This window comes from Peromyscus leucopus, chromosome 10 (genome assembly GCF_004664715.2).
Source record: "Peromyscus leucopus breed LL Stock chromosome 10, UCI_PerLeu_2.1, whole genome shotgun sequence".
Lineage (NCBI taxonomy): Eukaryota > Metazoa > Chordata > Mammalia > Rodentia > Cricetidae > Peromyscus > Peromyscus leucopus.
This window is the reverse complement of record NC_051071.1, coordinates 16,003,212-16,291,569: the sequence shown is the minus strand read 5'-3', so window position 1 is coordinate 16,291,569 and position 288,358 is coordinate 16,003,212. Positions and strand designations below refer to the sequence as shown.

The following is a 288,358-nucleotide window of genomic DNA, read 5'->3' as shown; positions in this document are numbered from 1 at the left end:
AAACCATGAACACCACATCTGCTGCTCAGACCAAGGGCTTCAACTTCCCCCCCAACTTCCCCAACAGCGTTGAGCAAAGCTGAAGAGAAACAGTAAGGACAGAAATGAGACTTTCATCCCTCAACAGAGTTGTACTAGAAATTCACTTCCAAAGGGAACTGGTCCAAACTCCACTGGGCGTGCCCAAATGTAGTCCTATAGGTTTGAAAGAGAGCTGAAAATTGAAGCTTTCTAATCAGTGTAGTCGACTCCATGAAACATCATAAAGACAGAAAGAATTCAAACCATCTCCCAACTAGGAAGAAATACCACCTGTTATATTTTTATTCTAATGCATTTTATTATGTTTGTCTACATTAATTTAGTATTTTTATTTTTTATTTTTGTTTTGTTTGTTTTATTTTTTGAGATTGGATTTCTCTGTGTAACAGCCCTGGCTGTCCTGGAACTCTATAGAACAGGCTGGCCTCGAACTCAGAGAGATCTGCATCCCTCTGCCCAGCAGTATTTTTATTTTATAACCTCTGCTCTAGCCTATATGCCACTTAAAAGTCTTGCTTTCATTTGCATGCTGCTCATTCAGGTTTTAGGATTGTCCTGTGTTGTTTTTTTTTTTTACCCAGTTTACTGGTTGGTAGTCTCCGCTGTTCTTCTGATCCACAACATACACATTTACTCATTCATTCTTACCTCTTCACTCTTCCTTATCCTCTCCTCTTCATACTCATTGCGTATGGCTTTCCACAGCTTTAACAATCACTAAAATCCATGGACCCTAACAGTTTCCCAACTTTCACCTCCCAGCTACCTTTCTCATCTGAGTATTTCAGGAGATCTAATACTACTATATATCTACAGGGAAATATTCTCACCCTACTACTTTCTTCTCACTCCCCATCTTATCAACTAAAATCTTAGTATAACTAACAGTACCTTTGTTCATCTGTCCTCTGGCAGTTTTTGAAGTTAAAAGAATAACTGCTATTAATTGGATGACATAATATTTACATAGTGGGTATAGAGTAGCTATGTCTGCTCCCACAGTTAATGTTTTGCTTTGGTAGTAATATGCAAAGTTGGATAAAGCAACCTGAGCTACTGGACTAAAGATCTAACTTCCTAAATATGTACCTGAACTCTATCATCCCTAGCCCAAAATGAACATTGCACATATTTTAATTGAAAGAACATAGCTGATGAAAAAATATTCAAGCAATGAAATAATCAAGATGCATGAATCCCAATGCAGTAATATAAGAACCTTGCAAATCAATGCAGTGCAATGCCTCCAGAAGTACTAATCCCACAGTAATGGCCTCCAGTGGGATTGTACTGAATGAAATTGAAATCCCAAACAACTCAAAATAATGACAATAAGTATGTGTGAAGAAATAAGAGGAGAAAATTGATTTATTAATGAATCTCAAAAGAACACATATAAACAGCTGGATGAGATCCAGAATTTGAGACAAGATATGAAAGAAAATTTCAATAAAGAGAAATACTGATGAAAATTGCTGACATGCTGGAAATGAACAACATGATAAGTCAAGGAAAGAACTCCATGAAAATCCTCATCAGCAGAGCAGAGCAAAGAGGGGGCAGAACTTCTGAGCTTGAAGACAAGGTGGCAGGATGGGGACATTCCAGCAAGAGCCATGACAAACTGATAAGAACTTTGGAGCAGTACTTTCAAAACACTCAGGACACTATGGGAAGACAAACCCTAAGTCTCATGGATAAAGGAGGAAAAGAAGAAGAATATCATTCCAAAGACAAAGAAAACAAGAAAATTACCAAAATCTAGAAGGAGAGATACCCATTCAGATATAAGAGGCATTTAGGACATGAAACAGGCAAGACCAGGCTAAAACCTCCCCCTCATCATACTATAAACCAGAATGAAGAAAATATATAGAAAGCAGTATGAGAAACACCAAGTAACATAAAGGTAGGTCCTACAGAATAACAGAAAATTTCTCAAATAGAAACTTTGAAAGTCAAGAGAAATTGGAATGCTGTATTTCAAGCTCTGAAAGACAACTTCCATCCCAAACAAATATATCCAGCCAAAGCAAATTGAAGAGAAAAAAGAAAACTTTCAATGATAAAAACAAGCTAGAAGTATCCATGACCACTAAGCAAGCTCTGTAGAAATTACTTAATGGAATCAATGCATCCATAACACTGCAGTAAAGATAAGCCATGCTTGAAGCCAGAGAGGACTAAGGAGAAAACTCAGATGATAAAGTGCTTGCCCTGCAAGAGTGAAGATCTGAGTTTGATCCCAGAACCAACACTTCAAAGTCTTGGCATGAACTTCCCACCCTGAGCTCCACACTAGGACCCACAGCCCTGGCAGCTGTACTGGAGGCCAGAGTAGTCCTAGGAACCAAAGAGAAGATGCCTCCCACTACCTACTAAACCCCTTTAAACATATCCAACAACCCAGACTGTACCGCTCCCCTGGGCTCCATACCTAGGACCACAGTCCTCACAGCCTGATAGGAGCTGATCCTAGGAATCCCAAGTAAGACACTGCCTATTGCCCACAAAATCCTTTAAAGTCTGCCTAACAACCCCAGACTGCACACTCCCACCTGCCACTGCCGCCATCGCTGCCACCGCCACCACCACCACCACTACCACTACCACCTTGGAGCTCCATGTCCTAGTCTACAACTTCTGAAGAAGACTTCTGCTTTATCAAAGGCCAGGTGGTATCTAAGAACCCCAGGGAACACACCCACCATACACTGCCCGCTAAACCCCTTTCAGCCTGTCTGACAACTCCAGACTGCACCCTCTCCCCTGGGCTCCATATCCTGGTCTATAACTTAAGCTTTACCAGAGGCCAGGCCAGATCTAGGGAACTCTAGCCCCCAAAACTCTAGAAATGATAACCTACTGGACCTGAAGACGTGCTAGTCACAAGAACCCTTGACCATTTAGGACAGAAGACAGAAAGGAAAGAGAAGCCAAGGAACGAAACACACATCTAACAAAGACAAATGCAGGAATCAACATCTAGACCTATAATCATCCCAAAACCAGATACCTAAATGCCAGTGTAAGAAACAGTCAATAACAGGAAGTACAATATGGCATCACCAAAGCTCAGCTATCCTATAACAGCAAGACCTGAACAATTCAACACAGCTGAAGCTCAAGAAAATGACCTTAAAAATGACTTTATCAAGATAATAGGAGTCCTTAAAGAAGATATGCACAACTCCATTAAAGAAACTGAGGAAAAGACAAACAAAAAAATTGAAAGAAATGAATAAATTCAAAAAATAAAGCCAAGAAAAACAAACAAATAGATAAAGGAAATTGTCCAAGACTTGAAAATGGAAATAGAAGCAATAATGTAAACACAAACAGAGGGAATCCTGGAAATAGAAAATCTGGGTAAGTGAACAGAAACTGCAGATGCAAGCATCACCAACAGAATGCAAGAGATGGAAGAAAGAGTCTCAGGCATTGAAGAAACAATAGAAGAAATAGATTCATCCATCAAAGAAAATGTTAAATCTAAAAAAATTCCACACACAAAACATCCAGGAAATCTGTGACACTATGAAAAGACCAAATGTTAGAATAATAGGAATAGAAAAAGGAGAAGAAACCCAGCTCAAATACCTGGAGAATATATTTAACAAAATTATAGAAGAAAATTTTCCCAACCTAAATAAGGACATGCCTATAAAGGTACAAGAACCTTCTAGAACACCAAATATATTGCATCAGAAAAGAAAAATCTCCTTGCTACATAATGATCAAAACACTGAACATACAGAACAAAGAAAGAATATTAAAAATGGCAAGGGAAAAAGGCCAAGTAACATATAAAAGCAGACCTATTAGAACCACACTGACTTCCCAATGGAGACCCTAAATTCCAGAAGGGCCTAGAATGTTATCTTGCAGACTCTAAGAGACCACAGACGCCAGCCTAGACTACTATACCCAGCAAAACTGTCAATCAACATAGATGAAGAAAACAAGATATTTCATAACAAAGTCAAATTTAAACAATATCTATTCACAAACCCAGCCCTACAGAAGGTACTAGAGGAAAGCTCCAACCCCAGGAAGTTAACTACACCCACAAATCACAGGCAATAGATAATCTTACACCAGCAAAACCCAAAGAAGGGAAACACATACACACACACACACACACACACACACACACACACACACACTTCACCATCACCATCACCACCATCAACAAAATTATAAGGATTAACAACCATTGGTCATTAATAATCCTCAATATCAATGGACTCAATTTGCCAACAAAAACAATTAACAACAACAAAAAACATAGGCTAGCAGAGTGGATAGGAAAAGAGGATACATCATTCTGCTACATACAAGAAACACACCTCCACATCAAAGATAGACATTACCTCAGGGTAAAGGGCTGGAAAAAAGATTTTCTAATGAACTGGACTTAAGAAGCAAGCTGGTGTAGCTATCCTAATATCTAACAAAATAGACTTCCAAACCCAAATTAATCAAAAGAGGTGGAGAAAGACATTTCATATTCATCACAGGAAAAATCCACCAAGATGATGTCTCAATTCTGAACATCTGTGCCCCAAATATAAGGGTACACACTTGTAAAAGAAGCATTACTAAAGCCTAAATCACACATAGAACCCCACACACTAATAGTGGGAGACTTCAGCACCCCACTCTCACCAATGGACAGGTCTGCCAGACAGAAACTTAACAGAGAAATAATAGAACTAACAGATGTTATGACTCAAATGGACATAACAGACATCTACAAAACATTTCATCCAAACACAAAAGAATACACTTTCTCCCCCCCCTTTAATTTATTTTACAATACTATTCAGTTCTACATATCAGCCATGGATTCCCTTGTTCTCCCCACTCCTGCCCCCTCCCTTTCCCCCCAGCTCATCCCCTCGTTCCCACCTCCTCCAGGGCAAAGTCTCCCCTGAGGACTGAGATTGACTTGGTAGACTCAGTCTAGGCTGGTCCAGTCTCCTCCTTCCAGATTGAGCCAAGCATCCCTGCATAAGCCCCAGGTTTCAAACAGCCAACACATGCACTGAGCACAGGACCCAGTACCACTACCTGGATGCCTCCCAAAGAGATCAAGCCAATCAACTGTCTCACCTATTCAGAGGGCCTGATCCAGCTGGGGGCCCCTCAGCCTTTGGTTCATAGCTCATGTGTTTCCATTCATTTGGCTATTTGTCCCTGTGCTTTATCCAACCGTTGTCTCAACAATTTACGCTCAAATAAACCCTCCTCTTTCTCACTAATTAGACTCCTGGAGCTCCACCTGGGGCCTAGCTGTGTATCTCTGCATCCAGATCCCTCAGTCATTGGATGGGGTTTCTGGCACGACTATTAGGGTGATTGGCTATCCCATCACCAGAGTTGGTCAGTTCCAGCTGCCTCTCGACCATTGCCAGCAGTCTATTGTGGGGGTATCTTTGTGGATTTCTGTGGGCCTCTCTAGCACTTTGTTTCTTCCTTTTCTTATGTGGTCTTCATTTACCATGGTCTCCTATTCCTTGTTCTCCCTCTCTGTTCTTGATCCAGCTGGGATCTCCCACTCCCACAGGCTCTCTTTCCCTCGACCCTCGCCCTTCATTACTCCCACTCATGTCCAAGTTGTTCATGTAGATCTCAGCCATTTCTCCGTCATTGGGTGATCCTCGTGTCTTTCTTGGGGTCCTGTTTTCCAGGTAGCCTCCCTGGTGATGTGAGTAGCAGACCAGTCATCCTTGTTCCACCTCTAGTATCCTCCTATGAGTGAGTACATACCATATGGTCAACAAGGCAAAGCGACAGCCTACAGAATGGGAAAAGGTCTTCACCAACCCCACATCTGACAGAGGACTGATATCCAGAATATATAAAGAACTCAAGAAATTAGACATCAAAACGACCAACAGTCCAATTAAGAAATGGGCTATAGAACTAAACAGAGAATTCTCAACAGAGGAAACTCAAATGGCTGAAAGACATTTAAGGAATTGCTCAACATCCCTAATTATCAGGGAAATGCAAATCAAAACAACTCTGAGATACCACCTTATGCCTGTCAGAATGGCTAAGATCAAAAACACTGAAGACACCTTATGCTGGAGAGGATGTGGAACTAGAGGAACTCTCCTCCACTGCTGGTGGGAATGCAAGCTTGTACAACCACTTTGGAAATCAATATGGCACATTCTTAGAAAATTGGGAATCAGTCACCCAAAAGATCCAGCTATACCACTCTTGGGCATATACCCAAGGAATATTCAATCATACCACAAGGGTACTTGCTCAGCTATGTTCATATCAGCATTGTTTGTAATAGCCAAAACTTGGAAACAACCTAGATGCCCTTCAACTGAAGAATAGATAAATAAATTGTGGCACATATACACAATGGAATACTACTCAGCAGAGAAAAACAATGACATCATGAGGTTTGCAGGCAAATGGATGGATCTAGAAAAAAATCATCCCAAGTGAGGTAACCCAGACTCAGAAAGAATACACTTTCTTTGCAGCACCACATAGAACCTTCTCCAAAACTGACCACATACTCAATCATAAAGCAAATCTCAAGAGATACAAAAAAATTTAATAACCCCCTTTATCTTATCAGATCACCATGGAGTAAAACTGGATTTCAACAGACACACACACACACACACACACACACACACACACACACACAAAAAAAAAAAAAAAAAAAAAAAAAAAAAAACAGAAACTACAGAAAGCCTACAAACTCATGGAAACTGAACAACTCTCAAATGAGTTACCACTGGGTCAAGGGAGAAATAAGAAATTAAAGACATCCTAGAATTCTGTGAAAATGAATGCACAACATACCCAAACTTATGGGTTAAAATGAAAGCAGTGCTGAGAGGAAGCTTCACAGCACGAAGTGCCTGCATAGCGCTATGAATTTGGAGAACTCTGGTATTAGAGACTTAACAGTACACCTGAAAGCTCTAGAAGAAGACATACCAAAGAGGAGTAGATGGCAGGAAATAATCCAAATGAGTGTTGAAATCAATAAAATAGAAACAAAGAGAACAATACAAAGAATTAATGAAACAAAGAGTTAGTTCTTTGAGAAAATCAACAAAACAGATAAACCCTTATCCAAACTAAAAGGCAGAGAGAGCATATTCAAATCAACAAAATCAGAAACAAAATGGGGGACATAGCAACAGACTCCAAGGAAATCATTAGATCATACTTCAATAATCTGTACTACACAAAATTGGAAAATCTAAAAGAAATGGACAAATTTTTTTATAGATACCACTTACTTAAGTTAAATCAAGATCAGATAAACAATTTAAATAGACCTATAACCCCTAAGAAAACAGAAGCAGTCATTAAAATTCTCCCAACCCAAAACAAAAAAACAAGCAAAAAAAACAGGGCCAGACAGTTTTAATGCAGAATTCTACCAGACTTTCAAAGAAGAGCTAATACCAACACTCTTCAAATTGTTCCACAAAATAGAGAAGAAGAAATATTTTCGAATCCTTTCTGTGAGGCCACAGTCACCCTGATACTCAAAACACACAAAATCTCAACAAAGATAATTACAGACCAACATCACTATGAACACTGATGCAAAAATACTTAATAAAATACTCATAAATTGAATCCAAGAACACAGCAAAAAGATCATCCACCATGACCAATTAGGCTTTATCCCAGAGATGCAGGGATGGTTCAACATACAAAAATTTGTCAACATACTCTACCATATAAACAAACTGAAAGAAAAAAGGTGCATGATCATCTCTTTAGATGCTGAACAAGTCTTTGACAAAATCCAACACCCCTTCATGATAAAAGTCTTGGAGAAATCAGGGATATAAGGGACACACCTAAACAAAATAAAAGCAATATACAACAAGCTGATTGTCAACATCAAATTAAATGGAGAGAAACTCAAAGCAATTCCACTAAAATCAGGATTAAGACTAGGTTGAGCCGGGCGGTGGTGGTGCACGCCTTTAATCCCAGCACTCGGAAGGCAGAGGCAGGCGGATCTCTGTGAGTTCGAGGCCAGCCTGGACTACCAAGTGAGTTCAAGGAAAGGCGCAAAGCTACACAAGAGAAACCCTGTCTCGAAAAACCAAAAAAAAAAAAAAAGACTAGGTTGTCCACACTCTCTATACCTATTCAATATAGTATTTGAAGTTCTAGCTAGAGCAATAAGACAACCAAAGGAGATCAAGGGGATACAAATTAGAAAAGAAGTCAGTATAATTATTCACAGATGATATGATAGTATACATAAGCAACCCAAAAAACTCTACCAGGAAAGTTCTACAGCTGATAAACACCTTTAGTCAAATGGTTGGATACAAGATTAACTGAAAAAAATGGTAGCCCTCCTATATAAAAATGATAAATGGGCTGAGAAAGAAATCAATACCTTTACAATAGCCTCAAACAATATAAAATATCTTGATATAATTCTAACCAAGCAAGTGAAAGATCTGTATGACAAGAACTTCAAGTCTTTGATGAGAGAAATTGAAGAAGATATCAGAAGATGGAAAGATCTCCCATGCTCATGGATCAGTAGGATTAACATAGTAAAAATAATAATCATCTTACCAAAAGCAATCTACAGATTCAATTCAATTCCAATTAAAATACGAACACAACTCTTCACAGACCTTAAAAGAATAATACTCAACTTCATATGGAAGAACAAAAAATCCAGGATAGCTAAAACAGTTTTGTACAATAAAGGAACTTCCAGAGTTCACCATCCCTGGCTTCAAGCTCTACTACAGAGCTATAGTAATAAAAACTGCATGGTACTGGCATAAAAACAAACAGGTAGATCAATGGAATAGAATCCAAGACCCAGATGTAAATCCACACACTATGGACACCTGATTTTTCACAAAGAAACCAAAATTATAAAGTGGAAAAAAAGAAAGCATTTTCAACAAATGGTGCTGGTCTAACTGGATTGAGCATGTAGAAGAATGAAAATCACTTCATACTTAGGACTCTGCACAAAACTCAAGTCCAAGTGGATCAAAGACCTCAATATAAATCTATATACACTGAACCTGATAAAAAGAGAAAGTGGGAAATAATCTAGAATGCATTGATGCAGGACACAGCTTCCTGAACAGAACACCAATAGCACAGACACTAAGACTGACAATCAATAAATGGGACCTTATGAAATCAAAAAGTTTCTATAATGCAAAGGACAGTGTCAATAGGACAAAATGGCAGCCTACAGAATGGGGAAAGTTCTTCACCCACCCCACACCTTACAGAGGGCTGATTTCCAAAATATATAAAGAACTCAAGAAACTAGATATCAACGAACAAATAATCAAATTTAAAAAAAAAAAGAGGTACAAATCTAAACATCATTCTCAACAGAAGAATCTCAAATGGCCAACAAACACTGAAGGAGGCGTTCAACATCCTTAGCCATCAGGGAAATGTAAATCAAAATGACTCTGAGGTTTTATCTTACACTATGGAATAGTTCTCTTTTACACTATAAAGATTTGTCACTTGAGCCGGACGGTGGTGGTGCACGCCTTTAATCCCAGCACTTGGGAGGCAGAGTCAGGCAGATCTCCATGAGTTCGAGGCCAGCCTGGTCTCCAAAGCGAGTTCCAGGAGAGGCGCAAAGCTACACAGAAAAACCCTGTCTCAAAAAAGCAAAAAAAAAAAAAAAAGATTTGCCACTTGAATTAGTTTAATAAAACACTGATTGGTCATTAGCCAGCAGAAAGTATAGGTGGGGTGGCCAAACTAAGGATGATGAGAAAGAGAAAGGCAGAGTCAGAAGAGATGTTAGCCAGCCAGCCACCAAGCAAGTAGGACATGTAAAAATGAGGTAACAAGCCATGAGCCACATGGCAAAGCATAGATAGAAATATGGATTAATTTAAGTGTAAGAGTTAGTAAGTAACAAGCCTGAGCTATCAGCTGAGCATTCATAATTCATATTCAGCCTCTGAGTTGGTTATTTGGGACCAGATGGTCAGGACAGGAAACATCTGTTTAATAATCTTATACTTGTCAGAATGGCTAAAGTAAAAAGACACAGGCATCAGCTCACACTGGAGAAGATGTGAAGCAAGGGGAACACTCCTCCATTGCTCGTGGAAGTGCAAACTTGTACAACCACTTTGGAAGTCAGTGTAGTGGTTTCTCAGAAAACTGGGAATCAACCTACCACAAGACCCAGCTATACCACTCTTGGGCATATACCTAAAGGATACTTAATCATACTACAAGGACACTTGCTCAGCTATGTTCATAGCAGCTTTATTTATAATAGCCAGAAACTGGAAACAACCTAGATGTCCCTCAACTGAGGAATGGATAAAGAAAACATGGTACATTTGCACAGCAGAGTATTACTTGGCAGTTAATAACAAGGACACCAGGAAATTTCAAGGCAAATGGATAGAACTAGAAAAATAACATCTTGAGTGAGATAACCCAGGCTGAGAAAGACAAACATGGTATGTACTCACTCATAAGTGTGTATTAACTGTAAAATAAAGGATAACTATGCTACAATTCACAGCCCCAAAGAGGCTTGGTAACAAGAAGGGTTCATGGGGAGGAGGAGTGGCTTAGAGAGTCAGAACAGAGAGGGGATGGGGGAAAGACTGGAAGGAGTGGAGGGAGGTAAAACTGTGGCCAGGATGTAAAATTAATCAATTAATTAATTTAAAAAAATAGTCTTGGCATGGCAGCACATGCTTGCAGTCCCAGAACTGTAGAGTTGAAAACAGTCAGATCCTTGGGGTTCACTGATCAGCCAGTCTAGCCTACATAAAAAGCTCCACAACAGTAAGAGACCTTGCTACCTACCACAAAAAAAAAGATTGAGAGTTACAGAGAAATAATACCCAAGGTTGTCTTCTGGCTTCCAAATGCACACATTTACACATGCATGAACATACATATCTTAGAGTTTCTATTGCTGTGAAGGTATACCACGGCAACTGTTATAAGGAGAATATTTCATTGGGGTGGCTTGCTTACAGTTTCAGAGGTTCAGTCCATTATCATCGTGGTGGGGAGCAGGGAATGAGGGAATGATAGATACAGGGATAGGAAAGGCTGGGACTGGGTGAGCTGGGTTCTTTGAGGGAGAAGGTGGGGCTAATGCACACAGCTGAAGAAAGGCATTGAGATAACCAAGGGAGCGAGGTTACTTCAGACAGTGAACAACGAGGCAATACCTAATCTCCACAGGACATCTGTCTCTGTAGGGGAGCAGGCTGCTATTATCCTAGATGAGCTGTGAGTGACAGTTTCTACATACACTCTTAACGTTTGTGCTTGGACCCAGGGAAGGTTGTACCACCCCATCTAAGTCCTCACCAGGTGAAGGCTTTTCCACTCCTGTGGGTCTGAGTCATTGGGATCCTTAACCTGGCCGTGCCCATGCTCAATACACATTTGCTCAGGACTTCACTCACTCCCTGCACATTCCCTTATCGAACACATCCACATCCACATCCACATCCACTCAGAGCTTCATTTACTCCTTACATGTTCAGTCGGGGCTTCCTCCACCCCTCGCAGTCAACAAATGTTTTTTTATTAAAGCATTCAGCATACTTAGCCATTGGGAAAATGCAAGTTGTAGCTTCTTTGAGAGTCTACCTTACCCAATCAGAATGACTAATAACCAGGGGGAAAAAAGTGACTGGCAAGGGTGTGAGGAAAGAGGAAGTCCATTCGATATTAGTGGGAGTGTAAACCGGTACAGCCACTATGAGAACCAATGCTGAGGTTTCTCCAGAAACGGAAGCTACCACAAAGCTCCAGCTCTGCAGCTCTTCAGCATACACCCGAAAGACTCCCTGTCCTGTCCCAGAGATCCACACGTCCTCTTCTTTATTGTCCACCCAGTCGCAAAAACAAGAAAATGGAACGAGTCTAGATGCCTACTAATCGATGAGAGGATTATGAAAATGTTGCACATATGCACAAAGGAACTTTATTTAACCATAAGGAAAACATAAAATCATGATGCTTGCAGAAAAATAGACAGGACTGGAAAATATATTAAGTAAGGTGACCCAGACTCAAAAACAAACACTGCAGGTTGTCTTTCATAACTTGTCTTCCAATTTTGGTTTTATATATATGTATAGAAATACACATTTGTGTGGGTATAGGTCATGAAACTAGAAAGGGACCTATGAGAGACGAAAGAGATCTTAAGAGAAGGTTGGAGAGGAGGAGAAAGGAGAGTGATAAAATGTATCTAGAGAGGGGATGGGAGAAGGAGACCACTGGGAAGAGGGATGTGAGTGGGAGAAGAAACTCAAAAAAAAAAAAAAAAAAAAAAGCCTGTGTGGAAATGCCAAAACAAAACAACAAAACCTGTTCCTTTGTATGCTGATTTTTTAAGCTTAATATTTAAACTCATTAAGACCTCTCGGCTATCTTGAGACCTGTGTACAGCCAAAGAAGTGCTCAGAATGCAAGGCAGAAACAGAACTGCAGGGCCCAAGTGAACGGCTAACTTGTGCAGTCCTGGAAGTCCAAGGAGCAGGAACAAGGCATGCAACCAACTCCTGAGAGGTAGCAGTCTGCTCATGTCTGTCGGCAGTGGACCTAGAACTTCCATTGGCAGCTGATCGCTAGGACCACCTGAGAGATGCACTTGGCTCTTAGTGACACGATCCCTAGAGACCTGTGCCCTGGACCTGTGACATTCTGGACAGTGGTAGCTGATATGTGGCTGGTATTTTTAACGTGTTCAGTAAACCACCTCTTCTGCTGTCTGAGATGAAGGACACTCAGGAAGTCAGCAAGTGTCAAGTAACCTCAGCTATCAAACAGAAAGAATAGTTCCCACAGCAAAATAGGGTCCTCCCCCCCTGCTCCTCCAACTCCTCCCCAGAATCCAGCTCAGTGTTTCTTTAAAGATTTAAACAGACTGCTTACATTTGCCAGCAGCTTATCATATGGCAGTTAGTATCCTGTGTGGAAGGCTTTAATCTCCTATACACAGATCCTATTACTACTCCCATTTTAATGATGAGAAAGTCAATGGAAATGTTCAATCACTTCCTCCTGAGGAACACAGTCCAACTAGAAATGTCTGGACTCAGTTCCAGGTGGTGTGACCACAGAGCAATGGATGTGACAGCTAGGTGACATCATCCACTGAATAACACCTTTACCAGGGAGGAGGGTCACTATCTCATCTTTTTTTCTCATAGGAAAGCTATTTACTTCAATGAACTCTTAATTTGCCTTGATTTAAGATCCATTATTATTTGTGTCTAATAACTCATCACTAACGTGGACTTTATTTGCATTCTGTATGTATGTGGTATGTATGCATGTGTGTGGGTACAAATGGTTGTGCATGTGTGTGGATCAGTCTCCGTTGTCATTTATTGAGGCAGGATCTCCCACTGAGGCCAGAGCTTACTGATCCCTCTTAGTTCAGATTGCCCCAGGAATCAATGTCCAACTCCCCAATGCTGAAATTACAGGTGGTCTTTATGCCTGCCTGGCCTTTACATAGGTACTGGGGATCCACATGTGAGCCTCCATTCTTACAAAGCATGCACTTTATCCTGTCCCAAATTATCTTTATTTTCCTTCAATTCATTGACTTCTTTTTCACATGGCATTTTCTGAGACTCATTCATCCTTACTCCCTTGTGCCCAAAATGTGGGTTACCCACCCCCCAAAGGCATTTCCATTTATTCTCCAACTGCCTAGTTGCATATGTAAGTTTGAGCTTCCAAGAACCCCTTGAGTCTGTGCCTTGGTGAATCCACCTAGCTCTTTCTTCCAATGTCTTACCTATTTAGTCTAATTCTGCTTTCCTTCCTGTCCCTGTACCTCTGCAACATTGATCCTAAAGGAAGAACTTAACCAGAAGCGAAGTGAAATGGGTGGGCGTCTGAGTACCTGAGTGTAAAAGTCAACTCCACAACCTTTCAAATAGGCAAAGAAAAACCCTTGTCCATTGCCATTCTGCTGACAGATTGCATGGAAGGCATCTGCCATGAGCAGAATTAGCACTGAAGCAATTTCCCCTTTCTTGATGTAAACAATTGCCTTTCAGGGCACAACAGCACTCAAGGTGTTTGAGCTACATGATTATTTTAAGATCTTTTGTTTACTTTCAGATCTTCATAGGTCATTGACATCCCATTTAGCCCTGGTGACCCTTGTGTATACAGTTTTGATCTATATTAAAAAGTATGCTTGGGGATAACATTAACATCGCCATCTCAGCCACACATCAGCAAACAAGCTTCTGCTTGATCCTATACTCAATCACTCAGAGGTTTCAATGCAAACAAATGTTCAGGGCAACCAGCCTGGCTAGCTTGATTTCTATGCAGATGAAGGTACCAGCCATGCAAACGCCAATGAAATAACTTAATGAAACAATGAATACAGTATCTCTGACTTCAATTAGAGAGAAACATAAATCACATCTAAGAACAGATGGGGTCTACTTCCACGATTTCACTTGAAGCTCAGAAGTTATTGCTCCTCTCTAGTGTTTTTATTCTCTGTAAGAGGAAGGGAAAGGATAATATTGTTGGATCTTTTTTTTTTTTAGCTTAATTTTTAGTGAAGGAATCTCCCTTAGACTTTCATCACTAACAAAACACTTGAGAGAAATGGCTTAAGGGAGTGGTGATTTATTTTGTTCATGGATTCAAAGGTTTCAGTTCACAGCTGTCTCAAGTGGTTGCTTCTAGGCTGCATGAGGCAGGACATCCTAGCCAGAGGGTGTGGTTGGCAGAGCTGTTCATTTCATGATGGTTAGGAAAGGAAGACACACAGAGTCGGGCCTGCGGCCAGATAGAGCACCCAAGAAACCCCCGTGGCCCACTTCCTGCCACTAGAAAAACCCTTGGAAAGCTTTTATCACACCTCAATAATGCCATCAAATTATTAATCCACCAGTGTGTCTCTCCACAAATAGGCCGGGGCCTCATGACTCAGAGAAGCCAATCACCTCTCCAGAGACAGGCCCAGCCCACAACAAGTGAGCTTCCATAAGGAAAGCCACCTTGGAAACCACTCCTTTAAGCACACATTGTCAATGTATGCATTGCCTTGGAAAACCACCTCTCTGGTCCTTTCCGTTCATCCCCAGGAACAGACTCAGGAACTAAACCCTCCTCCTGACTATATTTTTGGAAAAACTGTTGTAGCCCTTGGAAAAGAATCCTCTCCTGAATACTGAAACCAATAAAGGCTTCTCCTGTCACTTTAAAAAGACTTTATCCTAAGGGACTAATTAGAAGTTTACAAAAGTGTTGATCAGGCAGAATTTAAATGCACAAAACAAGAAGAAGCAAACGAGGGCTGGAGAGATGGCTCAGTGGTTAAGGTCACTTGCTATTCTTGCAGAGGATGTGAATTCAGTTCCTAGCACCCATGTTGGGCAGCTCACAACCACTCCAGCTCCAGGGTATCCACTGCTTCTTCTGGCCTCTGTGGACATTTGCACACATGTGCACATACCCACACACAGGCAAGCGTATACTTATTTACACAACTTAAATATAAAATAATGCAAATAACCTAAATGTCCACAGCTAAGGGTCTGGGGTTTTTTCCTTAAAAATAATGTCAATTAAATAATGTTACTGGGCTGATAAAATGCACCATGAGTCAAGGAGCCTGCAGCTAACTAGGCCTGATGATCTGATATGAAGAGCCAACTTCTGTGTGTCACCCTCTAACCTCCACACAGAAATACAGAGGGGGAGGCAGTACTAAGAGAATTAACCAACTGTATACATTTATGTGCTTCTGTGAACACTATAGGGCATGTCAGCGTATTTAAACCTCTGTGAGCCAGACGGATTAAAGAATCCCAGGACTTGGGAGGCAGAGGAAGGTGGATCTCTGTAAGCTTGAGGCCAGTCTGATCTACAGAGCCAGTTCCAGGCCAGCTAGAGTTGTTATACAGAGAAACCTTGTCTCAAAAAAATAAAAAATAAAAACACCAAAACAACATCTCTTCGAAAACATCAAATGCTTTTGAATGAACATTTCCCAATTTTGTCCTAGCACACTTTATTGCAAGTGCCTGGAGAAGACAGTTCAGGGACTTTTTAGAAAAGTGAGTGTGTGTGTGTGTGTGTGTGTGTGTGTGTGTGTGTGTGTGTGTGATGTTGTATTAGGGGATGTGTGGAGATCAGAGGACAGCTTTCTGGGCTCAGTTCTCTGTGTTCACCTGTGTATGGGAACTGGGGATCAACTCAGGTCCCCATCTTTGCATGCCCAGTACTTTACTGAGCTATTTCCCCGACTCTTGGGTTAGTTTTTTTTTTTTTATTCACACTGACAAAAAGATATATTCAGAAATAATTATGTCAATTTTTACATGAAATGGCAATCTACAAAATATCATGCTTGATATAAATTCTCTTTTTGGAAAAAAAAAAAAGGTAAATAAATTAAGGGGAAGAGGAGCAGCAAGAACAAGACCATGAAAGGGAGAACACACAGAAGATCATGATAGGGAGAACACACAGAAGACCATGAAAGGGAGAACACACAGAAGACCATGATAGGGAGAACACACAGAAGTCCATGAAAGGGAGAACACACAGAAGACCTTGATAGGGAGAACACACAGAAGACCATGATAGGGAGAACACACAGAAGACCATGACAGGGAGAACACACAGAAGACCATGAAAGGGAGAACACACAGATCTTTGCTGGGTACAAAGCAATCCTGCTTGTTTTACTCCTTTCTTTTTCACATATTTTCATGAAGTCCATATTTGTTTTGCAATCAGAAAATTAACAATATATTCGTATAAAAGGGGTACATGTATTTCTTATTTTTTTAAGAGAGAAGCATATTTTTTAAAAGGTATGTCCTGTAGTCTTCGAATGTATTTGTGTTTCCTCCTGTCCCTTCGGTAGTATAAGACGTTACCTCCCTCGACTCAAGCTTACCAGAAATGCAGCATCCCCCCCCTCATATGCTGTTACTCTGCACGATGCCTTTCTCCTCCCTCACAATGCAGCTGCATCTACTGGAGTGCCACTTGCCCATTCTGGCACTTGGCCCTTTGCAGAAAGGCATAGAGTGGCCAGAATAACACGACACAGCACCCCACAGCCCCACGGAAGTCACGGGCGCTCAGACGGGAGGAAGCTCACATTAGTGGGTCATACAGGCTGGCTCTGGGGAAGCCAGCAGCACCGACCCATCCACAGACTTCTTCCAAGAGGTTATTAAGTCCCGTTGAAAGCAGGACTGTTTATTCCATTCTGTTTTCTTTCCTTCTGCTCATTTTCAGCTTCATGGTCCAATCCATGAGTATGTCAGTAAGGAAATGTGATTAACTGAGAATGTTCTGATATTTGTCCACATTAACTCTTTTAAGATTTATTTTTATTTGTAATTGTGTGTGCCTCTGTGTGTATGTGTGTGTGTGTGTGTGTGTGTGTGTGTGTGTGTGTGTGTGTTCATGTGCTCGTGGAGGCCAGAAGAGCATGTAGGTCCCTGAATTGGAGGTATGGTGGTTGTATTGGGGTTTCTGCTGTCAGGCCCGGGTGCTTGAACCTGAACTCAGAGCCACTGAAAGAGCCGTTTAAGCTCCTAACTGCTGAGCCATTCTCTAGACCCACATTTCTTCTCACATAATATGAGGTATATTTTGACAGGGTGTAATTATATAATAATGTGTCTTTTAAAACAGATCTTACTTTGTGCCCAAATTGACCTTATGGGCAATGCACGTTTCAATGATCCCTTTGCTTAAAACACTGAAAATTCTTTGCAGTATCAGATAGAAAAAAAAGAAAAGAAAGGAAGAAAGAAAAGAAAAGAAAAGAAAGGAAAAGAAAAGTAGTCTGTTACTTCAACATTCTTCATCACTCCTGAATAAAGACAGCATCCTAATTCATTGTATATTATCAACAATTGCTTTGGACATGCTTCGAAAAGTAAGCCAATTGCCAAAGAATAACAAAACATGACTGTAAAAACTCCCACAAGCATAAAACCAAACAAAATATAAGATCAACAACAAAAGCCTATCTCAGACTCTGAAATATTTCAAAGTATGAAATCTAGCCTCCTCTCAGCACTGAGATTTTGCAGAAATAAATATGTGGGATATTTGGTTTCTGCAAGAGACTGATTTTAAAAGACAGCATTGCACACACAGGGATGTATATTATTTATCCATTCAAATGCAGATATTTTTAAATATATCTATATAAAATGTACATTTGCTAAGATTAAGTTGGGTTTTTTAATGCGATAGATGTCAGCTGATCGGAGATTGACACACAGATTGATCTGCATGATGAGAGAATCCACCCCCCGAAAGGGAGCCAACATTTCTGTCACACGTTCTGATTTAGTGCATTGTGAAGTAATACGATAGAAGACAAGCCTTGCATTTGCCCCCTTCCTGATGTAAACCTGCAATAAAGCAGACCATCCACATTTACAGTTTAGAGCTCTGAAAAATGTGTGGTGTCCATATGCTTCCCTGCCTGTGTGCCCAACACATGCGGGAACTCAGAACTCTATGCAGTTCTCAGACAGAAAATAGAAAGGCCTGTTGGGGAGGAAACGTCATTCCATAATGTAATAGAGCATTCAGAGACTAATTGGCACAAACTGTTTCTAACGATGCCCTTAAGATACTCAGGTCAAAATCTTTGTGGACCAAGAACAAGAGCATTTGTTTAATATTTCCCAGGATGTGACTGACTCCCTCCTTTCAGATAAATCATTGTGAAGGAACAAATGCTGTGAGACTATACCCTCACAAGTTTGGCAAACTACAATCCAAAATCTGAATCACAGAGATGACCTGAAGTTTGATTGGAACTCAGCCATGCACACTTGTTTATGTTTTGTATATTGCCACCACAAACACAGGGCTGAGTGGCTGCAGTAAAGATCTTAGAGGCGACAGACCCCCAAATATTTACCATCTAGTCATTAGTAAAAAGTTGGACGACACCTAGACCACAGTGTTTGCTTTATCGCCTAATGATCAATAACAAAGTCTACAGATATTTCCCATTCTATAGGTTAGAAAACTAAGGCAGACTCATGGGTGCAAGAAGAATGTTAATGATATCATGTTTCCCACCGTAAAGAAAGACATGTGCAACTGGTGACCTATCATCTCAGTTAGTATCGCACATCTGTATTAAGGACATGCTATGCAAATTTATATTTTCTGCCATTTTAGAAGAACAAAACTTTATCATAAAGACTTAGTCACATTTTGATATACTGTTCTAGCAAAATCATCAAATGAATTACAAATAAGACATGATGAACTGATATTTAGAATGGGAAGGACATTTCTCACCAGGTGCTAATAATTGGAAGGTAGGTTTGACTGCGGGCTTCCTTGCATTAATACAGCGCTCCCTTAATCAAAGGACAGCTTAAAAGAATATGAAATGAGCTGACACATTTTGACATGATTGCCGACTGCAGATCAGTTACATGTGCACTGCACATTGAGAATGCAGTGGAAAGTTTTAATTCCCCTAACTTATGGGTTTTAAATCAGTTCCTGAGATAAACATTTCAAACATAGAAGCATTCAGTTTTGAAACACTCTCCCAAACCTGGGAAATGGGACATGTGCACAAAAGCCTTGACCTTCCCTGCATTTCCCCACTTTACTTTGAATTACAAAGTAAACTATAAAAGCACCAGAAGAATATACATATAACTTTTGGTTGATAGTGTGGAGAACAATTTTTAAACATAAAAGCAAAGGAAGACGCCATAAAGGAAAACAGATAGATTTGATATAGAAAACTCTAAAATATCAGTATATCAAAAAGCCAAAAAAAAAAGGGGGGGGAGGCAAAAGGAAAAAATAAAGAAAAGCATGTACTATAATATAAAGAGCTGTGTTCTTAATGCTTCACAAGATTTTCACAGTTGCGAAAAATGAGAAATTGTGTTTATCGAACTAGGCACTGAGCGAGTTTTAATCAAGCTCCTGCCCTTATTCTGCTTGAGCTTGGGTGGTTGACCCCGGTGCCAGAGCTCACATGTGTCCTAAGATGTGAGACTTTCCTTAGGAGTCAGGCAGACCTGGATTCAAATTCTCACAGTGCCTGAGACCTTCAACGTACTACTCCATTAAGAGTCTCTCGATTGCTTCCGCGTCGTGACTTAGTTCTCAGTATGCAGTACAGATTAAACAACGAAAACACGCAGAGCCCACAGACCTGACCTCCTGCTCGTCACCTACCAACTGTGAAGGCCCACGCCTCTTGTTCCTCCTTAATATCGGTCCATTTATTTCTGTCTACAGAATCACAGTTGGGGAAACAAGTTTAAAAGAAAAATGCCGAATTCCTGAACAGTTTTTCATTGGTCACTGAGGGGAAAAAATGTGGGGGAGCAATTTTTTGTTTGGGACTTCCAAGCAGGCTCCTTAAAATGCGAGACTATCTGGGAAAGGAGAGAGGAGATAAGATCGGCAGATACTTGTCCTTGGACCTTCTACGCTTTTTTCCTACATGGAACGCAGACTTCTGGAAGCAAAGAGCCATCCCTTGACCTCATAGGCAGCAAGTCCCCACCAAAGGCCCCTGGATGGAAAAATCTGGACTGTTTTCTCGCTGGCATGGAGGAACACGAACCCGGTGGTAGACTTTTTACTCTGTAGGAGCATTCTCCCTTATTTAAGGCTGTTCCCGGGTGTTGACCACGGCTGAGCAGAACTCCCAACCAATGCGCTGACACATGCTGACAGACAGGAAGGTAAAGAAGGGTTCAGCAGGCAGCGTAACTGAGAAAAATGCATGTATTGGTAAGTCCAAGTTAGAAAGCATAAAAGACAGCGTGCTTATTTAACCGTAGAGAATGATAATCAAAATAGCTTACCTCACAGTTACCAAATGTAGCAATTAGTACACTATGCTGTAGTTTTCTTACTTTTAAAATGGTTAAATGCACCAATAAGTGAGGTTTCTGTCATCTTCCTTATTCATGTTCTGCCCCTCGCAGATTTTGCCAATATTCCAGAGACGATGTAAAGCACCCATCTAGACTTTCATACTTTTATTATATAAGTATGTGCACAAAACAGTATGCTGCAGGACAAGTTACATTTAGTGTATTTTAGCCTTCATGTGTATGAGCCATGTCCTTCTCTAAATTGCCATTTGACTCAATACTATAATTTTGATATTGATCCACATGTATACATAATTAATTGATGCATGATAATATCTCAACACTTTTCCATGAACAGACTGGCTTATCAATGTTCTTGTTGGATATATGTAATATATATATATGATACATATTATATATATATATACATTTTTTCCTATTTATATATCTTTAAATATTCTTGGCAACATCTTTTGTTGCTTTAACTTTTATATCATTGTCTTGTGTTTATCCCTTATCTGGGTCTGCTGTTGTTTACAATTTTCTGTTTCTGTCTGCTGCGTATTATTTGGTTGAATTGTTGTCTTTGTTTTCTTTGCAGTAGCAAACTCAAAGAAAAAGAATGCTTAGCTAATCACATACACATTTTTATGAAGTCGCTTTATATTTATTTATCAAATTATTCAAACTTTCCCTTCACTTAACTGAGATTTTAACTCACATAAAACCTGTCCTTTCAAGGGACATAACTGTTTTATTAACACATTCAGAGTTATGCAACCATCATCACTATTTAATTTCAGAATATTTGTACCATCTCCCCAAAGAAATCCCTTTCCCATTAAAAAACTACTTATTTTTTAGCCACCCCCCACAAAATGACAACCACTAATTTACTTCTGTATCTACAAATCTACCCCTTGAGGATGTCTTATGTAAGTACTTAACAATATGAACTCTTGGTCACTGAGCATAATAGTTCCAAAGATTCATCCATGTTGTGGCACAGGACAGAGCTGTGTTCCTTTTTATGATTACATAGTATTTCCTCATGTGGGTGTGCTATTTCTTGTTTATCTATTCATAGAAATTGTGGTCTCCTCCACATTTGGGCTACTCTGAGTAATGCTGCTCTAGGCATGCATATACTTGTTTGGGGATGAACATGTGTTTTCAATTCTCTTGGCTCTGTGCCTAAAAGTGGAATTGCTAGGTCATATGGAAACTCTATGTTTAATGTTTTGAGGGAGTGCCAGACTATTTCCAAACAGCTGTTGCATTAACTTTTCCTGGGAAGATGAGAGCACAGGCTTACTCACCCCGGATAGGACTCCAACAATAGAGCAAAGAAATGATTCCACCCAAGTCTTCTTGAATTAATGGGTTTAACTGGGATTACATCCATGAACATGGCTGAGGGGCCACCTACAGAAACGGAAAAGTCAAAAGCAGCTCTACAACCCAAGACAAGTCTCTGTCTCCCAGCCAGCCCCTGCCAATTACTTATGTATCATGGTGACGGGGTGGGGCTGTATATGGAGCCCCATCTTTTGAGCATCTCAATTAGGGACTCGCAGCTGCTGAGTTTTCAAGAAGGTGACAGTCGTGTCATCCTGAAGGACAGACACCAGAACAGCAGCTGAACCGTTTGGCATTCTCACCGGCCATGAATGAAGATTCTAATTTTGACCTGCAGTCTTCAGTGTCCCCACTGGCCCTCTTTGCTAATTGAAGCCACTCTGGTGGATGTGAAATAACATGGCATGTAAGGGTGGCTTTCATTTTCATTTCTCTAGCAATGCTGGATATCTTCTCTAGCCTAGTGGCTAGCTGTATCTCTTCTGAGGAAAAATATTTATTGTAATCCCTTGATTACTTTTAATTTAATCATCTTTGTTATTGTTTAAGTATTCATTATGGATACTAGTACATTATTAAATACGTTTCCAAGTTTTCTTTGTCTTTTTATGTTACCGTGCTTTGATGAACCAGTTTTCACTGAGTCTAGTTTATCTTTTTGTTTCTCCCTCATGCTTGTGCTTTTGTGTGGTTGGACTGTCTTGTCCTGCCAGCCCTGGAATAATGACATACAGACTTATTGTTAGTTATGAAAGCTTGGCCTTTAGCTTACGCTTGTTCCCAACTAGCTCTTGTAACTTAATTAACCTGTTTGCTATTCATCAAAATTTTGCCACATGGCTTTTTACCTCTCTTCCATCCTGTATGTCTGACTCCTTCCATGTCTCTCTGGCATCTCTCCTGCACACCTAAATTGATCCTGAGTTCCTCTCTCTCCCGGAAGTCCTACCTAGCTATTGGCTATTCAGCTGAGCTCTTTATTTAACCAGTCAGAAGGTGCCTTAGCAAAGATACATTTTTACAATGTACAAAAAGATTATCCCACAACACATTGTTTATATATCTGTATTTAAAGAACCATTGTTTACTTCAAGATGATAATACTTACCCTTTTTTCCTTATAGAACTTATATTGTGTGTGGTGGAGGTGGGATAAGAACAATGTGATGACTCATGTATGAAGACGTCATGATGAAGCCCATGGTTTTGTGTGCTAGCCTGAAACTTACCAAATAAATCAAAATACTTCCAGCTCACACAAGAGCCTTATTGTACTTCTAAGTTTTTACTTGCTGAAAGACACATGTCCAGCTCCATTATTCTGCGTGAGGTGACATAGCTGTCCTTTCCTTAGTAGTCTCTTGTGATTCTTTAAGGAGTCCCTCAGCATCTGGCATAACAATTTCCCACCATTCCTCCTCAAAGGTGGAAATTTTGTTTTTCACTTTTATGGTTTTGGTATGTCTCAGATTTTGTGTTGGTGTAAAGTGGGGGTCTTTTTTTTTCTTTCACCCATTTAACTAACATTTGGCACAGCAGTGTTTGCCAAACTTTCCCCCCATACTAAGCCACAATGTTCTCTCTTCAATAATAAATCTCCACACAGGCTTGCATATGCTTCTGGATTCTCTAGCCCATCATATTATTCTGTCTAACATTAAATTGCCATAGATGTATAAAAGTTTCTTTCTGTAGGAGCCTGGGAATAGGAGAATATCATTAACAACGAGTTTTTTCATTTGGTAACTTCTTTTAGGGTAGTCTGTTTATTTGAAGTTTCTGCACCATGGCAACAACTGCCCTTCAGAGCCCTTTCCTCGCCATGATGTTCGAGGTCTACTAGGCAGAGTTTTCCTACCTTCACATGTATCCCGAGCATATGCCAACTCCCGTCCCACTTCCCTGGACCTCTTCTAATCCCCCTGTGGTAGACAAAGCTTTTATGAAGGCTTCTGTTACTAGTTATTTTTAAGCATAAAATTAACATAGATTATAAAGTTAAATTTAAAACACAGTGGCACAATGAGTGTTTGCACACACTACGGGTGAAAGAACACTACATTGAGGTGTTATATTTCTTTATAATAAAGCCATAAGGTCATTGTACTTTCAAATTTGATGAGAAGGAACAGTGCCATATGGTAGATCTTCCTAAAATAATGGGATGCAGAATGATGTCAACTCCTTTGACTTAGAGAAAAGGTGCCTATCATTCTGTCTTCTGGTTGGGTGAGGATTTCACACTGCTGGCCAGGCACTGTTCTGACCGATCACTCTTGACAAGCAGATGCACTGTCACTCACATCAGGCTATTTGAAGCTAGACAACAGATCACGGAATTGGCAAGATACGTCTTCTCTTTTACTTTATATATAGTTTTGACATCTACTACGTCATCCAAGGACATTTCTGACCCATTCTTTTTGTTTAATTTTATGTATCTAAAAGAATTAAACTTATAGTTGGATTTTTAGAGGCAATTCTATTAGTCAATTTCCATCACTCACAGATTTTGTAATATCTCTAAATTTTTAGTTTATACCATTTCTAGTTCCTTTAAGGAGAATTTAGCCATCAAGAGTACTGAATCAAGAATACTTTTTTTTTTTTAATGACACAGATGATATAGCATATCCATGGCATTTTCAACAGAGTATTCCTGAAGTGGTATGCAACTCAGAGAACTGCCACTGCTAAAGTTACTCTTGTGAGTCCTCAAAGTAAACTGTAAGCCACCACTTCATGAGAAAAGTCTGCATCTTGCTTAGTATGTCCTTCAAGGCATGAGAACTTAACACGAGACTCTAGTGACAGACAACAGGTTGGCTTTTCCAATCAAGTCTAATTCCTCCTCAAAAAGCAATTCCAGTTGGAAGAACTGAAATCCAGACTACGCAAGGACTGCAAGATACATGAAGCCTTTCAGGGACTCTTAGCAAAACTGACTAAATAACACTGGTAAAGAGAAACTTTTTCCAATTTTACTGTTATGATTTCCATATAGCAATCATTATTAATTAATAGAAACTAATCATTTGCCTTTTTGTATTTAAAAAAAGTCTATTCAAATTTATGTTAAAATGTGCTTGATCAAACACAAATCTTTATCCCATTTTCATAGAAATACACAGATCAGTAGCAGTGTAATGGGCAATAAGTAACATTTACTCAAGCTATTAAATCCTCGTAATGTTCTTTAAGAGAGGGAAATATGGGTCTAATTTGAGATTATACTTTTAAGAATTCTTATCTGTATCTCTCCTGTGGGTTGTTATTTCCACACATCTGTGGCTATTATTAGAGAACCCTCTCATTTTATGTTCCTGCAAGTTAGGACCAAGAAATGTGTTTGGGGGTTCCTGACATTATCATTGCCCTAGCACAATCAAACTATTAGAAATTTGACAGCTGTTCATTCAATATAGGTCCTTTTGGTGTTTAATAGTCATGTGGCAGATAAAGCTAAGCCACCCTGTAAGTGAACCTTTGGGGGATAAAGGATGTAGGACCAGAGATTGTGTGGGTGTGAGCACCTGGCCCAGGTCCTATGTTGTGGTAGATGAAGAATGTCTGTAACTCCAAAAACTCAGGGAACATTCCAGAGTCCAAAACCAAACTGAGAACATAGGAGATCTGCAACAGGATGACTCTTACTAATTCAATCAATTAATAAATCTTTGTATAGAATCTACAGTGTATTTAGAGTATTTTAGGCTATAAAAGATCAGACACAGAGAGGAAGAGAGAAAATAAATGCTTAAAGAAACACAAAATTATATTTTAGATAATCAAAAGATAAAATGACTCTCAAAAGAAGGAACCAATGAGCAAAAATAATACAAGAATACACACACACACACATAATTTAAAGGAATATTAGATGTAAAGTTAAGTCAAATAGCAACAATGGTAATTTTTATAAAAGTTCACTGATGATAAGTCCTATAGGGAGGGAAAAAAACAAAGTAAGAAGACCAAATTTAAGACAATGAAAGTTTAGAACTAGAGGAGGTCTCAAGGGCCTGATCCCACATCCCCTCACTAGGAAGACAAGACCTAGAAGAAAGTACCCAGCCTTAAAATCACACAAAGATGGACCCTAGACTACACCCCAGAGGATGGAATTCCAAGTGGCCACTGACAGCACACTTTCAGCTCAGGGTCTCCCAGAAAATGTCAGAAAGGGAGCTGAATTCATACAGGAAGTTTAGCTTGGGAAGAGACAAGCGGCTGGAGGAAAGGGCATGGCTACAAATCATCACCACTGAGGTCTGCACTTCGGGAGCCCAGCCACACCTAAGAAACTGTCCCTGTGAATGATATGTAAAGAGTCGTTTACATAGGATGCTTACTTGACCACTCCTGTATACAGACCTTTTGATTTTTTTCAAAACACGTACATTTTTGTTCAAAACCACTCAACTACCATTTGAGACTGTCTATGGCATATCCAACCTTTCTTAGAATCTCCCAGACGAAACTCCAAACTCCTCAGCCTTCTCCATCTCGGGAGTGTGAAATCTTATTTTCCAGTTCTCTGCTCAGATTTAACAAGCTACCTCCTGTTTAACCTTTTCCTGTGAAAGCTGCGAACAGCAGGCTGTCGTCTGGTCACCCTAGCGCCTCTGACTTCTCCAGTCTTCCCATCAGGAACCCAGGGCAGAAAGATTTCACATCTCTGAGAACAGCAGTTTTCTGGCCTGTGTACTCCATAAAGCTTAACTTTACAACTTTGTACCTTCAATATGCTACAAAAAAGCCAACCTCCCACCAGCATAAAAAACCTTTCTATATCTCTGTAACTGTCCGCTCACCATCTGACTGGGAGAGAGGCATTTAGACAGCATTTAATTATCTCAGAACTATCAAAGACTGATTAAATGAATCTATGTTGACGCTGGGGTTTTGTTGATGGTGTTCTTTTACTGCTCTCTGTGAAGATGTGCTCAGTTAAAACACTATGGCTCTCAATTAGGCAGCTGGGTGACGTATAAATATATATTTATGTTTGATGCCTAAGTGGCCGTTGGCTTCCCTACTGTTTTACTTAGCTAACAAAACAACTCTATCAAAGTAAGTATTATTCCAAAACCCAACTTCCTGTGCAGAATGCTCCCACATGCCCCATCAGTCTGGCTCTCTGATGAACTACATCGTTTCTTATAAACTGTCCATGGCCCATAAATTTTCAAACATAAAGGCTATTACTGTGCTCTGCAAATCTGCTGAGATCCTGGGCCTTTCGACTCTGTCTTACCTGGCTGAAAACGAGACTGTGAAGAAGTGCCACCTGCAGACTCCCCCTCCATCCTCCCCTTCCCTTTCACTCAATGAGAATTATGGGACAGGCACAAGACTGGAACAGGAGTTTGCTCCAGCTGAGTCAAAGCAGCTTCAGCATCAAAGTAGCATTTTTTTTTCTTGCAAGTGCTACATTAGAGAAAGAAAAGGCTCAGGAAGTTTTATGATTAATCTAGGCAGTGTAGCTTAGAAAATCCAGAAGACAGGAAAGAAGGAGGGAAGGAAAAAGAAGGGAGGAAGGAAGGAAGGAAAAAGGGAGGGAGGGAGGGAGGGAGGAGGGAGGAGGGGAGGGAGGGAGGGAGGGAGGGGGAGGGAGGGAAGGAGGGAGGGAGGAAACCCTCCTTTCACTTTATTTTTATTTTACATGCATGATCATTTTGTCTGCATGTATGACTGTGTGCCTGGTGTCCATGACAGCCAGAAGGGTATCAGATAGCTAGGGACTGGGGTTACTGATGGTTGTGACCTGCCATGTAGGTGTTGGGAATGACAACTCTAGTCCTCCTGAAGAGTAACCAGTGCTCTTAACTGTTGAGACATCTCTCCAGCAAAAATGATTTGCAAAAGCTAAATCATTTGTGACAGTGGTGGAAGGAGACTCAAGGGAGCACATCTTAGCATCACCTATGTTACCAAGGACTGAGTAATCAGGAAGCAGAAGACATCATCACCTGCGCCAGCATGCGCCTTGTGGTCCATAATCATCTCCTAGACATAACTGATGTTTGAATGAGTAACGAAATTGGTGAGTGAGGAATGGGAACTGGCACACCTGTGTCTCTGAGATTTCTTTTTGGTTTATCACTAACTCCACTGATGTAATTTAATTGTTACAACAATAATGATGGTATTGGTAGTTGGTTAACTCTACAGGACAACAGTGGTATTAGTAGGCATTTTGCTTCAGAGAAAATCAAATATGAGTGAATATTTCCCAACATCAAACCAGCTAAACTTACCAACATTAGACATTATGGTCTCAAGAGAAAATTGCTGTATTTTAGGAATTTTCCTAAGCAAAAGATGGAAGAGGGCAAGAAGGCAAGAGAAAGCGTGGGGGAATTGATTCTATTTGTTTCAGACATCTTCAGGGTTTTTTTTTTCTTGTGCTGAAGGGAGTTCTCAGCTCACCAGCAGCTAACCTAGACTCTCTTTCCACCTTCACGCTTCCATTCACATCTCATTAAGTAAACAGTGAGATGGTCTTGCCATTCGTTAGCCTTGCTGACAGAGAAATACGGTGTTCTGTTAAAGAATTCTTCTGGCAACAGGAGAAAACTGTGGATGGTTTGTGTATATATTCGGCATCAAGTGGGCCACTATGTTGGAGGGGAAAAAGACATCCTTCGCTTAGTCACATTAAATCTGTTGAAACTTTCTCTCCAGGGCAGTTACAAACCAGATGTAGAAATATTCATCAAATAAACCAACCTTATCTAATCGAAAGGCCTTGGGTGGGAAGGGAACAAAGAAACGGAACCTCAGGAACTTGGTGTCTAAGACTAAGAGTGTCTCTTGCCAAGACCCCATTTCTAAATTGCTGTTGCATTTAGGACATGAAGGAAGTGTCATCTTTCACTTCTTGAAAAATATTATTTACTGTACTATGTGCATAGTCCACAACGGCAAGGGATCAGAGATGGCATGCTGTCATTTTCTCTGCTATTTATATAGACGACTTGCACCAAAAAAATCCTTTTCAGTGAAAACAATCAAAATTAAAATATGGTTCATTATCCATCACGTGTTGCTGAAGCCCTTGCTGGAACAATCCCAGGAGCTTGAGGAAGATATAAATATAGGAAGAAGGTGAATATAGGACGTTCACTGTTTGCTAGATATCTAATTGTTCACTCAAAGTGCTGTGTGTTGTGTAAGATGGGCAAGCTCTCATTTTAGACGACTCTAAAACCTCACTGGGAACATTTAACTGAGGAGTCATAGGTAGCCATGGGTCAGATACTTACACACAATGGTGTGATGCTCTACATCCTGATGTCTGTCCAGATGAATGTTTAAAACGTAAAAATATTTAAGAATACTTTCTAATTTTATAGAAAAAATCTAGGACTCATTTATTGTGTCAAAGCCACTTTCTTACAATTTTACTGTTGACAATCAATGCCACAGACAGAAGAGCCATTGACTTATGCAGGACCTTCTATGAAAATCTGCTCAAACTGAAGAAAAAAAGTAAATCCATAAGCAGCTCTTTTTCTTGTACACTCACAGTCATCACACAATTGCCATTTACAGGCCTTGTAGACAGTCAGAAAATATAATTTCCCACTTCCATTATACTCTTGGTTTGAGTTGGGACAGCAAGCAACTTGATCTTGAAAAAGAATCATTAACCTTCATAGCAACAATAGCTGTGTTATGTTAGGACACATCTAAAAAGTTGCCCTAACTTATCGTTTCATACACCATCACAACTACTCACTACAATGTGATGATTCTTCTTAATTAAAACTTTTAAGTGGGGTGTGAAGTGATTTTTAATAAATTCAGCAATTTGGGTTTCCTACATTTTAGACCCTGGTTGAAACTGATAAACCTCCCCATGCTCATTGTGGAACTACTTAGTGACCCTCATTCAGCAGAGTCAGCCTGAGGAGAACTGCTCGTTTATTACAAAGGGCTTTGGGGGGGGGCAGTTAAGTTCATCAGTAACTAAAAAAGAAAAATGTAAACCTAAGTTACCTAGTTTATTACTGAAGAAGGTGTGAGGCTTCTGAATAAATGCTCCTGGAAGCAAGCATTGACGTTGGAGCCTCGTTCCCACACGGCATGCAAATCTTACAGAGCTCTCCTGGTTCAGCTGAACACAGCCCACACTTCGCTAGACTTGTGTTACTTCTCTGTCCTTAGAAAATACTTAAGTTAGCCAGATGGTGGTGGCGCACACCTTTAATCCCAGCAATGCACACAGAGAAACCCTGTCTCGAAAAACCAAAAGAAAGAAAGAAAGAAAGAAAGAAAGAAAAAAAGAAAGAAAGAAAGAAAGAAAGAAAGAAAGAAGGAAGGAAGGAAGGAAGGAAGGAAGGAAGGAAGGAAGGAAGGAAGGAAGGAAAGAAAATACTTAAGTTAATTTGCCTTGATATCACTATGTAGTTTCTTATTTCCATTTTTCTACAAGGCTTACTGTGCTGTCACTCAAAATCACAGGAGCCTTCACATAGCCCCTGACTCTCATAGGCATGTAACATCAGTAATTTTCAACAAGCTCAGGAGGACTTGTTAGAAAGTGTTGATGTGGCAATGCTGTTTAAAAAAATTTACATTCATGTATTTGTGTGTGTGTGTGTGTGTGTGTGTGTGTGTGTGTGTGTGTGTGTGTGTGCATGCACATGTATTCTATGACATGAGCAGCACTCAGACTAGGCAGCAAGTGTCTTTGTCTACTGAGCCATCTTACCAGCCCCGACATTGCAGTCTTACTTAGTAAATCTTGACAGAAAAAAAAATCATGAAAGAAACATAATTAAAGCCCAGTTCAACATGATGGGCCACAGTTCCTCTTTCATCCATAAGAACATTTTAGTAAATTTAATGGAAAGTATAAAATGGTAGTCCTTTAAAGGTAGAGTGTGTGTACAAGGTGTGAGTGTTTTAGAAATCTCTGGGTCTCAGTTTCCTTCTTTAAAATGACACTTGGGGAAAAAGTAAAGGGTTGTATAGATTGTAACCAAATTCTCTGCAAATGCTTAAAATGTGTGATCCTCATAGTCCATTAACAGTCCTCAAGTAACTCACAGAGGAACATGTTTGTGACTTCAATGTTGATGCAATGCTTCACAAATGGTGTATTTGTTCAATATCAGTGTTGATTACTAGGTAGTTATGGACATCTTCCCACAACAGTAAGAGCATAAAACTTTGAAAAATTCAGGTCAGTCTGTGATGAGTATGGACAATCAAGTTTACAGAACTAGTAGATTTCCCAGGCTCATGCATGTGAGGAGCATCAACTAGACTTAGGTGGTTGATGTTGGATGGGACATAATGAAGGGATGGATACAGGAAGAGTTAGAGGAGAGAAATATGATGTAGAATATTCCTTTATACTGTGTGAAGATGTGTCACTGTGACTGGTTTAATAGAGCTGAATGACCAGTAGCTAGGCAGGAAAAGGTTAGGCAGGACTTCTGGGGACAGAGAGGTCTTAGAGAATAAGACAGGTGGCATCACCAGCTCAACACAGAGGAAGCAAGACATGCAGGAGAAGAGGTAAAAGCCATGAGCCATATGGCAGCACATAGATTAATAGAAATGGGTTAAAATTTAAACTATAAGAGTTAAAAACAAGACTAAGCTAAGGCTGAGCTTTCATAATTAATAATAAGTCTCTGTGTCATGATTTGGGGATGGCAATTAAAAAAGACTGCTATAGAAATAGGTGGTAGATATGATCATATTTGATTCTATACGATTGTCTTAGTTAGGGTTTCTATTGCTGTAAAGAGACATTGTGATCACAGCAACTCTTGTAAAGGAAAACATTTCATTGGAATGGCTCAGTTACAGTTTCAGAGGTTCAGTCCATTATCATTATGGTGGGACAGGGTAGTATGCAGGCAGACATGGTGCTGGAGAGGTAGCTGAGAGTTCTAAATCTTTCACAGGCAACAAGAAATGGTCTGAGAAACTGGGCATGACTTGGGCATATGAGACCTCAAAGCATGCCTCTACAGTGACACACTTCCTCCAACAAGACTACGCATACTCCAGCAAGGCCACACTTCCTAAAAGTGCCACTTCCTTTGGTAGCCATTTTCTTTCAAACCACCACAATGATGCTTAAAAGTTTCAAAAAATGAAGAAATGTTAAAATGAAAGAAAAAAGAAAAATAGGTACAGAATAAAGGCTAAGGATATACCTTAGGTATAGAGAACTCCTTAGCATGTATTAGACCCTGAGTTCAATCCCAAACACAACAGAAATAGATAAATAAAATAGAAAACAGAACAAATATTCTCAACCATTTGAGGGTTTATTCTGATAATTGGCAAGTTTCCTCTTTCTTTTGCTGTACCTCCAAATACACTCTGCATCATGATTTTTATAAAACTCCAGTGTGGAGTTTGGGGTTTCATCTTGAGGGTGGGCAGTAGTTAATTCTGATTATCAGCTTGGTTAGGTTGAGAAACACCTGTGAGGTTATGAGACACATTTCTGGCTGTGCTGGTGGAGTCCCTGAGGATCATTTAATACATTACTGGATATAAAAAAGAGCAGACTATTGGAGGTGGTAAAAGGTGGGGCCTGGATGAAGAAGTAGGTCCTAGAGGTGGGGGCTCTTTAAAGGGTAAGGCATGCACTTCCTTGGCTCCTTCCTTCTGCTCTCTCTGCTTCCTGGCAGGCATGAGTGAGCAATTTACTCCACTGCACACTCCCGCCTCTTCACAGTTTAGAAATAATGATGAACCCAGCTGGCCACAACTGGAGTCCCTCTGCCAAAGTAATCCTTTCCTCCTCTAAGTTTGCTGCCCAGGTTATAGTCACAGCCACATAAAATCAGAATAACACAAAGAGAATCTACTTACTTTTGAAATTACTTTTGAGGACTTTTTACCGAGTACTGTGTCCACACACTCCCACCTCTCTCCCCCATACGTACAGCTGACTGACCCCATTAGCATTGGTCGTGAGCACATGTGTCCAAGGCTGACCACTTAGCACTGGACATCCTGCGCAGGAGATGGTCCCTGAGTAAAGCTAATTCTTCCCTTCTCAGCAGTCACCTGTAATTCTCCATCTAGGAGTGGATTTGGGGGGTAGGAAGAAGGGAGGTGGGAGGAGGGAATGGGAGGAGAAGAGGGATGGGAAACTGTTGGCAGGATGAAATCAAATGAATGAATTAATGAATAGATAGATAGATAGATAGATAGATAGATAGATAGATAGATAGATAGCGGTCATCAAAGCCATCTACGGTTCTGGACCTTCTCTTCTGCCTTGGTGATCACATCCCAGGTGCTACCCTAACAAAGAAGTGACAGACCGATGGAAGAAGCGTTTCCATCTAGCTGTTCACTGTCTCCTGCTCAGTCTTCCCAGGACCACACAGAGCACTTCTGCTGCCGTCTCTTGGCGCAGAGCTCAGTCACATAATTCTACTTAGCTGCAAAGAAAGTAGGGAAGGTGGGAACGTTTTCTAATTCGGCATTGCAAGGGCTCCCTTCTTCAAGAGGAGGGGGAAATTAGCCATACCGTAAGCAGCTTTGTAAGTGGCGATGATTGCCACACTGTTAGAAGAAAAGGAGAGAGGAAAAGAAACTCGTGTGTGGAGTGCCTCCTCTACGATCTGCACCAGAGCTATAATTTATATAAGAGATTTATATAGCCTTTATTCCTTGCACTAATCCCACAAGCCTTCCTACAATTCAAGTTCAAACTTAAATCTTCATTGCAATTTACCATGAAGTGGGGACTTTAGAGGGGGATTAAGTTATGAGGAGAGGTCACTCATGAATGAAATTAGCTGCCTTATAAAAGGAACAGAGCAAATGGCTGGGTGTTGTCTGCCCATCCATTCTTCTGCCATATGACTACACAGAGATCCTCTTCTACTGACAACCAGGACCAGGCATTTGCCTGCTCTTGGATGTCTCAGCCTCCAGAATTGTAAGAAATAAAATTCTTTTCTCATTTATTGCATTAAAGCAACACTAAACATCTAAGCAATCTCTAGATAGACGAGAAAAAAAGATTTTCTGAGTGATAAAGGAAGTTGCCAAAGATGAAGAACTAATTCACCACAATGGCTTTATTTGGTACTAGACTGTAGACTGGTGTTTCTGAAGGTCACATACATCCCACTCAGTCCCCGACGAGAAGCTGGCATGCCAACCTCTCATTCGACCTTTTGATACACCAAAGAGGCCAAGTAAAGTCTAGGACATAGGTTACGATGATTTTCAGAACTGCATTGACCTCAAAAGAATGCTTTCTGCCTTTGAAGTGAATAGTAATTCTTCTTTTACTAATGCGTTTATAATTCAACATATTTTAATGTCAAAATGTCTCAGTTACAATGGAATTTGAGAAAACCTTCTGCCAGTGGAGTTTTATTAAATCGCAATGCTCTTTATATTGCGGGCCTCCAAATTAACGTTTCCCTTCCGCGACTGTCACTCTGATATTATACACAGTTCTGAAAGAGTTAAGTAAAGTGAGCATCATTTTTAATGATGGCTTTCATGTAAGAAACATGTGTATTTATGGATCTTCTGGTAATTCTCTGCATTAATTGCTTGACCTCAAAGTGACCGGCGAAGGTCAAAATTCCTGTAATGTCTCCAAGTGGCGCATTTTCATGTCTAACTTAGCTGAAAGTATATAAAAGCTAAGGCAGGCTGAAAGCGCCCAAATGGCTCTGCAGTTAAAGTGACCTCAAAATGCAAGTTAATCCCTCCAAGGTCAACTGTAATTTATGTTCAATTAACTGGCTCAAGAAACCTGTTTCAGACAGAAGCCAGAAATTAAGAAGGCCATTGCCTGACTCTTCGATGGGAAACTCTTTTTGTAATAGCCCCCATCAGGGGACCTGAGTGGAGGTTCCTGACGGCACTGTCCCTAACGGGGCAGCTAGTTCTCCTCATGCTGGCCAACTGACCACACTGTCTTGCTCTGGGAATGGTCTAAAAACTTGAAGGGGTTCAGATGGAAACCCCATTATTTCTGCGCTTACTTCACTGCACGTGAACAGATGAGCAAGCCTCGGTCTGTTTCAGCGTGGAATGTACAAAGTTAAGCCTCCTTCATAATACATCCAAAAGCACAGAAGACAGATTTGGAAGTGTTTCAACTAAGAAAATATAAGAAATTTGAACATCAAAGTGAATAATGATATAATAAATCATAACCCCAAGACAATGAATCTATTTGTCCATATTAATAGAAATAAGTAAAGAAATATGGTCAGGAAAAGGCAAAACACTTTCTTACTACAAAATATTAAGTTATAAATGATATTAGAATTACAAAGTATTAGCTATAAATACTATAGACTTTTAAGTTATAGAATATTAAGCATAAATGTTGATGGATGCTACAAGATCAACGTGGATATTAATACCAGAGAGTAAAAGTTTCATGAGAAACTGAATGTTTATAGAAATGCTCCCAAATGCATTTCATTCAGCCAACAACACTTTATTATCACAGTGATCTATCGGTGTTACCCATGTGAGGACACACGGACATGAAGTGTCACTGATGCACAGGCTAAGGCCACAGAACTTAGTCCACTACTTCTGTGCACTGCTGTCAACAATATCCATAAGCTGAGCCCAAGCAGAAGGCCGAAGAGACCACCTACAGAACACTCACAAAGTAACTGGAGCTCATGAAAAGGGATGAAGGATAAAACCTGCCTCAGAATTAAGGATCCTAGACAAGCAAGATGTAACACAGGACCTCAGATTAGAGTTCTAGATCAAGATGACAGAAAGGACATCATGGCAGCTGATGACATTTGAATATGGGCTGTGCATTAGGTGATCACATTGTATCCACGTTAAATTTCCTAAGTTGAATCATCACTCTGTAATTATGTTATAAAAATTTTTGTTCCTTTTTTGTAACATATATACTGAAGTATTTAGTGGGAAAGGAGTATAATGTCACCAACTTATTCTCAAATGATTCATTGAAAGACTATATGAATCATACAAAAAAGTTTTTTTAGAAGTTTAATTATATACAGTGAGCCATGAGATGGTGGTGCACACTTTTAACCCCAGCACTTGGAAGGCAGAGGCAGGTGGACATCTGTGAGTTCGAGGCCAAGCTGGTCTACAGAGTGAGTTTCAGGACAGCCAAGGCTACAAAGAGAAACCCTGTCTTGAAAAATCAAAAAAAAAAATTATATACAGTGAACAACGTCTAGATAAAGGATAAAAGGAATGTTTTCACTGTTGCTACTACTCCTTTATAATTCTAACCTTACATCACAAAGTTGTTTAAATTGCTGTTAAAATTATTAAAGATTATAACATTTAAACTACATCAGAACAAAGTTTATATTACTCCACATCTTGACACAAATAAGATTGTGTACAACCAGAATTTGTATCTGGTGTTTGATTTAAAATACCCAGGAAAGAGTGGACAGTGGAGAAAAAAAAAGAGAGAGAGGAGCAAGGGTAAAGAAGGCAGAGAGCATGGTCATGGTTCGAGCACACCTTTAATCCCAGAACTCTGGAGGCAGAGGCAGGCAGACCTCTGAGTTCAAGGCTATCTTGGTCTATAGAGTTCCAGAACAGCCAGGGTTGCACAGGGAAACCCTGTCTCAAAAACCAAAAAAAAGAAGAAGAAGAAGAAGAAGAAGAAGAAGAAGAAGAAGAAGAAGAAGAAAGAAGAAGAAGAAAGAAGAAGAAGAAGAGAAGAAGAAGAAGAAGGAAGGAAAGGAAGAAGAGGAAGGAAGGAAGGAAGGAAGGAAGGAAGGAAGGGGAAAGAGAGAGAGAGAGGGAGGGAGGGAGGGAGGGAGGAAGGAAGGGAGGGAAAGAAGAAGATGAAGGAGAAGAAGAAAGGAGAGAGGAGATGGGAGATGAAGAAAAGGGGTGTAAGGAGGCAAACTTTCTAGGGTGCTTCTCATTGTGGTTCTTAAACTCCGGTATTTTATTAGGCAGTCTCCCAGTGAAAACTTTCTGCAATGGAGAAGTTGTTTTGTTTTTTTCTTTTTACATGGTTACATGGAAACTTTAATGTCAAAATGACATCAGTATAGAGCTGATGTGAGAATGCAGACACGTTCCATTGTTGCTCAAATCTTAAATCAGTCTTTTTTTTCCTTTTATTTTATTTTACAATACCATTCAGTTCTACATATCAGCCATGGATTCCCTTGTTCTCCCCCCTTCTGCCCCCCTCCCCTTCCCACCAGCCCACCCCCCATTTCCACCTCCTCCAGGGCAAAGCCTACCCCGAGGACTGAGATAGACCTGGTAGACTCAGTCCAGGCAAGTCCAGTCCCCTCCTCCCAGACTGAGCCAAGCATCCCTGCATAAGTCCCAGGTTTCAAACAGCCAACTCATGCAATGAGCACAGGACTCGGTCCCACTGCCTAGATGCTTCCCAAACAGATCAAGCCAATCAACTGTCTCACCTATTCAGAGGGCCTGATCCACTTGGGGCCCCTCAGCCTTTGGTTCATAGTTCATGTGTTTCCATTCATTTGGCTATTTGTCCCTGTGCTTTATTCAACCTTGGTTTCAACAATTTTCGCTCATATAAACCCTCCTCTTTCTTGCTAATAGACTCCCAGAGCTCCACCCGGGGCCTAGCCGTGGATCTCTGCATCCAGATTCCTCAGTCCTTGGATGGGATTTCTGGCACAACTATTAGGGTGTTTGGCCATCCCATCACCAGAGTAGGTCAGTTCCGGCTGTCTCTCGACCATTGCCAGCAGTCCATTGTGGGGGTATCTCTCTGGATTTCTGTGGGCCTCTCTAGCACAAGTTTTTGAAAGTTGCATCTTTCCTAAATTGACGCCCATTCTCACATTCTCCTTCTGCCTCCCTCCCCACACTGCAGTTTTTCCCAAGGATAATAACCACAAGAATTCATGGGAGGCAAACACATTTAGTGGATATCCCTCTACTCCAAGTAGATTCCATGCTCCACCTACTACTGTTCCTAAAGCAGACTATGCAATAGACAGAGGTGATTATAAGCCAACAGCTACAGACGGGTTCTCAAACGTCAGACCCGGTTTTGGTCATCGGCACCGTCTTCAGCAGAATCTGCCCTCAAACACACTACTCACAGAAGGGCACAGTTGAGCATCGCTGGCGTTCTTCCATCAACACGATCCTGTACCTAGGAGTATTTTAAAATTACTTTTAATAAAAAGTGTCAAATGTTAGAATCGACCTGATATTCATAAAAATACTAAAGAGAATTAGCCGTGCAGGATGGCTGGACCAAATTTCACAAACCTAGAGGGGTAAAGCCATGACTGCAGTTATTCGTTGTTCAGTGTCTGACCCTCATTAGAAACAACAGGAACAGCGCCTCTAGACTGCATAGCCAAGCTTCAGACAAAACACGGCTTATCATTTGCAGTGTAATACACGAAATGGTCTAGCAGAGTTCTCGGAGAAAGCAGATGCATGATGGGGCTAAGCAGAGTCAGAAAAGCCTGGGGGAGGGGGGCAGAAAAGAGGGAGAAGGCCCTGTCAGTAGTGCAGAGGTTTTGATTAGTACAGAAAGACAAACAAAGGCAAGGTCTTCTCAGAATACTTCCCTGCACTGATCTTTCTAGGTTTTAGAAAATGGATGCCTTCACTATTTCTCAGCTTGACAAGGAATCCCAACTCTAAACCTCCCGGTGTTCAGTTACCAGGAGCACAGTCACTGGGTGGCTTAAGCAACAGAAATGTGTTCTCACAATTCTGGATGCTGTTCTCCTGAAATCAAAATATTTTCAGGGTGTTATTGTTGTTGTTGTTGTTGTTGTTTTTCTGGGACCCTCTCTTTGGCTTGGAGGTGTGTGACTTCTCAGTGTCCTCACCAAATGTTCCTCTTCTTATAAAGGTAAGACATTAGCACTGTCCAACCACACCATTTAACCCTAGCCACCTCTGTAAAGATAACACACAGCCACGTTCTGAGCTGTTGTAGGACTCTAACTCTGAGGGGACACAACTCAGTCCATAACACTCCCATTGTCTGAAGCCTTGGCCAAGGGGTAGCAAACTTTGAGCCAGGGTCATCAATTACATTTCATTGTCTTCCTCAAGCTAAGGCAAATACAAGAGTTTCAACAAAACCCTTGATTTGAGTTCCTCTTGTGCTGTTTTCTGTTCCGCGTTATGAACTTAGATGTGCTGCTTTGCTGCCCCGATTACAGAGAAAGAAATGAGAGAAGAGAACTTAACATACATGGAAGCTATTTGCATTTGTTGAGAAGGAAGGAAAGAAGGGAGGAAGGAAGAAAAGACAGAACTCCAGCACTTATTTAAATGCGCTTCTTAGAGCTCACTGCCCATTTGCCCTCTAATTAGCTAGAGAGCCACATATTTACTTTTTCATTTGTTTATACAACCAACAACAAGTGAAATTGCTACCAGGCAGAAGAGTGTGCCATTTAGTTAACGACATAAGCAAATCATTCCTATGGGGGTGAACCTGCGGGTCCAAAAGATGCTCCTGCATCATGTTTGAAGACACCTCTCTGCTCTCTTTGCTACTCCATCAGAAAGAAAAGGTAATGGACACCTCTGTTCTCTTTGCTACTCCATCAGAAAGGAAAGGTACTGGATACCTCTGTTCTCTTTGCTACTCCATCAGAAAGGAAAGGTACTATGGATTTGTTTGAGTTTCAAGGCGCCTTAAGATATGGTGCAGCATTGTGACTCTGCTATTTGTTAGCAGAGCTGTGCAAACACCAAGGAATAGTGTCGTTGTGCACCAGTGGATGAGAAGATCTTTGTCCTGCATCCTTGATGCTGAATTTTGCCTTCATTTTCTATCCCTATAACAGGAATTCTGAGACTACATTCTTGGAGCTGTGAAACATACTCCAGACATACATCTGTATGAGTCAACACACATTTTCCCAGGAGGAAAACCTCAAAATACTTAAGCACTGTTGACCAAAGTCATACAACATGCACAAAAAGCTGTGGGTAACCTACAGTTGCATCTGAGTCTCAATGTCAGATACGAGCTTTGCACTTTAGTCACTGCCCTCCCCTACATCCCATGGTGATGGTTAACATTTACCATTTACCGCAAGACCTTTTTCTACCTTTAGTGTGGACCAAATGATAAAATGTGCCCCCCTCTGCTCCCTCACCTGATCTTCACATGACATTTCCACTCTGTGTCTAAAAAGATGCCAATAGTGCCTAGGCTAGGGTTGGGACTTCATGCTTTGTCTCCTCCTTATGCTAGGATTTAATCTGACTTGAGCTTGTGTAGGACTTGGCATGTTTTCACAATTGTGAGCTCATATGTGTAACAGCCATGTTGTGTCAGTACAGTACTGTTTCCTTGTAGTCATTCAATAATTATTACAATCTTTCTTCCTACTCTCCCCTTCACAGACATCCTCCCCACCCCCAACCCCGCAATGACCCCTGAGATTTACGAGGAGGGGATGTGATAGTAATGTATGATTTAGGGATGAGCACTCCACAATTTCTCAGTCTCTGCACCTTGGCCAGTTGTGGGTCTTGGTGTTAATACCATTCATTGCAAAAAGAAGCCTTTCTGATGAGAGTCTAAAGATGTGCTTATCAATGGGTGTAAGGATAAATTATTAGGTTTATTAATATGGCCAATTAGTAGAATTACAAAGGTAGGTTTCCTATAGGGCCTGTGACTTGCCTTACCACAGGTTCTTGGCCCCAATAATAGTACCAGATGAGTTTCATCTCATGGAGAGGGCCTTAAATCCAGTCAAAAAGTAGTTGGTTGCTCCCATGACATTCACAACATTAATGGGGCATGTCTTCTTAGGCTGGTAGATACTGTAACCAGAAAGGTTCACAGCTGGGTACAATCCGTGATTAATCTTCTTGTCTGGTAGCATGTATAGCATCTTCTAGCACAGGGAAAGCTAGCTAGTAAAGGCAAAGCTTTCAGTTCAGTACCACCTTGATTTTTCAATGTCCTGTGACTCAAGCATGTGGTGTCTTTAGAAACAGGCTCTTACTATCAAGTTCTTGAAGGTAACAAAGCATTATAAATAACCTAAAATGTATGGGTAGGGATGTCTGGGACCTCCCCAACCAACAACTCCAAAAGAGGTAATTCATTCCTGACATTGGCATTTTTATTTATTAACCTGTAGTGTCTAGGACAGCTCTATGTAAATTATGTATGTATGTATATATTATCCCTCCCTGTATTCCTTCCTCTACCCTGCCCTTTTGTTCCCTACCCCATTTTATCCTTCCTGTTTTATTAATTTCCTTTACTGCCAGTTAATACTGCTGAGAGCAGGAATATCAGTCTTCTTTATGAATGTGATACTTGGTAGGTGACCATGCTCCATGGAAGGCAGCATAAGTTTGACTTTATGTGTTTAAAAAAAACAAACACAAACAGAGGATAAAGAGTTGAGTGAGTAAGGAAGAGGGGACTGGATCTGGGAGGAATTGGGAGAAGGGTGAATATGATCCTATATTCATTCTGTTACACAAACGCATTGTGTAAAATTCTCAACTAAAAAGAAATAAGATGACAACTTCATGATGAACCACCATCATAGTCCATCTCTACCACCCATCTGGACACCATTTTACCTTCATTTCTGGAGGCTAATTCTCTCACTGTTGACTTACAGATCTTTCACCCACCTTAATGGATCTTTCCATTGCTTGATCTGTCTTTCCTTAAATTTTAACATCTTTGTCTTTTTCTCAGGTGGCCAGGCTTGACAGAAAGCACCTTTAAGTAGTGAGCCATCTAGCCAGTCCATAGGTCATTGTCCATTCTGGATTGGGCTCTTTGATGGTACAGTTTTAATTCTGCCATATAATGCAAGTGACATCATGAAGCTAGTTTTAGAAAAAAAAATACTGTTTGGTCTGTTGTTGGTGTATTAACTGGGATGAGCAATCGTTTGTTCACAGTTCCTTGGAATAGTTATAACCACTACAGTTTGTGCCCACATAGAAACTTATTGAATCAGAGTTCAGAAGGAGCATTGCATGGCTCCTGAAATGGATATAAGACATGAAATTGAGCTTATATGTATGTCAGTGGAACATCTATGAGGCAGTCCATATATGGCTGCCTTTCTCCGTGTGGTGTGGGGTGATAGTGACCATTCCCTGTTTTCTGTGAAGGTGATAAGATATGCAGCCAAGGCCTATGAACATGGAGAATCCTTCATGGGGAATTCCTGGATGGCCATCTTCCTCTATATACTATACAATGGCATGTCACTGCGATGATTGTGATCTGTCACGTGAGCATAGAGCCATCCCCCAAATGGCTGATTTATATATTGCAATCTCTGAAAGGGGCACTTCTGGGATGGGCTCCTAAGCAGGCTGCATGGCCTTTGCTGTGGGTGATGAGATATAAACTCAGGCTCAGATGTCTGCTTTGAACAAACTTGCCTGAGTAATGGAGTAATCGCAGTGGGGAAAAGCAAGCAGAACATGTGGGTACTGTCCTGTGCATTTAGCAGAAATGGGAAAAGAGGGTGATGCGATGGAAATGCTATTTCTTACAGAGGGCAGGACATAAGGGGGAGAGAGTTCAGAAGAGACCCCTGACTGGAATCCCCAAGTGTGGAGCTATGGGAGGAACTAGACAGTGATGGGTAACAATATAGAGGTAACATGAGACACCCACAGATCTGAGCCATACAGAAGAAGTGGAAAGCTGTAAGGAAGGAAAAAATGTAGACCGGGGCCTTAACAGTAGCCCACTTTTTAAGTTATGATAATCAGGGAAAACTCAGCATCTGAACTGCTTGAATTAGAAAATACTTCTAAACTTTTCAACAGACAGTGGAAAGAGCCCTTCGCAGTCTAGCTGGTGAAGCTGTAGGGTGGTGCAGTAGATGGAATCAATCTGAGAGCTTTGGAAACAGAGAGCCTGAGTAATTTAACTGCTCATCCCTTCCCCCACACCGAAAGGCTGGATGATCTAAGAAAATATGGGGGACATCAGTATCTGATGGAGCTGTTAGGGACATTTGGTTATCACAAGCCAAGTCCCTATAAATATTAGGGACTGGAAGACAACAGAAAAATGTCAGGCATTACTGAGAGAATTGGGCACATGACAGATTGTGCTTGGTGCTCAGTTTACCAGGTAAGGTGGGACCGTGTTCCCAGAGGAGTTAAGAAATTAATATAGTGAGGACCTCAGGACCACTGGGACTTCGGTGGTCTTGTTGAACTTCATGGTACAATGTGGGGTTTATGCAGCAGAAAAGGCAGGTCTGAGTAACTTTGACATGTCAATCAAGCTTATTAAGTGCTGTTGGATTAATCAGAAGGGGAGAAGAGCAGGAGTCAAAGGCAAAGTCTAATATAGTAGGAAAACAGCTACAACAAAACAGCCATTAAAGAGTGTGCATAAAAATACCCTACATGAGTAATAAAATGTACCTCTGGGTTATTGTGTGAGATCCTAGAACAGAGATCTGATACCCAGTTGTTGGGCAGGCAGATCTCTGAGGTTCCTTCCATTCACAGTACAGGCTATTACCACTGCTATTGACTGCATATTAGAACTACTCGATTACTGATCATGTTGGCTGCAGAACATGAAGAAATCATGCCAGAAATAGGTTGCAAGTTACTTCTATGCTGCGGGCATTTGTGATACCAGAAGGTATTCTACAGGCTGCTGGGAGAGATGGTTGGGGGGCGTGGGGGGCCCGCGGGGGAGGGCGGGGGAGTCCTACATGGTACAATAACAGCATGTCAGGCAAGATTGCCCTGCTAGTGATATAGTACCACAAGTGATGTGGATGCAACCAACTTCTTTCTAATTGCATTTAAGACCTGCTTCACAGAAGAGAACTTACATTTGATACCAAAGTTAGGGCAAAAATCCACGGTTGGGAAGGTCACAGAAACCAGTGGGAAAGCAATTGCTATTTTTTTCTGTCAGACTTTCCTCTAAACATCTGTATTTGCACACATCGATTACTGCTATTATCATCAGTCATGAAGGGAAATTTTTTTCACAGTAGGTGGTGGCTAATGTGGAGACTCATAACTGGTCAATCTGCTTAGAATAAGTTATTGTTGCTGTGGTATAGTGTCCTAAAGTTCAGCCATAAATGGAATAAAATAATCAGATATCTATCATCATCATCCCCACCCCATCCAAGGTTTGGGAAATACCATATAAGTAGAAGAAAAAGGGGTGTACGAGCTGAAGGAAATTCTGGTATGTTATAAATCTATTTTCTCTGAATTGAAACATTCCCTCCTAATAGAAAAAAGAAAGCTTCATAACACTTAGGAAACTAAGAAAACTTACAAAGCTCAGGAAACTCGTAAGACACAGGAAACTCAGAAAGACACAAGATTCATAAGACTTGTGAGACCTGTCCCCAAATTCATATAAGCAGTGAACAACTTCTGGGTAGAGAGGCTTTCAGGAGAAGCTGCCAACAAGGATGGGTTGAGTTCCAGTGACTCATCTTCCTCAAAGCACTTGCTGGGATAGGATTTTTGATGATGAGCTGCCTTTGACTCACCCATGCTCTTGTGAGTAATCCCTTATCCACGTTCCTGTAAGTGACTCTGATAAACTCATTGGATCACCAAGTTAGACTTGGAGAGTTGCTTTGATTTGTCATCCATTCTCTAATCCTGGGTGAATATTCATCTGTTCACATTTCCTAGGAAATGTCACAGCATCATGATGTAACCATGTCCATAATAACCACATCCATATATTCTTGATGGCTTTTATTGGAAGCCTACTGTTTGCGTTTCCTTCCATCTTGAAAAGGATCACAAATGATCTTAGCTATTAACGTGATTACTTCTAAATTTTTATCCCTAGCCAAAACCTTTCCACTAAATACAGAGCCAGTTGTGGTCATCCTAATAACCATCTCTAATTTGATAATCCCAAGTTCAAATATTAACCCAAAACTAGTTTATCCTCTTTCTGTCCAACCTGTCCCTTCTTCTGAAAATAGGATCACAATTCCCTCCAATGTTCCAAGTAAGAAATGATATTATGACTCTAGCCTTTATGCTTCATGTCTATACTTTTCCCATCTTTGAAATAACTTCCAGTTCATCATTCCTACCAACCATCTCCACCATTATCACAGCAGCATTTATTTTTACTGTTCCCTGAACTCTCCACTTTTATTCCCACTTCCTTCAAGGTATCACTTACACACTTGAGGCCTCTGAGGTCATGGAAAAACCTATTCCTTTTAGTGCTGAGCAATCCCTATTGCCTAGAAATAAACACAAGAGTTGATCTAGGCTTCTGCACATCAAACTATCCACAAGTCTCCTTAGGGTTACTGAGCAATTCTAGTTTGTTCATGAAAATGACTAGATGGTTGTCCCAACTTTGTTGTGTGGCTGAATAAAATCCCAGTATAAATTAGCTGAAGGCATTTCAGTTTGTTGACATGCCATTTGTTTGTGGGCAGCAACATACATGCAATACCCCTAAAATCTGTGCTATGAGAGTTAATAGTGCTAACTGGTTGAGATTTTACAAAACCCACTAAGTTATGTTATTCCCTTAGCTCTAACAGTTTTCAGTTTATGTCCTACAATGTCCTATACCTGCCGCTTGATTTTGACTCCTTTGGAAACTTGTAATTGTAAGCTACTTTCTCTCTTAGTTCACTGCCACCTCCTTGACACACACACCTCCTTCAACGCACAAATAACTACATTCAGAAATAAACAGGGAAGCTTTGCAATTGGAAACTCAGGCTACAAAGGCTGCTGGTGGTGTCCACCAAGAAGCCATGCTGATTCTGGAACTATTTGCCTTCAACATTCTGCCTTGCTCTTCTGCCTTCCACTCTGGAATTGCAAATAATCCAGACTATGCCTCATTTCTCTTCTCCTCCCATCGCTCCGTTGAATCTACCTGCTGGAATCTGCTAATCCTGCATTTTCTGTCCAGGAGTGGCAATGGCCTCCTGCTATTGTTCACCTCTGAGCTGACATACTAACATCTGGTTGGCCTCTGTATATCCAATTCCATGCATTAAATTCCTGACTTTGAATAAATGCACAAGAGTTTCTGCTTAACAGTTGAATTCTAAAACTATCAGCTCAGCCCACCGCAAAGGCATTTGGTGGCTCCCTTCCTCCTGGTTGTTGAATGTGTGCCCATGGCATACACTGCTGCTACAGGCTGGTGTTATGGTTTCTTATCAGCTTTACCCCGTAAAGAGCTCTCAGAACGGGAACAATAGCCTGGTAATCAAAGCATCTCCGATGTCCTACCCATTGCTTAGTGTACACACTGGAATCTCATGGTTTTAAAACATAGACTTTTTCAGTCTTTAAAAAAAAAATCATGTGATATGCTAAGAATTTGTAAGGATTTAGAATAAGATCCCATATAGAATAACACAAAATTTAAAGGAAAGATAAGCATTAGCATTTCCTTTCAAGTTCCAGAGCGATAAGAGTTGGTAATAAGCTGGATGTTCTTTTCTCTTTTCGTATGGCATGTTGTTTCTTCAGTCTGTTGGATCACCACCCAGCCATTGGTAAAGTCGCCGCTGATTTCACTACAGCACAATAGGCAATACTTGTATTAAGTACTCTGAGCAAAGGCTTTGGAACATTAAGACATTGTCATTTGCCTCTGATAGCTAAACAGGTAAAATCAAAAGAAAGTATTCTCAAATTCTAAGAGGCCCTTAGAACTTGGCCAGCAATTTAACAGTCCCCTCTGAGTCCAGGTCCCTCTGGTAAAAGATCACCACTCTATGGACTGGAACATTATAACTTAGTATAATTTAAAGCGATTCATCATTTTCTTTGCAAAATATAAATAGATGAATACAATTTAAAGATTAGGAAACAGATCCACAGGAGGTAAGTTTCGCAGATTCTATTGAGTCAGAATTACTGGGCAGAGTGCCTGAAAATCTAGTCACTAAGCTAGCCGTCTGAAAGTGGTCCCTTTTAAACTAATCCACAGGTATGGCACAGCAAACACTTTCTAAGTGTACCGTGTTTGTGTGAACATTTTAAATTAACATATTATGAAACTCTTAACCATCAAATTACAACATCAAACAATCATTGCGCCCTTTAATACAGCAATATTTTGACCACAAGGAAATCAGAAAACCGAATATTAATTGTCCTCTGAAGATTATGGCAGGATGTGCAAGAATAATTCATTTCTTCTTAATATTAAAAGCATATTCTTATTACAGATTTGCCTGGAGTTGACTTCCTGGGCTGGTGTGACTCACTGTAGCTGCTGCCTTGGCAAGGTATGGCCCTTGTGTCCTGTGAAATACCGCAGGTGCCAATTGAAACAAAGTCACCATTGTCTTTCTTTAATGAAGCCAGTAGAAATAGCTAAGTGTCCATGAGTGAATCCCAGGGTGTCTGGTGTCGAGAAGGTCAATTACTGCAAGGTGGAAGACAATCGGATTGCGTTACCACTAACTGACACGCTTTTCCGTTTCTTTCCAACAATGCACTGTTGGTCTATTAGAATAAATGGAAATTATTACAGCAAGCATCGAAGCAGACGTCCTGACATATGAGAGATCTAAATTTTCGGGATTTATGTAAAGTCCACAAAGCAACAGAGGCTCTGGGTCATACAGAGCATTTGATATGTTTTCTCCATCAAATTCCAGACTGTAACTTAGCAGGTAATCCATCTGAAAAGCTACCTTTTGTTTACTTTGCTTTGCCTTGTTACTTGTTTTCTTCGTTTTTATGTGTTTGTTGCTGTGTTGAGAGGAGTGGAAATCCCTTGTTGGTTAGAGCCCACTCAAGGTTTTCATGGTCAGCAGTGTGAAGACTGAACCAACACACGTTTTCATTTTTTTAATTTTTTTTTTTTACTGCAAATAATGTCTTACAGGTACTTACTTAGATTTTCTGCATTTACAGCTTGCTGTTGTTCTTCAAAGTCACTTCCTACCAACATGAAAATTCTATTATTTTTGAAATTATTCATGTGAAAATGAATCAGTCTTTTTCTATGACAAACAGCAAAACTAGGACAACATTATGGAAAACGACATTAAAATAGTAAATAGTGCCAGGTGTGGGAATGTACACCTATAATCCCTGCATTCAGGAGGCAGAGGCAGGAGGATTACCACAAGTTCTAAGCCAGCCTTGTCTACATTGCAGGTTCCAGACCAATCAGGGCCATACAGCAAGACAAAAACACAAAACTAAAAGTAAAATAATAAATTATTACATGTATTACAAATGTCTGCTAAAGTGTCGTACATTTTGCTCAATTTTACAAATTAATTCATCACTTATTTTTAAAGTCCTAATTTTTAATTGAATATTGTTTTATTCCTAATTAAGGCAAATCTAATTATTTTTAAAATAACAAGTATGAGGTGAAATACACACACACATAGATATATATAACTATGACAACATGTTTCAAAAAGTTTTTAAACATTTTCTTTATCTCAACCTATAATCAAATAATTCATTTTACATTGCAAAACTCAAGCTCTTAACATTTTTTGGCATTCATTTTCTTGTTTCCCAGATGCCAAAAGTTGGCCTATAAAGTATAAAATTCTTTAGGGTTTTAATTTTCCTTTCTGCAACTATGTAAGTATAAATACATATTTTATGTCTCTGGCATTTAGACGAATTAAGCTGACTGATTCTTTAAAAGTCAGCTTTTAAAAAGGTTAGCTCCCTTTCTGGTGTTTTAGTCTCAGAAACCATGCATTGCCATTTCTGTATCATTTTCTCAATGACTTCCATGCACTGTGTAGAAAAACTGTATCAGCTTACTTTTTCCAGTGCCTTTAAAATGAAAATAATTTTCATTTTTTTTAATTATTAAAATCTGTGTCTCTGAAAGTTTTTCTCAGGCTAGTCTCAGTAGAGAGTTCTGTGACTAGAGCCGTTACATCAATTCCCTGAATAATAGCTTAATTACTTATAAACTCTGGAAACCATTAGTTTATCATCCTTTGAAGTGCACAGGCAACTAGCCAGGCGGAGAGCAAAACACTTGTTACTTTTTCATGTAATGAGCTTAATTTCTTTTTTGTTATTTTTCGGTATTTTGAGAAGGAAACTTGGTGGGATATACTTTAATGTTTGAAAGATTAAAAGATGTGTCATTTTACTTCATAAATGGCCCCTGCAATTCACTCATAAAGTACTCAGAGAAATATTGAAGGCTCTGAAGATAGTGATTTATGAGCTTTTGGAAATCATGGGAACTCCAAGATAAAGCTGTGTTTGAACGACAACAATACTGTAAACAATATTGTAAAAGAGGACGGTCCTAGCTTTCTGCCTCTCAATTCATCCTTCACACACCCTGCAAAGTTAGCAGAGCAGCCTGCCTCTCTCCGCAACTGGTCTCAACTTCCTCTCTCCCTCCCTCCTCCAGCTAAGGCTTGAGGTTGCCGGAGTGGAGCTTGAGGCAGGCTCACCTTCTTTGGGGCTTCTAGAGTCCTCTCCACCCATTTTCTCTGAGTCTTTTTCCCTACCAGTTCCTTGTCAGGTGTATTTTCCCCCCTCTGGCAGAACATAGATCAAAGACAGTTCTGAACATAAGTGCTTATTGTGAGGCTGACACACTATAGGTCTGACTATTATCCCCAAAAGGAAGAAGGGAAACAAAAAAAGAATATAAGCGGAGGATTCTAAATTCATCTAGGCAAGATGGTGATCCTCCTGATGCGTGGCAGGCCCAGGTGGGAGCAAAATCCATCTGGGAAGAGGCCTCTTTAAAGGACAGCAGCTAAGTCTTCCGAAAGCCTCTTCAGTTAGGGGGACCCTGTACCTGAGATCAATGGCTACCGTCTGACCCTGGTGGTCTTTGATTCCCTATCGTCACTGTAGGAGTGTTTGAACACCAGTTTCAGGCGAAAGAAACCAAAAAGGGCAGGGGAGTCCCAAGGAGTCGGGAGGCTCCCTCAGAGCTATCCAGCTGATGAGGGCCTACACCAGATTTGGGACTGCAAACTTCCAGACCATTTCAAATATTTCAAAATGATATCTGCATACTTCTGATATTGCCTCCCTCCGCTGTACATAGTAATTACTAGCCACCTTCCCTTTGTCAAACTCAATCCGTCTAAGCATCCTGCTTTGGGGACCCATTTTGCATTCTGCAATGCTCCTATTCCTCCCCAGACATATATGTCAAGGAATAAGGAGTTGAGACATGACATATTAATGTTTTTATCTGGGGACTTTCTGCTCCCACGAGAAGGGAGGGAACCCAAGAGCAGAGGGCGGCGGAAAGCAAGCGAGAAGGAATCACTCCGAAGCTCCTGCGGAAATTCATATTCTGTGTATGTTCCTCCTTCGTCTAGAATAAATCCTGCAGGCCTCCCCACGCAATGCCGGCGGCGTTTATTTATTTGCATGTCATGCTTATAATGCAGTAGAAAGCAAGACGGATCTTCCAGGAGGGGAGGCGACGACGCTCACCTTTCAGGCTCTCTATCCTAAATAAAAAAGAATTGACCGGCGGGGCGCCTAAGAATTTATCTTGAGTTTGCGGTCATTACCTCTATTATATGGCCCCAGCAATAAATAAGTCGGGTAGTTACTACCCAACAATAAAACTGTAGTGTGTGGGACACCTTACTATTACTTTCTTAATAATCTGCCTCTTCTTCCCCTTTAAATCTTCCAGTCTTGTCTTTTCACCCTTTTACAAGGATCTATCTTCACCCCTTGAGGTACAAGCTCTCTCCGATCATTTTTATATTTCGTGAGCACAATAATTTTTCCTGTCCAAGACTTACTATTTTTCCCATTCCTGGCTGCCTAATCTGCTTGAAGACAAAGGGTCGGCCGGCCCAGATCAAATGTCTTTTTCTTTCCCCTCTCCTATTTTAACTGCGTTGTGCGCCCCATTAATAAGGCGCCCCCAACCACCCGTGGGGGCTCTGGGAGGAAGGATGGCCCTCAAGTTTGGAGTGAGGTGACGGGTCCCAGCGGAAAGGTCTGAGCCCTACTCCCCCACATCCTCAGGCAGAAGGGGAGACTGCCCAGAGTAGTTCTCGCGTGTGGCTGTGTGACGGTTCTTGGGGATCCCATCATTCCCACTTTACGCGGCTGGCGCTCCACGCGGGCACAGTGCGCCACGCATGGACGCGAGCGCCCGCAGCCTGGACAGCCCTGGGAAGTCGGACCTCGCCTCACCGTGATTCCCTGGCACCCGTGGCACCCCAACCCCAGCACCCAGGCTTGGGCTGGGAGGAGGAGGAGGGGCGTTCACACCTGAGCTCCCCCGGCACCCCTGCGGGCTTCCCGGCTCCAGTCCCAGCCGCCACCAGCAGCCCGACTCGAGGCGCTGTCCAGTCCCCCGCCAGAACCCCGAAGAACCCCAGGGGCCCTCGGCCCCGCGGGGACCAGGAGCTCAGCCAACGACCCGCGGGCGCCTTCCCCAAGCACCGCCACACTGGTTCCCGCTGCAGCCCACAAAGTGACGCGCACCCCGCGGAGAAGACCGCGGGAGCCCCTCGGAGCTCGGGTGGCCAGTGGGGAGGGTGCGGGAGATTAGGGGCAACCCGGCAGTCACCGCCGGGCGAGGAGAGAAAGCCGACGGACCGGACCTGCGCGGCTTCCCCTTTTGTCTCTACAGCGCAGGTCCCCCGACAGCAGGTTCACACAGCCAGCCCCACACCAAGCAAGGTTTCTGTTTATGTGACTTAGATCACAAATAAACCAAACAAGAGAGAGACAGAGAGAGAGAGAGAGAGAGAGAGAGAGAGAGAGAGAGAGAGAGAGAGAGAGAGAGAGAGAGAGAGAGAGAGAGAGGATGGTGAACTTCTCACCTTTCTTTAATTCAGGTTCTATCCACCCCGCCGTGTGTGTGTGTGTGTGTGTGTGTGTGTGTGTGTGTGTGTGTGTGTGTGTGTGTGTGTGTGTGTGTGTGTTCTTGTTAATTGCGTTTTGCTGGGGTAATCTTTTAGGACTCAAAAATCGTCTGGGAAAATATTCACGTTTGGGATAGAAAATATTTTTTATTTATATCCTTGACATTTAAAAGAGCAGAATTAATTTGTTCTGTCTACGTTAGCATTGAGAGAAAGTTTCCGAAATCCACCCGGGGGAAGGGGGTGGGGAGCAAGGGGGAAAAGAAAGCGCAGAAAGGAAAAGAAAAGCTAGGCTTGTTTCTGTGTGTCTTCTCTCTTCTATCAGATCTGTAATCAATCACCGAAATAGGAAGCAGCAAAATTGTAAAGATTCGATAGATTAAAATGCAAATGGAAGGTAGAAAAAGAAACATTAACACGGCCACCAAAGATTTAATAACCGTAAATCAAGTTTTTTTTTTTTCTGTTGCAGCTGCAGTTTGTGTGTTTATGTTTTAATCATGTTCACTCCATAAATAAATAATTTCTGAAACGAGACTAATTTTTCATTATTTTAACCGTGGGCTATAACACTAAATATTAAAAATAGAAAATGTACATAATGCCACATCCCCAACCCAGCAAGCGAAAGAATTGGAACAATTGTTTTAAAACCAAGAGCTTTCACTTGTGTGTTTTGAAAATTCAAGTATTATGCTAAAAATCTCTCTCAACTGACAAAGCCCAAAGTTTATTTCCCCTTTAATAATTAAAGTTAACAATGCACAATTTATTCTAAAGATATGTGTGGCTCCATATCCATTTCAGCTTGAGCATTTTCAAGGGAGGAAAGTGCCAGAATATTTAAATAACACAAAACACCATTTCAGAGTGCTTTGATAATTTCTGAGTAATAGTACTTTATGAAAGATGCTGCCTTCTAAGTGAAGAAATAACTGATGGGAAGCACAGTTAAAACTTTTTTAGCTTTACCATTAACTTTATTTTTCCATGGGGGGATATCTTATCTCTTTGTTTTATGATCATTCAATTTAAGCTTGTATGCCAAGGTGTCAGATCATTCAAGCAAACTTTTATCTAAGTGTTCTCTTGTTAACTATGCTGAAAGTTTTCCATTTTGGTTTTTCATTTAGAACATTAACTTCTTAATCTAGATTTTTTTTTTTTTTTTTTAGCACTTAAAAAAAGAAAATACTGGGATTTATCCTTTCGGTCTGTTCTTTTCTCTCCCCTCCCTCCCTTTTTTTTTCTTTTTTTGATGTTCTTATTAACATAATAGAGGGCACTCCTTTTCAGCATAGAAACTTTTTCTTATGGTTATACAGCCCTGAAGCGCCTAAAATAAGCTTTTTGTTTAATTCTGTCCTTAAATGAGTTAGAGTTCCCTCAGTGCCTCCCCTTCCCACAAAGTACAAGGATAGCCAAATCCAGGACACACATTTCCTTCCTAAAACCTTTAAGTTAAATGTGAGCTAAGTCGGTGTCCACCCTCCCCACCCCAGCCAAACAACCATGTGTTCACTCTGACAGCCCAATAATGCATTTAGTTTGAAATTACACTTAGACCTTTTCTCCTTTGTATTTTTCATTTACTCCAGTGCAACGAGATGACTTGATTTTCATGGGATTACATGAACCCCATTCAGTATTTGTGGGGCATTTCTACTCTCCTAAATACAGGCTTAATGGACAACTGAACTTTTTATTTGTTAGAGTTTAGGTGGTTTTAGAAGTAGAGTATGCAAGCTGATTTGCTTCTTGTAGAGAATTGAACAGGCACACAAGTTGTTCATCTGAAGGGAAGAGATGTGTCTGTGTTAAAGGCAGGAGCAAGGTCAGAATTATGGGGAATTATTTCAGTTTATTGCTCTTATTAATTAAACCGGATGTGGTTTTATTCTGCACTTTTAATACCGACCTTGTTAGAAGCTCCCGGCTGCCTGGCTTCCCTTCACCCCCAATTCTTTTCAATCATTAGGTCCCTGTTGGATGGGGTTGCCTTTCCTACAGTACACTTCTTACTGGTTACAGTGGAAAATCTCACGTGTCTTCGGAAGATCGTGCTCCTCCCCACCCCCCACCCCCCGCCCCCGGGAAAAACAAAACAAAACACGGGGTAAGAAGAAAAGCCAGAGACACTTTTCGCCTCCTCTTCCACCATTTGTTTCGTTGAGATGCAAGGCAGGTACTTGATTTAGCATTTAAGCAAAAGGTTAGACAAACCGCGTTTTAGAAAGTGTTGGGGTGTCCGACAGGGTCAGCCCCAGATCAGATCATTTTTCGAATGCAGACGTAAAGATAATGAGTACTTGTTGTATTAAAGGGGACAAACCGTACTTCGGCTTCCTCTGACCCCAGAATGCACGGCTCGGTTTCATTGATCATCTTCCTTTATGAGATAATGCAATTACAAACATCAATAAGGGCTGCAAGGGGGATCATTATGCGGTGACAGTGATAAATGACGGTGCAGAAATAGCATGCTCCCCCCCCCCAACAATCCTGGAGCCCAGGGGCTCCGGGGGCTGAACACAGTCGCCAAGGAAACAGATGACATCCCGAATGGCACCAAAGGAAAAAATAAAATGAACAGTCTTTCTTTGCCTTTCACTCTTTTCCGTCTTCCGAAGAGTTAGTTTTGGCTCTGGCAGCAGCTGCCACACAGACATTTCGTTATTTCAGACATTAAAGACTGGAGCAAGCACTGGGAGACTCCTCCCTTCTACCACCCCCACCAGACACACAAGCCTCGCTGTTCACACTTTACAACACCTGAAAACGCATGTCTCAAAAATCGTATTTGGGTGGCCTGAGGGGCTGGGGGGGGCGGTCTGGGTTTGCACAGCCAGCACGTTGTTTACCACCCCCGCGGCTCCCCCCCACCCCCATTTTTTGTCCAAGGGAAACTAAGTCTCCAGGGCAAAGCGGCGCCTCGCAGGTCGGCCAGGAAAGGGACTGTGCTAGTGGCTGGCCTCCATCTCCTCGCGGTGCCAGACGCTGCTCTGTGCCAGGGGGCCGCGGCGGTGGGAGCAGGAGGCTGCTGGGGGTGTTTGTAGCCGCACTGGGTCTCTTAGAGATGAAGTTATCAGTGGGTGTCGATCTCCCTTAAATGGAGGGATCCGGCTCTTTGAAGGATATGCCCCGCGAATCTTCAAGGGGGAATCTCTCTGTGCAATCAACACCCACTCAAGCCAAGGCAAGTGGGTGAGGTCGGTAGGCGTGAACTGGAGCTGGTTGCAGCGATTGCGGTGTGCAAACACACACACACACACACACACACACACACACACACCAACACAAGCACACATATACACCCGGCTCGCACACCTGCGGGCACTGGGAGGGGCTAGAGACGGTCTACAGGTGAATTAGGGGAACCTGCCACTTTCAGGGTGGAGGAAGAGAAACACGCGGAGGTGTGAGGGAGGCCTATGTAGAAGGGCGAGAGACAGAGAGGGGAGGAGAGCCTTCGAGCCGGCCTTCCTATCCATCCGTCAGGTCTCCAACCCCGAGAAAGCAGTCACTGTGTTCCTGACCTCTTTCCGGTACACTCTACATGAAACTAGGTACACATGCAGAGTGCCAAGTCACAAAAAGACACCGGGGTGCGGGGGGGGGGGGGATCGGGACCCGTGGGTGTATGAAGCAGGTGACTTTATTCTCTGCTCTCCTCCTGGGCGAGGTCCTGACTAGTTTTCTGCCTGGAGATTAAAATCACTGGTCGTAATGAACACCATGCTTTAGGGTAGAGGTGAGTGTAATTGTAGGTGGTCAGGGGTGGAATTATAAATCCAATCGAAGGAAGACTAGCTTAAAACTAAGTCCAGGGCTTCACTGTCGGATTTCCTTGAGATGGACTGAACGCGCGTGGGCATCCCAGGAGGCACTGCAGGGCCCCCTAAAACCAAGGCCCTAAAAGTGCCATCCGTCTCCCTATGGAAACCCCTAGGGTACCATTTTTAGGGCAAAGACTCTTTACCACGTAAACCTCTAATGGATTGCCCAATATATTGTTTGTGTTTTCCTTTTAGCTCTGCCTTGGAAGAGAATGTTTCAAACGTTTTTTTGAAGGCTGGTTCGATGTGAAAGAGAGCTCTCCCCTTCCCGTTAGTTGGGGCTTGGGCCTAGCCCGACCCCCAACTCTCCCTCCCTGGCCCCCTCCCCCACCGGAGGACTCCTAGCCTCTGCGTCCAGTCCTTCCTCGGCTCTACTTGTCGCCAAAGGGCCAGTGGGTGCTGGGTAGCACAGAAAACATCAGGGAAGATGCCGAACCAGAATGGGCGCCCCGCACCCAAGCCCACGCCTCTCCACTCAGTGTCCAAACGCCCACTGGGAGCTTGCATCAGCAATTCCTGTTTTAACTGCCTTCCCCAGGGCCGAGGGCCTGCGGGATCCAAAAGGGGGGAAGTTTGCAGGGCGTTTAAAGTAATCCCAAGGAGCTCCTGCCTAACACCGCGCGGTGCTATGCTGCTCTGTGGAGAACTCCGCCGCCTGCCCAGCCTGACCCTCCCACGTATTCTCCTGTCCCCAGGCTCTCATCGTCGTGCTCCCGGTAGCACCGTGGGATTCGGAAGCCGGAGCTTCCTCTGGCAAAAGGAAAGCATTCAGGCAAACACAAACCACTCTGAGAGGTTCCAAAGGAGGGGACCCGGAGGGTCTCCGAAGGCATTCTCGACACCCGCTTTTGCGAAGACCCCTGGGCACCCCGTCTCCAGAGACAGTCAATCACTTCCTGACTTTTGACTTTGACGTGGGAGGTGGGAAAAGCGTAGGACTCCTCCGAAGATCCAGAGTAGTGTGAGGTGGCGACTGAGACCCACCTGCCCACATACCCGACCCAAGCGGGACGTCGCGCGTGGGGAAACTCAAGGGCGGCTGAGTCGCGGCTGGAGCTGGGTGAGCGGGGCCTGGCGGTTTCATCAGGGACTGGGAGCCTGGCCCTGCTGGAGCACTCGCAACTCCTCTCCGGTCCCCCGCCTGCAAAGGTGAGGCTGGGAGCATCACTGAAGACTCAGAATTCCAGCGTAAGGGAGCAGCTTCCCCCTTACCCAGCGCGTGGACTGTGTCCCGGGAGCTGCCCAGGACGCGCGCTTCGGCCCCGACTGAGATCCCGGCACCCAGCTCCTTCCTCTCCCAGCCCCGGGCAGGACCCCCGCACCCCGGCCGCCGCCCGAGTCTCGAGCCCGCCCCAGGGCTCCAACCGACGACACCTCTCCCCGTGGCAAAACTCGCAGGCCTGGCTCCCTGCTAGGAGACAGCCTCCCAAGGAACTCCTAATACCATCCATACAGCTTTAATGCGCTTATAATTCGATAAGTGATTTCAATTTGAAATTGTTAGTAACTAATTTTATGGGTAATTTTTCCACATCAAATATTTAAGCATCAGATTAAGGGCGCCAGTTCCGACGCAGGATCATAAGGGGGTTTCTCCCCACCCACCCCCACCCCACCCTCCATCCCCGCGCTCCGCCTCCCTCCGGTCTCCTACCGCGTCGTTTTTCCAAATCCCCAAAAGGTGGCAGTCGAAGCCGACTTTCCTCTTTTCCTGCGGCTCTAAAGAAAGGACCCGGGTGGGGGACTGCGGGGGAGGGGTGGGGCGAGAAGAGGGCCGGGAGGGACTGGACGGTGCCTGGACTTTGCAAGCTGAGCCTTTAACACGTTTCCACCACCGCACTAGTAAGGGCAGTGGCGAATTTCCTGGAAACGTCTCGGGCCAAAGCAGCGTGCCTGGCGGCCCCGGGGTGGGGGGTGCGAGCGGCTCAGCACATTCGCGCTCAACCCTCAGCCTTGTGTGCAAGAGGGAAAAGCCAAGAGGGACCCACCGTTTTGTCTTCCTTTTTCTTTTTCTCTTTTTTTTTCAGTTTAATATTGTCTATACTGTACAACCAAACTTGGTTCTTCGAGGCCCGGCTCTGCAGACTGCATAATGGGGGGAGGGTAGTGGGCAGACTGAGGAGGGCGGAGGGGAGACTGGGGGCGCAGTGGATGAATCGCAGAGCAGTTGCCAAACTTTTTTTCCCCCTGCTGCCGCTGCTGCGGCTGCCGCTCCTGCAGCCTTTGCTTTGAATGTGTGTAACTAGGAAACAGCAAGCCGTCTGAGAAGACGGAATTTCCAACGTGTAAAATGTTCTTAACGGAACCATTGAGCGAGTGCAATAAGGCGTGAGGGGGAACTAATCTTCCCATTTAAATGTTTGTGGCAATTTTATCTAAATGAATTTTAATGCTAAACGAGGGTAATTTCCCATTTGTAGCGCGTTTGCTTCTTTCCTGTGCTTCTAAAGCAGTCGAACATCGCGCAATGAACAGTAACAATAAAAATACTGCCAAGGCATATTATTCATTTTGAATGTGTTATAATTACATTTGATTAAATATGATCGGGTAACATATTTTTTTAAATTTTTTGGAAAAATATTTAAATCCTCTACAGTCTCATTCAGTCAGCGGACCTCCCCCCTCCATCACCCCCCCCCAAAAAAAAAGCCTGTACAATTGTGTGCCCTGTTTAGGGGAGGGCGTTTTGTTTTTGTCCTTTAAGAAACATCAAAAACACTCTTCCACACCTCTATTATTTCCCTCCTTCCGATAAGTGTCCTCAATAACCTCAAAGCTGGCTCTGAAATTTACAAGAGGAAAAGCTAAAACAGCATTAAGCGGGAGGGTGTCGGGGGCAGAAAGAGCGAGGCCTGAAGGGTGAGGCCCACACAATCCTCACTCCGAGGGGGGAACCCACGACACAAAAGCTTGTTTTATTTTTTTCTAATTCCTGGACATTAATGATCATGATTCTTTTTGATCTCTGGATCCCCCCCCCTCTTTGCTTGCACTCACTCTCCTCTCTCCTTAAAACCTCCCCCCTTTCCTCTCCTCTGCTCCCCCTCCATACCCCCCCCCTTAGGCAAGCGCCTCCAGAAGAATAAAGGCTGACTCACCGAGCATGTAACTGGGGAGGCAGGAATAAAAGGACGGTTAGTTTATAAAGTTTATTATTAATTTTAAAAGTAAATAAATGGTTGTTAACTGCTACTAGCCACCCATCACAGAAAATGATTTCACTAATATGGACTACTTAATGCAGTCGGAGAACTGTCTAGAGGCCAAAATAGGAAAGTTAAATGGTCCCATCATTGGGGTGGGGACGAGGTGGGTGGCAGCGCTGGGACCAGGCTGCATGCAGTAGGTTAGGCCTCTGTCTCCTGCACATCCACGTGTTCCGAAACCAGGCCCCATAAACAAAAGGTGAGCAAGCAGCCCTCTGCTCCAGCAGGTGAGGCACACTGACTCACAGCCCTAGTAAAGCCAGCCCACAGCTGGTTTCTCTTTCCAAATAGAAAACAGGATTGCTGTGGGCGGGTTTATAAGGTGACAAGGGCCTGAATGTCAGACTGGAGTTTAAGGCCTCTGACCCATCCTTTGTTCCCAGAGCAACCAAAAGGCTTATTTTTAAAAATGAATTGGCCTTAATTAAAATAGTTGTATATTCCCCTTAGCTTGGCAAAGCATTTTTTAGAGCAGCGATTTTATTTAAAGTGAAATTATAAGCTATTGCAGCTTAAACATGTTATTTTGAACCATTTAGCTGGCTGCCATGCAGAAATTCTGTACAGCTGTTCTGGAAAATTGGTTAATAACCAGTTTTATCCAATGAGAACATAGAGCATATTTATAAAAATTAGATTTTGAAGTCTGGTCTCTTCAATTTTATATAGTTAATTTCTTAATCAACATGTACTGCTTGTCCTCGATTATATCCTTGGTGAAAGGCTGACTGTGGCCTGTAGCTTTGCCACCATATGCAAGCATAATTTCACTGATAGTGTAGGTGAATAATACTGTCGACTGTAATCTGAGTCTCCAGCTAGTTTAGTGACTTTAACCCTTCATTTTGTTTATATTACCAGTTCATTAACTCATCTTAAACCAGTGGTTATTGTTAAATAATTTACTCAGTGGTTACAATTTTCAAATACATATGGCTCAGGGAGCTAATTGTCATATTTACTGCACTGATCATTAAAAATTGGGGGGAACACATCTTTTAAGCAGTGAAGTCAGAATGTCAAAAATAGTCTTGTTTTTATTCTGGATTCTGATTTCATTACTGCGCTCAATGACTACAGCTGAACTTGGGAGTTCTCATACAATCCAAATTCCATCAAAATGCTAAGACTCATTGTGTCATGGTTGTTATTAATAATTAGCGCCTCGTTTTCTTGATAGGAAAAGGCTATTGACAAGCATTTGTTTATCCACAACAAAAAGTATAATTAGCTTATCCCACTTAGTAAACCTTGTACGCATGCCAACTCATACCAAACTGCTACTTTTACAAAAAAAAAAAATTGCAATAATACAGTTCATTTTTCCAGTCCTTTTTGCACAAAATTTATTTACAATGTCTACATAAATGCTCCAAGGTGGGACTATGGAAAAATACACACATGACCAATGCTTTGCTGAGAAATAAAGTCAACATATTAAAAATAAATCTTCAGTCTATGTTTTTGAGCTGCACAAAACAGGAAGTGATGTATAAGGTGGTGGTGGTTGTCGCATGGGGACAATGATGCTTGATGTGACAATTAGGCTTCTAAACACACGGCCTCTGGGTTTCCATGCCTCCTCCTACCAGTCTCCTTAAGACACTGCCTGCAACAGCTGATTAATCATTGTTGATGACTGCAGTTTTTCCCATCCTTCCCGAGTTACATCTGTTCAGGCCAATTCAAATATGGTGAGTAAATGAATTAGACATGCAAATTCAAGCCCCAGGCTAGAGAGAGGGAGAGAGAGGAAAAGAGAGAGAAAGAGAGAGCGCACATGGCTGAAATCCTAGGCAAGAAGATTCTCCTGCCTAATAGTTATTTTAATGCTCTAAAAATCCTGCAAATCAGACCTTCCTGTCCCTTGCAGGATAACTGTAAGGCTTTTTAATGTAAGGAGGCTTCTGGAGGAAGTGAAGAGCTATGGAAACAACACACATAGTGTGGAAAAATTTCACATTTTTTTTAAAAAATCTATAAGAAACAACGTAATATGGATAACAGTATAATAGCATTTACAATATTTCACTCTTTGTTCTTTTAATGTCTTATATAGTTATTTTGCATGTCCCCCAAATTGACTTCAGTTGGTTTTCTGCATTTTAAGAGTCCCTGTGAAGAATTAGGGATGCTCCTTGGTCCAAAGTAGATGTCAAGAATGGAACTCCATAGTCATTGCAGAAAAAAACATGATTTGAAATCAGTCACCATTGCAGACAATGCATATTCCCTTAAGCTACTGAGCATGAATGTCCATGACTTGTCCACTCATTGTCGGGTCTCCTGGATTAAGAACCGAGGGGCTTGATGCTGACATTGGCATTCCAGGGTGGGGCGGTCCTCCATGCATCATCGCTGTTGGGTGGTGAGGGTGTCCAGGAATGTACGTATGCATGGGGGGCCCATGACGCAGCTGAGCAGGATGGGGGGGCATCTGGGGTTGGGTATAACTTGGCTGTCCCATACTCACACCCATTGGACCACCCCGGGCTACATACTCCCCTGGCATACTTTGCAGCCCTGTAGAAATTCAAAAGAAAGAAACAAAAAGAAAATATTACAGCAAAGCAACAGTGTGGGTCTGACTTTGGCAAGTCTATGAAAACCAGGGAACACTGTGATCAAGGGCCTTGGGACACATTCTTTTGATTCATACAGAAGAAAATAAGATGGGAGATGTCAAAGCTGGATATCTGAACTCGCCACTATGTCTCTGGTATTGCCATTATTCTCAGTCCTCCTACCAAGTCTAATTTAAAAACAAACACACACCTTACTGGGTTCTGCTCTAAAGCAGCATTTCTGTTCCCTGAAATAAGCTCTATCAAGAACGTACACACTGCTGTTGTGGTCGCTCAGTGTGTCACAGGAAGAAGAACTAGGCAAGCTCACTAATGGTGACCACTTAACAAAATCCTGTACCTTTGGGGAAAAAAAAAAATCAAAACAGTTATCAATAAATTCCTTCCACATGGCCTCTTAGAGCTGGAGGAAAAGAAAAGCTGAACAGAACCCTGTCTACCTTACAATGATTTTGAGAACAATAAGAAAAATTGGACCTAAAACAATACCCCTCTTGCTTTGCGGGGCCTCTTGTCTTCTGCATGGATTGCTCTAGTTGATGGAAACTGACGGGTGTATTGTTTCTCAGAGCCATAAGCTCCATCATCATCAAGGGTGAAAGGCATAACGCCATTGCTAAGTATGTTCAATTGGCTTTAGTTCTAAGTAATAGCGCACTGTGAATACGATGAACACCTTCGGATAAGGTCTCCAGGCTCTAGCAATGAATGGCTGCTTAATCTAGCCTAAAGGAACATTTTTGAACTAATGAAAATTGCTTATAAAATATACTGTACCCACAGCTCTTTAATCAAAAAAGATGATAATATTTTTTGTAATAACCTATTAATTTAATTGGTCACGAAGCATAAAATACATCATTTAAATTTAATTGACCCAGAAACTAAGAAACAATATTTAAATTAACTAAGCTGGAGAATTCCATGATGAGGTAATAAGACTGTTGATTTCCAAGCTCAATGGAATGCTTTCAGAGTGAATTGTTAAACTCATATTGGACTCCCACCCAGGGAAGAAGACCAGTATGCATTACCCTTGGCCTCAGCAAGAATTTTAAATAGTGTGTTAATATAATCAGGGGCACATCCAAGACTCTGAAATCGCAGTTTTTAATTTCAAAAAAGAAAGCTAGAGCAATGCTGTTAGTGGTGATTTAGGAAATGAACCGGGGCTTTGGAGTTCAAAACAGTCTTAGTTGTTTGAACTCGAATTTCTGGGCTGTCTTTTTAGGAGAGAAAATGTCCGAGTGAGAATCTGGGACAGTTTTCCTAGGCCCACTTCCCTGGGCCTGCCACTGAAGATTGCATTAATGATCTCTATTTTTGTATACTGAATAAGTCAAATCCATTTGTCACACCGCAAGTGATGGCATACTTAATTTGGATATAGTCAATTAGCCTGGGCTAAGCCCCGAAGCCTGCTGCGCACACCTCTATTTTGTATTCTCCCTTTTCCCATTGCCACACGTAATCCCATTATGATGGACAGACAAAGGAACAAACTAAGAAAAAAAATCAAAGTTTAGTTGACTAGAGCTCAAAATATGCCTTTACTTACCCTAAGTAAAGCTGTGTTTATTTTACGTAAAAGAAGTTCTCTGTTTGGCTTTTTGGTGTCTTGCAGGTTAGTGTAGAAATGTAACTCATGCATCAACTGCGGTTAGACAGATTTATGGCACTTTGGGGACATGCTCTTTCCTCTCCTTGCACTGCTGCAGACTGCTTACATTTTGCAAATCAGTCTGTTGCTATGACAACCCACTCCCCCACCTCCTGACTGTTTCTTGTTCTGTCATGTGGTCAGTACTGTACAATAGCAACACACAGGATAAATGTATATCATACACAGAATTTATAAGCTTAAAACCTTGATCAAAACCAACAAGAAAATGAAAGAAGCAAGAAATGAGAATTTAATGGAAATAATGAACAAGCATGAAGCTATGGGCAAGGAGAACATGAGGAAATGCAAGAGGGAAAAAAAATTCCTAGGACAAAGTGAAAACAAAGACCCCATTTGTACTTACTTCCCCCTTGCTTTCGATTGGTTAACTAGATGAAGGTTACATGTAGTGCCACTGCCCCTCCATGCCCATATTCATGCCCATTCCACTCATAGGTCCTAGAAGGGAGATAAAAATCCAAGAAGAGGCCAGAAAATGAGCAAAGTCCACAGATAGTGCCAAAAGACCCTTTAACAAAACAGGTTCTAGGTGGTTGAGAGGCGGTGAGATCTTGAGCACACAAAGGTCCTGGCTTCCCCTTTGCAGGATCTTAGACGCACAGATGGCAGAGCAAGGCGAGCCGGCAGGCAGCTTGAGAAAGCAGAGGGCAAGGGCGGGGTGGGTTTACCTGTACTGACTGGGACTGGGGGAGGGCGACACTTCTGGAGTTAGGCATGAAAAGCCACCACAAAAGGAAGTCTCACCTGGCGCTCTGATGCCCATGTGCTGCTGACCGTCCATGACAAAGCCTCCCATTGGCTGTCCGTCGGGGTTATACGGTGTTCCTTGGCTAACTACAAAAGTACACAGCATAGTTTCTTAATAACAGGAGGGGCAGGGGAAGGGGAGAAGAAAGGGGAGAGGAGGGGAGGGAGGGGAGGGAGGGGAGGGGAGGGGGAGGGGAGGGGAGACACAGAGACCATACTAAACAGATATCATTTTTAAACCAAAGTTAATTATTTTTCTCAGACCAGTTCTATGCACCTCAGGGACTTGAGCTTCAAGTGTTATGTTCAAGAAGCAGGGTAGACACAAAAAATTTATGCTCAGGATTTTGTCTAGTAGTTTCATAATGGGCATTGAAATAAAGAAAGAAAAAAAAAAAACAGCTTACTGGAATGTGACTAACTGGGAACTGACTCAGTATGATACTAGCAGAGCTTTCAATCGAGCCGAGAGATATTTCAGAGGGACGGTCCAAACTTGCTTCACCCCTAGGAAACTTGCTTGCTGCCTTTGCTACCATATTATAACACAAAACAAACCCTAGGGCTCATGACCAAAAAAGAGAAAAGCTGTTGTTTTTGAAAACTGTGAACACCAGAGGACAGACAGTAACGAGCGAAGTCATGAGAATTAAGAGCTGTGTATTTATGCCACTAACAGAATACCGTGTTTTAACTGTCCATGAAAAGCTGTTTCAGAAGTAAGCAGCCTTGGGTTATTAAAGCACACAAAAGCTCTACCTCACTGAATGTCTTTGAACTTTACTGAGTCCCACAAGTGATCCTGACCCCTTTGACCTTTTGACAGGTAATAAAGTTTACAGCAATTCCACACCAAGCCATGCACCAGGGAGTGGTCATAGTAGCAGAAAGCTGGGTAGGCAAACTCAGGGAAAAAATAACATTAATATATCGAATGTTTACAAAGAAGATTGTAACTGAGCACATGATTTAAGAGTTACTTTTCTCCATTGGCTTTTTATTTCCTACTTTCTTCAAAGTTTTATAACGATGTTAACTTGATTAGTGTTGTTACAAAACAAAACTGGTTTAATTTTCACTACCAGGCACTCCTAGTACTCACTCCCAGTTCATTTACCAGGTAGCAGCCCTCCTGGTGAATGGCTTGAGGATGGTTTTCGCTTGCCTGACTTGAATACAGTCACTAGAGGGGACTTGCCTGCTCGGTTGGACTGGTCTATCATGGGCTGCACTATTCTTCTCCGCGCATTAATAAACCTGTAACCAAGAAAGCAAAGCAGATCATTATTGCATAAACACATGAACAAAAGGTAGAGGAAGAGGAAGAGATGAGCCACAGTAGGAAGAGCTTTGGCAAGCTGAGCCTGCCTCCTTTCTCCCTCCTGGACAGCTTCGAATGCTGCAAAACCTGTAACCCCATGACCTCTGAATACAAGGCTTAGGTTTCTGAGTTGATTTATGTTTGCCTGTTTTACCACAGTTGGACACTTCCATTTCATCTTTTCATGGGGGAATTAGCAGAGTTTTCAGGAAACAATGCTAGCCACCACTCTTTTCAGTGGGCAGGGCGGGAGTTGGTGGAGACAGAGAGGCTATGGGGACATCTGCTACCTTCCAATCACTGACATTTCAATCTTACACTCTCTGACTTCTTTCTCACAGTTTGTTTGATCCAAACCTCCCCTACCTTTTGCAAACCTAGTTTCATCTTTATGTCTACTGCTAAGATAAGGGACTGGGTTGGCAGTGCACCATCAGTGGAAAGAATGTCTGGAGTTTATCACTATTAACTCTCGCTTCTGGGGACTTTGGAGAAAGGCATTCCTTGGAGAGATTTCTTGGCGTGACTTGTTTTTTTCTCTTTATGCAAAATCCAAAGTCAAGACAAGGTCACATCTACACAGCCACTGAATTTATAATTTCACTTTCTTCAGCTACTACTGAAAATTTATAAACACCTTATTAAGACATTGAAGTCACTCGAAGTTTATTTTAAGCATTGTTTGGTACAAGTCTTTTTTCTAGCTCCTCCAGATGTCAAATCACTGAAATATAAAACATGCAGCTACCTCCAAAGCCTTCTCCACAAGACTGTGACTCTAAAGATCTTTGTCCTGGGTTGTAAGAATTGTATACCAATCCAGAAAATAAAGAGTATGTATTAAGTTTTGAAACAGGAAGTAACCTTTAGTTCCCAACTCCACTCTGAGCAGGACATCAAAACTATGATAAAATGTTCAATAATGCCCTATTAGTAATTGAAAGGTCCACAGTCTCATATAAATTTTAGTTTGTACATCTCTCTATTTGAGCAAAGAAAGCAGTTCTGAAAATCCAAACCATTAAACAGCCAGGGACATGTCTTTAAAATAAAAATACATGCTTCATTGTGTTTAAGATTCTCAGTATTCTGGATCTGCTTGTGTTCTTCCTGAGAAGTAATTAAGGTAAAGGACGGAACTGTGGTCTGACTAAAAGGCACACTGTTGGAACTGGTTCTTAGAGGCCACGCATTGTATCGGCTTTTACATAGGAAGTCCCCGAACTGCTAATAAAAATATTTAAAACACAGGTCTACAACAAACTGTGTTGCCAGTCAGGTTATCATTATCTTATATAAGCCATGAAAATTGGAATCATGTGAGCAGAAGGTTAGATTAATTCTCCATTCTCATTATAAGCACAGGTGTAGCACAAACACCATGTGAAATAACCAATTAAAATGAAAAAAAAATCTGCCTTTTCATTAGCTGCCTGCACTGCATGACCAATTAGAAAATTATTTAATATTAATATTCTGCATATACCAAAAGTAATTTTCATAGTAACTAATATAGGTAAGAGAGCAAAGCATAGCTCTTTATGCTACTGTTTATTATCTCCACTGACAGAGAAGAAACTTAGTCTGTTAACTCTCTGTTTCAAATTTTTTTAATTCATTTTATGGGTAGGGAGGGCAAATTTTTGTTGTTTTGGGTTGAGTTGGTTTTGGTTTGTCTTGTTTTGTTTCTTTGAGACAGGGTCTCACTGGGTAACTCTGGCTGTCCTAGAACTCACTTTGTAGACCAGGCTGGCCTCGAACTCACAGAGATCCCCCTGCCTCTGCCTCCCAAGTGCTGCGATCAAAGGCATGCACCATCACGCGTGGCCAGGAAAGCAATTTTTAGCAGATAAGGACAATTTTAACAAGGTTCAGAGGAACTGAATGACTTATTTTAAGTCATGTGCTACCGGAGAGTTCGTTAATGACACAGTTTTGTGTCATCAACAAATCCTAATGCTACAAGTACAGCACAGCCATTGATGTGCCACAGGCTAGAATATTCCACACCAACCAAACATCTGAAAAGTAGCTGCTTCTGAGCCAGCAACACGTACTCTGAGCCGAGGCACAAGCATGACAATGAACGTCTCATAGTTGGAGAATCCCTATGGCTGCCCAGCTTGTGTATATAGATGAAGATGAGGCTGTTCAAAGGAGACCCGATGACTCGGGTTTCCGTATTCCACCCTTTGATTCCTCTCCACTCAAACATGCAGACTCCCCAAGACCAGTGCAGAGGAACCAGCTCAGGTGACCAACTCATGACCATTCATCCCACGGCACCAGAGAACAGCCGTGAGTCAAGTTTAGGAAGTGCTTTGTCACCTTGCTGGGCCATTGGCATGGATCTCCTCTGTGATATCCCACCAAATCAATGCCTAGCCTCTACTAGACTGAATCCAACACAGCACAAGCCATTTTTGCTGAGGGTCTTTGAACAAAATGAGCTGCTAGAAGGTCCTGTTCTCCATCTAAAACCCTTTCGAGGTACAGCTCTCTGGGACAACTTAAATAACTTCATCCAACACTTGAATGTAACCATCATGTCCTCTAGGCTTTCTCTTTTCCCTGGGTTAAACATTCATGGCTCTTAAAGGTCCCCCCCCCCACCAGAGGTAAAGTATTTTTTCAGATTTTGAGCCTACCATCATGCAGGCCCCTCTACTCAGTTTGCTGAAATTATTTGTATCTCTATGGAGGTCACATTTATTCAGGGCCTGTCCTGGTCCCCATATAAAGGACAAACTCATTACCACATTCTCCTAGCTCATCACCCACAGGTACTAAGTATTATTCACTTCTTTCTGTAGAGGTGATAACTGGATTTTTTATTGTTATTCAGGTTTAAGAGACTCATAGTCTATATAGACATTGGGAATCCTGTCATTAAAAACAATACAGATGGAAACACAGGAAATCAAAGAAAACTCAATCACGTTGAATCGTTCAGATAAATTACCAGGTCTACATAGAACTATCTTTCTTTCTTGTTTTGAGACAGGGTTGCATGTAGCTCATGCTGGCCTCAAACTTGCTATTTAGCTCAGGAAGATGACCCTGAATTTCTGAATGCTGAGATCACAGTCTTTCTTTAATACGCCTGGTTTATGAGACTGAACCCAGGGCCTGGTGTGTGCTGGGCACACACTCTACCAACTGACCTACACCTTCAGCTCAACTTCCTCTTTCTGAAACATTTTTTAAATGTTTCACTTTAAAAACATTTCAATATAATAAAACATTATCAATATATTTAGGACACAGTAAGTTCTTGGAACGTCACTAAATTGTAATCTCCATACTACTATAAACTACTTGTATCATGGTTTGAGGTCATGGTGAACATCTTTACCTGAGAGTAACGAGTTAAACAGCAAAGTATTTCATTTTCTAAAACAACATGTTATTTATATGTGGCATCATTTCACAACTTGATTCTCCTTGGTGTATTTTGTCACCACCACAGACTACCTCAGGTCTTTCTGCCCAAACCTCTCTCACTGGAATTAGCTGCATACAGCAGAGCATGTGTTTAGAAGGCTTAGGGGTGAATTCAGATACAAAACATTTTCCTTCTGGGCAAAGCAATAAAATGGCATTCTTGCTCCTCCCACTATAAGTCAAACTGAGGTCAGCTCCCTTGTCCCACTATCTGTTTAAATAAACTGGCCTGGCTGTTTGTTTCTCCAGTGCCCTTTGACCCGCGTCTCATCCTCCCTGCTTTGGTGACAGAAGGCTTTACTTTTCATTGTGAAAGAAGCAAAATCATCGAGAAATTTCTAAACCAGGAAACCAACAAAATGCCTTTAGATAGGATGTGAACATAAATGGACTTATTTTCCTTCTTAACACGGTCTTATTTTAGGAGAAATCAGTAAAAATCGTTAATACACACACACACACACACACACACACACACACACATATACTGAAATTACACCATGTAGTTAAAGAAAATTGTGTTTCTGAAGACAAGTAAGAAAGAGAAGGATAAAACACAAATTAGAATGTATATTATAAAGACATTTTCTAATTGCTACAGAACAGTCTTTTTTTTAACAACTGCTATTCAAATATAACTGGGACGTGGATGTCAGAAATGTGACTGTGTGAGCCATCAGTCACTGAGATGGGCAGTTGTATACCTTTTCTTAATAGAATATAAGAATATAATAGAATATGTACTACAATTTAGGCTTTTAAAGTAAACTGTCAAGTTAAATAAGCTTTAAAGGTTAGAAATGTTTTATCTGCCATTGTATATTACTGTACACACACACACACACATACACCTTAGTTACACACTGCTTTTAAGAACAAGACTCCCTTTCTGTAGGTGGTAAACAGCTGAATCAAGGAAAGAAACGTCTTCTTCTGTCTGCACCACATAGCAGAATTTCTGCTGGAGACCCAATTATCTTCTTTCTCAGGCTAAGTTTTACAAAGGAAAGCAAGATAGCAGGGTGACCTTCTAGCTTTCCTCCATGTCCAAATAAACAGATGTGTTTCTTTCTGACCTGGTTGTTTGTTTAGGACTCAGAGACCTTCTAAGGAACAGTGGGAGCCTACAGGAAAGAAAATCTCCCAGCATCCGAGACTTGAGAGCATCTATAAATTGAATTTTACTTTTTGCAGTTTAGATGGACCAGACAAGGAGATCGCAGGCTGCATCTGAATTTTGTTTTTAACAGGGAAGTTCTGGTTTTGTTTCTTCACCTCACTCTTCAGTTGTTGGATGTTGCATGTCATAATGTGTGTGTGTGTGTGTGTGTGTGTGTGTGTGTTATGTGTGTGTGTGTGTGTAAGTGTGGTGTGTATGTGTGGTATATGTGGTTTTTTTTTGTGTGTGTGTGGTTTGTGTTTATGAGTGTGGGGTGTGTTTATGTGTAAGTGTGGTGTGTATATTTGCATGGTATGTGTGTGTATGTGTAAGTGTGTGTGTGGTTTGTGTGTATGCACGTGTGTCTGTGTGGTTTGTGTGTATGAGTGTGGGGTATGTGTGTGTATGTATAAGTGTGGTGTACATATATGTGTGGTGTGTGTGTGTACGTGTGAGTGTGGTGTGTATGCATTTGTTTATGTGTGTCTATGTGGTTTGTGTGTATGAGTATGTGGGGGTGTGTCTGTGTGGTTTGTGTGTGTATGTGTGTGTTTATAAGTGTGATATATGTGTGTGTGTTTCTGTGTGATTTGTGTTTGAGTGTGGGGTATGTGTGTATGTGTAAGTGTGGTGTGTATGCATGTGTGTCTGTGTGGTTTGTGTGTATAAGTGTAGGAAGTATGTGTGTGTATGTGTAAGTGTGGTGTGTGTGTGTGTGTGTGTGTGTACGTATGAGTATGGCATGTATGTGTTTGTGTATGTGTGTCTGTGTGGTTTGTGTATATGAATGTGGTATATGTATGTGTATGTGTGTTTATGAGTGTGGTCTGTGTATGTGTGTGTTTATGTGTGTGTGTGTGTGTGTGTGTGTGTGTGTGTGTGTGTGTGTGTGTGTACGTATGAGTGTGGCATGTATGTGTTTGTGTATGTGTGTCTGTGTGGTTTGTGTATATGAATGTGGTATACTTGTGTGTATGTGTGTTTATGAGTGTGGTCTGTGTATGTGTGTGTGTGTGTGTGTGTGTGTGTGTGTGTGTGTGTGTGTTTTCCCACTCTGCCACCTTGCTAGTCTCCTTTCTCTCTTGGGTTTGGAATCCAGGATGGTTTTCTAGTCAGGAACCGGTGGAACTGCTTTCTGAAATGGCCCTTTAGTCTTTGTTTATCGTCTGCTTTTAGCCATGGTCCCAAACTTGGCTAATAAACTGAATCCTCAGAGACCAGGAGGATGAGGAGAGCTTAGTGGGCACCTGGCAGGAGCTGAACCCAAGGTAGATTGCCCAGTTCTGAAGCCAACACTGTCTACGGCTTGACTTTCCTTCTGTAGGTCACTGGAATAGTGATGACAACTAAGGGGAAACTCAGCCATTCACATGGCTGTCTTCCTCAGTGGTTAGTGTTCACTACAACTAACATAAGTAAAGAGAGGCCACGTCAGCTACGCTGGGCATCTTACAGGCAAGCTAGGAATCCATATAAAATCCAAGTGGCTTTGTTTCCAAACAATGGCCCACTTCTCTGTTGGTCCTACAGTCTTACTGACCAGCTAGGAATAAGTAAATAGAATGGGGTAGACCTGGGTTTATTGTAGCTTGCACCTTTCTAAATATAGAGAAATGTCATTTTCCAACACCCTCAAATGCCCAAGAAGATAAAAAAATCCATAACTAGGAAATTACTTCATGGGGGCAGATGGCTTGGCCAGTTAAGGGCTTAGGACAGCCAACAAGGCCTAATAGTGGATGACTTGAAGTTGATCTCTGACCTGTACACACTTTGGTACACACATGAATGTGAGCCTGCATACACATGTGCACATGCACATACACATACAAACACACACACACACACATACACACACACACCTAGAAATGATCACACTGACTATAAAGGTAAATTAGTAAAAATGCATTGATTAGTATTAGTTATATTTATAAATAGTTCCATATATATTTAAATAAAATAAATATCGTGTATTCCCAAATACAACTTAATTACTGATAATTTTTGTATATAGTATTCTTTATTCTATTAAAAACAACAATAAGTACATATAATATTTAATTGACATAGAATTTATTTGGAGAATTTTCTAAAGATTTTTTCTTTTAATTTTAAGAGATCTGATGAAAACTTTAAATAGAAAAAATCTGGCATTGGAAGATAATTGTATAATTCCAGAATTTTGTTATTTTTCTATAACATGAGCTTTCTTAACATAATATTCTTTCAACCCTATGAGAGTTAGTCAAAGAAAACCATATCTACTTTTAAAATCATCAGCATTCCCTTATAATTTTAAGACATGCTTTATAGACAAACACTACAGGAAAGAGTTGTAGCCATCTCCCAAGTAACTCTTTGTTCTTTCAAGCAAAAAAATTTAGCTGAAAGAAAATCTTCTACTGAAAATCATTATTGCAGATTTACATTTACTTATTGGACTTAATGATCCGATACTGATAGTCTTCAGGATTCAACCTTTCTACAAATCATTTCTTTGTGAAATAAAATTTTATAAAACATGTTAAGATGCTCAAGAAGGTTGACTCAATCTCAAGTCAAACCTTATGAAATCCTATTTTTGGCATCTTTTCTGGTTTCTTAACCTCCTCCAGGATCCGGCAGCTCCCAGGCTGCAGTCCATCACTCACGTCTGGGGGTGGGAGCGAGAATGGCTGAGGAGACAGGGAAAGGGGGAGGGAGCCCTCCTCCATACCCACTCGAGAATCATAATGTCAGATTGCTCAAATCGCAGGAATTCCACCAGAGGATGAGAAACCAGAGGCAGGGGATGTCGGAAGAACTGATGCTCTCTAGCTTGAGCAAAGAAGTTAATTACACGTAGGTTTTCTTCAAAGCACCCAGTGGAGGGGTCATCATTTAATTGACAATGACAGTACAGAGTCATAACAAAACCCATGTGCTGTTTTGGACTTACGACTGAAATAATTTTAAGATAACTCATCACTGCAAGGGTACACACCACAGGAAATCCTCCTCACAAACAAATGTCGTAACAACATTTGGGTTCTAAAAGCCATGGGCTTCCTGAATCCTTTCTTCTAGCTTGAACTCTTATCCTTTGCTTCCTACCCACTGCCTTCTAGAACACTAAATCCTGAGGGCTAAATTTGGTAGAATACATGGTGGGTGCATTTTGATAGGCTTAGTGAAGGAAGACCGAACGTTTGGGAATAACTTAAAGGAAGGGGTGGAGAGGGGGTTCAGTCAATACAATGCTTGCTACACAAGCATGAGCACCTGGATGTGATCCCCAAAATGCATGTTTGAAAAAAAGAAAGTTAGGTACAGTAGTTTGCATCTGTAATCCTATGGCTGGGAAGGAGGAGCTCACTGCCAATCAAAGGTGAATCAGACAGCTCCAGATTCAGTGAGAGACCGCGTTTCAAATATAGAGTGGAAAGCGATAGAGAAAGACACCTGTTCCCACACAAGCACGCACGCACACGCACACAAACGTACAATCACAAATATAAGTGTCCATTGATTTTGAATATAGGTAAAAAATTGACACATATGAAATACCTACCTAAATGTGAAGGTTTGAGTTTGTGTAACCATAAACATAAGGGGAAAAAGCAGTTTACTTAAGTCACATTCATTTAAAATGGTTATCTGCACAATGCATAAGCGATCGCTAAAAGTAGCTTAAACTCTCTCTGCTAAGGAAAAAGCTTTGGAAACTATAAAAATATTACCAAAAGGGATGTCATTTTTTATTTTGTAGCTGAGCCTTTTTTCCTCATTTAAATACTAATTTTCTCATTCACAAAAAAGATTGTATATAACTGAGCATCCCGAACACATAACTAACTAAATATATACATTTAAAGATAATTCTGTTGTTGTTGTTGTTTGCCAGTCTCCTTTATAAAGAGGAGCAGATAGTTTACCACATGAAGCAGGACACCTTTGAGAGTGAATAGACGGTGAGCAACAGACATGACCATGGAGCCACTCAGGCAACTGAGACAGAGAACCATTTTAATGATTAGACATGCAGTATTTTTCTAATGAACGCTGCCTTAAATGATCACACTGAAACCCCATTGCATTAGAAGCATAACTTCCTCATCCACACAGGACACACTAAATCTTAGTCTCCTCTTGGAGAGCCTCTGAATGCTTGCCTCTCTCCAGCACCCTCCCTTCGCTTGTCCCAGCTTCCCACACCTTCAGGGACTGTAACTTTCTGGCCTTGGAAGCTTCGCTCACACCAAGGGAAGGCTTCTTACAATGTACCTTGTCACGCAGTTTTGCCTGGTCACAGAATTTAGCTACAGAACAGCCTAGTCCCCATGACCTACAAATGGGGGTTTGTGTCCATTCTTTCGAATGGTTCCTGGGGCATTCTGTTACAATCAGTAAAACAAGATCTAAACTCAATGTCACGTCACAATATGTACTCTGTAAGCCCTAGAGCTGGACATGGAGCCATGAACACTGCAAGGCAAACCCTGCTCCCTGAGATAGATGAGGAAATGGAGGAGACAAAAGGCCCCCTCTTAGAAGCTGACAAATGAGGCCTGGGGGTGAAGCTTTGAAGGATGTGTGTTCACTGTTGGGTTGCTGGCTGCTGGTGTAACTTTCCTTTTCTTTTGTGTTTTGTGATTGTTTGTTTGTTTGTCTGTCTGTTTGTTTTTGAGACAGGGTCCCACTACGCAACCCTAACTGGCCCAGGTCTATGTAGACCAGGCTTGAACTCGCAGAGATTTGGCTGCCTCTGCCTTATGAGGGTTGGAATCAAATGCAAGTATCACAACACCTTCCCTCCCTCCCTCGCTCCCTCCCTCTCTCCCTCCCTTACCCTACTTCTCTCCCTCTTTCCCTTCCTCCCTCCCTCCTTCCTGCTCCCCCCCTTTCCTTTTTCCTCGGAGTCCCATGAATCCTAGGCCGGCAGGCTTCAAACTGCCTGCTTATCAGAGGTTGACCTCAGACCTCTCACTTCCACCTTCCAAGTGCTGTAGGATGATAAGTGTTCCCTACCAGACTAGGTATTATGTGGTACTAGGGATTGAACCTAGAACTTCCTACATGCTAGGTAAACGCTCTGCCAACCTAGATACATCCCCAACCCCTACCCTTTAAAAACAAAATATTATATGCGGTATCTCAGTCAAAATGCTAGGCCACTGTCAGGGAGAGTCAAAACAGTGGCTAGTCGAAAGAGCCTGGGAGCTGGGTGGGAACATGCCACTGACTGGCCCGGAGATGAGAGCAGCATGTAGGTGTATAACCACAGCGATCTAGTGGCTTACTGTGAAGAAACTTGCTTTGCTAGTTGTAAAACTTAATACAGGAGTTGGTGAGATCATTACCATTATAAGTCTCAAAAAATACATACTACTAGAAAGCTCATAGCAGCATGAGCTGGAAACACCACAAATGGTCACCAGCTGGCACAGTACTAAACCGGACACGTTTCTATTCTCACAGTGCATCACTGCTCAGCCAGGAGTCGGGTGCTAATAATACGTGCTGCAATGTAGATGGACCCGGAAAACATGAGGTGAAAGAAGCAATCACGTAAGATCACCTAAGACCGCAGCTTGTGTGTGCATGTGTGTGTGAAATGCCCAGAATAGGCGAATGTGGCGGCAGAAAGCTGAGTGACTGCCGGGAGCTCAGGAAATAAGGAGTGGTAGTCGTCTAAACGGCACCCGGTGTCTTTTAAAGTGGCAAAAGCATTTAACAGTTGACAGTGGGAAGGTTTGCAGAGTTCTGTGAACGCAGCTCTGAGTCCTGGGGTTTAAATGAACAAATGCTATGACCTGTGCAGCCTGCCTAACAACGAGCTAAGAACGAGTTCAGAAAGGGAGGCCCGAAGACGCTCCGGACAGGAGCCTGCTTGTCCTGGCCTCTTGGCCGGCAGCTAGCAGCCCACCAGACGCAGGGCCCCCTTTGTCAAGAGATGCAGAAGTTCCCACCCCGCAGCTGCACCCGAAGGCTCAGTAGCACAGGGTTTCTAAAATTCTAATCCCTGATCCCTGGTACAGCACTTCAAAAGTCATGTTTACAATTTCAAAAGAAATAGCATGACTGAAAGCAAAATTTAATTTTCAACATGCCCCCCCAAAAAAAACACTACATTCACTCAGAGTGATTATCACTTGTCTCTTTTGGTTCCCCAACTCTCCAAGCCCAAAGGCTGGGAATTCCAGTCACAACCAAGTCCACTTCCGTTTCCGTGAACAACCCTGCCAAGTGAGCAGCCGAGGCCACCGAGGCCACCAAGATCCTATGGCCTCTGTACGCAGACAGTTCTTTCCATTAGTGTTTTCAACCCCGTACCCCCAACCATTTCCAACCATACATGAACTCTGACCCAAACGAGGGATCAAACAGTCAATCACAGCAGATGTTCTTGTAACATAGACCACACAACCCTTCAGTCAGCCAGCAGCCAGCAGCCAGCAAAAAGACTGCTTTCTTAAAAAAAAAAAAAAAAGTTCTGTACCCTAGAGTAAAAGTACTAAAAACTTCAATATATGTTATTTAATCAGGATGCGTTTAACTTCAATCCATAAGCAATATATTGTTCTTTTTTAAAAAATGACTTTATCACTGGGTGGTGGTGGCGGCGGCAGCGGCGCACGCCTTTAACCCCAGCACCCGGGAGGCAGAGGCAGGTGGATCTCTGTGAGTTTGAGGCCAGCCTGGTCTACAGAGCAAGATCTAGGACAGACACCAAAACTACACAGAGAAACCCTGCCTGGGGGGAAAAAAAAAAGCCCCAAAAAGACTTTATCAGCATTAAGCCAGATCTCACCAATGACAGGAAATTCTTTTTTTTTTTTTTTTCTGAGCTAAGTTACATTTAGGACCCAAGATGGATAATCACCGTGGGCCTGCAAGACTTACTGCATTTGAGGGAGGAAATGGCTTTCCCTTCTTAAAGATAGTGTGTAATCTTGAGAGGCACCAGTTACTTGAGGATAAAAAAAACAATAGTGTCTTTAAGGGTATCAAACAGATGAAGTGTTCTTGTTATTTATTTGTTAGTGCTGAGGTGTGACTAGAATGAAAGAGTTAATTACTTCCTAAACCAGTAGGCCAACCTAAAAACTTCTTTAAATGCAAATAAGTGGAGAGAAACATGTTCAGTGATCAATCGGGGTGGCATTGAATGGAGAACCCCACATTTGCCAAAAATTACAGACATTCATTCTACGTGGTTTTACTTATTTATTTATTTATTTATTTATTTATTTATTTATTTATTTATTGGTTTTTTTTTTCGAGACAGGGTTTCTCTGTGTAGTTTTGGTGCCTGTCCTGGATCTCGATCTGTAGCCCAGGCTGGCCTCGAACTCACAGAGATCTGCCTGGCTCTGCCTCCTGAGTGCTGGGATTAAAGGCGTCCACCACTGCCGCCCAGCCTACGTGGTTTTATTTTTGAATGTTGTGCTTTCCTTCTAAAAAAGAAAATTTTCTTAAATATAATTGAAGATAGCCCTAAATATCTACACGAAGAGCTGTGGTGTCCACACATAGGTGTAAGCACAGACCAGATCCTAGACATTTGTCTTTAGAAATACCCCTTCTTAGCCGGGCGGTGGTGGCACACGCCTTTAATCCCAGCACTCGGGAGGCAGAGCCAGGCGGATCTCTGTGAGTTCGAGGCCAGCCTGGGCTACCAAGTGAGTCCCAGGAAAGGCGCAAAGCTACACAGAGAAACCCTGTCTCGAAAAACCAAAAAAAAAAAAAAAAAAAAGAAATACCCTCTCCACTGAGCCCACGGCACCCCTTCCAGTTTTGAGAAAACTTCTATTTAACAAAGAGGCAACATTTGCCCCCATTTTTCAATATTTTAAGCTGACTTTTTAACCACTCAAATATGCTTTTTGTTTTCTGCAGGCCTAGCCCTGAAGCAAGTCAATGATGTAAGGGAGGGAGAGAGGGTCTCAGCCAGCTCAGGGCTTGGTGCTTAATGCTTAATCACCCAACACCGGGCTCAGCAACTGTTGACACAAAATAGGTGGAGATCAGGCCCGTGCAAGCAGAAAATGCCAGGAAGGCAAACTCTATGTAAACACACTCAAGACAGATCTGACAAGAATAGACCTAAGCCTGACTTGCTGGAGAACCACCGGTGTGCACAGCTTCCCTACCCCTCACAGCTAAATCTGCTTCCCCTTGCAAAGTTCCTTTGAGATGATCCAGAATAACATTTAAACACTTGAATACATTTACAGAAGACAGCCGAGACATCCGTCCCCTTGATTCACACAGTGTGAGTTTCAAATCTGCTCCTGCTTGCAGGATTTATGTAATGTCATAGGGTTCTCCCACATACGCCTGGAGTGGAGCCAAATGAAGGCGGAGAGAAACAGTGTGCACACACAACCACAATTCAAAAAGTTGTTTCTCCTGACCTACAAAACTCATTTGGAAAAGCAAATGGGGAATGCTTAAACAATCTTTTAATCTCTAACTGACACCTGACAACCCATTACTTAGAGATTATTAATGCACCCACTAAAAAGTTTGTCATGTACAAAATTGCTAGAGAAAAAGATTGAATGCCTGAGGAAAAAAACAAATTTTGCTGTACAATAACTTCAGAAATTTCAAGGCTATTATCTGCCATGCCCTTCACAGTCTCATCGCACACTGCTAAAAACAACTGATTTATCTTTATTATGAATCCTCAAATGACAGCAGACATGTTTTTCATGTCTTGCAATAATGTTTAATTTCATCTAGTCTTTATTTTACAGTGTTTGATTTGCTTATTTAAGAGGAAAGAAAGTAGCAACTTTTTAATTAATTTTCTTGTGTGTCTCTTTATCCCAGTGCTCTCCCCCTCCATCCCTACAGTCAAGCTATGATTAAACCAACTTCCCAATGCTCCCCTTGTTTCTTCATGCACTCTACAATCCAGAATACAGACCCATCAGGGGCTAGAGTTCTAACTAAGCAGCTCTACGTGTCTACTTTAAAGTACGGGAAGCTGATATCTGTTGGGGGGAAAAAACGACCTACGGAAGGACCCACAGGTCATTGGTCAGGAATGAGGGTGATGATTAAGCATTTGAATCAGTGTCAGTTCTTTGCTATTCCATCCCCTTACTCAATGACTTGCCCTGTGTAAGCTTTATATTCTCCTACGGCCCTTTTGCCGCCTGTGGAGACAAGCTCTTTTACGTTAGCCATCATGCTTCCTAGGACCCACTTCCCATGATGAGTTCCGGATGCCTCATTTCCAGTGTTCTACTCAAACACACTGGGGCTGGTCGGCACATGGCACTCACTCTGGGGGACCTCACCACCACTTCTCTGACTGACTAGATGCTTGTACTAACACAGAATGAAAAGAGCCAACCTGGCTTAATGAGGTCTTTCCACAAGTACGTCTAACCCATGCACAATGTTCAAAGTCAGTCCGCAAGCCATTCCTTTCCTTGGTTGAAAGGAATCACAGACATCCAGACAAACACACTGTGTTCACGGTGAATGGGTCGCCCAACTCTGAGCCTCACTTGATGTGTCTCAAAGCGCTTCCTCAGCGGGAAGCCTGAGTTTCAGGTGTGTTGTATAGTCTTGCCCTCATAATCTTGACGCTGCTGGCTGCCTGGGAGGAGAGGCAGCAGTTCCAAGACTCAGGGTTTGGACTTCCATGACGGAAGGAGTCCAAGTTTCCATCCACCAAGGTGAAGCAAGGCCTACCCCTTCTGAAGGAGCGTCCATCTTCAACAGTGTTAAGAGTATGATTTTATACTGGTGGGGGAGGGACAGGGGCGGGGAGGGGGGGGTAACCACTGAGAAAGCCAATGATGTGAAACTTGAGCAAACTATACCAAATAGTCAGAGCAGAAGTCATCTTCTAAGAGAATTGTTTGCAGGAAGTTTTTCAGATCTACAGACAAAAGCAGGCTGTCTGTTGAACTCCTGAAAATCTCTGACATGACAATACCTGGAGGTTTCTCAGTTCACAGGCCTTTGCCCTCAGAGCTATTCGCTCAGTTTCCTTCCCAGCAATACCCTGGCTGTCTGGCATCTCGCCAGCCCTGTCTCTGGCAATATGCAAGCTAAACAATTCTGACTGATTTCAATATTTTCTTATGAGCAGCTAGACAATATTTTATCTAGTGAGTATTCCTGATTGCTCTAATCTGAACGGAGGGGAGTAAGTGTCTGCAAAGGTAATATTATTAGAACCGACACCCCAGGTGAAAAGTATAGCAATTAACTGAGGCTTAACGAACAACACATTCTGAAATGTTCCTGGGAGTTGGTCTGTTTATATTTCTCCTTTTTTTGTTAAAACACTGCACCTGTAACTCCATTGATCAATTAGGAAGTCTACTTTAAATGGAGGTTACTCTGCAATTCTCCAAGGGGAAAGCGGAAGCAGCTGCGGAGTAAAATGACTGTGTGTGTGTGTGTGTGTGTGTGTGTGTGTGTGTGTGTGTGTGTGTGTGTGTGTCTCGCTTCACCCCTAGGTGACTTCCAGCCAGGGAAAAATCACTGCACGGTTGCACTTCCATTTTGCACTTGAGCAACAGACAAATGACCCCAGAGCCCCTCACCCTGAACACTGCTATGGGTTGGGTTTTCCTTTTTCTCTTCTTTTTTACATCTGTTTTTTCCCTTGTCTGTGTGTCAGGCCTCTGCTTAGCTTTATTGACAAAACAATCTGTGCCTAATGTTTAAGCAACATCTGTAAAATGTATTATTAAATTACATCAGAAGAAAAGCAGAACAATCCCATGGAACCCACTGACCCCTATTGATTTTCAGATAAGAGAAGCTGAGAGGATAATTTGTGAATGTTTTAACATTTACATCTAAATATGTCTCTGTATTTATAGAATCTTTGATTACTTATAAAAGTATTTGCTACATTACTACTATAATTCAGAAATAAACTTGACCTTTAACTGTTGAATCTATTATAGTAAAGATCAGATTTTCTAAAAATAAGCTTCCATTTTTACCTGCCTGTAGCATAAGAATCTAGCTCCCCACCCCCATGGGTAACAAATGGGAAGTGATGCCTGAATGCCTGTCAGTTTTAAGGGCACCAGATGAAGGACCTGGGAAGATCCAGTATGAATTCTAAATCTAAAATCTATCAAGGACACTAGTTCTGATATCTTATCAGATGTCAAGGTATTGCCTAGAATTTTATACACTCAATTGATAGGAAGGGGTTTTCTCTCTAGACACATGCCAGATTTCATGTATACTGTATATTTTGTACCTTCTCCAAACACAGAATGATAATCGTAGGTGCACTGGGCTAGAACTCTGCTGAGACAGGAAGTGTCTGGGATTTCCAGCCAGTACTGTACAGCTTAAGACATCAGTTTTTGTTTAGGGAATTCCTTAGTCTGCAACACTGGCCTAAAATATATATAAATGAGCTTTTATTCGACCACTTATAGTTTCAATGTATAAAAGTTAGTCTGCTAAAGATAAAAAGAACCAAATATTGGCTTTGAATTTATGTGCATATTCATGTATGTGTTTGTTCATGTATGTGTATGTATATGTCTTTAAACATCTACCTGAGGGGAGGGAGTCAGGAGTAGATAAAAACACATTGCACACACTTACAAAATTCTCAAACAATAAGTACAAACACATTTGATAAAAGACTTGAATACTGAAATGATTTTCTGTGTGTGTGTGTGTGTGTGTGTGTGTGTGTGTGTGTGTGTGTAGCCCTGACTGTCCTAGAACTCACTCTGTAGACCAGGCTGACCTAGAACCCACAGAGATCCGCCTGCCTCTGCCTCCCAAGTGCTGGAATTAAAGATGTGCGCCACCACCGCCTCGCTCTGAAATGACATCTTAATGCCCTGTCTACATATTGAAATATTTAAAGACATCAACAGCTGTCTACTGCCAAAACTTACAATATTTCTACTTCAAATGAAAAGAAAGGCTCAGCATGTTGCGATTGTTCTCAGACATACCTGTCACAACAACAATGAGAAGAACAGAGAGAGAAAGTTCCCAGATGTTAATGTGACCATTTCCCAATGAGACTGTGTAATGAAGGAGTAAAGAGGAAGGGGACACCAGCATATGGGCAGGCTGTATCTCACAACTGACCACGCTTTGGGTCTAAACTCCTCACAGCACTGAAGTGTGTAGGCAATTAGTCATAGCAGTTGACTAGAAGCCATGCACTATCTCCTTAAATCAAATAACTCATTTGAAATACTTGAAATATTTTAAATACTTTAATATTCTGGGTTATTTGAATAATGGCCTCAGATCTCAACAAACTATGTTGGCGTAGGTTTAGTCTACAGCCTCCCATGTGTGTGATCAATATCTCATTCTGTCCCAGGGCTCTCCTGCCAGCCATGTTAAGGATCCCTACTCTCTAGTTTTATTCTGACCAGTAGAATAACTAAGAGTGTTTTGCAGTTATATTTTTATCTCTGTTTTCTCTTCGTCAAGTCTGTCTTATTGTTTTACAGTGGGATTCTTCCACCTCCCTATTCTCCCATCTGTTTTAGTCTTCATCATCTGATGTGTAGTATATCCTTTATGTCAACAAAAAGACAGAAAATGGGCTTAGTGATGGTGGGAAGGAACAGTGCCCCATAGTCCCTGTCTCATCTTCCAGTTGAGGCCTCACTAAAGCTGCACCAGCTACGATTTCTATGACAAGCTAGCAACTAGACATGAGTTTATAGTTTTCACTTAACATACTGTTCATTTCAATACATTATGTTGCTGCCAATAATTATGACTGATCTACACCCAACCTGCCCTTCAGCATTTTATGAAACATCTTCAGCAGTGACTCATAGCATATACAAAAATTTACATGTGTGTTAACAAGTTTTAAGAAATCCAAGAAGAAGGATGGAATTTTTTTTTTTTAGGTTGTAACTAAATGAAGTGAAGAGGAAGTCTTAAGACATTAATGATCATTTTTTAAATTAGGATTTGTAGAAGCGAATAATCTCATGGGCTGCTCTTCTACATAATGAAAGTATTTATTTGCAGGCTCTCCAAAAAGCTTTGTGTGTTTTTATTATGTGAAGGAGAAGGAAAACACGCTGGCCTTCTCTGTCTTTAAGTCTTCAAACAGGCCATGGTTTAAGATTCTATGACACCTTTAGTTTTTAAAAGTACCATCATTATTTGCATATTACTTCCTACCTAAGGTCTCAGGAAATATGCATCTTTTCCTAGCTTCTTTTTTGTTTGTTTGGTTTTCTGAGACAAGGTTTCTTAGTGTAGCCCTGGCTGTCCTGGAACTCACTCTATAGACCAGGCTGGCCACAAACTCAGAGATGCGCCTTCCTCTGCCTTCTGAGTGCTGGGATTAAAGGGGTGCACCACCCCCACTTGGCTATTCACAGGCTCTTAAAAAGAGAAGGTTTGCAAAATGTTTTGAAACTGGAATGAAACACGTAAATGCCATTATTCACTACACTTCAAGAAAACAACCCATCTCGAATGTTTTGGGTTACTTTAGAGATGTTCTCTCCAGGAAAGTTATCAATGAGGCCAGAGAAATTGACAAATGGGAAGCAATTGAGGTGCAGGGAAGAACTGTTTCTACACTCAGAAAGGACAAGGCAAAAGGGAGAGCCATGCACTCTGTCCCATATCAAAGAAGTAAAAGTGATTTTGAAGTTACCTATCTGCAAAAACGGAACTTCAGCCTTAAGTCTGCATATACTTTGAAAATTGTTTCACAGCTTCCTAATTCCTAGTCTTCCTTTTCTCCTCTCTAGTTACAAAGTAAAGACATGAAACTGGGGCCGTTGGCTGATGAAGACCTGTAGCTCTCTGGTAGATCTTGTGCAGAGAACCCAGGGAATGATGGTTTGTATACATCACCTGGCACCACAGGAAGGCCCTTATTCCCCTGCATTCATAGGAAATGTCCCATCAGACAGGCTTTGCACAGCAGAGGGTGTTGAATTTATTCTGGTAACTATGTTTATGAATAGAGTTTGCTAGCAACATTGAGAACGAAGAGAGATGGCATGTATGATAGACAGACAGCTCCTTAGTGCTCCTTAGTTTGAGCTCAGCCTGCCACTCCTTCATGTTCCCCAAAGATCATTTCCCAAGGAGATGCCACATTTCAACTGCCCCCATTGCATTGTGACCACCTCACCCCACTTTAAGCCTAAAAGCATGATTGTAGATGAACATATAAAACTCATTGTCTCCCTCGTGGAATCATTCAGAACCTCTGAAAAACCAACTTCAAATAGGCAATATTGACAGTCTTGAAGATTTCAAGACAATAGCAGATAAAAACAGGCAAACAGCAAAGTCTCCGAGGCAACAGAACTTAACACATTTAGATACAGTATGACTTCAGTGGGTTCCCTGTCCACTAAGAGGGCTGCAAAAAATTGATCTCTGAAGGCTGTGGTAAGGTCACAGAAATTGATAACCCTTACAAGCGAAGCTCATGTGAGTCTGTCTGTGTCTTGCAGATAGTGCACTTTGTAAATTAATCCTCCAAAGGCAAATATAGCATAAGTAGCTTGTTATCTCTAAAACACTAAGTTGACGAATACATGGGATTATATTGACAGAAATTACATTTTCTGTAATGGGGTTTAATATATCTGAAATATCTCCCAAAGGCTCGAGGCTCGCTAACAGTGAAGGGTCTGTTAATGTAAGTACAATGGACATCAAGAACAAATTTATTCACCGAAATGGATTAGGCTATGTAATCAGAGAGTCTGTAATATTAATCTCTGACACCGACTGAACAGAAAGAAAGACTTCTGCCTACAAACTGTCATTCTCGGTGTTCTCTCTTCTCCGACCAGGTTTTGAGGCTTTCTGGATTTTACTTCAAAGAAGAGAAGATTTCCCCACTATAAACACTGATCTGAAAATATTAGAACGACTAATTAGATATCCTTAGTTTTAGAGGCGATTGGCTTTCAATACCCTTCAAATATGACAGTAGGCCTCAGTGATTATCCTAGCATGGCTTTTAGCACAGTCACAAAGGGCACTAAACCACACTGTCTTAGAGCCTCGGGGCCATGCTGCTGGACAATTAGTCAGAATATTATTTGTAGTACTCAGTGCATAACATCAGCCAGATCAGGAGTGGACACTTTACTTGGAAATAGTATTGAGTAGCCCTCAGCTGCATGAGGTTGTAAAGACCTTCAGAGAAGAAAACAACTTTTTTCTTCTTCTTCAGTATTTGAGTGTGAAGAGAACTCCAGATGCTATCATCTAATGGATAACCCTGACGAAAGCTCACTGAATCGGTTTCTCTGTGAATCTAAAGCAGCTATGTAGTAATGGTAGATTTTTTCTTCTTTCATAGAAAATAATACCATACCAACTCTATAAGTTATGGTAAAGAGATAAAGCCAAAGAAAGTGATACTATTTCAGGGTCAGAGTGAATAGTCACTAAAATACGCTCATCCCGTGCATAAAACCTGTTGATTCATAGAGGAGGTGGAAGGCAGCACATTCTGTTTCCCACATTAGAAAGCAATCCTCCACATCAGTCCAGTTTGTCTCCACCTTTATCAGCAAGCCACTAGGGAAAGCAGCAGCGGCTGGGTGTGGCTTCTTCATGCAGTGCATTAACTGCAAGTTGCCAGAGGGGGGAACAGATTGTCTGTCAACTCCAGCCAAGTTACTCACCAATTGTTCACTTGAAGGATGGTGAGTCCTGTGTCTTGTGCCAACTGTTTTTTCTGTTCTTCAGAAGGGTAAGGGTGCTGAAAGAGAGAGAAGAAAAAAAAAGTATGTGTACAGCAGGCAATGTTTATAGCATTTTGTCAATAACCTAAGTGTCTAGTGAAGTCTATAATTAAAGGTAAAAATGCTGAGGTGTGTCACTCTTATTAATGGAATACTACATCATCTAATTAATGTCAGTAAAAGACAAGCCAATTATAAAGATTAGTGAAGTGGATAAATGTCTATTTAGGATACTTGCAGAACCTTGATACTGAGTTTACCCTTTAACAAGTTTATTTGTTGCAAGGCTAGAAAGTTTATTGTGATCCTCTCTGTGTTTTTTTCCGAATGTTGTAAGGTGAGCTCTCTCTCTCTCTCTCTCTCTCTCTCTCTCTCTCTCTCTCTCTCTCTCTCTCTCTCTCTCTCTCTCTCCCTCAAAATATCCCTCTGATTTAATATACTCTTAACTGAGGTCCCCAGTATTTAAGTGTGACATTCTCCCTCCACGACACGATAGCGCTGTGTTAAAATACTAAAACTAAGCTAGGTATAATTTATTTAGGCCTCTCTTGTTTCAACTTTTGAGCAAAGCACCAGCAAGTAAAACTCAGCCCAAGCTGGTGTCCTCTCCACTGTCAGTTTGACAAGCTTTGGGATCACTTAGGAGACACCCCTCTGCATGGGTGAGGATTAGCTGAGGGAAAACCCCGGTCTTGAATGTGGGCCCCACCATCCTGGGGGCTATAGTCCTATACTAAATAAAGGGGAACGAGGAAGTTGCTGAGTGTCAGCATTTGGCTGCCTCTAATTCTTGTCTCTGGAGATATGAGAGAGAATGCAGTACCAGCCCCAGGCTCCCACTGCTGTGCCTCCCCCCGCACTCCCCCGCCTGCTCAGCACCTTCCTTTCCAAGATGGACTGTATCCCCTCAAAGCCTGAGCCAAAACAAAGCCTTTCCCCATAGGCTGCTTTCACCACGATTTGTTATTGTTATTGTTGTTTTTCATTTTCTGTTGCTCTTTTTGTTTTTGCTCACAGTGATAGGAAAAGCAGCTAATACAGTTTGTTTCCACATCTAAAGGTCAACATATGCTAGGATTCTGTGTAAAGGCCAATAAAAAGTCAAAGATCATATATGAGCTACGAAGAACAAGCCCAGCTCTGTTCGTCATGAGGAAGAGAATACAAAAAGTATTGATTGCATAATTAAATAATGAAATGAATGTGGAATTCTACTGAAATTTGCTTGTGGGAATATTTTCTGCTCAGTTGTCAAGTGAGTCTAAGTGGAAACATACCTACATTTCTAAAGTACAGGAGGGCAGCTGGGGGTGTGGTTTCCACCTGTGGGGACACTGGCTGGCTTGAAAGGTTGCTTGCCTCTAAATGCTCCCCCGATAAAGTTGTCCTGACAGTCAGTCCTCTATTCTTAGTCCAATAGGAACGAGAGAGGCAACCTCATGACTCAGTTTAACTGTGTGTGCCATGGAAACTAAATTCTGGTCTATTGGATTACAATTAACATAGCTTTTAATCTCATTAATAATGTCTGGTCAGACATTTAAGAAATCATTAATGACCACATCAGTGCTTTTACATGTAACTTTAAATGTGTCCTAGGTCTAGACACGTGGGGTAGGCTTATGGAGAGTGGCGATACAGTGATTTTTTCCCATAAGCATTGTCTTTGATTGCCACTTAATCAATAAATACACAATTAGAATGAGGCTTTGCGTTCGTGGAATATAATGCCTTTCTCTAAAGAGCTTCAGGTATATTTCAGACAGGATGGTAATTAATCCCATTAGATCCCTGTGAGTAACATGAATGGAACCACCATTCTCTTGTTTCGCAGGTGAGACCGGCAGCCAGGGGAAAGGACGGCCAATAGGGAGAGTTCCTCCTCCTCTCCCAGAGTCTATGCTTCAAACCCTCCACACTGCTCACATAGCTTGCAGAGCCAGCCACCAGCTCCACCCTTTCAGAGCCATGGACTTCCCACCTGGTGCTTGCTCTCATCCAGCCACACTGTTCTCATTCCTGCTCTTCTAACACACCAAGGTTCTCCCAACTACACCCCTCAGTGTCACTGTCAGGGTTCAGCTCAAGGTCAGGTACACACACACACACACACACACACACACACACAGACACACAGACACACAGACACACAGAGAGATACAAACAGATACATGCACACACAGAGACACATGTACACACAGGCACAAGGACACACACACACACACATAGATATAAACAGATACATGCACACACAGGCACAAGGACACACACACACACACACACATGCCATCCAGCACCACACCATGCGTACACATCTCATCTGACATCAATCTTTCCCTCACTCCCTAAATGATAGCTAGCATCATTCTCTGAAAACCTTTTTCTGAGTCTGTGTTTTCCTTGGTGGGTATCTTCTCACCCAAGTACCAATTTGAAATGTATTGCTTCATTATTCATCATCCTTAAGGTCCAGATAAGTATGTAATGGTAAATTAGCAGCTATAGTTTAAACAAAAAGAATAAATATAACTGAGGTACCTTACCCAGATACTATCTATTCAGATTCAACACCAAAATAAATAATAAAGTGTCTTTCCGAACCCACAGAAAGTGTAGGCATCCACACCTGTATTTTCTTTGCTTCAATCCTAAAAGTGGTGTTGACTCATATATTCAAACCATAATGAGCTAGGACCACACACAACATAAAACCAGGTATCAGGACCAGTACAGAACTAAACACCACCCAATACCCTACGTTTAAGACATAATTCCTGTTGTATAAAAGCATGACACACAATTCTCATCAAATGAATCTCTTTTCTTAGAAACAGAACACTGAATTAGAATTTTATATATAGTAGTTCTGTGTCTATACTAGTTGAAAAATTGTATATAATATGAATGACTCTATTAGAGCATATAAATTATGCTGCACTTACTAATTATAAGAGTTTGAACATGAACAACTTTTATAACCCCCAATTTTGTGACTGTGAGTCCTAGGATCCATAGAAGTTAAAGACTTCTCTCACTAGCAGCTCTAAACAGTAGTGTCCAATAAGAATTACAAACTAGGTTTTTAAATGTGCAATTCTCTTTTTAAAAAAATTCTTGCTTTCATTATTTTGGTTTTTCAAGACAGGGTTTCTCTGTGTAGCTTTGCACCTTTCCTGGAACTCACTCTGTAGCCCAGGCTGGCCTCAAACTCACAGAGATCTGCCTGCCTCTGCCTCCTGAGTGCTTAGATTAAAGACATGTGTCACCACCTGGCTATCTTGCCTTCATTTTTCCGTGTGCATGCATGCATATCCCTGTGTGTACCCGTGTGTGTGTGTGTGTGTGTGTGTGTGTGTGTGTGTGTGTGTGTGTGTGTGTGTTATGTAGATGCATGCCACTACATACATGTAGAGGTCAGAAAACAACTTGAAGAATTGGTTCTCTTTTTCTACCAAGTGGGACCCAGAGACTGAACTCATGTTATCAGGAGCCTTTACCATCTAATCATCCCCAAATACTCAATCTTTAATATGCAGTTGTTGATGCTATTTGAATATAAAGTTATAAACATGGACATATGGGCATTCTGGTCTGTAACATTTTCCGCAGTATTATTTCCTTACAGTTTTCCAGGTCCTAGGAAAGTTTCTTCCAGTTAGTTTTCAATAGAATTAATAAATATGTCTGTCCTTGCTCTTCAGTAGGACTGAGTTACAACATCTTTTGTCTTGTCTTGTTGGCTGTCTCATTGCTAGGACCAGAACTAGATGGAAAAATTAGTATTTGTGCCATTCATCTTGAGCTACTTTGAAAATTGAAAATTGTCACAGCAATTTCCTTGTCCTGTGTTTTTCAGAAGTATTTTTGCATGCTTGTTTATGAGCAAGCTTTACATACATTCTTATAAGACAAATGGAATTCACATTTTATTTATGCAAATGGTGTCAGAAAAATTCTCCTTGGATCATTAAAATTACCTGAATCATTACAGCTCCAAGGAGCTGCACTGCAGCCCTCCCTCTGAATTCCACAGCAAATATCGCTTGTTTCTTCACATCGTGTAGTTTCTGATTTCATAATTTAAATATCACAAAATGAGAAAGGTCTAGGTTTTTTTCTTCTCCTCTGTCACTTTTCATGTGATCTGATTTTAAGTAATTGGAACAAACTGTGTCTAATTTCATGCAGCATAATTGCTAGGCAGCCCCAAGCTATAGAGACCCAGCACTCTGTCTCCATTAAGCAATTCTCGGCTCTTTGGGATATAGTTTTTATGTAGATATGAATGAGCCTGGATAAAATGAAATGTCACAATAATTTGGACATTATTAATAAGAGATACGTATGCCAAGCAGTAGGCATAGTGTGTGTGTGTGTATGTATATGTATATATGTATGTATGTATATAATTGAATATAGATATAGATATTGACTAAGTTGAATATTCTAATGAATGGCACCCAGGACCCTGTACATACTGGGATATCAGTAAATTCCTTGTCTATGGTAGAGGAGCTATATGTTTTTCTTTCTTTTCATGGTTCTTGACCTTGATGACCCACAAACTCTCAATTCCTTTTTTTTTTTAAACTATACTTGCCAAAACTGCATGAAAACTATGATTCCATGTAGCTGATACTCACTCAGCCAAGAAAAGTAGGCTTCTAATATAAACCCAGTAGTTCAAATATCTCAAATCCTATGAATCTTGACCAGCTAGGCTGTTTGTGGATAGTATGAGTTATGTCTTTGTAGACGCAGGAAAACGGCCTGAGCAAAACAACAACAAGCCAACAAACCAAACGCCCATGTGCCACAGGCAGACTTCTGTACAATCACTCACAGCCCCACTGTGTTCACCCACAGGGTGAATGAGGACACTCAACAGGCAAAGGCAGACACCATTCTGCAAGGGTTCAAAGATCCCCGAAAGGTGTCATTTCAGGGCGGGCAAAAAGGGGAAATTCATTCCAAACCATTGTGACTAAAGGCTTCTGTTCCTTTTGGGCATTTCCCTGAGCACCTATCCTTTATTGCATCTAAATGACAAGTGTACTGCTTGATGAAAGATCAGTGGGTTCTTGTGAAGGAAAGACTTATTGCACTGGCCTGATATACCAATCAACTTAATCACTCTGGGATATCAAAGTAAATTTGACCACCATCCAAGAGACAGTGGGAGAGACCTTGCTTTTGCTGTGTACATTAGCCTTGTGCCATTATCTCTTAAAAGCTTAATTATTTGCAAACAATTGATCAAGATGGGAATTTGAGAAAGGATATGCAAGGGCCACTGGGAGACCTGCAAAGCATTAAGAGAGCAAACGAAATTACCTCTAGATCCTACAATAAGAATTAACGATTGCGAAGGGAGAGCTAGGCAGCGTGGTAACTGCAAGGGTTCTATGTGCAGTGCTTCCCATTTGATCTGCATTAACACCTCAGGACTGAGTGAAAGCCATAAAACAGTGATTATGTATGGGCAAATCTGACCCTCCCTTCCTGCATTCAACCTGCACACATGCATCAGTCTAGTTTCACTGGGGAGAGCAGAGATGCTGGACTCGAAGGGGAAATCGGTCACTTGTGAAGAATGGAACCCCAGCAATGGGGACAAACTCACAAAATGACCATCATCATTTCCCCAATCAGCAGCCTGACTTGCCAACCGTTTGCCACTCTTCATGCATTTCTAGATACACAGAATGACTTCTAATAATGACCTAGTAGAGAGCAATGGTCTTACAGCTTTATCAAAGCACAAAATGATCCCCAGTGTACATGTCCTGTATAACTGTAATAAAGAATATATGACCAAAAAAAAACCCCTAAAAATAGCTTGTATTAAAGTTTAGTCTGAACTGTCATTTTTACTAGCCACAAGGAATAGAAGATGACAGAAAGAAAATGGCAACTCTCTAAAGAAAATTTATCTTAGTGCAATTCTACCTTTATTTATTGAGGTTGGCATGGGAGAACCTCCCATAGTGATGGCAGTAATCTGGTATTTACGAGTTTACAATACCTTGGAAGGGAATTTATTTATTTAAACAATCAAGCAGCCTTTTCAGATGAGCATCAATGGGAAGAGACAGAAACTCTCCCGTACACACAGATGGAAAATGTCCAGCCTTATATCGTAACGACATCCTGGACCAAATGGGCTCCTTTCATCCAAACGTCCACCCCTGGCTGCAAATGTGGATGCCAAGACAGTGATGAACTTTATCTTATCTGCCCTGGTAACCAAGTTTCAATAACATCCCCTCCCTCACCTCCTTGCCCACTCAAACAGCACATTGTAATGGCAGCAGAAAATTTGAAAATCATCCTGTCCAGAGCTCTCCGGTGAGATAGTGGAAGGCCACATGGCCCCTTCTCAAGCCTCAGATTAGTAATTTCTTGTGACACAGAAGTGCCTCTATACAGAAACTGCAAAGCAGCTATAACAAAGCAATAGAGGGAGAAGCAATTTTCAAGCAAAACGTTACACGCTCTACTTTAAAAGGTATGGGAATGGGTACTAGAGAGGCCGATCTAACACAAGGAATTATGGCAACTGTCCAATATCAGCCTTATCAAGGCAATGTTCTGTGGCTTGGCTGAATATGTTGGAAGAACCATTTCAGAACTTCTTTTATCCTTTTTCCTCCAGCCTTCTGCCTCCTCCACAGCTAAGTTTAATGCATTAATATAAGTTGACCTTGAGCTAAACTCTGGTATGTGATAGAGAGATACTCCCTTTTAAGAACAGGGGGGAACTACCATATGGCTTTTAACCATTACATCTCTGCACTCTGTTCAAACTTCTGAGTGTTTTCTTTTTGCTGCTAAGGAACTAGGGGATCTAAATTAAAATACCCAGCTATGTGTTTGAGTTCTAAAGGTAAGCATAAATTTTGTAACCAAATAGAACTATATCTGGTTAACCTAATTTTTTTTTTGCCTATAAAAATTTCTCTCACTTTAAATAAAATTGCAGTCATTTTCCCCTTATGCATTGACTATGAATAGCTTACACTGTGACAATTACATTGATCTAGGATACTTTTTCCCTTTAAAAAAAATCCATAATGCTTCCCTATTGTCTTTCAGCTTTATGAATTAGTTTGACTGTTTCAGTGAATGCTTTTTTTGTCTTCTGACTGCACATTATCAAAGAGACACTTTGTGCCTGGCATTTACATTACAAAAGCAGCCCCCGTGCAGTGGAGGAGCCCGGGCTGAATGCATAGCAGTTGAGTCCTGCATCCTCACACAGGCTGGAATCAAAAGGAAAGGAAGCAGTGATGGTGTTGGCTAAGAAGCCAAGAAGTAGCTGGAGCATCATCGGTGACTCTGTAAATTTTGACCTGTTTTCTTCATGTTCTGTCAACATCTCAAGTTTGCCGGCTTGTCCCCACTAAGTGTGCTGTTTATTGTCTGGTGCTGGCTTCCTCTGAAAGTTAGTTGAGTCACCTTGTAGACAGCCTCTCTTGACATCTTGTCCATGGAGCAGGGCTGTAACAAGTGGCTAGTGGAGGTGTGTGAGTAGGAAAGTCACATAAGAGAATCTGGAGCCTTGATTTTTATCATTTGAGAATGACAGAAAGTGTTGGGGGAAAAGGGAAAACACTGGAAAATATTTCACCACAATCTTTATTTCTTGCATTAATGTGACCATATTTTTAATACATAGTCAGGAAAACAGCTTCATTGCCAATCATGGGGCCAATATTAAATGTGTTGCCTGCTTTGCTTAACTGGTCTTTTAATTTCTTCTGAATATGAATTAAATGTAAAATAAAATACTGAAAAGAGACATATATTATGAGATTGGGATAACATCAGCCCCTGTCCTGTTATTTTTTTCCTATAGTCACCACAGTCTAGCATAATAATGTTTTCAATCCATTCTTCAGTAGATATGTTGCAGAAAGCACTTTTAAGTGCATGCAGAAAAGATAAAACGTAGGACTCTAAATTAGCAATTACTTATATACCTTCCTAAAAGTCTTAACATTAATGAAAAGTGCTAGCATTATTCTGAATGGTTATGATTAATTATCACCCCCTGAATGTTGATTATCCCAAGAGGTAACCATGGAAACCGAAGGAAAGCAAACAGACATTGGAGGAGCTTGGGGGTAGGGCGGACTAGGAAGCGAATGCATGTATCACTGTGGGCTGAATCATTCCAACTAGCACGTCATTCTCTCGCGCAGTCTCCATGCCCCCCCGAGAGCAGGAGCTGTGTGATTAGCTACTCTTCAGGTAGGAATGTTGAAGCTCGCCAGGACACAGAACTCGCCCCAGGGCTCCCACCCATCTAGTGCTGGAGCACAAGTCTGTCCTGAGTTTCTCCCACTTGGTCACATTCCCAGTGACATTTCCTTCTATAATCAAAAGGAGCGTGAAAAAAGTCATTCATTGTGATGTACAGTGAGAAGACAGCCACTGTTTCTTCCCATACCTCTCCAGTATCCACCCATCCTTGTCCCAGTCCTCTCTGGAAGCAAGTATCTGGGCAAGGTTGAAGGGGCAGACCTAGCTCACCAGGACTTCAGCCACACTCTGTCTTGAGCATCCAGTTGAAGAGACTTAATCAACGATAGCCCTGTAGAATTCATAAGTAGTAAGCATAACATGTCCTGGAAGTGAGGAGATCCCGGGCATTGCTAAACATATTTCATATATGTATTTGCACACGGAGGTACAATGATTATACCCACTTTCCAGATAAGGAAACGAGTGCAGAAAGGAAAAATCATCCTCAAATTGACCCAGCTGGTAAGTAGTGGTCCTTGGATTTGAAACTTGTTTGGTAACATTGGGTTGGAACCAGGCTTCCACCCTGGTTTTCTTTTATATGATACGTGGGGCGATCCTGCTCTTCCCTAGTGAGTTAACCCCAGATGTACATGCTGGTGGCTACTCACATATAAGGAAACTATTATCATTCTAATATTCATATGTGTCTTTTGTTTCTACAACTCACTTCTGTTAATGGAACCAAAGGTCAGTCTTACTGTAAGATTAAACAAAGAAACTCAATGGAAATCACTACATCCATCATTTTACTGGTGCTGTGGTATCACTTACACATTCAGGAATGATGATAGGTTACATGCAAGAACACTCTGAAGATCCCAGAATCAAATGCCTGCTAATCTATCCAACCACATTCCAACATGTCTTAAATTCTCCACTTTGAAACAGATTGGTGTGTGTGTTTCCAATTACTTTCATTTCTTACATGACTCTTAATCAAATGTAAGTTAAATTACATTCAAATTCCCTTCAAATGAATAGACCACTGATAAAAACACATGAATGTTATTCCCATGTGTGATGCAACTAGCCAAGCTCTGTGCCCAGGAAGTATTTGGGATATGAATGAATGAGAATTATTGGGTTAGAAACACCCTGAATCCTTTAACTGGCTTTTTGTTGTGGACTTTTTGTTTTTGTTTGTTTGTTTGTTTTGTTTTTGTGGGTTTTTTTTTTTTTTGACAGGTTTCACTATGCAGCTCTGGCTGTCCTGGAACTCACTATACTGGGTACATACCTGCCTTTTATTAGTAGATTCCTGCAGATAAATGTCAAAAAAAAGCCCAGCTGTCCCACTTCAACAAGTATTCATCTTTCTTGCTCAACTTTATCACTTCCAAAACTATAAGTTTTGATCACTTCCTATTTTCACAATCCTTACTCTGTGGATAATACTTACAGGCATAAAATCTAACTTGTTTGTTTAAAAAAAAAAAAAAAGTGGAGTTTGAATTTGACCCCAAAAGTCAGCTCCATAGTTAGATCATTTCTCCCTTAGTGTCTCAGATCCACTCACTGTTGGTGGGTTTGTTTATTGCAAACCTGGGAAGTATGCCCTACCTCCAAAGTGAAAAAATTCAAGTTCTCAATCGCAACAGTGCTCAGAACAGCACAGGACAGAAGAAAAGACAGAGGGAGAGCTTGCCACTAAGCCTCCTCCAAGAGCTGCACTTCCACAAACTCACAAAACAACGGCATAATGCACTGAGCCATTTTCCCAAAAGAAAGTTCCTGACTGATTTATACGACATACTCTAATACACTAAGAACCCTTTGCACACTGTCTTCGCTGATCTCTGCTATTTCAGAGAGCATGCCCACTAAAAGGGACCCATCGCCAGCTTGAAGAACACTTTTCCACTTTAAAAATCAAAGCGAAAGGCTTCTGAAACTGTAAGAGAAAAGTCAAGGAGGATGAAATACTACCAGACCATTCTGGAATGAGTTCTCATTAGTGCCTGTATCGATGCTCCTATCCATCATTAAATATTCGGGGGGGGGGGAGAAACAGCTCCTTGTGTAAAGAATAAAGTGTAGGGGCAAAATAGTACATTTGGCAAGGAGGTTTCTGGAGAAAGGCAGAGATGGGGAGAAAGCAATGGAGAATTCGTGCTGTTCCCAATATGACTCAAGACCCCTGGAACTGGCGCTCATTGTCTAGTGCTAATTTTCCCACTTAAATTACAGTGGTGGTGTGGCCTCATCTCATTAGAGATCATTGTCCCCAGAAGACAGTTGTGTTTATGGGGGACTCTGGCTGTTCCACACCTGCTGATCAGGTTGCTATGTGATCAAGGCTGCATACAAACAGCAGACTTGAGCTTGCTGGACTGCAACTGATGAGCCCAGGCTAATTCAGGGGTGATTATGTAGTTTACTGGACCACTAAACCTCTTTAAGCTTGTAATTACTGCCTATTTGAGTAAAGAACATTCAAAAGCAATTCACTGCATCATGCCTGCCCCAGCTGGAAGCAGGCTGCCAGCAGTCTGTGGGGACATTAAAATCTACAGGGACGTGGACTGGAGCCCAGCTAGCAGACAGTGTGAAGCGGACCTCAGAGCCAAGAGCGTGCACTTTGCCTCTCACCTCCCCTGACCAAGCTCACCATTAAAGGTGCAATGAAACCAGAGAACATCCATAAAGATGACGAGCGACGGAAGAGAATGGTACAGACTGCATTTTAATGATCATGCCTCTTTGTAAAGCTAAAATTAAAAAAAAAAAGTCTTTTCACAATGAGAGTCTTGTGTGTGTGTGTGTGTGTGTGTGTGTGTGAGAGAGAGAGAGAGAGAGAGAGAGAGAAGAGAGAGAGAGAGAGCACAGCTGAGATTTGCTGTGTGCTTCCTAAAAGTTACATCTAAAAGACGCCAACTTGAAGGCAAAGTGCCCTTCCTCCCCGCCCCTCCCCCACGGTAGAACTGGAATGTGTGGAGGTTCCCACATTGTCCACCTGCTTGGCTGTGTTTTTTCACCTTCGGTGGGAAATTATTACTGAGCCAGTGAACGGACTCTTCCTAAAAATTACATGTGTAGAATTTTTGCAGTTAAAACACCCGAATGAAAGGTATTTTCAAGGAAAATTTACAGGAAAAAAAATACATACATATATATATATATATATAATATATATATATATATATATCAGTATTTATCAATGTTCTCATTTTCTTTTGCTGTCCCCTTAACAACTGGAGTTCTTTTGTGTAACAAAGTGTACAACATGCCTTGCACCGCTGTGGTATAATTATAACTTGTCTCTAAGTAACAAAAAAAAGACTGGAACTTAATGAGGGGGGATTAAGTTAATTTCTTTTTTAGCTAACAGTTTCCTGTCTCTTAGAATAAAGACCTTGGTGAGCAAAGTGTTTGGGGGGGGGGGGGAATTAAGCTTTTTATTTCACTGAAATCTCGACTTTGGAATACAGATACTAAAATATTAAATGATGTTTATTCTTTAAAAGTCTGTAAATTTGTATTAAGTAAAGCCACAGAAATTCCTCCCTGACTGCTACATCTCAACTCCACAGATCCAGGGGGCTTCATAGTTATCTAGACATTGCAGCCATTAATATTCATTAGATGGGTCTGCTTGCATTTTTATAAGCTGAGAGAGAGGCAAAAGAAACAATCAGAATTCTTTAACACACGGGCATTATCAATTCAACATATTTCAGGCAGCACAGCCTTCAGACCTGGAGTCCAGATTCAAAACGCAGTTTACCTTTACCAAACCAAGTCTCATGGCTACTCTTCCCCTCTTCCCGGGTGAGCTGAGCTATTTCATTATCTTTATTCTCTGGCACACACATGTCAGGTCTTCTTTTCAGAGCCTATTTCCCACCATACTTCGATTAACAGCAAGACCCTTACCTTGGCAGTCAAACTAAAAAGAGTTCTCCCTTAAGACAAACAAGCAAGCCAACAGACTGTCTAAAAACTTTGTTTTGACACCAAGATCACCTTGCTCTTTCTGAATTTTCTTTCAAGAGCCCTTGCTGATGACCATTCACCGCCTGACTCCAGCGGTTACAGAAGAGACGACAAATCCCTAGTATTATTTCTCAAATACTGCACTTTTAGTGACTCAGTCTAACTGGACTGGAAAGGGCAGAGAGAGACAGGCTTATTTCTGCAAGGTTATCACAGATGGCCTATGGAATGGATGTCTCAGATGGGTGGAAGAAAGTGTTGGACTTGTCGTCAACAAGATGATCAAAGAAAGTTGGCAAAAGTGATGACATGGGAAGTTACTTTAACCTTCTGGTTAACTTCTGGTCTCTTTTGCAAACTGTAACGCTCTGCTGACCAGACAAACGGGTAGACTGTGTGACCCACTGAGAGACGCCAGTGCCTGCAGGACCCGAGAAGAGGCGTTGGCTGGAGAGATGGGAAAGAAGGAGAAGCGAGCAGGTTGCTTTGTTCGTTTTTTTTTGTTTGTTTGTTTGCTTGCTTGTTTTGTTGTTTTAATTTTTTTTAAATTTTCTTTTGGGGGGCACTGCAAGAGTAAGGAGAGGATATGGGGGGGGGACCAGGACGTGAATGGAATTGGGTGCATGATGTGAAACTCCCAAAGAATCAGAAAAGAAGTTAAATTTAAAAAATTATAACGCTTTGACTTTATGTGATCCCTATATTTACATAACACTTTTTTACACTTGTGAATATTACTTGTGGTTCATCAGTCTGAATCTTACAGTTACCTGGTGAGTACGGAAAGTCACGTCATGTTACATCCACTGCTGAAGAGTAAAAAAAAAAAAAAAAAAAAAAACCACTGTGAACACAGGGCTGGCATGCCAGGTCTGAGGTCCGAGTGGGTCTCCTAGACTCCAGGCCTCTTCTCGCTCAGCCTCGCTCTCTTCACACTCCACTGAAGCTCAAAGTTTACCTTGTTAATGATAAAGTAAAAAACACTGTAGCCCTATCAGAAGCAACTGTGAGGGTGGGGGGTGGGTCAGTCTCTGTTTTAATGTGCAAGCATGCATCTCTCTGTGCTTAGAGTGAAGTAAACTGGACCTAGAGAAAGCAGAAAGGGGCTGTCACCGTTTCCAACAAACTGTGAAACTCAGCTCAGCTCATAGGCGATGCTGTGAGGTCAGACAAGGATCATCTGCCCTTTCTAAAACAGGAGCAGGGAAATCAGGACCTTTACATGATGACTGCTTAGTCTGCTCCTCTTTGAAGCAACTAGACACAGCCTTGATTCGTTGAATGCATCCTTCTCTGCTATCTCATTAGTGAAACGAGTTGCTAATTATGTATCCAAAAGGGCTAATTTCCCCCTCTCCCTCAGTCACTTTTTGAGAGGATTCAGGCCTGGGTGGAGAGGCAGGAGAGCAGTCATTAAGTCCATGATGCTTCAGTGATGTGGTTACACACTTACAAATGCTAAGTCCAAAGGATAACACTTCAGAGACCCGAGTCCAAGAGCTTCGGCTGGGTGTGTCCCGTGTCAACTGAAGTCTTCCAGACTCGTGCTGGCTATATGGTCTCTTTAAAAAACTTTGAAAGGACTCACTCATGTTGATTTTATGTGTGAGTGTATGTATATGTTCCACATGCGTGCTTGGTGCCTGCAAAATCCAGAAGAGGGCATCGGATCCCCAGACACTGAAGTTACAGATGGTTGTGAACCATGTAGGTGCTGGGAATCGAACCCAAGTCCTCTGCAGATCAACAAGAGCTCTTAAGTGCTGAGCCATCTTTCCAGTCCCTGGCTACCTGGTCTTAATGAAAGTGTTTCAGTTCTCTGAGCCTCACTTTCTCCTCTACAAAAAGAAGAAAACAAACCTAGGGGATCCAATGAGGCCAATCTATGAAAACACATTAAGTGTAGTTCTTGATTTGCTGCCGAAGGGTCTGACTAGTTAATTGTGAAAAAGGCTTTTGACCTGTATGAGTTTGGGTTTTAATATTTTCTTGGTGAGGAAACATCACTATTCACTTAAGGAAATAAAACCCAGACTGTATCCTCTCAAAACTTGTGTGAGGAAAAGGGGAAATTAGCCCTTCTGTCTTCCTAATTAGCAACTTGTGTCACTGATCTCCCTAGCTGGACAAACTCGTCTCCAGACTCTCCACAGGGTAGGCTCTGAGGTCCAGCTGTTAGTGTGCTAATGCAGACCCATGCCAGAAAGGCCGGGCTGTCTTCAGGACTCGCCATGATCATCATGCAGTGATTTGTACAAGAATCTTAGGACTGGGCATGGCAGCGCACACCTTTAATCCCGGCAGCGGCGGCGGCAGAGGGAGGCAGAGGCAGGCAGATCTCTGCGTTTGAAACCAGGCTGATCTACAAAGGGAGTTCCAGGACAACCAAGGCTACACAGAAAAACCCTGTCTCAAACAAAACAAAACAAAACAAAACAAAAGAACCTCAGCCAGGCATAGTGGCACACACAGGCCAGCACTTGGAAGGTAGAGGACAAACAGAACTACATAGTGAGATCCTGTTTCAGGAAAAAAAAAAAAAAAAAAAAAAAAAAAAAAAGGAAGTCTGTGTAGAGCATTTACATTCTCCACAAATGACCACTGGTTCTACAGTTCTCCAGGAAGCAAAGCGGGTTGTCTTTTCTATTCAGTGCTTTAGACTCAGCTCTGACTCCTCTTGAATTCATTTGAACTTCACAGAAGTAAATAAATAATTAATGTATTCTTACCAAAAAAAGAGTGTAAAAGAGAAAACACTGAAAAGGCAAGGTATGTGAGAGGTGAGAGAACAAAATAGATGTGGGCAGGCTTCCGACAGATGAGTCAGGATGCTCCAGCCCTTCACGAGTCACACACACACACACACACACACACACACACACACACACACACACACACCTGTGAGTGCCTCCATCACCATCTGGGGCTGACGAAGGCACCAAGAACATCTTCCAAGCCATCAGGGTCTCTGGGGAAACACGAGTCATTACTCAGTACCATTCCAGGCGGGAAGTCTGGTCTAGCTCCCTTGACTTGGAGACTGCAAGCCTTTGTCATTCGGTGGCTGGAAGTCAGAAGTGGCCATTCAGCTACCTTCCTTGGCAAAGAATAAATGCCACATTTGGCAGAAAAATATGCTCTCAAGAAAGAGAAGCAGAAAATCCTTTGGCCTGGGCTCCAGTGAGAACTCATCTTTGAAAGCCAAGCAAACTCCATCACAATTAAGAACACACCTTTGGAAATGAGGGTCTGGAATTATTTTAATCCAATCCACTGACAATGTGAGCTCATCAATCGTTATAATTAACACATTTGGATGCCTGGTTGGTGAGCAAATGCCATCATTTGTTTTCTTTTTATTTTAGCCCTTTTGAACAAAAAAAAAATTTGTTGATGATGATGGTGTTGTTTCAGAAGGGTTCAGATAAATCTATAGAATAAAAAAAAAAAACCTAAAGATGAGCAAGTGAGATGGCTCAGTGGATAAAGGTGCCTGCTGTCAAGCCTGGCGACTTAAATTTGATCCCCCATACACATGGTAAAGGAGAAAATTGATTCCAAAAAGTTATAAACACACGCGCACACACACACACACACACACACACACACAGAGAGAAGAGAGAGAGAGAGAGAGAGAGAGAGAATAAATGTAATCTCAAAAATCATATATATGCATAAAACTAAAGAGAAAAATACATATTGAGTCAAAGTTTCACAAAACCTCCAGCACATTTTGGTTCTGCATCTTATATCAAATCTTTTCAAATAGTCCTCATACTAAAATATGGGAAATCTATCATTTTGATGATGTCAATGATGAGCTCAACTACCACATGCATATATTTTGTTTAATAGCTTCATTTATTTTAATAACAAAGAGAAACTAAATTTTACAGATGAAAGCTTTTTTTTTTTATGGTTCCAATGCAATTGGGATTTTTAAAAATCTGTGATGTTAACCAATGTGTGATAATGGATGCTCTCAGGGGCCTATTTTAGACATTTTATGCAGCATAAGCCCACATTGAGTAACTACCACCGAGGAGTCACCCCGTTTTAAGAAGACCCATCTAGGGATGAGTGTCTGAGGACCCCAGCCATGGCTCCAAGTGTCCTTTCTCACAGTGGATGATGGCGCTGTGTTAACTGTGGAAATGCTGGAGCAGCAGACTTAGCTCACTAAAGATAAGATCTCAAGGAAAAGGAAATGATTGCATAGCTTTCTTTTCCCTTTGTTCAGAATTCTGCCTACAGCGTTTAATATTTTTGTTGAGAATTGAAAAAATAAATCACAGTTAGTAACTTCAGTTTAATTCTTGCTTGACTCCTTCACTCCGCCACCTCTCTATGGTGAATCAGGAAACCAGAAACTCATCAAAATGAATTTCCATAGGAACAAAAGACACACCACCTCAGAACCTCCCTTTCATCCATGACGCCCCCATTTATTCAGAATATAGAGCTAGCAGAAGAAGAAAAGAAACACATGAAAAGGACATGTTACCCACTGGAAATTCTGGTGAGAAAATAGCCAAAGTCTGAGTCACTACTCTTGGTTTAATTTTCACCAAAAGCCAACCTGCACGGCCATGCACAGTGAATTTTGCAGATACCATCTTCACTGAAGACGCCTGCTCCTGATCAATGGCTGTGTCATCCTGGCCCTTCTGCAGCTGGGCCTGGGGTCTGATCCTGGCACAAGGGCCTGTGTCCTCAGCCAATCAGCAGATGTAAGCACACAGGCCCTGTCAGGTTGACATATCATCCTTTCGACGGTGTCACTGAGTATTAATGTTCAATTATGTGCCCTAGAAACGACCATCATCTTTATGCTGTGTGTGACTCTGGATATGGTGGTAAGCTCAAATGCAAGGGCAGAAATACCCAGTAAATGAGTTATCGGCATTCTGCTTCCTAGCACTGCTATGGCATTGCTGTGGAGTACTGAACAGCAAACCCAGGTTTAATTCCTTTTCTGACAGATGTTTGAAGGTGAACCAAGCCATTCATTCATTCACACACTCATTCATTCATTTTGCTTTAGCGAGCTTGGATGTCAGTAGTCTTATCTATTTAGAGAGACTTCAAATGTATCATCCCAGGTCGCCACAACCACATTGAGGCAACTATCCTTTATATATGACAATGAACAGATCATTATGTGTAAGGTGTCTTTTTATTTCATGAAGCCAGGTGTATGTCATTGACTATCAGACCAAAATGACAATGGTAGACTCCTCTGGAGCAATGTCAAGACCAATTCAGTGTCAGGTTGTAAAGTTAACAGGATCTGTCCAAGGCCAGCACCTTCCTTTCTCAGTGTTGAAGCTGAGCTTCTGACAGAGACCTGATTTGAGAAACATACCTGGGATTATATCCATATTACTGTGAGCAGTGGCTTAGGTACATTCTAAATATGTGGGTTTGTGTTCATTAAAATTAAACAACTCATTTCTCTCAGATATTATTGCCAGGAAAAAAATTATCTGAACAAAGGAAAAATATTATCTGAATAGACAGCCACATCTGTGTGGTTTTCACTGAACTTACATGCAAAGGTTATCAATAACAAGTTTGCAAACTTCTCCTAGGACCAGCACGGAGAGATAATATGCAGCAATTACACGCTAACTTCCTCCAAAAGTGAGATAAAACCTTTAATGCCGGCTCAAATTCATCAGCCTACATATGATAGTACAAGCTTAAGCTGCTCACACTGGAGCTCAGTGGATTTTCTCTGTGGTAGTAATTTTTAAGGAAAGGGGGAAAATGCAGTTCTTTTCCTGTGGAAAGGTATTCACTGAGAATTTATCATTTCACCTTCGTTTTAACACAGACGAGAGGTTGATTGTGGGTTACACTTACGAGGAGTCCTGGGTCCTGGGTGGCATCTCATACTATTTCCGCACTGTGTTCAACTGCACTGGGAAAGTCCTGTAATCTTCTACTCCATTTCCCTTTTCCTTGTTCTGCCTACAACATTCCCAGCAGCTTTCTCCTGTGACTTCCTTCTCCTGTGACTTCCTTCTCCTGTGACTTCCTTCTCCTGTGATGCAGTCCTGTTCCCAGGCACTCATAGATCTGCTTTCCTGCAATTTGCTCTAAGATCCAGGAGGGGAGCAGAGCCCTTCTCCATTGCTCAGGAGCCCCGCCCCCTCCCTCTCTTGGTTCCTACCCTTTGCTAGACTCTTCTTCTCAAATGCTATTGACTGACGGCTTAGATCCATCACCCCAGTTCCCAGCGGCCTGTCGTCCCCTTTGACTTTTATCTCCAAAGATTCCTCCTCTGTGGCCAGATTTGACTAGACAGCAACAAGCTACATGCAAACAATAACAATTTCATGAAAACAGTCGGATTTAATTCTGGGCATAATTGTGTTCAAATTTCCCTTCTCTTGAATTTTAAAAATGGAAAACCAGGCTGGGGTGTGGTGGCACATGCTTATAATCCTAGCACTTAGTAGACCAAGGCAGGACAGTCGTGAGCTAGTCTAGGCAAGGCTAGCAATCTGGGCTATATAGCTAGACCATGTCTCAAAAAAAAAAAAAAACAAAAGTCAGAAAAAAATGAAACCCGTTGCTTTGAAGTTCCTTCGCAAACTGCATCCAAAGTTCAACTGTTTCTATTTCCTTAGGCAACGTCACTCTGACACATCACAATGCGGTGTCCTCCTCCAGATGTCTAAAACAGCTTCTTCCTTCAATGGTCACTGATGACATTCTAGCCCTTACATTAAGATTATTTCCAACCGTTCAGCTTTCTAAAACTCTTGGAGTTTGGTCACTACTGTCTTGAAACTTCCCTCACTTATTTGGTGAAAAAACATTAAGCACCTATGCTTCAGCTCTGAAAATGCAAAGATTAGATCTTAACTTCTGGATAGGGAGGCACTCAAACAAAGATAAGGACTCCGTGGAGTCTCAGCAAGGCCCCAGGGCTCTGGTGGCAGGAGGTACTTCCTCTCCTCTGTGGAGGCCTAGAAGGACTTCCCCAATCAGTGACAGCTGAGATAAGATGTGGAAGAATGTGTCAAGTGGAGAAGGGATCAGGGAGGTGACATACACCAGGCGAGGAGGCAGCCATGGAAGGTGCACAGAGTACAGAGCCACACAGCACCTGTGAGGAAGGCCAAGCCGCGGGCCAGCCTGTGGGAACCGTGTGTAGAAAGGGCAAGGGAGGGTGTAGGCTCTCCAGCAGTTGGTCCACAGTCTTCAGCTTGTATCTGAAGGGCAATAGTGAGGATTTTAAGTGGAAGAAAACTTGGTCAAGTTTTGCTTCTCAATAATCTCTGTCATTGTGAAGTGAAGGGTCAATATTAGAGGCAGGGAAAGCCTGCCTCTTTCTTTCTCTTCTCTGAAGAGACAGAGAAAGCTCAGAGCCTAATGGCAAAGAAAGAAGGGGAAGCATTTAGAAGGAAGAATTGGCAGCCACATAAGGGAGGAAGAATGGGGAATTCCAGGATGATCCCTGCATCCCATGATGACTCCACCAACTGAGAGGGAGATGGAGAGCTAGAACAGAGCTGACACATGGTGACTCCACCAACTGAGAGGGAGATGGAGAGCTAGGATGGAGCTGGAGCAGATTAACATGCGGAATGGAGTCTTCGACTCTTGCCTTTATGTCTTTCTTCTTTTCTTGGGAAGGACCAAGAAATCAGTTCACTCACATCTCCACCTTTGACCATTCCACCCCCATTACAGCTCCTTTGGCCCTTTCTGTAAGTTTTTTACTCCGTGGAGCCTTTAAAAGTAGGTCTTCCCCCCAGCCCCTTTCCTCTGTCAACATGCTCTCGAGCCACGGCTCCATACACATCTCCAGCTTCAGTGGAGGTAAGGAAATGAAAGCTTTTGCCAAGGCATACCAACTTTACCACTGACCCATTTCTCCCAACTCTCAGAAGCACAGCTTCCACCTCTAAATTCCCCACACTCTGGTTCTTCCTACAAACTGCACAATTAGATCCACTCACTTCTCAAAGACCTTAGGAAGCCCCTGATGCACAGGACTTCTCATAGGTTCTCAACAAGCATTTGAACTTGCATAGAGAAACTTTAATGGCCCTATTATAGTATAATTCCATGGTTAAGTTTAACCAAAGTCTATGGTACAGTGCTTTCAAGTGTTTTAGCTGCCATATGGTGGGATTAAGCTAATGGGGACTAGTCTCATCAAATCAAACAAGAATATGGCATTCCTGGAGGAGAGCCAGAGTTCATCCCACCATCAACACAAACCCATCCGCACACACACACACACACACACACACACACACACACACACACACACACCTCATCTAAAATTCTTGTATCAAAACTAGAAACATTCATGGATAATATAAGTCCTACACAGAGGGCCACAGGTCTTGTAGACCATTGCACCATGGTGTTCAAGCTTGAGTGACTGTGGCAAAGCCAGGGCCCCAGTGAGGTCGTATGGATGCCTGTCTCCATTTTCATCCATCAAGTGTGTATGCGAGGCAATTTCAAGAACAAAACCAAGTCATAATTTTAAATGTCAGGTCATGGAGGTAGAGAGCTCCAGGAGGTTGGAAGTTATGGGCTCTGCTTCATTGTATACAGAGATCTCTATTAGATCTCTAACCTTTTCTGCCCCCTTTTGTTCATCTGTAAAGTAGGAATACAATTATTCACTGTAAGATTATATGCAAAATCACTATTTAATAATAACCTTTTTTTTAGATCAAGTGGGATATTTGCTCACAGCCTAATTTTTAAAAAATTCAAATCTATGTCATTTCATGCCATGTGTGGTTGACCTTTGTTTTCCTTAGAAATTCAACCCAACATTTACTCAGTCTCTTTTGAACACTCAAGTGATGAATGTTGCTGAGCGCTTACAGTTCTACTCAAATACGAATAACTTTCAGGGAGTAAGTACTGGGTGCCTGTCATCATGGTAATTGATGGTGTTTTCACTTCAGGGTGTGGGCCTGATACTCACAGGGCTCAATGGGGAAAGCAAATGAATTGACTGGACAAAATCTCTTGCCCAGTACTTCTGATACTCATAACTCATTTCTGCCAAGTGGCCACAGTCTTATCAAGAGGGAATAGCTACACACACACACACACACCACACACACACACACACACAATGGTGAAGTTGATGCACTGATTGGTATCTTTGAGTAAATTAAAATGTGTGGCTTATCATTACAATTCTGTATGAAGGTTGGGTCTTCACTCGGTCTGCAATGAATTATAAATGCTTGCACCAAAACAGAGGATAATCTGCAATGTTATCAAATGCACGTCCCTCTCCCTAATGTCAAAGTCTAGATCCCACGCTGCCCTGAGAGAAAGCATGCCAGGGCACAGGCATACTGTATTTCAAATGGAGATTTTATGTAAGCTTATTTTTATAGTGATTCCAAGAGTAGCTGCTCTGCTTTTCATCTATGCAAACTGGAAATAAAGTAGGCACCCTGCCAGGTCCATGACAGCAGGCCAGACCCAGGCTGCCATGGGTGACTCATACAATGACATCTAAGGGGTCCAGAAAAGAACCCTGACTAATGGCTTTTGGATTCCATGTGACCTTTGATCCTCAATGCCTTAGACCGAAATAAATGACCTAATTCCAAGGAACTACATCAGTATGTGAACCCTAATGAGTGAAAAATGTACCTGCTCCGCAGTGATTAATAGGTACTTGCTGCTTATAATTCCTTCGATCTTAGCCCAAATAGGGTGAATTTACTTGTCAGATGTTCACTGTTGAAAATAACCCACTTTCCAGAATGGGACAAATTTGAGAGTAACAGTGGGTAAGTCGGATTAAGTCCACCCTGGAGCAATCGAGAAATACACACTGAATTCTCCCCAAAACATGTCACTGTCTCAGCACTTACTGATGCTGTGATTACTAACTGACAAAAGCTATCAGTCTCCAGGGCCAGAGCAGGACTCCGGGGACGTCTACAACCAGCTCACTCTTTGCAGTTAACTTCCAGCTCTGGACACCATCACCAGAACACTAAGGGGAGATGGAGGGACATACACCCTCATCTGTAACTAGACCTTCACTGTCACCTTTCCACGTTCCCAGAATGCCCGAGTACACGGTTAACAAGCTAGAAGAGATGATTCTCGTTTCTCTATGACCTTGGCCAAGCAGAAACATTGGTGTATTTGACATACTCATTGAAAACTATTTGACACCTAAGGGGAAGTTGTTACACACTGAAACATAATTGAGGATTGCAAAGGAAACACAAAATACTTTGGTCTGGTTCATACAATGAAAATAGCTGAATATGTTTGGAAATTGGGGTTGGAGGTATAAAAATAAAGGAAAATAACCTTCCTATCTAAAATCTGTCTTTCTACATGTGTCCCTTAGACCCTGGCTAGGCAATGGCCCAACAGAATGGGCATGACCAGAAGCTAGCTAGAAATCCCAAATTGTAGGTGCCTGTCCTTGAATCAGAATTTACATTTAAAAAAAAATCCCCAGATAATTTGAGTGTTTCTTAAAATTTTAAAGTTTAATCTATAAAACAAAACAAAGTACCTTCAAGTTGGCCATAATTTCTATTTTCTGATGTTTTAGAAGGCAGCCTTTAATTTTTGGAGGTTATTCCTTACACTTCCATGAGTTTCTAAATGTACTCAATGTAAGCCTCATGATACAAATACAAGGGGATGCTATGATTATAAATGCCATGCTATGGGGAAATAAAAAAAATCAAGACAGTGTCTTCTATGAGTAATCTAGACAGTCCCTGTTTTGTTTTTTTCCTATCTCATCATCTCAGTAATTTTATGTAACACAGGATCACCTTTACATATGATGCTCAATACCCAAGACAGACTAGGCCATGTCTTCCTGTTCTGAGTAAAGAAGGCAGGGAGCATCAACTGCCTACGTGGAGACAGTAGCAGAAGGCAAGCAGGCCACTGCAAGGCACCTAAATCATACTGTCAGCACTGCATCGGATTTGGATTGCAAAATCCAGCTTTCTTCTCTGATGATCAATTCCACGTGAGCCCGCCTCTGATCTGGTCTTCCTATTCCCAGTAGTCAACAAACTAATATTATGACACAATACAAAATATTTATCTTGAAGGAGGTAATTTTCTTTTCCTGAGATAGGGTCTGACACTATGTAGCTCTGGCTGTCCTGGAACTTGCTATGTAAACCAGGCTGGCCCAGAGCTAACAGAGATCCACCTGCCTCAGCCTCCTGAGGGCTGGGATTAAAGGTGTGTGCCCTTGTACCTAACACCATTAATTTTTCTAAACATGAACAATGGCTAGGAAAGTGAACAGTTCCATGTTGTAACCAACAGGCCTGTCTGTACGTTCCCGGTAGCTGATTTCTCTCTTTAAACTAACTCTAATATGCCACGCCCTGTGACAGTCAACCTATGTGACATAATAAATACCTGTGTTAGTTAAAAATATAAAAGTTAGCATTGGCAGCCCAGGAAACTAACTTAATTGTGACATATTTGAATGTCATTTTTCAGTCTTTGTCCAAATGCTCTGAGTATCTACGCCTTAGTTAAATTTAATTTGGCCTTCATGTAGAGTGTTAGTTCACATATTCACTTCATTGTACACATCGGCTCGAAAACCACCATTTCCACCTTTCCACTCTAGCCCCATGAAGATGTTTCCAAGCAGGAGAAGGTGTCTCCATTGATTTATGGAGCTACTGCCTCAACTGGGCAACCAATCTTCCCCTATAACTATAACCCAGAACAACCTAACTGAAACATATAAATTCCACATACACTTAAAAATATTATTGTCTGTAATTTAATATAGTCGAATGTTTCTAAGCTTACAGCCTTGCATGCAGAAGCAATTTTTCAAGCATTAATACTTAAATGGGTCATAGATACCACATCTGTCATTCTGTCCTGAAGTCTATGAGGCAAAACCAAGACTATGCTGGCCTATTGATTTTTCTAGCATTTGCTTTAATTTACTTAACCATTGAGAAATCCATCAGTACATAAAGGGCAACTGTCCATTACTGTCTCATTTGCAGACATTCCTTCCCCTCATTTTTGGTAAATATTTCCCTTCAATTGCTATGTGTTTACAGTGTAAAAATGAATTAGGAAAGTGCGCACACCTGTTTCTGTTCAGTAACGGCTGCACTGAGGTATATGTAACGTGCTTAAAGATAGAATAAATATCTAGACATTATTACATCTGTGTGCAAAGGGTGGTAAATTAGATCCTAATTACATTAACAGGGATTCTGCCTCCCAGCTTAAATTTTACATGAGCACTCTGCGAAGCTGCAAAGGCTCTGCTGTGGTTTCTTTATGAGCTGGTGATTACAGCTACTTCCTATGCGGTCACTAAATATTCTGTTTACAAATAAATGAAGAAGCTTAGAGCCAACTTGCCAGGGTAATAATCTATTTTTTGCTCCCCCTCCCTCGCCTTAACAAACCCTCTCCACACACGCATGGCAACAATCAGGAGCCCTGCCTTCATCTAATTACTCCATCACATAATTTCACAAATTGCCTTGTCACTAGGGAGCCAAGTGCAAAACACGCTCACAGTGGGATCTCAGGCAGCAGCTTCCATTTACTACTCATTCCTTGTTAAATTAAACATGGAAACACCAGTTGTATGAAAGAAGTCAAAAAGAATGCTTGCAAAGGAACCAGACACGTATAGCTCCTATTTACCATTTCACCAAATATGTGGCTGGCAACAGGCATCTCGAGCGAGAGGATCCACTCGCCTACCCCAGGTTTATTTCAGTGTAGCTTGTCCTAGTCACCAAAAGGCTGGGAACAAATGGGCTTGTCCAGAAAGGAAACTCCATCACCGGCCACCAGAAACATGGGCACCTCAGAAAGACGTGATATCCTCCAACCCCTCTATTCATTATCCCATCTGCTACGTGAGATGCCTGCCCCTGATCGCCAGGAGAGAGTGCATCTGTAGTAGATGAACGACTCTAAGTCCTTTGAAGGTATAAACAGCACGCCACAGATCTATTCTGGCTAGAAAGACAGACCCAAATTCCACTAATCTTCAAAAATCCTCAAAAACAAAGTTCATCAATCACGTTCGCCGCGCAGTATTAGGTGTTTCTCTTTTAAGCACTAATGCTGCACATGTTTCTGAAACACATCAAGATAAATGCTCCTTCATCACAGGACAGATGTGGGTGGAAGGCAAGAGTGTACAGCCAGTGACATTACTAGAGGGAGTGAACCTGAGGTTACGCTCCTGGAAGCTGACATTTTTATATCAACAACTAAACACAGCCACTGGTAATTAAAGGTATTGCTTTGTGACTCAAGAGCCAGCGGGGTCAGGTACCGTTTTCCATCACAAACCAGTCCTTTATGCATGTAGATTTGCCAGCATTATCTGCACAGGGAGAAGGAGACATTAACAGCAGCTGTCTCTCTGCTTTTACACTGAACATTCTATTCATACAGACAGGTGGAGTAATTTAAAAGCCAATGCGGTGCAATTTCAATGTGACTAATGTCACTGCTGACTAAAATGCCACCATTACCACTGTTTATGGAAACATTACTAAAATTACATTTTATTCATAAGAATTTTAGGATTCTGGTTATTACTAGCTTTAAAATGATCAGCCCTCGGTGTCATACCCCAGAGCAGCAGCTTAATTCTCCAGGGTTTCAGCAGCCTTCTCTGCTGAGAAACGGCCATTGGAGGGTATGTTCAAGAGCAATCCGCACTGCATAAGCAGTTCCTTCTATCTCCATAAAGAAATTAAAGGCATAGCTCTTTGGCGTCCTGACCGGGTGTCAGGCGAGAAAGAAAAAAAGTCTTCAAGGAGCTGAATTCTCTGTTAGAGGGTTAGGTAGGATCTGCATGAGAGAAGATAGAGTCTTTTCCCCCGGAACCACCCTCAGCCATGGGCAGAAGGAAAGATGAGCAGTTAAACTGTGTTTAAAATCTGAAATTCTCAAAATCCATAAATTACGAAGATTGTCATAAAAGAGCCTTGTCTCTTCATCAGGGTAAGTATGTGTGGGAGACAATCCAGGAAAGAAAGAACCATCCATGACCCATAGTCACCAGGAACCATCACACTACACTTATAATGTCTTGTGCCAAATTCCCTAACTCATACTTTTATGTAAAAATATACCAATTAGTTATCTATGACACGAGGTTATATTTACACCTTTGAACTTCCACAATGCAACAGTGCAGTTTGATTTGGCTTGTGTTTAAGAGAGAACTCGGTGGAACAACATAGAAATTCGCATCAGGAGATCCTAACCCAAGCTCAGTGAGTGACCTGAGACAAGTCTCCTGCCACCTCGCAGTACTGTCGCTGAGTCCAGTGCCCATGGAAAACATCCCACTACAAATCCCCACAAAATATGCATTATAATTTATTCAGACCATTGATCAATTATTTCTTCAGCTGCTCAAAAGACAAAGTGATCCAATGCCAAACTAATCAATAAAGCAACACCATGAAGGGAAGGGGGGGAGGGACAATCCTCTCTCTCTCTCTCTCTCTCTCTCTCTCTCTCTCTCTCTCTCTCTCTCTCTCTCTCTCTCTCTCCCCCACCCCCCCTGCTCTGTTGCTGTTTTCAAGTGAAGTCATTTCTGTGGTGTTCCTCCCCTGTAACATTTGGAATGTCAGAATTATTCCTAAACTGTTGTAAACTGGCCTGGATGATTTTTGTGGGCTTTTTTTAGAATGAGTGTTTACATGAACAGATGACCTTCCTGGCCTCTGGGTTTCTCCAGAACTTCCTAAGACACCAAATTCTCAGGGTCATTTTTGTCTTAGGACAATGAAAGCTCTTGGGTGGTTCAGGGACTCCAGGAACAATAAAATAACAGCTGACCACTAAGATACAGAGACCCAAACAGCAGATTCCAATAAGGGTTAAGTTGGGATAAATTGCCTTACTCCTTTTTTTCTGGAGATAATGCCGAGACATTCACATCCAAGTAGTTAGCAAAAATCTCCATTAACATTATTCCAGTTAATATAAAAGCAGGTCATTTGAATCTCCTTTAACTGCCAACCAACTTAGGGTATTAATGTTTATACACTTCAAAGTTATGTAAAGGCCTGTCTTTAGATAACACATCTTGTACTGGAAGCCATGGCCACTGTGCAGTAGTTGCTGGGTGGGGATGTTGAGTTTCAGTTGTACCTCCAGAAAGCAAGGGCTGAAGGGGCTCTGAAATGTCAGAAGCCTTCATTGCATAACCCCTCCAGCCCCAGAGGTTCTCCACTGGCCTACAAGAGTCTGAGGATCCCAAATGAGTTCTTCAGAATTCCTTCCCTGGTTTGCTGGGCGTTGCTTTGAGGTTCCGGTAGGAGTTAGGGAATGGGGGAGGGTTGCTGCTGTTGTGTGGATTTGGGGTTTTGTGTTTTTGAAATGCTGAATCTAGGTCCTTATCTATGCCCAGCAGATTCCTTACCACTGAGATCCTTCCCTAGCAGGTGACTTTTTTGAGAGCTGATCTGGCTGTGCAGCTCATTCAAGCTAGCCTCAAATCCTCTATCTTCCTGCCTCAGCCTCCGGCTACTGGGATTGCAAGCATGAGCCACCATCTCTGGCTGTACTGTGAGCTTGACACTGAGACCAGGCCTGAGCCCCTGCGCTCAGAGATGCCCGTGTTAGAAGCAATCATTTTGGTGGAAAGCTAAACAATCATTCGTTACATTACTCAATTGGAGCATCAGTAAAATAAAGTTTGCAACCTCAAGTCATTCAGTATAACTCTAGTAAGCTTCGGTCATGATGAAGAGGGCTTGTGATCCCAAAAATAAGTCTTTATAATATGGTTTCCATAATTTGGTTGGCTGTTGGCACGGGCTATGTGACAGCTATTATTGGATGCCAACTTCAAACACCTGGGAATCTCAATTGAAGAGCAGCCTCCATCAGCTTGGCCTGTGGACACATCTGCAGATATCTCCTTGATTGCTAATGAGTGTAGGAAGGCCCAGCCTACTGAAGGTGGTACCATCCTTTAACAGGTAGGCCTGAGCTGTATTAGAAAGGTAACTAAGCATAAACCCAAGAACAAGCCAGAAAGCAGCACTCCTCTGTGGCCTCTGCTTCAGTTCCTGCCTCCACATTCCTGCCTTAAGTTCCTGCCTTGACTTCCATCTGTGAAGAACTTTTCCTCCCCAGGTTGCTTTTGGGTTGTGGTCTTTATTCTCAGCAATAGATGTGAACAGGTTGACAAACAGAAATGGAGAAATTAGGTAACTGAATGTGATTATTTAAAAGACTCAAAGAAGCAAAATGAGTCACTTTTCCTCATGACTGGTAGTAAGGCAAGGGTTTGAGATTTTGTCCTGCAGAGAAATGCACATACAACTATATTACAAAAATAAACATGTGTATACAGTCATAGTCACAGATTGAGGTATGAAGAGGATGTTACCAGTTATGTCAAATGCAGCATTCTAATTTGTGACATATAGTTTTACTTCTTTCCAAACAACCCAAAGTAATCTAAAGCAAAGCATAACAAAAATTACCTTTCGAAAACAAAACCAACAAATGTTGCCCTTAGTTGAACCTCTATTTTGGGGGGCAAAGTACCTTCCAGGAATCTTATCTTTCCTGTTCGCTTTGCTTGTTAGTTGGTCAGACCTCCTTGAGACAAGTTCTCCCCATGTAGCCCAGGATGGCCCATACTCTCTAGTAGTCCAGGTTCCCCTCAGACTTTTAATGCTTTTGTCCCTGTCTGTAGAATACTGAAGTCCTTGGATTATGGCTTCTGAGACCACTGCTGGCTTCTAGAACTCTCAAGCCCTGAGAAACTAATGAGTTGGGCTTATATAAAACAGAATTCCTAAAGACTAGATTGAGTTATTTTAGAAAAAAAAAAGATAGATTCACACATGGACATGTGGTATCCCAATTTAAATTTAATTTCTCTAAAAGCTAAATTGAGGAGGAGTGGTTAAATGCATATTCATTGACCAAGTTTAATATTTTATTTGAGAAAATATATTGTCATTAATTGGAATAAAAAAGCAGCCATGCTGCTGACATGGGCTTTGAAGTCTGAACGATGGCTAGAGTTCAATCATGTGCATAGCCACAAGCAGCCTAACAACGTGAGCTCACGTGGACACTTATTTAAAACTAAATCTTTATCTAATTAGCCCCAATTAACAGTACATCAGAGGGGTTAGGGGTGTGGCTCAGTGGTAAGAGCACTTTCCTGGCATGTGCTGGCCCTGGGTTTGAGTCCTAGAATCCAGAAAGAAAAAGTGTTTGCCAAGAAACCAAATATCATGTGTTTCTTTCTTAGCTTTGGGAATGGAAGGAAATTTTAGAAATATTGCTAGCTAGACCCTACAAAAACTTGCCCAGAGAAGGGACAAGCATCGGTGAAATCCATGAACCGCCTGACAACAAACGTCCGCGTCGCAGCTGGAAATGAGCACGGGACACCCTCCTACCGGAGCCCTGTGTACCTGTTGTGAAGTTGCTCTTGGGTTTTCACTTTTGATTGTTTTTCCTTTTCTGTCTCCTCATCAGCGGCCCATAATTACCCCGGGTCAAAGGGGCACAGCTCGGAGTGGGCAAGAGAGAACAGGCAACGGGAAGAGGTGGGGAGAGGCTGGGTCACTAATGGCCTCTGGGGCAAGGACTTGAAGACGGGACTGTGCTTCCCCTTTGATCTTCTAATTCACAATGATCATTAGTATTAACTCCAATTCTTCTGGGTGAAGAACTCCAGCTGTAGCCTTTTCAGTTTACCTGACCTAAGAAAATTCATCACCCATCCATTAGGATTTCAGTAACTACCTAAGCAAAAGAAAGCAGTTGCCCCAGAATCTGTTACCCCCCATTCTATCTTCATGACTGAACAGAGTTTATATGATGCATACCACAGAATAATTAGGGCATTCCCATTCCTCCAATAATTAAATAATCCATTCCATTTTCCTCCTGAGACAGATGATTCCCACTTGGATGAGAAGCAGTCAGGGTTCTTATGTAATCAGAGGTGGAATATGATGCCTTTAAAGCAGCAGCCATCTCTTGAGATTTGCCGGCTGAGCCTGAGTTAGTGCCCGCAGAACCTAGCTCTGGTCAGAGGAAGGGCAAGTCCATGGGAAAAGGAATGACCGCAAAGTTGCGCTTCTGTGTTGAAAAGACTTGATTTTAAATGTGGCCCATGGACATCTCAAAGGAAAAGCTCTCACTCCTCCCTACTAGTGTTGAAGTATAGCAGTTTAATATCTGCAGATAACACACCATGGTTCATATCTGTAATTCCAGCACTCGGGAGGCTGAGGCAGGAGGATTGCTGCAAGTTGTGAAAAGAAAATTAAAATTCTGGGTTACAAATATGTCTCAGTAGTAGGGGGCTGGCTTAGCCCACGGCAAGGCTTCACCCAAGGTTTCACCCAGGCATCACAGACAGACAGATACACACACACACACACACACACACACACACACACACACACACACACATCCTATCTAACTGCTATAACTACAAACCACTTCCTTTGGCCAGGCACATAAGAATGAAAGTGGTCTGAGGTTGGTTTAGACCATATTGCTGCAGTTCTTCGTATTACCCTGACTGACATCTCAAGCAAGCTTTCACAAATACAGATGACCTGCCTCTCTGCCTTCTAAAAACTGCCCTACTTCCTTCAGAGCTGGTACGACAGGCTAAGAATAGTCACTGCTAAGAAATAAAAAAGTGAGGAGAAAAGAAAATGTCACCAAAAGCTCCCTGTGTAGATACCGACCTGCCTGCTGACCCCTCTCTTACCTTGATCAACAGAATGAGCCATAGGGACATCAATTAGAACTTTCCCACTGCAACAACTAATTGCAGTGTTTAGAGATCGGCACTTCCAGAACTGTTAGCAAGACTCTGACACTGAGATCCTCCAATGGACCTTGTTATCAAGATCAGAACCAATGGACAACATCTGTCTCTTCTAGAGCAATCAATTCCCAGTCCAATTCCATTTGCTCCATGCGTAGAGTGGCGGCCCCGCAGGGCACTTTTCATCTAATAGTGTTTCTATGGAAACACCACTCTCAACCTGGAAGATTCTACAAGCCCTCACACTGGCTGTATCCACATGAGAGGAAAGTCTTATAAATCAGAAATTGAGGCATGAATTTGGTCACACACATATGAAAAAAATTTTCCAGGCTAGATGTTCACACACAGACACACACAAAAATAAATAAATAAATGAAGGAAGGAAACAAACACACGTAGAAAATACATGTCTTTTATTCAGAAACAGCGTTGGTAAGGCTTAACCTGAGGGATCCTCAGATCAGTGGAAGGACTGGGAGTCGGGAAGACTGGCTGCCAGTTAAAGCCAAGCATTGGCCTTTGAGAGCTTTCTCCACCTGGGTCTGTATCTCCAACATCCCCACTTCCTCCCAGCTTTCAGGATGCCTGGGACACACAGAGGCTCCAAGCAGGAAAACACAGTCACTTCACATTCTAAATAAGACCCTCATTAACCACTTTTCTATCTAGGTTACATTTTTAAAATGTGCTATGATCGGGCAGGGAAACAAAAGAAGAAAAAAAGACTCTTGGGTTTAACCTGAAACGTTGTATTTAGTGCTTTTCCTTAGTCCAGGAGTCCCCTGACATATCTCTATAACACAGTATTGTAAACAAAAATGTGGACTGCCAAGCACATCCAAGGGAAGTCCCCAACCCCAGCAGGCTGTTTACTGTGAGGGTATGTCCTGGAGGAGGGGAAATACCTTGAGGTGACCTAAGTCCCAAACCGAGTCTGACTCATGAAGTATCAAGTCGTTTGTAAGTGTGTGCAATGGTTTGTGTTCAGTCAAACACAAGCATCTCCATCGATAAATGCTTCTATGTCCTTCCCTCCCCGCTCTCCTTAACCATCTAAATCTTGTCACTCATCCTTTTCTCTCGCAGGGAACTGTTTCTTTTAAGAGATTTTCCCTACTTAGCGACACTGACAAACGTTCAGGAAGTCTAAGCTGGGGGATTGGCTGCACTGAAAAGTCTGCTCACTCCGTAGTCACCCCCGCTTTGACTTGTCTCCTTCCCTCTTGTGTTTACTCTACACAGGAATGCGCAGGTTAGACCGCTGGAGTCCGGGAGTCCGAGAACCAGCCATCAGCTCTCTGGACTAGGAACACGGACTGCTGATTAAACCTACCTGTGGCTAACTAAATACCAAGGCAGTTTCCGTCCCTTGCAGCTGGGTACAAAGCCTTTTCTATGCTTTGACACACAAATGCTTGAAAGCCTTTTCAGCTTTTAAACTGAATAAATTCAATAGAAGGATCAGTCCATTTATTTTAAAAGAATGGGAGGGGGGGAAAAAACCCCTAGCAACTTACTTTCTACAAGGTATTCCAGGTTTTTAGACTATGCCTTTTGGTATTTAAGAAAATTTCACTTACAATTTGCTAATAAATGGTCATTGCTATTTTAGTTAGCCAGAGTTTCGATCACTCTTTTATGTAGAGCAAGACTTCTGAATGGAGTTTTCAGATAAATTATATTAATCACGTAGAAATGACATCATCATTTACAATGTGTAACAGTCTTCCTAAGGAAATGTCTCTAAAGAGATACTCCTCTAGAAGTAAAGTTACCATAGGCTCAGTATTAACATGTAGCAATACTCTTTCAAATCGACAGTTTTTTCCATAGAATTTACTGGAATCAACTCCTGACTGTGACTCTGCTAAAGTTTCCCAGACATTCCCTCTGTAAGGATTATAAAAGAAGGGAAGGGCATTTCTTGAAAATGGAAATCCATTTGTTCTTTCCATCACAGGGACGGTGGGAGGATGCTCACTGGGGAAGGAAAGGGCAAAAAATCCCACATCCCTTAGCTTTGCCTTAAGATGATGTCATCATCAGAGTAGCCAACTGGCTTTTGAGAAATCGCTATGATCGGAATTTCTACAGGAGTAGACGGTACTGGAGTGGGTCAGGGTGTGGAAGTCCCCAATAGAGACTTCAATGCAACTTCCACAGACGTTCACAGAGAGCCCCAGAAGCCTGGAGAAGGGACTTCCCTTCCAGGACAGTGACCCAGGTCTCCAGAAACCACACAGCTCGTGAGTAATTTCCATTACAATTGTCCCAGTAACACACAGCTCAGATAAGCATTGTGCTTTAGGTAAAACTGTGCTATTAGGAAGGATTTGGTGTCTGATTTTTGTTTCTTTTAGACAATATCACTCTCTGCAAGGTTCTTCACAAGGGTACAACCTGGGAAAACTGGCAGGTGAGTTACATAGCTCGTCCCTGACTCTCCTGATTCTGTCTGAACCAATATTTGATGATATTTTATTCAGGGCCATCTCAGCATCAAGCCTCCCCAAAGCTCCTTCTCTAGCCGAGACGGGAGCTGGAGCTATTTCTTTTTCCTGTTAAGATATGAAATAGCAGTAGTTTGGTTGGAAGTTCAGGGCCATCCTGTTTGCACTCTTACTGCAGAGCAGGCCAGCTGGTTGGCTCTCAGAATGAACTCGAACCCTGCATGAGCACCCTGACGGACTATCACCCCTTCTCTAATGGGTGCTTTCCTCATAGGCCCTGGACACCACAGTCCTCCCTTCTAATTCAACAGTGGTTGACAATCATCAGTTGGTGAGTTACACAAGGCAGATCACAAAACATTTACCTAAATGCAATGAATTTCAGATAAGTAATGACCAGGATCAGACTTAAAGAAAACCCAATATGTTGTCAAAATCATGGTGTCGAAAACCAGCAGCCTCCACTCCTAACCATCTCATGGACTTTATTCAGAATGCTCAACACTGTCTGGGCCGTGTTTTGGACCATGGACAATTCAGATGAAAGAAGAGAAAACTGTTGTTTTCAGTTGTTGCTAGTGCTCTCAGCTTTGAGTTTATTCACCAGGGCTGAAGAATATGGATTAATTTCTCTCCAGAGCAGCAGAATTAACGTTGCCTTCGGATACTGCTGGGTACGTCCCTTTAGACCAGACCCAGTCATGAGGAACATGGCTGGAACAGTGGGCAAGGGCATAAGAGCTGCCGGGCCCTGGGCTTCCATGTTTAGGGGGAAAGGCCTTTAAGAAAAGTAACCTAAGTTTAAAAGAGTGAGTCTATTGAAGCCAAAGTCACAAATTTATAACCTCCATTCATCTATGTAGCTCTATTTTAACCTGTCCATATTCATCCATAATATTGAAAATGCCCTGGTCAACAATTTTACTGATTTTCAGAATATTATTTTATCCATAACTTCTCATTTTGGCTTCTTTCTTGAAAGTCATTAAAACCACATACACTTACAAAATATCCACCAAAATATTGTGATTATAAATATTTTGAGCATAAAATTCATTCAGAACAATACCAAACCAAACAAATCCCCTGTTGGCATAAAAGCCCCGAGTCTCCAGCTTCTCACATCTCCAGAATTCCTGCAGTGAAAATAGCAGTACTCACACAGACAATATAAACTGCTACTCTGCTTGAAGAGTCCCAGGGGACTGCACAGGAAGAGCTGCCTCTATATTGCTGTTTTCCTTTACAGTTCTAAATGCAGGGACAACTTTCACTGGGGGGCTCTGACTCACTGCACTGTCATAATGGAAGGGTCCATTCAAGCCGCTGGACAGCAAATTGCATGATCATCTTGCCATCAAAATAGAGTTGACAATTTTTCAGACCATTCACTACAAAGGTCCATTAAAGCACTCACTACAGATAATATCTATGGGGTGGGTTCTACTTTCTTCTTAGAAAGCTTAGTTACTAACTTGAGTAATTCGGAATCACTTTGAAAAGCAATGTCATTAATATACATACTTAAAATCACAAGTACTCAGGGATTACCAAGCCTTATAACTTATGAAAATTAACAAAATTACAATCATGAACTTCACATGAAGCTCCTGATTTAGGGTTTGGGTCTAGGAAGTAAGTGTCAGCCCTTGGTTAAACACTGGGAACACAGTGATGCTTGACGTCCAGGGGATCATTTTTCTCTACCAAAACTGGTTCATTGTCCATATTTAGTTTACATATGTCATTTAGAGTCCACTTACTGTTAGATGCTGGAACAGCCACGCCCTCATGATATTGGTGGCTACTTTGGGAAAGATGCCACGCTTTTTGTGACGCTTTTTGTCCTTATCAGGGTCATCATCGTCACCTGTGCTGGGGGAAGCTACACTGTTGTCCAAGCCATCACCTGCAAACATAGTGAATCAAATTTTGACTGATGCTACCTTAACACACTTTATTCAAATAGAATGCCTTTGGATACAAACAAAACCAAAAGAGCAGTTAAATGATTACTAGTTTCTTTGGTACTTTAATTTTATTCCAAGACAAAGAGAAAGAACAAGGTCTCAGCTCAAAAATAATCACGTCTAAAAAAGAAAAATGTCTTCCAAAGATCAGTACTAAATGCAAAAGGAATGGAGGGAAATAGCCATCTCTGGAGTGGCTTTGTTGCCATGGTAATTATTCCATTGTGGGTAACACCTATACTGGGGAGTTCCGTGTGGTGGCACTGTTACTGGGGATCTCTGCCTGGGTATTTGAACCCCATATACAGTCGCTGACGTCAATTGGTGAGACAATGCATTTAATACAGCAACTACTGCCACAGGTGATCTATCTTAAGATTGGTTGGAGAAGGGTGGAGAAAGGCAGGCAATCCATCACATAAGCAATTTGCCATAGAATGCTTCAAAGGAGAGATATAAAATTGTTCTTAGTGCAGCATCAAGTTTGGTACGGGGAAAACCCCTGACATACTTTTTAATTCAAAAATAATTACTATTGAAATAAAATAAAAGTAGTGCTGGAATTATATTGCACTAATAATCTGGGCAGTTTCTAAAATATCTTCTTAAAGTATTGCACACTGAGATGTCACCTGGTAACATATTTCTAATGGATCCCATTTTTCTGTTGGTTTTGTTATAAACACTTGAATTGTTTATTTTAGAAAATATTTCAGCTCTGTGACTCAATAAAATGACAATACAGCTTTCCTTTAATAATCCCATACTTGACAACATGAGAAAAAGAGTGTTACTCATATAATCACAGGAACAAAAGTAAGTCACAAGATCTAAATTAGAAATACCTATTTCTGATCCTTGCAGGAAAGTCGAAGGACAAACAACACTGGACTAAACCCACTACATTGATGAGTGGCTGTGCCTCTGACACATCATCTTCTCACCAGGGAACTACCTGAGGCCCTCTGGCCTGTCTGTGAATTTAGAAATAAGTTTCTAGAAATGGACAGACTGATCTAGGCCCAGAATGAAGAACTTCAGTGGCTAGGCTTAGAAATGCAGTAATGACTACACCCCAGGGCACACTCATCCCATTAAATAAGTCGCTGGGAACCTGTGGTCCAAAGAGCTTGACGCTTTGGTAATACAATTTGCCTGATAACCACCTGTTGGAACTCATCAGAGTTTCTTTCCTGACTTCACCACCTCCGTGGCATGTTTCTACGCTAGGTCCTCAGCGCAACCCGAAATCTCTGTTTTGATTTTGCTTATTCTAATCACCTATTGTAATTACATTGCAAGGAAGTCTTCAGTTTTCTTAACTGTTCTCTCAGGAAACCCACTCCTCACCCCTGTAACATGAAAAGCGACCCTCCCCCCTAGCATTTCTCAGTTGCCTTGATGTGTCCTGAGATAAACTCCATCCTGTGTGGAGCAGATGGAGTCCAACATTTTGACTTGCAGTAGAGCTACGCCACACCATGCGCTTTGGCAGAGCTTTTATAAAAATTCTCAATTTTAGTGCATTAAACATCTATAAAGTTGTGAGAGTTGTCCAGCCTCATAGAATGGGTTCTCCCTAGAAAAGATCACAAAGTCTCCCCAGCTCCAAAGCCATCAGCCAACTAAAGAAGAAGGTCCTGTGTTTCAAGGTCACATGGCTGGATACACTGATGTTGGGGGCCCCAGTGAACCAGATGACACCCACACACCTAAGTTGATGCTGCCTGCTCTTTATTTGCATAGCCAAGTGCTTTATGAGAAATCCCCTTGGGTTTGCCTAATAAATTCTTTGAAAGTCCAGTATTTAAAGAAGCTCTTCTACAGAGAAGCAATTCACCACATAAAATAACAATTCATTAAAGAAACATGAGAAAAGAAAACAACTCCACGCCATTTAAATTTGCAATAGCTAATCCACTTGTGATATGCAGAGGGTGGCCAAGGAAAAGAAACATATGACCCGATCAGTGATTAAAAATGAAAAGCTTCTAACCTAACAATACTGTTTTCCCCACCTCTCCATGATAGGTTTCCACCTTCACAAAAATAGCCTTTTTATCCACCTCAAACCCCTTCAGATTAATTTAGCAAGCAATGCCTAGTGCCCGCCTAAGAGAGAATTCATTGATAATTTATGGAAATATCTACCATAATCCAGTGGAGATGACTTTTTTCCAGCTTTGTGCATTAATAGATAATCAAGGCCTTCAAGCAGCCTTAGTTTCCCATTACCTCGGGCAAAAGAATTCCTGAAAGCGTGCCTTGAGGGCACCTGAATTATATACTCCATTAGGAGAGGGAGGCTTTCTGCATTCCACGGGTAACACTCCCCAGAACCTTTCCTGTTTATTTCTGCTGTATGAAAGCAGAAGCATTAGGAACAGAATTTTTTAAGTGAAGACTTATGTAGATACAATGGAGAAGCCTTTCAGGCGGGAGCCAGATCACCCCTTCAGTCCCTGGCAGTGACCTCTCCTGAATAAAAGGTTTCTGTTACATCATTAGCTCAAGCCAAAAACAGCCCCGGCTTAATGCACAGTTTGTTCTTCCTACTGTTTTTAGGCAAATACAGCTACTTTACTCCCATCTGGGAGGGAAATTACACTGCTGGGCTGTAATCTAAGACAAGATTTTCATTGGAAGCAAATGCTTTCAATCCAGTGTAAATACTGGTGCATGTTCAGAAAGCCTAAAACAATAAACCTTGCTCCTTCCCAACACGGTTAGGGAAATGGAGAAGATGGGGGCCGAGAAGAGCATAATAAAACAGAGTATTCTAAAAGCAAACACTTTCATAGATTTTAATAAATTGTTTAACCTCTTCCACTTTCTAGAATTGAAAATTGATCTCCCAGCGTCTCGACCTCAGAGGAGAAGTCTAAATGGTCAATTGTACCTTTAGCATTTCAATTCACTCCGCAATTTGATACAGTCACCTCGATGCGGTCTCGGGAGGATTTATTTCCTTTTTTTTTAATTTTTAAGATCACTACCCGAACTTGGAGCACCGGGGCCCTGACCACACGGCAGCAGGGCAGCGGCTCTGCAGCCCATTTGTAAAATGTCAGCCGCGACTCCGTTCCCGGTGCTGACTTCTCCTGCCGCCAAATGAAGGCAAACTGAAAAGGTGGAAATAATCATAAAAATGATGCTACTCCATAAACAAGCTTACGGCCTCATTAGGGCAGCAGTGGGCTCCAGTGGGTGATTTATGCCCGTTTTGCTGATGCTATGAGGAAATGCCACAGGGCGACTTTAGCCGACTGCTAATGGTTTCTGACAGCTTCTTAGCAACTAGTGCAAGCAACGCTGTGGCGTTTGCTAGTGACAGAAACCGAAAATGTCATATTATCTGCCCATGTGTCATGAAGTCCGTGTGGCAATTAACTAGCAGGCCAGTGACTGAGGGGCCAGAGGCTCCTGAAAATGGCCTTTGGCTATGCAGAGGCAGCAACGGCTGCCTGCGTGTGCACACTGCTGCCCGTATGCAATATTCTAATGTAGAAACCCACTCCTGCAACTTCCCAGGTTCTGATAAGAGTGGGCCAGGCCACTCACATTCCTTTCTCTCCCTCACCTACGTGACTCTCTGGGCATAGGCTCTGATGCTAACAGAAGACTCCAGAGGATTCCGCCTTGCTCTGATTAATTGGCGGTACCTGGCTCTGTGCTTTTGGACGCCGCATTCGAAGGTGCTAGCTTTTCTGCTCTCTCACAGATTAATCTAAAAGGATTGAAGATCACTGAAGCAGACTCATTGCCTGTCAGACTGCAAGAAGCAAAAGAACTCTGCACAGCAAAAAAGATACTAGTCTACCAACACCAGGCTTCTAACAAGCAGGGAGAGACTCTTGGCCACACTTTGCAGTTTCCAAGCTATCAAAACCACGCACTATATGTCAAACTGTCAAACCTTTCAGCGTGGGCCATTTGCCCTTTCAAATAATATTTAAGGATTGTTTTTACAAAATTTTATAGGCCATGGTCTAGCGAAAGAGGCCAACCAACAACGAAAGGAATTTGTACTACAATTCTCCTGTGGACAGTCTCTGGGGAGACCTGGGCCTATCCCTGTGGAGCAAGGCAGGTGACCTGTGGCAATTCCCAGGCTGCCAGAGAGCTCAGATTTCAAACCCACTGAACTCAAACATCCCAAGTCTCCTATTTAAGCATGCCTAGGCATTTAGACTCTGCTATCTCCTGCCTTTCAAGGCAGGATAAAGCAGCATTTATTGTACTCAGACTATTCAATAGGTCACAGTGGCCAGGTCAGCAGGGAATTCCTCTACAGACAGGTCCAAGCTCTGCTCCCCCTTTCTTTTCTTTTTTAACTATTTTCCCCTTTTCCTCCTAGGACTACCATTCCCCAAAACCTACTAGAAGGGAAGCAAAAACAAAACTCCAAAAAGAGCCTAAGATTTAGACCCCAACTGATGGGAACTCCACATGTCAGTGGACTGTCAGGTAAAAATCAAGTGTGACAGAGGCAAAAGTCCTAAAGACAGAAGTGAACTTTCAACTGTGGGGCACATGCAAGTGAGAGGTTGGGACCCCCTTGTTTTGCTGGAAGTTGCCAGACAATCATAGATTCGAGAACATTTTCATTTACAATTTTGTGTGGAGACCCCATAGTTTGGGGTCATAGCCTATTCCTTTACCTTTCTTCTCTTGTGGTGTTTAGGAATAACACTGCCTTGTCCTCAGAGAGGTACCTAGGTTCAATAACCAATGTCATTGGTAATTGTAGCTTTCAACTTTGGGGAAATTCTGTTTTGTCCAGAAAAATGGTCTCACTTCAAAACCAACTGAAGATGACTCAATCTTCCTGCAGAGGGGATCATTGTGATATGTTGTGACTGTGGACAGACAGAGCAGGACATTAAGGGCTTCCCTTTTCTCTTGGATCTTCCACAGTAAATCTACAGAGGGAAAAAGAAGGTGCCCCTCATCAGGATGACTCCAGCCTCCCTAGACACGGGTGCAAATGCCTCATCAATATGGAAAGGGTAGGTTTCTTTTCAGTGGTCGAGTGTGCCTGGTGCCCAGGAGTGTCAGAAAATGAAAAACCTCACCCCCAAATCCACTTCTCTGGATCCTGGGATACCCAGTTTCCCAAAAGTCAGGTAGAATAACGCCTCTGTGTTATGTTAAGAGGAAAAATGGCAACATTTATGAACACTTCTTCCTCAGAAATGAGCTAGAATGCTTCAGAGATCTTCAGGAGTTGTACTTATTTGTCTTCATTTCAAATGCACAAGAGCTGCCAGAATCATTTTTCTGAATTACACATCTGATCATTACCCCTGGCACTCACAGACTGTCCATGGTACCCTTTGCCCTTAGGATGGAGGCCATAGCTTTTAGCCTGGCATGGAGGGACTTTCACAGCCTCTTTCCCAAGTGTGCTTTCAGCAAAGACTTTGCCCAGACTCGGTATGCTCAGGCACCGACAACCTGGTCCTGAGCCTGTGGGAAGCTCTCTCTCAGTCTCTCTCTCTCTCTCTCTCTCTCTCTCTCTCTCTCTCTCTCTCTCTCTCTCTCTCTCCCCACCTCGCCCCCGCACTCTGCGGCTCTCAGCTCTTCATGATTCTTGGGCTTGTTCTTTCACTGAAGCAGGCTTCTCTTCCTTCCTCCAGCACTGTGACAACCTTCTTGGTGACCTTTAAGGCCACGTTCTACCGCTATCTCCTACACGAAGCATTTCCTGGACTCTGGCTGTTTTTATTTTTCGTTACATATCCACCACTCCCCGCCAACCACCCAATACATCATACTTCCCTAAGACCACTAACTTTTAGACATGGTTTCCTGACCTCATTGCAGCAGGGGCCAAGTCATCCTTGGGTTTGTTTCTGAACCCGGCGTCATCACAGTGTAAAGGGAGCAGTGTGCTTTGATGAGTGTTGAAAATGTTTTTTTCCACTGTGCAGAGAAAGCATGACTTTGATTTCCACCTGTTACATTTCTTTTCAAGACATACATGAGTAAAAGTCTTGGAAAATCCTCACTCGTGAAATTTGATAATGGAGAAGGCATAAGAGATATGCATTCTCCAGGATTACAAAGTGTTCTCAGACTCTAAAGCTCCTCTTGGGCAAAGACCAGCCGCACAGTCACAGTGTCAGAATGCTTGCGAATACTTGCCACAGCCCTTCAGAAACAGGCCAGTGCTTCCTGTAATTGTCACTTAAAATGTCTTACCTAACTAAAGGACTTTGTGGTTGGTACAGTTTTCCTGAGTTCAACATTAAAAGATAAAGCAAGGGCTATTTGCTTCCTCTTCATTTTCCTATTGAAATATGAATAGTCTCTATTTATTTTCTAGTTTTTCTGTAGCAAAGATATTCAATTGGTTTTAGCAGACAATTTGGTCCTGGTCTTAAACTTCCATTTTAAGCAACTGTTAGAAATCTAAAATTCTTGGAACTTTAGATTTTTCCTAGCTTTTCCAAGAAATGGCACCGCTATTCCCCCAGCATTCCACACACCTGCCTCAGCACTATTTCAGCAGTAGGTTGTCTGAGGCCTCAGTGCCTGTGGTAGAGACAGGCGGGCAAAGGTTCAATCTTGGGTGACAGCGGAAGAAGTTTCGGCAGATGTATAAAAGCATATCCCACGGCTGAAGTCTTAGTACTTCTGCTGTTGTAGGGTTTTGTTTTGAAATAAAGTTTATGTAGCCCTGGCTGTTCTGGAACTTGCTATTTAGATCACGCTGGCCTCAAACTTACAGAGATCTTCCTGCCTCTGCCTTCTGAGAACTGAGATTAAAATTCTGTATTACCATGCCAAGCTTATGTTTTAAATAGGAACAAAGTATACTTCAGGTGTCTTCTAATCAGCGTCTAATATTAGAAACAGATGATGATCAAAACCAATGATTAACTTGTGTGTTTTATATTCATTAGGATTCTGTTAATTTCTTTTTTTTTTTTTTTTTTTTTTTTTTTTTTCGAGACAGGGTTTCTCTGCGTAGCTTTGCGCCTTTCCTGGAGCTCACTTGGTAGTCCAGGCTGGCCTTGAACTCACAGAGATCCGCCTGGCTCTGCCTCCCAAGTGCTGGGATTAAAGGCGTGCGCCACCACCGCCCGGCTGATTCTGTTAATTTCTTGTCTTCCCTTCTATAATTCTGCTCAAACTCACGTGATTCATGTCGCCTTGTTCTTAGTTCACAGTAATTCCCAATTGACCAGTGGGAGGCAAGGAAACAAAGCACGGTCTGCCAACCACAACTTTCCTTCAAAGTTCGAGAGGATTCACGTGAAAAATACGATAAGGAGTTAGTTATGGACTCCTGCTACCCCTGAGCCAGTTTCTAGCATGTTCTTCACAAACGGTGTGTGATACAGACACGCCAACGGCACATATAGGACAGGAGGCGCTAAGAATGAGAGTCAGATCTACGGCCGGGGCCCCTGGCACACACTGGATTTACCACACCTGAAAATGGAGAGAGGAGGACCATGATCCAAGACCAGCTGGGGTTACACCGTGAGACCCTACCTCAAAGCTACAATAAAGAAACAAAGTCTAAATCACCTCGAAACACACGTATTCCTGGCGCTCAGAAACAGCTCTAAAGTTTACCAAAGTTGGGTTCTACTGAAATTGGTCATGAGATTTCGGCTCTGTGGGTGAACTTACATATCTTAAATGATGGCAAGAATGGGTTAACGCCTGTGGACAGCGTTCCGTTTTCTTCCTCCCTTTACCAGACTCATGATACTGCCGAAGCAGAGGATGATGTCTCAGCACTTGCAGAAAACACCTCACTCTCTCATTTCAAAGTGACCCCCTCCCCCATAGAAACCCATCCTTCGCTGCAGCTCTCCATGCCGTCCCTGCGGTTAACAGAAGGACACCGCACTCCCACTACGGCCCAAGGACCCTGCCTGTGCTGAGCACGAATGGCAGAGGGCACATCTGCGGTCGCACCGCTCCCAACCAACCCGAGCTCACCCTGTCTTGGAAGCTAAGCAAAGACCGGCATGGGTTAGAACGTGAATGAGACACACACCGTGAAGGGCATCAGCCCGGGTTTCCCATCGGAGGACGCAGAAGCTAAACAACGTAATCACGGTGATAAATGTACAGTCGCACACTCATGTGCTTCCTCAGACAGCAATAAAAACCCGGGAGTGCACGACCTAGACTAGAGAGAACGTCAACAGGAATCCGGAACAGCAGAGAGAGGCGAGGGAGGACAGAGGGCCGAAGACCCCATTCCCAGTATGGGACAGGAAGAGCGGGCCCACAGGCCTCAGGCAGCGCCACCCAGTCACGGAACTCACTGGGGGTAGCGGAACCGGTTGGAGGAACAAGAGTGATAGCCTTGTGGGTCCCTAGGGTTCTGGGAATTCTGGCCTTCCAGGGGAAGTCTGTGGAGTTGTCAGGGCCTTCTCCATCAGGTACCAGAATACCACACACATTTCATCAACTAAAGCTCCACTCCACTGTGTCCCTTTCTAGTGAATCTCACCTCTTCTCCCCTCCCAAACTAGGGTTGAAGAATGCAGGGTGGGGTCGGGGAGATGGTTCAAGGAGTAAACGCAGCAGCTGCCAAGTCTAACAATCCCACCGTCAACAGCGCTGACTCCTACAGGTTGGCCTCTGAGCGCCACGTGCATGCTGTGGCATGTGTGAGTACAGATCCACACACACGAAGGAAATGAAGTAGTGAAGCCTTAAAAAGGGGAATAAGGGCTGGGAAAGCAGCAAGGCCCTTCATACAGAACCCTACTTAGACACCTGGCATGCTGACAGGAATCGGTAACTAGGCCTCTTGGATATTCAGAACGTGTTTCCACAGAGGTGGAAGTTAAGACTGTTGTTAGGATCCAAGGTCAGCTCAGCAAAGGCAAAGCAATGCATTAAGTCAAGCAAACGCCCAGCAGCCTGGGGGTCCTGGGCACAGGAAGTCAAGTGCCAGCCTGAGGAGGAAGTCCGTTTCCTTTCTCATTTCTGCAAACTGGGAAGAGCTGGACAATGCAACTGCCCTTGGCGTCTCCTTTTCTGTGTCTCTCAGTGTCTGGCACCCCTTCCCTGGACTCCTAAATGCCCCAGCACCTGAAGGAGGCTCTGCTCCTTCTGCTTACATCTGGTCTGCTCTGAATTTGCCTTCATCTTCTCCCACTGGCCCAAACACTCACCCTTGCATCCTTGTGGAGCCAAGCCAGATTGTCAGTAGACCACCTGGGGAGGTTCCAGTCGGATGTAAAAGCAATCACTCACACCGTGGGTTCTCAAGTTCCGCAAGTATTATGGCTTTTAAATAAGATTCCTGCTGGGGACAGTGGGACCGGCCAGTAATCCCGGCACTTGAAAGGTGGAGGCAAAGGATCAGAAGTTCAAGGTCCATCCTCAACTACATATTGAGGTCTAGGGTGGCCTGGGCTACGTGAGATCTCTCAAAAGCCAAAAATAAATAAAGGAAGATGTCTCAGCCTGACTCCTTAAATGATAGAATTTCAGTCAAAGTAAGGAAGGGGGTCCGGAGAGATGGCTGAGTGGTTAAGAGCACTGGCTGCTCTTTCAGAGAACCTGGATTCAATTCCCAGCACCCACATGGCAGCTCAAACCTGTCTGTAACTCCAGTTCCAGGCTTCTAACATCCTCACACAGACATACATGCAAAACACCAAGGCACATAAAATAAAAATTAATTACATATTAAAAAATAAAGTAAGGAAGTGTTTTAAAACCCATAGCTTGCATTGGAAAAGATTGCTTTTTAGAATCAATCTAAACAGTTCTTACAGGAGCCCAGTGCATTTCAAAACTGACCATCAGATCTCATCACCACCACCTCGTATACAAACCCCCAATTTACTGCCCTCTCCCCTTAATCCCTGACCATATTTAGGGAGCTGTATTTCTGAACATGCCAAGTTTTTTTTATAGACATTGTCATCACTGTGAATGATCCTGTGGATGTAATACAGTGAAATATGAGTCAGAGAACATCCGTGGGTATATATAGGTCAGTCATAATTTGGGTGTTTGTATGTTGGGGATTGCCAGCATGTTGAAATAAATTTGGAATTATTTCTTTGGCATAAATAACACATTCAATTAAGCATCTATCACTTCATGAGTCTCCACTGTCAACACAAATAATGTATAAAATGTAATGGGGTGAGAAATGTGGAAAGAAACCAACCAAATAGCTAAGATCCCAAATGGAAATGTTTATGAATTTTTGTGAAATACACAGACACCAAAAAAAAAAAAAACAAAAAAACAAAAAAAAAACAACATTCCTAAATCTCCAAGTGTGTCTGGCAGGATTAAATGAAGACTGCAGACTCTCTACAGTCATAGGATATAAAACTGTCCACTGAAGTTGCTCCAATCTGTACTTACCATGTACTCAAGATTGAGTCACAGTATAGTACATGTATATGTGTTGGTGTTCACTGAAATAAAGCACTATGGGCAGATGCAACAGAAACTCAGATATCAAGTACATTTTCAATGCTTCCCCCACCCACTTGAACCACTATAATTGGTTCTTTTGAGATAAGAATATTATTTTTTTGGAAATCTAGTATGTCTTCTTGACTTTACTCTCCCTTAGGGAACAGCAGCAAATTAGTTGCCTATACACAGGACAAATAGTAATGATGAATATAAAGAAAAAATAGATTTTACTCATTTTTTTATCTGTTCAGCATTTTCCAACAACTAAACACCATGGAGAATCCTTGCAAAAACTGTAGAACTTCTTAATAGAATTTTAGACAGTTGCAGATGTGAGCACACTACAAAATATTACTGAAATTTTTATATTGACTCTAACCCTAGAACGAAGTGGAAAGACCCCCAACTGAACACACATATGTGAAAGAAAAGCCATCTGAAACATGTTCTGGATCAGCCACTCAGGGAGCGCACTGAGAACCAAGGCCTCGGCTGTGTAAAGATAACTTAGTAAGGCACACCATTCTTGGAATGGTTTCCCCAAGTGTGTAAATTATGTGCTAATGAAGGTGTAGAAGGCTCTAGGCAGCCATGACAATTTTAAAGGGGAAAATATTATCAAACTTGAAATCTTATAGTCAGGCAAGCAATGGGCACACGTGTGTACGTATACACACATATTTAGTAGTTATCAGGAATGTGTGCATTTATGTGTGTGTGTGTGTGTGTGTGTGTGTGTGCATATCTCTTAGAGATAGAACTTCTTTATCTATGGTATATAAAATACTCTTGAAAAGTTGGAAACCAACATTGTAGGGTCCAGGAAGAGCTCACCACCAGTGATTTTTACGTCAGTAATTCAGTCTGTGTAACACTAAGTTAGAACCAAACACGTGGCAAAGCTCAGGACCAGAGGAGCTATGCCTACCATAGAGAGGGTTCTTCAATGCTTTCTCCTCTGACTTCCTGCCTCGCAGTTTGCAGGCTGAAAGCTTTGTAAAACTACAGCATGATAAAGAGACTAAATAAATAAATAAATAAACAAATAAATAAATAAATAAATAAGAACTCAAGAAGCAGTTACACCAAGGAATGTCAGCATAGTAAAAAACAGCCCTCTCCATGCTTTGCTTCAGGGCCTTCATAAACAGAAACACACACCACAGAACCATAACTCATGTGTCTACTGACTTCAAATCATATTAAAATATTTGTTATAGTCATGTACGACAGAAAGTATTACAGCCTTAAAATATCTTCACCGAAAACATCTCTAGAAGTTGTAACATTTTAAAAAGGAGATTTCTGTTCGGGCAGACCACATCATTCTGGAGTGACACGGAGAAACCAGGATGTCATGGCTTTTGTATGTGCCCTCTCCTCCCTACAACGCATGCTGCCTAATGTGTTGCAACCTCACACTGCGAATCTCTAGCTTCCTGGACATCAGCTCTCAAGGCACTCCTGGGTGCTTTCCTCTTCTTCCCTGATGCCTTTTCATTCTGTTCTTAGTGGTCAGGAGATCTGAGGGAAGATGTCCGCATGGGGGGTCGCAGGGACAGAGCCATCTGAAGATGGAGCCCAGAAAATGAGAGCACAGGACTCCACAAGGAAAAGGATCCCAGGGCAAAAAACTGGGAAAGAGGAAATGCCCAGGATGGATAGGGAGAAAAGAGATGTCACTCTATCCAATTAGATTGTTTTACCAAGTAAGCTCGGGCAAAGCTCTGAAACAGGGAGCCGCAGGTGTTTGAAGAAGAATTAGGAGATAGTAAGTGTGTTAAATATAAGTGAGGAAGAAGAAATGGCTGAAAAGGAGATTAAGTGAAAAGTTTAAAAAAAAAAAACCTTAGGACTCTCTTATTGTGAAGCCACCACCTAAAAGGTCCAACAGTTTTCAAAAGCAGAGAATTCCCAGCATGCATCTATTATTGTACCTAAGCTTGTTTCCTTTTGATTAAGGAGGCTCTAGTTCTTTTGTGGACTTGTAGAGCCACTCATACTAGTGACTCAGTTAATTAGGGACAAGTGCTCGCCTTTCAAAATAAGCACACTGTGCACACTGTGCATGCTGGCAACTTTACTTCGGTGGACAGAGGAAGGGTAAAATGAGCCTTCTCGATAAAACCAGCCACTCCCGCTTTCTGGTGCACATAGGTGTCTGCGATCTTGTTAGCTAGCCACACAGATGCAGTGCATTCCTTATGTTACCCTGGGGCCCGTAGCCGCCCTACTGCCTGTCCAAGGGTGTCAATCTCCCGATGAGATTACAAAGGATCCTTCCCTCTGGACAAATACAGCCAGAAATGTGTTGGGTGACACATACCTCCCTCAAGAGAAACAGGGGAACTGGATCTGGCCGCTTTGTGCAAGGAAGAACATTCCTCACCTGCCGGGCTTCATTCTGAGTCAGTGCATCTGACTGACTGACTTGTGGCAAAAGAGCAGAATCATCTCACCTCTCGCTGTTAGGGGACTTAGAGTCTCCTCACCTTGTACCTTATCTCACTCCTACTTGGCAGATATCAGAGTCAGATGGTGAGGGTTCAGATAGACTCCATCATCCCCACTTAGCACCTGTGCTGAGCTCTTCGCCTCTCCCAGTCCCAAGCCTCTCTTCTGTGCCTCTGCAAACAGTGAACCTGGCAGTTGTATTTGCATCTTAGACTTTGCTAGGCATATGGGGGGCTGGGGGGATTCTCAGAGAATGTTCACCACCTCACGGGGCAGTGGTGATGCAGCTCAGTGAGTGGGCGTTTCTGCATTTTTTCATTGGGGACTTTCTTCTAGCAGAGGCTACCACCGATCTAAATCCTTCTAGAATGTGAACGCCGTCTCTGCTACTTTTCCCGGCTCTTTCCGTCCATTTACATTCCTAGGTGCCAAATCTCTCTCCAATATCGACACCACCCTCTTATCATTGCATGCTTCTTTTCCTTTTTCTTTTTTTCTTTTCCTGCCCTGATGCCCCTTTTCGCAAGGAACCTTGAAGTGAGTTTTGTAAGTAAGTGTGCTTCAGAGAAAAGTAGCCAAGCTGCCTAAACAGCCCATGAGGAAAGCAGACAGCTGCTGGAGCCTGTGAGGATGAGAAGTTTTTACTAGTCCAGTATTCCCTAACCCACACAGGCTCCGTTAGTATCCCAGTAGCTGCCGGAAGCCCAGGAACGACTGACCCCTCTGCATGCCATGTTTTCTCCTATACATACATCCTTATACTAAAACTCAACTTGTAAAGTAGGCACCAGAAGAAAATAACGACGACTAATCATGAACTTAAACAACTATAAACAGTAGATTGCAATAAAATTCACTTAAGAATTATGAACTGTTTATTTCTGCAACTTTCCACTTAATGGTTTTGTTTTGTTTTTGTTTTTTTTATTTTGTAGTATGGATAACTGAAACTTTGGAAAGTAAAACCACATATAAAAGGGACCACAGCACAGGCTTTGAGTTCTCCCACAAACCAGGTTAATCCATAAATTATCTTGTTGTTAATGACAGAGGGGTTGTTTACTAGCAGGGACAAAGTTCTGTCTTTAAGACAGAAAAATGAGATACATGCTAGGAAAATAGCTTTTTAATCTTCATCTGGATCATAGCTTCTTAAATTGTGGGTCATGACCCTATGAGATCATGTGACTCAATGTAGGGATTGTAAAAAACAAACCAAAATTTTGTTAAGAGTGGAAGATCTCTGAACACAAAAATCATCAAAAATGTATTCAAACTCAATGTGAAATGAATCTCAGATGTTTCTGGGAGTTCTTAGCTCTGCTGGACTATGCAACTTCACTGCAGCCTTGGTTGGAACACTGAACAAGCACACTTTGTAAAAAGAAAACTCACAGAGAATGAGGCCTAAAACACTCCATTCAGACTCAAGATCACAGTTAAAAATTGAAGTGTTTTTAGTATGCACAAAAAGTGTTCTGCTCTTATAGAAACAATTTTTTCCATACCACCACTCCTCAGCATGCATCAGATTAGTCTATCTCTGGATTGTATTAGGTTTCATTTTAAAAATTGCTGTTTGGGTTGATAACTTGATTTTCATTTAAAAAAAGAAAAAGAGGACCTGCCAGATGGCCCAATGGATAGTGCACTCGGTGTCAAACCTGATGATGTAAGCACCGTCTCTGGAAGTCGGCGATGGAAGAAGAGAACCCAGTCCGGAAAGTTGTCCTTTGACCTACATACACTGCCATGGTGCATGTATGTGTATGTGCATATACACACACACACACACACACACACACACACACACACATAAATATAAAACCAAAGATGTCTAAAGTATGGTGTGAGGTTAGGAGAGAATTCCTAACAATAGGGGCATTTCTGAAATGCTCCTAAACATACTTCTGCCATTTTATACTGCATATTTGCATATACTTCTCAGCATTGGTGATTATAAAGTAAGAAATATCAATCAGCTTTGAAAATTGTTGAAGATTCTGCTCCCTGTAGCATCAGATACTCAGCCACAACTTAATTCTTTATGTAAAAGTAACTAAGCACATTTAGGTCATGTGCATGCATCTGTGGTACTGAAAATTGAACCTAGAGCCAGAGCATTCTGGGTAATCACCCTTCCACTGAGCCCGGTCCCCAGACTCATCCATCTTATGACTATGCAAATTTGCTTTAGAACAAATTTCTGATGTGATTTATTACCAGAAAATGTTTGGTTAGTATATCTACTTTATACACCTGGGGTCATGTAAAAAGTTCTCCAGAAGAAAGGTGTATCCTGTAGAGGAAGTGTAAGATTTTTGTCTGGATAGTCAGATTGATAGACAAGCTAAAAACAAATTGTTATGATATATTGCACAGGGGACCCACAGGGTATCCTGAGTGTGCAGGATTTCAAGGGGGCAGGTCAGAATACTAACAAAAGGTCATAGAACAGTGACTAGATATGGCAAGGGTCTTAGGTAAAATAATACCTTGTGAAAACTTTATAAGTTAAAATTCATTTGTTCACGGTAAGAAGCAAACACTCATTTTTTGCCTATGTTTTTTTAAAAAAAATCTTTGAGCTGGGGCAGTGATGGTGCATGCTTTTAATCCCAGCACTCACGAAGCAGAGGCAGGCAAATCTCTATGAGTTCGAGGCCTGCCTGCTCTACAAAAGCGAGTTCCAGGACAGCCAGGAATGTTACGCAGAGAAACCCTGTCTCGGAAGAAAAAGAAAAAAAGTCCTCAAGCTGGGCATGTTGTATATAGATCCCTATGCTTGGGTCGCAGCAAGAGAAGCCCTTGAGTTTGAAGTCATGAGAGACTTAGGAAAACCCTGTCTCCCCAAACCAACACTGAAAGACAAACACACAATCAAATTTGATTCATTGCGCCTTTTTCAAAGTGTTTTAGTAGCTGGCAGAAGTAACCCATTTACTGCCGACTCTGGCTGCTGAGAAACCAGATACCTTAAGGTGCACTTTTCTGAGCTGTCCTCTGTCATTCTGGTAGAGATGGGGCTGGGACCAGGCTGCCGCTGATAAGGGGATACAGATCTTTTGGAGATTTGAACAGCAGCCTAACCCCCTAATCACTCCAGAACCACCCTTCCCTTTTAGCCTCCTTAGATGAGATAAGGTCCAAGCCGGCCTTTCCCTGACCTCTAGAAGCTCTCCCAGGGTGTCAGCAGCCCTTCCCCCATCCATCCCTCCAGGCAGTCACTGCTTTGCAACTTCCCCTGAATCTTATCTGATTTTCTAGGCAGGGAAGGAAGACACTGGATGGTGGTTAAGTGCACCTGAGTCAGAGGAAGTAAAGACGGCTCACTGGGAAAACCTCTTGACATGGACAAAGAGGACAACCGCTAAATGTTGATGATCTAGAAAGCTCACAAGAATGGGAAACCTCCTACCAGCTTTAGTTCTCCGGAAAGCCGCATTGCAAAACCTTGCAAGAATTTGCCTGAACTTACTACCTCCGGGCAGCAAGGACAAAAATCCTATTAAACAACAACAACAAAACAAAAACCAAACTCCACACACAAGGTGGAAGCAGGGAAGGAAACTCCTCTAGAGCACACCCCCTTCCTACTCTGGGGGCCTGGGTGAAGCCACTAATGAAATAAAAACTGTGTCTGTGGACTGACTGTCCAGCCTCATTCTAGAATCTTCCAGGATCTCCCCACATCAGAGATCTGAACACCTGTTGATGAGAAAGCCAGCAGCCATCTTCCCCCTGACTTTTGACACTGGAGGTTCACACTGGGTGGACATGGCAGGCTCTTCAGCCTGAGAAGAGGGAAATGGGGTGGACTGGAAGCTCAAAGGGAATTTGGGGGTTTTTTTTTTGTTTTGTTTTAGATTTTTCTCAATCTTTTTGAGTCACAAGAGGAACCATCTCCCTTCCCCCAGCGAGAGGAGTCCAGAAACACAAACAAGCTAGCTACCTTTTGAAACATTAGCTGAGAGCAGAGACCCATGCCCCCCCCCCAATACCAAGAGGCAGTGGTGGTCCCCATGGAAACTATGTTCCGCACAGCCTGAAAGATGTGAAATTGACGGAGGGGTTTCAGCTGTGAGGCCAAAGGACAGCAACCTGAAATCCACCTGGAGCAAGAAGGTACAGAAACCTCAGCTTTGCTGGGTGGTAACTGTGACCCTTGCACTACCCCGACTGGGAAGGAGGCTGCTCCATTCCTCTCCGCCGGCCCCTTTACCAGGACAGAACGAGCAATGGCCATGTCCTCACAAACAGACGTCAGAATGCCAATCCCAGGCCTGTCTGACTTCTGAGTTGGCCTGTGGCCTAGAATTCCTTGCTGCTGGCCCCACCTAACAGATGGGGTATGCCAAAATGCCAGGCCCAAACTTGCTAAACCCTTTGGACACTCTGTCTTGGACCACCCAGCTGTCTGTACAGAGGCCAACTTCTATATCCAGGTTAAGCACTCCAAAGTTGCATTCCTATTAATATGGGGGTGTTCCTGCCCTGTCCCATCATTTTCTCTGGGCCTAGTAGCTCTTCGGTGCTGGGGTCCTGCTAAGTCCCTGCAAATCCTCACCATCTCCTACCTCCTTCTCACCTGGAATTCAAAATTTGTTAATTGTGCCAAATCTGTTCAAACCTAGGTAGTCTGAGAGAATTATTTCCATATTGGATACCAAAAGCGGGTGTGGGAAATACAGCCATCTTCTCTGTGTCTCACTCTTATCCAAAGAATTCATTCTTTCAGAAGCATGCGAGTAGAAACACTCCGTGAGTGCCAGGCGGTGGTGGTGCACGCCTTTAATCCCAGCACTCGGGAGGCAGAGGCAGGCGGATCTCTGTGAGTTCGAGGCCAGCCTGGTCTACAGAGCGAGCTCCAGGAAAGGCGCAAAGCTACACAGAGAAACCCTGTCTTGAAAAACAAACAAAAAAAAAAAAAAAAGAAAGAAAATGAAAAGAAAAAAGAAAGAAAGAAACACTCTGTGAGTTAAGCATCTCTGTAACCATCTGGTTTCAAGTCTCCTCTGTGTGAGCCAGGCAGTGCAGGAAGAGCTGCCTGATCTGAGCCAGTCACAGGGAAGGTGGGTAGTGGGTCTCGGCTGGCCCAGAGCCGAGTACACCTTCCTCTAAAGGCGAAAGACCCAAGTACGAGCTGGTTAAAAAACATCCAATTTTTTTTAGGAGTTGTACTGTAGGAAGATAAAGGAAAGCTGGAGAAACATAGACATTTTCAAGTTATGGAAGATGATTGTCCTTCTTTTAAAACTGAAATTATTGTGGGTGTGCCAGATGACAAGAGTGAGCAGTCATGCGTGCCACAGCATGCAGGCAGAGGTCAGAGGAGGACCTGGTGGAGTCGGTTCTTCCTGTCCGCCTTTTTGTGAGTTCTGGGGATCCAACTGAGGTCACCAGACCTGTGCAGCAAGTGCCGTTACCCACTGACCCCTCTTGCCAGCCCCCAATGAGACTGTTTTAAAAGAAATTATGGAGCTGTTTTAAGAGGTCATGCTCATAGCCTCTCTTCTATACCTGCTTGTCATCCTTATTAAAAATAATAATAGACAATTTTTAGAAAGGGACTGTGGGTGTTCTGTAGTAGCAGGCTGTTGGGATGTGGGGTAGTGAATCCAGGCAGGGCCTTTTAGAAGTTGGCAATGAATCAAGGGCAAATTCCCAAATGGTCAAATAGTGACTTCACAACATTGGGCCCCTGTTGCTCATCTTTACAACACCCCCACTTCCCCAAATACATGAATTCGAATCTAAATTCCAGGTCACAGCTGAGACTGAAGTCGAGTGCCAGTCACTCCTTTCTGTATCATCTTTATGAAGTATTTCAATTCTGCTGAGACTCTTCACTCGTCCATGAGTGAAGGTGAGTGAGAAGGGACTAGCTATTTCAGAATATTAGTGTGAGAACTGGTAACACTAAAGATGTGAACACTCAGCAGTGTGTGACATGCTGTAAAGATGTCCCTTTTTGTGTGTAAACTCGTAGTATTCTCCAAGATAAGGATAGTTGCATTTTCCCATACGCTGGTATCACATTCCACCCGTGGTCTGTTCATACACAACTCTGCTCACTGTGTCCCTCAAGGCCTGACTCCAGTGAGCAGCCAGTGTTGGTTGAAAGAATGGTAAACCAAGATCAAATCTATTTATACCTCCCTAAGATTCTTTAAGGCAGTTGACAGAGGATGGGCCCACAGAAAAGAGTCATAGCCTTTTAAAGACTTCTTTTCTCTACAGGAAAGTGTTAAAATTTCTTGGATCATATGTTCTAGGACTTCGCTAAATCCTCATTTCCACATGGGGAACAATGGATTGATGGGTTGACTTGACTGATTGAGAGCACCTCTTCCAGTCTGCCATTTCACTTCACTACAGATGAAGGACTGAAAGGTTAGCATCACTCACCTGGTTAAACCTGTATTTCCAAGCATCCTATCCCATCACCACCTACATGTGCTGAAAATAACATGCTTTCCAGGAACTTCTAAACTTCTGTTCATATTGTCTCCAAACGAATACAGATAGAGTTTAATCTCTCTCTCTCTCTCTCTCTCTCTCTCTCTCTCTCTCTCTCTCTCTCTCTTTCTCTCTCTCCTTAAATGTGACTTACTTAGTACTGTATGGGTACTCAAAAAAAAGTCAAGATGATCATTTCACATTTAATGAAGAACACTGGTATTTTTAGCTGATTTGTGTATTAGAAACTGTATTAGAGAGAATGATAATAGCAGGCCGTGTGGCTTACAGTTAGGAGAACCGTTGTGTGCAGCAAAGGTAGAGTCAGTCAGAAATATTTTGTTCCTGTTTATTTGCAATGGGCAGAAATTAACATGGCCAGAAGGTATTCGTTTAAATGACTTCACAAAGGGTACATAAAAGTAACTATAACCTCTTGCCTTATTTTATTATTGATATTGGCATGATGGTAAGAGAAAAATCAACATCATTTTCTGAAGATAGAGTTGAAAGAGAAATTGTTTCCAAGGAAACCACCGCAAGAAGAATAACAAGATGGAAATTGCCCAGAAAGGTGACTTGGGATCTAACCCATAACTGGAAAACAAGATGCAAATCTCACACTCAGAAGGTAGCAGACCCATGATAAACCGGAAGGGGACGTGTTAGAATGGAACTGCACTACATTTTCCTGTCCAAATGTTAAAACCATGGCTGGAAGAGTTAGTTCTACAGTAGAAGAGCAGAGGCTGGAATCCTAGACGCTGCTCCAATTGAGGCCTTGGAGATTAGATGATGGAAAAGTATAAACCAGCGTTTCCACCAATCACAGCCACGTTGGAGTATTAACGGGTGATCTCTCAGGAACACTGGGGTTATAGAATTTAGAGTCTGGATGTCATGGGTCATATACTGATGTGTGCATCTGCTACATGTGCCTTTGCCAGCATGGTCCTCAAATGACCCTGAAGTTTAAAGTCCACTGGTGGAGTGTTGGCTTCCTCTGACTCTTCTGTATGAGGGTGGGGGTGGGGGGGGGATGGGAAAACACCTATGTGTATGGGCAATGGGTAGAGTAAAGCTGCAGTAACAGACTCCCAATGTATTCAGCAGCACCACTAAGATGCAGTTCTAATTTAAGCAAAGAGGCAAACTTCCAGTCACTCACGCTTCACTAGCACCTGCATGCAACATCTTGATGTCAAAACAGGACAGCACGATCTGCAGTCCCCCAAGAAGCTCTCTGTGGCTCTGTTCCAGGCATCTCCAGCAACAAACTGAGTGGAGCTCGAGATGTTTGGATGGCCCCACCTGAGGACTTGCATGCAGGAGCTTACCTGTCCGAGAGGCAGCTTTTCAGGGACAAGATGGAGACAAGCAACCAAGCGGAAGCTGTACTGGCCACACATGGGGGCATCAAAGTCAGGAAAGCGAGCTGCGCTGGGGGTTGATTGATCCCAGCATCAAGGCACAGTCCCACTTTAGAAGCCTACCAAGGAGGTCTGCACCCCGTGCTCCTGGATCCAAACAACCTTCAGGCCATTTTCTGATGCCTGCAGAACATGTGAGATTGTGTCTGCATAGGCAGAGCCAAGCCAGTTCACACAGATTCAAAGTTTTAGGGATGCATGGCAAGCTGGCTGTCTCCTCCGATTTTGTGGGATGAAGACTGTTCAAAGACTTACTCACATGTGCACACTAGAGTGCCCCTGAAGCCACTGCCCTCTTGACCTTCCCACACACTCACACACACACACACACACACACACACACACACACACAAATTCTCACTTCTTTCGCATTTTAATGATTTTTTTTTTTCCTTTCAAATTTACTTCACTGTACAACTAGCAATTTATGACAGGTTTGCTATCAGACACCTACAATAAGTTCTACTTTCACAATGCTGTCCACATCCTAGCAGTATGGAAATTCCTTTGCAAAGGGGGACGGGCGGTGCTAATAATCCTTTGTGTGTGGCCGTTTGTAGATGAGGCAATGCACAGGAGAAGGGCATCCAGATGAACTGCTCCCATCCTGGGATTCAAGGAGGGATGCTAAGCACCAAACATCCTGTGACTATTGAGCCAGCAGTTCAAATGGCTGTCAGGTAAGTTTTGAAAGCCAGAACTTTGATAACTCTCAACCATGCATTCTGATGGCATTTCTTGGCCTAACTTGATAGATTGGTTCTGAAAACATACACTAATTTTTAAAATGCAAAACAGATTCACTTGTTTTAAGGTCTGCACAAACAACCAGGAGAGTGGAAACAGCCTAAATAAACAGTGTTGTTTTCACCCAAGCCTGAGAAAACCTCCCCACTGTCCTCCCAAACTGCAGGAAGCCTCAGAGCAAGCCCACCCCCACCCCAGGTGGACTGAGATGTACCTTCCACGGGGTGCACACTATTATTTTCAAACATTGTGACATGAAAGGATCTCACAGTAAGCAAAAGTAGTGAAGTTCTTTTCCGACTTGGAATTGAACAGGACAGGGAAGTCCAGCCTCAAACCAGGCCCAAATGAAATGAACGCCGCATCAGAGAGATGTGAGGCGAGGCGCACTGGACGTGCCCCTGTCCTGCTTCACCTTTGACCCCAAGAGAGGGCACAAGATGGTTCCTACAGCTGTGTACCCATAGCAGGCTGTGAGTGAGTCCGGAAGAGGCAGCCCCTTGCTTCTGAGCAAGGTTTTATAGCCACATTGGGCTAGAACTGTTTTCTATTCCTCTCTCACAGCCCCCCACTGCAAAGGCTGGCTTACTTGATGCATTTTTCTCTTGGTGTAACAAAACTATATTTAAAAGCAACAGGAAGCTTTTACTTGGGAAGTTGAGGTCTAAGCACTCAGCGGCGAACAATGACCCGAAAGATAAAGATGCCACGTAAGAGGTAGGGAACAGACCTCAGCTGGTTTCCTGCCGAAGCTGACTTGCGAGCATGTGTGAGGCTACGATAGGACCAACAGGGCTATTTTGCTTTTATTTACTCCAATTTATTTGTTCCTGTGAGAACCTCTATAAAAACAAAGTGTGGGGACAAACAATAGAAGCCTGTCCAGCTCCTCCTTGCCAGGGCTTTTATTTTACACACTATCAAATGTTTCCATCAGTGGCATTCAGCCCATTCATTCAACTCTGAATCATACCCCAGGTCATATTGTTGGGGGGGGGGAGCACCTGTGCATGGCCACTGTCATTGAGGGAAACAGACAGAGGCAGCAGCAGGGGGGGGTTCCTCACCCACAGACAAGTGGGCTAAAACTTTTAGAAAGTCAGCTTGCATGTCCTAGCCGTCTTCATCACCACCACACCCTCTTTTGGTCGTCTTCCGTGTTAAAGGAGCGCTCTTGAGTTGGAGGGTTGTTTGACCTAGGTCACTTGGAAGTCAAGCTTTTCACCAGTTGTTAACACAAAGCTGCCAACCAACCCACCCTCAAAATTCGTCTACACAATCTCTTCTCATCTGCAAATGTGCTGGGCACATTGGATTTTTCCCAGTTTTTAGGGAGCTAGCAATGCCTTTACTGTGACGTGGTCTCAGTGACACATACAGAGGTCAAAGACTCTTCCGTGAGAAGGTAGACCCAGAGTTTACCAAATATGGAAAGGTAATAGATTTTGACTTTTTTATTTTTAAAGGGGGCTTTTTAAAGTGTTATTCTAAACCAGTTGAACAGATCACTTTATCCCTTCATTGGCCTTTGAGATATGCTGTCTTTTAAGCAGTTTTGTGCAGTCCAAACTACGTTTTTGCCTCTCTAAAAGAGATCAATATTTATTCAGATTGATTTGTAAGATTTACATGTGAAAAATAGATAAAATTGGATCAAATATAAACCAAAACTAATTCTGTCAACTCCCATGAAAGTCAATAAAACCAAAATAAATTTAGCAGATTTCATCTACCTACATTTGAGAATTGTTTTACTTCATTATTTCTTATAAACCTACTGAGCAGAAATTTGCTTACCTCTTACCCAAGCTTCCCTAACTGAGACAATAAGACTCTCTATGGAATATTTTGCACTTGAATATTATCACCAGGACAGCATATGGCGTTTATCTTCATCCTCTTTGTAGGCTAAAATTAGCACAATGCTCTAGCAGCATTCTACACTTGACTGGGACCACAGTGAAATTCTCTACAATGCCATTGCGTGTTCCACATCCTGCCAGCTTCCAATAGTTAAGCAAATTGGCTGAGAGTTTAGATTAACAATTGCAGATACGTCTTAGTGCAATATAACCCCTAAGAAATGCCAACAGGAGAAATCAGTGTGAAAATCCTTTCTTCGGGCGCCTGCTAAACTACCTAGTGTGTTTTAGCTACAAAACAGTCCAAATCTTTACCCAGGTTACTGCACCAAGTGGAATATTCATAAGCTTCAAAAAGCAAGACACTTTTGCCTCCTTAAATAACTAGAGCTTGCTTTGCTATTGGGTGCACCAGAGTCGATTTGTTAAAAACCCTCTGTTGTAAGAATTAAATATGCCTTTTCTGAGGATTAAGTGAAAGGGATCTCTGCCTGTAGTACTCTCTCTACACAGGAAAGTAGCTACTGGCTAGCTCTTTGAAAGGATTACACCACAAGCCATGATTTTTAAAAACAATGTAAGGGGTTCAAATCATACATCCCTTTTAGTCGGTCTGTAGCGGTGTAATTTTCTCATCAAATTGTTAAAAAAAAAAAAGTCAGGAAGAATTAGCTTTGAAAACACACAAAGCTGGCAGGTAAGCCACAGGGGTTTATTTACATTAGGAAAGCGGAACCTCTGGGTGTCTCTTCTCTCCTCTCCCACTCTTTTATTTATTAAGGCAGATGGTACATCAACATGATTTTGTCACAGTATTTGCTAACTCAAACCAGACCCAACTTTCTCTCACTCCTGTGTGCTGAGATTTATTGAGTTGCTTCCATAGATTAAATCCAAAACTACAAACAATTTTGGCATTGCCAACTGATTTTTATCAATAGGCAAATTATTTATCAATTAGATTTTAGATTTGAAAATTTGTCTTTTTTTTTTTTTTTCCAGTGCTGGGGCCTGAACTTAGAGTCTTAATGAATACTATGCTAGACAAATATACTGAGTGCAGCTCCAGCCCATTTTTTTTTTAATTTTTACTATTAATTTTTAAGACAGGGTCTCAATGTGTAGCTCTGGCTGGCCAGGAAATCACTACATAGACCAGGCTGAACTTGAACTCACAGAAATCAACCTGCCTCTGCCTGCCAAGTGCTGATTACAGCTGTGCACCACCATGCCCAGCCCATTGTAAATTCTTGAAAGGGTCAACAGGAAAAGCTGATTTCTCAAAAGCTCATCTCACACTGACACCAACCATATGGTTCTCAGGTTATGTATTTTGCAAAAGAAGAAAAACATGTAGACTCTACAGACCGCAAAGCAACTCTCTATGTGATCTAAGGTCATCTCGCACATGATGTAACGTATTCATCTGTCCCTGTCATTCCAGACCCCGTTCCCCTCCTATATAAAGCATATCGCATGGTGGTGGGGGCACAGAATACGAAAACTTAAATGGGCAAATTCCTAGAAATTTCAGTCGTAATCACAGAGCACTTCCATGTTTTCCAGATAATCAACAGGCTGAGACGCATAAGGCTTTCTCATCCCTCATACATATCTGTATGGAGGGGAATGAAACCTCCAATACTACCTTGCTCCCAGATATTTGGAAAAGTCTTAGGATACTCAGTACTTGTCTGGCTGCTACCATCAATGCTAAGGCTTAGACTCAGAACTACTCCTCCTTGATCATGGAATTCTGTAGAATGCCTTGGCCTTCTTGCAAGCTTCATTCTCTATGCAAAACATGTATTCAAGGGTCTTCACTTTACTGAGGTTGTAAGTAAAGTTCCAACTCGCTTCTTAGTGTTTTGGTATTTCAGCCCTGAATTACCTGCCCACCGTCCTTTATTTACAGAATAAATGACACTGCAGAGAACTTACATGATTTGTCTGACTTAGAGCCTGTGGGACTTGAAGTCCAAGGACACTAAACTTCAGAAGCTACCGTGCAACCTCCAGAAACACATTTAAAAGTTCCCAACATAAAGATGCATAACCTACTATTTAAAATAGAAATTGGGGAGCCAGGCATGGTATATGGTACATACCTAGAATACCAGGACTCTGACGGCTGAAGCAAGAGTTTGAGGCCAGCCTAGGCCATTTAAGAAAGATGTTGCACATAAATATTAAGCAAGTCACAAAACTTCTGATATACAATGGTGTCCTGCCTGCAAGATATCCTCATGCAATAATGGGACATAGATCATGGGAGTAACCAACCAATGTTTGACTTGACGTTAGGCCCACTCCATGGGATGTAACACATATATACACAACACGGCTTGGGTGACCAAGAACTTGAGTTAGATAGCCCAAGGACCTAGGGAAAAACCAAACACTAGTGCTCTACTCAAAGAACATAGCATTAAAATGACTCCTAGCATTATTCTGCTATACTCGTAGATCCGTGCCTTGCTCAGCCACCATCAGGGAAGCCTCTTCCTGCAGCAGATGTCAACAAATAGAGAGCCAGCAGCCAAACTATACACAGAGAGTGAGAAATCTTGGAACACTTATCCCTCAAAGGGATGTCTCCATCAAATCCCTCCCCTCAAGACTCAAGGAACCCTGCTGAAGAGGAGGCAGACAGAGTGTAAGAGCCACAGGGGGTGGAGAACACTAAGGAAACAAGGCTTTCTAAACACAACAGGATAAACTCACATATGAACTCACAGAGATTGAGGCAGCCTGCACAGGACCTGCACAGGACTGCACCGGATTGTCCTAGAGCTGAAGGGAGAAGTGGACACGTCCCCATCCCTCACCCAGTTGATAACCACATGCAAATAAAAATTTAGTTTTCCCCAAGGGAGTCTCGCTGGAGAAACAAACTGCTCTTGAGTGTAGCTGTGTGCCCAGCAGTAAACAGGCGACAACAGAATCTTTGGAGGTTCCTTGTCTCATAACATGTCATGTCAAGGCTTTTTTTTTCCTCTCTTTTTTAATTTTATCTCTTTTTACTTTTACTTTTTTTCCCTCCTTTTTTTTTTTTACCAGTTAGTTGTATATATATTATTGCTTCTGGTTTTATGTTTTTATGGAATCCCTGTCTCTGTGTCTATATCTATCTCTTGTGCCTTTTCTTGGGCTCTTTTCTTTCTGTTTGTTTTGTTCTAGTCTGATGTGTTTGTGTTTGATTTATTTTATTTTATCATTATACTTTAGAAGCCTGTTTGTTTTCTAAAGAGAGACAGAAATGGGAGGGGTTGTGAGGAGGAATTAGGAGAAGAGAGAGGGCAAACTTAAATCAGGATATATTATATGAAAGAAAAATCTATCTTTAATAAAGGGGACATTTTTAAAAAAGAAGGATAACGTTTCAAAAAACCTTAATCAATTTATTATTAACTTAGAGATAAACAATATAGAAATTGACCATAAAAGGTCTGATCTAATGGTGTGTTTAAAAGAACTGTACTCTTCTTATTACATTTTTATTTGTTTTTATTTTAATTTGGCTGAAAGATTAACATTAAAATAGTGGTTTAGTATTAGTGAGTAGGGCTAGGTCTAGCCGAAATATCTTTTTTCTCAAAAATTGAATTCTTTTTCAATTTCTTACTTAAAAGGAATATATAGTAATATATATATATGCATATATAATGTAGATATGTATATGTTTATGTATATAGACAAGCTAACATGGCAAAGTAAAGGGCTTGTTGTATAGGATGGCTGCTTTATTGCAGTACGCATCCCATTCCTCTGCATGCATGATAGTATTTATACGAAGACATTGGGGCAATGGTAGCCAACAGCACGTGTGAAGTCTCAACACCACGGTCTCTGCATCTCGTCCTGTGCCTCCCATTTTCAGTCTAACAGCCTCCGCTTTTGTGTGAGGATCCCTGGACACTCTCACTGCATGGCGCCTCCGTGGAATGGAGATCACACATCGGTGTAAGAAATTCTCTACAAAATGGACAGACTTGTTAAGAAACAGTACCTATACTCCTTAGAAATGGGACAGTGTACAGGTAGTACTAAAAAATCCAAGCAAACCTGTATCATGATAAAATGCTTAGGAAAGGCCATTTAAATCATCAAAATAAGAAATGGACTGTGCCTGCATCGTAACTAGGCTGCAACACCGTACACATGTGGAAGGGCAAGGGAGGGCAGGAAGAACAAGGGTGGGAGACCAGAGTGGGCATTCGGCTACACCAACAGTGTTGAAGTGGGAAGAAGTGGTAAAGCTGATTGGCTGTAAACAAATAAAAACCTCACTATAAATCTATTTTTTCTCCCCATATCCTCCCAGAATCAAGCTATTTACTCTCAATAGACCAGAGACATTTTGTATTTTATTTACTAACTATAATTGCTATAAAACCTAGTCTTCAAGATACGCAAGGTGTGTGTGTGTGCGTGTGAGCATGCATGCATGTGTGTAAATAGTATTTGTTAAAGTGTATCTCTTATACTAAGCATTAGCTTGCTGTATCCTAAAAATTTACCAAGTAACCATTAGTATTCTGAAATACAAAGTCCTGCCACTTCCCAATAGGCTCCTCAAGGACAAAAGATCACCGTAGCAAGAAGAGTCCAGAACTGTGAAAAGAACTTTGTTGTTGAGCAAACTCATTCCCATCTTAAGTTGGCTCCTCTGAAGAAACTGTCTTCTCCCACCCCATAGGACACCGAGGTCGTCCAGCTCCAACCCAATTCGACCATCAAAGGGGGCACACCATTGGATGTACCACCCAGTCTGACACTGGAAAAATCACTCTCTCACAGACTCTTTAATATGTAGTGTAGAAAAAACACAAGTAGATTATTTTTTAAAGGGTCCGTGGTTCTAGGTCTCTTTCCTATTAGCCACAGACTCATTGCCTCCTCAGGTCAAAGCAGTGGACTAGAAAGTCACTTGAGCAAACGAAGTCCTGCATGAGTGGAAATCTCAGCAGCCAGGGCTAGAGTGACTTCCATCCTGACACACGAAAGATCTTCAAGAAATCTCATAAAAGGAAGACACACTAGAATAGCAACCGATTGTCACTTTCTTTCTGTGCCTTCACTCACACTCAGATGATGTTAATGAGAGCATCTCTCTTGCCACAGAGAAAACTGAAGCAGTGACTACTGGGGATCATGTATGTGATGCTTATCTCCTGCCGAACACTATTCTGCCATCTAGATATTAATCTTGGTGCTCTTGTAAGTAGGTACAAAGAGTACCTTCATTTTATGGCTAAGTTTAGGCTGCTGTCTGGCCAAGGAAGTTAAACTACTTTGTGTTAGAGTTTTATTTGTTACAAGCCTGTTTACTGTGAGGAGAAATCAATGGAAGATTGCTTCAGTCCAGACGAGACGCTGAAATCCCCTCCCCCTGGTGCCTCGGTGTTCTTGGCGAGAACCCACTGTTGAAAGAGGTAGGAGGTGACTCGGGGAAGAACGGCATCAGAAAATAGATTTGCTCAGGACAGTTCATAATTTAGGGATGAAGGGGAGAAACAAACACTGGGTTCTAAATTCCTGGAGGGTGGGGATTGGTCTTGTGCACCTTTGCTCTCCCAGGATTAGCACAGTTGCTGTTGTGTAGAAAGACCTCTGTGCTTGAGCGAGTGAATGAACCAATGGAAGAAATCAAGCCCAACACACCCTGCCGTATCCCTCCCTCTAAAGAGCTTCCCGCCTTCAGCCCCCTCTTTCTTTCAAATGACAGAAACAACCGGAGAGCCACTGGACACATTTCAAGGATAAATATGTGCTAGTTACTAGGTTATTTCTTAACCCAGTACAAGAATGTGAAGAAGGGTCGACCAGCCTGAGCAATTCCAGCCCAGTCACTCTCCACTTACACCTGAGCAACTGTCACCCATAAAATGGACATGGACATCTGTCCTGCTACAGCATGGTAGTGTGGAGCTCACAGATTGTAACTGAAGAGTAGGTTAAAATTTTTTCCCACCGTGGAGCATTGTGTCTGCCACACTGTAGGTGGTGTATAGAAACTTAGTAAGCAACAGAGGATCAGAACAAAAGGGAATTGTATCTCTGAATCTGTAAAGTCTAGTTCATAAGACTTTTTCTAAAAGGCTCAAAATTATTACAGCCAAACTCGTTTGAAGCCAAGGACACTAATCCCAGGCAAATGTTATTCCCTCTTCAGGTTAACACTGTAATGGTTATATCTGGCGCACAGAAAAATAAAGAAGATTGTCAATCAATGAAGAAGCAGAATTGATGGGCAAGAAGGGGACCTGAGAGTAGCAGGCTTGGCTATCAAGCCAACGGCCCTCAGTTCTTGTTCCCTTCTCTCTCCGCTCTTCCTCCCGGGCTCCCCGGAGACAAGCTGAGAAGTGGCCATATCATTACTGTCACTCTGTTCCTCTGAAATAGGAACCTGGATTAGTTCTAGCTGGCCAAGGCTCAACCCTGATAAGTCCAGGGCAGTGGCGATAGGCAGCAGGAAGGAATTTGAGGAAGTGACAAAAAAATGCTAGTCACTCACCATCAAGAAAGTTTCCCACAAAGTGGACTGGGAGGCGACTCCTTAGTGATGGGCACTCAGAAAAAAAAAAGCAGAAGTCTTTTGCAGTCGGGATAGCGAAGTGGCCACAAACAATTCACATCCTTGCCTCACCTTCTAGCAGCTCATGGCAAGCAAGGTGACAGCCTCTTCCCACCACACATGCATTTCTCCCTCATACAGTTGAGAGGCCCAGGTGCCCGTCTGCAGTGGCAGCTGGATGCCCCAAGCAGCAGGTTCACTCTGCTGTTTTCTGAAGTGTCGCCTGAGAGTCACCAGCAGTCCTTGGGATGTCATTTCTACGGCCTGCCGGGTTGCAGTCTTTCTGTGGCAGGGAAGGGTGTCTACCATAGTCACAAACAAACCTGTGGCAATGTCATCTGCCAAGCAATGGCCATCACAATAACTCGTCATGGCATCTGCCATTGCAAATGTTTACACTGCTCTTCATGGACACTCTACAGGAAAGTAGAAGTCAGCAAGCAGTTCTTTTCTGAAGAAGTTTATAAAGAAAGCGAACAGAGGGTACAGGACTCTTTGGATGTGTGTTAAGACAGGAAGAAATGAAAAAATATCCTTTGATTACATATGATGTGGATTTCTTTCCGGGTATTTTAAATTTTTGCCCAAATCACCTGTTCTTACTAAAATCTATCCTGCATGTGTCTAAGACAACCATTAAAAAAAAAATTGCATTTTGAGATAGACTACAAGGTCAAATACTTTTACAAAAAGTATATTCTGCTTTCTTAAATAATACTAGTTAGGCTATGTAAAAGAACGCATTGGTCTAGTTCTCAGCTTGTTATAGGCCAATGAATACATCCCATAATGCTTCAGGCTCAAAGCTCCAATTGAGATTCTGCTATTTCAAGCTGCCCTAACCTTTTATGGAAAAAGAAATTCAAGGCACCAGCATCCCAGAGACTTCCTAGGGGTCACAGATGTTAGCAGACCATATTTCAAGGGAAATATTTCAACCCAGTACATTTTTGTTCAGAACTCTTTAAAAAAAAAAAAAAGCACCAAATAGGAAACTATTAGAATTACATTTACTTACCCTCACATATTAGCATTAAATTATTAGCTGTATTAGTGACTTTCATTTACATCAAACTTGCAAATTATACATACCCTCCTTATTTTCATTCTATGAGCATCTTAATTTTTCCCTGCATGCATATCTAATCATTTCCTTACCTCTTATCACTCTAGGAGCCTAGGGTTCTTAATTCCGTGGATTTCCACAGGGCAAGAATCTAGGCCACTGTTTATGCACAGAAATCAATTCAGCCATCACTACACTCTGCATCAAAACAACATTTTAAGAGCCAAAGTCAAAGCTGCTGGTCCTGGGCCAAAGTACTCCTCCGCTCAATGAGAGTGCCGTGGGGGTGGAAGAGCAGATAGGGCGGGCGGGTCACTGGGGCTCGAGGCCCCGTTAGCGGGAATCCCTAACGGCTCCAAGTTTCTGGATCCAAACCTGGAACTAAGACACTATGTCCAGAGAAAAGCACCAATTACTAAACATACATACATACATACAGAGAGAGAGAGAGAGAGAGAGAGAGAGAGAGAGAGAGAGAGAGAATGCACTACTGGTATGCCTCTTGGAAATATTCACAGGATCAGTTTTATCTCTTTGCTCCTAGTGAGACCACACTAAGCAATCACACTTTTATGTTTTAATTAGAACCAGAAAGAACACCATAATTCTGTTGCATGTTTTTTTACAAGATCTTCATCTGTGAAACACAATATTATAATAACATGAGAGTTCCAAAAGAACTCATATTACTGAGTATCATAAATCACAGAAACAGCACTGGCTTCTCCTAAGACTATGTTCATTCTGCGACCTACACAATTCACAGGTTATAACAATTGGAGCAAACAGACATTTAACAGCCATAACGGAGTTTTTTACCCAAATCCTTTCCCCATAGCCCAAACAGAGGCAAATAAAGAAAATCTAACAAAAGGTATATATGTGTTTATGATCACTTAACCATAGCAAATGGGGCATTTCCATCCTATAACTCAGCATTTTCCTTAAACTCCTATTTATAACCCTTATCAGCCCAACAGCAACAGGGCCATCAAGTCAGATCCCTTCTGGAAAGGGTTCAAGGTCAACAAGTCCCTCCATTTTGATTATCTTTAGTTCCAATTGCTACTGACATTCAGTTGGGCAATAAACTGGAAGTCTGTCAAATGTTCCCAAGGATCAGGTGACCCAAAAGCTATCACAGCACAAGGACTTTGCCAGGTAATCAAACAGTCCTGTTATAACAATTATGATTTGAGTACATTTATTTATAGATGCAAACATCAGTGGCTTCTGAATGAATATTGCCATGCCACTCCCACCATGAGGGCAATAAGAATGGGGAAGTATGAGAGGGCACTTGCTGGAATTTCTCACCAGAAATGACATGTGCCCTGAAGAGCACAGAGTCATATAATGAAAAGAATTTCTCTTTTCTTTTTAAGGGCAGTTTTATGTAAATCAGCACAGCATGGCTTTTACTTTGCCAGCCATGTTCCGGAGCCTAGGTCCTTCTCTTGGCTGGAAAAGCAATTCAATAGTTCTGTGTATGTCTACTAGTACTGTGTGGCACTACTCCTCTAAGCCAGCATGGCCACCACATTTTAAAAAATGATGCATTTGAACTTGAGAGGTGCTAGATTTGCTTAGCATCTTCAGTTCTAGAACATGTGATATTTAGAACAAAAAGCTACATAGTTCTTTCAAATCTATCACAAAGCTCACGGATAAGAACAGGAGTCATGCGTTTAGAACAAGGCAGCACATGGCTCCATGCCATATTTGACTTAAAGATTAAAAATAGAGCCTGTTCTAGCTGCAAAGTAAGATGCATTGAACCTGCTGCTTCCATCTGAAGAAAGAAAATTAAATCCAAGGGCTGTGACTGGCAGCTAAGACAATGGCCCTGATCCACAGAATGTAAACTATTACCTGCACTTCAATTATGAAAAAGCAAACCAAGAAAAAAAAATTAAAGGGAGTGTAGGAAATATTCTTGACATATAAAAGTCACGCTCCCTCTCTTGGTGCATAACTGAACATTTCATCATTTAGTGAAGACATTCATATTTTCCCACGCTCAATCACTCACTCCTTCTAACAGCATTCAGACATCTAGGAACAAGGTAAAGGGCAAGCCTTCCAAAAACATATGAATCCTTTACCTTGGAATACCATGGAACTAGAAGCCAAAGCCTCTAAACCTACAACAGATCCTATGTTTAAACAGAGTTTTCCATATAGACATACTAAATCCCAGGTGGTAAGTCAAATACTGTTTCAGTATTTTAAAGGTATGCTTCATTTTTTTTTTTTTTTAACATTCTTGCACAAAAATGTAACGGTTTAATCAGCGAGCAAAGGCCTAGAGCATCCCTCTCCTGGATTCTATTAGTCTTGGGTAGGCGATTTGAAGATTCTGTGTAAAAGCCAACGTTGCAGACAGAAAGGGAACGAGGCTGAGCAGCACTGGGATGGGCGTCTGCTGGGAGACCATGAAGCAGAGCATTGACTCCGGGATATTCAGGAAACACTCATCAGCCAGTTGTCAAGCAGGGGGGAAGTCACCTAATTTCCAGAGCAGTAAATTGACGAAATGAGTCACTGAATTCCCATGATAGCTTGGCCAGCCTCTTCCTTTATGCCCAGGTCCTGGACCACAGCAAAGCCCGAGATTTCTCCATGAGACTGCGGTACAGAAGGGCAGTGGGGAGCTGGAGAGCTACCTCAAGACGGACTTCTGAAAAGCATCAGGTTTGCCCATTAGGGTACAGAAAAAAGGCAGCTGGTTCTCAAAAGGTCCTTTTTAGAGGCCAGAGACTGTACTTGGGAAGACAGGGGGGCTGTGTGTGGAGGCGCACACCTTTGATCCAGCACATGGGATACAGAGGCAGGCCAATCCGTGTGAACTGAAGGCCAGCCTGCTCTACATAGTGAGTTCCAGGACAGCCAGAGTCATATAGTGAGACCCTGGAAGAGAGAGAGAGAGAGAGAGAGAGAGAGAGAGAGAGAGAGAGAGAGAGAGAGAGAGAGAGAGAGAGAGAAGGAGGAGGAAGAGGATGACAACAGGGACTGGAGAGATGGTTAGCAGGTAAAGGCACTTGCCACAAAGCCTGGAAGCTTGAGTTCGAACTCAGAAAACCCTCCCAGTGGAAGGAGAGAGCTGACTCACACAAGTCGTTCTCTGACCTACACACACACACCAAGGTGACCACACCAGCACCCAGGCAAAACAAGTCAGAGTGTGAACATGGAGAAGGGCGGGAGGAAGCTGAGGAGGAAGGGAGGGGAAAGAGGAGGAGGAAGAAGCACTCAGTGAACACACTAGCTGGCCCCTGGCACCATGCATCCCCCGTTCTGAGGTCCTGATGCCATTCCAGACCTTCCTGAAATAAGTCTGCGTGCTCTCTCAGTCTCGTCCAGTTCTGCCCCACCTCCAGACTTCCTCGGCTTAGTTCAGACTCTCTACATGTGAACAGGCAGGCTACTGCCAGCCTTCCTCTGCCTTGATCCCCAAGTCCTGAATCACACCACAAGTAGATTGTATTCAGGGACACCCTCTTGTTTCTTGACCAGGTATTAGATGTGTTAAGAGGCCATACAAGGACTTTCATCTGGGCTTTACCAACTCTTGAGGCTCCTGTCGATTGCAGCCTTCCTTCTATCCTGACCTCTGCTCAGGCTGACAGTTCCAGGCTTACGCTATGTAGCTTCCTTTATACAAATGCATATTTCTTTCATCCTCTCCTTCTCCATCTGCCCCTCTTTATATCAGACACACTCTCTGACAGAAGCTAGGTGGGCAATCAGTCATTTAAAACACTTTTTCGCCCCTAGGGCCAATTCTGGGGAATGAATTAGTTGCCAAAAACGATGACACCAGTGAAGGACCAACTTGTGAGCTCCACCCAGCCTTGACAAGAATTCCTGCTGCAGAAAGACAGTAGCCAGGCTGTAATCACACCAAAGGGGCTAGGCCTTCCCCACGCCAATGGGGCAGCATCTTTGTTACTGGCCTGCATCTTACTGAGCTCATTCATTCCTACACATTCCTTAGCTCTAGGAGAACTCTTGGCTCTCCCACCGAACCTCCAGAATGCTCACATCTCACCACACAGTTAGCATGTACAATCCATGTTCACTTCATGCTCATAATTAGTGAACAAGCCGGGCAGTGGTGGCGCATGCCTTTAATCCCAGCACTCGGAAGGCATAGGCAGGTGGATCTCTGTGAGTTTGAGGCCAGCCTGGTCTATAAAGTGAATTCCAGGACAGCTAGGGCCATACAGAGAAACTTTGTCTTGAAAAAAAAACAAACAAACAACAGCAAAAAGGTAGTGAACAAGATTGGTTTTACCTCTCCTACATTTGGGAATATACTCAGAAGCCTCAAGCTCCCAATATCAAACAATTCCATCTATTTGGGCTAAAATTATTCCTTTTACGAAAGGGGATGTTTTGGGTGCTAAAATGTTACAATGCAAATACTCATAATCCCAACTTTATTGGGTGAGATATTCACTAAGAAACTTCCCTTTTAAAGACCATGGTTCCTGAGACTTCCCTTAGCATCTCAATCTCTCTGGCTCCGTTAACCTGTCTCTAGGGAACAGAGTGACAAGAATGCTCTTATCCCCTGGCCTGGCCCATGGTAGGGGGAGCAGAGCCTAGAGAGGGAAACTGGCTCTCCATGAAATGGTCAGAAGATAGACAAGTGGGAGAGTCCTCCTGGCATCACAAGATAATAACGGACACCTTGGGTCAGAGTAAGACAGGATGACAATTGAGCTTCACATGTGCAAAGGTGTGAAGGACAGGAATTGACTAGTATGTGCTGCACAACTAGTCAGATCAAGCAATCAATTATTTATGGGATGATTTTACATTTGCAGCACTGAGCTAGGAGCTGACCGGACAAGGAAGAGCCATGCAGATGTCGAGGGGTCAGTGACCATCACACAGGGCTCCCTGTGTGAGGGCATGAGGAGAATTTCCTTTTGATCACAACTCCTGTCATTCTGAATAACTTCCATTATACTATCAGCCTGTAGCCTATTGTATCCCTGCTTGTGTAGGGTGCTAGATCAGTGGCGAATTAGCTGCCTACGTCTAGCTATGCCGTGTGACTGTATATTACACGTTCTTCTGTCCTACTCCAGGACTAACAACTTTTCCTCTGTCCCTCCCTGCCAAAAATGGGACCCAGCCAGACTGCACTCAGTCTCACTATGTAGCTGAGGATGACTTTGATCTTCCATTCCTTCTCTCTTCACTGCCCCAGTGCCAGAGTTATGAGCATACACTACACTACAACACCCAGTTGGTTTCATACGGTGCTGGAGATCGAACACTAGGCAAGTACTCTACCAACTCAGCTACATTCCCAGTACCAAGACCTTTTGGTTTTCTTCCTTTCTTTTCTAACAGAGTCCAAGCTGTCCAGGCCTGTAGACCAGGCCTGCCTCTGCCTCCCAAGTGCTGGGATTAAGGGTGTGCACCACCACACCAGGCATCATTCTAAGTTCTTAATCTACTTAATTGTATTCTATTTTATACTTACATACTTTGGTTAATGTTCCCATTTTTTCTCTTAAAATAAAGTGGTGAATAGATAGGTATCCTTAAGTTCAATACAGGTGATACTAACTTATGATTCAACAAACAACTTTTCATCTTTTCAACAGTGGAAAAGTGATATATGTTCAGTAGATACTGTATTTCATATTTGGATCTTTTCATGGGCTAGTGGTATGCAATGGTATACTATCTCACAATGGTGGGCTAGTAGCAGTGAGCTGAATCTCTCAGTCAGCCACAAGAACATGAGAGTGAGCAACTGATACACTAGAATGCGTTCCGTTGTGCAGTTATGAAGTTCAGAAGGGTAGGTGTACCAGACACATTGTCTACTTTCGGTATTTCCTGTTTAAAATGAGTTAATCAGGTCATATCCCACTGTACGTCAAGGAACATCTGTGTGTATTCTTTTATCCCAAGGCACCAAACTATAAAGAGAGTGTCAAGGCATCATAAGCACATTTGACTAGGAGTACTCAGCAGTCAGCTGAAACAAAGTTCCACGGCGACTGCATTGATCAAAAGCTGTCTATTCAGTAACAAATCTATAGAGAAATTAGATAGTTTCTGCACTTACTTTTCAATTCCCTTTCCTTGAAAATACATTATGCTGACTGTCCTGGTTATTTTTATGTCAACACAAGCTAGAGTCACCTGGGAAGAGGGACTCTAAGTTGAGAAGATGCCACCATAAGATTGGCTTGTAAGCAAGTCCGTAGGCATTTTCTTCATTAATGATTGATGTGGTGGGCAGCTCACTGTAGGCAATGCCACCCCTGGGCTTGTGGTCCTGGGTGCTATAAGAAAGCCATTTGGCCAAACCATGGGGAGAAAGTCAGTAAGCAGCACCTCTCCATGGCTTCTGCTTCCTGCCTCCAGGTTCCTGCCCTGTTTGGGTTCCTGCCCTGACATCTGTCTGCCAGTGATAGAGTATGAGCCAAGAATTATTAGCTGAAAAATCCCCTTTCCTTCCCAAGTTACTTCTGGTCATGGTGTTTTACCACAGCGTTAGAAACCCCCAGATACCAACTAACTGTGAAGATTGGCTGCATAGCATCCTGTTGTCTTCTTTTTCTGGTACTGAAATAAGTAAAAAGGAGTTGCAAATCGTTGTTTGTTGTGAGCAGTGTCTAGAAGGGAACGTGTATGGGTTAATATTGGTAAATGGGAGAAAGCCAAAGCTAATTGTGCTAATCAGATAGAATGCTTTCAGGTTAAGTAATTATGGAAAATTATCTGCAAGACCAAACTAATCCACAAAGCCAGACACTCGAGCAAAACCCAACTTCACCAACTACACTTCGGGGACCAATCAGTACCAGAGGCAGACAACGCCCACATCTTTTTAAGGAAATTGGCACAAATTTATTGTTTGGGTTATTTTTTTTTTCCTTTTGCTAGGCCAACAGCCAAAATCTCTACTACCATCTTTAATTAATGCTAGCCTTCATGGGGGAGACAGATAAACTTGGGGGCAGAGGAAACCATATCTGCTACTAGCGAAGACAGCATAAGAGCATCCTTCCAGGGTAGCGCTATCAGCCTTCTTCCTGCCTCAGAATTCACCCTGCAACACTGTAACTGTCTCCACTTATCTTTTTTGTTAGATACCCGTTAAGTGGCACAGCACCGTGTCAGGGGTGGGAGTATTCAAAACAAAGAATCACACAGAGTGGTTTACATACCACCCCAACTACCACCAACTTCTGAGACAGCTTCCTGTGAACTCTTTCCCTGACTGGGGTCCCGAACTGCGTCTCTGAGACAAGAGGCACCTTGGCATCTACTTACAGTTTGTCAGATTTCTGTGTGAAAGGAGCTCTCTGGCTCCGTGAAGCAAGCAGTCTGGAATGTGCATGTAGCGCATCTGAAGTCTGAAAGCAGTCCTCTTCAATAAAAAGTATTTGTTCGCAGCTACACTACCCCAGCTGTGCAGAGGACAGCAAAGAGGAAGACTGTGTAAGCCCTTCCCGGGGAGCCCCGGAAAGACGCCCCAGAAACTGCTCACCTCCACATACAGCCAAGGACCAGAACACAGAGTCCTGGGCAGAGCACAAGGGGCTTCAACGCTCCCAACTCAGGGTTGGTGGGAAACTTCCTGGAGATCAGGCTTCAGTAAGTCCTGACCTCGGCTGTGTGTCCCTCTCTCTGAGCAGGACCATGTGCAGTTAGAACTAAAGGGTTCTAACTAACCAGAACTAGGAAGTTCATCTTCTACGCTTATCCTCACTAATCTAGAATTAGAATTTGTATTTCCTTCTTTACTGTGTGTAGGCAAGTAACAGACCCCAGAACTTGTAACAGTACCTATGACTTGCTCCCAAGGGAAATCGCACTTACGTCTGTGCCTGCTACAAACATCATAACACATAACACATACTTTACATTCATCACAACTTCAAAAATGCATTAGACAAAGGAATTACTGGTGGGCATTATTAGTGAATGCATATGAAATAAAACACTTACATGGCTAAATTAGAAGATTTTAAATAATGGGTTTTCAGTATAAGTAGTGCCCCATATAGTCCTGCATAGTTCAATGTATAATTAAAAAAAATTACTCTGGCAAAGTATCTACTGGCATCATCAGACTGCCAAAGGGACTCACCCAAGATGTCAAAGTCCCCTGAAGAAGAGCAGCGTAAATTGGCAGCCAGGTAACTCACGGCAACAAGGCAGCGATGAGCCCTAGTTTGAGACTGGCTCACCAGGGCTGGGCCAGAAGCATCCTGAGGACTAGATACAGTCATAGCTCCCAAGAACATACAGTAGTCAATGACCATTTCACTCCCATGGGCTTGGTTGTCTTGGTGACACACACAAGCTTCCTGAGGACAAACACAACGACCCGCTCCTCCTTGCAGCTCACACCTGACACCAGTACACACTTCATCTTCTTTGATGGCTTGACTAGAACGTACAAATTTATACTCCACCCCTACAAACAGCTCCTGATAATGTTTTGGCATGTCCACAGAACAGATTATAATTCTAAACTCCCCTTTTCTCCTTGGGCTATGTTAAATGAATGCTTCTCTGGAATTAACTTCCTCATGCTTGCCTTGCCAAGAATGACATGGTGTGAAGACTCCACACCTGGGACAATGGCTTCTCTCCTCATTTATTGTCTGGAGTTAGAAACTAAAACACCGGTTTCAGCTGTGCCAGGTTGTGTGGTGGCCTTGGAATGTCTAGGAGAGACAACCTGAAAAGCGAGTTATTTTTTCCCAGTTTAAGACCCAGTGCAGAAGGAACAGGGAAGGAACAGAGAGAAGGAATAAGAGAAAAGGAAGGCCTTACCCAGGAACTGAAGTAAATAATTACAACTTTAGACCTGGAATTTTAAATCTAAGAGGAGCATTTCTATTGTTTGCATAAAACAATAAAACTCATTTCATTAATAAGAGTGCCAAACACATTCTCTCTATACAAGGTATTTTTGGAAAATACTTCATAATTTAGGAAAGAAAAACTAGAATATTATAAACATCAATAACAGGTCCATCACAGTAGAAAATACGCTCCACACTGGCTGGACCACCAACATTCGAAGCGAGAAGCATCCTTTAATCTACAGAAGAGCAAAATTAAGCAGTAAATATTCTCGTTTAGAAGGCATCAGATTCTGGCTGTAAAGCTAAAGGATGCATTGACATATTTGTGATATTTGTAATTCTTCACAATCCATTTTCCCTTATTAAAAATAGTGCACGATTCTTGGAAGACAAAGTGATCAATGCCAGAGAATCCACAGAGTTTTGAGCATGATTTTGCAGCGTCTGTAAGTCATGCTAGTCTGTGCTCCTTAAAAGCAACAGCAACAGCAACACAATGCCAATGCACAACACACAGCAGTAACTGTCTACTCAGATGACACAGGCCAGTGCCAGCAGCAAAGTCTGTGACTTTATAGCGTGTCCTAGTCAATCCAAACCAAAAGTAAAAAAGAACTGTGGCTTTAAAGCCACACTTAATAGTGTGTCTTTTAAATGGCAAAAATTAAAATATAAAACCCAGTCAGAAATACAGAGTTCACACATAAATAAAAATGAACAATCAACAAGAAGCTAAGAAATGACCCTGTTGACTAATGTCCTGTCTTTGCCAATCGAGGGTCAGACCTATTCAAGCCCAATCACACGAGAATGGAATCAGCAGAGGTCAATCAGAGGCAAGCTGAAGCTTCCGCTATCTAACTGACCTTCAGAGCTTGGGACAAATTGCTATCAGTCAATGTCAACTAATGACAGGAGCTCTTTGGATAATCAATTGTTCTAAAAATGATCAAGAAAACTACTCACAGGACAGCTCATTTTCACATCAATGCCTGTGAAGTATGAAAAGCTCATTTTTTTGAGTTTTTAATAAGCTCATAAGTAAAGCAGTTACTTGGTAACAGAGGTCACCTTACAGAGAAAGACAGAACCTTTGTCTGTCTTTTACATATTCTTTTATTACCATATTATAGTAAAAATATGCCATGGATATGCCAGAGGGCTACATAATAAAGTAGGTAACATTCCACTCACTTTGGAGACAGAGTTCTGTTAAAGGGAACTCTATTTGGCTGACCATAATTTCAAGTGCATTATTTGGTTGTTTAGATGAAAAACAGTGGCCTCCAGTTTACCAGTGATGTTTTCTAATAGGCAGGAGATGCACTTTCAGTGAAAATGCTTACAGCCAAGTTCATACCCTAAAATAAACATTACTACTTGAGATGGTGAAGCCATGTTTCTTTAAGATTCCCTGCTTTTGTGATGCTAGACATCAAGCAAACAGAGAAGAGAAAGACCACTCACACAGATGGGTTAGCAAAAGGAAAGGTAGGTGTACCACGAGGGGTTCTTGGGAAAACAACTCTCGATACATCTAATCTAGCATGTCTGATAAGTTAATAACATAAACCCTCTGATAACGCCTATTTATGGAGTATAATTACTTCCTCTTTCCTTCTTATACCTGACTTTTCCCACCAGGAAACTACTCTCCTATTCTGCCTGTCACTGCAGGGAAAGGCCTCACCTTAATCTGCACTGGAGTAGCAAGCATAGCCCAAGCAACAGAGCGGCCACAAGCTGAGGGGCCAGGTCTGTGGTCACAACTGTGTTTTAGTCTTCCCTTTTCTCCAAAGCATTTTCATCAAACTACAGCAGAAAGCCACTGAAATACAAGGAGTCCCAGGAGAGAAGAAATGCTTAAGGAACAAGTGCAAACAAATATGATCAGTCAGTCACTCCCCCAACAGACGAAGGAAGGAAGGAAGGAAGGAAGGAAGGAAGGAAGGAAGGAAGGAAGGAAGGAAGGAAGGAAGGAAGGAAGGAAGGAAAGAAGGAAGGAAAGAAGGAAGGAAAGGAGGAAGGAAGGGAAGGGAAGGGAAGGGGGCAGGGAGAGAGGGAGGAAGAAAGGGGAAGGGAAAGAAGCATTTTAAAAACTTTTCTTCATTTTCAAAGTTACAAATATTTTGTTTTTTAAACCAGTTGGATTTTTTATAAAGATAACTGTTTCTAAACAAGCAGTATTAACTTGATGTTTTCATCTGAAAAATGGCCAACAGAGAGCAGTCTCAGATTACAAGCTAAACCTGAGTAGCTACGGTACTTTTTCAAATTAAAATATCTTCTGTGGCCTCAACCACTCTCAAGTTGTCCATAGGAAAGAAATAAAGGAGGAGGGCAACACTTAAGCCAAGCCATAATTGGAAGTATGTGAAAAATGAAGTGTCAGTTTGGTCAATAAAGGGCAAAGGTCAAGGGGAACTGCAGCCCCAACTCTGTGCGAAATGTGCTCATTAAGACATCCAATCAGAGAGCTCCTTCTCACCTATCCCATTATTCACCGGACAGCTGATTGTTTCCAATGCTTGGGTTTGGGCTGTTATTACTTTTCTTCTTCATGTACAAAAAGGCGAGCTGGTATATAAATCCTTGCTCAGTCATCTGGAACACAATGGGGTCCTTCCCCACCTCCCACCCTCGGTCTCCCACCCCCCTCTCCAGCAGCTCTGCTTGCTTGGCCTCAACAACTGTCTTGAAATTCCCTTCAATAATACAGGGACCTGCCTTCTGCCTCTCTGTTGCCTGAACTCATACAAAGGCTGGGGTGGAGGGGGTGGGTGGTGGGTGGGAGGCATCACAACTATTGATACTGTATGATACAGAAACAGCTTTTCAATTATGTCCTCTTTAAAGAAACACACTACTTTAGCTTTCCCCCCCCCCATTGGTCCTGTTGATTGGAGTCCTGCCCCCAGAAGAAGTTTGCAAGTGGTTTTTGTGCCTCCAGTAATCATTAAAGTCCTTTCAGGTTGAAATGTTTCTCATCAAATTTCCATGTCAAAATAATACTTTTTCTCTAGCCTCACAAAAGAGGCAAATCAGATGAGCTTTAAGTGGGAAATATTCTGCAAGAGAAATATTCTGCCTTGTTTTCTAAGTTCTTATTCTCAATTCAATAAGTCTTTGAAAGTAGGAAATAGTACAGGCTCTTAATACAGAATGCAAATTAATCATATCAATCATTGTGCTCCCTTTGTGACTAGCACAGTCCTCATTCCTCTTAGAATACAAAGCTAGATCCTCGCTCTCCAGCAAAGCAATACCCCTGCATCTCACTGATCCCACCCATTCTATGGCGGTCACATGACAGAGCCCAGCACTGGACCAGTACAGACAGAGGAGAAGAGAGACTGTATTGGCAACAGACAGAAGTGCCAAATAACCTAGTTCCTATTCACACTGTGGGGAGCAGAATGTGAGTTCTGAGGTTAGACCAACCAACATGTGGCCTTCAGTCAGACTCTGAGCTTCTCTGTACCCCATGATCTGGTCTACATGATGAGAGAATAGTATACCTACCCAACCAACAAGTCTTGTGTCCTGTACTATTATTTTTATTATCAGCTAGTCAGCTGTCTTGACTTTGGACCAGAAAAGACATGACCCAACTCATAATTCTGCCAATCATTGCAAAAGCTGCTTGGGAAGCAGATGGCTGCAGCATCCCTGAGCAAGGAGTTTGGATCCAGTGGGAAGAGGCACTAGGTTGGCTAGGCATTCTGCTCCAAACTGCTTCATACAATGGAGCTGTTCTCTGTTCAACAGGACAGCCGTTCACGGAAGGATAAAGGAGACATATGAAAATTCACACCTGCCAACATGTACCACCTCCTGCCACACTGCACAGGAGGGCTGGACACCCTGTTCTGATGCACTTGTGCAGCCCAGAGTCTAAGATCTCAGGGTTGAATTTGACAGCAGCTTTCTAGTATTTCTCCTCAACTTCCTTTTTCTCCTGCAAAATGACAAGCTAGCAAAGAGCCAAGGGGATAATTTTTTTTTTCTCTAATGTCTTTGGAAATTCTTTGAAGGAAGTTAGAGAACAGATAATATCAATGTCATAGTAACAGCAATAGAAGCCTCTACCAAACCACAGACATGAAGCCCTCCCTTCTAGGTGCCAGTTTTAAGGGGTTTCATTGTTAAAGAATTAATGTCTGGAAAAGGGTCACAAGTGTTAATGTGAAATGAAAGTGGTTGACACAGGAAGAGTTGTCATGATAAGTGATTTCAGTTGAGGAAGAGATACTGTTATGATTTAAATATGACGTGTCCCCTCTAAAGGTTCACGTGTTAAATGTTTGGTCACTAGGTGATAGCTGTTTGAAAGGGGAGTAGACATGAGGGCTTGAAACCTCATCAATGGTTAATCCATTGACAAATCCATAGTTGGATGGATGGTTTGGAGGCGGGGCTTGCTTGGAGGAAGTAGGTCGCAGGACCATGTCCCTGAAGGTATATCTTATTCTGTCCTTTGCTGTCTTTCTGCCTCCTGTCTACCATGAAGGGACACACTGCTCCCCGCCATACTGCCCACCATGTTCAGCTTCATCACACACAGGCTCAGAAGCAATGGAGGTGCAAGTGAGCCTGACTTTTTCAAGATTTCAACCCTTGAAAAAGTGAGACAAAATAAAAATTAATCCTTCTTTAAATTGTTTCAAGATGTTTCATCACAGCAACAAAAAAACTCAACATGGACATTGACATATTACGCAAATTGTGAATTAACATTAAGCCCCTGAACCATAATATATTTGGTATCTTCATAATTATATATTTTATCTATATTCTCTTTTGAATGCCCACACTTGGATTTATTTATTTACTTACTTAGTCTTATGCAAAATTTGTCTTAAAATTATTTTATTGATTATAACAGTAATTATTATGAAAAAGACCAGGCATTCTAGAATCACCCAAATTTCTGGAGCACTAAGGAAGGGCTATTGCACCTTCTGAACTTCTCAGGAAGTTAAGATTTTCCTGAATGACTTACTTTCTTTGAAGAGTCAACAACACCGAACTCATTTGAAATGTGCATGACTGCTTAGTGCCTTACACTGTGTACAAGGCAGGCTGTTAAATAAGGGCCAAAGACGAAGGGACTTTTTATGTGTCTGTCTGTCTGTCTATCTATTTATCCATCTATCCACTTACTTATTTTGTTCCACAGGCTCCCTAATGATGTGGTGAAACTAAAACTAAATTCAATTCAAATAATGTAGTGAAGAAAGTTTTGAAATGTGAAATTTGCTCCTGTCTGTGGGGGAAACACCTCTTTGGGTATGTTCTTGACAGACTGAGTTATTTATGTCTATTGGGTATGTATGAAGACATATTTATGGATTTATAAATCTTTTGAAGAGGGCTGTTATTTATCCAGTTGACTAAAATGGGCTCAAACTGTGTAAATAACTGTTTAGGATACGTACTATGAGCCAAATGCTGGCACAGCTTCCATCCCCATGCCTGCCAGAAAAGGCAGACAGGGAGAGCATGCAGCACCACTTTGCACAGTTAATCCGGAAGCCACACAAAGGCTCAGCTCCACAGGTCTCAGGGACGAGGAAACAGGTTTAGAAGGGTCCAGGTTAGCACAGAAATTCCCACAAGTTGTCTGAGCAACACTTTCAGGCATCATTCTGCATTCAGCAGAAATAGCACTGTGTGCCAAAGACAATCCGCCAGGAAAGCAAGGAAGACTAGAGGTACGCCTCCTCTTCCTGCTCTTACAAGTTAGTGTGGGAGGGATTCCACAGAAGATCTGCTCACAGGATGAGTAACTGACTGGGTCCTTTGCTAGGCAGATAAGGAAGAGAGTGGGATGAGAAGACTCTTGCATGCAGGACCCTTGTAACAGGTGGGTCTGCATTGCACTGAGATGCCAGCATATCCTAAACCCTGCCTAGCTTATATTGACTTCCTCTGCTTTGTCTGGCACCAGGGTTGTTTCTATTCATCTTTGAAATTTTAAAATTTATTTTCATGTATACATTTGTGTATGTGCCAGCTCATCTGTATGTGCACCACATATGTGCAGTATTCAAGGAGGCCAGGAGAGGGTGTTAGGTTCCCTGGAACCAGAGATACAGAGGTTACAAGCTGTCCGACATGGGTACTAGGAATGGAACCCAGGTCCCCCACAAAAGCATCAATGTTCTTAACTGTTTGACCATTTCTTAACCATTTCTCCAAAACAAGATTGTCTTCGAATGATTCAACCTAGATCACTCAAATGAGATCATTTACATGAAAGCACTTTTTCAAACACATAGGTGGGGGCCTTTAAGTGTAAGAAGCATAAAGAGAAACAGCAGGAGTGCAAAGATGGTCCCAGGCAGAGAATGTGGCTCCTAGAGGTAACCACAGCCATCATGAACTGAGCTTCCGGAGACCACGGGTCAAATGACAGAAACCTAAGAACTCCTGATTTCTGGTCACAGCTATAGGAGGACGGCATAGCATGAGATCTTTGCCCTCCAAAAACCCTCTGATCCGATGGTGTTTAGGAAACCTGTTCATCACAGTCTCTAAGTTCTGCCCCCTTCCCTCAGTCTGCAAGCCTTCATGCCTCAGCTGAATGGCCCGCTGATTCTTAGATGAAATATGTTTTTTAAAGCAAGAAACGAAATAAAAAATGAAACAAAGCACTAGGCTGTGACCCTGTGTAGCCATTCTGGGCTATAGGAAAAAAAATTTAGATTGCATTTACACCTCTTGGAAAACTCAGAGTGTAAGTAGAATTCTTCAGGCCAGGCCTCACATGGAAAGTGCTGACACCACCCTCGCGCTCTGAACAGCGATGCCATAACACATACACACACACTTGAAAGAAAAAAAAAAAGGCCTCTTGGATTTATGCTGCATATCATTTTCCAGTAAAAAGTCAGAGGTCAGAGGTTACCTGCTTCTACCTCAGCTCTGGATTGGTTTACTGTTCCAAGCTCCATTTTTACTAGGCTTCTACTTCTGATGAAGTCAGCAACTTCTTTTTTTTTTTTTTTTTTTTTTAATAAAATGTCTCCAATGCTTAAAATTACATCTGCAGAAGTTATTTCAGGGGGAAATACCACACATATGCCTAAAAAAAAATGAACTTCCCTGCTCTTGTTTTCCAGTCAATCATGCTAAGTCCATTGTAGACTTTGTGGTTTTAATTGATGTGCCCCAATTAAGTTAGACAACCGAATTCCTTTCTTGCTTAATAACACACCAGTAGAAAATGATCACAAAATCAAATTTTAAAACTGAACCTACTGTGGACTCAGAGGCAACTCCAATAAAGCAGTCTTTCATAGGCAGATGCAAACTTTAATTTTTTAATTTTTATTTCCTTAATTACCCACAAAATCCAAAATCCACAGGAGTAAGATAGGATATTGAGTCTCCTTGTTGCTGAAGACTACTATGATGTTTAAGCTTTATTTCTTACTAGTTACTATTAAACATATATGTCCATGAACACCCCCGTGTAGACAAAAGTATATATCCAAAGTGCAATACCAATTAAGTGGATTTCCTCCTCTGTCTGACCTGGCTTTGCAATGAAGCTAAACCTCAAAGAAAATAACTAAAACCAGAAGAAATGGCCTCAGACCCCGTGCAGAGGGAAGCCTACCAGAGGTTGCCAAATTGCCTTCTAAGAGTTACACCTCAACACACGTGCACTACTTTTGGTAGTGCTAGGAGAGAACTGAGGGCCAAGAGCACTCTAGGTGAGCCCTCTATCACTGAGCTAGGTCACTAGCCCTTCCTCAGAATCTTTAGATACTGTTTATTTAGACTCTCAATGGAGGTTTCTTCACGACCCTTTGAAAAGCCCCAAGGACATGACACCAGGCTATTAGTGCTATTAGTGCCATGCTATTTGTGCACACTGGAATGCCTCATCTGTTTCTCTAATCTTGCCTCAGTTGATTCGTGAAAGCGATCAGGTGACTGGCATGGCATGGCACTGAAGAACTGGGCCAGAGACTGATCAAGATGAGCAGATTCTCATATTGTATAGGATTGATGTTCTAGGGGAAGCTCTGGTTATAGCCACTGACTTTCTGACAGTTTGCAAGCCCTGAACACAAAGCAAGAAGCAAGGGAGAATGAGAACGCCTCTCCTACCTTGCTCACTGCTGTTATCCCCACTGTGTGAAGTGTGGCCGCCACTGGAAGGGCCCGGGGTTCCTCCTGAACGGGTGGATGCCGTGTCATCGTGATCTCTATTCCAAGAGGGCTGTGGGGGCACAAATCAGACATCTGAGTAAAAGCCATCTGTTCCCAGGGTGCGATCCCACCAGACAACGACAGACTGGGGAGGGCTGCAGGGAACAGCATTGCCAACTCCCACTCTTCTTCAGAACTGGTCCTAGCTCAGGGCTGCATAGGTGTGTTCAAAATCTGCCAGGTTCAGCTTCCAGATGATAATAGTGAGTCTGTAAGTAATTGCATGCTTTATTAACATGGAAACAAAAACATTCCAGACAAAGGGGGCTTTGCTGTCGCTTGAGTCTAACTAGACATTTAACCCTCTGGTGGAGCCCTCTGCTCCTCTAGAAATGTAAAATGGGAGAACTGATCGCTGGCACTGTGTTCCCAGAGGCCCCTGCTTCATTCTAGGAAATGAAGCCCCACACACCTGGTGGGGCTCTGAAGATCTCACAATCCAACCTAGGTCCATAATAGCTAGTGTGTGTCAGCTGTTTGCCTGATGGTACACAGCAAGTGGACCAGGCACAGAGACAAAAAAGAAATGCTAACAATAGATTTACATGGACTGTGTACACTCAGTCCCATGCCGAGCCTTCTTGTACTATCGAACAGAAAGCAGATGTTACTTCTTATCACTGGTGCATTTGAAAGTAACGTTCAGATTGGCTGCAAATTCAGTTCTTCGGGGAAACAATCATGGTGATACTTCTCCTAGATCTCTCTCTATCACCAGACAAGACTTGAATGAGCTTTTAGTGCTTGCTTTCAAAACCAGCCTCATGAGTCACTGGTCATCCCCTGCAGTAGGAGTGATGCAGAATAGAAAGCTGGATCTTGGCCGGGAAGTGATGTTTGTCTTCAAGATTATTAGTGGGAAAGCGAGATGATCTTATGTGTAAAATATGTATACATCATTTCAGTCATAGACGGTCATGGTTCCTGACTCTGTTGTAGTGAAGTTTATTGACCCTTCCACAAGTGGAATATGCCTAGCAGAATCACTGTTCTTTGTTTATTTCTTGAAAAGCATTTACCCATCCCAGAGACAATAAAAAGGGCTGAGAAGATCTAACAATTCAGACATCCAGGGCCAACAAAACGAAGACCCTGCCCACAAGGCCTGCTGCATTAGAACCCCAAGGGAGACTCAATGCTCCTCTATGGACACTTCACCCCACCTTTGGCCTGAAGACCTGTGCCACCCCCAAAATGGAATCAATCCACAGAACATATCACGTGTATGTTTAAGTCACCCATTATGCATATTCTCAAAAACAGTGCTAATTGATCTGTGGATTCTGTGATTGAGAGACATGTGAACTGTGAAAGAAGCGTTTTCTGCAGACACATATTTTGAAGCATACCAGAAGAATGCTGTAAGATGTAATCTGGAACACATGCTCAGAATGCAAACAGTTAATGCATAAATTTTCAGTTTGTACAACTGCAGCTCTAAAAGGGGACTTGTTTATTCAGAGCTCTGCAGAGAGAATGGTACAGCACCCAGGGGACAGACAATGCCAGGCACAAAACCCCGGTGCCTCGACATGTAAAAGGATGTTTTTCTGTGTGCTACAAATCCCACTTGAAAATATAATTAGAAGGAGAAAATGGCAAACTATTGCATTAACTGTAATTGAACAAAAGACCAGCAAGGCATGTGGGAGGCTGCAGGAACCCGTGGGAGTCTCAGGATGCATGAGATCCTGCGAGTGATGTCTCCTGGGCACTCTCATTTTCTTTATGTTGTCCCTCACTACTATTGTTGACTGGTGATCTGACTTGTAATTAATAGAAAAGATAGCAATAACAAGCTAAAATACAGAGCCACAGACCAACCTCATCAGAAACACGTTTGTTAATCTGATTAAGAGCAGGCCTCCAAAAAGGTGACTTAGAACCAGAGAATCATTCCATGTCAGACAGGAAACTGTCCTCCTTTCTGCCACAACAGACCTGATATATTCACTATCTTTTAATGAGCTCCACTGATTTATTCAGCCCTGCTCGGCTCCCTCCCCCCACTTTTCTACTGTGCAGGATGTAGATTAATTCAATGCTTAATTGTTTAGTAAATTCAATTTTCCACATTCTATTCTGCATAGCTTTAGCTAAGGTTCTTAAATCTTTCTCCGTGAGCCCTGAGCTCAGTGTTTGTGATCTGTGCCTACCTTTTTCATCACCATTTTTCTTCATCCACCACTTAATTCACCATGAAAAGATTTTCCTTGCTGGAAATTCTGATTCCGCTATGATCTGTGAGGCATTCCGATTCATTGCATTTCCATTGTGTTGGGTCTTAGATGCGGGGCTCCTCTTTTCTCACAGCTATGGCCACATTATACAGGCATTCATGCAAGAAGTGTTGGATTCCACCTCAGTTTATCCAAATTTTGTGCAACCTATATGTTTAAATTTGTGTGTGCACCAAAAGTAGGCGCCCCAATTTCCCAACTAATATCATTCTTCTCACAGCCACACTCTTCCAGAAGGCCTGTGAATACTGACTACGGCTCCCTAAAATGAAATCTAACTTTTGTGGTCCTTTCTTGAATTAGCATTGTGTATTAGCATTTCAAGAATGGTGTAGTCACATGAAACTGAGCATCAGAAGAAATCCACGGGCTTACCAAAACAGAACAAGAATTGTGCTTACCTCAGTTCATTAAGCAAGATTAAAGTGCAAGTATCAGAAACAGCTCATGAACTCCTCCAGTATAAATATGTAAGACAGCCCTAATCAGAAAGAACTCCCCCAAAAGCCATCTACTGGGGAGTTTCAGTTATAATAACACATGTCTCTGACTATATGTGGTCTCACCAAAGAGCATCATTATTTCAAAATTAAAATATGTGCATATGATTAAGTACATAAATCTGTGAAGTTGTGAGTTGCTTGGGGCCACTTGAAAAGGAAGCATGACAGAGTAAAATCAACAGTGCATTGAGTTAGATGTTCAGCAAATCTCAGGCGTGGCCCGAAATTGAGTCTCAAAGAAGCTTCTTGGCTCTGGTGTCTCTAATTTCAGAATAAGCGGTGGCTATGTGCTCATCTGTGAGAAAACCACTAAAACAAAGGCCCTAACCTGAAGTTCTATTACCACCTATGGGCTATTTCAGGGCAGGGGGAGGTACTTTTTACTAACTCTAGTTTTAAGTACATACTTGCATTTTTTTTCCCTGGGTGGTAATGTCTGAAACTGTCCCCCAAATTCTCAAGGGAACGTGTGACTCTTAAAGTATAAGAATCACTAATCTAGGAGGTAGCCACAGGCCTAGACACAAAGCCCGAGAGGAGAAGACTTCTGAACCCACCGAGTCCACACTTGCTGGACAGCACGGTGACACCCTCCACACAGGACTGCAGTGTCCTGCGTGGAATGGGGAAGCCGAGAGCAGCACTCGATCAGGAAGCTCCTTTCAGATGATGTGTAAACATTAAGTGTTACATCTAAAATGACTTAACTGGGCTGGAGAGATGGCTCAGTGGTTAAGAGCATTGGCTGCTCTTCCAAAGGACCCAGGTTCAATTCCCAGCACCCACATGGCAGCTCATAACCGTCTGTAACCCCAGTTCCAGGGGATCTGACACCCTGACACCCATGGCATAACACCAATGCACATAAAATAAAAATAAATTTTTAAAAATGACTTAACTCCATTCACGTTTTTTCCTGATTCCAGGGTCTCAGAAGACAGCAATTTGAAATCTTTGAAGCAAGCAACAGTTTTCCTGTCTTTCCTTACTTTGGCAGCTCAAGCACTTCCTTTATTTGGGGGGAGGGGGTTGTTTGTTCATTTGGTTTGTTCTTTCTCAGTGTTTTAGTTGCTGGTACTTTCTTTTGAGAGAGGACTTTGCTGTCATCTGGCAGCGGGCAGCCATGGCCTCTCCTGACTGTGGGCCATTTCAGGACAAGGAGAGGCGCTCACTCTGCGCGAACTGCTCTTTTCAGAGCTGGGAACAACCCACGGCTGATGTTTGGCTAGAACAATGCTAAGGGACTAGCTGGAGTTACTTTGTCTGGCTTTCCCAGCCCTGTCTCAACAAACTGCACCTTTAAAACAGACTCTGACTCCTCGGTCTGCAGTTCAGATTTCAACACATGTTGAGGCCTCTTCTTACCGTTCACCTTTTCCTTGAGCAATTCCTTTCCCTAGTGTAAGGTGAATGAGCACATTCATGAACTAAACTTTTATCTGTCAATGGTTCTCAACCTTCCTAATGCTGCGACCCTTTTATACACTTCCTCGTGTTGTGGTGACTACCAGCCATAAAATTATTTTCATTGTTACTTCATAACTGCAGTTTTGCTACTGTTACAAATTGTAATATAAATATTTTTGGAGATAGAGGTTTGCTGATGGGGTCAAGACCCACAGGTTGAGAACCACTGACCTATGGGTTTCTTCTTTACTCTCTTGATTTGCATGACCAACTGTGTGATAAAGAACCTCCATGCAAAGATGTCTGCTTCACTCAACAAGTCCAAGGCTAAACTCGCCCCCACCAAAGCCTCCAATTCATTCCTGTGCTTGTTGGTTTAAAGACAGGGTCTCACTGGATGTCCTGGAGCTCACTGTGTAGAACAGGGTAGCCACAAGCTTAGAGCAATTCTCCTGCCTCCGCCTCCTGAGTGCTAGCATTGCAGGTGTGCAGCAACTTGGTTTACTTGTTCTGTTTTATTCTCCATCCTAATATGTATCACACCATCCCTCCAAGGTAAAAACCTAATCACTCCTGGGCATGGAGTCACAGACCTTTAATCCCAGCACTCAGGAGGCAGAGACAGGCGGATCTCTTTGAGCTCTGAGGCCAGCCTGGTCTTCAGAGTGAGTCAGGACAGTCAGAGCTGTTACACAGAGAACCCTGTCTCAAACAGACAAACAACAACAACAACAACAAAAACAATAACCATCCACAATTATGAGAATCATCATGCTTTGTCCACTTTTGCCACTAAATAATTGTTACACAAATTCCCCCCAGCTTTGAAGGAGCTGAGGTTCACTAAAGCTCGGGCTTCATGAAGGCAGGGATGGTCCTGCTTTCCTCACCGTTAGGTACCGAGTATCAAGCATTGCCCTGTGCTGGTGCTCAGGAAATGATGCAGAATGAAGTGCTCCCCAATGCCTACAGAGCATCATCTGAGTTCATTAGCCTGACTCATGAAGCCTGCAGAGCCTCCCTGGGGGACATTCTCCTTGTTCCCTGGATTCCAGCAAGCACCGCCACAGGTAATCGCTGTAACGTACTCTGCAGTTTATTACTTCAGGTCTCAGCCCCCCCCTCCTCTGCCTGCAATGGCCGGCTCTGCCCTGAAGACCCAGCCTTCTCTGATATGCACATGCTGTCCCCGGATGCTCTCTCTGGGACACTCAAACCTCCTCATCTGCACCTCTGACACTTTGCAACCTCTTTGCTCTGTGGTGACCTGTTGTGTCTATCTGTAATTCTTTGCGACGAATACTTCAGAATACGTCTTATTCATCTTTATATCTCCGATCCTAGGAAACACCACATACAAATGAATTTTTTCATATTTTTGTCGTGTGTGTGTGTGTGTGTGTGTGTGTGTGTGTGTGTGTGCTCTGTGTGGGTATGTGCATCTGAGTGCAGGTCCCATGGAGATGTTAGATTCCCCTGGAGCTGGAGTTACAGGTAATTGTGAGCTATACAAGATGGGTTCTGGGACCCAAACTCCAGTCCTCTGCAAAAGCACTACATGATCTTAACTTCTGAGCCATCTCTCCAGCCTCACAAATATATTTTTGAGTAAATTCATCAATAGACAGGGGATCTCTGTGTTAAATTGTACCTGATATTAAACATTATAAAACAACCACAAATATTTGAAGACTTTAAATACATCTCGAATACTTCCATCCATACAAACGTACACTACTGTCAAATATATTAATATTTAGTTGCAGCATAACACAGGAAGGGAAGGAAAAATGGAAGGGAGAAGGTGGGAAATGAAGAACACAGAATTAGTAAGATTCGAAGACCTTGTTGTACCACTTACACAGTCTTAGACTAGTCACAACTTCTCTAACCTTAATGGCCTTATCTGTAAAAAAGGAATTCAAAGTAAAAACTGTCCCCAGAAACAATTGAACGGAGGGAAGTATAAGCAGAAGGGCTAAGGAGGGACAAGGGATGTGACAGGGGGTGAACAGGAGCAAAGTAAAATGACATACATGTATGGGAATGTCTCGATGTAACCCATTGTTTTTATACTAACTAAAAAAAATACTTAAAAAAAAAACACCTCTAAAAGTGTGCCCCTGCAGATGTAGCATACATATATTGTAAACACACAGCAGTATTCATTTAAGTGACAGCTACTGCCGGTCTGATGGAAAAATTCACAGTGGTCCAGTCAACCCTGAACCATCTACATACAAGTGAATCCAGGTCATAGGATAGAATATGGATACAATGGTTAGCATTTGTCTTGGGCTATATTCTGGCCAGGGTTTGTCAACCTGACACAGGCTAGAGTCATCTGGGAAGAGGGAACCTCAACTGAGAAAATGCTTCCAAAGTCTATTAGGCATTTTCTTAAGTAATGATTAATGTGAAAGGGCCCAGCCCATTGTGGATGGTACCACACCTAAGCAGGTGGTCTTGGATTACATAAGAAACCAAGCTGAGCACGCCATAAATCAAGTCAGCCAGCAAGCAGTTTTCTGCCATGGTCTCTGCTTCAGTTCCTGCCTCCAGATTCCTACTTCCAGGATCCTGCCTTGAGTTCCTGGCTCGACTTCCCTTGATGATGTCCTGTGCTGTGGGATTGTGAGCTCTATAAACAGCTTCCTCCTCCAACTTGCCTTTGTTCATGATCTTTATCACAGCAACAGAGAAGCTAACTGGGATAGGCTATCTCCCAGCTGATATGTCCTCAAAGAATGCAAACTGATCTTATTTTCACCTTGGAATAACATGATTTCACAGTGGTCTGCTTCTTTCCACCTCATCAAGTTTAATTTGGTATCTAATGTTATCAATCGCTTTATACTATTCAAAATAATTTGATGTTTCTTCCCAACTCATCACTCATATCAGAACGATGTCAAAATCCTCTTTTCTAAACTAAGATTAAATCTCTTTTATTGTAAAACAACAGAAACAATTCTCCCCTCCTGGTCTCATTCAAAACTGGTGGAGAAGTGAGTCTGGTGCTCTTGATAGAGAAGAGGTCCTCTGAGCACCGCGAAGAAGTCAGTGAAGCAAGCAGAGTTCAAAATCGGAAGGCTGGCTACACCCAGACATGTGCCCTCAAATCACCAGGGCTCTCCAGCAAAGCTCTCTAGTGACCCAGAAGAGCTGGCACTTCTCAAAAGGCATAGACTGAGTCTTTCCAGATCAGGAGAATCACCAAGCCACATGACGCATGTGCTAAATGTGTTTGATGGTCATGTACACATTCATTCAAAAATTCCCTTGTCAATACATTTCAAGCTAATTAACTCTGTCTCTCCACTTTCCATCTCTAAGGTGTCCTTCTTGGGTCCTTGGAAGCCCTTGGTGTCAGTATGGTTCCTGACAAACCCCTTAATCAAAGATATCATCCAGCAGAAAAGACCATGAAGATGAAAATATAGAGGAACGGGGAGAGAGAAGATGTCAAGTGAACCACCACCTCAGTGAGAAACAGGGTCCTATTCACCAGTGCAGACTTGAAACCAGGAAATGAGGGATGCTCCTAGGTATGAGGATTTAGGGTTTGATAAACTGGCATTCCTACAGTTATCCTTACAGGCCCCCTTTGCATCTGCTTCATAGCCACAATTCACCATGCAGTCACTAAATCCACTATTTATTAATTATTTATTATTTATTAGACACCTGCACTTTATAAGGATGTGGGAGAACTTGCTTGTTCATCTCCAAACATGTTCCTTTGAGTCTACATCTTCCCAACTTAAAATACAGGTAATTCAGAAAAAGTGTAAACTCTTTTATAGGATTTGAAAAGATTCCTGGAACTCATTAGACAAAATTCATTTAACCAAAGGAAGTTCAGGAAAGCAATATGCTTTGTTTTGTTTTGTTTGTTTGTTTTAACGGAGTAAATCTGTGTCTTCCCCTTTTAAGCTTTTAGTTGTTTTTAAACATCAGAAGCATTTAAAAATTAATGCTGTGATATACACAGATGGGCCATATTAAAATGTTTGGGAAGGGGCTGGAGAGATGGCTCTGCAGTTAAGAGCACTGACTGCTCTTCCAGAGGACCTGGATTTGATTCCCAGCATCTATATAGAGCTCCAGCCATGGCATTCACAACCATGTGTAGCTCCAGTTCCAGGGGATCCAACATCCTCTTCTAACCTCTGCAGGCCTGTACGCATGTGCGCACAAACAAACATACATGCTAAATACCCATGCACATGAAAAATAATAATAAGGTTAAAATATTTCAGCTGTTTTTGGAAACAGCTTAAACATTCAACAGGACGTTTAAGATTAAGCATCTCTAGGTCCACATCTCCAGCTGAAGGATGACAAAGTGTGAGAAGCAATGGCAGGTGACGGAAAAGGACAATCCCTAATGGTGGCCCACACTCTCCTTCCACAAAATGCTAGCTTTACTTTGCCTTACTACATCCCATTTTATTTTATTTGTGTGTGTGCATGTGTGCACATGTGTGTGCACTCACATACATGCATACGCCTGCTTATCTATATGTACAAAAGACAACCTCAATGCCCCCAGATGTCAGAAGAGGGTGTTGGACTCCCTAGAGTTGGAGTTAGTGGCAGTTGTAAGCCATGGGTGCAGGGAACCAAACCCAGGTCATCTGTAATGGTAGCAAGTGCTCTTTCCCACCATCTGCTGCCTTTTGAACAGGGGGTCTCCTGGGCACACTTGATCCTTCTGTCTTCAGCAACTCCCTTTGATCTGCTTGCTTCCTTCTCTTCCTTTACCTCACTGCCTCCCTTTCCCCGGTTGTAGACCTGCAAGTTTTTTGTGTTTGAGTCCCTCACTGGGTCTGGAACTTACTATGTATAGCAGGCTAGTCTTGAACTCACAGAGATCCACCGGCCTCAGCTTCCTGAGTATTGAGATCAAAGGGGTTTGCCACCACACATGGCTAGGATCTTATTATGTCCTTCTTTAATAGGGCAATAGAATGGGCTTTTTACTTCATTACTAGAGGCCCAAGGGTTAATTTTGGTGACTAGAGCAGATGGTTAATCTGTGGTAAGACGATGGAAGTCTGGCATCCTCTCTCAGGGTCTGTGGCTATCACCAAAGCATCACACTTCCTCTGCTCACACTCTAAGCCCTACTGAGTCTGCCACTGTGAACTCTTAATCTAGACAGGTATCTGCTTGGCTGTCTAGTCATCCCCAAGGCATAGCACTCACTACCTTGATGCTAGCTGGTAACTTCATACAGAGTACAAGTGTGAAACCTTGATGACAAAGCAACTTTGGTGAATTGTGCACTCGCGCGCGCGCGCGCACACACACGCACGCACAGATTACACTGTGTATATGTTATTTGCTGTTGTATATATGATGATACATACAGTATGGTGATACATGCAGAGGTGGGTAATTTGTGGAAATAAAGACAGCATCTGTTGAATTGAGTTCTGTATTTCCCAGTTCACATATACCACAAGTTAGTCCTACAAATGATAATTTTTCCAAACACTGAATCCCCTATCTCTGTGTAATGAGGCATGCAGAGGAGGAAGAATTTTTGTGCTTTTTTTTTTTTTTTTTTTTTTTTGCCTTTGGTGAAAATTCTCCAAGGAGTTATTTCATCTACAAATGAAAAGTTTTCTATCAGATGCTTGTGTGAGTTCCAGGAGTTCCACACAAGGAAGCCTAAGAGCACAGAGGCACACATGCGCACACAGTAACGCAAACACAATAGGTATCCACGATGCACATAAGTATAAGGCAGAAAACCATCGGGGATGATTTTAAAGGTCTTAAATTACATAATAACGGAATTTAAAGCAGCTTGGCCATCAGACAAGAGATGTGAATTCCATTAGCTCTTCTATCCGTCACCTACTCTCAGACAAATGCCCATGCTTCGTTCTCATCTCAATACCTTAGCCCACTGCATGACAGGCAGAAGCAGCAGGAAGCAGGAAGCGCAGATCCGGTGTCTTTCCCGGTGCTTCTTAAGACCCCACTTTCCCACACTGGCATCTTTTAGGTCTCTACTCTGAAATTCTCACGACTATTAATGTACACAGTTGAGTTAATTCATAAAAGAATTTAAAAATGGACAATGCAAAGCAATCATCTACAAATGTAAAAGAACACTCAGAATGTTTCAAAGGGCATTCTTGATGAATCCCCGCAGCACCGATAGATTCTCAGCCGCGTTTCTATTTTGAGAATCAGCATTAACATCATCCCATGAAGACCTCACTGTGGTCTCAGAAGACAACAGGTTTTTACACGAATGCATTCAACAAGTTACAAGGCAAGAGAATAATCCTGGCTAAAGGGCCATTGACGAGTATTGACAACCAGTTTTACCCAAATCTCAAAAACTGGCACAAAGGAGAGATGAGTCATACAGAGAAGAGTCAAGTGCATGAAGCGTTCCAGTTCTGCTAAGTAGGATCTTGGAGGGGGATCCCATGCCATGAACAGAAGAAAAAAGAAAGCCTGATTACAGAGAGTCTCGCAGGGGAAGGATCAATGGCCTGTGTCTGCCAGTCCAAGCAACAGGGCGAGCTGAGCACAGGAGTTCAAGACCAGCATGGGCAACATACTGATACTCTGTCTCAAAAATCAACCAATAAATATCATCTTCCCTTTGCTCTCCTGCTTTGGGAATTGTACCTTGGAACAGTAGTTCACAGAATTTAACCTTTGACTGAAACAAACAAATAAAACTCTAATCCAACTAGTGCCTCTGTATTTGCAAATATTTATTTCCAAATATTTCAGGGCACACTCTTTACTTATCTAATAGCTTTCTACTGAAATTTGTATTACTTGTCTAGCACTTCGAGTCAGCAGTGGGGGGAGGTTCTAGAACTAAGTGCTGATATACCCAGTACTTTAAGGTCCTTCTACAAGATTGCTTGTGTGCCTCTGTTTATTATCTATTTGAAACATGATACTCGTCCTCCAAAGAAATTAAGATAAACCCAAAGGTGTCTTGTAAGAAACAGCTACAAACCACCAACTTTCTAAGCAAGCACTCCACCAGCCAGAACATCCAACAATCCTTAGCACAAGGAGACAAGACCTCATGAACAACTGTGTGTGAACACAGTGCATTCGCTCCTAGGAATTTGGGGAAAGTATTGAACACAGGATTCATCCAGTACTGACATCTGGTTTGTGTCAGAACAGTGAGTTCTCGGTGGTTTGCTATAATATCTCAGAAAGTTATCTGAGGATCCTCCTTCTCTTTCTCTCTCTCTCTCTCTCTCTCTCTCTCTCTCTCTCTCACAACAACACACACACACACACCCTCTCTCCCTCTCATCTCACTACATAACTACATAGCTCTGGCTGGCCTATCACTATGTAGACCAGGCTGGCCTCAAACTCACAGAGATCTGCCTGCCTCTGCCTCCTCATTGCTGGGATTATAGGTGTGAGCCACCAGACCCCATGTTTAGATTGGGGGGATTGTTTGTTTTGCTTGTTGTTGGTTTGTTTGTTTGTTTAGTAGAGAGATTGGTAATTTTAGAGATTGTTTGTTTGTTTGTTTGTTTGTTTGTAGACCACATCATACTCTGCAGCCAGGACTTATACTCTCCATTCTCTTACCTCACGGTCCTGAGTTCTGGAATTACACGAATGTACCCAGCTTAGTCTCCTTTTAGTCCATGATTGATACCAGAAAAATAGTAACCTACTCAAAGCAGCAATTACGTTTTTCTTGAAGTTCTATAATTATAAAATGTTCTTTAAAAATAGTACCTCTGTCAAATAGTACCCAGTCTCCTTTTGTCCAGCCAATGGACGTTTTTGAAGGATGGACAGAGTGTAATTAAAAAGAAGCATGGTGTTTATTACAGTGCTTGGGGGCACTATTTGACACAGTTTGCACGGCTCTCCTAAGTTCTCATGGTGACTGGGTGAGTGGAGAGCATTTCCGCTTTCACAAACTACACAATCGAGGCTCCCCAAGGTGAAGTAACTCACCCTCTCAAGCAAAGCCCACACTCAAATTTGAGGGCTCTGTCCCTAGACTGTACTTTTCTGGAGTGCCAACTGCCTGAAAGAGGAAGTCAGCAAACTCGGCTGCTTTTTCCCAAAATTTTACCTTTTCCACTTCTATACCATAATATGCCAGGAAAGCTCCCAGTTTTTATCTGAGGGAGGAAAAAGAAGTAGTGACCGTACACTCTTGTTTTCTCCTCCCATCGTGGAGACTTTCACTTGACACTGATGCTGGTGCCAGTTATGATAAAATCTAGTCTAATTTCCTTACAGATTTGCAGAAGCATTTCTGGATGTTAATAATCTCAACCAAGTTTGATTCTGTTATTTATAAGGATTTCCGAATCTTTAAACTCCCTGTCAGTGTTAAATTTGGAAGTGGGGAGGAAACTATTCACCCTTTTCCATGATTTATGTCAGATATAGTCTTCAGAGATGATCTTTTCAAAGCTTCCTGAAATTGAATTTGAGTTTTTGCTTCCCAGGGATGCTCAGCTTCTCTATATTCAAGCCCTTAGCTTGAAGGTCAATGAAAAAATAATGTGGGTTCCAGGCCTGAGTGCCAAGTCTTGAGACTCCCTTGTTAAAAATTTCCAGTCATTCAGAAGGCCACTCTTCAGCCACAACCCAGGTTAACAACATCCTGGTCTTAGTCTCACTGTTTTAAGTAAATAAGTATCAGGTATACTAGATGTGAGGAAAAACTTTATAATTGATTTGTCGATGTTTTATTATCCTCTTTTTCCTATTGGCATGTTCTTTATATGCCCTTAATAAATATTAAACACTCACACAGCTCCTTGTTAGGGTAGAAAGTAACCTTCAGAATGTCCCAACAGTGGAGTAAAGAACAATACACTTAATTGGAAGGGCAGGGTAATTTGGAAAATAAAATTGAGTTGCTACAAATTCCCAATTGCAGAACAGAAATGTTTACAATAAACTCACTCAGATGCAGATTGTGGCTGAGTTTGAATAATTATTAGAATAAAAATATTTGATCATGAGCAAAAACACTTGATGAGCACAGAACATGAATCATTAGTAGACCACTATCATTTTGAGGAACAGAGTACAGGACACAATGAGCCTACCAGCTTTTTGATCACTTTGTTATTGAACACAGCTTGTAAAATCCTTAAATGTGGTAAATTCATAGGCCAAGGCATTAAATAAACAGCTGCTAAAAAAAACTTGATGAACACTATTCCTCAGAAATTTTCAGCATGTGGTAAGGACAGAGAAAACACTGAAGCTAGGTGTGTCTATTACTCAATTGCTTCCTTTAAAAAAATTAACTTATCAGTAAGGTCTGTTCAAAGTGTGAAGTTTCTGATTGTCTTTATTAGAAACTATGGCCAAGAAAAATTATAATAACTAAAATGAAGATGGTCACCCTGTGTGGACGTGCACACTTTTAATCCTAGCACCCAGGAAGGAGAGGCAGGTGGACCTCTGTGAGTTTGAGGCCAGTAGATAGATCTCCATCAGTAGTTTGCAACTCATGAACCATGACTCTTTTTGGGGGGGTCACATATCAAAGATTCTGCATATCAGATATTTACATTACAGTTCATAATGGTAGTAAAATCACAATTATGAAGTGGCAACAAAATAATTTTATGGTTAGGGTCACCGCATTAGGAAGGTTGAGTACTGCTATGAGTATTATCTACATAGTAAGTTACAGACTGGCCAGGGCTACACAGGGAGACCCTACCTCAGAACTAACCAAACAGCAATAACAAAAAAATGATGCTGGCCCTATGTATTTGCATCTAGAACTATGAAGCATGGACAGGAATGGCCCTGTGAAAGAGAGCAGTATGCATTCACTAGGGTAACCCTGATTACTCACTTAAGGAAATGTCACTTTGAGCAGAAATGCCATGCCTGTCTTACAAAGAAAATCTTCATACATTTGATAAAATTGTAGGGTAATTCCCATAAACTATGCAAGTGGTGGAATATAAATAAATGATACATCTACTGACATGTTCAAGAATGAAAGGCAAGATAGCGACTCAGAAGACTCAGGAATGACAATTCAAATAAAAGTAATATTCAGTGGCTAGTTATCACAAATATGTACCTTAAAATTCTCTTCAGTGAAGGACTAAAGACAACTCCGTATCTGTTAGCAACTTCCAACTAAATGCTCCACCTAAATCCCAGATGCCCAGCTTCATTCTACTGTTGAACCCTCTGTTCTGACTATAGTGACATGGCTGATCACTTCTCCCCCACTTGGTGCTATTTCTAGTTTCGTATATATGAATATACATATATTATGATTAATAAAGACTTAAGATACCATTATGAGCTGTATCCCATGGAGGACACAGTTTTTGTTTTTGTCTTAACTTCAGGGAGAGTAGCTTCAACACTCCAATAAATAGAAAGGAAGGCTACATTTCAAACCAATCCAAGGGAACGCATGGGCTCCCATTGGTTTGCCTTGACTTTACATTGTAGAAATCATTAGCCCACCTCCCAGATGGATCTATCCTTTGAGGCCCCGCAGACAAACACGCCATTTCATGTAAACAGTGCGAGTATGCCTTGGAATATCAGACACTGTACACCATTCAGTTTGAAATTAACTTTTCAAACCACTCAGGAATAACTTTTGAATAACAGAAAACACCAGAGGTCACAGCTAATTATAACTCACCTATCAAATTAAGTTAGTGTTGGAGAACACATCCAAACAGCTGCAGAGTTTTTAGAGATGTTTTATTGTTAAAGACATTCTTTGGTGCACGCCTTTAATCCCAGCACTCGGGAGGCAGAGCCAGGCGAACTCTGTGAGTTCGAGGCCAGCCTGAGCTACAGATCGAGATCCAGGACAGGCACCAAAACTACACAGAGAAACCCTGTCTCAAAAAACAAAAAAAAAAAAAAACAAAAAAAAAAACTTATTCTTTCATTTCTAAATTTTTTTAAGAGCAGAGAAGCATTTCTTCAATTGAGACGATATAAGAAAACTCTGACTTGACATCAAACTGCTCGTTCTTTGTCCTTTGACAGTTGTGTCAATTTCTTTATAAATTTCCTTTTCCAGAGTTTTATAATAGTCCTAAAAACACACTTCACTTTAAAGTGTTTCTGTGGGACGTGATGGAATGTAAATTCAGAATAAAATGTAAATCATGAAGATGTGGAACCAAATCTGGACCATTAGTTAAGAATACAGTCACCAAAACCAGCCATTTGAGCCACAAGAGAAAGAGCAGAGAGCTACAGCAATCTGCCCACCAGTGTTGGCAGTCCCAGAATATAAACAAGACTGACACGCTTCACTTTTGCACCTAACTATAAAGCAAATGTTAGCGATATTTGATGGGTTTGGTCTCTGTTTATTCCTATTCTAAAGGAACAGTGAACATCTTCCCTGGAAATAATTCCACATGTGCCTAACCACCCACAAGGCAGCTCAGATTCGAATCTCAGGCATAGAAGGGTTGGAAACAAGAAAAAAACTCCAAGTGATCCAGACAAGGAAGAAACACAGCTCTGTGTCACTACAGCAATCCACAGCAGGCGAGCCCACAGGACAGCCCCCACAATCCCTCCAGGTTACCTGGTGCTGTCCAGCTCTGACGCAAGAGTTGCTATATATTGATTTTAGGGTAATTCCAGGATCACTGAAAATGTCATTCACTGTTACAAATTCTAAATGACTCAAAATGCCCTCTGCTTATACCCACTGTAAAGTTTGAGAGTGTATGCTTTGTGAAATGAAAAAGAAAATGGTACAATTATAAAAACGTGATTAATCTTATTAAACTAATGAAAGGTTGCAGTTGTTTCTAAAGGCATACTTCATAAACGTGCCAATTGTAATAGTGCTTGTTGTCTGTAGAAACATATTTCATTTAAGATTTTCAAGATGGTGTCACACCACACAGGCAAGGCCTTTGCCTGTGAACTTAACTCTGAACTGTGAGTGTCAAAGAATCAACTGTAGAAATGTGTTTCTGAGAATTATAAATAACAGAAAATTCACTTTCATAAGTTATTTATTCTCCATTAGTTTATCCATATACATTAGTGCATATGTCATGGGAAAGCCACAATGACACCCTTTAATACCTTCAGAAAAGTTCATGATTTGATTCTGTCCATTATTTTTATTTGACTGTGTCTATTTGTGCTAACATTAAAGGACAGGTATATAACTAAATAAATCTAGAGCCAAGCCTTTTTCACTAAAGAATAAATACTTTATATTGCACTTTAGTGGATTTTAGGAATTCTGAAACAAGTGAAAAAATATAATTTCTCAAGATTTGTACATTTATATTCCCCTTTAACGAGAGCATATTTTCTAGATTAAGAGAAGCTGTCTGGGAGAGTGAACTAGCCAAGCCAGTAAAGTACTACCAACTGCTCCAAGTCTGTGCACTTGAGTGTATTAACTGATTGAAATTGGATTCCAGTGACAAATATTTAAATGAATATATTCTCAGTTATTTTACAAAGTGTGCTTTATACCATTTATTTAAAATGTCACATTAGTTATGTGTGGAAAACCTAACAATTGATCAATATAGGCGTATTTCCTAGAGAGGCTGTTTAAGAAATTACAAAGCTTCCCACAATTCCATAATCCTGAAATCACAGCGTATTAAGCTGATGATATAGAGTAGACAGTCTTTTATCTTGTATACTACATAAAGGTTCGATTTTCTTTCATTTCTGCAGATTTATTCATTTCTTTTTTGTTTGTTTGTTTTTTGAGACAGCGTTTCTCTGTATAGACCTGGTTGTCCTAGAACTTGCTCTGTAGACCAGGCTGGCCTCGAACTCATGAACTCACAGAGATCTGCCTGCCTCTGCCTCCATAGTGCTGGGATTAAAAGTGTAAGCCACCACTACCCAGCATGTTTTGAGTTTTTTTTTTTTTAATTTTTATTTTACATAAATTAGTTTGCTTGTAGTTCTGGGAATTGAACCCAAGGCCTCACACATGCTTAGACAAGCACTGTACTGTTGAACCATGTCCCATCTCCCAGACCCTAACTTTCTTTTATTTTTAAGATTTATTTAATTTTATACATAGGGAGTATTTGGGCTGCATACATGTCTGTGCCTGTGGAGGTCAGAAGAGGGCATTGGACGCCCTAGAACTGGAGTTTATGGATGGTTGTGAACCACCATGTGGATTTTGTGAATGGAACCCGAGTCCTCTAGAAGAACAACAATTGCTTTAACCATTGAGCCATCTCTCCAGTGCCGTAGATCCTAACTTTAAACAAGTACCACAGCTGGATATTTCCTGCTGAGCAAGACAGCAGCCTCCCGTGATTTACAGTTCTCTTTTATTCAGGATTTTTGAAAACCTTTAACATCTGTACAACTGACAGATAAACTGTGTCCTATACATCTACCTTCATCTCTTTATTTGTAAAGGAATATTTCTGTAATTGTGGTTAATTTGAAATATCCATTTTTTTTTTATCCTTCGGAGAAACGGCAAAAGATTTTGTTTCAAGTATAGCATAAATTTGAGTACTAGTTCAATACAAATATGACAGATGTCATAATCCAAAAAAGGCCATGTAAAATGTGACAGTTGCAAACATTTAAGACTGTGTAACAAAAATGACTGAGAACCGTATCAGTTTACTGTCCTTCGACTACTTCCTTGACAGTAGAGTCAAATAATGTTGAATTATAGACCTCCTTACAGGAAGTCTTATTTCATGTTCATTTTTTTGATTCTCCCTGGTAGGCCCTATAGGTTTGGCTGCATGCCCGCTTTCCTTTAGACGTTTCTGTGTACATCCTTGGGGTGTGTTTGATGATTAAATGATTATTTATTAAAACCTTTAGGGTTGGGGTGTAGCTCAGTGGTAGAGTACTTATCTAGATAGGGTTCAAATCCCCAGTAAAACACACACACACACACACACACACACACACACACACACACACACACACACACACATACACACAAGCACACACATACGCTTTACAATTTCACATTTTTGACATGTTTACTTTTCATAAGAAACTACTGCTTTGGCAATGGAAATCGTAAGTCGCCAATATGAAAATGTTTCCTCTGAATCCATGTTGAAAATACTTTCATTTCTGGTAGAATCTTAAGAAAAGTTGCTGTCATCCTTTGCAGTTCCTCCAAATGTGCTTTGAAGGGAGGCTAAGCTGCCTATAGAACAACAGTAGTTCCTGTGCTAACTTCGGCCTATTTGCCTGGCCTTAATAACCATTTTCAGCTACAGACCCACAAACAGTCTATTTTTTGAGTCTGAAGTTTCCATGAGTACTTTTCCTTCCATTGCCCAGCAACAGCTGTGTTTTACATCTTTTGGACTATGCCAAACATTTTAAGATATGAATATATGGGTGTCTGAGAACAAAGTGATTCAAAATTTATTGTCAGAGTCGGACAATTTTAGCCTACTGGCCACTTTTTGGAAAGGAGAACCCGCATTTCCATCCTTTATTTCTTGCTCCTTTTTCTCTGTACTATCTAATCTCCTCAGTTCCTATCAGGAGTCAGTCAGCTAGCCCAATAGTTACAGTAGGCACAGCTACTCTGTGTGCTTCGGGATGGTGAGCAATGGAGCCGTTCTGGTAGGAGAAGAATTGCTGTTGGGGTGACCTATTGCCTCCGAGCTAGTTAAACGGGGAGCAGTAGTTACAGTTGCGACTTGGCTTTGTACAAAGTAGCACGAGTATCATTGCTGTCTATTAACCATGGAACTTGCGCTGGGGACTTCTACTAGGAGGGGAGGAGGGTACGAGGGAGGGGGTAAGGAGCAGATGGAGAGGAGGTGGGAAGAGAGGGATTGGAGAGGGGCTAGGAAAAGGAAAATGTAGTAATATGTACTATTAGCATTTAGACCTGGCTGACATTTAACAATATAATTGATCTCGGCTATTTGCATAGACTAGACCCTATACTTTTTCTCTTACTGTTTTTCTTAAATGTTTTAAACACCCCTATTAAGAATCAATCTATCTCTACTCAGAAACCACACATAAATATAAAAGCCAAGCAGAAAATAACAATAAAAACATACCTGCTAAACAAGTAACTTTTAATTCAAAGCATCAAAGACTCCAGGATGAGCATGCCAATTAGCCCATGTAGTGACAAGCAGTCAACACCTTATTACTTAATCATTAAAGAGAATCCTGCCATAATTTCCCTTTGACATATTTCAAAAAATGAATTAAGGGTAGATCACATGACCCACAACAACAATGCACAGTGACGTTTAGATAATACTAAGACTCTATGTCTTACAAGTATTATGCACCAAGAGGTTCAGGAGTAAGTCCTTAAGCAGGACCCTATGAAGCATTTACAGTTTCTTGAAAAGTGTATTAAATGTAAACATTCAGAAACAAGCTACCTGATAAAGGACCCGTTTCCCTACCTGCTGCTGGTTGTGTCCAGTTTTATAGCGAATGAAAACGCACTGCAGACGTTCCTAGTGTTGGTAAACATCTGTGCCTCATCTATTTTTTTTTTTCTAAGCAACCAATTCAAGCCATGAAGGACATTAGGTTGTCTCCCTTAGAGGAACCTCTACCACCAGAAAGCTGAACTCTCCTGGAGGGTGCCACTTTGGAGTGAGGAAGAGCTTTCAGTCAAGTCTGACTTCAGTTTTAAAACGTTTAACTCAAACTACGCTTCAGAAAGGGCATTCTGAACTTCGGAAATAGACGAGACTATCGCAACCAAAGTTACCAGGCCCACTTGGGAACCCTTCCCACTAGCTCAGATTAGCCCTGGATCCTCTAGGCCTGGTCGCCAGGCTGCCCAAGCCCGGGGCTGCTGTGATTGCCCTCGCCCCCAGGCTACCCCCACTCCAGGGAGTCTGCTAGCACTTGGCTTTTAACCTGCCGGGCCAGCAAGGCTTTCGTGCCTCTTCTCAGCAAGCCACAGAACTTCTCCCTGGACGTCTTGGGCCAGTCAGGATTAACACGCAACAGGGCGCCCAGCTCTGGCCGCCAGCTCTGGCCCAGGAGCTGTTAAATGCAGATTCAGAGGAGGACCCCCGGAGAGCTGCTGTTGAATAAAACTGTAATCCGAAGACACCATTTCTCAGCGTCCAGCTTTCCCGGTAGGAAGAAGCTGAGCCGCTGCTGCTGATGGCATAGCCCAGGCCTGGCTAATCTCTGCTTTCTTCCGAGACGTGGCCACCCCGCTCCTCTGCCTTAGTCCTTGGAGTCAAAACTGCTTCGATTCGGGAATAAAGAGGAACAGATATCCCCGGGAAGGAAGGCGACGGCTCCTTCCGGGAGTACCGCCTCAAGTCCAGCATCTGGGTGGCCCCGCCCGGCGCCCCCAGTTCTACCCACGACCCCTAGTCCCCAGCTCCTCCTAGCCTCGGCCCGGCGTCCTTCCTGGCGGGTGGCCTCCCAGCCAAACCCTTGCCCGCACGCCTCCCTTTCAGTCCTCTCCCGGGTCTCAGCCCGTCCCTTTATCTCCTCCTCCGAGGCGGGCAACTCCTGATTCTGCTGCCCGCAACCCCTGGGGGTCGCGAGCGTCCGCGCCCAGCCAGAGCGTGCCGGTCGGGAGAGGGCGCCCCGGAGGCTGGCGACCACTAGGCATGATCAGGGGACCTCCAGATGGCCTCCAAGAGTGGAGAAGACCGAGAACCACCAGGAAGTGGGGGAGAATAGCATTATAGCTTCTAATCTGATAAACAAACAACAAACAAACAAACAACCCTACACTGTTGTAAGGCCTACAACATTACATGACCAAGTGCATTTCCACCGACTTAAATAGATCTCCAGGAAATCGACTGGCATCAAAATCTTTGATCCTAGACCCTGGCGCCCTCCGAGGGGGTAGGGGAAATAAAATAAAATAAACCGTAGTGCCAGCAGACCCTAGAGGCAGAGCGGTTAATGAGCTAACTAGGCCTTCCTGAGGCGTCAAGTCCCCTAGGGCACCCAGTGTCGGGTCCCAAGCAAACTGGGCCGCCTTCGTAGACTGGGGGCCGGGCGGGGGGGGGCACTCTTCCAGGCCTGGCCCCCTGAGGCTCCACAACCGGGGTTCAGCATCCCCTGGGGATCCCCCCCCAAAGTCTTCTGAACAAACACTTGGACACCACGGGATGGCTCTGGTGCCTTGACCTTCACCCCTCATCAGCCAGCGGAGGGAAGCTCACCAACGGAGCACGCTGCCCTCACCTCCCCAGACCCTTTCCAGGCACACTAGCTCCTGGCTTTTTGGAACTGGATAACATGAAGAACATACATCCATTGCTGTCCTCAGTCCACCAGAGCTGGGTGTGCTCAAGGGGTCACACGGTCAAGCTCATTCACCACGACCCCACAGCGCCACGAACCCAGACAAACCTACGAAGCCCACATCATAGCAGCATGGACTGCCTGCACAATTCTCCTTTTGTAGGTACGAAGGGAGAAGAAAAGGCACGTGTTTACCCGACGCATATCTTAGACTAATGAAACGGAGTGAGGGAAGTTTGCGAAGGCGTAGGGAGAACTCAATGACGTTTTATTAATTCTATATCCTCTACGCTCCCCAAACCCCATAACTTTGGTTCTTTATCTTTGACTTTAATAAAATAATGATTCGTTGAGAAAATGGGGTATAAATCTTCATTTTGGAGGCAATTAAAGTGTTGATTTCATTCATGCCCCTAAGCGGTTCTTGTAATTTGCTCAAATAGCTTTATGTACGCGGCACTCCGGAGCTTTTCGAATCCCATTTTCTAGTTCGGCTTGTTGGATTACAATTTTTACTCAACAGCAGCTACTAGTGGAATCTGCATTTAACGGGACTGGCGACTGAGCCCCTCAAGTGGCTGGGAAGCCTGGGGCACTAGGGCGGGGGGGGGCGCCTGCAGCTTTCCCACCTCCCTCTGCACACACTGCGGGGGATCTGTGCGTCCATCCACACCGGCCAGTTTCCAACTCTCCAAACAGGAGTGAGGACCTCTCCTGCTGGCACTTTTGGAGTTCTACATTGCCCTATCACTCGTGGGCAAAGAAGAAATTCAGCACAAATTGTGGAATTGCCGGGGATTATTCAAAGATATTGGGGGCATACTTTAGGGTGCCACTAAGAATGAAGTTGAGACAAGACAGCATTGGCCGGCAGTGACCATGATAAAACTTCCAGAGAAAAACCGTGGAGTAGCTGGCCTTTGACTTAACAAAGGCGGGCTGCTGTTTCCCCCAAGAAGCCACACATAAGTCAAGCTCAGGTCGGAAAGGGCTCTGGGTTTTGCTGATGGGGCTGGAGGCAGAGGAGGCCACAGCTTAACTCTCTCGACTGCCGCAGTGCTCTCCAGAGCTGTCCAGGACCCTGTTTCATCTCATTCGCTCCTCAGGTTTTCACTTTCATTGCTTTTTTTTTTTTTTCTCCCCAACTCATTTAGACCAATCCAGAGACACAGCAACAGGAAAGAGAAACTGGGAGCAAATGGTGGTGCCCCAGTGACAAGAGAAAAATCCACCGCCACCCCCAGCTCCAAATAAAAATCATACCCACTTAGCACTGCAGCGGGAAAAGGGGCCTGGAGGAAAGGCTGGAGAGGAGGGGGCAAGGCAAAGAGCCGCAGTGGAGAGCAAATGCATGGGCCCCTGCCCTCCACACCCAGGGAGTCGCCAGGGCGTCCTTGACGCTCACCCTGCCAAAAGCTGCCAATGCGGAAAGCCCAGAGCACACACCATCTAGAGGACGAGTGGGAAGGAGGAGGAGAAAAGTCCATATTTATCTGTTTTTCTAACCTCGGCCTGCTTTTTATTTTTTTCTATTAAGTACAATAAAATGGGTGAGCTTGCAGGGAATACCACACAAAGCAATGTTCAGTGAGGTCTAGAAGCGTTCGGCCGGGGAAAACTGACAAGACAGGCTAATGAAGCGTGCAGACAGGGAGAAAATAGCCAGCGTTTGCTAGATTTCAAACCCTCACTGTCTTTCTTAGACCACCTATCTTGGATTTATTCCTAATAAAATAAGAAATACGCAGCCCCTACACTTTTCTTTTCTTCAAGATAGAAGGGGGGAAATGCCCACGAACAAAGCCCTACCATCAGAGGTGGCCACTGGCAGTTAACACTCCCATTATTATGGAGGGTAAATAAAATAAAGACAAAAATTAAAAGCGACAAGAAACAGGTCAAGTTTGCAGGCGAAGCTTTTACAAGCTCATCTCTCCAGGTCGAACCCCAGAGCCAGCCTTAATGAAGCAATAATAGCCACATTATTCAAAAATTTTCATTTTGATGGAAATGTATCTAAAAGGGACTTAATCATATGCAAATAATAAAGGAGGTGGTAGTGACCCAGCAAGCAATATGCATACAGATTTTTTTCTGAGGGATGTTGAAATTGAAAGCCTCATACCTGGTCAGTTAGATTTGCTGATCTTGTCACATCTTCGCTGTCTGATTTTGATCCTCCTTCTCTGTCATCTATCACCAAATCGATAGGCATTTTCCCTTTCAAACAGCTAATATACCGGTGGCAGAAATTGTCACATAATTCGTGTACCTACATTATGACAGAAATAAAAAAATGGAAATATAATCAGGAGTGCATAAACGACATTGACAAGTGCAGTCCACCCCCCTTGTGAGAGCCAAACTTCCAAATGGGGGAAACACAGGGCAATTGTCCTCTAGAGACCCCCAGACGCATTCAGAATTAGGAATAACTTTCTTTTCTTGCAAAATAGAGATATCCCAGAAAATTGACAGTGACAAGATGATTCACAGGCTACAACATATTCAACACCCATGTTAAATTCATCTGCTCCTGGGGCTGTGGCCATTACAGAGGTGACCTGCATGGGTGACACTTAAGGTAAACTATTTAATTTCATCCAGTTAGTTTACCGTAAAGCTTTCCCCAAAGTTTCTAAGGAAAATGTGTGATACACACACACCACACACACACACACACACACACACACACACACACACACATCTGTATTGTGATGAGATAAGATACATGCCTGACAACCCAAACCAAGTTGCCTTTGTCCAATATATATATATATATATATATTTCAGCCATAAAAACTTATCTAACTGATTTTTTTTTAAAAAGAAGTACTCAAAATATTTAAGTCTAAATAAAGCCAACTCTTACAGGCCCCAGGCATCCCTTACATGCAGAACTCACAAGAAATCCCCGGAGTGCTTGCAATTTAAAGTTAGTTTGAATTACAATGCATTAAGTTTTTATTGCTGAGATTTATAGAACAGCTAGCAAAATCATGGTACCCCACACCCTCTCTTGAGTGTGAAGGTGAGGTGTGTGCTGGATCACAGACTCAAGGACTTGACACAACTCTCAAACCTGCTTTGTGTCTGAGCAAGCTCTGCCATGCCCTCCCTCTGGCCACTTGTCCTTCTCCCAGCCCCTTCCGAGTTTGACCTACCACTGATCTCAAACTGTCTTCAAGAAACTCACTAAAACAGAGCACACACACACACACACACACACACACACACACAGCAAAGAAGAGAAGTAAGAGAAAAAACCACACACACACACACACACACACACACACACACACACAGAGGCATTAACTTGTAAAACAAATTCACTCCGGCATTCTAAGCATGCACTGGGGTGCCTAGCAGTGCAGCGGATACACAAAGCCAGCAAGGTACACGAGGCTAGAGTGTCTGTGATCCCGGTTTTAGTGGCTGAAATTGTAATTAAACTGCAAAGAGAAATGGACGCTAAGATTGGCCTTGACACTAATTACCAGAAAAAAAAGACATTTATGCAAATATCTTGGAAGCCTGAACTCCAGTCCTTCTGAACCCTCCCTTCAGCGCGCTTGGGATGAAAGGGAAGTGGAGGGAAGGGAGAATAAAGAATTTACCTTCTCTAATTCCAACAGATGAAACCTTAATACTTGTATGGCTTGAATCATCTGCAAAGATACAAAAAGAATGAATACTCCATTCCTGGTTTGCAGAAAATTGGCTGTCACAGCTCTAGCATCTCAAGCTCACCCCTTCCCCCCATAAATAGAGTTATTTTGATTTATGGCAATAACACTAAAACTTAATAGCAGCGACTGGGTACCATCTAGAGGTTTATATTTCTTAAGGAGAAAAAATAGCTAAACCAACAACAAAACATCTAAGTGGGGATCATAAACACTCTCCTTCTCCATGGCTTCCCCCCTCCCGAATCTTACTGCCCCCAACCCAATTCAGAGGACCACTGTCTAAGCTTTTCCTATGAAGAAGTTACAGGAAAGTTTTCCCCAAGCAGTGGCTTTGCACTTTGCAAAAATTTTTCCTGCCTTCTGTCCATGCACCTTTGATGCCAATTGGTTGTCTGGGGGCGGGGGGCTCTGCCCTCACCGTGGCCCTGATGAAGGAGACTCATAAGGCTGGAAGTCCCGCAAGGTTTAAGCATACACGCTGACAGGCGGGGAGATAAATCCCCAGGCTGATTAGAGCTGTGCGGCCTGGCCATCATAAAAAACAAAAGCCGGCGTTCCCTAGCTGCTGCTCCTGGGCCATCTCAGATGAGTTTATACCCCAGGATCCAGGCCCCAAACACTTGTCCAAGGACAGAAAAAACGTTTGCAGTCGACTTGCAGCTATGGATAGATTTGTCCGGAAAGCTCAGGGCTGGGGGCTGGAGGTCGTGTGCACAGATAAGGGAGGGGAATGAGGGGTCAGCTCTTACCAAGTTATCCAGTTCTGGATTAGAAGAGAATAGAGGTTTTTCTGCGCGAATCTAAACACAAGTGGGAAGAAGGGAAAGAAAAAAAAATGAAATGAAATTTGGTCGCCTCCCTACTTTCTTGCCCCATTTACACTGTTAGGGGTAGGATATAACCTCCAAGAGGGACTCGTGACTCAAATTCGTCCCTCACGGAAAACACTTCAGTGTGAACCCAGTAGGCCTGAGACCAGCCCAGAGCGCCCCTGACTTCAGCTAGAGCTCCGCTTATGTGGAACGCTGCTCGCCCGCCACTCCAAAGCAGCCACATAGCGTGGTGTGGTGTTCCTGACTTCATTTCCTAGTGAGCTTCTGGACCGTGAGTGAGTGTGAAGATGGGTGATGATCTGCAAACACACTCACTGGACGAAAATCTCTGGGAGGCAGTAACACGCGTGGCTGAAGGGAGACTATTTTCTGGCTACTTTTGAGAAATTATATATCTATCTCTCCGTCTCTCTTTGTGTTTGTATGTGTGTGCATGTGTGAGTGCGGGGGAAGGGGGTGGGGAGCAGGATTCTTTTTTTGTTTCTTTTTACTTTTTTTTTTTTTTAACATTTATTTTGCTGACCTGTTTGGCGAACACGGCTATATCTTCATTGAATGACTCTGACGAGCAGACGTCCCCGCCCGCCACCCCCGGCTCGCGGGGGGTACAAGTAGCTAATTCACATTTCTCAAAAATCAGTGCTAAGAGAGGGAAGAGGGGGTGTCTGCAAGAAAATACAACAGTCACAAACAACACAATGATTAGTCCGGAGTCACCAAAAAAAGGCGCCCAAGAGAAACAACCCGAGTATCTCGAGGCAGAGAGACCCTTGGGTGATCTGATCATCCGCTTTTGCCCTTCTGCTCACCCCCGCCCAGGTGACGGCTCACCTCCCCCTTGCTCCTAGGGCTCTGAAGTCGGAGGCCCTGAGCCCCGGACCGTGTCTGTGGATCAGTTCAGCATATCTGGCCGGAGAAATTGGCAACATTTGCTACGAATAAAACCCAAGCGGTTCCAGCAGCCATTTTGAATTAACTTTCGCACCGCGACAAACCCTCGTCCCTCCGCCGCACAAGCAGGACCGGGTGCCCCGGGAAGGCAAGGCGCGCAGGCCGAGGGGTGGGAGAGGACCAGCCTCGGCCTTCCTCCGAGGCACCGCACAGATCCCTAAGCTCAGGGGATCTCGGTGGCAGGCGCGCAGCAAACTTGAGGCCTCTGTGGCTGCAGGACCGACTGTCACAGGACAGCACCCACCGACCCTTGCCACACAGCCCCCGAGAAGCAAGGGGTCCTCCAGGACTCCCCAACCCTGCCCTCCCTTCGCAGACGCTCCCCACAGTCCCACAAAGAAAGTTCCTTCAAATGCTTTTACAGTCAACCCTTCCATTTCGTCTAGAGTGGAGAGTGGTTAAGCGACTAACATCTAAAAGGCCTAGATGTCACTCGCCTCAGCCCATTAAAAAAAAAAAAAAAGACTTTTAATGCTCAAGGAGCCTTTTATTAGCTCTCACAGCCCAGCTGGGAATTTAACAGTTTGGGGTCCTTTTTCAAAGCTTCCTCAAATGTTCTGTCCTGGAGCCTAAACCATTTGCAGAGAGGAGGCTGGGATTTAAGCAAGCCCACCGCACGAGGGACCAGAAACCAGGCAAAAAAGATTCCCTCCCTAGCCGAGGGTCAATATTAATTTTTTTTTTAAAAGAGGAAAGTGAAATGAAAGTTATTACAAAGTTTAAAAATAAAAGTGGGGAGAGTGTCCCCAAAACATCAGCACACAGTAAAGTACAAGTAACTTTCCAAAGGGTTTCTAACGCAGGGTCTAATCGAATGGCCGACGGAACACAGCAAACCCTGGCCAGAAAGTCTCCCGAAGAAGAGCATCCCCCAAGCACTTCTGGCTAAATCCTGAAGGTTTCTCCTTTGAACACAAAGTGCCAAAACGTCTAGAAGTTTCTAAACGTCTGTGTCAATTCAGAGTCCTTGACTTCAGTTGAACAAACTCCTTAAAGCAAGACATGTCCCCCCTTGTCTGACCTGCAGCTGTCCTCCTGACTTCATTGTGCACCAGCAGAACCAGCAGACGGTGGCTGAGTAAACTCTGCGAGTCAGAACAATCAATGGCTTAAAAGATTTCCCTTAAACTAAAAGTTTCTTTCCAACACAAAGGCGCCTACACTCTGAAACCCCCAACGCTCTCGAGCTAACTCGAGCGAGCAAGGTCTCAGATCTTCGGAGTCTGAAAGGGGATGCCGAATCTTTAGGCAGCCACACTCCAGCACTGGGACTCCTTGGCGGCCAACGTGGCGGCCAAGCCGGGCGCTGAGCCTGCACCGAGTGCTAATGGAAATGCGGAGGAGGCTTCTCCCCGGGTTTCCATGCAATGTGAATGAAAAGTCGCCAGTTTTGTACTGTTAATCGAGAGCTCTGACTTTCCGGTTCCAAGGGCTCGAGGAAATGGAGGCAGCATCGCGTCTCAACTACTTAACTCCTGCCCATGATACCTACCCATAAATGGCATCTTTATCTCTCTTTAAAGCGTCATTGACTGAGGAGCCCATGCTGGGGGCCATGGCGTTGGTATGAGCTGTGTGCGGGTACTGATGCGAGTGCAGAGGAGGCCCGTGGTTCAGGTGGTGGACCGGCTGCATGGACCTGGCCGCATGCGGGTCCCCATACATCGTGGAAGGGATGCCTACTCCATCCATGCCCCCATAATGGGGTAGGTCGTCGTACTGCATGACAAACAGAAGAGAAAAAAGGGTCAGAGGCCGTGCGGGTAAACGGGAACTGTAGGGCACAGAGCTTATAAAAGGTCAGTCCAGCTGGATCCTTCAACCCGAATTCCATGGCCTTACATCTCTAAAGTTTAGCTCTCTATTGTAAAAATTTATTTTAACAGTAAAAATTCTAGAATTCTCAGCGAGAGTCATCTGAGATGAAGGTTCCTGTCCTAACTTGTGTCCATATAGACTAATTCAGAAATCCAAAATCTTTTGGCAAGGAAGGGAGGAAGGAAGAAGGAACGGCAGAGAGGCATTCTCCCGGAGGCGGAAGGTAAAACACGCATGTTTCTGGAGGAGGAAACCGAAAATCACAACAATAAAACGTGCCGGGACAGTGTAGCAGACCCGCCTAGCTTCACAGCCCCTACACTTCAGGGGGATTTTTTTTTTAAAGTTATGATGGGAATAGTTGTGCCAAGCACGTGAATTCAGAAAGGCTTCTCATTTTATTTCCCTGCCAGCATGGGATTGGGCAGTCCTGCAAGACACAACGTATGCTTTGCTTTCCAAAACAAACTCTGCTAAATTATACAAAACGAACTGGCCCCTTATGTATGTACACTGAAGTGTACATAAGGCAGCCTGTGCTGCACTTTGCAGCTGAGCCTGGAGCTGGGCAAGGTTCCCTCCAAGTTTAAAGAAAAGCTATACAGGAGGCAACTAAGGCTCTATTTTATTTTTTTTTTACCCTCACAAACTTTCTCCCTAGAGTAGAAGTCAAGGGAAGCAATTGTTACTCATTAGCTTTTAAGCAAATTCAAAAGCAAATACACATCCAAACCCACCTGGGGGGGCAGGGGGGATTGCTTTCAAATTGATTGTCATTACTGTCTGTGATAAATTCAGCTATTTGAATTTTTCTAATTGTTTTACTCTAGGCAAGTTCTTTTTCTAAGATTTGGAAAGGGTGAGAGAGAGTGAAACGACTTTCAAAGACAGGGGAATTGCCACTTTCATCCTCTTAAAGCCAGAGGTGTGAAGAGAGTTTGAAGAATGCTGACATTTGCCTGAACCAAGAGAATAAAGAAAAATGTGTCAGCTAGTAACTTTCTTTTCCAAAAAGGGCTTTGAGGGCCAGGACACAAATTATGCAAGGAAGCCTTTCTGTAGACCCCTTTCTTTTAGGAAGCCACCTCAGCTGGGTCGTCATTGTCTCAGTTTACTTTCAAGGCATTTCCATTCAAATAGGAATATTGGGCAAATTAGTATTGCATTTTAAAAGTGAGTAGCTGTGTGTTTAATATCCAATTAGTACAGGGTTTATCTAAGAAAAAATCTGCAAATTTATTATCTTGCATAAAAATCCATGCAAATTAAAATTACTTTTAAAACATGAATGACTTTCCAACAAAAAAATTCGCTGTACTACGACAGTTACCTATCTAAAAATACTACTTACTTCTACTGATATTAAAGATGGGCATAATCGATAATATAGCAGAAGTTCCCAGCTGTTTATTTTAATTACACATAGCTTTAAACTTTTGGTCTCTAAATGCTCAAATTATAGCACTGGGTATGTAGCCTTCCCCCTCTTCTCTTTCTTCTTTTCTTTTAAAACAGGTGACTCCTTGAGCTTGTATTTTTATTTATATAGCTGTTGGTTAGGAATCTATACAACTTGATTACTTGAATTAGCAATCATAGAATTAACATGCATAAAGCTACAAATGCATTAAGTAAACCTGTCGATTTAGGCCGCTGCTTTGGGAGCCTCATTCAAAAAGAGAGAAAGAAAAGAGGAAACTTAGCAGCAGTGTCTTTCAGCCACGTTTCAATTTAATCTCACATTTGAGTTCCACAATTGTTTTTAATACGTACCCTTTGCGCCATCGGCCTCTCTGGCTTCCCTTCCTACTCAACTTCTAATATATCCTCTTTAAGGCCAGTGTGAAAAGAAACAAATATGCAGACTCCCTCGGAAAAAAAAAATGAAGCACGGGAAAAAAGAAAAGAAAGAAATAAAATCCCTTTGCGTCTCCAGCAATGTGAGTTACTGGTCCCAGATCTTCGGTCTACCGGACCTGAAGCAAGGCGCCCGCGTCGCTGAGCATAAAAGCGCTCCGGTTCCAAGACAGCAGCGGGAGGAAAAAAAAAAAAAACCAAAAAGCAGATCTTCTCCCCCCCCAAAAAAAATCAGTTTAAAAAAAAAAAAAAGAGCGCCCCTCAGACCCAACTACCAAATCTCATGGCTTTCTGCCACTCCAGCTGTCAATCACAGGCGAGGTTGTCAACGTGGTGAATGAATGATCATCCGCTCTGTCTTCTTCTGGTCAGAACACCTCAAATGTTAATATTCAAATGCACAAAGCCCTAGCGCCCGCTTCCCTTGAATCAGTCCTAATTCCTAATCAGTTTCTCTCTTCTCTCGCTCTCTTTCTCTTTCCCTCTCCCTCTTTGCAACTGCAGCACTGGAGGGAGATTAGAGAGGAGGGTTAAAAAAATGTCTGTCTGAGTTTGTCTTAAAGGAGCCACGATCGATGCTGCCCGCTTGCAGTCGCCGTGCGTGTGTAAAGTGTGTGTTGCACAGGCGGAGAGGTGGATTCCGACCAGAATGCTAGAACCCGGAAGTAGTGGTGGCCATAACAGGTCGCGTCTTACACAATGCATTGGGCTGCAGCAAGTAGGCTCCTCGGCAGGGGTGGGTGCGCGAAGCGAGCTCTGGCCGCACTGGAGAGGCAGAAAGGCGCTCCATGAATTCGCACGCCCAGGCACTAACACCACACACCCAGGGCACATGCACACAGATGCAGGCTGCAGCTCCGGACCGCCGGCTTTTCGTCCCGTGTTCTTTTCACTCCTTCGCCTTCCAGCCTCTCTTCCCAAACTGGACTCTTGAAATAAATTGGGGATAAACGCAGGGCAGGCAAATGCCGGAGTTATTTCTCTCAGAGCTCCGCTCATGAAAGACTTCAAGACTTTCCTCGAAATTATTGGGGTCTGCCAGTATTTTCCGGGGTCGGGGGGTGATGCCAAAAGTACTGGATTCTCTGCTAGACTCCCCAAGGAGAAAAGTCAAAGCCAGAGCAAGAAGAGGCTCTGGAGCTGGCTTGGGAAAGGTTCAGCTTAGGAGTCCCGAGAAGGTGGGGTGGCGGTCGCCTGGGCGTTCTGCAGACCCAGCTTAGAGTTTTTTGTTTTGCGATTTTTTTTTTTTCCCCGCTGTCAGAAGTGGACGCGCGGCCGGAGGAAAGGAAATGCTTGCATTTTGTCACTCTGAGTCCGGACGCCCCCACCTCCTCTGCCTGGCAGCCCTCAGCCCCAGCGCGAAGTGAGGGAGGAAGGGAGGGAACAATGAGCCGAGCGCGGGGACTGTGCCCCTAGCGCTTGTTTACAAACACCGAGCTATTTATGACCGCCGGAGAGCGAAACTCAACCCAGGCAAGAGCAGCCAGACCCCGCGGACCGCCGGGGCCTGGGAGCCGCGGGACCGGGGGGCTCTTTCTTGGTCGCGCTGTCGCCGAGGCAGCTGCGTGCCCGGGGCGCGGCGCGGCTGCAGAGCTCGGCTGAGCTGCGGCCGGGGATGCCTTTGTCTGGGCGACGCCACCGGGGTTCCAGCCTCGGCCTTGTCTTGGCCTGGAGAGGCTGCGCACCCCAGCTCCTTCAGAGGCGACGCCCGGCGCCGGCCTCCCAGACCTCCATCCCTCTGCTTTTCTATCTCCGACCCAGCCCCGCGAAAACTCCCAGTTCCAGAGAAAAAGAAATCCACTTCGGAAGCTGAGATTTCAGACAAAAGCTGACCCTGCCCACAACTTGAAGTCTCCAACCAGCCGCTGGTTTTTAACTTTCTCCCTTGAAATACCACACCCCGGACTTAAAAATTGTTTTTTTTTTTTTTAAGTCTTTTTATTCTCACTCCGCGCTTGACCTCAGTTATTCTATTTAGTGGGGTTATTTTACTCTTTGTGGTTCTGTGCCCGGCTCTCATCGGCTTAGATAGCAGCTGGAAACCTCACATCCCAGGCAGGGCTCTCAGCTCGCTGGGCTCGGAGAGGATCCCCCCCCCCCCCCCCAAGCTGAAACCTCGCAGAAAACTCCCCCTGCGGTCGACTGGAAAATGAGCTCACCCAAATCTCGGTAGGCAGCCGTGGAGAGGGCTCCGCCAATCGGAAGGCGTCCCCGCCCAAGCGGCCGCGCATTGGCTGCGGGGAAAATCAATTATCAAATAATCGATCAGCAGGGAGCTTCGATCTGCTGGGAATGCAAACTGCCATTCCGGATTCCCGCCCTGAAGGTGGCCAAAAGGCTCACTCCCTCAAAGCAGCCGGCCCGCGCTCCCACCGCCCCCACCCCCATCCCATCGCCAGCTGCGGACCGAACCCTCACTCCAGGGGCGGGGGGCGGTTATGCGGAGAGTTCTGAGAAAGATTAGGGGGCTCCCTTCACGCGGAGATTGTTTGGAAAAGGTTAGCATCTCTGAAACGTACTGGAGCCAACTCCTAGGCTCCAAGTCAAAGACTTGTTACCAGTCTCCAGGCAGGACTCAAGTTTCTATTGAGTGGGCTTCCATGGAACGGGAGACACAGGGTGGTCACTAGAACCTCGAGCCGGATTCAGGTTCCATCGAGCGCTGGAGCCTCCTAGGCAACAGCCACAGTTCTTTCAGCACTCTGCACAAGTCAACGCTGGGCGGCTGGTTCACTCCAGCAGCCGTGCGTGTCGGTTAAGCCTGGCAGACCAGGCTTGCGGGCCTCCAGCACAGCACCCCGCCCCCAACAACGAACACCTGAAGGGCTGACATATGTTCACCCCAAACCTTCAATGGGCTTTGCCTTGAAAGAGGTCTGACTGCTTAAAACAATAAAAGGCCCCCACGATCCCTTATCGTGTGCCTCTGTGTCTTCTTTCTGTCTCTCTTATTTTTTTTTGTTTCGACACTCAAGTTTGAAGATCTTTTCCTTTTTCTCATTATATTCTTGTGCACTGTTTTCTTGCACAAATGCCCCGATGTATCATTTGGAAGGTTAATGCAGGCTTGTGCGTCCAAACCAGGCATGGAAGAGCCAGGTGAATTGCCTCCCGGTCTCGGGAAATAGATTTTTCCGAAGTTTTGGGAATCTGAGCTGGCTGGGCCACGCAGCACACTTTTCTGAGAGAAGTATAGAACCGACTGAGCTGGGCAGACACCCTGAGAGCTCTTCCCCAACTCCAGACCAATGCCGCTGGCACCTGAGTGGGTCCACCACTGCTGGGTCCTGCCGGGTGAGAGTGTCATCAGCCCAGGAGGCCTGCGGGGCACCAGCACAACTCCCAGGGGGGTCAAGAGGGAATTGGGATAGACCTTTAAACCAGACTCCACCTTGAGCACGTCTGAGTTATAATTCTTAAACGAATCGCCAGAGCAATAGTCTAAATATAATTTAGCTAGGAGAAATTTACTGTAAAATACACGTAGATGACTTAGTCTGTAAGAGCCCAAGGGAGTCTCAGGCCGACTTAAGTAATGGGCTTAGAGTTTCCCTAACTCTGCGTGAAGGTTTTCAAGTTTGGACAAGGTCAGTTTTAATAAACTACAGATTTTTTGAGAATAGGATTTATTTGGGGTTCTTGCTTTTCAGTCAATTCTTTTGCTTAGCAGTCCAAGTGGCAAAGGAACTTTCAGGTAAGAAACTTTTCAACGAGGCACAATCTTCAAAGTAAGGGCAAGGCTGTGGGGTTTTACCAGGGATGTGTCAGGTTACCTTAAAATATACTTTAATTACCTACCCACAGGTTTTCCTTTAAAGACTAGGATAGTTTGAACTTGTGAGCTTAAAATAAAGCCCTGTTAGTTTTGAAAACTTTCCATTTATGAATGTGCAGCTGACCTAGAGCTACTCCCAGGCCTCCATAGACTACTTCTGAACAGTTGAGCGACTAAAACACTTTTACAGTGTAATTACAGTAGTATGAATTGTTTGCCCAAACCTCATTCTGGATAAGGATTTTACAATTAGCAAACAGTTATTACAGTTGGGCTTGCTGGGAGAAATTGCATACGAATAGAATTGCAATATAGTAGCCATAAAAAAAATCTAGCAAGGCAGCAATTAATCATCTATTAAAAGGAGAGGTGAGGAGGCAATTCGAGATATCTCAGCAAGTTACATAAATTACTGTGACGTGTGTGCTGTTCTGGGATGTACCTACCCTAAGCTTATTTACAGTGTTTCCTTTTTAAAGACAATAAATAGCATTTTGATTTTGGCAAAACCCTCCTGTTCAGCTCTAGCTGCTAGCCCTACTTTTGAAGATACAGAACTTTTATTTTCTATTTTCCCTTCCTGGCTCCCAGGGTCTTCCCAAAGTTAGAGTTCAGGGACTAAGAAAGGGGCGTGCTGAGCCCCTGGCTCCCTTGTTTATCATCTACCTCACGGGGAGGCCTCTACAGCAGGCAATGTTCCTCTGGGCTGCGGGTAGTCTCAGAGAATTTCCTCCAACTTTCTGTTCTGTGAGGAGCTCTGCAAAGTTCATATCCTGAACTGGGCTTTTGTTTCAAAAGTTCACACCGATGAGTCAGATCCCAAACTCTTCAAAATTAAAGAGGCACCTCTGAAGGTAAAATGTGTGTGTATTTGCCAGCCCAACACAAATAAAGCCCTGGTAATCAATGGAGTTTGGCAGCTGTGTTCACAAAATGATAAGGCTTTATCATCTGGCACCTCACGTTAAGATGCCTGTTAAAATGTTGTGGTTCTCTTGAGGTTCTCCTGGAGTGTGTGAGCTTGGGATTTGTACTTCAAGAAAAACACTATCAGTCCTCTGCCCTCCAAACAGCACCCTACATTAGCATTTGCATTTAAAAAAAAAAAAAAAACAGAGATGGGGGTAGTTTAAAGAAAATGGATTTGAAATCTAGTGGAGATAATAGAGGAATGCTGGAGATAAGAGCCTGGATGCGATATGAGAACAGTACCAAGAGTTTAAAGCTAATGGATGACTGTGAGAAAACTGAAATAAACTATTTAGACGGCTATTAAAGGGAGAAACCAGGTTAGGTGATAGGAAAGGGGGATAAGGGGGGGGGATCAGGAAGGGACGTTAATCAAGTGTCCCAAAGCAATCCAGGCCACAAGGGCTGGAAGAATTGTTTACTACATTTTGCTTCAGAAAACAAAGACTGTCTGGGTCCAGTTCAGAAGTCAATGAGAGGTCAGCTTCGGCCCTCTGACCATCACAGGGAAAATGCCTGACTCACTATCTTCTGACTGCCTAACAAAAGTCCAGGGGAAAGAAATGTTGGGAGTCGGCTGCTTGCCTTATTCTCTATTTCAAATCATTAAAATGCTTTGGTCTCTAGAGAGGGGAAAACTACACTGGTTAACATAATTACCAGCTCTGACATTTTCAGAACTTATAGAGGTCTTTTATTAATTAAATAGAGGGCTTAATAAAATATTCCTAATAAAATTTATGGTTGTCTTAAAACTTTCTAAACAGTGCTATAAATTCTTAATAAAATTAACTGGGAAATGAGTTATTAGCCTACACTTTGCCTTCCCCCAAACTTCAACAGGCTCTGCAGAATGGAAAGAAATAGAGGTCTTTTAAAATATAAATATTAGCCAAAGCTATACATTGCACTAGAGAAGAGGTCTTAACTATTATTTCTAATGGGCTTAGCCTTCAAAGCCTCACCTCCCCAAGGCTGCATACAAAACTTCAGGAGAATTTCTCTCCTTTACAGCATGCTATATATGCATGTGTATACAAACTCTTAAAATGCAATGCTCAATGTTTGAGGCTGAGCTGTATTTTGAATATAATAAAGAACATAACATATATTCTAATAATGAAATTTTGAAGGCCCAGGGCAAATAATTACCCATTAGAAGCTAAGCAAAATTGAAGTGTCTCATTTTTTTAATTTTGATCTTTCAACTTAATTTCCTTAAGAGTAGCTTTCAATTAATAAAATCTTCAGTAATATCTCCCCCCCTCTCTCTCTCTTCCTTTTAACTATTAATGTATTTTCTGAAGGAAATACATTTGCTGTGCAGATACACAAAAATGCTTTCATCTCACTCTGTCTCAAAGTTTTGCGAAGTTATTTTTAGTTTTGAGATAGTTCTCTGCTGTACAGATCCAATGTTGGCTGATTGTTTAAAAGAACAGGCCACTGGCATCCACTCCAAATATAACCAAACCACCTTGTCTTGTTCAGTATTTAAAGGCTTGATCTTTTGTGCCGTCTACTGGACAATGGAAAAACTGCAGCCCTGTTTACTTTAAACTTTTCACTGTCCAGTCTTTGGTGAAGGTGGGGGTGGGGAGAGGGAATGTGTGTGTTGGGTGGGTAGGGTGAGGTTTGATACTAGTAACCACAAGAGAAGATCACAGGACTTGGGACTCACTGGAAAGGTATTATAGTCGAATCATCTTTTTCAAACCAAAGGATGTCAAGTATAGGTGCAGCCAAACTACTTGACTAATGCACAAGACTAATTCCAACACTTAATTCTCATTCCTGACCCACCTCCCTTCTCAGTCAATGTGGGAAAAGCCATAACTGATGTGACAGGCTCAACCTCTCTGAAAATAAAATTGTGGGTGGTTGCTTGGCACTGAGTGTGGATTTCCTTGACAGTTGAGTTAAAAGGTAGCTGCTACCTGGATAATGCAGGATGGACATATTAATGCTTGGCATCCAGAATACAATATTACTCAGGAATCAAAAAAGTCACTTTTAGAAGAGCTAGGATGAAACTGGTAATGAGAAAAACTGTGTGCACATCCCTTTGATGACTCCCAAAGCAAATGTTTAGTGTTATCAGGGAGAAAGGTCACTGGATGAAAGTCAGATACCTTCACACAGCAGAGGCTGCTTCTGTTCTTAAACATTAAAAGCATTATATATGTTTTATTTGATTTAAGACTATGCAGGGAGCCTTAGTATAGGGAAACTTTGGGGTAGGCGACCATGCATGCAGCTAACTTTGACCTCCAACATTGACTTAGTTTCTGAAGGAATCACAATGATCATACTGAAGTAATTTTGTGACTTAAAAAGCCCAATACTCTTCATATCGATGGAGAAGTCAAATGGGTTTTGATGAAAATGCCACAAAACCTTGGTACCAGGGCTCTTCAAATTGTTCACCTGCTTTTCTGAAACCAAGCCAGGAGCATGTGACAACGTACCAGCGACAACTTCAAAAAGAAAATAACTAACTTTTCTTTTTTCTTTTTTTTTTTTTGGAGACAGGGTTTCTCATTGTAGCCCTGGCTGTCCTGGAACTGGCTCTGTAGACCAGGATGGCCTCGAACCCACAGAGATACGCCTGCCTCTGCCTCCTGAGTGCTGGGATTAAAGGCATGTGCCATCATGCCCAGCTCTAAAAACTTTTAAAGAAAACATAATAGTGAAAAGGAAGGGCCAAATATTTTATTGATACATAAATATATGTCAATGACGCCTTTACAGCGTGCGTTTTGATGTGGCACTGTGTCAGAGTGACTTTTAAGCATGAAGGTTGTCGGACAGTCAGGACTGACACTAACCACCCTAAGCATGGTCACTGCTTGTATGGGTAGTTTTAGTTCTGTGTTGATAGTGGGGTTTTTTAAAACCTCCAACCGTAAATGGTTATTATTTTATGAACTATATAACTCCTATTTTAAAAATAAACAAAATCTTACTTGTAATAGCTGGGAAGCCTAGAAATTTTTTTTCCCAAGAAGTAATCGCAAGTGAACTCAAGCCTGATCTATTCTACACTAATAGTGGAATTACTGAGTGCTGGGAGATGTCTGGCAGGCCCGCTAAGCAGCCAGCAATTGCAAACATTTACCTTTGAAGCAACTGGATGAGGCTGACCGCTCATGCTTAGCATCCATGTTACAGAGAATGAAAGGACACATTTTGTGCGAACCTTCAGGGAAAAGAAAGTAAGAGAGAGAGAGAGAGAGAGAGAGAGAGAGAAGAGAGAGAGAGAGAGAGAAGAAAAGAAGAGAGAGAGAGAGAGAGAGAGAGAGAGAGAGAGAGAGAGAGAGGCTACTGATTATTGAAAAATAAATATTTTAACATTTCATTGAGTTGTCTAATGAATAAGAAAAACATTGAAGGCTCCCTGCAGATCAGAGAGAATGCTAACAGCGCGGGAAAAACACCAGGAGAAAAGAACAAGAAACTAAAGGACGCCTGCTGAGCAGTTACTCATTTGTGACTATTTGGAAACTTTTCTGTGCCTTTATTTAAAAAAGAAAAATAAATACCATCTTTCCTTGTCTTAAAAAAAAAAATAGCTCAGACTACGGTTATGCTTGCTGAAAAATCACACTTTTCTGAAAAACTTCTGCCGGGTAGGGTCAGTTTGAATACCGGAGGAATAGCCTACAACCTTGCAGGCTCCCCTTCATAAAGGTCCCAAAGGATAATTTCACTCGCTGGCACTTCCTTGGCTACTTCCGGGAATGTGGGGGTGGGGGCAGTCACCGCATATCCCTCCGCCAGTGCGGGTGCGTGTGGCCATCCCCTGGCTGCACCCCGGGAAAGCGCGCTCCCCGAGTCCGGTAGGGTGCCGCAGGCCGTGGGCTTGCTGGGCTGGGCACAAGGTAGTCCTGAGATAAAGCTTCCTTTGGGGAGAGGACGAGTGGCCCGAAGAGACGGAAAAGTCCCTTTGCAGGTAGCTGCCTGCCATCCTGTAGGGGTTAGCCCCGGCCTCTGCGGGAAGGAGAGGATCGCGCCTAGAGACTGCGTGTAGCCGGCCCTGTGCAGGGCGCTTGGGGACCCGGGAACAGGGTGCGCGACTCCGGCTTCTGTCTTCCGCTGCTGGAGACTGAGCGTCCGAGGGCGCCTTTCTTCCCAGCGGGACTGGAGGATTCCTGAGCTCTCGGCTACGGTCTGATTCTAGAAGCTTCTCTCCTCGCTTCTATTCCTGGACAGTCCTTCCTTCGAGGCATCACTCGGGCGAGCAGTCGGTCCTGTAGGTCATGTGCTTGGCGATCAGAAACGCAGGGACCCGGTGCCTTGCGCCGCGGCCCCCTGGGAGGAAGGGGCTGCACGAGCTGAAGTTAGGGTTTCAGGTGCTCAGATGAGTCGCGCGGAGACCCATGCGTGTCCTTGTCCCGGCTTCCTGCCGCCGCGAATGGACGCGGAGATGCCACCGGGACACGGGAGTCCAGAGCCACCGAGCTCCGAATGCAGCAGAGCAGGCAGGAAGAAGGGCCGCAGGGAGCGGCGGAGCCGGGGGAGCAAGGGCGGGGACAGGCGCAGTAGGAGCCGGGACCCGAGACCCAGAGGGGCTCCAGGGACTCAGAACTGCGAGAAAGCTGGAGTCAAGTCAGTTCTCAGCGGGGCTTGCCCCGGGATGCTGCCAAAGGCGGGATCCTTGTCCCCTTCAGCTCCAGATCCGGGTCAGACTTGCACCATCCACCTTCCGAAATAGCTAGGCAAAGCTGCCTGCGTTTCCATGTTCATATTTACAGATAGAAATCCCCTTGGGGAGAAGAAGCAAAAGAAAGTATGTAGGAAGGGCAGGGGGCGACTAATACTGAGGGCCAAGCAAACACTTTAGAGGGAAAGCATCACCCTCATCAAGGCAATGAAAAAGCACTGCCCTAGTGAGTTGTGTGAGTGAGGCCCGCCCCCCTTTCCTAGCCTGTTCCCCCAAGCTAAGTCTTTCAGGGCTCAGGTGTCAGGGTGCTTATTAGCCCATTTCGCAGATGCACAAGCTAAGATCCCAGAAAGGTTAAGTGACATATAATTTCTTTTCTGCGTGCTCAATGTTCTTTAAAACAACAACAACAACAAATCACCTTTCCCCCCAGGTCTTGGAAAACAAAAAATCACAACTGCACCAGCAATCTTTACTCTTCTTTCCTAAGAATAGCGGGTGTGTGCTTGTCGGCTAGCAGGGTGTATGGTGGTGGAGAGTAGGTGTACTAGCTTGTGTAGCCGGTTGATGACGCCATCATTGAGCTACTTTCTGTGAGCCAGGAACCTCCTAAGCTGCAGAGGACCCAGGGGCAGAGTGGTCAAAATAGGAAGAGATGAAGTAGAGCTTGTATTTGACAGTGACGTGGGACTCTCCCAGGACTGGACCCTTTCTACAGCACCCCCATCCTCAAACAGCAACCAAAAAAAAAAAAAAAAAACCAAAACCCGAGACCACCATCAGGCTTCTCCACTGGCTTCCTGGGATGAGGAAGAAAAGGGTCTGGAGGTTTTGGGTGGATTCACCACAAAGACTGACTCTAAGGCCAGCTGGCTGAGGTCCCAGAGCAGGGACACTCAAGGTATTATTTACTCTGGCACTGCAGATCTAGCCCTCTGCCCGTTAGCAGCTTATCTTTAAGGACTCAAAAATGAACACCATAGATTCCAAACAGACATAATATCTCATTGAGAGGTTAAGGTCTAAAGTCACAAAACAATGTATTCTACTTCCCTGTACCCCACCGGCGAGTTACCCTACCCCTGTGCAAGGGAGGCCAGTATGCATAGTGAGTGTAGCATTGCTACTGTTAAAACCTTCGTTTTTTTTTTTTAACAAAACAAATCTTTCATTTCCATTTTCTCTCCACATCTTGTTTATCTTTAGCCTTTTAGTTTAAGGTTTTGGTTGCCTTCTGCTTTGTCTTGGGAGCTTGGTAGAGAAAACTTGCAGGCACACGCATCTATGGTCTTACATTTTGCCATTTCTTACAAACCTATGCCGTTTACTGTTTTTTTTTTTGTTTTTCTCTACTTGTGGAATAGTAACAAAAACATAGTTTAACACTGGGGGGGGAGGTAAACTTTAGTATGAACAACTCTGAAGATAGTGTGTTGCTTTCTTAGATACTAGTCAATTCACATTTCTTGAAAGTCCTGTGAGGAACCCAGAATTCTAAGTTGTTTTATTTGTGATCACCTAGTGATTTTTGATGACTGAAACTAAAGAATAATTGCAGAAATTAGTCAAAAGCTTGTGTGGGCAGCTACTCCCAGGCAGGAATCACTAAGAATGGTGGAGAGAGACTGTTTGGCCCAAGTTGGACCATGTTGAGTTACTAGTGGGCTGACTGAACTGGAAGAAGTTGGACACAATGCAATATGCACTGATTACATTATTTTGATTTATTATTATTTTTATTGAGACAGAGTTTCACTATGTAAACCAGACTGGTCCCAAACTCACAAAGATCCACCTGTCTCTGCCTCTCCAGTGCTGGGATTAAGGTGTACACCACCATGCCTTGCTTATTTGGTTTCTAAGTGTGCTTTTTATTTTGTCATTTAAGAATTATCTATTATAAAAGCACACAAATAATATGTCATTTCAAAATTCACCAAAGCCTTATTATAAGAAATGATAATGAGATCTACCTGAGAGTAAATTTTAAAGAGGTTAATGCTTTAGAATTTGGTTGGAAAAGATTATTCTAAAGGACTATCTCTCTAATTAGGCTATTTACTTCAAGCTTTACTGTTTTTGCCCTGCCTGAAAGACATCTGTAGTCTGAATTACTCTTTATTCTATCTGTCTGTCTGTTTTGTTTTGATATTTTGAGACAGATTCTTTCTGTGCAGCTCTGGCTGTCCTGGAACTCACTCTGTAAAACAGGCTGGTCTCTAACTCAGAGATCCTCCTGCCTCTGCCTCCTGAGTGCTTAGATTAAAGGTGTGTGCCATCATACCTGGGTCTACTATTTATTTTTCATAAAATCATCTCGCCGAGAACAAAATGCACAAATGTATTTGAAAGTGAAACTTCATATTGTATTATAAAATAAAAACACGTCTTTTTCCCCCACATTCTTCCTATGTAGTGTAATGAATATACTAACACATTTTAAACAGTTTGCTCTGAGATACACACCCAGATCTGTCTGTTCTCACTCTGGGAAGTAATCATTTAAAGAGGTCTTAGTCTGTGCAATATTCCAGGTTCTAAGCAGGTTCTACATCAGCATGACCAAGTATCCCTCTACAAATACCTCACAGTGATGATGGAAAGAACATTCCATAGAGAAAAAAATGAACAGTCATGATGAGGAAAGAAATGAACTCCACTGTTAGTAAGAAATTAAGCCAATGTTTGGCAACTCAACTTTGGTATGTAACATGGAACTGCATCTCATAAAACTAACTGCACAATTATTAATACCAGCAAATTCTATGAAGTTTCTATTTTACAAGGCATTGTTTTGAAATACAACCATTACAATTTGAGACATTTGTAAGATCCAAGATTGTGATAATAATGAGTGGTTTTGGGAAAATGTACCTAGTTCTGGAAAAATAAAAATAATTTCTCATTTAAAAAAAACTTTAATATATTGCAATCTGAAATCCACATGCTTTGTATTCCAGAAGAAGAAAGCTTAAATGTTTCTACTCTGTTTTTGTTTTGTTTTTGTATTTTTTAATTAATTCACTCTCAGTTACTTCCTTTTTTGAAATTTTTCTGGCAGGGAAATCAAGTGTCGAAAGTCTCTCTTGATCCCCCTGGGCACAGGAACCCCCATATACTGGTCTGCACATTTAAAAATGACAGTTGAGCCTTTGCTGAACGGCAGCTTGAGAGCTGCCACATGCATGGGCTTCTTCCGTTTACCATTCGATTTGTCTGGATGCCTCTTAGTGCTTCGGAAGGTCAAACACCCGGTCCTTCCTCCACTGGCCAGAGGGCTGCGGGAGGCTCCTCTGTTGTCCCTGGCTTCATACCTGCCTTTTCTTTGTGGCGCTGCAAACAGAGTTTGTGAAATAAGAGCTAATTTATACGTAGATTCTATTTCTTAATTTTGTAAAAATACATTTTATTTAGATATTTTTGTGTCTGTGGGTGTGCTCATTGTGTGTGTGTGTGTGTGTGTGTGTGTGTGTGTGTGTGTGTGTGTGTGTGTGTAAATCAGAGGACAGACAGTATGTACTAGTCTCCCTCCACCGTGTGGGTCCCCAGGATTGAACTTGGGTTGTCAGGCTTGGCAGCAAGCACATTTAGCTGCCGAAACTGTCTCACTGGCCCTATATTGCATTTATTTATGGCTAATAATGATCAGGATTCTTAGCAAACCAAAGGCCAGCTGCTTGAAGGTTTTATTCAAGTTTGTTTATTTTCAAACATAGAACTGATTGAAGCAATATAAATAAACACTTGACCATGTTAAAATAACAAACAAACAATAATAATAATAATAAACCTAAGGAAGGGGAAATCCAAAGGAATTCTTTAGGACAACCTGAGTGCTTGAGGACTGGAAATGTCACAGCAGAACAGGGACAGCTGTGGCTCCTTTAATGCCTGTGACTTTATGGTGAATCTCAGTTGGTATCCTAGAGTACCAGAGTGTGACTTAGCATACATGATCTGAGAACAACCGCTTCAAAGGCCAGGTTCTGCCATTTTAAAATTCCAGTGTTAAAGTGATTGTTACTGGTTCGGTGGGACAAAGTACTCCCCCCACCCCCAGCCTGGTAAGAACCAAATTTCCACATGAAGCTCTTCCCTGGCTCATGGATATGTCCCTTTATGTTTTTTCCCTTGAGTATTAATATCGCTTTCGTTTTATGCCTTTATTTTGACAGGTGGGCTCTCTCAAACTTCTGGCTTTTAGACTAGGAAGTTCTGTATTTTGAGTGATCTCATTGGTTGCTTTCTTGGGCATATTTCTTGAAGGTGCTGAACAATGCTCCTCCTCAGCAAGTCAGCTTTTTATCCCAAAAGACAAGATTCTGAATTTGTTTCAAAATGTTTCTCTTTTTGATTTCTCATTTCCTATGAGCTGTGACTCAGTTCTGCTGACATCGTTGGTTAACCCCATACTGGGAGATGATTAAAAACACTTTTGAAAAAAAATGCCTATTTCTATTGCTGGTATTAGCATTTTCCCCCATCACTTTTTTCTCTGGATTTGTATCAAAACCTTTCCACTACAGTAATTCTAAGTGGTCATTGTTATAGCAGTTTGTCCAGTTTTTTTTTTTTTTTTTTTTTTTTTAACATGACTCATCCCCACTCTATTGTTCTAGCACACCTACTATGTAAGAACATAGTCTCTAGCATATCTCCTACGTTAGGGCAAGTCTAGACTCGTCAAGAATTCTGTCGAGCCGTGCATGACCCAGAAACAGATGTGAGGGGTCACTGGAAGCCTGTGGGTTGGGTGTGTCCTCCCTGTGCTCAGAGGACCCATCGGTTGCGCAACCGCTGTCTTCTCCGTCAGAGACTCTTCACAGTTGTCAGAGATTGGCACGGGGAAGTGCTCAGGGCCATCTACGCACTTCAAACACTCCAGGTGAGCCACATACCTCCCCAGCCCTCCACCTCTGTTTTCTCAGAACAGAGGAAGTTGTTCAAGAAGACAAGTGCCCCGAAGAACTGTCTCCGAGGATACCTGCCTTTCTCACTGTGGCTGACGTTTTTTTTTGATGGGACAAGAAGGGCAAGTCTGTCATGGGTTTCAAATCTGCCCCACCGTCAGACTGTCCCTCTCACCCTTGACCCATTCAGTTTCAGCTTGACTCTGTTTTACCAAATTTGGGTCCTGTCCCTTATAGTGGGAATCTTCCACGGCTTTTTGATTTATATTGTTCTATTCAGAACATGATTATCTTTGGTTGAAGTGACTTACCAGTCCCCCAAAAATAATAGAAATAAAGCTGAAAATGTTATTTATATGGTTAACTTAATAGAATATTATTATATGTAAAACTTACTCCAGATTCGCCATCTTCCTTCACATCCCCAAGCCCTGAGACAACACATCCCTCTATGTCATGGAAGAGGAGGTTTAAGGACATGCGTGGTCTAGGATTCAAGGCTGTGTCTGGGAGGGAACTCAATGTACTGAGTTCTGGTATTAATCTGGAAAAAAAAATCCCTATGTATGACTGCATTCTGCTAAATATTTGGGAAGGGAACATGAGAAAACATTCTTTTTCTTAGAATTTTAAATTCTATTCTCTTTTTTCCTTGTTGTCTTCTTCACCATTAGAAATATTCGGACTTCTGGAATACATCCCCCAAAGCTTCCCTCTCCAGAGTGCAAGCATTTTGAACTGATTATCCACATTCCCTGAGAACTGTTTACTTCCCTTTGTTTTAAAGTCATTTTTCACTCAGCAAATAATGTTTGTTTTTTTTTTAAAGAACACACTCAAATTTACATATGAAATGTGATTATTAAGTATAATATAGTTCTTTCATTTAATAAACATAATATTTATTTGGTTCTTACAGTTGATACGTTTTTTCAAACTTTAAAACATAAATCGGTTTATGAAATATAATAATGCAATTTTCAAGAAGACAGCTAGTCAAACTTTCCATTTAAAGAGAGGGACGAAACTGCCTTCAGGAAAAATTAGTCAGCCAGCAGAAGTCCTTCTCTGAGCACAGTTACCATGGGATTGAGAAGTATTTGCCAATTATAATGGTGTACTAATTATCTGCTCTTACAGCTCATCTCTGTCTTTCTGTCTAAATCCACTTCTAATTATATGCTATCATTTGAGCATATGACATGCCTATAACTATGGCATATATGGAATATGAATTCATTTGCTTGTAAATGTTAAAGATCCACTTTCATTTCTAAAATATTTTTCTTCTACAATATAATGAAATCTCTGATTGTGGGTTGAGGAAGGAGTTCACCACGTTGAGAGCGGCCTGAGGTTGAGGGAGTGGAGGAACCAAGATTTAAATATTAGACATTTGGTGTGTTCCAAAGAGAATAGCAAAATTAATCCATTTTTGTCATAGTTCCTATTTTAAAAGTACAGTTATGTGAGCAAAGCTACCCTGCCTATACTTCTTCATCACCTTCTTTTTGTTACTGTACTTAACTGCTGAAACTGTAAGTGATGGGGAGGTACTGTGAAGGCAGTGTAAGAATGATCACTGGGCATCAGAATTCTTCTATGAAAATAGCTTTGTCTCCTGGATCATAGCAGTCAGTTTAATAATAACAAAAGCCACAGCAACAAACAACAAACAGATTTTGTGTTTTGATTAAGAGAGCAAGTCTTGCTTACTTACCCAAAGCAGGGATGCTGGCCAGCAAGGGTACACAGATCATCCAGGATCTGCATCTTTGGGAGTTCTTCCAGCTTCTTTCCTAAACAGGCTCACATGGCAGCTGTTAATCTGACTAATGTGTGCATATATAACTTTCTCTAATGTCATGCATACTTAATTGATTATAATCTTCAAAGTACACATATTCACATTAGTGTTTGTTTGTTTTTTTTTTTCAAGTCCCAAGAATAATTTATTAACTCTTACAAGAAGGATCTCAAAGGGTATGTGAAGCTGCTGCAAATACAACCAGAATCTGCTTTGTAGTAATTCAGGCTATAGAGGTATATGGATCAAGTCATTTCAGATCTCAATCTCTGAGATGGGTAGAGGGCTAGGGAGGTCTGATTAGGGGAAAAGACACGCATCATGGAGGGCTGACTCTAGGGTGGGTGCTTTCCATTGTTCATTTTGGTAGCATCTGAGTCTATTCAGGTGGTTACAGTAACCATATTAGAGTTTTAGAGTTGTAGGGTGTGTGTGTGTGTGTGTGTGTGTGTGTGTTGGGGTAAGCTGAAAACTTTATCCATTTAACATCACTTTCACTTTTCACAGTTATTGCCACCCCCTCAGCTCAAGTTGTTCCCCTGCCTCACAAACTAAGGAATCAAGGCCTTAGAGCCTCATGTGGTTGCTTGCAGTATAACCAGAGACATTTTAACAATGGTGGAGCCTCTTCATCATTTAGAATGAGATCCCTTTCATCTTTCATTCCCTCTTGGGCCCAAGGTTTCTCATCTGGAAATCAGAAGGACTCAACTCCACTTTTTTGATATTCCTCCCAGCTCCAGTGATTTTTGAATTTCATATTTGATTCTGCTGATGCCAAATATTTATAGCTGGAAAATGGAGGGCAGACTAATTATAAACAGAACTTGTCCAGCTAAGATCTCAGGGGATCAAGAGAAAGAATTCAAATATTTTCTGACTCTACAAATCAAACATGCATTCTTCCGTGGCAATTATAAGATGTGCTGGGAAATAAACTTTTTCCCTCTTTTGCCATTTCAGTTGTAATATGTCATGGAAGTAAGATCTTCCAAAGTTTCGTAGTCATATGGAATGATAGTTCTGACATGGAGTCAGAGATTGGGATTGTTTCTGACTGTTTTGTCCTAAAATAGGCAACCAGCCCTCTCTGGGCTCAGTACAACAGTATTAATATCACCTCCTTCAAAGTGGTGTGCTGATGTTTAATCAATGTTCATAAATCTCTTCAAGTCCCTTCAGAGATCGCTGTGACATAAAGTATAAAGTATTATTCTTGGAATGGGGTAATTTTGTCCAATTAAATCTCCTCTGAGCCATCACCTGAGCAGGAAACATTGTTATTACTTTGCAAATGACTTTGCACTGTCCTTAGCTTTCCTCGGGTTCCCTCACTGGAAGCTGAAGGCTCATCAGAAGGCTCACAACATCGGCTTTGATGGGACATTACAGCAAAGGGCAGCACGCTCTGTGAGATGGCTAAGGGCGGGCTGGAAAGACCTAACTCTGTCCGACAATGCATCCTGGGCACAGCCATTAGCCACTCTAACAGCAGCTGTATAATTAAAAACTGGATACGGATATGGCATGCCACTCATTTGAATGAGATCACTGTAGACTTTAAGTTTTTAGGTCAAGTTGGTCTATGAGATTTACCCTTGCTTCTAGAGACTGGAAGACTCTTGGAGTAGGTCAATAGAAGTAGCATTTTAAAAAGCAGCAAACCTTTCAAAACGAAAGCCAAAACATGGAACTGATACTCAATTATCCTAACTAGTTGTTATGATTTAAATGCACCAGTATAGACTTTAATTTTAATTAATATGTATATTTAGACATTTAACTAAAGTGCTTATCAAAAAATTTTCATTAGTTGTCCATTTGCTGAGATGAGGAATGAAGAAGACTTCAAGGAGAATGTGAGCTGTCTGCCTGGTCAAAGTGTGTGTTCTGAAAATGTCATTATTCTAGACAGTTATATAGCTGCTCTGAAAAATAAAACAAACAAACACACAAACAGAAAACAACTCCAGGCCACCAAATGCCTCAGAAGGTAAAGGCACCTGCTTCGAAGCTTAGCAACCTGAGTTCAGTCCCTGGGATTCCACAGTGGTAGCAGAGAACTGACTCTAAAAAGTTGTCCTCTGACTTCTACCTGGGCACCGCACCGTGACATGTTAAAAGTCTTTGCAAGACATTAAAATTTAAATGGATACTATGGTGAGTTGCCTGTCAGCACTGAACTCAAAGGTCTGAATATCTTTCTCCAAATTTATAGGGGAAAGCAAATCTTTAAATTTAAAATTGCATTTTACTACATTCTAGCTTCAGCATATAACTAATTGGTAGTTATTTTTCATCCTTTTTTTGAGCTGTCCATTTTCTTTGTGAATTTCTCTATTAGGAATACTGTAGCTTTGAAGTTTTATGGTGCTTTTGAAGAAGTAATAATAGAGCTTAAAGTGATCATAAAATAAGAAGGAAAGCTAAAAACAGAGTTATCATAATCAAGCATGTATTGAATATATATGGAAAAAATGAAAGTGAATAAACACAGTAATAACTGTGATTATAAGATGGTGAGTAATGTTTACTTTCTCTACTTTTGTGCATTTTGAAGATTTCTAAAATGAAAGTGTTCTGCATAAGCAGTTACAGAGATGTCTTTTTTCTCAACTCAACATTTTTACATGTATCTTTTCAAGGCCAAGAGTTCTGCTAAAATTTAGAGGTGGGGGGCAGTGAAAAGGTATTTTCTAGGGGCTCTTTTTTTTGTGAAGCTGAAAATTATAGAAAAGACATTTGGGAAAGAGGACAGTTGTCCCTTGCTCTAAGGAGGCAAAGGGTCTTTAAGCAGGGTCTGGAGGCTGGATGGAGCTCACCAAGCCTTCTGGTTGCTCTGGTTACCCTCCATGCTGAGATTTTGTGTGGTGGGCTCTTCTGCCTGAGTGCCTCTCACAGATGAGAGCTGCACATCAACATGCGCCTAGATACACATTTTTAAGAAACCCGTCCTTACTTTAAAACTCTTCCTTTGTCTACATGCAACCTTAAAATTTCCAGGTCTCCTCATCTAATCTGGAAATCTATTGTTGACAGAAGAAATAAGGCTGAGTGAGTTTTAATTTCTCGCTGGCTAGAATGGCAGCTGGCGTCTGGTTGTCCATCTCGTCCATTGCCATTAACACCACATGTTACCTGGCAGGGCTGGATTCACGTCAGGGAAATATCAGAGTCATAAGAACAACGTCTTGGCAAGCTGAAATTTAGTCTCTGTTATGACCAATTTCCAATAATGATGCAGGGGAATTATAGTTCAGAATCACTCTAAGTGTCTAGAGTAGACACGAAAAGGTCAAAAAAGTCTCACAGAAAACATCAATGTATTATTTCTCAGGAGTGTAGGTATTTTGTCCTCCTTATTTTAATTTTTTCCATGAGAGAGTTTGTGTATTGTGCTGTAGGAGCCGGCACATGCTGCGTAACTCTTCTACAGCTGAGCTCTGGACCTGTGTGGCTCGTCTTCTTTTCTAAAAACTATCTTGAGACAAAGCGGCAAAAGGTGAACACAGGTGTCTACTGTTTCCTGAATCAGGTGAGAAAAAAAAAATTACAGTTCTTATCTTGTCCTCCTGAAAACAGGATGAAAATTTTAAGAAACCAAGTTCACAGAGCGACATTGAAAACTGTGTTAGAAGACAGCAGAGCTGGTCTGAATCACAGCTGCTCACTATCTCCCTGAGAGGATAGAAATGGGGCGAGTTCCTGGAAGACACATTTAACACATAGACTACAAGTCAAAGGAACCAACACACTGGGCCTAAATGATGAGGATATAAGAACACCAAAGACCTGCACACTCCATGTCCAGACTGAAGGAAAGTGTATTAGATACGTCTTCATCAAACCAAAGTAATGTAAAAATACTCCATACAAGAAAGGGAGAGGGAAACATGATAGCCCAGAGGTGAACATGTCAGTCTGGTGAACGATGCACTGTAGGCAACAGAAAAATATTTTTTTTGCTTGTAAGTGCTAGGTGTTGGCGCGCGCACACACACACACACACACACACAAACTTCAAAATAAGGGATCAAAGTATAGAAACAATATGACAAATTTACAGAGGGGCTAAATATGGGGCTATCCAGTGCTACCCTGGAAGTAATTGTGTGTACTGGGGAGAGAAAGGTGCAGAATGACTGGGGCAGAAAAGGACTTCTGACAAACGAAGACTGGATTGAGGGAAGTAGACATTGCTGAGATATGTATACCCGAGAAAGGCCACAGTAGAAAAAGAACTTCTTGAAATAGAGGAAAAGCTGTTTCTACGTTCAGCGGGCCAGGCCATGGTGCAGGGAAAACATGATTCAGCACTAAGCTCAGGAGATATTCTCTTCATGTGAAACTATCTGAAGACTCAAGATGCAATGGAATGGTCATTCGTGACCAGTCATTGCGCCCCCAGATGTCCTCACTTAAAACCGTTTCGATATCAAAATGACCCAAATGTCCACTGAGTCATGAGGACAGAAAAACATGACCTAGAGAGCCTTATACTCGCTGAATAAAAGCCACAGGGAAAGTCTTTTGAGTCAGAGGTAACAGTAAACACTGAGAAATTACCATATAGTGAAGAAATATAAACACACTAGGACCACAAAATGAGGAATTCAGAGATGAAAGATAGGTTGAGAGCATCCTAATTATTTAAACACAGAAGCAAATGTGGAGACCGACAGGCAGGTTAAAAATGACACTGTCCACACCCATGTCACGACAGGAGTCATCACTTAATGACAGCTAAATAAGGCACAGCTCCTGAGAGCCCCCAAAGGCAGCCCCTGGAGGGGGAGAGTGACAGATGGGTTGGACGTCTTAGGATTTGGGGTCAATAAATCAAGAAGCTAAAACATAAATATGTTATTTCAAGTTCTAAAGATAACCACTAGAGTCACTGCAGATTTTGAGCCATGAAAATTAACAGAAAGGAAAGGAAAACATACATTACACTGCACAAAAGAAAAACTGAGTAAGAAGAGCTAAAAAAAAAAAGAGTAAGAAAATCATCTACAAACCTCATCCAATTATGGTTATGACGAAGCCTATCTAAATGATCAGCACACGCCACTTACTAAGACACCACCTCGAAGTTCAGCGGAGAGAAGAGCATCTTCGTGTTGGACAGTGAGAGCGTGATCGCCACAATCACATCAGAGTTCCATAAAAACTACAAGTGGGAAGAGCGGGTCCACACAGGCAGGAAAAGAAAGATGACAACGTTAATGTCCAACACATTTCACCTTAATGCAAAAACGACTGTGAAACTCGAATTTTTGAGCTGAACTCTTTAGAACGTCATTAAATAAAATTAAAAGCATGAAACATCTAGAGAAGCAGCTGAAAGTTAGCATGAAAAAATCATGTTTGGAAATGTGATCAAAGCCACAGCGAGAATCCTCATTGCCTCCATTCTTCTGCTCTCTAATTCACATGCGTCCCTCCCACCAGTGCCGTGGATTCTTCCTCCAACTGTCTCCCACTTCTTCCCTCTTGAAGCCATCCCATACCCAGCCGCGCTCACCCTTGTTGGTTTGGACACCTGGGACAGCCTATGAGGGCGGTTTCGCTTTCACGTGTGTTTATCTGTAATGACTTCTCCATATGACAACTGAGTGTGTTTGGAAAATGTAAATAAAGACATGCTTGCTTCAAACCCTCCTTTGGTCTCCTTCCCATTTCATCTCAGTGACTTCATCTCCTACCTTCCTCTGCCACTTACTCTTTTCCATTTTATCTAGCCTTTTGAGCACTGTGCAAAATAACAGCACCTTTTCAAAGCCATTTTGTTTCCTGTTTTCTCCATTGAAATTCTGTGTCCCAAGGAATTCAAGGATGACTTAATTTTAAAAACCTTACTAACATATCTACTCACTAAGAGACAGTTTATAAAACTTCAGAAAGTCTTGACATAGAGAATGTCTTAGATATTATAAGTAAAAGCTTACTTATAATTAACAAAGAATATATTAGCAATGGAGGAAAAAAACCAGACTGATGGAGCTTATCTAGTTTAAACAAACAAACAAACAACCAGAACTATGTAAATGCTATGCCTGATAGTGAAGCAGTCTTCCTCAACTGGGAAAACAGCTTCAATGGGCTTACTTAGTATTGTGGTCTTAATGCTGCAAAAAGAAGATTATATAATTATTTACACAGAAAAGCAGAGATCATAGAAACAAAAATCCCAGGACTTGCTATGAGCTGCGTTATCTTATCCCACAGCTGAATTACTCTTCCTGTCCTGGGAAGGTAGTTATGGCAAGGTTACCGGAGTGTGGTCCTGAGCTGACAGGATTAAAATGAGGGCACAGCCCTGCCTTTCTCTCCCTCTTGGCTGTGTGCAGACCCCACATGAGGACCATCATCTGAGAGTCAGGAAATGATGCGTCCTCTGAAGTCAAGCCTGGTAGATTGGACCTGGGACTTTGAGCATTGAGAACTCTGAGAAAACAATCTGCTATTTAAATCTCTCAGTATATTTTATTTACAGTTTAAGAAGACTAAGGAGCATGATAAGAATCCAACAAGATTGGTTGAGATAGTCAATATTTAAAAATCAGTTATGTTCCATATACTGAGAATGTTAAAAATATACTATGTAGTGTCAACAAAAATAATAATGTAATTAGACATAGATATGCAAAATATGAGTATAATAATGACAGAAAAAACAATTTTAAATCTAAAAATAAATTTAAAAATAGAATTTAGTATTCATCAACTAAAAGACTTTGTTCAGACAAAAAAAAAAATGACAATTTGCACCAAAGAGAAAAATAGGAAAGACAATTTTTAAGTGAAAGAAGAAGATAAGGGACTTGAGCATTTATATTATGATTCATTATCAATCTATTATAATTAGTGCTTTGGTAACAGGATGATAGGTAGGTTGATGAAACACACCAAGCAGATTTTTCCTTCCTTCCTTCCTTCCTTCCTTCCTTCCTTCCTTCCTTCCTTCCTTCCTTTCTTTCTTTTTGGGGAGGTTCAAGACAGGGTTTCTCTATGTAGCTTTGGAGCCTGTCCTGGAACTTGCTCTGTAGACCAGGCTGGCCTCAAATTCACAGAGATCCACCTGCCTCTACCTCCCAAGTGCTGAGATTAAAGGTATGTATCACCACTGCCCAGCCGAAGGATGGACTTTTCTAAAATAGAATGGGGAGAATGGGCTGGTTATAGATAAGAAAGAGAATAGCATTTGATTACCTACTTATATACTTCATTATGCAAGACATAGAAACAACAGGGTTAAAATAAAACTTTAAAATATTTGGGCTGTACATGGTGGTACACATTTTTAATCCCAGCAGAAGCAAATGGCTCTCTGTGAGTTCAAGACCAGTTTGGTCTACAGAACAAGTATTAAGCCAGCCAGAGTGAGACCAAATCTCAAATGTCTCAAAAACAAAAACAACAACAACAACAACAAAAACCAAAGGAAAAAAATCAAAAGCACATTTGCAACTAACATAGGAGAATATGTATTTGATATGATAGAAACAAGCATTCTTATATAGACTAAACTATAAAGAATAATTCTGATGTTTGATGTGGTTAAAAAGATTTTATATAACAAACGGCACCATAAACAATGTGAAAGAAGAAATCTCCTGGACATGTCTGCAATAGGAGATTGACAGTGGATTGATAATTTGGGGATATAAAGCTCTTCAAACTGTAAACAAGCAAGCCAGCAAAAGTGGCTAAAGTGAATGAACAAGCCATTCACATAAATAAAGACTTATTAAAGATAAAAATATGGAACAAAAAACTGCCCAATCTGTTAGGAATCAACTAAATACAAGTAAGACACAATGGGCATTTTATTTCTTTGCTGTGAATTAGCAAAGAGTTTAAAAAGTGGCAATAATAGAAGACCAGGGAACCTGCCCTCAGACCTTCTCAGGTCTCTGTTCCCACAGCAGCCCTAGTCCCTCAGGTTCTTCCCTAGTCTGCAACAGAACATCAGCTTCAACCACCCTCTGACGCCTCCTGTGGATCCCACAGACTGTCCCCTCTGGCCTCCCTTCTCCCACTTGTTGCTCTGGTCTAGTCCCCAACACAAGTAGGCTTCTCTGTGAACACACTATACAAGCAGGCCAGCAAAACAGGCAACACACAGCCATCACACTCTCTGAAAAACCCAGAGAGCAAGCAGAAACCAAGGAACAAAAACACCCACCCAACAAAGAAAAACCCAGAAGTCAACAGCTAGCCCTATAATCATCCCAAACCCAGATTGTTGTGGAATATTCCTTTACACTGTGTAAAGATGGGTCACTGCGATCAGTTTAATAAAGAGCTGAATGGTCAATAGCTAGGCAGGAAGAGGTTAGGCAGGACTTCTGGGGACAGAGAAGTCTTGGGGAAGAGGAAAGGCAGAGTCACCAGGCAGCTGAAGAGGAAGCCGGATGGGCAGTACAGAGTAAAGATAACCGAGCTACATAAAAAAATGTAGATTAGAAAATAGGGGTTAATTTAAGTTATAAGAACTAGTTAGGAACAAGCTTAAGCTAAGGCTGAGTTTTCATAATTAATAGTAAGTTTCTTTGTCATGATTTGTGAACTGGCAGTCCAAAGAAAAATCCATCTACCAGATGCCTAGACATCAGCATAAGAACACAATCAATAACAGCCAGGGCATATGTTTCCATTGGAGCCCAGCTATCCTACCACAGCAGGCCCTGAATATTCCAATATAGCTGAAGCAAAAGAAAAAGACTTCAAAACCAACTATATGAGGATGATAGAGGTCCTTAAAGAGGAAATAAATCCCTTAAAGAAATCCAGGAAAACATAAACAATTAGAGGAATGAATGAATCCCTTAAAGAAAAAACGAACAGTCGAAGGGAATGAATAAAACTGCTCAAGACCAGAAAATGGAAATAGAAGCAATTAAAAAAATACAAATTGAGGGAATTCTGGAAATTAAAATTTTAGAAATTCAAACAGGGGCTACAGAGGCAAGCTTCATCCATACAAGAAATGGAAGAGAGAATCTTAGGCATTGACGATACAATAGAAAAAAATGAATACATCAGTCAAAGAAAATGTTAAATTAAAAAAAAATTCTGACACAAAATATCCAGGAAATCTGTGACACTAAGAAAAGACCAAACCTAAGAATAATAGGAATAGAAGAAGGAGGAGGAGGAGGAGGAGGAGGAGAAGAAGAAGAAGAATCCCAATTCAAAGGCCTAGAAAATATTTTTAACAAAATCAGAGAAGAAAATTTTCCTAACCTAAAGAAGACCATGCCTATAAAAGTACAGGAAGCTTACAGAATACCTAATAGAGTAGGCCTGAAAAGAAAGTCCCCTTGCCACATAATAATCAAAACACTAAACATACATAACAAAGAAAAATATTAAAAGCTCCAAAGGAAAAGACCAAATAAATACAAATGCAGACCTATTATAATAGCCTCTGACTTCTTAATGAAGACTCTAGAAACCAGAAGGGCCTAGACAGATGTTCTGTGGGCTCTAAGAGACCACAGATGCCAACCCAGACTACTATGCTCAGCAATTCAGTCATCATAGATGGAGAAAACAAGATATTCCATGGAAAAGCCAATTTTAAATATCTACAAATTCAGGCCTACAGAAGGAACTAGAAGGAAAACTTCAACCTAAGGAGGTTAACTATACCCATGAAAACACAGAAAATAATATCACAGAAGCAAAACCAAAAGAAGGGAAGTGTGTGCATGCCTACATGTTTGCTCATACACACACATCACCACTACCCCCTCCCCAACAACAACAACAAAATAGCAATAATCAACAATATTGGTCATTAATATCTCTCAACATCATGGGTGTCAATTCCCTAATAAAAAGACACAGACTATAACAGAACAGATGTGAAAATAGAACCCATCTTTCTGGTGCATCCAAGAAAGACAACCTCAACATCAACCTTGACCTTAGGGTAAAAGGTAGAAAAAAGATTTTCCAAGCAAATGGACCTAAGAAGCAAGCTGCAGTAGCCATTTTAATATCTAACGAAACAGACCTCAAACCAAAACTAATCAAAGAGATAGGCAACAATACTATATAACTCACCAAAGGAAAAGCCCACCATGATGACATTTCAATTCTTTACATCTATGCTCCAAACACAAAGGCACCCACTCTTGTAAAAGAAACACTACTACAGCTTAAATCACATATTGACCCTTACACACTGATAGTGGGAGACCTCAGTATCTTACCCTCACCAATGGACAGGTCATCCAGACAAAAACTAAACAGAGAAATACTGAAGCTAACAAAGGTTATAAACTAAATCAACCTAACAGGTGTTTACAGAACGCTTCACCCAAACACAGAAGAAAAAAGGTTCTTCTCAGCATCTCACGGAACTTTCTCCAAAACTGACCACACACTTGAACACAAAGCAAGTCTCAACAGACATAAGAAAATTGAAATAACTTCTTGTGTCCTAGCAGACCACCATGGATTAAAGCTGGATATCAACAAGAGCAGAGGCAAAACAAAGCTCACAAACTCATGGAATCCAAACAACTCTGCACTGAATGAAAAATAGGTCAAGAGAGAAATAAATAAATTAATTACTTAAAGACTTTCTAAAATTCAGTAGCAATGAATATACAGACTGCTCAAAGTTATGGGATACAGTGACAGCAGTGCTAAGAGGAAAATTCATAGCACTAAGTGCCTGCCTAACAAAATTAGAGAGATCTCATACTAGCAACTTAACAGCACACCTGAAAGCTCTACAACAAAAGAAGCAAGCATATCCAAAAGGAGTATATGGCAAGAAATAATCAACTGGGGGCTTACATCAATAAAGTAGGAACAAAGAGAACAATATAAACAATCAATGAAACAAAGAATTGGTTCTTTAAGAAAATCAACAGGATAGACAAACCCTTATCCAAACTAACTAGAAGATGAAGAGAGAACATCCAAATTCACAAAGTCAGAAATGAAATGGGGATAGAGCAAGAGACAGAGGAAATCCTGTCCACAAAATTGGAAAATCTAGAAGAAATGGATAATTTTCATGATAGATACAACTTACCAAAGTTAAATCAAGATCAGATAAACAATTTAAACAGATCTATAACCCTCTAGTAAAACAGAAGCAGTCATTAAAAGTCTCCCAATAACAACAACAACAATAAACCCAAACAAAGAAACAAAAGTCCCAGGGCTAGAAGGTTTTAAGTGTAAAGATGCACTCAATAAAATATTTACAAACCTAATCTAAGAACACATCAAAATGATCATCCAGCATGATTGAGCAGGCTTCATCTCAGAGATACAGGGATGGTACAACATACAAAAATCAGTCAATGTAATCCATCATATAAACAAACTGAAAGAAAAAACCATATGATTATCTCATTAGATGCAGAAAAGGCCTTTGACGAAATTCAACACACTTTCATGATAAAAATCCTGGAGAGATTAGGGATGCAAAGGACATACCTCAACATAATAAAGGAAATCTACAGCAAGCCTATAGCCAACATCAAATTAAATGGAGAGAAATTCAAAGCAATTCCACTAAAAACAGGAGCCAGATAAAGCTGTCCACTCTCTCCATACCTATTCCATACAGTACTTGAAGTCTTAGAACAAATAAACAACTGAAGGAGATCAGAGGATATAAATCAGAAAGGAAGAAGTCAAAGTATCTTTATTAGCAGATGACATAATAGTATATATAAATGACCCTAAAAATTCTACCAGTGAATTCCTACAACTGATAAATACTTTCATTGAAGTGGCTGGATACAAGATAAAAAGAAAAGAATCAGTATCCCTCATACATAAAAATGACAAACAGACTGAGAAAGAAATCAGGAAAACAACATTTTTCACAATTGCCTCAAATAATATAAAATATTTTGGGGTAGCTCTAACCAAGCAAATGAAAGACCTGTATGACAGAAAATTCAAGTCTTTTAGAAAGAAATTGAAGAAGATATCAGAAGATTGAAAGATCTCCCTTGCTCATGGATCAGTAGGATTAACATAGTAAAAATGACCATCCTACCAAAAGCAATCTACAGATTGAATGCAATCCCCCATAATTCCAACACAATTCTCTACAAACCTTGAAAGGACAATTTTCAGTTTCATATGGAAAAGCAAAAAACCCAGGATAGCTACAACAATCCTGAACAGTAGGGATGGAGGCATCACCATTCCTAATTTCAAGTTATACTACAGTGCTATATTAACAAAACCACATGGTATTGAAATAAAAACAGACATGTTGATCAATGGAATTGTATTTAAGACCCAGACATAAGGCTGGGTCTTAATTGTTCTGGGCATAAATTGCTATGGTCACCTGATTTTTGATAAAGAAGCCATTAAACACTAAAAAAAAGGACAGCATCTTTCAACAACTGGTTCCGGTCAAACTGGATATCTGTATGTAGAAGAATTCAAATAGATCCATATTTATCACCCTGCACAAAAGACTTCAACATAAAACCAGATACACTGAACCTGATAGAAAAGAAAGTGAGGCATAGCCTTGAACTCATTGGCACAGGAGACGACTTTCTGCATAGAACACTCATAGTACAGGCACTAAGATCAACAACTAATAAATGGGACCTCAAGAAACTGAAAGTTTCTGTAAGGCAAAGGACACTGTCAATAGAACAAAAAGGTAGCCTACAGAATAGGAAAATATTTTTAACAACTCCATATCTGACAGAGGACTAATATCCAAAATACATAAAGAACTCAAGAAACTAGCTATCAACAAACCAAATAATCCAGTTAAAAAAAATGAGACACAGATCTAAGCAGAGAATTCCCAGTAGAGGAATCTTGAATGGCTCTGAAATACTTAAATACATATTCAACATCCTTAGCCACCAGGGAAATGCAAATCAAAATTACTTTGACAATCCATTTTACATTTGTCCACATGGCTAATATCAAAACCACAAGTGACAGCTCACGCTAGTGAGGATGTGGAACAAGGGGAACACTCCTCCACTGCTGCTTGGAGTGCAAATGTGCAGCTACTTTGGAAATCAATATGGTAGTTCCTCAGAAATTTAGGAACTGCTGTACCTCAAGACCCAGCTATACCACTTCTAGGCATATTCCCAAAGGACAGTTCATCCTACCACAGAGACACTTGCTCAGCTATGTTTATTACAGCTTTATTCATAATAGTCAGAAACTGGAAACAACCTAGATGTCCCTCAACTGAAAACGGGTAAAGAAAATGTGGTCCATTTACACAATTACTCAGTTGTTAAAAAACAATGACATCATGAAATTTGTGGACAAATGAATGTAACTAGAAAAAAAAATCATCCTGAGTGAGGTAACCCAGACCCAGAAAGACAAATATGGTGTGTATTCACTTATAAGTAGATACTAGCTGTTATATAAATGATAACCAAGCTATAATCTATAGTTCCAGAGAGGTTAGGTAAAGAAGAGGGCTCTAGGTGGGACACATGGATCTCCCTGGGCAGGGAAAATAGAATAGTTTTTGTGGGTGGACTGGGGGCAGGTGAGAACAGGAGAGGAGGGATCAGGTAGGGGACAGACAGGATGAAGGAAGAAAGTGCAGGGAGAGACAGCTGGAATTGGGGGTCATCTGGCAGGGAGTGTGGAAACCTAGTGCAGTGGAAACTTCCTGAAATCTGTGAGAGTGACCCTAACGAGGACTCCTAGTAATGACCTGGTTGTCTCTTGTGGCCTGGCAAGTCTTCCAGTGATGGGACTGGGTTGTATTCGGTTGAATTGTTGGCAAAGGGGGTCCCATGGAGATCTCTAAACAACCCAGGCTGATTCTAGGATAGAGGGTTCTCTCTGCACACTGACAGCAGGGCCCCATTGTGGAAGACAACACCCATGCAGCTCATTGGACATGCCTGAGCTGGTGTCCAAACGGAGCCTTTGCCCTCCATTCTAGTTAGTCATTTTGATATGGAAAAGTCCTCTGCAGACTACCAAAAGAGAAACCTGGACACCAACCCAGCCACAAAACATTTGACCTACAATCTTTCCTGCCTGCAAGATGTGCTGGGGCAATGGTGGCACAAAGCGTGTGCGAGTGTCCAACCAATGTCTGGTTTGACTTGAGGTCTACTGCACCAGGGTTGACATTGGCCGAACAGGCCCAAGCCTGAGACTGGTTCACTCAGAGACCTGGGGTAAAACCAAGCACAACTGGTCTAAAAACAAACAAGAAAAAAAAATACTATTCTTAATGATATTGTGCTATACCCATAGATTGGTGCCTTGTCCAACTGTCATCAGAGAGACTTCCTCTGGCAGCAGATGAGAGCAGATGCAGAGACTCATAGCCAGACATTGTGCAGAGAAAGGGTCTAAAAGTCTCTTTCAGGTTCCTTCCCTAGGAGCTTGGGGAATCCCTCAGAAGAAGGAGAGGAAAGATTGTAGGCATCAGAAGGGATGGAAGACACCAGAAGAACATGGCCCACTGAATCGACTAAGCAGGGCACATTTGGGTTCACAGAGGCTGAATCGGCAGGCATGGGGCCCGCATGGCTCTGCACTGGTCCTCTGCTTGTATGTTGTGGCTGTTAGCTTGGTGTTTTTGTGGGACTCCTAACAGCTGGAGTGGGTGTGTTTGGTTGGCTCTTTTGTCTGCTTTGGAACTCATTTCCTCCTGTTGGCTTGCCTTGTCCAGCCTCGGTGTGAGGGCTTTTGCCTTGCCTCACTGTGTTTTGTTTTTGTGGGTTTGATTGTTGACTCTTGGGGGCCTGCTCTTTTCTGAAAGGAGACAGAGGGGCAGTAGATCCTGGGGGAGTAAGAAGGTGGGGGAAGCTGGGAGGACTGGAGGGAGTGGACACTGTGGTCAGGATCTATTGTATGAGAGAAGAATCCATTTTCAATAAGAAAGAAAGAAAAAGACGCAGGGAAACAGTGACAGGAACAGCTAGTAGAGAGGATGACTATGGACCAGGGAGAACTCTTGAGCGCGCTGATGATCTGAGGTGAGTGTACAGCTTTGGAGAACAGCTTAGCGCAGCCTGGGATGTGCTCTAAGGTATACTTCACGGGACTAACAATTATACGGATGCATTTCCTAGAAAACAGCTGCACCATGCATTAGGAGATATGTGCAGAAATCATGTTATTGCAGAAAGCTGTCGTAACAAAAACCCGGAATTGTTGCAGACAGAAGAATCCAGAGTTCCTACTGCCAGTTAACTAGAATGATGCTTGTCAAGAAGGATACATCTTAGAAAGTAATGTTGGGTTAAAAAGAAGTCCATGACTTGGTAAGGATACACAACATGATAACATTTATATAAACAGTAAAATCGTGTAAAAAACAGTATTTAGTATGTTATGAATGTAACACACTAAGAGGAAAAAGCCCAACACATGGGGATATCAGTACCACCTTCAGGACACCCATACTTAGTTTTCTGGTAAGAGAGGAATGTGGAATTCAAATGTATCTGTCTGAAAATGGTCGATACAAGGAAGGTCATGCATCAATATTTCCAAAGCTAGATGGTGGTTAATAATTTTGCTTCTTACCCGAGAACCAGCTTCCTGCTGCCAGTCCCATGGAAGGCTCACCTTTGGATTCCCTGCTTCTTCAAATAAAATTCTCATATGCGCTGAAGCCACTGTTATTTGAATTTCTTGTTGCACACAGCACTTAGCTTCATATATGTAAATGCAAAATGCAAAAAGAAAAACTAGCTAGCCTAGATAATAGAAGAGAAACACCTGAAACAAAGTTAAAGAAGAAATAAAAAGAAGATGGAAACCCGGAAGATACATTTGTTTCACATATTGGAAGTCTGAAAATATGTCATCATCACCAATTACTTGATAAACAATAAATATCTATAAGGTCATTAACAAGCTACAGATAAGTGAATAAACATGAGAACCGAGAATGAAATCCAGGAGAAAATGAAAATGAGATTGCCCTTGCCAGCAACTGAAAAGGTGTACAGAAACCAGAATGGACAGATGTCAACTAGTAATAAACTAAAGAATAAAGTAGAACCAATGATTAGGATACAATATGCCTTATCACCAGGAAGAATGCAGTCCAGTAGTAAATGCCATTCACTTGATATTTTAAAAAGGTAAGTAATTTTCTCATGTTGTTCTTTATCCCAAAGTACATTTCACATTTGTTTATATATATGAGCAAACAAACCATGAAGGTCCCCAAATATAATTATGGTACAAGAAGCACACAGTAAGTCAAGCATGTTGACCCCAATATTTCACCTTCATTTTAAATGATACACTCTTTTGTATCCATTATATCCTAAAATTTATACACGGTCCCTGTCTTGTTTTAGTCATTATTGTATCTTGAGCACAGAGGAAATGCATAATACACACATGTTAAATGAATGGGTGAATGGTATTTGAACAGAAATCCAGTATTCTTTACTGTACCATATGTAGCCAATGTGAAGATGGTGAACATGGTTTATTATAGTACTCTTTTACATAGATTAATTTCTCCAAACTAAAACCCAGCTTGCAAATCAGACAGAAACAGACCTACAAGCTGGTAAAGGCAACGCAGCAGAGGAGAAGTGCTTTAAAAGTTCCAGATAAAGTGTTGCAACAGAAATGACTACATTCATCCAAAATTCAAGAATCACAAAACAATGAGTCATTTCATGTGTGGGGGAAACGCTAAGATCAGTTGTGAGTAGGAAGCAGATTTCACACTTCCTTAGAGTGATTAGGAAAACGTTTTCTACAACATTGTACAAAGTTTTTAGTGCTCACAGCTTTGAATTTAGCATTTCAAAAAGATTGAGATATATTTATGAAGAATTTTTTCTATAAAGGAAACCAAGGCTAAAAATGCCTCACTTTCACTAGAAATTCTTTCACTAGATAATGGTACATCCAAAAAGCAGTATGTTGCCAACCACAGAACGCATCAAGCAAATCTGTATGCGGCAAAAGAGAACCATTCCATATTCTCAAGTGAAAATACCAAGTTGCTCAAGCATCATGTCATTTCATAGAAACCAAATTGTGTATGAGCACTCCCAGAAGCATCTAGAAAGCTCAACATAGAGCTCTGAATTTTTTAATTCCTCCTTTGAAAAACATAAACCAACTTTTCCATCATAAGAATACATTCTAAACAGACTGCCATTAATACCTGCAGAGTATTATACTCTCAGACTGTAAATAATACTGATAGTTTTCCATGTAATTTTTTGGCTATCATAGCATTTATTCTGATTTTGCTTTTAAATTTTATTTTTCTACTACCATTTGCATTGTTCATTTAGTCCATCTAAACCTGTTCCTCCTTTGGTATTTTCTGCTTTAGTGCATGTTTCTTATTACTTCAAGGATCATTTTCCAAAGGTATCATTCTCCTTTTTTATATAGAAAAAATAGGGAGCGACACTCCTCAAATTAAAAATAACTATGATTTAAAAATTGCCTATTCATTCCAGTTTAAAGATTAGCTTGACATTTTATATAGCTTATCAGTTTATTCAACAAACATTTTAATTGGAAATAATTTTTTTATACAATATATTCTGATCCTGGTTTCTTGTGCTTCATCTCTTCCCAGATATTTCCCCATTCTTCCAACTCGAAGCCTTCTTTCTCTCTCTTTTTGGAAAATAACAAGCAAATTAAACAAACAAACCAGCACAGGAAAAAGGAATGGGAAACACACACACACACACACACACACACACACACACATTATAAAAACACAAAATTGAAAATCATAATATACGAGCAAAGGATCAGTAAGGCAAAAAAAAAAAAAAATGCCCAAACAAGGCAGTATAAGAAAAAAGTCTCCAAAAATACCTCTGAGTTCATTTTGTGTTTACCATTTATTACTGGGCACGGGGCCTGCTCTCAAGTGTGGTCAATACACCCAGTAAGACTCCGTTGGGAGAAAACGGAGTTTTCCTTTGTGAGCATCAACAAACATTTAAAGTTTATATAATGCAATTTTTGATATAAAATTTTAGTAGAAAAGTGTAGTGCAAAAATGTAATTTCTTTTATTTTCCAAAAAATAACAAAATAAAATTACTTTAAACTAGGGGAAAAAGCAGATGGGTTGATCTTCTCTTTTGAACTCTGTGTCTCCTTGATAATGTGAACTCCATGCATTCATAGAAAATGTCTAAGGAAAATTTGAAATAATAAAATCAAAAAAATCACAATTTAAAGACAACTCAAATTACATTAAAATTTAATTTCTACTGTTATTATTACTATTAACTGGAAATGTAGGAATGTGGTTTCTGTTGATGAAGTTCTTCACACAAACCCCAGACTCTATCTAAAAATCACATAATTCAAAATATATTTTGCCCTGCCCAGCCCCTTCCTCTTCCTGTCTTCTGCTTCCTGGCCATGAGCAGGTGACGTCCACCACCTGTCACCACTGTGCCTTACATGCCCAAAGCAACAGAGCTAAGTGATGAAGACGGAAGCCTCGGAGGCCAGGAGCCTAAGCAAGATCAGGACTGATCTGATTGTCAGTGTGACAGAAAGCTGAGAACTCTCATTCCTATAAAACCTGAAAGTTTGATGTACAGCTCGGTAGAGTTCTGTGATTGTCTTTTTATTTTCTTTGTAGGAACTGTTGAAGCACAAAACAAACAAACAAACAAACAAAAATTGTTTAAACTTTTGTTTTGTTTCACTTTGTATTGGAGACAAGATCTCAAGTACACCCAGGCCTTGAGCCTCTGTGTGGACGGAAAGTTACTGTGGCCAGTTGACAGGACCATGTGACTTTTCTTCTTTAATCTGTTAACACAGTGCATTGTATTATTTATTCTTGAAGGTTGAGTTGAACCAGACGGGCATCCAGGACCTAAATCTCACAAGGTCATGTGTGTAATTCTTACTACACACACACACACACACACACACACACACACACACGCTGTGTTTAAGTTGCTACTATTTTGTTAAGGATTTGGGGCTCCTAACAGATGTCTGTCTACCTTTTTCCATTTCTTATGATTTGATATCAGTGTAATTCTGGGCTTACAGGTGGAATTCTGAAAATTTCCTCCAGATTTTAGCTCTAGGTGAGACTGGAGAATCACATCGTTTTCCTTCTTATATCTTAGTAGAATTGCTGATGAAATCATCTAGAATTGGTGTTTTTCTTTTCATAGATTATCGATTGTTGATTGCACTTACTTAAAGATTTCATGAAGAAACTTTCTTTGGAGCATATCATATATTTTGCTGTATTTATCTCCCACTTCCCTTCCTCACTGCCGTTAACCCTTTGCTCTACCTACCCAGTCTTTCTTTTGCTTTCATGTCATACACCAGACTGTTTTATGTGTCTTTAAAACACCCTTGGATTCACTTATAAGAGAAAATATCTAACACTGAGCTTTTGAGTTTGGCTTACTTCACTTAACACAATGGCCTCTAGTTGAAACAGTTTTCCAACAAATGACAAGTTCGTTCTTATTTATGATTGAATAAAACTCCATTGTGTAATCATACTGTAACAGCATTTCCCTTCTTTCTATCTTCCTTCCTTCTCTTCTTGTCTTTTCCCCTTTTCTTCTCTTTCTCTCTGTCTGTCTCTGTCTCTGTCCCTCTCTCTGTCTCTCTGTCTGTCTCTGTCTCTGTCCCTCTCTCTGTCCCTTTCTGTCTCTATCTCTCTGTCTCTCTTTCTGTATCTCTCTCTGTCTCTCTGTCTCTGTCTCTGTCTCTCTCTGGACAGGTCAGCCCTGGCTGGCCTGGAATTTGCTGTGTAGTTCAGGCTGGTCTTGATCTCACAGGAGGTCCCCTTCTTCTCCTCCCAGGCACTGGGATTAAAGACCTGTGTCACCACCCTGATCTACCACATTTTCACTTCTTTGTCCATTCATTTGTTGAGAAGACCTAAGTCCATAACTTGACTATTGTGAGCAGTGCAGCAGTAAACATGGATGTCCAAGTGTCTCTGTGGCATGTTGACTTACAGTCCGCTGGTGGGAGCACAGGAGTGGCAGAGTTGGGTCTTGTGGTAGTTTTATTTGTTTGTTTATTTTAGGGATCACCATACTGATTTCCACAGTGGCCATACTAGTTTATCCCCTTCCCCCACATCCTCACCAGGCATTTTTTTCCTTTTGATTAGTGCTAGCCTTCGGATCGAGGTGAAACCTCAAGTGTGGTTTCAATGTACATTCCCACAATGGCTAAGAATGCTGCATACCTTTTCATACTTCTTGGCCAGCGTGGTTCATGTTTTGAGAACTGTCTCCTTATTGCATTACTCCACTTACTGATTGGGTTGTTTGGCTTTGTGGCACTTAGCTTTTTGAATTCTTCATATATTCTGGATATTAAACCTCTGTCAGACACAGAGTTAGCAAAAACTTTCTCCAATTCTGTGGGATGCATCATCTTCACTCAGTTTATTGTTTCCTGTGAAGCTTTTTTTTTTTTTTTTTTTTAGTTTGGTTTTTTTGAGACAAGGTTTCTCTGTGTGTAGTCCTGGCTGTCCTGGAACTTGCTTTGTAGACCAGGCTGGCCTCAAACTCACAGAGATCCTCCTGTCTCTGCCTCCCGAGTGCTGGAATTAAAGGTATCTGCCACCAAAGCCGACTGGTAGATAAGCTTTTTAATTTTATTTGGTCCCAGTTGTGAATCTTGGTGTGATTTCCTGAGCAATTAGTCTTTCTAAGAAAGGTCTTCATACACCTGCACATGTGTGTGCACTACCTTAGTGAACCAGATGTTCATTATTCATTTTTCTTAGATTATTCTGCTCTCGTTTTTTTCATTACACGCAGAACTGTTACATGGGAACATTTTCGTGTACGTATGGAATGTACTTTGAGCATATTCTCCTCCATGCCTGATTCCTCTCACCTTTGTTACTCCCCTTTCCCTCCCACTAATCCCCTTACAGTTTGGCTTACCCTCTCAATCATATACACAGATGTGCCTTATACATCTACACAACATCTAGGAACCACAAACGAGAGAAATCCTGATAGCTGTCTTTCTGAGGTCAACTACATCCACCTAGTAGGATTATCCAGTTGTAGCCATGTTCCTGTGAAGGATATAACTTGGTTCTGTATGGTTGGAGCAAGTTTCATGCGGTGTGATAGCCGCACACTATGCCCGGGTCCTGAAAGGTCTTTCCTGGTTCCCACTAGCAATTTCAGAGTTCCAAGTCCATTAAGGTCTTTCATGCATTTGAGTTGATTTTGTACAGGGTGACAAGTAAGGCTTAGTTTATTCTACATCTAATATCCAGGTTTCCCAGGACTACTTCTTGAAGAGGCTGACTTTTCATCAATAGATGTTTTTGGCTCCTTTGTAAAGGCCAGGTGGCTGTTTCTGGGTGTTTCTTTCTGAGCCCCTTAGTCTGTGTGCTCATCTACTTGTCTCTCTGTGTCTCTCTGTGACAGTATCAAGCTGTTTTTGTTCCTATGGCTCTGCTAAGTAGCTTGGATTCAGGTATAATGAGACCTTCAGCACGGCTTTTTTTTTTTTTTTTTTTGTCATGATTGCTTTTGGTATCTGGGGAAATTGTATATTCAGACATCTTAACATTTCTCATTTTTTTTAAAACAAGTGTGTTACTTAGAAAAAAAATTGCTTCATCTCCCTGTATTTAAGGATTTTCCAAACATTTGCCTTAGAGTACTTCTAGTTTTGTTACAGTGTGGTGTGAGGACGTAATTTTTATGATTTTTAGACTGTTAAAGTATGTTTGAAGACCCCAAATGTGGTCTACTTGGGAAAGGCAGCTTAAGAAGAACACACATTCCTGGTGCTGTTAAGGAGAATTCCATAGTCGTTGATTATGTAAGCTGACTGTTCAGGTCAACTGTATTCATACTGGTTTTCTGCCTGCCCAGTCTCAGTTAGCAAAAGAGGGGTGCTGACATCTCTAACTAAACCTCCTTGCAGTTCTATGAAATTTATGTTCAGGTACTCTGTTGTTCGCAAAACACAGGAAGTTCGTATAGCTTCTTGGAAAACTGATCGTTTAACCTGATGCTGACGCTTTCCATGGCCGATAATTTTCATTCCCTAAAGTTTTCCTTGTCCACGATTAGTCTGACTAGATCCTTCTTTCAATTTGTACCACCTGAAATGCATACTTCAAGGAGAACTATGGAAACATTTTAGGCGAGATTATACCTGATATCCTAGGAAAGGCGACAAAATGAAATTACACGAAACATTTCAACTAACCAGAGACGGCAGGAAGAGAAGAACAAAGAAAAATGCTGGAGCAGAAGCCATGAATACATGCAGCAAAAAGGAGCTCGTTACAAACGAGTTCGCTAGTAATCAGACTTTGTCAGCCACCCTTTCAAATGTGAGGGCTCACGTTTGTTTGGCTCGGAGGCAGACCCTAATGTTTTCCTGGAGACTCAGGCTTCGCGTTCTGGTGTCCTTTTTGCTTTCTTCTCCGTTGTTGTCTTTATCATCTCCAAGAACTCTTCCTTAGAAGTGTGTCTTTTAGCTCTCTTCACAGATGCTTGTTTGTGAATATATCTGGGAGGGAAACATCACTATAAGCCCAGCCTATGCCTGCCTCTGGGCTGTGCCCTTCGCAAGTGTGGGTGAGGTTTGTCTCTACCCTTCTGTGAGGAAGGAAAGTTAGAACGGGCTACAGGTGGGGAGATGCCTCTCTTCCCAGCTGAAGGTTTGGTTTTTCTCCCCCTTCAGGTTTGAACTCACGAAAACCTGCTTCTGAGATGGGCTCCTCCTATTCCTCTTCTACTTCAAGTCACGCTGGAGGAGCCAAAGGACCTCACAGCCTTTTCTTTCCTCGCCTTTTAATACTGCGGGCTGCATTTCTGAGCTGGTTCTCACCCTTCCTAACGCTCCGACCCTTTAACGCAGTTCCTCATGCTGTGGTGAAGCCCAGCCATGAAAGTGTTTTCCCTGCTACTTTATAACTGTAATTTTGCTAATGTAAATATCTGTAATGCAGACAGTCTTAGTGAACCCCTGTGAAAGGATCGCTCTACCCGCAGTTTGAGAACCATTGTGCTAGACAAAGAGAAGAGGAACCAGTGGTACAAAACCCTCGGATTTCTTATACTCTGAAATGGAAAGGTTTGCCCAAGTTTTAGCTACGACTTTCTAAAAAAGACTAAGGGGACCTACAGGGGAGCAGGAAGGGGGCTGCTGTGGTCTATCCAGTAGCAGGGAAGGAAGAAACTGTGGGGAGAGCTGATGTATGCCCAACATCGTCCGGAAAGAGCTTTCAGCCTAAATCACACACGTGTGCAGGTCCACCCAGCCCCAGCCCAGGCCAATGCAGCCAGACTCTCTTGGAGTGTCAAGACATGAAGTTTGGCAGACTCCATCTGATTCTGTCCTTCCTTTTGGTGAGAGTCCCCTTTGTCTCTGCCTTGTGGGCACCTACATGAGGTGACTACGGGTTGCTTCACTGTGATGTGGAGGCTATAATCATGTTTTATTCCAATAGTTATTTACCTTCACTGTGTATGGATAGGCTTGACAGCTTAACAGCTAACAACCGCTTACCTTTATTTTGTGAGGAGTAGTCATTCTGAAGTGTTTGCCAACTACCCTGAGAGAGGCAGGAAAGACAGGCTATGGCTATTTGGGATTGAAAAGCATGATCTGATGAATGGGGTGAGTTTCCCCACTTTAGCAAAGTAAGCCTTGAGTAAATAAAGCATAGGCAATTAAAAACATTTTAAAGTTATTATTGGTATGCTTGTGTGTGACATGTAACATGAGGTCAGATGGCAACTTTGTGAAATCCATTTCTCAAGCTTTCCTGGCAAGTGTCTTTACCCACTGAGCTGTCTCGCTGGCCACATGCAGCCAATTTTTAATCCTTTACATCTCCTTGATTATTTAGAAGAAGGGCAGAGACACAGGCAGGCGCTTGCCGTGTTTCTCAAAGTGAGTAGGTTTCAAACTGCACATCATTTAACAACTCATAGTCTACAGTTTCCCAAGGTCTCCGGTGCCCGAGATGGCACTGTGGCACTGACGTGATTGGCCGACTTTCCAATCGGGACATTTATAAGCCATCTTTTTTTCATAGCTGTCTATGAGAGGACCCTGTTCAAAAGATATGAACAAAAGAAAAGGGGGGGGGGAAGCAAAAAACAAAACCCACCCTTGGCAGCGAAAGCTATTACTCTGTTACTGGGGGACTCAGGACAGAATCCCAGGGACCCCTTCTCTAGTTTGTCTATACTCTGGGAAGATCCATGCTGGGACAGAGTCACAGGGACTGGCCCCTTCCCCGTGCCCCTTTCCTCTGAGAAGATCCCTGCTGAAAAGTGGCAGTTTCAAGGGTTTTCCAGCACCAGCTTCAGCAGCTCAGATGCTCAGCGTCAAATTAAAAGAGGGCTTTAAAAGAATTCTTTTCTCATTTAAATGTCCTTGCTTCTTGAAACATTAATAGCAGAAAAAGGACAGTAAGTGATTGCATATGGAAAATGAAAATGCTCGCTAATTTCAGAATGAAAGGTCGGGGGTTCAGCTAATTATGCTTGCATAAATGGGCTCTAGCCCTTCACACTGAGTTTAGGTTCTGTGTCTTTACAGTTCAGAGAGCTATATTTCAGATCTCATGCCCACCACCGATCAAAGTTGTCACTGTCTGTGTATCAAAAGAAAAAAGTAAAAGACATTTATTACAGGGCTTTTATTCTTTTGAAAAACAGTATTCTTACTTTAAAAAATTAAACTTCCTATTAGAGATCCTTCAGCTCAGCGATTGGATTGGAAAGTTGTAGGGATATAGTGCTTCTTTGTCTAAGTGCTTTTGCTGATTAGAACGTGATCTGAGACCCCTGTACACTGACTGCTGGTGACACTGGAGGCCTTTGGACATTCTGTGCACCTTGAGGACTTTAACTTGGGGCCGAACTTGACCATTCCATGTGAAAATATCATCTTCCCTCCACATCAATAAGATGGATTCTGGGACACCGGTGAATACCAAATTCTCAGATGTTCAAGTGTCTTATATCAAATGGTATTTTATATATATATATATATATATATATATATATATAGAGAGAGAGAGAGAGAGAGAGAGCCCATATATATTCTTTTATCTACACAAAACAACCCCCAGCTTGTTTATAATACTACATATGATGCAATATCATCAAAATTTTTCTTATACTACACTGCTTAGGAAAGGCTGGGCAGAAAAATGTCTGTGTGTTCAATAGAGACACAATTCTTTTTCCCAGTACTTTTGATCCACAGTGTCCAAAGCTGACTGTATTTATGCTTCTGAGAAATCCTTTTCATTTCAGGCTGTGAAAAATTTGTAGTTTCACTGTAAAGACTAATGATTAAATATGCCATGGAAGCTACAAAAATTATGTTTATTGCAAGTACAATTTCCTTCCTTCCTTCCTTCCTTCCTTCCTTCCTTCCTTCCTTCCTTCCTTCTTTTCTGTCTTTCTTTCTTAAGCAAGTCTACAGCAAGCCAAGGTTTGTTTTTATACATTTCATTCTTGGCAGTATGTTCAGAGTGTGCTTGTCTCTGAATATCTCTGTACTCCTAATTGACAGTCCCCCCTAAGGAAGCTGGCATTGGCTCAACCATGACAGCCAGGTTAAACACCAGTTCTGCAAGTCCAAGTGCTGATCAGAAGAGCAGTAACCGCATGATATTCATATTTTTTAACCTATAATTTTATTGAATATAAATACTGAACAATGATACAATAATGGTAATTTTTGTAATTAATATGGCATTTTTCATCAATAAAATGTTTTATCACTATTAGATAGTTAACCTCCTGGTGCCATTCTGAACTAATTAGTTCAGTTGAGTTCATAACCATGTCACTCAAAAGGAATTTCCCTTTGTGACTGTTGTAGAGTTGGAAAATATACTATCGTGCCACTTTTAAACTCAATACACAAATTTCATACAAAAGTATGTTCAACCCCCGTACGACCTCTTCCATTGAACAATCAGCCTGCTAGTCTAGAACAAAAGGCCTCAGTTAGAAGCTTTGTATCTCTCCTTCATCTTTGGGAATTAGGTGGCTTTTCGTGAATTGCTTGAGCCTTCTGGTTCTCAGCGCTTCCATCTGTAGAAGGGTGACACGCTTTACCTAGGTCCATCCTCCAGGAAGAGATGAAGTCAAAGTACAGTAATTGATGCTAAACCTTGCTTTTTTTTTTTTTTTTTTTTAGTAAAAAGTATTGCTGACAAGGGAACATGGTTGCTCTTCCCCGACAATAGCTTTAGAATTCTCTGACTAAATGTTTTCTCATCCCTAGTCACGGGTCATTTTCATGCATTCTCATTTAGTGTCGCCTCTCAGTGCTGCTGGTTGCAGGATTAAATTAAAACAAAACAAAACAATACACAGAACTTTAATACACGTTTACTTTTAAAGGGGACCTTATATCACCACAAATGGGGATTTCAGTGCCACTGTTTTACATAGAAAATAGTAAAAGCAAATTAAATAAATAGAAAGTCATAAATGTGGCATTGATAGTACCTGGTGTTGGGTGTAGCACATTTTGACAAGCATTGATTCAGGTGCTTCGGTGGTCATTGTTAGTTTTCAAATGTTCATAGAAGTGGCAGTTCTGGGGGCAGCTGGGAGCTGCCCCTGAGTCTGATAGCCTACCCAGCCTTCCTCCTGAGTCCAGGTCGCCCGACCCCCAGTGATGAATTGGAAGTCACTGAGTTGTGATTCCAGGGGAGTTGGGAGGGAGAGGTCGATGGCCAATTAGACCTTTTCTCCTTCCTTATACATGAGGGATATTTTTGTGGCGTCTGCTCAATTGGAATGTGTGACTAACTGCCAAAGAGGGTCACCGGAGTAAAATAAGAGACGCTGTTAATGCCTCGCCAATAAATAGAGCATTTTATTGGCTCCGTGTCTGTGAGGCATGCTGCACTCTATTTTGAAAGGCAGTGGCAGAGTGCTGTTCTTTGTGTCATAAAAAGTCAAAGACTTATTGGCTTGCAAACTGTATCATATACGATTCCATTTTGAACATATGTAAAACTGAGATCCAGAGATGTAAAGTCAGAGTTAGCATGGATTCTAGCACGAGGTTTGGTCTGCCAGGAATTACAATTGCAGTTTGAAATTATCTCTCCCTAAGTCTGCCCACTGCTCTTCTGCGGACTTTCGTAGATTCTCTGGGAGCGCTTCTTATCTTCCCTCGTCTCTTGTGAGTTCAGTTTAACCAGGGCAGGATTTTATCAAATTCAATGCTCATATAATTTCTTACTCATTGGAGTTGCTTCCAGGAAATAATCTCAATGCTAACAATATCTGCTGTTTCAAGCTTTAAGCTATGCAGCTCTGTGCAGTTTGCCAGAGTAAAGCTCATGTGCTAATTCTCCAAAAATGTAGAGGTATTCCTGCGGATTGGACAGCCTCATCCAGAGATAGGATAATAAGAAATCAAAGTGTACCTATAATGCCAATGGAGACTCTTCTGCAAACATTCCCAGTTGGGCAGGAATATTTTAACACTCTGAATCTCTTTAATTTTCATTATTAACTCTTGAAACTGTGCTTTACTCAAGTAACTGTAGACATTACTAGTTTGATGCAGCTACATATTATATAAACAAATCCCTAAAAGTCTTACATTTCCCACACTTTTCAGTACTTTCTTCAAGCCATTTAAAAGAGAAAATAATATGCCTAAAAGTCCCGTCTTGCCGTGCACAGAGCCATTAGTCCATTATTAGTATACATAAAAAGTTCATCAGTGAAAACTGAAAATTCCTTAAAATCATTTCAAAGGCCAACCATCTATCCACCACTGCACTGCAATTGGTTAGAAGAATTTTAAAAATTGTTAAAAATTGTTTCCTTGACATCTGCCCGCAGAAAATTACATTCATTGGCTCAAGAAACACAAATCAATTATCCTTGTTTCAGGGCTAGGGCGGCAAATGCTTTGAATCAAAACTGGCCAAGTGTCCTAGGTACGTTACTTATTCAGAAAGTGGCATAAAAATCAGGCTCCACATTAGGAAAACAAATCCATAAGCACCGGGGACATCAATGTCAGCCTTTCCTGCCTGCTTACATGTCACTCCTTCCATTCTTGTTCTCACACATGAGCACATTGTGACTTGACTCAAATTTATTTTGCCTTCCTAACGAACTTACATACCATCTCTCCATAAGATATTAGCTCTCTTATATTCAGACATGTCTCCAAGGCTACGTAAAGGCGGGAGGCAATGGGAAGGATTGTCATTATTCATGATGGCACTGAGCACTACACTGAGTTAAAATAACGTCTGAAAACCCACAGAGAAACGCGTAAGATAAAGTTGAACAATATACAGATCATTACAAAAATGATGGAGCTTATTACCAATATAGTTTTAAGCATGATTAATAACGCAAACAAAGAATTAAGGCATCAATTAATTTAAGTGAGCAGCTCTTGCTGTATCTCAGGAACGTGAATTCTGCAGAATTGCTCCTATTTAATCACGGAGCTTGAAATGATTCCTAATCCATCATACAGATTTTGTGAAGAAATGATAGATTTCATTGTTTAAATTGAGCTTTATTGCTTCACAAAAATTCCCACAAATGATCTTGTATGATCATTTTCTCCTAAAGTAATATACTAATTAATTTCAATTAAATATATGTAAAAAGAAGATCTATTTTGAAAAATATGTCTCCCTTGCCATTTGTTAACATATTGAAAAAGTGTAAACCCTGAAACATTTAGCATTGAAAATATTCATTTTTGGTAATTTCTCAAGGGGGTAATTTATTAAATGAGAGGCTTTTAACATTAGCTAAAAGCAGCCCTGTAAATCATGGGTGTCATCAAACTGCTTCATCACTTCATTAATTTAAAAGATTATTATATGCGTAACTGACATAATTTTGAACAATGTTACATGGTTAATTTATTAATGTAGAAAAGCAGAAATGACACGCTAACTTGATTTATTTTTGCAATTGTATAATTTTAGAACTTTTGCCTCTGACTTTCACTAACAGAAAAAATGAGTCAGTGTCTCATTGGTGATTTTATGGAGGTCTCTTCCCTGTAATGCTTTGCCTGTAGTAACGTCTTCTGGTCACTTAATTGAAAAATACATCTTGGAGAGTACAAGGCAAAGGCATTGCAGAGAAAAAGAAGAAGAAGAAAAGAAAAACCCTCTCTGTTTTTTTCAAACTCAGTCACCAGAAGTAGGACACATGCCTGACTACATTAAAACTTGTAAGGTTCTAATTTTTGAAATATAGTGTTTTAGCTTTTGAGATACCCTGTTATTAGAGAAGTGTTATTCTGATCGAGTGTTTTATGGATTATCTCTGTTTTACGTTTTGTGATACCCTCTTTTAGAAACCAGGATTTATGCAAATCATCTAGCAGATTGTGTGCTGTAATGGTCTGATTAGAAGATTCATTTTGCTTTTATTATAATCACAGCTGGCAACCTTCATGTGGACTTTGTGAAAGCCAAGAAAGCAAAAGAATCACTTGGATAAATTGTATCTAGGTCTATTTTTGAGACGGCCCCAGAATTTTTTTTTCCTACAGTTTGTTTTTAAGTCTGGAGCAAATAAATGTATTTAACCCCTTTTCTTAGATTTTCTTTCCTAGAGTTGTAAAACAGCAATTGAGACAACTTATACTCAAGTTACCTGGTAGGTGATTATAATAATGTTTTTTTTTTGAAATATGAACTTGCAAAACACTCGGCTAGAGTCTTAGTCACAGGCAGCAAGAATGGGCGTCTCAGCCGTCTTCAGCCTTGTGTTAAGTTTCTAAGATCTTTTGAAGCTACAAAGAGAGATCGGTACAGAGGTCATAGCACCTGATCTCAACTGTGGAGCACCGCATTTCCCAAGTGAAATACATCGTCATCTTAGTTCACAAACAGATAGAATCAAATTAGTTACCAGAGGGAGTGATTCACGCCTCTTGTGAGAGTGCAAACAAACTTGTGGGAAAAAGCAGTGCAAATGCTAGACACAGTTCTCTGCATTTGGTTTAATGGACACATAATAAATTCCACCGTGAAACCTTTTTTGTGGCAAATTTCAAGTATAGTGTGATCCCCTTTTTAAGTTATGACATCTCAGTTTTCTCAAAAAGGATTCTACATAATGCCATTTTTAGATGGAAATTTACAAGAGTATATAATTGAAAATAAAAGTTGCAATAGTACTTAAAGCATTCTGATTTAGCTACTTACCCCAGCATGTTGTCTATTGGGGTCCAGCTCAAGTATAATTTCAGTGCCTTCCTCTGATGGAAATCGCTAACTACCCAGAGGCAAGCTTGGTGGATGGTAGTAATTTATTCAATAATCCACTGTAAGCGCTAGAGCCGGATGTGGACTAATATCTTCTCCTGTGGTAGTCTCAGATTATCTTGGAGAAATATATGCTAACCAGTTTGTGTGACCAGGGACGGCTTCCTACTAACCAGGGAAAAAACATGGATGCTATTTTTCTTATTAATTTTGATGTTTCTCCACACACGTGAAAGCAAAGCAGCTTCAAAAACTGATCAAATATTTCCATGAGTGAATTCAATGCGTCATTTAGCATGAGAGTACTTTAAGTTGATTATTGTTATTTTGACAAGTTGGTTGATGGGACAGGATATGAATGGTTTTGAAGGGTGTTAGAGACAGCACATTACATAAGTTGTTAGCAAATATCGGTCGATCTCAACAAACTATCATCCCAAATATGGTCAACAGTGTTCTGTGCAATCCTTCACTTTCCTCTCTGCCTCTGTGTCTTCTTTCTCTCCTTTGATTGTGTGACGGGAAATGTTTCACACACACACACACACACACACACACACACACACACACACACACACACAGATCAAAGTTTGACTTAGAAAATTCCTACCCACTCTAATAATTGCACAAAAGGACAGCAATCTACAAGCACTGAAATTAGGAGCCAGCACAGACAAACAGGAGTTAGCAGATAATGGCGATGGAAAAATCTATCACGGCTTAAGATTTACTGAACTTGTCAGCACAGTGTTTGCTCTAAAGAAAACACCGTAAAGTGCATGCTATCTGCCTTGAGGGGTTAGGATCTGAATTAGACAAACGAGACAAGCTGGTCAGGAAGTCCCTGCAAGAGAGCATATGTCTGCAGAGAGAAATATTTTTGAGGGCTATACAATTTTAGAATTTGAAAAACAGAATGGAATTTGACCGAGAGGAAATAAAAACAAATGTCTTCGTTTTCCTTACATCAATTTCTTCAATAAGGCATTGTAGAAAATGTCTTTCAGTCTCAAGAAAGATGTTTCCACTCTTATGGTGAATTTGAGAAAAATAAAAATTCTCTCTTAACACATGGTGCCAAGTGTACATTTTGTCACAATGCCTGTCTGAGAGCACGAGCTTCAAGTCACCAACTGAGGCGGCCTTTCCTTTGGGCAAAGACTGCAGACGTTAACACAACTGAGTTGCATGCCTTCACTCAGGAAAGATCGGCAATTATGCCAAATTATGTCTAATAGTTTTAGAATGTGGGAGAGTGTTTATTAATGTCTGAAGGGAGGTTTTAAATCTCCTTTCCCCTCAAACTCCAGTTTTTAGTTTAAATCATTTTAAAAGATGAAAGAATTGGGCTTCATTAAGCAAAAGAGCCTTGAATTTCATTTTTTAATTTAAAACACGCACACACCCCACCTATTCCTATTTGACAGTCTAATTATCTGTCTGAGTTTGCACCTCATTTGTTCAAGATGTTTTATTAGATGTGATGCATCACTGTATGGTAGAAACCAGCTTTTTTTCTTCCCTTTTTCTTTTTTTATTAGCCTGTACATGTTGGCTACCTAGAATTTTTCACTCTTCTTGGGCTTATGAATTAACATTAAATATTTATGAATTTCATTATTAATTTTGAATGCTGAATTTCTTTCCATGAGCAGTAAACACTGAGCCCTGGAAGGAATGAGAAGAACACACATAAATCATACAAATAAAATATAGAACTTACAGCTTTTCTGACTTTCTTGTTTGTAGTTTTTCAAAACTGTAAGTATTATTTAGATGCCTGTAAGACTGCAGATGCAACCACACTATGCAGGGTCTGTCTCCACACAACCTGGACTGTGAGACACACCTACACACTAGACAATGAGCGATGACTTAGACAGACGCAGAAAGAAGAAACGGGATGCTACCAGTTGGTTTCCTGTTTGTGTAACTGAATGAGCCCAAGTGGCTTGGAAGAGGTGTGGCTGTTCTAGGCCGAGGCCCTCAGGGATGCTTGAAAGCCAGTGGAACTATCTAAGGATACCGAAGTGTGCACTGGGTCTACTGGACGAGGAGAGGAAGAGGGGCAGATGCCGTAAGGCACAGAAGAACTCATCTGGCTATGGTCACCGCCATCACGAAGGGCATCTAAACATTAGCAAAAGCATTCTGTGTCTGCAGAGCCCTCTGACCTGTTCCAGTAACTGGATGGGAAGGTGCGTCGGAGGCTCAGCACGGTTCCCCACAATTTTCAAGGGGAAAAAAATGCACTGTCTTCTGTGTGTGAGAGTGGAGGCCGACTTTGTCCAGGTGCTCACACGCTTCTCCCCTGACCCAGGGGAAGGAAGCCCTGGTAACCTCAGGGAGATTCAGCTTACGTGGGAATGTCTGCACAACCTCTGTTGTTGGCTATTTTGGTGTATTTGATGGGAAGAAATCAGTTCCCAAGGATGGCCAGACTTCAGTATGGTTATCACAGTGCATCAGTCTTTTTTTTTTTTTTAAAGGGAGGGTTTACTTGGGCTCACAGTTCCGTGATCATGATGATGGCAGGAGCCTGAGCCGTCACACTGCTCTGGAAATCAGGAAGCAGAGAGATGAATGCCGGTGCTCAGCTTTCTTCCCCCTCTTTTCAGCCCAAGATTTGGTACCTCCCACACGCGGCATTTATCGTCCTAATCAAAAGAAGCTCTCATAGATGGTAGTTAGCCTAATCTGAATAACCCCTCAGGTGTGTACCTGGAAACTTGTATTCTAGGTTATTTTAGGCGCTGTCAAATTGACAGTTGTCATAGCTGAGTGGAGGATGCTTGTAGCTAGCGTTTTCCTGCCTGGCCTACAGTCAGGACAAATCTCTCTCACCCGCCAGTCCCACAGCCGCTCAGACCCAACCAAGTAAACACAGAGACTTATATTGCTTACAAACTGTATGGCTGTGGCAGGCTTCTTTCTAACTGTTCTTATATCTTAAATTATCCCATTTCCATAAATCTATACCCTGCCACGTGGCTCGTGGCTTACCAGCATTTTCACATGCTGCTTGTCCTGGCGGCGGCTGGCAGTGACTCCTTCTGCCCTCCTGTTCTTTCTTTTCTCCTCTCTGCTAGTCCCGCCTATACTTTCTGCCTAGCCACGGGCCAATCAGTGTTTTATTTATTGACCAATCAGAGCAATACATTTGCCATACAGTACATCCCACAGCAAATGTTGGTCAATTCTGCGGAAGGACAAGTTTCCTCATATTCCTCTTCATAGCTGTGATTGTGTGTGTTTAAATAGCTTTTAATGTCTCCTTCGACAATTTTATACACGTATATAAAGCATTTTGATCAGATCCTCTCCCATTCCTTTCTCCCATCCCTTTCCCATTCCTTCTAGAAACAACCCGTCTTCCCAACTTTGTACTTCTACTTTTATGTTTTCTTTGCTTTTTGTAATCCACTGAGATGAATTGGGATTGCTTGAATGTGCATGGGTGTGGGGTTATTTACTAGATCATGAACAACGTACTAGTGATTACATCCTGAAGAAAACTGGCTCCCACCCTGCTAGTAGCCATTAATGGCCAATAGTTTCCTGGCTGGGGTGGGGCCTCATTTGCCCCTCCTTCCTCCATGATGAAATGTCGACAGGCTGCACCTTGAGCGTATCATATGCAAGTGACCACTTCTGCTTGAGATGACAAGTGCAATGCCTATGCCGTGCTCATAAGATGTAGTTTCCCAGCATTCCTCCCCACCCTCCAGCTCTTCGAGTCTTCCCATATGTACCCCGAGCACTGTGGGTGGTGATACAGATGGCTCATTAGGGATGAGCACGCATCAGCCATTTAGTCTCAGCATCCATGACTGCTTGTGAGCATTAGTACCTCCCATTTCAAAAAGGAGCTTCGTGAGGCTCTGTGTTTCTTTTCCTGTTCCCGTAATAAAACACGCTGATGAGGGGCTAGAGAGAAGGCTCAACTGTTAGGGAGTCCTTACTGCTCTTGTAAAAGAACCTGAGTTCATTCCCCAGCATCCATGTGTGGTGGCTCACAACTGCCTGGACCTCCAGCTGCTCTGCTGACTGGTATTAGATCTCAGGCCACAGATGGACAGCTGTGGGTGAATTCTTTGTTTCTGGTGGTTGTCTGGTGGTCCATGCTTCACGTCGCAGTAGACACTAGTACTGTGCGCATGCTGCGGGGTGGCTATCATTCCCAAGGCTTCCAGGGCGATGGATTTATAACTTTGCTCTTCTCTGGCAGTGAGAGATCTATCAAGGAGGTGGTCGTGAGGGGTGTGCTGGGACTCCAGTGGCGCACATGCATATGCACAGGCACAACACTCACATGCACAAAGTAAGTAAATAATGTTAAAATATTTGTTCTGTGTTCTTCACTGTGCCATTTAAAAATTGGCTTTCCTATATTTTGAATTTTTTCCCCTTTCAAGATGGCTTTTGGTTTCAGGGACTCTGGTTATCTGAATGAGGATATTGTTTTCCATATCACTAAACCCTCCAAGTTTTCTTCTGGTCCCATTTCTCTACTGGCTGTGCAGCGGATTATGGTTTCTTATCAATAACAAAGCAATGTGAACATAGGGAGTCAGAGATAAGTCACAGATTTGGAGCTAGCCACCTCTCATTCATCTATTGTACACATGTCTCATAGATGCTAACACTTTCAAAAAGCTCATAGTTTCTAGAGAGCAGAGAGGCCATTCCCAGCTACGCAGGTGCATCTGTCAATATGCCCCATGAAGGGCTTTGCAGATAAGCCAGAAGGTTCTGAGGGCCTATGGCAAAGAGACATGGGTTCATCTAAGACAGCAGGGCAATCTGGGAGCCACATAAGAAGCAACACTGCAGATGGAACCAGAAGAAATATTGGTTTGTCAAATATTAAACCACTGGGTTTTGTATGTGCGTGCATGTGCGTGTGCATGTGTGTGTGCGTGTGAGTGTGTGTGGCCTAGGTGGAGAACAGCTCTGAAGTCAGAGGAAGTGTGTGGGATAGTAGTTTTCAAAGTGGGCTTTGGGAGATGATACAAGGAGGCAGATGTAAGAGGAAAACCATAAAAATATTCCTAATAAAAATAAGAATTAGACTGGGCATGATGGTTAACCCCAGCACTTAGAAAAGGCAGAGGAAAGGTGGCTCTCTGTGAGTTCCCTGCCAGCCTGGTCTACAGAGTGAGTTCCAGGACAGTTAGAGCTGTTACACAGAGAAACCTTGTCTCAAAGAAAAAAAGAAAAACAAGCAAACAAACAAACAAACAACAAACAACAAAAATAACAAAAACAATAAACAAAAAAGAAAGAGACAGACAGACACTCAGTTTCCTTGGTATTTGTTTGACTGAGAATGGACCCTAAAGGCACACACACATATTTGAATGGATGGTCCCCAACTGGTGGCTGTTTTAGGGGGATTAGGAGGCATGGACTTTCTGGAGGAAGTATGTCACTGGGGTGGGCTTTGAGGTTTCAAAAGGCTCAGGCCATTTTGAGTAGCTCTCTCTGCCTCCCCAAGACATGAGTCCTCAGTTGCTGCTCCAGACACCTGCCATTTTAACTCCATCACCATGGACTCATCCTCTGAAACGTCAAGTCCCGAGTCAACTTTCTTCTCTAAATTGCCTTGGTCAGGGTGTCTTATCAGAGCAATAGAAACGTACAGCACAGTGTTTACCATATGACACTACACTGGGAACTGTATTTGTTCTCACCAAGGTTTCTCTGACTGGGTGAGTGTCCAGAGAGAGAACCAGAAATCCTCAGAACCTCTGGCTCATCCATGGCACTTCCATTTGCTCACTCCAATTGCAGGTTTCTCTCTGTGGGGAACACAACTGTTGACCATGGTGAATACTAATTCTCACTAAGTGAGCAATGGCTTGAAAAGATTCCATCCAGAAAACTATGGATCAAAGACAGCACATAACTCACCCTCAGATTCTCAGAGTTTTGTTACAAGGCAAGAGCACCAGCAGCTTAGATCTGGACAAACCTAAAGTCAAAGTGTCAGGAAGACTACTCAAAACGTGTTTGCTCCACTCTGAACCTCCAGCCCATCAGTCTTTGTCACTCAGCCTTGAAAATAGATATGGCTCACCGGAGGGAACACTGTGAAAAGCTGTTGGGATGTGTGTATCATGTGATTTTTTACTAAGATTATGGGTTTTCCCCCTGATTTAACTACTTCTATCCTAACTTGCAAAGTAAAATTTTCTGATGTATATAAAGACCTCCAGATGGAAAGTTTGTGTGGGTTTGAACTGACACCTTAACAAAACAAACACCAGTTCATGCTGTGAGGGATGCGTGCAAACCACCGTAGAAATCAGTGTGGCAGTTCCTCAGAAAGATGAGAACTGATCTACCTCAAGATCCAGCTATACCATATTGCTCTTTGTTTTTGATCTTTTGAGGAGCCCACCACCCAGCTCCCAAATACACACACACACACACACACACACACACACACACACAGAGGCTTATTGTTACTTATAAATGCCCAGCCTTAGCTTGGCTTGTTTCTAGCCAGCTTTCCTTAGCTGAAATTATCCCATCTATCTTTTGCCTCTGGGCTTTTATCTCTCTCTATTCCTGTATACCTTTCTTTGTTTTTTACTCTGTGGCTTGTTGTGTAGCTAGGTGGCTGGTCCCTGAGGTCCTCTTCCTTCCTGTCTTGTTCCTTCTTCTTTCTCTCAGATTTTTCCTTCTATCTGCCAGCCCTGCCTATCCTTTCTGGCCATTCAGCTCTTTATTAGACCATCAGGTGTTTTAGACAGGCACAGTAACACAGCTTCACAGAGTGAAACTAATCCAACACAAACAAAAGTAACACACCTTAAAATAATATTCCCCAACAATATCACTCTTGGGCATATACCCAAAGGACACTTCATCCTACCACAGAGACACTTGCTCAACCATGTTCATTGCTGCTCTATTCCGAATAGTCAGAATTTTGAAGCAGCCTAGTTGTCTGTCAATGGAAGAATGGCTAAAGAAAATGTGATACATTTACACAATGGAATATTACTCCATTAAAAAGATAAAAATGGAATTCTCAGGCAAATGGATAGAACTTGAAAAATATCATCCTTAGTGAGGTAACTCAGATCCAGAAAGACAATATAGTATGTCATCGCTTAGATATGGATGTTAGCTGCTATGTCATTGATAAGCAAGCTACAGTCTGTATAACCGTAAGTAGACAGTAAGGGAATAGTGGGGAGAGATGGTTCTCCCCAGAAAGAGGAAATAAAATAGATAGTTACAGATGGACGAGGTAGGGGGACAAGAATAAGAGACTAAAACAAGGAGAGGAAGGGAAGAGGGGATAAGGGAGGGACTAATACCAAGGGTCATTTGCGGGGTCCTATGGAAACCTGCTATAGTAGAAACTTCCTATAATATATACATATATGAAGGCAATCTAAAGGAAATCACCAAATAACAGGAGAGAAAGAGCCCCAAATGAACATCTCTTGTGACCTAATGGAGCTTCCAGTATAGGGAATATACATCTAATTGAATTGTTGACCAAAGTGGTCCCATGAGATGCCCTCCAACACTGCCCACCCCCAAACAACCATGGCTATTGCCAAAGCTATTGGTGACTCCACAAACTGATGATAAAGACAACACCTACACAACTCACTGAACACGGAGAAGTCAAGCGGTGCCTACCTAGAGCCCTCACCCCTATGGACTAGTGTTCACCGTACTGGAACATACCCCGCACACCACCAAAGAAGAGAGGTCAACACCAACTCAGCTACAGACCCTTCAGTCTACCAGAGTGACCTGCCTGCAAGATCCACTGGGGCAATAGTGGTGTACAGCTTGTAGGAGTAACCAACTAATACTTGATTTGAGTTAAGGTCCATTCCATGAGTTGGAGCCTACACCCAATGCTGCCTGGGTGAACCAGAACCTCAGACTAGATAGACCATGGACATAGGGAAAAACCAAATATTGCTACTCTGCTAAAGGAGCAATAAAATGACTTCCTAATGACATTCTGCTATATTCATAGATCAGTGTCCTGCTCAGTCATCATCAGAGAAGCTTCCTCCTTCAGCAGATGGCAACGAATAGAGACTCACAGTCAGACAATTTGCAGAGAGTGAGAGACCTTGAAACACTGGGCCTTAAAAGGGATGTCTCCGTTAAATCCCTCCCCTCAGGACTCAGGTAACTCTGTGGAAGAGGAAGTAGAAAGAGTGTAAGAGCCAGAGGGGTGGAACATACCCAGGAATCAAGGCCTTCTGGACACAACAGGGCTGGCACGCATATGAACTCACAGAGCCTGAGGTAGCATGCCCAGGGCCTGCATGGGTCTGCACCAAGTGAGGCTCTATAGCTGAAAGGAGAAGCAGACAAATGTCCCCATCCCCAGTCTGGAAGTTATCCCCAGTTGATAGCCACTTACAAATGAAATATTGGTTTCCTGCGATGGAGTTTCACCAGGGACACAACCACTGTTAAGTATAGGCAACTTGTCCAGCAGTAGATGGCCAACACAAAGCTATCTTAACAGCCTCTTTAGAGGGTCTCCATTCCATAATGGTAAATCAGAGCAATTTTTTTCTACCTTACAAGTTCTTTTCATACATATGACGGCTTCCAGTTCGGGGGTTTTTTATGGGATGCCTTTGTGTGCGGACATGTGTCTCTGCATCTGTGTGCGTTTTTGCTTTACTGTGGCTTTGACATTTTTTCTTGTTTGATTGTTTTGTCCCATTCCAACTTGTCATTTTCAATTTATTTTATTATTATTCCTTAGAAGCCTATTTGTTTTCTAATGAGAGACAGAAAGGGTGTGGATCCAAATGGGAGGGGAGGTGGGGAAGAATTGGGAGGAAGAAAGGGGTAATCACAATCCATTGTATAAAAAAAAAATATTTTCAATAAAAGAAAAAAAAAGAATATGAATACCCACAGCTTCAGATTCATTTGTTAGTGGGGGAAACAGACGCTTGGAGAATTTGAGCCAAAACTTTGTGACGACAGCAGAGAATGACCAGGAGCACAGATCTGATGCTGTGGAAAGTCTCTCCCCTGTTTATATGTGTGCATCTTGGCTGAGTAACTTCGTTACACTTGACAGACTATTTAATTCCAAAATTAAACCAAGAGTTTGAATGTTAATAAGATAGTGACAAAGTCTACATATTATTTTCCATGGGGGTGAAAGGCTTTATTGTTTGCATGTATAAAGGATAAAAGTTGCTTGACACACTTTTTAAAAAAATAGTTATGCTTACTCTGTTTTATAATGTGTGATTGTTACTTTACAAAAACATCTACTGATGGTCGTGTCCATTTGAAACTGACCGGAGACACTGGTGCTAGCTACAGTGTTAAGAGCTTCTGGAGAAGAAGTGCCACTGGGCCTTCAAGGGTTCCAGGAGAGATTCGATCCATAAGGCATGTCCATAAGACATGGAACAGCTGAATCGATAAGCCAATGATCTGGTCATGCTGTGGTTCCGTTTATAGCTAAGTATAGATTCCCGATTTGTCATTCACTGCACACAGGGCAATGAACCAACCGCCTGATGATAGTTGGTGATCATAATTTACTAATATTTGTCATTTCTGCTCTCAGGCGAGGTTCACACTCCACCAGGCAAATGGACCATTGATCAAACATTGGTTTGTTCAGGTGACAACTGTGTTATTGGGTCTGTTTATCTCACTGGCACTTAGGAAATTAAGCCCTAAATGGATCCAGATGATGTCCCCCACCCTCTACCAAACACACACAGAGAAGCCAAGAGGCGAAGATAACTCAACAATGAACAGTACTGAGATACAATAGCAATATGTATTTGTGTGTTTGACCATTCTTCCCACCTTTTTATGTAGAGCTTTTCTCTCAAAGGTACACATTCCAGGACACAAAAAGTCACACTAGTCTACGTGTGGGTGCTGAATCAGTGTTAGACATGGTCCTGCATCACATCATTTTATTTATTTCTTCAATGTGTTGTCTTAAGCTGACAGAAAAGTTGTCCTTTTCACTGAAAGCCTTTCTAGAGGTTTTAGCCTCATCATTGTAGGGTGCCTAGAATAAGTCAGGAATCACTTTATTTCCTGTGTTGGATAGTTGATTCCTGGCTCTGCTTTCCTTGGCCCTTCGACTGCTTGGACTGATGGCTGATCCCAGATTTTCATAGCATCTCTCTTTCAGATCAGCATTTTATAAGTGACCAGAGCACATCCAAATGACATTGCAGCCTTTAGCTTTCAAATGGAATCACATCCATTATAGAGAGGTGTTCTGAGAGATACGATGGGATTTCTTTTTACAAGTTTAACAAAATAAAGTATTTATTTTCAGCCTTCCAGAAAACAAAACTTTATTGCAAATCATTATGATTAGTTGCTTTCAAAATGCTTCTTTCTCCCCCGCTTTTCTTCTGTCTCTACCAAAAAGGTCACCAAAAGAAACTCACTGTGCTTTAAAACAAATGCCATTAAAAAAGGTATTAGCTTTGAACATGAAGATGGGAGAAGCAGATTAAAGTCATCCAACATGGAGGAGCAAAATTAAAGTAGGAACAAACCAAATGAGTAGCTAAATTATAAGTGACTATTTTGCCAAATAAACAGCTCATTAAAACGCCACAGAGTCACCGTTAACAGGCCAGGACAATATTGGAGAGATAAAATTGCTGGCTCGCTAGACATTTAAACACAGTGTTAATGTAAATAGGTAGTTCACCTGCAATCTTTCTTCTACTTTCTCTCTCCTAAAAATATATTGGGGAGCCTGTTATAGTGTACATCATAAAATAAAGCGGAGGAAGAGGACGTTCAATGCACTCTAACATTAGTGATAACAATGTTTAGCCTCTAGAAAGCACAACTGCAATGTGAAGAATGCTACTTGTGTTTTCTTCCATAGAGCAAGGAACCGAACCCTCCAGCCAAGACCCTGGTGAGTAATGCTTAGCACACTCCATCGGAGCCTCCAGCTCTTGAGCTCCTGTGACTAACCAGTGGACTATCTCACCTCATCCATATTTATGTCTCAAGGAACAAGCATGGGAGTGTGACAGTTGTCCCCCTCCCCTTCCTGCTGGTGCCCCTACTGGAGTGCTTGACACACCTGCAAACAGGCGGCTTTCCTTTCTCGTGTCTCAGATTTCATAATTGCCCACTCCCCAAATGTACTTGTTAAACTCTGTTCTCCCCATGGCCGCTGAGTCCATATTCCTGGTGCTCTCAGCATAGTGTTGAGCACAGAGCCAGGCATCACATTCTGTGAACTTTGAGGGTGAGTTAGTTAGTTCCATGCAAAGCCTCCTTTATGTCACAAGGAACTCTGTCTTCTGACTGCTTTATATTTCTAAACTCAGTTCCCCTTATTGGTATGCTTTCTACTTATTAAAATGTTTGAAACCCTTTCATCTATTGCGAAAATCGGTTTTCTCATTCAGCTCTCTATGCCACATACAGTCACGTATTTTAATTTTATTTCTGCAGACACAGTGCTGGCAGTTTACATTTGTTTTAATCCTTGCTGGCTTCTTGCTCAGTAGCTCTGTAGCTCTGTAAATTTCTTTCATCCTTCGGGGTGGGCATCCCTATAACACAGATGCTCTTCCACTTTCTGAGTTTTCAAAGACTCGGTTTTACACCAATGATCTAACTTCATGAATATAGAATACCCAGCAAGTAGCAGACATCCAGGAAACCATCAAAATTCCTTGCAGTTTTGAGCAAGTGACTGAGTAGCCCTAGGTATTTCTGAGACTCGGTCTGAAAAGAAATATCCTTGGATTTATATCACCTGTAGCATTCCCAAAGATTAGCTCTTGGGCATTGTTGAAAACTCTTTCAGGATAAGTGATGTTTGTTAATGATTTGTGCAAACACACACATGCACACATATATAATTTATTATCCTGTCATTTGCATGATGAGTTATTTTTCTTCTGCTGAATGCTCGTCATTTCCCAAGAGCCTGAAGAACAGTCTCATTCAGAGAGGGAAGAAAGAACCAGCAGAGAGGTTTGTTCACACTAATGCTGCTTAGGCACCTCTATTCCCAACACCTCTTTGAAAACACTCAATGTCTCACTGAAGCTTAGATTTGTTTCCTGTTTTGTCTGCCTCTCATGGGTACTTTCGTGCATATACATATGAATGAATGTGTATGAGATTAAAATTATTGTTAGAAGTGCCCGATGCATATTGAAACACACTTTTCATAGGAATAATAGCATACTGTAACTTATGCATCCGTACCTGCCTTTCCACTTCAACACAGTACTTTAGAGGGAATTTCATACTTCTGTATCATACTATAGATATTTAATGGCTGGCTACATAGAGCCATCCTGTCCTTCTTTGTAGAATACTCAGGTTTTTATTTACATGTCTTTGCACAATCCCGGACTGACTAGTAAGAACTAAGTTATACTTTTCTTTCAGCCTGTGATCAAAGCTCACACAGTCCAGAAGAACCTGGAATCCATGTTTAGAATGAAGAGCCAATAAGCTCCTTCTTCAGAATGGAGCCAGAAACATGGGGCTCTATGAGTTTCCCAGGACTATGAGTGACTCAGTCTTGATATGAAGTTATTATCCTTCACAGTGAAGAAGAGAGGTGAGAAACCAAGACCTTGATGGTTTTCTACCTAGTGACCCAAGAAATAATCATCTTTATTATTTAACTTGGTTTGTACCAGATGTTTTTAAATCTGTGGCATAAAACCTTCTAGTTGGTTCAGGTACACTCAAACCTACCTCATTCTTTCAAAAAAAATTAGACTTAAATGTATGTATTTGTGTGTGCACATGCCACAGTGCATGTGTGCAGGTCAGAGGACAACTTGTAGGTTCTGGGGATTAAACTCAGGTCATCAGGCTTGGCAACAAGCATCTTTTTAAATAAAGAAAAAATTTTTAAAGAAATAACCCTTTGAGAATTCCATACCATACATTCACCCTACCTTCTCCCTCTAACTCCTCCCAGATCCATTCCCATATCCCTACCCCCCAATAGTGTGTGTGTGTGTGTGTGTGTGTGTGTGTGTGTGTGTGTGTGTTTCATAACCTACCAAATCCAATTTGTGCTGCTCATACACTCTGGGGGATGGAGGTCATCAATTGGAGTGTGATTAACCTACCAGTAGCCACACCCTTAAAGCGAACTGACTCTTCCAGAATCCATTTACTGGCCAGAGTTCCTCAGTTAGGGGTGACCCTCCCGCCCCTGTTTTAGAATGTTGACTAGTTTGATCTTGTACAGGTCTTGTTCAGGTGAGCACAGCGGCTGTGAGCTCCTGGATGCAGCAGTCCTGTCCGTGTCCAGAGGACACTATTCTGTTTCAATCCTCCCCAACCTCTGCTTCTTACAGTCTTTCTGCCCCTCTTCCGTGATGGCCCCTGAGTGCTGGAGGGGTGATCAACGTCTCATTCATGGCCAGGGATTCCTGGGGCTTACTCTCTGCACTTGGATCAGCTGTGAGTGTCTGTGTGGACTGCCTCTCCTGCACAAAGAAACCTCCTCAGTGAGGTCTGGGAGCTGTCTGTGCAGAGAAATACAAATTTAGAGGGCAGCTTGATACTGTGTCCATTAGCTGATAGTAGGTTCACCTCCAGGGCTTCCGAACTCCCCAACCATAGTTTTTGGTCACATTTACATACCAGGCATGTGTTTCCTGCTGTGGAATGAACCTTAAAACTAAGCAGGAAGCAGTTAGCTATCCCATAACATTCATGGCACTCATGGGCCCACCTTGCCACACCGGTCATTAGTGCAGGTCACAGGGGTCACATATGTGTGAGACTGTTGATGATCTTTTCTATTCCAGCAGCCTACACAGCACCTCCCAGTACTGTGAAAACTAGCCAGCAGGGAGAACACGTCCTGGTTGTGATCAATCTGATTTCCCCACAGCCTACGATCAAAGCCTGTGGTGTCCTTAGCAGTAGGATTTTACCATTAAATTTTTGTGGGTGACCAAGAGTGACAACAATAAGCTGTCATGTTTGAGGGGTCTCCAGGATACCTCCAAGTCAAGGAGTGGCACCCCACACCTGGGCTTCTTATTGGCAACTTATGGTCTCTGGAAGGAGCATAATTTCATGTGTAAGGTAGCTCCAATTAAAGTCCTTTGTAAGACTACAAAAGCAAAAATTTTATTGGAATCTGAGAGGAAAAGTATCAGTGCAGGGAAGCTGTGACTCTTGTCAGGGGGAGGGGGCTGGGAGGAGGGAGCAAACAGAAAGCAAAGCCAGATGGGGTGGCCCATGTCTTTTAGTCCCAGCACTTTGGAGTCAGAGGCAGGTGGATCTGTGTGAGTTCAAGGCCAGCCTGGTCTAGGACCTTCAGGTCAGTCAGAGCTCTATAGGGAGACCCTGCCTCAAAAACAAAGACACAAAGAATCGGACAAGCAGGTACCCTAATGGCCATCAGCAAAGGGTCCCATGGCACACAAGCAGTTGTGTGGCAGAAAAGCAGGACATGTTTGGAGAGAAAGAGTGAGAAAGGAAAGCATGTCCTGGTTTGGGGCAGTGTGCGAAAGAAAACGAGATTGAAAGAAGGGAAAGGCAAAATTAGGTTTTCCAAGTAATTCAGAAGAGTGGGCGGAGCAGGTGACTGCATGGGGGAGGGGTTTCCGATGGGGAAGTACAAGATCTCATTAAGGGTGTAATTATTTCTCCCACCTCTTTAGTCTCATTTTAGGTGAATCAGCTTTCCTGAGGCGTGGTCTCTTGACCCGGTGATTGACAGGCCCAGCTGAATTTATTCTTAGGAAAGGGACTATAGTATGTAATGTTCTAATCTTTGTAACGGATTAGAATGTCATGTTTCCATCCAGGGCCAGAGGTAGACTCCATCCTCAACAGAGCCTGGATATCCATCCTCAATGGCCTCCAAGGCTACTGTAACGGTATTAGTTCTTAGAAGTCAAATCACAGATTTGGGGGTGAGTGAGGGACAAGTGAGGAGTTTTGTTTGCCTTTACTTTTGATAGATTATATTTGGAAATACAAAGAATGGGTGAATGGCCATTCTTTGTTTATTATGAAAAAGAAGAAGGAGGAGGAGGAGGAGGAGGAGGAGGAGGAGGAGGAGGAGGAGGAGGAGAAGAAGAAGAAGAAGAAGAAGAAGAAGAAGAAGAAGAAGAAGAAGAAGAAGAAGAAGAAGAAGAAGAAGAAGAAGGAAAGAAAAAGACAAGACTCAAAAGCCTCATGGAATATTATCTTCTCAAGAAAAGGAAAACAAGACATTTAAAAAAAACTTAGATGGACTGTTTCAAAGGCATCTCCAGGGCAACCAGCTCCTATTAGTCCATTTTACAAATGATGCACTCACTGGAGTTCCAGGCACCTTAGGAGGCTTGCTCACAGCAGGAAGCCTAGTCTGAGCAGAGCAGTGAAAATTGGGGGAGGGGGGTCCTTCTCTACAGGGGGCCTGGGAGCTGTTTTTCTCCAGAGGTTTTGGGAGTTCAGGTGGGTGAGCAGAGGGGAAAATGTCTTCTGTGAGTCTGCCACCACCGGGACCCATGCTTAAGCGGAGAATTCCCTGTCTAAACAGTGAATCCAACAAGAATAGAACCTGAACAATGAGCGATGCTTGCCTGCACCCTGCAAGAAGGGAGTTGGTTTGGAGTTATTACAGAGCCAGGCACTCAATGCTGCTTCCCATGGTGGGTCTGAATCCACTTTTCCCAAGGAGCCTCTCTGAGGAAAAAAGGCCTGTGGAATGTTGGGCTTTCTTATGTAGATGAGGAGGTGGAGGCCCCTTTTTGTGTCATGAGAGGGGTCCCTGAATGAGTTCTTGCCAAGGTCTACCTAGAGTGTCTGGCTACAGGAGAAAAATAACCGCAAGAATGCAACACTCAAGGGGACTTGGAGACATTAATACAGGAATTTGTCTCTGAGAAATGTACAGGATTTACTTTAAATCAAACAAACAAAATCCAGTTGAGTTACTTTAGTAAAACGAGATGTCATATGCATGTTTATTTATTGGGTAAATTAGAAAAAATTAGCGTCTCCATCTTAATTGATCTGATTTCCTTTCTTCGCTGATTCATATAGCTCACAATGGGATTAATTTTTGGAATCCACTTGTTTCTTTCTTGTCCCCAAAGAAAACCTGATTTTTTAAAAAATTAAGTGTAATATCACTTAATTTCTTTATTTAATTTGCTTTTTATAATTTTGTTTTTTGGAAACAGGGTTTCTCTGGATAGCCCTGGCTGGCCTTGAACTCACAGAGATCCACCTGACTCTGCATCTCGATTACTGGAATTAAAGGCTTGGGCCACCATGGCCTGGCCTCATAATTTCTTTAATTTACAAATGGGGAGAGCCTCATTTTGCAGATATGTGTTAAGTCTACATACATCCTGGTCTTCAAGTTGGGTTTTTGCCTCCTGTCTCAGTCATAATATAGAATCACAGAATTTATTTGTAAAGGGAAAATGTATTTACCTTTTTTTTTTTTCTTTTTTGAGACAGGGTTTCTCTGTGTAGCTTTGTGCCTTTCCTGGAACTTGCTTTGGAGACCAGGCTGGCCTTGAACTCATAGAGATCAGCCTTCCTCTGCCTCCTGAGTGTTGGGATTAAAGGTGTGCGCCACCACCGCCCGGCAAAATGTATTTACCAAAGATGAGACAATCATCTCTACAAATCTTAAAATAAAAATATTTGCTATATTCAAATGAGAGACTAATCTTAGTTTTAGAGTTTGGGTGAATATCTATATACACAAAATTTTTACATAAAAATTTATTTCCAAGTACTGTGAGGGGGTGGAAAGATGCCTTTGTGGTTTGGAGTACTTACTGTGCAAGCCTGTGGACCGTATTTTCAGATTCCAGCCACGGCTTCTGCATTCCTGTAATTCTAGCACTGAGAGGGGTGGAGACAGGAGGATGACAGAGCCTGCTGGCTGCTGGCAAGCTTCAGGTTCAGTGAGAGCCCCTTCCTCAGAAGAAAAAGGTAGCTAGTGAAAGAGGAAAACAGCAGATGCCCGCCTCGAACCTTCAGGAATACAAGGTGTGCAGTCACACACAGCTAGAAGAAATAGTTTGTTAAGGAAAACTTTCAGAAAAAGATAGGACAAATTGGCAAAGTGTAAAGAGCTGTTATGCATAATTCATGGCAGACAGTGGTGGTTTTTATACTGTTTTCTCTACCTGTGGATCCATTCAGACCTTTTACAGAAAGGAAGCTTATCATGCTGCAATGCGTTCTGAATTTTGAAAATTCTTTTCTAAACTAAAACATTCATATTCACTGATGAAAATCTAGAAGTCTCTGGCCTCTTAAAGAAAGCAAGTCATCTCTCCACTTTCCTTCCTGTCAGGAAAAAAAAAATCAATGTTTTGGGTATCTGTTCTTTTAATCAGTGTTCTGTATATAAATTCAAAGATTTAGTTGTAAATGTAGAACACGCACTACAGGCCATTTTGTAATCATTTTTATAACTTCACATGTAATAAATAGTAGGCTATGTTATCAGAGTATTTTTATAAATTCTCAGAGATAAATATTGATTTGTCATTATTTGTTGAATCTATCTCCCAATTTAGGACCCTGGAAGATTTTCCCCAACGTGTATTGATTAGTAACAAATCCCTTGGGAGGATTCTTCAAGTATAAGCTACATGCATCTATTATTTGAATGAAATAAAAGGAGGAAGCTATGACTACTCCCTAAGTATGGAGAAGATTTTCAATTCTCAAAGGAGAAGGCAGGCAGAAGGAAGAGTCCAGGCTGAATATGGCTGGCAGATTAAACTGGACCGTGAGACAAGAGAGATGGAGCGCAAGAGAGGAACCATCAACCAAGAGAGGCGGCTCTGGCCAAGAGACCAAGAGAACAGCACAGCCAAAATGGTTGTTATGTAGGGATCAGGCTGGGGTAAGGGAAGCAGAAACCTAGCCCTTGGGAAGGAGAGGTTTCGGGGTAGGGCATGGAGTGAGAAGTGCTGAGTGAGACTTGTCCTAAGTTTGAGACCTGACATTCCAGACTTTTGTTGATGATAAGGGGCCAAATAATTTCTTCCATAACTGCTTCTTGCTGAAATTTGGACATCATTGTGTGTATGGGGTAGGGCAAGAAAGGCTGGTATGATGGTAAAAGGACTGGAAGAGAGAGGGGTGTGGTCTGGGGGATGTCTGTCTTGCTTGCTGCCCAGGTTCTGTGGGACTACATGGGACTGGGGAAGTGCAGGTCACTTTTGAGCTGGCTGGGATGTAAGTTCCAAGGAGCACCTGGGGCTGATGCTCTGCAGGCAGTTTTGGAGCAGTCTGCAGTTGATGGAAAACCTGCTGGGACAGTTGACTAGGGAGAGTAGGTAAGGTTAAGGAACTTGGGGGAAATTTTTTATCTTGGGCATACACTGGAAACCTCCAGGCCCATGGTCCTGGTAGTTGGGGGAGGTGAGTCCCATGACCAGGGACAGGGGGGCAGATCCTACCCTCAGGAATAGACAGGTGGGGAAACTGAGGTTGCTGGTTGACAAGAGTACTTATCTGTAGTCCTTTTGGCCTATGATAGGTGCATCCAAGTCTCATGATTCCCTGAAGCTTATAAGATTTTTCTTTAAGTTTATAAAGAGATTAAAGTTTTAGATATATTAGCATTACCACTGTTTGTAATCTGTACTGGAATCCACAGTGTAGAAAAAGCTGTAGACTCATACCTTTGAGTTATAGTATAAACTTGGGACCCCAAAATGATTCTGGGTTAAAAGCATTAATACTCTTTCCAAAGGCTGGATATATAGATTGAATAGAGATATTTTTAGCATGATTGAGAAAGCACTTTTAAGTCTATACTTAGAAGACAACCAAAGGAAATTTAAAATCTTGAGCTTTGTGACTGATCAAGAGTACTCAATGCTCTCCAGCTTATCAGAACTTTATTGGTTAATGCTAAAACTCTGAACTTTTGAAGTCTTAGTATAACAATAGAATAAAGAGGGAATGAAATCTGAAACATTTTAAAACCTGTTTTGTGAGTTTATCTCTATCACAGCCAAGTCTGTCAGCAATGTAAACTGTGTCTGTCTCTCTCAGCTGGAGACCATGGTAGCCTAAAAAAAAGCAAGGCTTGATTTTACATATGAAATGAACTGAGAAGGCAACTATAGCCTTGAGGGAGGAGCTGGTACATTTGTTATTAAACTGACAAAGCTATATAGTTAGCCATCAACACCATCAGAGAGCTCAGAAGGATAAATTATAGCAGGAAGTATAATCCAAATGACCTATGTATCAAATAAAATGACAGAGACTGTCACCTGGGCAGCTACCCTAGGCTCCCATGGTCTCCATGGCTTAGTTGGGGGCAGTGGTCAGTCTTTGGTTGTCACACAGGACAGCATTAAATCTTTTACTGCTGCACAGGACAGCATCAGCCTTTGGCTGCCAGACCCAGAAGGTTTGAGAGATTTTCCTGTGGAGAAAGAACTTGGGAAAATTCACCTACCTTGGCCAGGTAGTATAGGGCAATCTCACAAAAGTGTCCAGGACCCCTTTGGCAGGTGAGGCATAGAGCAGTTCTTTGTCCAGTGGCCAGTGTTATCACAGTCCAGGTGGAGTCCTCAGTGCCCCAATTATCTTCTTTGGAGACCTTAGGGTTGCTGCTAGGAGCTTGCATTCCTGCCTTTCATGGGAAGCTCTTCTTCCTTCCTTCCTTCCTTCCTTCCTTCCTTCCAGCCTTCCTTCTTCCTTTCTTCTTCCTTCCTTCTTCCTTCTTCTTTTTTTTTTTTTTTTTTTTTTTTTTCCTTCCTTCCTTCCTTCCTTCCTTCCTTCTTTCTTTTTCATTTCTTTCTTTCTTAAAGTTTTATTTATTTATTTGATATACTTTGGAGTTTTGCCTGTATGCATGTCTGTATGAGAGTGTCTGATCCTCTAGAACTGGAGTTACAGACAGTTGGGAACTGCCATGTGGGTGCTGGGAATTGAATCCAGGTCCTTTTGAAGAGCAGCCAGTGCTCTTAACCATCGAGCCATCTCTCCAACCCTGCTTTTTTCATAAAACATTGTAAATGCCGTATTCAGCATATCTCTGAAGAGTTTGAGGACCATATCTGTTAAGTATACCTGAGGTAAATAAACTTTACTTGCTTTTAGTTACTTGTTTTAGGCTTAACTTTGAAAACATACAGGAGGCTAAGCTTATCTCTGTAAATGAATTATGTATCAATTTATAAGTTAGTAGTTTTTATAAGATTAGGATTTTGCAGCCTTTTCCCTGTTAAGTTTGAGCCTTAAAAATGTGAGTTGAAGATTTAATTGAAGATCTGTTAGCACTAGCATCAAAAATTGTCCTTTGTTTGAGACTTAGCTTTATTATTTACTTGGAGGCTTACAGACTCTTTCTTACATGACAAGCAGTGACTCCAGGAAGAGCTTTTCACACATTATTTTATTATATCTTCTACTCCGTGAGCAAGGTGCATTTTTATAGCTGGAAACAAGGCTTAGAAGCAAGTATGTAGACTTAAGTCTCAAGGTCCACATTTTGAGATTCTCAAGACACCAAGTTCCTCTGCTGCTAGTTCTATAAACCTTCCAGAAATCTGGGCTATCCCTTGTCTTATTGCCTTATAGATGGTAGGAGAACTTTTCTTCTTAAGTTTTTAAAAATTAATGAATTAATGAGTGAGAGAAAGAGACACACACAGGCAGACACACAGAAAGAGAGAGGCAGAGTCATGGAGTGCTTGTGGCGATCAGAGGAAGGGCTTAATGAAGTCTGTTTTCTTCTTCTATCATGTGGGTGGGTCTGTGGATTCTAATCACATCACCAGACTTTTCAGTAGTGATGCAGTTTGACAACCTGGCTATTTAGCCAAAATAACCATGGTAGATTTCCCCCCTTGCCAAACTCTTCTCTTCCACATGCTTGCAAAACCAGCATCGCATGGATAACAACAAGATCGCTGCCAGGTGAAGCACTAACTGGACCCATTGGGACTTTGGCTGCCATGGCCACTGGTTGCCTGAGTGGCTGAGCATGGTAAAATAAATCTTCAAAAAGGTTCTTTCCTAGGCAGCTCTGTGAGAGTGGGTGCTTTTCTTAAAGTGAGGGATTTCAAATGAGCAGAGATGTTTGCAATCTTGAGCTAGGGACGTTAATCTCAGACTTAGGAGATGAGCATCGACCCAAACAATCTTTACTATTTTTCAAGTGCAAAATGCTTGGCTATTTTTTAAGGGTTCTGATCTCTCAGACATCATAGGATTCCATAGCCTCAACTTTCCTTGGGCTTTCTGAGTAAATTGCAAGTCTTCCAAAGTTTTCTTTTCTGTCTTTTGCTTTTAACTCTTCCTGCCTTTCCCTTCACTGGGTCATTAGATTAGCATGTATTGTCAAAATCGAAACAGACTTTTCCTCCTATGTGAAGTGTCATAGACACAGTCTTTACTGTCTATGTTCCTCTCGGCATTTTGGTTTCCTGATCTCACATCAGTATGACCTATTATTAAGCTTAGCTTATGGCAGTCATGGCTTTCTGTAGCCTACAACTCCAAATTTTAACAAATGTCTCAGGCAGAATGGTTCTAGAGGCTTGCTTCTAAATCACAGTGTCAGGAATCATCACAACAAGCACCCCACTCCACAGTACCCAAATCAGTATTCATTGGGGTTCCCTAGAGGAGGAGAGCCGTTAGAACAATGCATATGTAATTATCAAAGGTGATTCATTCGATTAGATGACTCGGGGCTTCATGGTCCAACAGCAACTAACTCTACGCTGAAAGCCAAGAGCCAGGACATCTTCTCAGTCTTAGAAGCCGGACACCTCAGAACAAGGGGACGGAGGGTGCAACCTCAGTTGGATGCTGCTTCAGGACTGCAAGCTGGAGAAGATGGAGTCTTGTGTCCAGGGCCTGTTCTAAGGAACTTGAGCACACTTTGCTGCCTTCCTCTGTGTTCCCTGTACCACAGAGCTTGTCTCTTCTCCAGGTTTTTTCTCTTTGCAAACGGGGAATGTATGACTCCGTTACACTGGGATGTAAAGGAGAAACAAGACTAGGTAATGCCTACTCACTGTTAAGTTGGAGGTTTACTTTGTTACGGCAGCTGACATTGTCTTAACCACTAATAAGTCTTCTGCTTTACACAGTTTGAAAACTATTCAAGTCTGGGGCCCCTTACTGATGTGCGTTTAAATTAGCACTGTAGATGCAATGCTACTTAGCAAAAAGCCATTTTCTTGTGCAAGAGTAAAAGGAAAATCTGTCTTTTTCTCTTCATTCATCCATTCACTCATTCATTCTATTCCTTTATTTCGCATGTCAAGGGTGGAAAGGTAAGTTTATCATTCTCTTCAGTGCCTGGCACAGTGCTAATATTGGTCTGAAAAATCTCCACTTGTTCTATTTGTGTGTACATGTGTGTGTGTGTGTATGTGTGTGTGTGTGTGTGTATCTGATGCTCCTGTTGCTTTCTCTCTAGTAGATACACATTCTGAAGTATCAAGTAAATTCACTTGAATTTTCATGCATCTGCATAGCATTGCTTTGTTCCTATGTCTTTAATTGACTGATACATTGCAGTTTTGCTACAGAGCTCATTCCCCTGCTGTTTTCAGTTAAAAACAACAACTAATCTCAATATCTTCTCTATGGCATTCTTAGCTCTAATTTATCGATCCTGTATCTATACCTGTAATATAAAATTCCATTCTGCCTCCCCCCTTCAGTTGACTCCCAGACTCCCTACAGTTCATTACTCTACCAAACAATGTCGGATGGATGGTGCCTGCCCTTTTATGAGACTGTGTGAGAACGATGCTGAGAGAAGAGTGGGGTCCCGGGGTCCCTGGACCTGTGCACACTCAGTGGAGGGGGGCTCTCGTGGTACCCTAGTCTCCTCATTAACTGGCTTTGCCATCTTTTTCAGCTTTTCGCACTCTGGTAGGTGATGAACAAGATTTGCTGTACTTCATGTATTTCTAATTAATAATGAATACCATCTCTTAAGTAACAATATAGGCATTTGAGTTGCCCCTTCTATAAATTGCATGTTTCAAAGGCAAAAAAAAAAAAAATGTAGATTTAATTTCCTCATAGTTCATATGGAAAATCCCTTAGGAAGCATAAAAATACATCTTACCTTCTTACAATATTCAACTTCAATTTTAGAAATTGTTACAGGCTTTCTATGATCCAGTATATCCTCCACAAATGGACTTTGTTTTAGCATCCCATCAACATCCCTGGCAGGTGATGATGATGGGATGTGCCGCATGCCCTCTGGGAGATGGCATAGGGAGTCGGGGGCATTTTGTCTTAGAAGAGTAAACATCAATGTAACAGCAGACAATCCTTTCCTTGATAAATACTCTCCTTTTTTCCTAGCTGGATTTGCAGCATCCATAGTGAGTGTGAGCTGTGGATTACTAGTGACAACCTAGGTAAAAAGGAAACACTTAGTGCTGCTAGTGCTCACTGATGTCAGAGCCTAAGAGAAACATCTTTCCTTGAAAAGAAAACTGTGCCTGGCAGTGGTGGAGCATACCTCTAATCCCAGCCCTCCGGAGGCAGAGATCTCTGTGAATTCAAGGCCAGCCTGGTCTATAGAGTGAGTTGTAGTGCAGCCAGGGTTACACAGGGAAACCCTGTTTTGAAAAACAAAAAAGCATCACAAAGAAAGAAAGAAAAAAAGAGAAGAAAAGAAAAAAGAAAGAAAGGAAAGAAAGAGAAGGAAAGAAAGAAAAAAAGAAAAGAAAATTTCAAGTTTCTGAATGTTTTTACACTATATATTCTCACAAGGGAATGAAAAAAACCCTATAATCAAATCCACCCCTTGCCCATATTGTAGTTGAAGGAACGAAGTTTAGAGGGATGTGAAAAATCCTCAGTGTAGAACCTTCTGGAAATCTTGCCAATGCACCATTCTTGTTCCATTTTTATTTGTTTTTTTTTTTTCATTTGTAACAACATTCATGTAACTTGCTCATGTGAAGTGAGAATCTGGAAAGGAAGAGAAGGATTAGCCACAGGGTTCTGCTAGGATGTAGCCATCCTGATCTAATGCACCATTGGCAGCCAAGCTTGGGCGTGCAGGATTTCAAGGGCCGAAGCTCCCAGGCACAGCTGGCCCTCAGCTGGTCCTGTTACTAACTGCTCACTGCCTCAGTGTCTTCACAAACGCAACCTGTGCTTTTCAGGCTTCTTTTTTTTTTTTTTAAAGCTTGTAGCACAGGAAATTTTTCCTCAATGCGTGTAAGAGTTGTTTGATTCCCTAAAGAGAAAGACTTGGCAAGTCAGTTACGAGGGAAGTAGAAGCTGGAACACATGAGCACATTTTAACAATATCCAAGTGTAACTTTTATTGCCAACAGTAGACCTGTGCTGGAATTTGAAACACAGCCCAAATGCTAACTGCAGTTGTTTTTATCTATGAGCAGAACACTGTGGCTTCATTCTCAGACAAGTCCCTTTGTTTCTATTTATTCAGTTAGTAAATGTATCTGATTTGTTTTCATTAGGAAGTAGAAAGTGTGTGTGTGTGTGTGTGTGTGTGTGTGGTGTGTGTGTGTGTGTGTGTGTGTGTGTGTGTGTGTGTGTCTCGGGAAGAAGAAAACTATCAGGTTTAGTTTGAATGTGACAAATGAAGTTTTATTGAAGGGTTCGGTAAAGATAAAGCCCACATGTTACCTACCATTACAGTGAAGAGGAAGTCGGGTCTAGGCACTGAGGGAACCCAGAACTTTGCAGTCAGTGGCAGCAGCATCTTTGCGAGGACTGATCTGAGTTACCAAATCGGCAATATTAAGCCCTTTGTGCTACGCGTTTTTAATTTTGCCCAGTGTTTTGAGTGATTTCATGGCAAGGTCTGGGGACACTTACCAACCCAAAGTTTGTCTAATTCTGCTCTTCAGTAATGGATCATTGGTTCATCAGTTAAGCCGTCAGTTTGATGAGATAGGTTAAGAGAAATCTTGCTACCCATAGGTGTTTTTGGTGGTCAGCAGGTACTGACTTCAGTGGCACATAGACACCAGGAAGAAAAACTCCAGCCACAGTTGTATTAATTGTGGTCAATTATTTTTCCCTGTCTTTGGTAACAAATAAATTATGACCAAGACAATGGCATTTCCTCTATTAATTTATTTTCTTCTTATTCTTTAAGGCAATACTGTGTGACAATGTATATATTTGCAAGCCAAAACCACCGATTGATTTTAGTTTTTATCACAAAAATAGTTTCATTTTATAATGAACAGATATCATACAATGTCATATGATATACATTTTAATATATGATACTATCCTTACTAAGGAAAACAGAAACAAAACAAAACAACACCACCAATAGTAAACTCTCTATGAAGTAGCTCAACCTATTTTGACAACAAAGCAAACAAGTACCATTCAGGGTTATCACTCACATCTGTCACATCTGGTATGCTGGAGGGACATTAATCCAAAGCTGAGGTTAACTGTGGAGCTTGGAAGGATTTTGAGTAAATAGCACAAGAAGAGAGGAAGATAAACAGGATCACCCCAGAAAACACCCCCCCACTCCCTGTCCGGGTTCTCAGAGTACCAACACATCATCGACAGTACAATATACTGCATTAAATTCAAGATAATGAATTGTCGTTGTGGTGACTTTGCACCAGTGAAGAGTTTATCAGCCTCCACATCTCCATCTTTGGATATCTCTGTGCACACCTAATATGAAGAAAAAAATCCAGGGAGCAGACTAGAAGGAGTCTCCCTGAACCCTGCCTTTACTAAGCCTTATGTCCCCTTTTCTCATTTATTGGCAAAACCTTTTACTATCTCTTCTTAGTCCCCTATCCTTTGTTAGCTACAAAGAGCAGATTTTCCTTTGTAAATCCCTAGTAATTAAATGAGCACTTCAGTGGCTGTAGCTTTCACTGGTCTGTTTCCTAGGTTTTGCCTTTGACAGTCATATTTTGCAAAGGCCCCTGAGATGACTAGGCACCTTCCCCTACTTAACACTAAAGCAATTGGTGTCTGTGTTCACCGCATGAAGGAGGAAGAGATTCATTAAGGGTACTTCATTAAGGGGCTGAAATGGGAGCCTCGAAATGTGCCTGAACCGTTGGAGATCTAGAGGACCTGTCTATTAGAAGTGCCGCCAAGACTGTTTCGGAAACTGAGCTCCAGCTCCAGTGGGCGGATTAGGAAGAGTGATGGGATTAGTGTTTAATGACTTGGGGCAGGAGACAAAGGAATTTCCACAAAGAGGCTTAGATATGGAAGAATTAACACTCTCTGTTCCAACCAGGCCTCCGATGACTTCCAGCTCTTTTCACACTCAAAAGCCAAGGGGGGGGGGAGTGAGCAAAGCTGGGATACTTTCCTAACTTTTATTTTCAACAAAAATAAATAAAAGAACTCTCTTCCCTCACTTGCCCTTGAGCCCTCTTAAAAATAAGCGTCTCTAGCTGTATAATTAGCCGCTATGAGCTTGTCCAGTGCTCCAAGCCCAGGCCGATGCCTCTCCGCTTCCCAGCATCAGGAAGGTGCCCCCAGATGTGGACACGGAAGCAAACGCCTGTGGTGGCTTACCCAGGCTGGGGTAGAAGTGCTTTCCTCTTCCGGGGCTGTTTATGTGGCAGGTGCAACAGGAGGGCCAGGGAGAAGCTGGCTTCATGGCAATCTCTGCCTGGCCCCACCTGGCTCGGCTCACAGATCCTAGCCAAGAGTGCTCCAGTAAAGAGGCGATTATCCTGACTGCCGTGCGGCATGGGTGCTTCAGGTCTGCAAGTGCTCTTGAAAAGGAGTCAAGTCAACTCGGGAGTAGTGTGGAGTTTATCTCTAGCATCCCTCCTGCTTGGACAAGAATACAGTATCATTATCTAAACATCAGCCAAATGTAAGTGGCTGACCCCGGGGTGGAGTAGTATTCCTGAGGCTGCTAAGTCAATAGCCTCAAAGCACCAACTGCCTGGGACCGGAGCCCGATTCCATCCACCCGCTGCAGCCCAAGTGCAGGTGCGAGTTACTGCGCAGCCCACAAGTACAAGCGTCACTGCCAATGAGCCCGCTTTAAACCAGCTCAGCGTGTCCTTATTTTCACCCAAACTAAATTACTTGCAGAACAGCTGAGTATCCATTTCATGTATTAGCTGTACGAAATGGTCCTGGTGCAGTCCTCGACACCAAGGCATTGTTTAACCGGTGTGGGACAGGGGCAGCCCCCTGCCGTAATCCATTCAGGCAACACCAGCAGTCAGTGGGAAACTAAATACACTACAAGGAACGAATGTAATGTGTTTTATAGGCAGTTGTTCATCCACATCAAACTGCAGCTTTTAAAATCCTAGGATTCGATACCACAACAGGAAGAGTAGAGCACCACAAGTCAGAGACATCAGGAGCTAGACTAAAGGGGCCAAGCCCAGAATCCAGTGAAAGAACAGTGACCTGCCAGGAACCATTTGTAACCATCCGAGCTCTGCTGAACCAACCTCTCAGACACCAAAGGCCCGGCTCACATTTGATCAAGCAGCTCCAGGGTTTGGATCTGTGCTCCTGCTCCTCGCCTTTCCTGCTAACACTTTGATGGCAAGATCTACCTTTCTGCAGTGCTTCGGGACTGCTTTTTCTTGTGGTGAAGTCCAAGAAAGGCATTCTACGCTTCCCGCACCTCCCTCGGTACCCCTGGCTCCAATGTGCTCTAGCAGTCTGTACTTCATGTGTAAAAACTTTTATAGAGATTTTCAGGCATATGAAAGCTTTGAAAACTGTCCCAACTTTAAAAAAAGATCAAAGGGGAAATTGAACAGCTAGTGAGTTTCATATCATCCAGGCAGCTTTCTGGGGGTACTGCAATCAGTCTTCCCCATAAATGGTTGTGTGCATGCGTGCGTGCGTGCGTGCGTGCGTGCGTGCGTGCGTGCATGCGTATGCGGACGCCTGTGTGAGTGGGTTCACCTGTGCATGGTTACGTGGAACTGTTAGAGGCTGACAATCTCTGTCACTCTCCACAGTACTTTTAAAAGAAAGGACCTCTTAAACCTGGAGCTCACAGTTATGGCTAGACTGTCTTGCTGGCATTCCTGTTCATCTCGGCCCTTCCGGTGGTGGAGGAAGAGCCTGTGAACCATGGGAACCTGGCTTTCCCGTGGGCTCTAGGGATCCAAACTCGGGTCCTTATGCTTGCACAGTAAGCGCCCCACTCACCGCGCCACCTCCCCACCCCAAGAGATCGCTTTAATTGTGGGGATTCCCATCACTATTTTTCTGAGTTGCTCTTGGAGGAAAGGGAAACTTTGGTGGCGTTTTCTGGTAGAATGTCACTGTATAAGAAATGACTTCAGCACCACAGTCAAAACTGAGGAAGAATCCGTGTCTTGACCGCGTGACCCGCAGGCATGGAAGAGTTGCATGGCTATGAGGGACTCGGTCTGGCGATGTGCTCCCCCGGCAAGTTCCAAACTCTTAGGCTCCTGCTGGATGCTGTGCAGCTCCACTTCTTTGGATAAGAACATTAGTCAAAAGGCGAACTTGATGGTGTCTTTTTCTATGGAAGACCAAGGATTCGTAGTTCCTTAAAGGACGTTAAGAGGGGCTTGAGAAATGGCTCAGTGATTAAGAGCACTGGCTGCTCTTCCGGAGGCCCCAGGTTTGATCCCCAGTGTCTATGTTGGCTCACAATCATCTGTGAATGCCAGTTCTAGCAAAGCCAATACCTTCTTCTGGCCAACAAGGTCATGGCAGGCACACGGCGCACAGACATACACACAGGTAGACAAAATAAATAAATGCTTTTTTGGAAGTGCCTCTCCCCCCTCAGTATTGTGAGAACAATCCAAGAACTTGAAAATACTCCCAGCCTTGGATGGAGGGGCCCGAAGGTTTATTGCTTATGTCCACCATTCACTTGTGCTGTTTTCTAGAGTCTGTCGTTGTTTTGTCCTTGTATGTTTTCTCAAGCTATATTAGTAGTTCTGCTTGTATCGATGAGGATCCATAACTTTTCTCTGGAGGGGTTTAGGACTTTGTGTGGAACTCTGTAAACTTGGAAATCAGAAAATCAACTCAAACTAGTTAAAGAAAAAAGGTAAACAATCGGCCCAGGCAGTTCCCGCTGAGCTATGTGGTTTTGCTTGGCTTCCCTGTCAGGCAGGTTTGACCCATGGGTGACCAGAATGTCCTTGTGACATTGCTCTATGCTTCTGAAGGACTGTGGACCCAAGAGAGACTTAAACCCCCACATTGAGCTACAGAGCAGAGTCATGCAAGGCCCAGCCTATTTCACATGTCTGGACTAACCACAAAACCTCATGTCATAGAACGCTACCAGATTGATCTATGTGAACTGCACCGGAAACAGAAAGAAAAGTGGAGTCCTTGGTTACAATACCATATAGTCTCATGGAGGGAGGGCAAGACAACTCCCAAATAAAAAAGATGAGGAGTAGGTGCCTTTCCACAGAAAGTCGGGTTTTCCTCACATTTACATCATATTTAGATGTCTTGAGGACACTGTTCTGGAAGCAGTATTGTTATTTCTCGTGTTTTAACTGGGATTCCTTCCCAGTCAAAGTCAGCTGAGCTCAAGTGAAATCATTGGCAATTTCTCAGTCACTGTCTTTGCATCCACCCACACTTGTGGCTTTTATGTCTGTGCATGGATAAGAAGAGTGAATGTCAGAGAAAGATCTGCCAGGAGGAAAATTAAAATCCAAACCTCACATTCTCTTTGTAAACCCGAATCAAAACAAAACAAACACAGCCATACACAGCCTATCACCAAACCAGTCCATGTCACAAGGACTGAATTTCCCAAAGCCCAGGGGGCAGTTCTAAGTTTCTCTGTCTTTAATTATTAAACTTTTGGCCTGGGTACTTCATATGAAGAGAGCCGCCTTGAGAACATGGTGCCCAACAGCTTGGCGACCACCCTGTGCTCTTCCAAATGATCCCTCTCCATGCAGGAATCAGCAATTATGTGATCAAGACCTGTTTTTGGCCCTTTGCTTTTGCAAGCTCTTACCTTAAAGCCCATGTTGACTTTGAGTTGGCTATCCTCCTGCCTCAGCCTCCCAAGTGCCAGAACTTCAAGCTTGGGCCACTGATTCCGCTGTTTATTCTTCCCCGTTCTGTGTACGCACGTATCTCTTCCCCGTTCTGTGCATGCATGTGTCTTTCCCCCGTTCTGTGTACGTGTGTATGTCTTTCCCATTCTGTGTACGCGTGTGCATCTCTTCCCTGTTCTGTGTACTTGGGTGTATCTCTTCCCCGTTCTGTGTATGCGTGCATCTCACTTTCTTTACCTCCATCTTTTCTGTCATTTCCTTTCATTTCCTTCTTTCTGTATGTTTTCCTCTGCCTCCTCCCCCTTCGCCTCCTGCCCTTCCTCTTCCTCCTTTTCTGGTGCTGGGGATTAAATCATGGCTTTGCAAATCCTTGGCGGTCATGATGTGACCCAGCTACATACCAAGTATATTTCCTCGTTCTTTGCAATGAGAACACTCGCAGTCATTACTTTATTTTTCTTAGTTTGTATAACTGAGAAAAACTGACTTTCTGTGAAGAGATAGCTTGATTCTTATAGTACGATGACCACAAAAATGTAAACAAGAACTTTGTTCTTACTATTTTCTAGAAAAGCCCATATATTGTTTAAGCCTCACACAAACTCTATGAGGTGCACTCATAGATCTATGTCTCTTTTCTTTGGAGAGTTGATCATTCCTTAAATTGGTTTCTAATATTTGAGGAATGTATTATAATATGATGAATTTTGGTGAAAATTCTCAGTAAAGGACCCAAACTTATTTAGATGTGTGTCTTAGACTCTGTTGCAGCTAGGCTGTGGATACATGATCTATATTTAGCCAAGCAGGGGTACCTGCCTAGACTTTGAGTTGGTAGCAAGAAACAGATACAACAGGGAAGTTAAAAATTTACTACTGCCTTCAGTCCCAGAACTTGGCGGGCAGAGGCAGGCAGATCTCAGAGTTAGAGGACAACCTGTCTACAGAGTGACTTCCAGGACAGCCAGGGCTATGCAGAGAAAGTCTGTTTCAAAAAGACAAAGAGGAAGAAAGAGAGAGTGGGGGGAGAGAGAGAGACAGACAGACAGACAGAGACAGAGAGACAGAGACACACACACACACAGAGACAGAGACAGAGAGTGAGAGAGATTGAGAATTTATTCCCCAGGTAAGCCTGGGATTGACTCCACACCTTAGTTACTACTCTGAAAAGGGTTCCAAGGGATTGTGATTTTGGGCATGGTATCAAACATCAAAGACTAGCAGCACCGGCTTAGCTTTGGCTGTCATTGGCTGTGGCTCTGGCAGGACCTTTGGCTGTCATTGGCTGTGGCTCTGGCAGGACCTTTGGCTGTCATTGGCTGTGGCTCTGGCAGGACCTTTGGCTGTCATTGGCTGTGGCTCTGGCAGGACCTTTGGCTGTCATTGGCTGTGGCTCTGGCAGGACCTTTGGCTGTTGGGTTGACCCATTCCTTCTGTCATTTCTAAGTTGATTCTCCAGCCTTCTGGATGCTTTTTATAACCACAGGATGCACTATTCTTGGAGCTGAACCAAACAGGATCCTCAACCTTAACAGGATATAAGCTTCCTCATATCCTGCTAATAAACTACTACTGTCTAACTAGAGTTAGTTTATATTACTTGAAACAAAGAACCCTTACAAGTGGAGGTATCGCTTTTCATTTGCTTTATAGATTTGGAAAGTCATTCTAAAAGAAACAAATATTTTACATAAGGTCAAGTTAAAGTCTAATGGATCACTGGGCTTGAAAGCCCAGGTTCATCCTCCATCCTTTATACATGCAGAGTAGGCTGAACTCATAAGTGACCTTAGTCTGACTATAATTCGAATGAGGTGAGTTTTCTTGATTCGTTTCAGCTCTGCCTCTAACTGGCACTGTGACTTTGGTAAGTTCTGGTTTATGTGGATAATCTTTCTGTATAGAAAAATTCAAAGTTTGGTCTACCGTTATTGTGGACTCATTATTCTGGACAGAATCATTTGGAGCCATTCCAAAAGGGAATTCCTCAAAACTTTGGATCTCCTTAAAATATACATGCACATGCTTCATCTAGTTTCATCCCAAGCTCATCCTGAGATGTCAATTATATTCCAAAATGAGAACTCTAGAGGATGTTATTTCTCAGTTTGGTGCCTCTAAATGACGTACGGATGACTCCATTATGGGGTCAATTTGCTTTGGTCACCACAACCGCCCCCTCAACACAAACACAATTGCAAGTGTTTACTTTATTTCCTATTCTTTAGCGTATAGCATACTATCATCACTGAGAAAAATTCAAGAAGACTTGAGTCCACACAATAGGACATAAGGAATGATGCTGTAGTTGTTCAGAATTGAGAAATACTCTGTCATGATCACTGTATCAGTCCAAGTTTCAATGGCTGCACATCACTGAAAAGCCAGTTGGAAATAATGTGAACAATTTTATACCAGAATAAGGTTGAGGGTGAATGGTTACAGGGTCAATAAATTCATCGGAGCTGGATTCCGTTCCTTGTTCTGGTTGGCTGGGATGTCAGTTTGTTGTTACCTCCTCAACTTGCTATAAGCTGGTATAGTTCTTATCAGGTTAGGCAGAAAATAATATCAATGATGTTCTAAAAAAAGCATGGTGTCTTAGTTACTTTTCTCTTACTGTGATAAGAAACCAAAACCAAGGCAACTTACAGACAAAAGAGTTTATTTGGGGCTTACACTTTCAGAGGGTGAGAGTCCATGATGGCAGAGCAAAGGCAGATTGGCAAGAACAGCTGAGAGCTTAAATCTAATACTAAAGCAGGATGCAGACAGACAGACAGACACACAGATAGACACAGAGAGAGAGACAGAGAGAGACTGGGAATAATGTAAATCTTTTGAAACCACAAAGCCAAACCCCACTGACACACATCTTCCATGAAAGCCACACATAATCTTTCCCAAACAGTCCCACCAACTAAGGACCAAGTATTCAAATATACAAGCCATTCAAATGGGGATTCCTGCCTTTAACCAACGTAGACTAATGGGTGCCAAATGTGCCCTCTTTTTGAAATTAGGTGTGAACATGAACAGATACATGGGGCAGTTATTTTTAAGCATGGGGTAATAGACATAAGATTCCTCTGGTCCTCGAGAGATGGGGAGCACAATAAACAAGCTATGCCTTTCCCCCCAGAATGAGACATTTAAAAAAGATTTTGTTTTTATTTATTTATTTTAATTATCTGTATGTGTGTTTGTCTGTGTATGGTTTTGTGCGTTTGAATGTCAGATCCCTTGGCGCTGGAGGGAGCTATAGCCCAATGTGAGCCGCCCCATGTGGGTGCTGGGAACTGAACTCTGGTCCTCTACAAGAGCAGGATGTGCTCTGAACCATGGGGACACTGTTCCATCCCTGTAGGGGAACTTTCTTGCTGCAGCACCAAGAAGTGAGCTCAAACAGAAAAATGGCCTCCTGAGCTGGGGAAACAGAGAACAGCCTTCTAGGCCCCGGAGCAGCTCGAACGTCCGCATAGGGAACTAGTTAAGAAGGAGTGCTCTTGGGAGCTCCAGAAGTCTGAATGTGAGCTTGGGAAACCTTCTTGGTTGTGGGATGGACAGTAGGGATGGGGGCTGAGGCTCCATAAGACATGGCCTAGGAAGATTGCTGTGGAGTTTCCTTTTAAAATGGCCCTATGACTTCTTGACCAATGAGAAACCACAAGCATAGACCAAACTCAGAATTCTCTAAACAGAGAGGTTATTCCACATAAACTATGACTTCCCAACGCCATAGTGATAGGTGGTACCAGAGCTGGGATTAATCAAGGAGGCCTGCCTCTTTCTGAGTCACATTTGGACTAATTTAACTTATGGGTACATTATGGACAAAAGCCAGGCAGTCAAGGGCTGTGGGAACTCTGCCTCAGAGGACAAAGACAGAGCTTGGGTATTTGGTAAGACCCAAGAATGGTCATCTCTCTTGTCTTAGTCAGTGTTCTATTGTGTGAAGAGACACACCATGACCATGGCTGCTCTTGTAAAGGAAGACATTTAATTGGGGCTGGCTTATAGTTCAGCGGTCCAGTCAATTATTGTCATGGTGGGACATGGCAGCACACAGGCAGACATGGTGCTGGAGGAGCTGAGAGTTCTACATCCAGATCTACAGGCAGCAGCAAGAGACCCAGACACCTTGAACTTCTGAGACCCCAAAGCCCACCCCCAGTGACACACCTACTTTAACAAGGCCACACCTCCCAAAAGTGCCAGGCCCTATGGGCCTATGGGACCAATTCCACTCAATTGTCACATCTATGAAGGCCCCTATGAAGGAGCATTAACTCCTCAACCTGTCAGCCATGACCCTTTGGGAGTCACATATCAGATATCCGGCATATGAGATATTTATATTCCGATTCATAACAATGGCAAAATTACAGTTATGAAGTGGCAATGAAATAATTTTGTGTTTGGGAGGTCACCACAACATTAAAGGGTGGCAGTGTTAGAAAGGCTGAAAACCATTGGTTTAGGGGAAGTGTGCTGATGTACTGGGTAGGGCTTGTCAGTTAAACAAAAGCTAGGGTTATCTGGGAAGAAGGAACTTCGGCTGAGAAAATGTTCCTATCGTTTTGGCCTGTAAATATGTCTGTGAAAGCCATTTCTTGATTCATGATTGACGTGGGTGATTGACGTGGGAGGGCCCGCCCATTGTGGGTGGTGCCACCTCTGTGGGGTGGTCCTGGGTGGTTTAAAAAGGCAAGCTGAGCAAGCCTTGAGTAGTAGTGTCCCGCCATGGCCTCTGCTTCAGTTTATACTTTCTCATGATGGACTGCAAGCTGTGAGTCAGAAGGGGAAAAAAAACACCGCCTTTCCTGCCAAAGTTGCTTTTAGTTACAGCGTTGATCCCTGCAATACAAGGCAAACTCAGACACCTGCCTTAAGAGGAGAATGAAAGTCAGGACAACAGTCTGCTTTGTTCAGAATAAACCCCAAACATAAGAAAGTTTAAAAAAAAAAAAATCAGTGGCTAATTATTTGACAAGACAAACGCACTGCATGACAAAGGAAGATGGCGTATTTTAGGAATCCTGTCGAGTAGCCTTTACGACGGCTAAGCGCAATGACGCATGCGCAGACACGTGAAGAGAAAATCAGATCCATGTTCAAGGGGTGAAAGGCGACAGAAGGAGAAGGCAGGAGGACGCGCGCTGACTTGAAGACAGATCTTACAGAAGTCATTAGGAATACTTTGGAGGATTTAAAGGAAGAGGCCGACAAACTGGGTTCTCGAGTCCGGCTTTGGCCTCTTTTTGTTGAAGCCTACTGTGGCAACGCTTCCCTGGGGAGTAGAAACTCGGGGTGAGATGAGTCAGGTCCTTGGTTTGGAGTCACATTCCCCTTGGGCCACTGCAGCTGTGCTTCCCAGGCACTTGCAGAGCGTGCGCTCTCTCTCCCGGGCCTCCAGATGGTTCCACCCAGGTCACGAGAAAGGCAAGCGTGTGGACAGATTTGACAGTGCCGTGGAGGCCCGAGAAGGTCCCAGTGCAATCTCTTGCCTGTGCTTTTGGAAGATGAGAAGTGGACACTTGCTCCTGAGGATGCTCTCAACAAATGCCTGTTAAGTCACTGAACCTGTATCAACTACAAAAATAGTTTACCTGGTCTGAATTTGTTAAAAAAAAAAAAAAAAAAAAGGAAGGAAGGAAGGAAAGAAGGAAGGAAGACTCATTTAATCCCAGCAGGTTCTGCAATTCAGTGACACTCCAGGCCTAGCCCCTTTCTGCAGAAAGTGGGGGAGCTTCACACAGAACCTCCACTTGGCATGTTCACACCGACCCTCACACCCCCAGTCCCTCCTCAAAAGCTCTAGAGGCAATGCCTTAATTTAAAGCAAAAAAGTTTGACAGAGTGTTAACTTGAGTTAAAGCTTTTTCTCCCTATTTCATTTTAAAATTAAAACACTGTTTGTAGTTAAACAAAGTAAGGTGTTACATTATGTGTCCATGTGCGCACGCACACAGTCACTCCCACGCTTCTGTTTCCTTCTCAAATGGCAAGAACATCCCGGCCCCCCCCCCCCCCCCCCCCCCCGCTGTTTCTCCAACCCCTTCTGCTAAAAGTATTATCATCAAAGGTGCTAAAAGACCAAGACTAAACCATGCCATCTGCAGTACAGAGCAGGCAGTCCTGTGACACTGTCAGGAGACAGGGAGATGTAGCCTCCCCCTGCGTCTCACCTCTCTCCACGCTCTCTAAGACTCCCTCTCTCTTCTCTCCTCTCTTGTTTCCCTAACTCCACTTGGTCAGAGCTAGGCATGCCCATTAGCTGCAGGCGAATCTTGTTTGCAATGCAGGCAGCTGTAGGAAGTCTCCCCCAATGGTGCTTTCACTCTTGATGTGAGCCTAATCCAGGGGATTAACAAATGGATCTCCAGGAGACCTCCTCTGACTGTGAAAGGACAGACAAGTTGAAGCAGGAACAGTCCTCAAAAGAAAAACTCTGGTTCTGCTGGAAGCTAAAGCGCACAGCACAGCCCGGCAGGAGGCAGGGTGTGTCCCGTGGAGGCTGGGTCATGGAGGACACAGCTTTGCTGACACGATGCTTCTGTTGCTGCTGACATCACAGGTCCTCTGCCGAAGAGCCCTGCTCACAAACTAGAGCTACCTCTATCTGACTTTCCCACACCCCTCCCCCCTCTCTTGTCCCCTTCAGGACCTACCCAGAATCTGTTCCTCCTATGCTGCGTAACAGGGGTTGCCAGAAGCAGAACTTGAGGTAAGATTCTTGGGTGTGTGATTCTAGTGGACAAGTGCCTGGAGGATGAGAGAAAAGCTGGGCAGCTGGAGGCATCAAGATCAGCAAGGACAGGGCATCTGCTGGGGACCTGCTTCAACTCTGGTCCCATGATCAACTCTACAGCCGGGCCTGATGTTTTTGCACCTCTGTGCCAACCATACAATGGTTCCTGGCTGAGAGAAACACAGTGTCCCAGTGAGGCAGCAATCACTCATTGCTGGAGGTAACGTCTCCTTCTGAAGGAGGACCACGAGGAACATCTTGGCACCTGGTACACATGGAAGAAATCCCACAGAGAAGGGACTTCAGTGGCTTTAGGTCAGCTGCAGCTCCTAATAAAGCACAAAAACCATTAGAGTACAGGGTGCTGAGGAAAAGAGAAAGCCCCCAGCTCTGCTTTCCAGGCATGCTGAGTATGCACATTTTTATAAGCACACAGATGCGTTTTCTCCCTTTATTTTGTGGAGTATGACTGTTCCTTGATATTCTATCAAACTAATTATGCATATGTATGGGTGCTTGTGTGGGGGTATGTACACATGAGTATAGGTTCTTTCAGAGGCCAAAATAGGGTGTCTGATTGATCCCTTGCAGTTGGAAATACAAGCAATCATGAGCCACCCAATTGGGGTGCTAAGAGCCAAACTCGGATCCTCTGCCTGCATACATACTCTAAGCCACTGTGTTGGGTGGTTTTGTGTGTCAACTTGACACAAGCTGGATTCATCAGAGGAAGGAGCCTCAGATGAAGAAATGACTCTTTGAGATCCAGCTGTAAGCCATTTTCTCATTTAGTGATCAATGGGGGAGGGACCAAGCCATGGTGGGTGGTGCCATCCTTGGGCTGCTGGTCTTGGGTTCTATTAGAAGGTGGGCTGAGCAAGCCAGGCGGAAGCAAGCCAGTAAGCAGCTCCCCTCCATGGCTTCTGCATCAGCTCCTGCCTCTGAGATCCTGTGTGTTTAAGTTCCTGTCCTGACTTCATTCAGTGATGAAGAGTGATGCTGAAGTGAAGCCCTTTCCTCCCCAACTTGTCTTTTGGTCAAGGTGTTTCTTCACAGCAACAGAAACTCTAACTAAGACAGCCATTGAGCCATCTCTCAAGCCACTCTGTCCATTTTTAACAAGTAATAAACCTGGTCTTCCATCCTACATAATTTGAAATAAGTCTCTCCTAAGATTCCAAAGAGCATTCCACTCTTCTGGCCCTTGCTGCGGTCACTTCTTCTGAGCCAACACCTTAGGCTTGTCCCTGTTCTTATCTGCCCCAGTAATAATTATTTGCCCCTTTCACTTAACCAATATTATATTTCCCAATCCTTCATTTCCTAAATATGAATGACAAGCTGAAAAAATGATGCAAAGGAATTAAAAAACAAAGAATAAAGCACTTAGATACCAGACTCACGAATAAGCTAAGTATTAGAATAAGTAATCTAGATCTCAGATTCCCTAAACCCATCAGCCACGCCCTTCATAGGAAGTCTCTCTCCACTAGTTGTTCTCTTTACCCTCAGCCATGTGAGCCAGAAGACCTCTTTCAAGACTCTAGAGCTCCCTGAATGTCAGCCTCATATTTACGTCAGAAAAAAGACCGTGATATATTGAACATATTGCTCATATTTTTAATACTATTTTAAAATGTTGGCTTATTGATTTTCTTCATTTTACTTTATCTTATGACTCTCTCCATGGCTTCTGTGAAAGTTATTCTCTTTTATATTTCCATTTATGGTGGTTAGAAGTATAAGAAATGTAAGACTATCTAGCTAAGCCCCATATTTTCCAGAGTCTCTTGCAGCTAGATGAGACACCCTGACAAATTAGATATGAGCAGATTTGATATGAATCACTTCTCAATCATATCAGGGGAGAAGGGGCATAGCTTAGCTTCTTCCCCTACCTCTCTATTGACTGTAAGGTGGGTAGATAGATGAAAACAGCCTAAAGCTTATACTTCAAAATAGTACTTAAACATACACCACCATCTTCTACTCCCCTCATCCCATCATGTTACCCAGGACTCGGCCTCCAAGTCCCAGTGAAAGAAAGGATGACAGTGCTCCATCAGAGGGTACCCTAGAGCTCTACACTATGCTGATGACAATCAGCCCGGGATGCTCATGCTGGAACAGGAGAGCAAAACTTCTCCGTTGTCTAAGCCACTGAAGTCTGTCTCAGAACTCAGATATTGGGACTAGTTCAGCTCAGTTGTCTGTGTGTCAGAGAGCCACCCAGTTGGGGTTCTGGTTGGGGGCTTTGTTCAAAGATTAAATAATTGAGTGGAAGTCAGGATAACTGACTGAAAGGGGAAGTGGCTGGGAAAGACATACAATGTTTCAAGACCAAAAAAAAAAAAAAAATTAGAAGAGTAATTGCTTCTAATATCCAGTTATAATTCAGGTAAATGAGATATGGGAAAATGCATGCAAGAAGGGACACGCAGCTGGGCACACAACATCCTAGAAGGAAGCCATTCATTCAGCTAGTCTTCGTGTTGTACACTTCCAAGGAAGGACAGACAGCTGTGGTTGTATGCATACCAAGAACGCCACAGTCTGTCTGGGTGGTTCTACTTGATTTGATGGTGAATCAGCATTCACTCTCTCTGCCTTATTTTTTGTGTTTGAAATTTTATTGACTTAATTTTGAGAGAAAAACTACTTGTTGGTGCTTAATATTCAAGTAAGCATGGAATCCTTTGACCCACTGCTGCATGATTTTTCAAGCTGATGTATTGTACACTTTAAAGTGTCAAAATAATTCCTGCTGTCAGCCAAGGAACTCGAGTGTCCGAAGTTAATGATTCCTCTTTCCAGGTACATTTTAGATTTTATTCCTTAAAAAAAAAAAAGAACCCAATTATTATATATCTACTTGTTATGGATATTTTTGCAAATGTCCTCCAAGCCGGCTGGTCGGTTCATCTTGGGATACGGTGAAGGTGACCGACAGCAGAAGAGGACTTGTTAAGCTGGTCCCTTTGGTAGTGCCAGCCCCTCCCACACGCCATGGCCACACCCATGTTTCCATCTGCATTTTGAGCTCTACTGTCCCCACAGTTTCTCTTTGGGAACACTGTTCTCCCCTCCTTGTTGGGCTTGTCTTATTTCCATTCTTCAATTTTTTACAAGAACCACAAAGCACTGTACTTCCCAGCTCTGTTTCTGAAGTTCAGAACTTGTGCTTAGACTTAGCCCTTTGTGGTATCATGGGTTATACAGATCATATTTGCTTCAAATGCATAGTTTTCTGTCCACAGCTAGAAGTCACATTTTAAAGCCGGGCGGTGGTGGCGCAGGCCTTAATTCCCAGCACTCGGGAGGCAGAGCCAGGCGGATCTCTGTGAGTTCGAGGCTAGCCTGGGCTACCAAGTGAGCTCCAGGAAAGGCACAAAGCTACACAGAGAAACCCTGTCTCGAAAAACCAAAAAAAAAAAAGAAGTCACATTTTACCCAGCTTCTGTTTTCTGGGGTCACAGTAGGTCCTGGAAGCATAAGAGGTACTCCATGGAGAATAGTAAATGTTCAATTAAGTTGGCAGATTAGTTGTTAGTTAAAGCATTTTTTTTTTTTTTTAAACAGGATTTCTCTGGGTAGTCCTGGCTGTCCTGGAACTCACTTTGTAGACCAGGCTGGCCTCAAACTCAGAGATCTGCCTGCCTCTGCCTTCCGAGTGCTGGGATTAAAAGCTGGTGCCAACATCATCTGGCCAGTTAAGCTTTTAAAGCAGCTTTAACTCCTACATCTTCACATCTTATCATCGTCCTTGGTAAGTATGTATACATATGCACAAAAATGTATGTGTTCATTCTGTTCATCAGTATTCATTGTGTATCTACTGTGTATAGGTTGGTTGTGTCACAGAATCCTGTGTCCCTTCTGCTGGGTAGAAAGAGTCTAGATAGAGCTTTTAGTCAGCAGCCCTTGCTGATTCAGCAGAAGAAGCAGGTCTCCTAGGTTTTCGATCTAAAGGAGGCACAGCCATCATCTGCAACAGTGATTCTGCTGAGGAGTGGAACTCGGGCTGGGCCTGTCTCTAGGAGACATCTGTCTGGAGATGCCAATTTGGGCCATCAGTCTAGTCATTTTATTTTATTTTTTTAAGGATGTGATTAGAAAAAAAAAGGGCTTCAATAGTCTTCATGCCAAACAAAGTGTGTAAAAAATTCAAAAATGTTTATGAAGTGACCTTAAAGTCTTTAAAAATTTAAAACTACTTCTGTAGGTAGGATTTAGGGAAATGGAAGGAATCCTATGGCTATAATAGGAAAGTTCCCTGGCCATAATTTGGGTGTGGAAACCTCAATTCAGCTTCGTGATCATCGGAGCTGGTTGTCAGCTAGATGAAGAAAAAGGAGAATGTGGGCTGGGAACAGATAAGAAGAGCTCAAGGTTCGTGCATAAACTTTAGACCAGGTGCAGCTGCATGCAGGACTCCCACGTTCCCCAGGCAGTCTTTAGGAAAAGGGGCAACAGCTAAAGCCAGGAAATCATGATACTGGCATTGTGCCTATGTGCATCTTGAGGCCTGGTGATGTCTCCCCAGCCTCCCCAATTGATACCTGAAGCTACATCATTGGAAGAGGGTGTTTTAAGAGCTCTGCTTTATGACTGCTTGTCCTCAGAGCCTTAGGTGGTATATGAGGTTGGGCACCAGGTGGTATAGAGAACTGCGGTATGGATGCTGCTCATCACCTCAGGGCATCCATTTAACTCAAGATTTTAAGAGGCAAAAAGCAATTTTAAGTTAAGATAAGCACTACAGAACAGAATATGAACCTTGCGTGGGTTCTAAAGATTGCACAAGAGATATAAAATAAGTCTGGCACCTTCTGGTTGCCCTTGGCTGTTTGGTCTTTTCAAGAGGCCCCAAATCTCTCTTGTTTAGTTGGGAAGGCCTGGCATTTCTGCATGGTGCATACTGTCTTCGCTGGTGGGTGAACTGGGCTTCTCACATGTCAGCACCCAAGATTCCCTCTATTAGCAGCACAGTTCATTTTTCTAGCACCCAGAAAATTTAAGGATGCAAATCAGAAGCTTCTCAGCTGACACGATGCTGACAATTTCTGAGTTTTCACCAGAATGTTGCTTTGTTGGTGGTTGAGGTAATTTGGCATTGAAGGTTCTGGTTCCATTAGTTAAGTAATGTGTTCATAAAAAGGTAGCTGGATACAGTTTCAGAAGATCTAAATTCCCCTTTGGGTCATGATTTGATTTTTGTCTGGAAACGTACAGTGTCTAATAGCTTGGACTGGAATTGTTAGTTTTTTTTCCCTCATAAACTCCTCACCGAAAGCAATTATTTCCTAAGTTTTAGAGGCAAATGAACCATAGAATAGCAGCTGTAGAGCGTGTTGTAAGAA

At 42.2% G+C, this 288,358-nt stretch overlaps 1 protein-coding gene across 2 annotated transcripts; it reads right to left on the bottom strand.

The window, feature by feature from the left end:
- Positions 1–60,019: 60,019 nt before the first annotated feature.
- Positions 60,020–201,382, bottom strand: Meis1 (Meis homeobox 1). Of its 2 annotated transcripts, XM_028884546.2 has the most exons (13): positions 199,804–201,382; positions 197,705–197,931; positions 195,785–195,926; positions 195,178–195,228; positions 194,357–194,407; positions 192,865–193,011; positions 169,253–169,364; positions 121,056–121,201; positions 85,708–85,784; positions 65,347–65,405; positions 64,146–64,235; positions 63,745–63,839; positions 61,567–61,655 (listed from the first exon to the last, which is right to left on the bottom strand). In XM_028884546.2, the coding sequence occupies exons 1-12, from the start codon at positions 199,813–199,815 to the stop codon at positions 63,781–63,783; spliced, it is 1,173 nt and encodes a 390-aa protein (XP_028740379.1). In that variant the 5' UTR covers positions 199,816–201,382; the 3' UTR covers positions 61,567–61,655; positions 63,745–63,780. The 2 variants fall into 2 exon arrangements, with proteins under 2 accessions (XP_028740377.1, XP_028740379.1); XM_028884544.2 differs by lacking the exon at positions 63,745–63,839 and having other exon boundaries at positions 60,020–61,655; positions 199,804–201,381.
- Between the last annotated feature and the right edge of the window lie 86,976 nt (positions 201,383–288,358).

Bases quoted from the DNA above. Each gene is read 5' to 3' on its own strand.
- Meis1 (XM_028884544.2), bottom strand. The intron at 195,229-195,784 runs GTCAGCAAAATA...ACTTGTGTTTAG, and splicing joins TAGCCGTGTTCGCCAAACAG to ATTCGCGCAGAAAAACCTCT. The intron at 64,236-65,346 runs GCAAGTCCCCTC...GTACTTTTGTAG, and splicing joins AGACCAGTCCAACCGAGCAG to TTAGCCAAGGAACACCGTAT.